Source organism: Petromyzon marinus, chromosome 18, assembly GCF_048934315.1.
Source record: "Petromyzon marinus isolate PM22_M1 ecotype Great Lakes invasive population chromosome 18, UKy_Petmar_22M1.pri1.0, whole genome shotgun sequence".
NCBI classification, from domain to species: domain Eukaryota; kingdom Metazoa; phylum Chordata; class Hyperoartia; order Petromyzontiformes; family Petromyzontidae; genus Petromyzon; species Petromyzon marinus.
Genome location: NC_133684.1, coordinates 4,123,123 through 4,411,480, shown reverse-complemented (window position 1 = coordinate 4,411,480; position 288,358 = coordinate 4,123,123). Strand labels below are relative to the sequence as shown.

General features: G+C 44.9%; 3 protein-coding genes across 6 annotated transcripts; all 3 read left to right on the top strand.

Annotated features, from left to right (window-relative positions):
* Window positions 1–25,494: 25,494 nt before the first annotated feature.
* On the top strand, window positions 25,495–93,463 carry LOC116943589 (uncharacterized). 2 transcript variants are annotated; one of them, XM_032956553.2, is made up of 12 exons: window positions 25,495–25,630; window positions 27,436–27,531; window positions 33,474–33,515; window positions 35,368–35,403; window positions 36,673–36,708; window positions 38,465–38,500; window positions 39,083–39,109; window positions 40,324–40,412; window positions 42,041–42,125; window positions 42,557–42,700; window positions 69,598–70,088; window positions 93,328–93,463. In XM_032956553.2, exons 1-11 carry the CDS (start codon window positions 25,600–25,602, stop codon window positions 70,059–70,061), a joined length of 1,086 nt encoding a protein of 361 aa, XP_032812444.2. In that variant the 5' UTR covers window positions 25,495–25,599; the 3' UTR covers window positions 70,062–70,088; window positions 93,328–93,463. The 2 variants fall into 2 exon arrangements, with proteins under 2 accessions (XP_032812444.2, XP_075923924.1); XM_076067809.1 differs by lacking the exon at window positions 93,328–93,463 and having other exon boundaries at window positions 69,598–70,089.
* Window positions 93,464–118,740: 25,277 nt separating this feature from the next.
* Window positions 118,741–247,752, top strand: LOC116943587 (FRAS1-related extracellular matrix protein 2-like). The gene is made up of 24 exons (XM_032956552.2): window positions 118,741–124,373; window positions 135,769–135,858; window positions 176,496–176,642; window positions 181,603–181,833; window positions 183,537–183,662; window positions 189,658–189,909; window positions 213,481–213,630; window positions 220,710–220,919; window positions 223,194–223,391; window positions 226,412–226,576; window positions 227,543–227,725; window positions 228,231–228,361; window positions 228,984–229,142; window positions 229,603–229,906; window positions 230,704–230,835; window positions 232,289–232,620; window positions 233,682–233,874; window positions 237,155–237,259; window positions 238,210–238,337; window positions 239,237–239,371; window positions 240,322–240,448; window positions 241,284–241,471; window positions 242,747–242,893; window positions 243,688–247,752. The coding sequence occupies exons 1-24, from the start codon at window positions 119,297–119,299 to the stop codon at window positions 244,279–244,281; spliced, it is 9,504 nt and encodes a 3,167-aa protein (XP_032812443.2). The 5' UTR covers window positions 118,741–119,296; the 3' UTR covers window positions 244,282–247,752.
* Window positions 247,753–250,683: 2,931 nt separating this feature from the next.
* On the top strand, window positions 250,684–278,307 carry EXD1 (exonuclease 3'-5' domain containing 1). 3 transcript variants are annotated; one of them, XM_076067805.1, is made up of 11 exons: window positions 250,689–251,168; window positions 252,306–252,374; window positions 253,962–254,001; window positions 254,146–254,222; window positions 255,442–255,497; window positions 256,196–256,282; window positions 256,386–256,490; window positions 258,291–258,371; window positions 258,849–258,974; window positions 266,010–266,201; window positions 274,853–278,307. In XM_076067805.1, exons 2-11 carry the CDS (start codon window positions 252,326–252,328, stop codon window positions 274,925–274,927), a joined length of 888 nt encoding a protein of 295 aa, XP_075923920.1. In that variant the 5' UTR covers window positions 250,689–251,168; window positions 252,306–252,325; the 3' UTR covers window positions 274,928–278,307. The 3 variants fall into 3 exon arrangements, with proteins under 3 accessions (XP_075923923.1, XP_075923920.1, XP_032812442.2); XM_032956551.2 differs by having other exon boundaries at window positions 250,690–251,819; XM_076067808.1 differs by lacking the exon at window positions 266,010–266,201 and having other exon boundaries at window positions 250,684–251,819.
* The last annotated feature ends 10,051 nt before the right edge of the window (window positions 278,308–288,358 follow it).

The window sequence follows — 288,358 nt, the reverse complement described above, 5'->3', positions numbered from 1 at the left end:
AGGCGCACTCGAAACAGGATTTACAGCGAACATCTGGATGTCTTCGGACCTGTGCCTACATTTAGCTTTGTAAGTGAATCTGGTTAGCTGGCCATTAACCTCCATTCACTGCAAAAAGGTTAATCTGATTCTCGGGCATGGATCACACCGTCCCAATGAGCTCACGCCCTACAACTGGCAGAAAGCACGCAGCTCCCTGACTGCTGTTTGTGTATGCAATGTGATTTAAATTGATATGTTGGTGTGAGCCTGCGGTGGTGTAGCGGTTAGCGCGCTGCGCTATGAACCCGGCGACCTGAGTTTGATTCCCGCTCACGGCCAACACCAGTGACGATTGTTTGAACCGGTCCTGGACCTCTCCTAGGTTGACTCAGCCTCAAATGACTACCTGGTGTGTAAACATCGCCACTAGCGAGACAAAGGTGGTCGGATGTGTTGCTGGTCACCCACCCCCTCGTGTACCGTTCCAGCCTTCATAGGTGCTGCTAGCAGCACTTGCACCAACAGTCTATTAAAGGCTATACGGGAGGTCTTTGTCTTTGTTTTGTACAGTGCCTTGTGACCTCCGGGCGATTTATGCTTTAGAAGTGTAAATTATTATAATGATTATAAATGGAAACCTCTGTCTACGGTGTTTAGAGCTGTGTTGTTTAAGGAACACATATATTTGTATTACAATGTGTTTTTGGGTTGTTACCGCTTGTCAGTTGGCATGGTGTCCAACAATTTGCGCCGCTTACCGGGAACTTCTTCAAATCATATCCTGACTTGAGAAGGTCCAGGTGAACGGAGCCCAACCTCAGACACCCTGCTCATCGACAACCCGAAACACATCAGAGGGCACTTTAATTATTAAACATTACTTCAGAGAATATTATTTAATCATAATAACGGTTTTTTGGGTTAGATCGCGTTTATTTATAAATGTGTAACCCTCCATCGCCAGAATGGTGAATTGCCCAATGATGCTGGAAGTATTTACCAGCGAAACGTCGTACTCAAACTGTAAATGTGGATTCACTCTTCAACACACCGGTGGGCTAAAGTAGTGAATTATTTGTCTTTTGTCAACGTGACACTTTTTTTGCTGATTGGCCGTGTCGGGTGGTGGAGGGTTACGACACATTTATAAATAAACGCGATCTAACCCAAAAACCGTTATTATGAATAATATTGGTCGCAAAAGCCTACGTGTTAAACTGAATATTATTTCATATTGTATCATCGGCACTTGAAACGAAGGATTTTACCAAAATTAAACCAAACGCTTCGTGAGATTACATTTTTTTTAAATGGTTGATTATATTTTTAAATGTTGATATTTCAAGTGAAAATAATTGTGAAAGAGCAATTTTCATCCGCATGAAATCTCAGTAGAATTGCAGCACATGCTATCTTAATTACCCAAAACACTTCCCTTAAAATGGTAAGGTTCGACGTTTAATTCAAACGCATCCAGATTGCCAATTCAATCAATTGAGCGTAGAACAACAGGAAAGGAAATTCCACAGCCTTGGGAGTGATCAATGCAAAACCCACCTCGATATAAAGAGCGCCTCAGAGAACAAGGTATAGCAGGAAGAAAAATACAGTCTAGCCAAGTGTAAATTATGAGGTAGGCAACAGCATTCAGCATCGTGGCTTTCAGAAAGAGTCTGCGGGGTTTGCGTCACTTGTTCTGCGATGTCGCATGCCTCACTCCACGTGCTCGGAGCTTATTCGGGAGGGGGGGGGGGTTATATGACCGTGCTTCACCACATTGGGCAGAGGCGTGTCTGATGAAGGCAAGGGAATAATTCGGTAACCTGAGGAAGCTCCCGGCACGTGGAGTGAAACGTCGGGCGCGATGCCGGCGAACAACGTGCGCGACGCAATCCGCGAAAGCCACATTGTAAATGTGTGCAGAATAACGGCGACAGCCTTGGCAGGAGGAGCTTTGTAGATTCATAGCTGATCGCAGTCAGAATCAGAATATGTATTTGTGCTGGATGAGCTCTGAAGCTCTTCTTACCACATGTCCAGTAGGCGCAGGTCAGAAAAGTTACAACAACAAATAGTACAAAAATACTCTTTGGTTCTATTCGGTAAAATCACGTAGGTAAAAAATAAAACAACAAAAATCACGACGTTTCGGCCACAACACAAGTGGCCTTCTTCAGGTGAAGGAACAGAACTGTCGGGGACGACAGCGCTTGAATGATGTGTTGTGGCCGAAACGTCGTGATTTTTGTTGTTTTACTTTTTACCTACGTGACTTTACCGAATAGAACCAAAGAGTATGGATCCTTGCAGTCACGAAAGCTTCAAATCTAGAAGTACAAAAATACACGATAGGAGTTAAAAGTACAGGAAAGTTAAGCGAACCACAAAACATTTAAATCTAAATGTAAATATATGTCAAATACATATAAACTATATTGTCCGCCATAATTCAGGTAAAGCCCATTGAGATATTAGCTTTTTTTCAGAAGCGACCTGGCCACAAATGATAAATCAGTGAAGTGGCTTATCATGTGGACATTAATAGCAGCTAAATAATATAAATAATCTAAATGCATGCTTCATATCCAGGGCCACTGCCATGCCAAATTCAAAGGAAAAGCAAGCACACCACACACAATCATCTGAAACGAGGCCTTTACCAACAAACCAGCTGTGTAGGCAAAGGCATGACGTGTGATCCGCTTTCCCTGGCAAGAAATGTTGCCACAAACTTTCGAAGCAAATTGCAAAAAATGTGGAATGGGTTTTGGCAATGACAAATGTAAAACGATTTCATAGCCAATCTTAGACAGCCCGATCGATGTCCACGTGAGAGTGAGGCAATGCATGGAAATGCATTTTGGGTAAAACAAAACACCCGGGGATAAAGATAGACTCAAGGCAGGTGGTGAAAACGATTCAGGTTATTTTTGTTGGGGAAAAAAAAAAACAGTAAAAAAAGAGGAAAGGATAACGTTACGTAAGTTATCTTGACAGAGAGCGCTGTAAAGAAAAAAAAGAGGCGATCGTTAACGCATCTCTCCACGTGAGGCAAAAGATCTGTGCACGGTTTGTCATCCCCTTTTTGCGCTTAACCAATTAGATTTCGAATTCCGGCGGGCGATATAATATCACCGAAAACAACTTGCTGTGATCCTATCACGCTATTGACTTCCCCACTCCGTCTGCGCGGAATTGATCCCAGCGGATTTGCCAGGAGGGTGTGTGAGGATCACGCGCTCGCTGGTCTGCGGGTCCCTGACGAGATACAAATTGAGACATTTCCTGGACTTAGATAAGGATTAGAAATCAGTAGCATGTGTGTGACCAGGCAAAAGCCGAGCAATTGTTTGAGAGGTGTAGAATAAAGTACGCCGATGAGTATTTTTAGCAAAAATCTTTGACTGGGGGTGGACTACTACAAAACTCATCTTCTTGGTTCTTTCGGTAGAGTCACGTAGAAGGGAAATAATGTATTATTTATTATTTTATTATTTCCCTTCTACGTGACTTTACCTACAGAACCAAGAAGATGAATCCATGCAGTCACGAAAGCTTTAAATAAAAAAAATACTACAAAACTGTGGAGATTATAATCGGTGTGCATGCAAAGTGCTGTCCTCGAGCAATATATTTCAAGTCAAATGTCCCCATTCTCATACGAGCAATGTGTGTTGCTTGTGTTGTTGATAGTCGTGAATGAGTGGTCTTGCCTGGATATTAAAACGCATCATCGTAATTGAAGATGTTTCTATTCCTGCAAGCTACATCCTCATTGATGTGGAAAAGCTTCGGCATTTTCGTGGTGGAATTTGTCTCTCAATCGATTGGCCAAAGTTTCCTTCTCATCCATTGGTGAAGTTATTTCCTTCATCCAAAAAAATCATCCTTACTCTTTCGGTAGGATCCTGCATTGGGATGTTTGGCCAATTCCACGAATGAGTGAAGTTTGGGAGGAGATCACAGCACCAAGACAAAAATAAACAATGAATACAAGGGGTAGCGGTCAAAGCTCTGCACAGATAGATTGTTGTCTCTCTCTGCCTGTGTGTCTGTCTGTGTGTCTCCATGTCTGTGTTTTGCCTCCCTCTCAAATTTAGTTCTACCTGATTACGCTTGCTCGTGTTGCAATCGAAACGTCGTATTCTATTATTTAATTTTATTTATTTCTACGTGACTTTACCAAAAGAACCAAAGAGTAATTATTCCTGCAGTCACGAAAGCTTCAAATCAAGTAAGAATCAACTCCTCTACTGTCATCTCTTGGTTACCCAATTGCCCAAGCCTACAGCATCTGGTATTCCAAGGCAGTTTCGCATCAAATTACGAATCAGGCTCAAGTCTGTATAGCTCCTGTGATCTGACAAGATCAAGCACAGACTGACTGAGCTATGGCGTACTTCAGGTAGCCAATGTACAGGGTGTGACCCCCATTTAAGTCTCTAACAATGTTAGGGGTCAATTAATTGGGGGTCACAAGACGTCTGGACCACCCTGTATATTGCCCATAATCCCAGTGATTAGCCATCGGCAGACTGTGCACTCTTCTATGGCATCCACCCCGCAGTCCTGCGGACTACAGCCTATGACGCCTGTGATGCACGGTAGCCGCCCATTCAAGTCATTGTCCACTCAACACTCCGATGACCAAATCACAAGGAACGCGAAACCGAATCTCATCGGATCCCAGAAGCTAAGCAGATTTGAGCCTGGACAGTGCTTGGATGGGCGATCACCGCACCACGAAACAGGTGCTGTAGGCTGATTCGGGCTGACGTTCTGGGCAGCAGGCGGCAAGGCAACAACATCCATTGTTGTACCGTATGTATATGCTCCCAGGCACGATTCACCAGCCAACCAACAAGCGTGCTAAAGATGTGATCAACTGAGACCCCCCCCCCGCCCCCCATAGCATGCACAGCATGGCAAGGTTTTCATGCCGCAGTGGAACGATGAAAGGGCCGTGCGTGAATAATAAAAAAAAGCGGCTAGGAAAGTCAACAATTGTTTGTCAAACCCGACGAAGCGAATGCTGGTGGCGCCTTCAGTTACACTTGCCAACGCGTGCCTAACCATCTGAACGGCGAGTCGCGTTATGTAACGGAAGTTGCTGGCATGGTGCACGCACATTTGTGGTCCCCGTTCGCTGCCCACGTGGGCGGCGGAAAGTTTTATATCGCAGGTGTGCCCTGGTGGTTTTCTTTTTTGCTGCTGTTGTTGCAAATTTGCCAAGCGGTTTTTTTTTCTGCGATCGCATGGATGTGTGCACGCCAGCTTTCACGAAATGATCCACGTGCAACCGCCGAGGCCCCCGTGCAGGCGACGATCTCATTGCTGATTACGATCTCTCCTTCCGCACGTGAATGTCACTTTCGCCACGGCTGCCTTCCTCTTCGCGCGTCCTGTTTAGGTTCTTCTTGGAACTGTATACCCTGACTGGCGGGGTTCTTTTCAGTTTTTTGGTTTTACGACCGAACGCATATGCGATGGACAGTTGGTACTCGTTATTGTATTTATATATAAGCAGTATGTACTGCATGGTCGTGTTTGCAGCACGCCGTTTACACGTAATGTATTATGTGTTGGATTGTAATATTGTTTAGTATTACACTGTTAATAAAAGTTGGTTTTGATTAGTCAATTAGGTTAAGTAGTTCAGTAAGAATTGTTATGTTTTACTTCTTTGTGGTTATTTTTTAAGAGACGGTACTGTGGCAATAAATTCTCACACGTGACAATTTCAGAATTCTAAAATATTATTTCCCTTGGCATGTGATCTCATTCGTTATTTCCCTTTGCCAATTTTGATCTAAGAACAATTTAGGAACGTGCATATCTGAAGATTACCATTGTTTCGCCTTAAATTGTATTGAAGTGATGATAAATTATTATCACAGTTTTAAAAAACATGTGATGAAAGTAGTCGAATTAAATGATATGCAAAAAAAATATGTGTATTTGTATTGTTTGTTATTCCTGCGACAATCATCACGATTTCCATAAAGGCTGTCACTCTTTATCCACTTCTGTGTTCACGTTGTCTCGACATTGGTGCCAAAAGCTTCAGTCCCGTGTGCCACTGATGACGGTTTCGTGTCAAACGCTGAGAACATCGACGTCTTTCCAAACTCGATGCTTTTAGCAAATTACATCGACTGCAAAACTGGTCCCAACGAATGATGGTTGCTACGCTTAGCGGCTTATATGTGAAAATTGGTCGTCTTCATTGATTATTATTCAATAAAAATAAAAATAATTTCTTTGAACTGATCAAAAATTAGAAAAACGCGCTAAGTCTGTACGTTTTTCATAATATATATATTTTTTAAATAATGCAAATGATTATGTTTGCATTAGCGATGCGAGTCCAGTCGAGCAGCGTAGTACAGCGCACAATTATTTTGCATGAACTAACGTGGCGTTTGTGTTTCCCGACCCGCTCTTCCACACCGTGCATAACTTGCGTGGCCTAAGCAGATCAATTTTTCGTTAATATCCCTGCCAGAGCCGGTTATTGGCAGAAACAAAAAAAGAAACGTCCCAGCTCGACGAGAGACGCATTAATGTGCAAAGCACGCACGCAAACCCTTATCAGGCAGTGTTCAGGAGCGTGTGTTTCGTCAGTGAGCTGAGATTAACTCGTGTGGGGTTGGTCTCGCTTTCCCCCCAGCTCCTCTCTGCGGCTATCTCTATTTTACTTCGCTCTCTTTACTCACTTCTCGGTCGTACCCAGCTGTGCGCTTGGGGGTGGGGGGGGGTGTTGATTTGGTTGTAGGAATTTTGGGAAGCTGGCGCCTGGTGCTGGAAGAGGGGGAGGAAGAGGGTTTCACGGAGATTGCAGAGGATAGCGATATAAGCAATGGAGCTGTGTGTCACGCTTTGAGGGTTGATTGCTCGGGGGTGTTTGGTTGTGGGCTGCGTGATAATAGTGGGGAGCGGTGGTGTAGCGGTTAGTGTGCTGCGCTACTGAACCTGGTCATCCGGGTTCGATTCCCGCTCACGGCAAACACCGGTGACGATAATCTGAACCGGTCCTGGGCCTCCCCTAGGGTCGACTCAGCCTCAAATGAGTACCTTTGTGCGGCGTGCAAACATCGCCACTAGGGAGACAAAGGCGGCCGGGTGTGGTGCTGGCCACCCACCCCCTCGTGTGCCGTGCCGGCCTTTGTAGGTGCTCGCTAACAGCTCTTGCCCCTACAGTCGGTTAAGGCTATACGGGTGATCTTTGTCTATGTGTGATATTGGCTGCTGAGATTTCACTCCTCAGATGTTTTAGTTTTTGTTTATCCATTCGAAGCAGCGTCTCCCGGGCCCGGAATAGCCAATGTTGAGTCGAGTAATAGGCTTCGTCAAAGCTGTCAACGGAGGCTAAATATTCGAATACATTTAAATATTCATTGCGTTGCGCGCACTCAGCGAGGTACTGCATTCATTTTGCAAGGGGGAGGAGTGTACGGGGTGTCGCGACAGCATTTTGAATTTAAAATAAGCATTGCGCTGGGAGTGGTGGTGGGGTGTTTCACTTACAAATTCATCAAATGTGTAGTAACATATAAACACGTATTGTTTGCTATAGCGTAACAAAACAAGTCAAAGGTGCGGGCCTGCATTTGCTTGCTTACGCCACTACGAGTTGAAGGGCTTCTCACTTGAGGATGAATTGGATCCGCTCTTTCCACGCCGGCCAGACGACTTATTCCACCACGCATCGGACCTGCCGATTGACTGTGATTAGCACGTGTGGCGACGTGAGGGTGCTAAAAAAGTTCAACGTACGTGGTGAGCCCATTTAAACCGCTGGGTGGATGGAGGCAGGCGGATTGAAGAGACTGGCTTCGTGTTTTTTCAGCTGCCGTGCCAGAAACAAAAAAACGAACTGATGACCTCTGGGATCGCGAGACCATCGTGCTTTCACCGTCACGCCGTGCATGGCAGCATCCCTTATAATGCCGCTGTACGCTTATTATAATAACGTCTGCCACTATATTCTTGGTTCTTTCGGTAAAGTCACGTAGAAGGGAAACAATAAAATAATGAAAAAATATAAAACAATCATTTTATTGTTTCCCTTCTACGTGACTTTACCGAAAGAACCAAGAATATGAATCCCTGCAGTCACTAAAGCTTTACATCAAAATGTAAGTCTGCCATTATGTGAAGCAATTACGTGGATATGATGCCAATGAGAGATTTCAAACCGTTGCTCCCGTTTTTCGCTTTGACCGCGTGAACGTTGTCTGCACGCGTTCCGTTAGTAGTCATGCATGCCCTGCGCTGTGTGAACAGTTATTATTGACGAGCCTGACAAAGGTGATATACCGACCTTTCATGGGAGGTGATGCAAAGCCACACAGAACTGAATTTATTAAGACGGTCGGGGAGAGACAGCGGTGTCCTTTGCTGGCGTTAAAGAGGTTTTCAATTTTGGACACGGCACACTTTTTTTTGTATAGGTCCATTTATTTCATTATTTAACAATAAAAAAAAACCCGATAAGATTAGCGACCGTCTTGTGAACAGCAGCGGGATGTACGCTGACCGAAGGCGAGGTCACAAATCGGATAATAATCCGCCCCTACTGGACATCCGAGAAAAAGAGCTTCTTAGCTCATCGGATTTCTCCAGAATGAATACAAATTCTGATATTGTTTAACGTGTTCAAGTGAGCGAATGTTATTCCATTCTCTTTGGTTCTTTTGGTAAAGTCACGTAGGTAGAAATAAAATGAAATAAATCGCGACGTTTCGAACTCAACACAAGCGCCCGTCTTCAGGTGAACATCGCGACAGCTGCGATGTGAACAGCTTGTGTTGTGTTTGAAACGTCGTGACTAATTTTATTTTATTTCTACCTGCGTGACTTTACCGAAAGAACAAAAGAGTATGGATTCCTGCAGTCACGAAAGCTTCAAATCAAGATTGTTATTCCATTATCATCAAGAAATATGTACATGTATCATGATTTTTTATTTATTAATTATATTTATACCGCATGTTTAATTCAACTACACCACACACACGCCTGGTGGTATTGGCATGTTCGTATTATTTTCAGCTATCACACGTGTGCCCTGGTGTTGGTAACACATATCGAATCGGGATTTGAGAGTTCCCAGGTGTTCGCTACAATCTCAAGTGTGATTCTTTTAAACTCTTCTGTTGTGTGTGCGCCGTCTGAGATCACTCAAGATATATGTTGACAACATTTGAGCCATACAATTCAAACTACTGTTTCATTTATGATTCTTTAAGAATGGGTAATAACGTTATTGGACACCCTGTATTTAAACAAAGGCATGCAGCCAAACATCTAATATAGCAGAAAACTGAAGGGTCATTTATATTCACTGGCACGTAATTTTTCCAATTTTTTTGTACACTATTAGATTAGGCATCCAGTGGGAAATAATCAATTAATAATTCAAGCTTGAAAATGTCACGGTAAACGGGAGGTGTATGGGGGTGTATAGATATTTGCAATTATAACCACAGGTTATATTTTTAACGCATTGCAACTACTGTATGGTCAAAATCATTCATGTATTGGCTCTTTCTGTCTCTCAGTCTGGAGCGAGAGGGTCATGAAAACATTCGAAAAGGTTCACCAACGTGAAATAAATTTTAGTGTTAAGTTGCGTCGCCGTTCGAGATATTCTCGAATTAAAGTTGCCAAAATGTAGCAAAGAGGATTGCTCAAAATTCACCAATAGAAAAAATAGAGCGCTACAAATATATATTTTTCAACCAAGGTGATCATGTCACAAGCCAAGCGTCATTGTGTGTGGCGCTACAAACCCGCCAATCTGAGTTCGTTTCTCGCTTACGGCTAAAACCAGTGACGATTATCTGCAACGGCCCTGGGCGACTCAGCCTTGAATGAGTACCTGGTGAGAATTGGAAACACCACCACTATGGAGACAAAGGCGGTCCGGCGTAGTGCCGTGACAGCCTTCATAGTTGCGTGCTCACAGCACCAACGGGCTGTTCAGGCGATAGGGAGATCCTTGTCTTTGTGGAGGGGAGCACACAAACACACAGCAACGTTACACGCATTTTGCACACTACCTACATACAAAAAAAAATTGGCATTTATACATGCGGCTCATTTTGTTCACCAACCTGATGCTATTATATCTCAAATCAGTGCTTTTCTTATTTAGTCAAGCTCTTGATTGTGCCAGTTTCTTAATATAAATTGGCATAAGTGGAATTGATTCCCGATTGAGATTTGGCTGCTCGGTGTCGTTAACACTTACAAACAAACGCACGCTTTATGTGCAGTTAATGGCGTGTTTCAGTTCATCCATCGCATCATTATTGAAGCCATTAATTGCTTATTAACTTACTTTATCGAATTAAATTGCGTGTTTATTGGGGCACTATTAATGTTATTGTTCACCATTTTGTTGCACTATTTTCTGATTGCCTTGAAATAAAATACTGGTATTTCTTACAAGCAGCCATCGGATCTGTTTACAAAATAGATACTCCGACATCTAATCATTACATTCGTACATCCTCCAATGATTGTAAGGCTCACAATAGATGGGGAAGGTGGGGTGGAGGGGATATAGCTTGGGCAACGTTAGAGTTGTTTGAATGTCTTTGTCTGATTGATCGTGTTTTTGGATCGTGTCTTTGAGTACGGCAGTTGTCATGTAAATAAATGATCAATGAAATAAGTTATTCAGGAAGTGTCGATGGGCTGTACTTTTTTTCCACTCTACAGGAAGCGCTGAGAGCTAATGCTTTCAGAATCCCCGATGGATTCTGGCTCCAATTTCGAGCCCGCTGACACTCGCCTGTTTTTTTTTTCCCCAGGATTGTGCTGTTTTGAGGTAGCTATCCTGAGGAATCTCTCAGGTCAAAAAAGTCACGTTTTTTTTCATCAGTTGCGTAATAATACATCACTCCGGACAATGCATCCGCACGTGGTTCTCCTCTCCTCTGGTACCGTGAGATATTCTTCTTCCGATAGTATGTTCCATTTTCTTTGTTTGTACCGGCAGGGGTGGCAATCCAACCTGGAGTGCTTTCCATGTGCTCGGAGAGCCGAGCTGGAGGCATGGAAAAATCTTTCTGAGAACGGCCGAAATGTAAATCGGAAACGCGGCGATAAACTAGAACCACTCAAAGTATCACGTTTCATTCGTCCAGCTCGCGGTCACAAATAAATGCATCGTCTGATGGCCATATTATACAGATCAATAAATCAATCGTGGTTCATTTCCCGTTGGAGGCCGTTGCTATCGATTCTAACTTTTGACCTCGAAATGGCACCAAATAGTGAAAAAAAAGAAATATACGTGCATTTTCGTTCATACATTGTGTAGAAATAATCTTTTCACAATACTGTTACCAAAAAACCCATTAGTCAATTGTAAGCTTCTTAAAGTAGATATTTATACACAAAAATCAACATTTCCTGTATGAATTTCGTTTTAAAGCTTTCGTGACTGCAGGAATTCATATTCTTGGTTCTTTCGGTAAAGTCACGTAGAAGGGAAATAATAAAATAATACAAATTAAACAATAGAATTCTCACGACGTTTCGATTGCAACACAAGCAATCATCATCAGGTGTGAAAACCACAGCAAGAAAATGTTCTTGCTGTGGTTTTGACACCTGATGATGAATTGTATTGTTTTATTTTTATTATTTTATTATTTCCCTTCTACGTTACTTTACTGAAAGAACCAAGAAAATGAATCCCAGAAGGCTGATGCCTTGAATAAAGGTGTCAGTTTTTGTGCCAGATAAAAGGGTAAAAACCTATTACTATGTCTTGTTACTGGCAAAGGAGGTCTCATAATGTAAGTGCTTACCCCGAGCTTTCAATACTCTGATGGTGCGCTGTTTTTGAGTTGTACGCCTTTTGGCGTCTTCTGGTCCAACACCAATGGAGACTAGGCTCTAAGAAAAGCCGTCTCGGGTGTGGACCAATCAAATTCAAGGACAGTGCATATTATCAGAGTTGTCTTTTTTGTTTGCATTTTGACTACTTGTGTTGTGGTTATTGCAAACATAATCCCTTGTATAAAGGTGTCAGTTTTTGTGCCAGATAAAAGGGTAAACACCTATTACTAATGTATTACCTGTATGCATGATTTTCAGGTACTTTATGCAACAATGTATATATTTATGTACATTTTAACACGTAGGCTTTCACGACCAATATTATTCATAATAAAGGTTTTTGGGTTAGATCGCGTTATTTATAAATGTGTCGTAACCCTCCACCACCCGACACGGCCAATCAGCAAAAAAAAGTGTCACGTTGACAAAAGACAAATAATTCACTACTTTAGCCCACCGGTGTGTTGAAGAGTGAATCCACAACATTTACAGTTTGAGTACTGTGACGTTTCGCTGGTAAATACATCCAGCATCATCGGGCAATTCGCCAGAATGGTAAAGCCCTCGCTTGCTCCCGGTTTTAAATAGAGCAGCAGGGTGACGTCATCATTTAACTCATATCAGGTGCAGTGATTAGAGGTGGAGGGGGGGGTATTGTAATTATATAATCGATTAGTAATCAGTCAATGGTTATGATTAGTAATGAGTTGTTGCGGTGGCAGTACCCTTACTGCTGGGAGCGGAGGCACAGTGGTTGGTCCACTGCACTATGAAGCCGTGAGCTGAGTTGGATTCCTGAACACACCTAACATCAGTGGTTGTATCCTGTGTATATATTTTGAATATTTTATAGAGTGATTTGCAAAATGTTCCTGGGGTCCCTCTACCATTGCACAATGCCCTGAGCAGAAGGGTAGTTAAGCAGATTGGACATCTCTTGCACTGGACAAGTTAAATTCGACATAAGTTCTGTAACATATACAGAACTAGTGGTTAACTGGAGGCAAAATTTTGCTATGTAAATTGTTGTCTGCTATCAAATTTGGTGACCTTGAGCGAATCTTGTTACTCATGTTTGATAATTGTTATCAATGTAATGGGTGATTGTCATAATTGCACCACGAGGAAATAACGAAGTGACAGAAGTCTAGGCATGCATTGGGCCACCGTTGTGCAGAGTGTAAAGCTGTTTTCCTGTAGGACATTGGACGAGTTGTCGATGATCGCGTTGTGAGGAAACGTCGGTGGGCTTGTGAAGGACACATCAGTCGCAGGCAAGATGGCCATTGGTGAAGACTGCCCACGGAGCGGCAGCTAAAGGAGGGAACGCGCCCGCGAGGACAGTAACCATGGGGACCGAGTGGAAAGATCAGCCCGTGCGGAAGAGCTATATGGATTGCGGCATCGCGGGACCAAGGAACGGTCCTATATCAAGCAGTGGAAAGAGCACGGGTGCTGATAGCTTGTTATTTCTGTATATCTAGGCACCCGTCCTTCTTTGTCTGAAGCAATTGGGCCCGGGGTCATGTATAACGAGCTGGTGTTTAGTTTAATTATGCAGAGGGCCTTAGGCTAATCTGCATTTGCATTAAATCTCACGTTCCCCTGTGAGGCGTATACCACAATAAAAACACACACATTAACAGTTTACAAAGCCGACAAATGAAAAAAAACAGGGCAAGAAACGTGCGCACTCTTAAACAGTACGGGGGGGTGGGGGGGTTTGCACAATGAGCGTATTGCTGTCTTGTTTGCATGTGCCATGAAACTTGGTTATAGACACCATGAAGCATTACTCCGTTTGGAGTCTGGTGTTAAAGGTGGAAGGCCCTCCGCTAGGGGAAGCTCTAGAGAGCCACCACCCCCCCCCCTCTCGAGGTTATTTTGGCCTACTCTTCCACGTCGGTGAGATGTCTTGGAAGAGGCGGGCGTGTGTGCACACTTTATCCCGCCACACACGGCCCGCTGATCGACTAACTGTGGTGGACTCATTTGAATCTTCTGGGTGGACGTGGGATGGGGGGGGGGGGATTTAAGGAACCTTCCCGTTGTTATCAACCGCCGTATGGGAAGATCAAAGCAGCGACCTCTTGGTTGCAAGTGCAGTGTGCTAACCATCGCCTCATGGCGGGGTCAAGTATATCCAAAAAGACAGCCATGAATGCCATTCCAACGTGTATTGATTACCTCATGCAAATTCGGTCCATCATGGTGACGAGATGTATACAGGAGGTCGTGAGTTCTATCCTGACCCTGACGCCTGCTGTATATCACGTTCTCCTCGCGGTCGCGTGGAATTTTTCTCATTTAGAAACACTTGTTTAAAGTATATTTGGCTGCTACAAATTTCCATGTGATAAGCCACTTCCCTGAAGCTATCATTTGTGGCCAGGTTGCTTCTGAAAAATGTCTATAGAACTCAGTGGGCCTTACCTGGTAAAACATTATTTTTAAGTGCACAGACACCAGCTGTGAAATAACTTAGATAACATTAAGGGCCCATCTTCTTTGGTTCTTTCGGCAAAGTCACGTAGAATGAGAATAAAATAATAAAGTAATAAAATATATCTCAAGCGCTGTCTTCTGGACAGTCTTGTTTCTTCACCTGAGGACGGCTACTTGTGTTGTGGCCGAAACGTCGTGAGAATTTTATTGTTTTATTCTATTATTTTATTCTCATTCTACGTGACTTTACCGAAAGAACCAAAGAAGATGAATCCTTGCAGTCACGAAAGCTTTAAATCGAAAATTAAGGGCCTACCTTGATAATTTGGAAAAAAATAATATATTACAGAGATATGAATCGGTGGACAGAGTTTTACTTGTGTACCAGAATACCTGCATTGCTTGTGGTCGTTTTGTCCAATAGCCTGTCTTTTGGGACATATATGTGATTGTGTAGCTTGTGTATCATTCTAATTAGAGAACAGGCAAATATAAGGGGTTGCCGGTTTGCTAGATGTGTCTCGTCCATTTTTGGAAGGTGATTGGGAGCAGACCTGCAATGAGGACACAAGAGGATTGTTGAGCGTTGCACTAGTTTGGCTTGTGTCCTGCATATTGTTCGGAAGCAGGGGAATTGACGAAAAACATGTAACGTGAATTGAAAAGTGCACAGAGAAGCGTAGAGTGAGATGAATTGCTGGAAATTACTCTCATAGGTAGAAAGAGGAAGCGGTAGTGTAGAGAACATACGTGAAGAAATGTTCGTGGGCTCGTGCAGGGCACATCGCCGAAAGGGATGATGGCAATCGGTGAATGGAGTGGCAGCCAAGGAATGAACAGGGTCCAAAGAAAACATCCAACAATTAGATGGAGCGAGCAAAACGAGTGTGCAGGGTCTGGGTGGTGTTCAGCATCGTGAAATGTGGCGGCGGCGTGGGGAGGCATTTATCCAGCAGTGGGTTGAACATGGCAGATGATGATTGATAGAAGGCTTCTAGTGAGGCCGCACAATGAATGGTTCTACATTTTCCGATGTATGCATTGAAAGGCCATAATCAAGAGCAGTGCTAGAATCACGCAGTGTCAGAGAGAAATAGATAAAACCCCAGAGAGAAATAGAAACAAGGCTAAGAGTCCCAATGCCAAAGAATATATGTTCATTCTCAATATTGGTTAACCCAGGAACCAATATTAATTTACTTAATCAACTGATATTGGGAAATATTGGTTCCCGTTTCCAATATTTGTGCCCCTTATTTATTTATTTGCACAAGAGTGTACTTTCTTTGTGTACGAGTCTACCTCCGTGCAGTTTCAACCAGAGCCTTGTGGGCAGCATGATCCCTGCACGTACTTGGATGCAGTTAGGGAAATTGTGGCCCTGACGCATCTTTCACAAATGCACAAAAGACAGATCCGCAGTTGCCTGGGGCAAGTATTTACATCCCACGCCTGCATGACGGAGTAGCCTAGTGGCTGGCGTTTGCCTATGAGATAGTTTGCGAGGGGATGCATCGCCCATTCTATTCCTACATTTTGTGACTAACAAAACGCACCCTCGTCTGTGGACGTGTGGACATGTGTCGGTGCGATACCTTAAATTCCAACCGTGACATTTTCCTCCGAGTTAACCCCGCCCCCCCCCCACTTTCCAAAAAAAGATGAATGATGCGCGCGTAACCATGGCAAGAGATAATCAATCTAAATAGGCTCTTAACTGGTTAAGCGAAGGCCGTTGATTATTTGGCTCTGTGTACTCGTCATGGGTATTTCTGGTGTGGGGGCAGGAGTGAATCAGAACCTCATTGTAAAAAAAAGAACCTCAGCCTTCAATCTGCCTTAACGCCCCTCTGGGGATATCAGGGGTAACATTTACCGTCGGATGTGGTGTTGATTTAACCGGCAGGAATCTAGGCTTGCCTCCTATTTCAAGCGGCGTCATGTGTACGTGCACTAGCAGAAGGCAAATGTGCGATTTATTCACAGCAGGGTTATGTGTTTGGAGGATTCGTGTGAGCGCCAAGGCATAGTCAGCGCTTCTTTTTAACTGTGTTTGTGTGCAGTCGAGGGCCCAAAGCGGACATTACTTTATGGGGCCAACCCCACTTTGGAGTTTTCGAACTCCTTGTTGAGGTGACAGGAGAGATGCGAAGCAAGATAAATGCAAATGAGCTCTGGATGAGACGGAGATGTAGTAAAATCCACATGAAATAATAATTAAAAAAAGTTTTCTATATGCGAACCATCAGCTGCACGGGCTTCTGGGAGTGTATCATTTCAGCAGCAATGATACAGCGCTCTAAAACTCTGGACGGGCTTTTAAATTTAATCAACTCCCAGAAGGATACATTTTGATTTAAAGCTTTCGTGACTGCAGGGATTCATATTCTTGGTTCTTTCGGTAAAGTCACGTAGAAGGGAAACAATAACATAATAAAAATATAAAACAATACAATTCTCAACGACGTTTCGACTGCAACACAAGCAATCATGATGATGATTGCTTGTGTTGCAGTCGAATCATCATCATGATTGCTTGTGTTGCAGTCGAAACGTCGTTGATAATTTTATTGTTTTATATTTTTATTATTTTATTGTTTCCCTTCTACGTGACTTTACCGAAAGAACCAAGAATATGAATCCCAGAAGGCTGTGGGACCGAGGGGTCGTGTAAAGAATAGTTTTATTTTCTTACGTGGACATATATATATACATGACGGAGACATAATGTCTGCTTTGTTTGTATTTGTAGAGCGGTCAGTACTGCTTCATTGGTGGCACATATATTGAGTGGGTCTAAGCCACCTTCACGCTTCTGCTTGGGGTTCTCATGCTGGGTTTTGCACAGAGCAAGCGTCAGGTGCGGCTAATTGAATTAACTCAACACGTGCTCTGATTATAAATTTTCAGGAGCCATTCTAACAGGCCACAGGACATAATGTATTCATACAAATGACATGCAAGCAATGCATCTGTTCGTTAAAATAGAATGATAATTATTTACAGCAATTTGTAAATCCACTGCTGGCTGAAGGCCTCCCAAAGCTTTTGGTTATAAAGGTTGTTTGACCATACTTCACCATGGTTTGTGAGTGATGTTAGCCATGGCCAGGAATAGAACAGGGACTGCGCGGTGTCGTAATGGAACCACTCATGCTTCAATTAATGAATCATTACTTATTTCTTGCAGAAAAAAGCAGGCCAGTTTAATCAATTATAAAGCTAGCGATGCATTTCTAAACATTTAAAATGTATATTTTAAAGTCACCGTATAGTACTGAAACAATCCCCGTTCTTTGCTCAGACACCTGCTCTAACATGTACAAATGACACGTATTTGCTCAGGGGATACCTAATTACACCGCGCTTGCATTTATGAGTGCGTGCCAATTTGGGTGGAAAATGTTACTGTCTGTACTGAAATGCAATTTGTGCATTAAGAGCAATTGATGCTTTGAGAACAGAACGTTTCTTTGAATTCCCTTCTACATCCAGTGTGTGTTTTCACGGTGGTCATGGTGGAAGTGGCTCTTTTTCTTAGTAATGGCAGTTGGCCGGCACATTTCTCTGCATTCAGAGAAACGACATGTCTCTGACCGAATTCGCGAGCACAAATCAGATTTGAAACACGGCAGAACGAATTCTTCTCCCGTAGCTGATCACTGTTACAACGCTGTGGGTGATCACGATATAGTTTTCTACCGATACCAAGGTTCTCTGCAAACCCACGGGTTTTTATCAGAGATTTGTCCACGAGGCAATTCAGATTTACAAACACAGACACAATTTCGACCGAGAGGATGGTTTCAAATTAAGCAATCATTGGAAAGATGTTCTAAATCAAACCAAACATTAAACTAATTTTCAATGGTACAGTATATTTTTTCAAGTAGTGGTATCCCAAACTTTCACAGCAGCGTATTTCCCTTCACACCAACATTATGTAAACTCCCCCCCCCCCCCCCACCGTGCCGGTCCAGTACATCATTTTTATGCTAATTCCTTTGTCAAGGGTTTTTTGTTTCCTCCCACACAGCTTAAAGGACGCGACCTGGCCTTGGCTGTCTTCACTCCAACGCTGTCCTCTGGACAGTACGGTCCCTTCACCTGATGAAGGCCACTTGTGTTGTGGCCGAAACGTCGTGATTTTTGTTATTTTATTTTTACCTACGTGACTTTACCGAATAAAACCAAAGAGTATAGACTTTCGATTATCCGCGAGCGGTTTATCCGATTTGCTGATTAAGCGCGCACCTGAGATTTTGACATAAATTAATAACTCATGGATTTTTCGCGAAGCCTTACTTAATAATCTAAAAACAAGTTTTTCATTTACATCATGAGACCTCCTTTGCCAGTACCAAGAATTATTTAGCTCAAAATAAATCTGTCTCTGGTGTGGACCAATCAGTTTCAAGGACAATACATGTATTATCAGAGTGTTTTTTTGTTTGCATTCTGACCGCAAGTATTGTGGTTAATGCAGACGATTCCTCGTAAAAAGGTTTCAGTGTTGTTTCCAGAAAAAAATGGGAAAAACCTATTCTTAAGTTATGAATTGTTATGCTTGGAAATGTTTATTACAAGTCACGTGCTTAAACCGAACAAATATGTGCTCCGGTACATCCGAAATCCACGTGATCGCCCACAATAGTGGGCAAAGTTTGATTTATTTTTATTGGCATGGCTCTGCTGTCTGCTTAGTGGATAGAACTTCTGCGCGGTTTTTGGAATAGAGATCCGCGGGAAATTTACATTTTTGGATTATCCGAGATTTTAAATTATCCGCACCTGTCCTCCCCGTCATTAGCGCAGATAGACGAGAGTCTCCTCTGCTTAATTTATTTTTCACTTAATGGGAAAGAAAACGTTAAATAACAACATCAACATATGGAAACGATGACTGGCCCACGGACTCCGTCACCATATTTAATAATGAAACTCATAGCAGTCAAAATTGGGAACATTAACAAAAACGATCATTTAGGACAATGACATTTCCCTAAAAAAGGGGAAAAACTCTATTGTTATATTTTGGTACTGGCAAAGGAGGTCTAATGATGAAATGTCATTACCTGTTTTCAGAATATGCAGAGGAGGTGGCAAATTCCTATATCCCCATCTGTCACAGAATTACCACGCGTTCGCCACTTGCCGCAGAGGTGTCTGGTTCAAACCTCCGCCTACCCTGGTTAATACTGCGGGTGTATGAACCATAACTGCGCGCTGTCTGCGTCACAGTGGATATTAAACAAAATCACGTGACGTCATGCACAAAAAACTAATAGGCCACGTGTGCCGGCGTCACGGTCCAAATTTGGCAAAATTTGAAAAATCACTCACAAATTACTTTAATTGGAATAACCCATAGCAACATCCCCCCCGCCCCCCCCTACTGCCAGACTAATGCCCACTTACAGGCTGGAGCTGCGTCACCTCGTTCTACACATGGACAGATTTTACCAGGGGGCCCCCTTTAGGCTAACGAAATCCAATTACTACGACTGGGCATTCGAATGACCGAGATGTGATGCTGGGGCAGTCAAGCACCCAAAAGTTCAACATTCTTATCCTCATTGCGAGAAAACCCTAGGGCAGAGTTTTGACTTCGATGTTTGGTGGGGGGGGGGGGGTGGTAGAGGTTCGCTTTGCCCCTCACATTAGGAATCACGGGTGCACGTAATTAATCAAATTATGTTGAATCTTAATTCTAAACTACTGAAAATAAATTAATAAAGGTGTCCAGTTGGGGGGGGGTCGCGTTGCCCCCCACGCCCCCCAGCAAACTCCACCCATGGAGCAGATTACTTATTTATTCTGTTTCCATCGACTGTGGTTTCATCTACCTGGAAGTGCAGGAGGTGACGATATGTTGCCACGGGTTGGGGGACGCCACAGGTGATATGAATCAAGACGCTTTCATGCAGCAGCATCGACATGGAAATGGCATTTTACCAAAAATAAAGCTTAAATAGCAAAAAAAATGGGGGCATTTAGCCAAACCAAACGTCTCTTTTCCATATAACTTCCTACTTTGGCTGAAATAAATCACATTCCTAATGAAGTCTCGGCTCTCGACCCTTGCATTAGAGGGCCATACGACTGAATTGTGCAGCATTATGTAAATGAATGTTAATCAGCTTTGTTTCCAAGAGGGAATTTAAATAATAGAATATAGAACATGCTATAAATATAAACTTGGGTTGTTAAAATAAAAATATAATCCATCACCACTAATCACGGGTTATTGATTTTGTTACTGGTTGGCCACACGCATATAAATATTTGGCAATATAGGCACCTTTTTTAACCTTTTAACTGACAAACGAGGGCAAATGTACCACGCGGTGCCTTGAGGCTGCCACTAGTGCCTTAAGATGGTTTCGGCTGACCAGTCAGAGTCATATGCACCGTGCTGATTGAAAGTTCACACGTGCAAAGATTAGCAATATCTCACTTTCGATTCTGATAATTCCGAAAATGATTCCCGGTTTAACACAATTGCCATTTAACGACCCTAATACCGATGGGAGTATGTGCAAATTAAAGCATATACAGTTCTTTCTAGAAGTATGAATCATACATGAAGTAATAAAATAATAATAAAAATTCGCTTTGGTGCACATGCAGTACTGTACATAGCACAAGACAACGGCATCGGTCTCCCGTGTGGCCTTTCACAAACTTTTGGGGACAAGATGATGTTGGCGAGCACGTATGAAGGTCGCCACAGCACAAGAGAGGGGTGGGTGACCAACACCACGCCTGGCCACCTTTGTCTCTCCATTGCTGATGTTTACACACACTGCACCAGAAACGCATTTAAGGCTGAGTCGGCTTAGGGGGGGGGGGGGGGTGGGAGGGAGGGAGGAGGCCCGGGACCGGTTCAAATATTCGCCACCACCACCGTTATCGGAAATCCAACTTGGGTGGCCGGGTTTGTAGTGCAGTGCGCTAATCACTGCACCACCGCTCCCTAGCATGCACACGCCCGCACATGCACAAGCCAGATTCCTGAGATCTCTGTTCAGATTGTGTGTTATACATTTACGGAGCGCCTGCTGACGTTCGAGATAAGCGAATGCATGCATATTACGCAGAGGCACTTTGTTCAGTATAGTGGCACAGTTGTTAGGTTGTCTGGACAACACGTACGTACACACACATAATACGTGTTTTTTTATTTTAACTTTTTTTAATTGTTACATAAAACGTATGCATGTGTGCGTACGTATTGCACAAACGCATCGTTCGCTATTTGCACATTTGCTTAATGGGCACCGCCTCTGCAATTCCGCCCCGATTCGCGTTGACATTTCACGCCACAGCCAGTGCAACTTCCCAGTGCAACTTCACGGCAACTGCCCTTCGCTTCCTCCCAACAGGGAGACGACCACCTCTCTTCCTCGCATGCCCAATGCAGTCTGCGTCCCGTACATAAATGGAACATGAAGAGTCATCCCACTCAGCGGAAATGGAAGCAGTCATCCAAGCGAAAACGAATTATTTGTTTTTATTCTTTTTTAAGTAAAGATAAAACTAAATTAAATTATATATATATTTTAACCAGGTAAGGCCCACTGAGCAATATAACTCTTTATTGAAAGCGACCTGGCCACAAATGAATAGCTCAACGAAGTGGGCCTTATCATTTGTTAATTTATAGCGGCCAAATAATTAATCGAGACGCATGCTTTCTCTCACAATCCGAGCGCCTGGATGTTCGTTAAGTGTCTGTGTGTAACAGTGGATAATGGGTGGGGAGGGAGCACAGTGGTTAGTGTGAACCCAGCTATCCGGAGTTCGAGGGCTAACGTCAGTGGAGGTTATTTGAAACTTTCGTGGACTCGGCCCTAAATTAGTATACCTTGTGCGGGTAATTTCTTCAAGTGGTCGATTTCCTCCAATGCTTCTGTCCCTGACGATCGCTGTCGCCACCAGCTATTGTTGCTTGATGGATCGTGGTTTTGAAGGTTTCATTTGTCCATCGCAACTTAACGTTCTGGCCGTTTGTGTGTGTGTGACTCACCATTTTTTTTCGTCGAATTTCGTGCGATATGAATAATTGACGACGGTGCCCGAACGACCGCACTGACGACGACGATGAAAGAAGGAAGGAAGTAAACCACGCAGTTTGAGTCAGTAGGAGCAGTGCCAGGGCTCACAGTGTGCTGAAGTACATGTCAACCAGACCCCCCACCACCGTCACAGCATGAGGGAGGCCTTCATCCAGCAGTGGAGTGGCAAAGGGTCATACATTTTACGGTTGCCACTGTCATCGTCACGAGTCGTCACAACACAACGTGGGGGGACTGGCTCCCCGGTGTGTTTTTGGGCTGCAGCGCGTGTTGTTCGGCATGATGTCCGACGTTTCGTTCCACGTGCCGGGACCTTCTCAGGATCACACCGAACAGCAGCGCGGTACAACCCGAAATCACAACACCACCCCGAGGGCCCCCGCCACTGGCTGTGCTTGTGCAAGAACATTATTTTGCCCTTGGGCTCGATTCCCGACCATGGCTCACACCGTTCCGCACCTCCGATAAGCACGGTTGGCTGCGTGCGGCGCGAAAGAAATTCAGCACACACACGTACATCATTGACGAGTGACATCTGACAACAACAACAACAAAAACAACCCCATGACTGACAATGCGAGATCCTTATCCAGCAGTGGATTGGCAAAGGGCCGTAAACTTCATGAACGCCGCCGACGTCGAAGTGGACGAGAGTGCAGTGATGTCCGTCAATTTGTGGTGCATGTGGGCATGTTCACACGTGGTGCCTGAACGTCCAACGTTTAACATGTGCAGATGCTAAACAGAATAGCGTTTGTTAGGCCATGGTGTATTGCGATTCATAACGATCGTGTTGCAACAATTTCCATTTGCCACGCTCTTTTGAAGAACCACACCCAGACTGAAAAATTCAGTGTGTGTCATCAGGAAGTTGTGGGATGAAATAATGAACAACGTACAATCGCATACTGTATATGGCGTATGACCAAACTGGCACCTGGTTAGAGCCACTTTTACAATGGGCCATGTTTAGTACACCTGCCTATGTAATACTATATTGTACATCAGTTATTATATTGGATTCACGATCCAAGCCACAACATTTCCTTCTCAAATTATGATTAAGGCAGCACTCATCTCCTGTTTGCAGCCCTGAGCCAGTGGTGGAAATTCAACATTCTCATGGCGAGGGCAAGTCTTTCCATAGGACAACCACTGCTGATTTCCCCGCACAAAGTGGCACTTGTTTTAGAGTGACCCCAGAGAGATAATGGGCCAAGAGAAGCCCCCTCTCCAACCAGGATTTGAACTCACAATCTTGCGATTGCGAACCTCTTGCTCTACCTCTGAGCTTATTTCGAAGTTGCCATTTGACGTGATGACGCATAAATGGAACAAAAACCGAACAATGTACAAAGAACCGTGGAAATAAGCATGCTTGAAAATAGATTGAGATATATAGAAAAGGGGGGGGGGGGGGACTAACCATGGATCTGCAAAACGTATAAAGGTTATTGGCACGATTCTGACTGTTAAGAAAAGTAAGTGGGGCTTGGGGTTGGACACGTCGCTCGATGGGACGGTGGCCAGCGCTCGAATTGTAACGTAGGGCTGGTCTACGTTAAACGAAACGTGCCAAATCATTACTCGCACAGCACACCGGTGTGTTGGAGAGTAAATCCACAACAATGTACTTGGATTGCAAATGTTGTGGGTTCACTCTGCAACACACCGGTGCGTGACAAACCTTACTAATTGGCTGTGTCGGGTGGTGGCGGGGTTTAACGACACAATTATACTCACGCGATCTAAGCCAAAAACCATGTATGATTAATATTGGTCACGAAAACCTACGTGTTGCACTGGATTGTAACGTTGGAGGACTGTGAAAGATCACGGTGGCTTGGGGAGACCATTCTCCAGCAGTGGATTGATCGTTGCTGATGACAATGGGTTTTATTGATTGATTTAATATCTATTACTGAAAGAAAAAACACCATTCAACAGACCCCGCAAAAAATACTGGATCACCACGCAGTAAACAAAAATATGAAATGTAAAAAAAATACCTCTCGCAGCACAAATTCAAAATCCCAAGGTGGATCTTAACAATATATGAAAGTAATTATTTGAACAAATGTCCCATTTTAATTTAGACCACTGCGTCATGCACAATATTTGCTGTGAAAATATCACACTCGGTTAATAAATGTTGGAAAATGTATATTATTTATCACACCAAATCCACAATTCCATCTGCCATGACAGCACAAAGTACCAATCGTGTAAATGTGAATCTTGTACGTTATTACAATTGCAGGAATATAAAATCCTAGGTATGGTTTCCTAACATATTTTATTCAAACACGGAACTTTTGTCTAAAGTACCCAGTGAACATGGATTGTTTAACCAACGTTGGTCCAACGTTGTTTCAACGTTGGCATATTTACTGGTTACTTATAATTACCAGGTAAGTGTTAGACACAAGGCAGACACACTTCAGAATTAAAGTACACGAAATTGTATAAACATGCACTGAATATGGCATTTATCTAAAATGTTTGATTCAGTGTCTGTATGTGTCACTTGACATCCTGGACACCCTTTCAAACGAGATGTTCCATCTCAAAGGGTATTCCGGCTAAAATATTGTTATCATTACCAAAGGCGTTTCTATTCCTTGTTTTGTAATATTTTATCGAATCTTATTCCTCACTCTAGATGCACTATTTTGCAATATGTTTCTCTAATCTTAATGTTCACTTTAGTTATATATTTTATTTATAATTAAGTAATATATTGTAAATTGTTTACATTTGTTGACTTTTTATTGCTGTATTCATTGTATTTATAATTTTTATGAGACCTGTTGCAAACGTTGTGTTTTTAATTTTAGAGTTGTTTGTTTTGTTGATCAAACCCGATTCAAGAGCTTCTTAGCTCACAGGGCAATTCTAAATAAACTGTTCAACTGTTCAACTGTATGTACAAAAAGTATAACTGGAAGGATTGAAGCACATCAAACAATATTTTGGGGTGTGTGCTTTGTGATTCTGTTTCTTAAGCATTCCACATGGTCCTCGCATCTGTTGTGCAGATTGTGTGTGAGTGTGCGAGCGCCAGAGTTTTGCGGAAGTAAGCGGCTGTACGGTGTAGGCGACAGGAAACCCTGCTCACTTAGATAAAGTCAACCCCATCTTTATAAACGTACAAAACGGTAGCTAGCTTTGAGAGATCCGCGCACCATTTTTTCCCCACCCCAGACATTACATTTATTTTCATTTACATTCTACGAAAATGTATCGTCTGCTCATCTTTGGACTGCTTGGTGAGTTCACCCTGGTTTACAGTTGCCCTGTCACATCATCGGATGGTTACCTTTGGATGATTAAAATGTGCCAACGATAAATGAGGCTTACGCTTTTAAGGCGTTGCCCGTCTTTTGGAACGCAGAAATGTTTGCTTTTGAGGGCTTCTGTAAACTTTTGAGATTTGGCTGGCAATCATTTTTGGCAAATAATTTATGTTAATGTCGCGTATTATGTGAGCCTTGACAACTACATTTTTCTTTAAGTGTCAACGAAGAAATATTTTTTGGATGCTGTGGAAAATAAATAAAAATCAGTGTCAACTAATGTTAAACTAACAGATCAATAATATTCAACGTGTATTCATAATTAAGCTGATTAAATGGCTCTTGTGATATGTATAGATTTAAAACTTTTCATTCCATGGTATTTTTGATGTGTGGCAGAAAGTTGTAAAACATTCACTTTAGCTAGATACAGAAAACCAAATACTGCGTTGTAACATCATGAGAGTAACAGTGATGGCGAACATCTGTTGTTGTTTTTTTAACTCAAAATGCCCCAAAAAATAAAGTGACAATTAGCGAAGATATCTGATTACAAACATTATCGACAATACTTGCAGTTCATGAAATACAGCTATTGGTTACCGGATATTTTTTTTTAAAAAGATGTTTTACTATGGTAGTAAACAGGATTAGTTTGATAAAAAAATAGATATATATTTTATCATCAAGGTGGCGAGGTGGCTTAGCGGTCAGAGCGCTGAGGCCTGGCATCGCTAAGATGCTTAGCATCAAAATGTGCCCAGTCGCCCTTTGCTGAGACCAGGTCCTCAAGTGCATTGAATTGATCGGTCTCAGCCCCGGTATAGACGACTAAGTGCATGCACACACACACACCAAAAAAAAAAACCCCGTCAAGATTAATTTGGTTTTGCAATTAATTGAATTGAAATCTAGTTGTGAGACTTAAAAAAATATAAAACTTTTCACTGTTGTGCCATGAACGTGACTCACCAGCAGGTCAGGTATTAAAATTCTGCCCCCTCTAATGTGTGAAGCAGATGTCACCTGAAGAGGGATCTCAGATGAATTTCTGCAAAATTAAATTCCGTCGATTATAGTCGAACACGGGAGCAGTTGCACTGCTCTTTGAGAATTATAAATGGATTTATTTTTTTACCATCATGGCACCAAATTGCGGGGGTACGGGAAACAAACACATATATAAATAATATTAATCTGTACCTAATCGCGACTAACGGCCACATGTTTCCTTATCGCCAGTTTGTGGCCACGTTAAGTCTTCTATATACCACCCACGTTTTCTATTTGCACTGTGTCCTAAGTTTGACGATCAAAATATGTTTTTCAAAGGGTATTTTTTTCCCATTTCATCTAATTAATACAATTTGCAATTAAAAGCATGGCCATGTGTTACAATAATTGACGAGAGTAATTGCTTATACTATTTGTTATAGAGTGGCAGGATTGTCATTAACTTTTTAAAGTGTGAAATGTGTATACACTACAGTGCATATAAATAGGATGTTGATACAGTATAACAATAGTCAGAGTAGTTGTCTAATAAATGTTTCCTGCCAGCATTTATCATTTTCCTACGGTCTTATAACTATAAGAGACAGCAAGCTCCACTACAATAGCAATCCACTTCACAATGTATTTGACATGTCTAATTCTGATTTTTTTTTGTAATTTATTGCAATAATTTTTTTGTAATTTATTGCAATTTATTTTTAAATAAAAAGTTTGACTTAAAATCAGGCCTGTGAAACGTTTTGCTGGCTGTGCTGTCATCACAGGTGCAGTGTGCGTTGCACAAACCAATTTTACATCTACAAATGTTACGTCTTCTGCGAACGCCACATCAAGCACAGACGTCGTGACAACATTCACAGGTAAATGATTGCAGGCTGTATAGCGTTCGAAAACGTCAACGACGCGTTCATTGCTCGGCTTTTCGTGGCGATCACCTTTGGATGCTTTGTTGCGTCGAGTGTAAATTAGGAAGAAACAGACAGAATGTACATTGATTGAGATACTAAGATTACACACAGATGCTCGTGTTGCCACCGACTAAGTCATCCTAAATGTATCCGATTTTGCCAGATAGTCCAAGCTTAGAACTTGAACTTGAGTTGTACATGCATGGGTGACCACGAGGCTCTAACAGGGGTTGTAGGCATGGGACTTCGAGATTGTCATGAGATAGCATTGCTGAACATCACTCACTCCAAGTACTCCGGCCTCCTTGAACAAAGAAGCCACTCATTAATGGAATCCCATTCTGTAGACAACCCAAATTGCAGAACCTTCCTGAAAAATAATTATTGAGACGGAGTGGGGATTTCCTGGGAAAATAATTGCCATTGTTATTGTATGACCATGCCGCCACCCCTGTCAATGATGATGGGGGTGGAGCAGTGTCAGAGTAGTTAGCACACAGCACTTTTAATGTTGTCACCTGAGCTTGATTCTTAATCACGATTAACGTTAACATCAGATGGCGAGTTGTTAACAACCTCACCTGGTAGGCAGGAGGTATGGGTTCAATCCCGACCCTGACGATGTCTGTATATTTAGTCAGCATGTTCTCCCTGTGGTCGCGTGGATTTTTCTCCGGGTTCTCCGGATTTTCCTTCTACATTTAGAAACATGCGTTTAGAGTATTTGGCTGCTATAAATTTCCACGTGATATGCCACGTCGTTGAGCTATCATTTGTGGCCAGGTCGTTTCTGAAAAAGAGCTATATTGCTCAGTGGGCCCTACCTGGTAAAATAAAAATACTCTTTGGTTCTTTAGGTAAAGTCACGTAGGTATAAAAAATATATAAACAATTCAGTAATTGTTTCTTGCTGTGGTTGTCCCACCTGATGACGGACGCTTGTGTTGCGTCCGAAACGTCGTGATTTAATTTATTTTATTTTTTATACCTACGTGACTTTACCGAAAGAACCAAAGAGTATGGATCCCTGCAGTCACGAAAACTTCAAATCTAGATTAAAATAAAAATTTTTTTTAGTATTTTTAAGTTTTAACTGATGTGCCCCTGGCTACCCCTTCAACCAACCCACACTGACCACTGTGGTGAAGTATGGTCAAACAACCCACACGACTGAAATGGCGTGGGGATGTCTATAACCTGCAATAGGTGGGTAAAGCACTGCAAATTATGAATAGTAAAGTTACAATAATTATTATATTAAATATAATGAGACTGGTGGACAGATTAGTTGATGGAGCCACAGGGTGCCAAGTCACAGTCTATGAATTAAAACCCCATCCTGTATAAATAATCTACACAATGGGAAATAATTACAATTATCATAATATTTTTTATAGGGTGTCTCAGAGCGTTTAACACGCGATAAAACATATTTAAAAACAGTTTATCATGTAGGTTTTCGCTGGCTGTTACCTGATGAAGCTGGTTGTAATAACTGTCGAAACGTCGTACTCGAATTGTAAATGTTGTGAGTTTACTCTCCAAAACACCATTGTGCTGAACTAGTAACGGCTTGTTTTGTTCACGTGACAAACCTTACTAACTTGTTGTGTCGGGCGGTGTTGGGTTTAACGACACATTTATATATTTACGCAGGTCTAACCCAAACAGACTCTGTTATGGATAACTCAAAACAAAGTACAGAATTTGTAAAAAAAAAAATATCTTCAAACATGTAAAAGAACACAACCCCAATAATGCGCATAGCTATTCGACAATGTGGTTTCGAAACTCAAAAAAGGGAGCCAGACACGTGCAAGCTGTTGGCTCTAAGACGACGTCGTATTTGAAGTTCCCTATTCGTGAAGGGGAACACAGACGCCTCGGAACCTCGAGCTTCACCCCAAGCGCAGTTGCTCGGTGCTGATTAGACTCTCCCGTGACTGTGTGAGAACACTTCGATTCAAAGCTTTCGCGACTGCAAAGGATTCATCTTCGTTGGTTCTTTCGGGAAAGTCACGTAGAATGAGAAAAAAATAATAATAAAATAATAAAATAACACAATAAAATTCTCACGACGTTTCGGCCACAACACAAGCAGCCTTCTTCAGGTGAAAGAACAGAACTGTCGTCCCGAGAATTTTATTGCGCTATTTTATTTTATTATTTTATTATTTTATTCTCATTCTACGTGACTTTCCCGAAAGAACCAAAGAAGATGTGTGAGAACACTTATGCCAAGTGGCACCGCGAAGTCGACACGGCTCCTGGAGCAAGGAATAATATATAGGTCTGCCCGCCCAATTCAATGCCCTCTGACCGCCTTTCAAATCCCTACTACATTGAAATCTCTTCTGGCACTGGAATGTCGCTTTTTGAAAAATAATGTTAATACCTCAGTGGGCTTTGCCTGGTAGGATGTGGATGGTTCCGTGTTTTAATTGTTTGTGTTTGGGTGATTTGTTTATCTTTCTGGTACTTTACACTCCTGTCGTGTTTTTGTTGTTGTTTGTTGTCGTAACGTTCTTACCCACCTCGACTGGACATCTGTGAAAAAGAGCTTCATAGCTCATCGGATTCCTCCAGTATAAATAAATATTCTGATTCCGAATTCCCAATACGTTCATAATCCCATTCAGAGTCTCATTTGGTTAAAACTGCAACATGGTAGAAATAATAATAATAATTAATATTTACTTTATATAGCGGCCTTTTATCGAGGATCTCAATGTTCAAGACAGCAGGAAACACTCAGAATAAAAAAAACCTCATGAAATTAAAATATATAATAAATAAAGATTTCTGACTTTATTCACTCATTGTCGAAGAAACATAAGTGAGGAAATACATTTCAAGATGTGTTTTAAAGATGTCCACAGACTCAGAGATTCTAAGACCCTGGTGGAAGAAAGTTCCAGAGTCTAAGGGTTACTCAGGAAAAAAAGCTTGGTCGCCCATCGATCGAAGCCTTGACCTGGGATCACAGAGAAGAACTGATTCCCTCGATCTTAGTGACCTTGAGGGGACATATGAGTCGCAGCAGTGTGTCTCTGATGTCGCCTGGGGCAAGGTGGTTCTGAGCTATGTAAGTTGAAACTGAATCGTAGGTGAAACTGCAAGCCAGTGCAGAGAGACCAACACAAGGCAGAATGTGATCTGGAGAAGGAACTCTGGTTAACACCCTAGCAGCCACAACCTGAACACACTGCAGGCTTTTTGATTTAAGAATATGAACACTGCAGGCTGTTAAGGAGAATCCTATCCACACCGAGAACCAAAGCCATTGCAGCAGTCAATGCGAGGTGACATAAAGGCATGAACCATCTTCTCTTCATCTGAAGCAGAGAGAAGGCATTGGATACGGGAGATGGTCCTAAGATAGAAAAAAATGAGTTTTTGTGATATTTTCAATGAGCCTTTTAGGGCAGTGTGGGGTCGCAGATAACCCTTAGATTTCTGACTTTCTGCGCCAAAGAGATTACCTGGCCCTCGATCATAATGCTGAAGCGTGCAGCTTTTTGTAGTTGGTGGGGGTGATCAGATGAGCATCGCCTCTGCTTTGACACTGTTAATCTGGAGGAAGTTTTGTTGCATCCAACTGTTGAAGGAAGTCAGCGGCCGAAATGTGGGCGTCGTGCACATTGCATTAACATTTTAGGCCAATATGTCGGAAAATATGACTCAGAGGAACTGTATAATTACAACAGGGAAGAGGGTCAAGAACGGCACCCCTGAGAGTCCCCAGATGAATAGCGCTGGGGGCAGATTCAAAATCTCACATGGATACGAACCGTTCCCAATTCGTCATATAAGATCTGAACCAATGGAGCACAGTTTCTGAGACTCCGATGATGCTTCCCAAGTAGTAAATCAAGATGTCATGGTCGATGGTGTAAACAAAGACTGAACTCAGAACCAGCAAAGTGAGATTACTGGGGGAGCTAGTCAGCAGTGATCCAAAGGCCATTCACCATTTTAGCCAGAGCTGTCTCAGTGGTGTGTCATTAGAGTAGATATGGTGGTTCAACTGCAAAGCAACCAGACATTCGAGCACCTTGGATATGAAGAGTAGATTGAAGATTGGACGATAGTTATTTGGAACCTCAAGAGTCGAGGCCACAGTCTTTTTCAGGTGCGATTTGACAGCTGCCAGTTTGAAGGTCAAAGGGACAATGCCAGAGCTGGGAGATTGATTGCAAATGTTGGTGACATGGGCAGAGTAAAAGAGTAAAATTGAATTTTCTTGAATGAATTTGGTACGGGGAATGAACTGAGAGATTAAATCTCACGACCGTTGAAGTGGCAACCACAAAAACACATTCTGAGAATGGTGTATTGGGGAAAAGGTGGGGGAAAAATCCAGCATGGAGGTTGGGGGTGGGGGGCTAGATGAGATGAGCCGGAGTTGGATGTTGTAAATTTTGTCTGAGAAGAATACTATACTGTAAATGTCTCACATTAAACTTTGGATTGGGAAGAGGATGGCTGAGATGGTGGCCTTAACGTCCGATTATTCGTAGAAAAAGTGCTTTTTTTGTTTTACATTGTTCGCAATGGGATTTGAGAGGAATCCAGATATATATATAGCCTGATGTAATGCATCTCTGTAAATTGACTTATGTTTAAAAATCTGTAAATGGACTCAAAGCTTTCGTGACTGCAGGAATTCATATTCTTTGGGTCTTTCGGTAAAGTCACATAGATAGGTTCAAAGAAAATAACAAAACAACTATGACGTTTCGATCGCAACACAAGCGTTTGTCGAGGTTTGCTGCTCTGCGATCCCGCATTAACATGCTAATATCTCACATTAACATAGCCACCTCAGGGCGCTGGCCGTGGAGGCCGCTCAACGATTTTACATTGACATGCAAATTTTTACTTGGCAGCCCTTTGATTGGTGGAACACCCACCACCGTGGCGGTCGCTGCCCACCACTCACACTATCATTGGCTGCTGACATTTGGGCTATGCCCATTGCAAAACCTTTATAGACAGTTTACCTTTAGAAGCTAACCCCCTCTTCTTGATCGAAACGTCGGAGTTTTTTGTTATTTTCTTTGAACCTCTCTACGTGACTTTACCGAAAGACCCAGAGAATATCTGTAAATGGACTTCAAGACTGGATTTCCTCGACATCCGCTCGAATTTTTGCACACAGTTCCCTTTGATGAAGGTTGCTCGGCTGTGTACCTCAAGAGGCCTGAGTGCTGAGGAGACAGATAAATAAACATTTCTCGCTGTGTCACAGCGTTGGCCGTCGTGCATAATCACATATTACAATAACAAAAAGAACACCATAATTTCATCCTATGGCCCTTCTTCAGCATACAAAGATCAGTGTGCGCTGTGAACAAGGGCCAGTTACAAAAAAATAAATCACCTAATATGTATTGTTTCCCTTTTAGAGCAGTGTTATGGACCAGTGTGTTGAGCTTAATGTGCATTCGTGAGGGATGAATCATCATAAATGTTGCACTTACGTAGAGGTGTGAAACCCCGTCGGACGGTAGAGCAAGAGGCAATCAAAAGGTGGTTGAGTCGGCCCATCATCCCTCCTCGGTTGGTAAAATCAGTGCCACTTTGTGGGGAGGTCTACAGTTGTTGTCCTATGGATATACTTTGGCCCCACCATTGTAACATCCAATTTCCGCTCTGCTTGCTCAGGGTTGCAAACAGAAGGTGAGCACCGCATCAAACTGATTTCCTGCCACCTCGAGCAGGAAATCAGGTTGACTTTTATCCTTCGATGTTCCATTCACTTTGCGATGTATTCCAAAGTTTTACTGAAATAGCCTTCAAAATGACACAAAGTCACTTTGCTGAGTGAGACACCTCTATTATAATCATAATGAATAAATTAAATATATTTTTAAATGTTTTTCATTTAACAGTCTCAACTTCAAACGCAACCCAAGAAAGCGAAACTTCATCATGTAAGTACTCTCTATTGGAAATATAACAATCAATATGTATATTGATATATTGACACAATGCAATCGTACATAAAAGGACATATATACAGGGTACTTCAAAAAGATGTTAACACTTAGAAGGGACTATCGTTTTTTATGGTAAAGAAGAACGGATAATACGTTGTGACATGAAAATAAATATATGTTAATAGCTTCAAAAAGTCAAAGAGTCTCCACTTGTAAAAGGTTTCAGTTTGGTGTTTTGATGCCAGAAAAAAGGGGAAAACCTCTTCTCATACATACGTACATCGTAGGAATGACACGTAAACTGTTTGCTAAGTATTTTTTTACGTGTTATTGCTGAGTATATACATTTTGAAACTCATGAAATATGAAGGCGAGATAAACGTATATGGTGCTTGATACATATATACACACACACAGCCAAAGGTTAGGGGTAAATAAAATAAAAGTTAAATATCTTAACTTTCATGTCTGATTGCACAGTCGGTAAGGTGCCAGAAGATTACAATACATCAGTGAATGAGGTCAAAAGATGGAATTTGTCCACTCATTGGACATACATATATATTTTGCCTATTGAATATATCTGCGTGGAACTTTGAGTACTCTCCCTTGGTGCATGTGGGGTTTTCTAAAGGCGCTCCCATTTTCTCCCCACATGCCAAATACTTCTTTAATGGAAATAGCCAAACATCCTCAGACAGGAACATTCTGAAAAGAGTCATCAAACTCAAGTCAGCCTTTCTCATATAAATATACAATGGGCAATTGTATAATTGAAATAAAGGGTGAACGCATTTATGAATTAGCTAAATGTATTCAGCTGCCTTCCAGAATAGTTCAAGCAAATTGTAATTAATGGAAGAGTTCTAAAAATTAGAGCAAACATTTTTTTTTTATTCACGTATAGCCAACAGTTAAGGCATAATAACGAAACAAGGTGTTCTGGCCTGGTGGCTCTGCAGGTAAATCAAACCCATTTGTGATCAGAACGTTGCAAGTTAAAATCATTGTTGGGGGTTTGACTCAGCCCATCATCCCTTTGGAGTCAATAAACTGGGTGTATACTTTCATTCGTTAATTCCTTCATTCAATTACATTTTTTGTTAGTAAAAACTCGCCCCCGCTAAAGAGGGCGTCGCAGAAAGTAACGGTATATATTAAACGAAGGTAATCCTCCTACCTATAACATCAAGACACGTGTACAAACATCAAGATGAGAGGACATACTCAAGGAAAAGCTAAAATAAAACAATGCGGCTTGCAGAGTTCCTGAACTGTTTGGTGCCCACAGGCAATCTGAGGGCCGGCGTCAGAGAGTTCCAAATCTTAGACGCTACACTCAAAAAGGCCCCTACTACCGCCCAGCGTAAAATGAAATATTATAGATTGAGCTAGCAAGGCCTGGACTGAGGAACGCAAGCTAGATCTACCAGACGTCTGGGGGGGGGGGGCGGGGGGGGGGGCGGGGGGGGGGGCAGACGGGACTGCAGATACTGAGGACAAAGGCCTTCTTGAGTTTTGTAAGTCATTACCAAGTGGTATGTTGGAAGTCAACAGTGGTTGTTATTTGGATAAACTCACCCATGACATAGTAGTCTGGCATTTCCACCACGGTCTCAGGGCTGTAAGAAGATGGATAAGCACCGCCTCAATACTTTTTTGTTTCAGCAGGAAATCTCATCGACTTTGATGCACCATTTACGATTCAATGTGCACCAAAATTTGCACTAGAATAGACTGAAGGATTATATATATATATAAAGTTACATTGCTTTTAGAAACACCGTGATAATAATAATGTTTATCAAAATAATTATATTATTTGTGTTTTTTTTGTCTACTGCAGCCACTCCTCAAATGACAACTGCAGACTCACCACAGAGTAGGTACCGTTCTGCTTAATTAAAGACTCAAGGGGCGAAGTGGCCACGTGGCTTATGGGTCACATGGCCAAGACGGTCACCGCATCGCGCGCTTTCAGATGCGCTTCTGCAGCCGTCTGGAATGCTCTTCCTTCCGATATTAGGAAGCCACTGGAGCTATGCACTTTTAAATCATCAAGATTTAAAACTAACTTTTGAGAACTGCTTTTTGTGTTTAGTTTGTTGTACTTCCCCCCGCAACTCCGATTAACACGGTTGACTATGTATGGTGCGAAAGAAGTTCAACATAATACGTACATACAGTGAGTTTCAGGGTTAAAATTCAGGTTCAGGCCACCTATGACTAAACTTGGTTCTCAAGTGTAGTGAGTTGATGTTCTTGGCCCAGTCCCCAATGACTGCGCAAAAGCTATCATTCATCTTACCCTCATACTTAATTTCGTAAAAATGTCCAATGCTGAGAATAAGACAAATGATAATAATACAATGTTATGGCTAAACGCACCATCACAGCCAACTGGAAATAGCATGCACTGCAGGAATGGGCCAATAAATGGGAGAGAAAAAATTGCCGCTCTATAGCATCGAAGTGCAAAACCAAGGGGCAGAGAGGAAGCCTACCACCAAATATGGAGCGCCTTCACTACCTATCCTCTATTGGGGTCATTGATTCTTAAAGAGCATTCATTAGGGCATTTAGGCACTCCCCCCCCCCCCTTCCTTATTCCCCTTCTCCTACAGGGGTATCAGAGCTTAGGAAGACACCAGGGGATTGTAGAGTTTATTGCAACGGTTCATTGAAACGTGTGGTTTTGACAGGTTTCCATTTCACTGTAATCTGTAATGTGTTTGTGCTGGTGTCAACCTGCTTTCATATCCTCTGTGTTGTGTACCTGAATTATTTTGTTGATAAAAAAATACTTTTGGAAGAAGATATGATAATGGAATTGGTTTAACAATAAAAAAAAATTGGTTTGAGTTCAAAACAGTGGTTGTGGTATAGATACACGTGCCCTTACCACAAGAACGTGGAATTTCCACCACGGGCACAGGGCTGTAAACATTAGAGGCACACTGCCTCAATGTTCGTTTGAGCGAAGAAATAACTTTGACTTTTGACTTTGATGCTCCATTTACTGTGCAACATATACCACTTTGCACTGAAATAACTCCAAAAGTGTAAAAATATTTTTATTTCTAGAAACAACACAACAAGAATGGTGTTAAAATAATTAATGTTTATGCCATTGTCCCCCCCCCCACATCAGCCACAGCTAAAGCGACATCTGCAAAGAAAATAACGAGTATGTACCTTTTTGGTATACAGGGTGCTTCAAAACAATGTTAACATTTCGGAGAACTTGCAACAACACCCAAATAAATGTGCCTCCGGGCTCTAGAGACCACCTTGAGAAGATTCCAAGCGTGTGTTGACAATGATTGGCGAACAAGTAGAGACTTTTTGAAGCTATCAACATACGTTTCTTATCTTGTTACAGTGGATTATCCGTTCTTTTTCCATTAAAAAAACGATAGTGTCATGTAAGTGTTCACATTTTGTTGAAGCATCCTGCATTTACAAGTTACATCACTGGTAGCTCAGAGTTGAAAAACAACTGAGGTGGTATCAATGAGTTCCTGGGTTCAAATGCAGCTGCAAGCCACCTGTGACTATGCTGGGCTCTCAAGTGTCACTGGCATGATGTCCCTGGCTCAGTCACTAATGACCGTATAAAATGTACCCTTTTACTTGATTTAGTAAAAATGTACAACGCTGTGAATAATAGCAATAAAAAATAGTATTTTTTTTTTTTTACAATTGTACGTTTTATGGTTTGGGTGAACAGTGGTTGTGTCCTATGGATAGAATTTCCCTAACCATAGCAATGTGGAATGTTCACCAAGGGCTCAGGCATGTAAACACGATAGGCACACTGCCCCAATGCTTACTTAAGCAGGAAATAACTTTGACTTTGATGCTCCGTTTATGATGCAATGTGGACCATATTTGCACTAAAATAGACTCCAGGATGAAAAAAAAATCACTTCGCTTTGTGAAACACCATAATAATCATGTTCAAATATGATCCGGTCACGAGTTTGATACGTGATGAGCTGCACTGTCTACCTATTAAATACAGGATCACGTATAAATTCTGCCTACTCATCTTTAAGAGTCTCCATCAATCTGCTACATCCTGTCTCGCCGATCAGTGCGTACCAGTTTCAACACACCCAAATGTGCTCCGACTAAGATCCGCAGCTCGCGGCCACCTGCTGGTGTACTCGCTTTGTGTAAACCTCGCGTGCGATACGGCCAGCGCAGTTTCGGGGTATCTGGCCGAAAGCCCTGGAGCACGCTACCAGCTCACGTTCGGGATCCATCCCTGGGTCTGAGACAGTTCCGCAACAGACTCAAAACGGTGTTGTTGTTTCAGAGAGCCTACTTCAACGAGGGATCAATGCGCATTCGTGATGGACTGGAGTGTGCAATATCAAATGTTCCACCATTGGAACCTCCTTTTGCCAGTAGCAAAAGATGATCATTGGTTTTTTATCCTTTTATCCGGCAACAAAACTGACACCTTTTTTTTACAAGGATTAATGTTTGCATTGACCACAATACCTGCGGTCGGAATGCAAACAAAAAACATAACTCTGATAATGTATGCACTGTCCTTGAAATTGATTGGTCCACACCCGAGACAGCTTTCCTTAGAGCCTAGTCTCAAATGGTGTTGGACCAGTCTGACCTCTGAGTCTCCTGGTGACGTCTTTTGGCGTCATCTGGTCCAACACCACGTGAGACTAGGCTCTAAGGAAAGCTGTCTCGGGTGTGGACCAATCAATTTCAAGGACAGTGCATACATTATCAGAGTTATGCTTTTTGTTTGCATTCCGACCGCAGGTATTGTGGTCAATGCAAACATGACTCCTTGTATTAAAAGGTGTCAGTTTTATTGCCAGATAAAGGGTAAAAAAACAAGTATTATTATAATATCAAATGTTCTTACTTACTTAAAGTCATTCATACTTACGTCTTTCTTGTTTCCACATCAGCCACAGCCAAGTCGACAACTCTAAAGACAACGCAGCGTAGGTACCTTTCTCTTCATTTGAAAGCTCCAAGCGTAGAAGTAGCCAGGAGGCTCAGAGGTCAAACTACTGAGGTGGTGCTATTCGGTTTCTGGGTTCAAAACCGGGTCCACGCCACCTGCGACTAAACTGGATTCTCAAGTGGGACGAATTGATGTGCTTATGCCAGTCACGAATGACTTCATAAAAACCTATTATATTAGATTATGCTTGTTATTGAATTTGTAAAAAAATGTCCAAGTCTTAGGATAATAATAATAATGACATTGATTTGATGATATTACGTGTTTTTGATTGAGTCAACAGTGGTTGTCCTATGGATAGACTTCCCCTTGTCATAGGACTATGGACTTTCCACCACTGGCTTATGACTGTAAGCAGTACGTCAGCACTGCCTCAATGTTCATTTGAGCAAATAAATAATTTTGATCTTGATGCACCATTAATGATGCAACGTGCACGATAATAGGCTCAATAATATTTTTTGGAAAATAATTACTTTGCTTTGTGAAATACCATAATAATAATAATAAAATGTGTAATGTAATGACATTTTTCCTTCGATTTTTTTGTCCACTTCAGGCACAGCTGCACCTCAACAAAAAGAGAGTAGGTACCTTTCTGTTTATTTAAAAGCTACATCACAGAAGTGGCCATGTAGCTCAGAGGTGAAAGTACTGAGGTGGCATTCACGACCTTCCTGGGTTCAAATACAGATCCAGACCACCTGTGATTAAAACTGGGTTCTCACGTGTAGCGAGTTGATGTTCTTGGCCCAGTCACGAAATGACTGCAAAAAAACCGCTAATATGAAATTCGCCTTTTTACTTAATTTGGTAAACATGCCCAACTCTGAGAATAATAAGACGTCATACAATATCTTTGGCTAGTACGAAGTGTTTTCGTTGTCCTTTGGATAAACTTCCCTTGCTCTAGGAATGTGGAATTTCTGCCACTGACTCAAGTCTGTGGACGAGAGGTGGACATCTCCTCAATGATGAAATTAAACGGGAAATAAACTTTGTTTTTTTTACTTTGAATCTCCTTTCACGATGCAAAGCATACGGAATTGGCATTGAAACCGGCTACAAAATTATTGATTAATTTCCTACAATTCAACACTAGCGCAGCTATAATGTTTAAAGTTTGTGTTTTCTGTAACAGTCCCAGTCCTCTTAACATTGTGACTAAATTGGAAGAACGAAAACGTGTGTGAATATATTTATGGTTCGTGAGAAAATATCAATCATCAAAGGACACGTAACAGCAACAATATATAAAACACATGAAGCAATGCATCAGTAATAAATGAGAGACATCACATTTTCAAGGCTGTGAAAGACAGTAGAATACATTCATCTGTTCAGCAGTCTCCCCTGTTCGGTATTTTTTTGGTCCTGTATTGTTACATACATACGTAACTAAAATCAAATCTAAACATGTATTCCATATTTCCACAAAAAAGATCAATACTGTTCAGTAGTTCAGATAATCTGACGTGAGACCAATGTTATCCAGCAGTGTTTAAGCGATACTGCTCGTTTTTTCCGGAAAGTGTTGGTGAGCGTCCTCTCTCCTATATGGGCCATCAGTGAAAAAGTCAATAAAATATAATCATGTCATTGCTTACCAGTCACTTTTTTGGAACAATATGGGTAATAAATTGCCTTCGATTCCATATATCCTAAAATATATCGACATCTTTTAGTCTATCAACCCGTAAGCTTTCCGAATTTGTTTTATTTGTCCGTAAGAAAGAACAGAATGGATGTCATGTGATCAAGCACAGATTAACTTGGTTGCTTGAAACTTTTCTTTTTCAGGTAAATTATTGTACATAATTCTCATCGCCATTATTATAATTATTGTTTCCATCATCATCGCCGTGCTCTGCATGTGGATGAAGATACGTGTAAGTACATATCGTAAATATTTAATTTTTGTCTCTGTTATATGTATAAAAATGTCTAATTGAATTCGAAGCTTTCGTGACTGCAGGAATTACTCTTTGGTTCTTTCGGTTAAGTCACGTAGAAAATAAAATAAAATAATAATAGAATACGACGTTTCGGTTGCAACACAAGCAACCATCATCAGGTAAGAATGAATGATAAAACACAGACACGGGAACAGCATAGGCATACACACATTTGTCTTGGTGTGTGTCTCGCTCGGTGTGTCTTTGTGTGTGTGTCTCTCTGCATGTGTGTCTGCCTATGCTGTTCCCGTGTCTGTGTTTTATCATTCATTCTTACCTGATGATGGTTGCTTGTGTTGCAACCGAAACGTCCTATTCTATTATTATTTCATTTTATTTTCTATGTCACTTTACCGAAAGAACCAACGAGTAATGTCTATGGAATGCATAATCATAATGATGAGCCCTTCATTATCGCACTGCTGATGAAGGCCTCCCACTCCATATTGGTTATATAGGTTTGTTTGACCATACTTCCCCATGCTGGTCACTGAGACTACTGGTGAAAGGTAGCTGAGCGCCGGTTCAGATATCACTGGTGTTAGCCAGGACCAGGAATCAAACTCAGTTCACTAAGGTTACAGTGTCGAGTGCTAACCGCTGCACCACCATTCCACCGACTATTTGGAAACAGCACCATATTTAAATATATATTTTATTTCGTAATATTTTTTTCAAGATTTAACATACTCCACTATACTACAAATTAGGTTCTAAGTGAAACATTTGAAATCCAGTGTCTCATAGGATATTCTATATAGACAGATAAAGAGACAGCTGAGCAGACTGGTGGCACAGTGGTTAGGGCACTGCTGTACTAGTCTACCTACCTGAGCTGGATTCCCGGCCACGGCTAACATCAGTAGTGAGATATATCTGAACAGATCCTCGTGTCCCTGTTCAGCATCCTGCACTGACCAGACTGTTAAAGTATGGTCAAACAACCTCCCATGGATGACACAGCAGGTGATTGACAAGGAACTGTACTTTTATATATAGAAAAAATAAGTCCAAAATGCAGTTTATTTTTTGGGTTAGATCGCATAAATATAAATGTGTTGTTAAACCCGCCACCACCCGACACAGCCAATGTGTAAGGTTTGTCACGTAAACAGAACATCCCAATTCGTTACGAGTATAGCACACCGGTGTGTTGGAATGCAAATCCACAACATTTACAATCTGAGTACGACGTTTCGCCAGTAATTACAACTAGCATTATCAGGCAGCAGCCAAATCTGTATTTTGGATGATATTGGTCCCAAAAGTCTACGTGTTAACCTAATAAAGCAAATATTTGCCTTTTCAGTGCGGCACAAGCACAAATAAAACAAGTCAACACATTCATCATCAACACTATGGCCTTAAAATAAAAAAATATATATAATTGGACAATGTCCCATCTGAACTAATTTGCTATGAATAAGAGCCATTGCCCAAAACGTTGCCTGTGTCATTGACCAATGTGTTGAGATTTTTGTAATTGCATTGCTCCATCTTTATTATAGACAGTGTTGAATAACAAATATTTGCGCGGTTGGATTTTCTGTTTTCTGCTGTAGAAGAAGCAGAGTTTCACAGTGCAGATTGTTAATGGTCAGGATTCTCAAGAACTGGTGCCACTGGATTTAGCAGCCACCGCATCCGGTAAGCTACTTAGCATTAACACTCCATGCATGTGTTAGTACAAGCGTCTAATTTTTATTTTATTACATCCGTATGAAGCTGAAACCCATTGGTTCATCGTGATAATTTCACTGCTGAATTAAGGCCTCCCCCAAACTGTCACCATACCACACAAACATGTGATGTAATAATCCATATTGTAGCTGCACGATTAATTATTTCATGGCTTCATCTCCACCGAGGACGTTCGCGCATGCCTTCCTTGGCCGCCAATCAGTGATCCTTCACCAGGGGCGATCATCCTTTCTAGTGACGTGGATTGCCTGAAGTCCACTTACAACAGTTTGACCAATAGCGTGTGTTGTTATTATTACAATACATTTTCTGTCTAAAACGATGGGAATCAAGCTGTCTCCTCTGAGATAAATGTTACGTATTTTTCCCCCCGCTAGCTGCCAAACACCCCAAAGAGGACGGAGAGCCCGAGTCTGACAAAGAAGACTCAAACGATTCTGACGACAAGGCAGCTAACGCCACGAACCCAGACGAGGTGTCGGCCAAAGCTGCAGAGAAGACTGAGAAGTCCCCAAGCACGGGTGAGGCCCGCGTTAAGTGCGCGCACAGCAGCGTCTAAAGCGATGACACAGCAACACGTGCAGCGCCTCTCGAGCTGATGGTCTGTATTGGAGTGAGAGCTTGTGTGCGTCCAATGCACATCTTTGCGCGTTGTTGTTTAGATCTCATTGTTTCATAGCCTGCACTCCGATTTTTTGTTAGCGTTTTTTTTTTATCATGATGCGAAAATCTGAGTCACTCTGTAATTGTCGCTAGACTCGGACCTTTCTGGGTAAAGGAGCATAGTAATTATAATTTCACTTGATCGCTTGGCCACAATCTCAAGTTAAGATATACATTTGTATGTTATTTTAATGTATATCTTAAACTGCAGCAGAGGGCATTGCGGCGACAACCCATTGGTGTACTGTGCTAGGCTGCCACGCTCCTCGCCTTCACTAACCAACCCTGCAGCGACCGGCATGGTGAACGTGGTCGAAGAACTGGCCACGAAATCGCGCGGCGGTGGGGAGGCCATCATCCAGCAGTGGATTGTAACGAAACGGGCTGCGCGTGCACACCGCTGACACTCAGTCGCGGCCGCCGCGAGTCGTTCGCGAGGTTTGCCGGCTTCGCATCCATGTCCAGAGCCTGATCGCACGCCAGTCTCTGTCCTATGCTCTTCTCGTGAGGTCAAAGGTCACAATATTCTCCAGTGGTACCTCAGCGCGATCCTCTTTGTTGGAATTTTTTTTTTCATCCTCTGGCTAGTGGCGATAGGCAACTGCTGCTCGTATAGTAAAGTGCCCTTGCATGTGCGGGAGTGTGTTTACGTGTCCTGTACATGAAGGTATCTCTATAAAAGCGATGGCAATTGATATCCTTCACTTCAGAAAACCATACATCTGTCGCTGTATCTGGTTAACGTTTTTTAATTCTTATTTTTATCCAGCAATATATTTTTCGAGTGGCATTAACACAATAATAATAAACCCAAAAAAATTGCAGCTGAACCACGGAAGTTTGAAGATTATGTCGATAAGGGGAATGTTTGCAGTGAAATTTTAGAAGTAATAAAAAAATCCATACAGAGAGTCGTTATGAGACCACATTTGGGAATTACCCACAAAAACATAGTTTGACTAACTTCGCCTTATATGGTAAGGGACGAGACTCATTTAAGGAAGGAATAGCATCAACTCATTTTAGGAAGTATAGAGTCATTGTGTTGCATAATGAGGGCTGAAGCATTTGAATGTTACGTGGTTAAATTGTCCGTAGGTGGAATGGTATTTCCACTGGAATCAACTTGGTCCTAATGTGTGCAGTACTGTTTAGAACAGTACGCTAACATTTACTTTTAAAACTCAGAATTGGCAATCTGGTTTCCACATGTATGCCCCATGAGTCTGAGCGGACTGAGAGAAACATTATTTTCTTCAACCTCTGCCAAGTACAGGCATGTAACAGCTCTCAATGCGTGCTTTTTATAATGTTAAACACATTTGTTTTTCACGTGGTTAAATCTGGTTTGAAATTATTCCTTAAATAGCGTTTAAGGAAATTTGTTAATTTTAATACTTCATTGATATTAGTTATTTGGGTTATTAGAAGTGTACGATTTCCCTCTTAACAAACAGAGTCACTGCTGACTGCAGTGAATGGCAACAACCTCGAGTGGCTGTAGAGGTGACATGAACACATCGCATACAGAACATCGTCATAAGCAGCCATTGGTCGATCCACTGCTGGACGAGGGCCTCTGAAAGTCACCACCACCGCCGTTTGCGATCTCCATGGTGGACTTTCTCCATTCCCGCCCTGGGCTGCCACGCCACCATCCATCATCTGCACAGGTTCACCTATCCATCTCCACCAATGTTGACCATTGTCAGGAATCGTTGGGCTCACGGTGCAGTGCCACCTCACCACTCATTCAAAGGTACGCTAATTGGTGGCGCATCAAATTCATGATTATGCAACTTAAGGTAACCTTTAAAGATTAAAAAAACGTAATTGTTAAAAGGAGTGGTGGTACGTTGATTAGCACACTGCTATGAACGCAACCACCCAGGTTCGATTCTCAACTACGGCCAACATAGCGGAAAGTGACGTCTGAACTGATCTCCTGAACCAAACCGTGTGGTGAAGTGTGATCTAAACAAACCCCCACCACCAGCACAGCATTGGGGGAGGCCTTCATCCAGCAGTGGAGCGACAAAGGACTGCACATTTCACGGCTGCCACTATCATTATCATCATAACGCAATCATAATATATTCCTTTAAATGTATGATGCGCATTCCATCCAAGCATCCCAATGCATAAAAAGCAGGAAACAAAAACGAAACCGGGCCAACCGACCCAACTAAAGAGGGAAGGCCGCTTGAAAAAGATGGGGTTTACACAGCAGACTTTAATCTATCTACCGACTCTGATTGCCTGATTTCATGTGGCAAGGCGTGCCGCACATAGCTTGGGTGCTACGCTAACAAAAGCGGGCGTGTCGGAGATCAGAAGATCTTAAGGACTCTGATGGAATATGTACAACGTGAAGGGAGCGTGATCTCACGTGTGTTTTTACGGGTTGCTATCACGTGTCGCTCAGCGTGGTGTCCCGACGTTTCGTTCCGCGCGAGAGATTTGCGACACGGCGGCGAGGGAGTTTGTGACGCAGGATTGGCAGAGCTTTTTTTGCGAGAAAGTTTTTATTCATCTTCCTCCCCCCCCCCGCCAAACCTTGAGTCTTCCAGACGCTTTGGGCAATGATACCCCGGCACGTTCATTAAGGAAGTAGAGGAAGCATAATGAGAAAGACATCAAACAAATAGTGTTATACTAACCGTTACACCGGCTTACTGTGTTATGCGAGGCTGTGAGCAGACACAACTGTCAGCGCTAGGTTAATGGCCCTTGATATTGGTAGGTGATAAAAAAACCTCTCGTCTTGGGCAGATAAATTGGTCACGTGCGGCGATGTCCGTCGTTAGACACCAGAGGGCAGCAAAAACATTCTGCCTCGCCTCAACTTCACTGCCCTGACACATTGCAACTCCTTTACATTTAATTACATCGTAGAATAACGCTTTAAATGTGCATAATCGCGTGATCTTGGTCGTGTATGATTACGGAACTAAAATCTTGCGGAAAGCTCACTTTTTACAAAATAAATAATAATAATTGAGGTGGGGGGGGGGACATTGGCAAAGTCGTTATCGCCCTGTCCTGTGAACCTGGTGACCAGAGTTAAATTCCTGGCCCCGCTAGCGTCAGTGGCGAGTGACATCTGAATTGGTCCGAGGCACCTTTCACAGAAACTACACCGACGACTGCGATGAGGTTTGGTCCAGCATTGCCCCTGAGCCAAAAACACGTGGGAAGCCGTCATCCAGAAGTGCAATGACAAATAACTGTTATTCGTTCATCTGATGTAAGGGTTGGTGGATCATACAGACACTCGCCCTCAGGGCAAGGAGGCGCCTTTCGAACGAATACAATCTAAGGTCGCACTCGTTACGCACAAAGTGCTTGCCACGAATGAACCACACAACGTTGCTCATCTCGTCAAGGAGCATTAACCACCATCGTGCAACTCCGGTCATCCTCGCAGCAGCGGCTTGTGGCTGGCAAATCGAACAAAGACGGCGGTCACTGCATTCGCGCGGCGCTTTCAGATGCGCTGCGGCCGTCTGGAACGCTCTTCCTTTCGATGTTAGGAAGCCACTGGAGCTATGGCACTTTTTGTGTTTAGTTTGTTGTCCTTCCCCCTCACTTCTCATTAGCACAGTTGGCTACGTACGATGCCAAAATAAGTTCAACATACATACATGCGTCCATAGTACATCATGCACTGACCAACGTGGTGAAATATGAAGAGGCCTTTATCCAGCAGTAGATTGAAACGGGCTGTATGTTATCACTGTCAAAGGTATTTTACACCTGCCTGAACCAACCAAGATTGAGCAGAATTTCGATTTAAAGCTTTCGTGACTGCAAGGATTCATCTTCTTTTGTTCTTTCGGTAAAGTCACGTAGAATGAGAATAAAATAATAAATTGATAAAATAAAATAACACAATAAAATTCTCACGACGTTTCGGCCACAACACAAACGGCCTTCATCAGGTGAAGGGACGAGACTGTCTGGAAGACAGCGCTCGCTCCAGCGCTGTCCTCCAGACAGTTTTATTTTATTCCTTGCTCCAGGAGCCGTGTCGACTTCTCGGTGCCACTTGGCATAAGTGTTCTCACACATCTTCTTTGGATCTTTCGGTAAAGTCACGTAGAATGAGAATAAAATAATAAAATAATAAAATAAAACAACGCAATAAAATTCTCGGGACGACAGTTCTGTTCTTTCACCTGAAGAAGGCTGCTTGTGTTGTGGCCGAAACGTCGTGAGAATTTTATTGTGTTATTTTATTATTTTATTCTCATTCTACGTGGCTTTACCGAAAGAACCAAAGAAGAAAATTGAGCAGCTTTGATATTTCAGTGGGGGAAAACAGCTGAGACGTTTAGGACTTCTGCGTGCAGAGTGTACCATTAGCTTTTTCTTGGACGTACCAGCTACATCTCGTGCTCTTGCCTGAAAATAATCTCAAGTTCAGCACACACATATACCTGTGGCTAGAGTATATTCCGTGGAGTGGATTTGCTCAGTCGCAACTTTGTCAGGAAGGGAACCCAATTTTGTAGAAAGATTCCACGCAGAGCAATTGCTTGGCTCTCCGTGTGGTTTATACCCCGCTCAAGAAAATGCGTAAACCACGCTGGTGGCAGTGTGTCTGCGGCGATTCTTAGTTGCATGATCTCTCTACTTTGTGTACCAGATTTAGCATGCGGATCTTACCGTCAAAGGCCAGTTCATTAGCAGTGCTAATCTCTAACGCAATGGCCTCCTCACAACTTCGTAAAAAAAATATATAAATGCAAATTCAGATTGTGCATGCCTGTAGAGCAAGTGGTCAATTGACTGAGAGTTTGCTTTGCGAAATTCGAATTTAGTTTCGTTCGCTCCTTTTTCAAGAATGGGTTCAGCCGAAAGCCCTGGAGTAAAATTCACTTGAGTGTAGATTTTGTTTTGTTTTAAAGGTCCGTAGCTGCACGCGGGTGCTCGTTGCGTGCCGGGCTGTTTGGTGGCAGGAATTTACGCGTCCGCGCACTGCCAGCATTGAGACGAGTCTGATTCCTTTATCATTTGTGCCAGTGCTGCAAGAGGAGTGGTTGGTGTGCGTTAGCAGTCAGCAGCGTACGTACGCAAGTTGATCAATAATGATACCGAATAATAAAAAACAATTCTTCATCCGATTTATTCAGAAATTAACTTCATATATAAAGCAAAGACTTTGGAGCCTGGTGGCTCAGGGGCAGAGCGAGCAGCTCGCAATGGGAATTACGGTTGAGGGTTCACTCAGCCCATCATCGCCTCCAGGGTTGATGAAACGAGTGCCACTTTGTGGGGAAGTCATCAGTGGTTATCCTATGGATAGACGTGTCCCTGTCATAGGAATGTGTAATTTCCACCACTGGCTCAGAGCTGTAAACAGGAGATGGAAACTGCTTTAGTGGTAATTTTAGCCGAAAATCACTTTAATTTCACTATGTAACAGCAGAACCACAATGCACGAATGGCATTATAAGGAGACTTCTGCTCTGTGTCTGCACATATAGAGACAATATATTTTTGTCCATCAGCAATTTTGCTTTCCAGACCAATACTATCCAGCAAAGACGTTGGATTTGACCTGATGGGTCTCATCAGCAGAGTCAGGCTTGTTAAACAAATGACGCTGGATTACACGATGTTAATGGGCAAGAGGAGTCCATATAAGTGATGGGTTCCCATTCACTACAAAAAAGCTATTGTGGTGCATTATGGGTAATTGTTATAGTATTAAAAGCTGTATACAAAAAAATCAGTCAAGTGTACTTTTGCAGATGAATTATGCTACGCTCACCACGAAGTCAGTCGCAAGTATGCAAAAAATATTAACGGCTTTATATGTTTAAATTGGATGTCCATCAGGATTTGGGAGAGAAAAAAAGATAAGCGAATCGACGTGTAAACAAATGCTTTGCTGCTCGTGTCCACCAATATTACGAGAAGCCGAACACGGGCGGTGTGTAAAAAAATGTCTCATGAGAATGAAGGCCCCCAAGAGCTTCGTGTTTTGGCTTGTCTGTTGATATTATCGAATCCGGCCACCCACTAAAGCACTCACCTGCTAGAACCCTTATAGGACCGTGCGCGTGGCATACAACCACAAATACCACGAGTGCTTTTTGATCAGGATTTAGATCTGCACAGGAACGGAAATTCTCTAGTTCTCGTCAATCAGCAATGCGAGGTTAAACATTACACCGGTTAGGAAATTAGTTTTTTTGTTAACAGGAATGGATCGTTGCCATTGAGGATTCTCATTTTTTTTTGCAAAGCCTCAATGGTAAAATACCGTTAAAGTAAAATGTATGTTTTTTTTTATTGGCTCTTCAAGTCAATTTATATTTTATCTGCATGAAGAAGAATGTGAGATAAACTTCGTGGTTTCTTTTTATGAATGCACGAAATACCTCCCAGAGGCGTAGAGCTGTGGTCCAGCGATTGGCACACGACGCTATGAACCCACCGACTTGAGTTCAAATCCCGGCCACGTTTGGCTTCAAATTGGATGCCTCCACCTGTTCCTCGGCCTTCGCTCTGGCCAACATCATGGGAAGTCCCTCATCCAGCAGTGGATTTACAAACCGTTCTAAATTAGTATTACTTTACTGCTCATACTAAAAGAAAGTTTATTTTTTTACAAAATATGTTGCTATATTTGTTGCGTATTCAGCTTAAAATGTGCTAAATTTTCCTTTGAAGGAAAAATTCACGAGCATTGTTGGCAAATAATGTTGCCAAATTGTCGCTGGATAATGGCGTATAATGATATTTTCTAGAGGGCGTGATAATGTGCTGAGTTTGAGCTTGCAGAAAAATATATATTTGGTGCCTAAACATCGAATCCTGGGACTGACATAAAAGATGGGGTGATGTGTTTGCACAATGGTTAACGTACTGCACTTTGAACCCTGCGACCCCGAGTTTCACTCCCTGCCATGGCTAACGTCGTTGGCCTGTCGCAGCTGAACCAGTCCTGGGACACTCCTTTCACCAACCCCCCCCCCCCCCCCCCCACTGAGCAAGTGATAAAGTATGGTCAAACAACGCACCACAACTGAAAACAGTATATTCTTGGTTCTTTTGGTAAAGTCACGAAGGGAAACAATAAAATAATCAAAATATTGTTTTCTATTTTTATTATAATATTGTTGCCCTTCTACGTGACTTTACCGAAAGAACCAAGAATATGAATCCCTGCAGTCACGAAAGCTTTAAATCGAAATGAAAACAGCACTCAGAGGCCTTCGTCAAGCAGTGGATTGACGAAGGGCTGTGAATTAGACATTTTTTATGTCTCCCTCCTCCGTCTGTTCATGGGTAGGCATTGAGTTACAGTTGCTACGACTCTCCCCCCACGTGCCTCCGATTAGCAAGGTTGGCTACGTACTGTGCGAAAGAAGTTCAACGAGCATATATGCATACACACGTCATATGGTACATCATGCAATGACCAACGTGGTGAAATACGAGGAGTCCTTTATCCAGCAGTATATTGCAACGGGCAGTATGTTATCATTGTCAAAGATAGTTCACACCTGCCTGAACGAACCATGATTTAGCAGCTGTGAAATTTCAGAATAAGAATCGCAATCTTTGTTTATCCTGGAGAAATCTGACGCGCTATGAAGCTCAATTTCACAAATTTGTAAATTTAAGACCGCCTAACCTCCTCCCCCCGCAACCTTTATGAGCCATGCAGAAAATAATAATCCGCATGCAAGATTCCGCCATTCTTCTGCGTCTTCTTCTCATGGAATAGAGAAGGACCCACTGATGTGTTCCCTTTCGGGAAGACATTGAAGCCCAAATCCTGGACAGATCGCACAAGCAGATCTCGCCTGTTCTCACGGCCACGCGAGGCGTTAATCCCGCGCATCTCCGGCCGCTTTGATTAACATCTGCCGACACATGTCTGCAAAGTGAGGCGTTAAGAATCAGCGCGAGTATTCCGCGAGGTCTGCCGGCTCCATTAAACCCGCTCGCTTGTGGCGGCCACCGCCACACCCACGGGTGTGATTTTTAGTCATTCGTTCAACTGCCTCTACGCGGCCACGCATCAGCGGACAGCTCGAAGGGACAAATGCTGCCGCAAAAACCGGAGCGCGCAGAAATTTCAACCGGGTCAGTATATCTGATAGACACATTTACTGCCGCGGTGGGGGTTTCTTCGTCTTCTTCCTCTTCCTATTCACCTTGTGCTGCGTGTTTCCGTCTTCCACCGGGGGTTGTTCAGCACAAGGGAGGAGGTCTCCCTCCACGTGCCGGCACCTCCTTCGAGCGGCACGAAGACACTTCCCGCACGGCGGAGTGAAACGTTGGGAAAACCGTGCCAAACGATATGCGGGCACAGCTCGAACACAGATCGGGGGGCGGGGGGGGGGGGACACAGATGTACGTGCACAACATTCACATCGCCACGGTGTGTTATGTCCTCTCGAGGGAGCCACAGGAGCCCAGATCCAAGCTTCATACCTGCCCCACTGTTCGCCATGGCACTATGATGATGGTGATGATGAACCCTGAGGCAAGATGAGCAACCCACTGACTTCCACTTTGTCAGTACCCGATTGCCCAGCAAACGGAGCAGGATTGTTGCCTCATGTGACCCACGGCGCTCAGAAACGTGTGATTGGTGCACGCACACACGTAAGACAGACTGACCGGCTGACATATACGTGCATGCGTACACACACATCACACGCACTCTCTCGCACACAGATACAAAACAAAGACAAACATCCCCCCCCCCTGTGTAGCCTGCAACAGACTGTAGGGGCAAGTGCTGTTTGCGAGCAGCCAATGAAGGCTGGCACGGCGCACGAGGGGGTGGGTGGCCAGCGCCACGCCCGGCCGCCTTTGTCTCCCCAGTCGCGATGTTTACCACAACATCGCAACACCAGGTAATCATTTGACGCTGAGTCGACCTAGTGGAGGCCCAAGACCGGTTCAGATAATCGCTATCACCGGCGGTGGCTGCGAGTGGGAATCAAACTCGGATCTCGGGTTCGTACCGTGCTAACCGCTACAAAGACAAAGTTTCCGATTATAGCCTTTAACAGACTGTTGGGGCAAGTGCTGTTGAGGTTGGTACAGTACACCAGGGTAGCGGGTGGGGGGATAGCCAGCACCATGCCCAGCCACGTTTATCTCCCCAGTGCTGATATTTGTACGCTGCACCGGTGTACAAATGTCATGTTAGCCGTGACCGGGAATTGAACTCAGGTCAGCAGGTTTGTATGCTAAACGCTTCAACACTGCTCCCCAAATATACAATAACAACAACCGCCATTTGCCACTAAGTGGCGGTGACGTCACAACGGCGTTTGTGCCAGGCTATGTGCACGTTAAGGCCACGTGAAGTGTCGAACGCTCGCTGGCAGGTCATGGGACAGACCTAGGTGCCATGGGTGGACTGACCGAGATGACTGGCCGATGCACCACCTGTGCCCCCAAACATACACACATATACACACACATACACATATGCGGATGCGTTTACAAATTAAGCTAAATATGTAACCACCATGAATCTCGCTTCTCCCCACAAAGAATAACACAGATTAATTTGGGAACTAAAACTGTATCGTACATTAAAACATTGTAATTGTTTCATAATCTGGAATCCTTGATCTTGTGTAGAACTATCAGCATGGACGTAGAGTGTTGTAGAAATGCCAACACATTGCTTATATTTTTTTATTAAATACAACACAAAACTTGCACTTAAACATTCTACTAAAATATATATTTTTTACATTTTCCAGAAATTTTGGAATCAATTTATAGCCTGACATTTAAATTCCCGCCTCGGCTGGTGACATTATGTATTATAAATGTCAGTATTTTAGTTTTTTTTGGCTTGGACTTGGTCAGGTGGCTTGCATAATAAATCTCCCATTGCATTCTCCCATTGACCGGCAGCGCAGATTTACTTGGAGGTGGGTTGGACAGAACAGATGGGGCGAGGCCACATTAGCTCCACGTTATTTATGTCGGGGTGGGAGCACAGGGGGCTCTGATCTCATTTTGGAGCCTCTTCAGGGCTGAAATGCAATGTGATACGGGAATTTATGAGATCACATCCCCGCCCTCTGTCTCGCTGTCCCACCACTTCAGTCTCCACGTTTTTTTAGTTCCCCTTTTCGACTTATAATGCTGGAGATAGGGGGGAAAAAACCAAGCAAGCTGCGACCACCGTATTTCACCTGCTTGCCGGCGTTTGTGGAGTGCGTTTGTCTATCGGAGCGGTTGCACGATAGTTAGTGCGGGGGCATGCAAACGATACGTCGCTTTATCGGTTTAAATCGATGGTTGCATCTCGAGTGTATTACGTTGATTGTCTCAGCATGATTACCGATGACTGCGCGCAACAAAAATCCGTTGCAATTAAATTGGTTCTGCGGTTCATTTGGCAAAAATTCCAACTTTGAGAATTATAAATATCAGTTTGGCTGCCATGGAAAGAACATCACTCCCAGCGCCAGGGAGGGTGGGAAAGTGCTTCATCATTACTCCGAGGTCACTCTATAATAATATCCGAAGTAGGTATGTAATATCTACTTCTGCGGTCAGTGTGTTTAAGTGATGAAGGTGCCCAGGACCAGTTCAGATATAACTCACGACTGTTGGCCGTGGCTGGGAGTCAAACACGTGTCCCTGAGTTCATAGCGCATTGAACTATTGTACCACCCACTCCAATCCACTATGTATATTCCAAGGGGGTATATATATATATACACACACGTGTGAGGGTGTATATACTCCAGTATATTCCTCAATTCATTTGTTATGTAACCAGAACTTCTATAATCCTGAGTTCAAGCCTCAGGGCAGACAAGAAAAACATGAATTCTCTCCGCAATGATTTATCAAATTCCAACGCGCAGCAATCTGGGTCAGGTCAGTGAATCCACGAAGTAAGTGCGTATGATGCAACATTTCACATGAGCACTTGTATCAAAAACATACCATGTGTCCAAAAAAAAAGCATCATCAGTCATGATCAATCCTCTGCGGGAAGAAAGCCTCGCCTAAGTCATCGCCATCCTTCTCAGTTCTGCGATGTAAAAATCCACCTAGCATGTGCACACGAACTCATTGTATAAGTTCCATCTCCCAGTTGACGTTTACTTGGACGCGTTCTGTTCCTTGGCTACCATTGCATGACAATTCTTGATCATCAGCTAAGAGTGTGTTGCGTTCGAGCAATGATCAGCAGACAAAGAGAGACAATTTCCAGTTGGTCAAGTGCACATTTGGGAACACGATGCCAAGGCAAATGAAGGGCACATTGATTTGGCGCACGGATAAGTCTTAGAATAAGTTCATCGGGGACTTGATATGTCTTAACAATCGTGCAAAGTGCTCCGTCTGAAGCCTCCGCACAAAAAAACATGTCTCTTAAGTGTTTTTCCTGCTACTCGTTTATTTGATTTCAGTGGTAATAATAATAGCAGCAACAACAACAACAAAACAGCACAATTCATTTCTACCCCCTTACTTCGTAAGCCCACACAAGTGTCTCTGCCACTCCCAAATGACGGTCCAAACACAGCGCGTTCATTCCTCTGCTGCTATTGCCAAGAGATGGAACCTGCACAGTTTGTTTTAATTGCTAGGACATAACACTCTCCTTTGGCCATTGATTAATGCGGGGTTCGTAAAATTGGTGGACGGCCTTCAGCGAAACCGGCACAGTGGGATCTTCATCGGTCTCGTGCCAGGTTAACATTGTTTGCTTATGGTGTGAAATTCTACCGTGAGCTGTTTGGAGTTGTTTAAGGCTCTGAGGGCAGTGGCTTTCCCCACTTAAAGGATTAGAGAAGTGATGGTCTCTTCCGGGCAAATGTGGGAAGTGAAGGACTTGGTTTCTTTTCTGTTGTTGCCCATTTTTGTTTTCTTAAAACAAAGAAAGAAAAATGCGCAGCTCTGCAAGTGCTTGTTCATGCCACTGGTGGTGGAAAGGCCTCGGGAGAGCTATTTTAGAGGGTAATTTGCATACTCTTCCAAAATCATGACAGGGTTGAAAGTGTTTCATTTCTTTTGCACATCCGCCAAATGAAAAAAAAAAACAGTTGTGTAAAGAAATAACATTTCTAAAAACTGGTTTAGGTAATATTTTATACCATACCGCATCCTTCCTTCGCAGCGTACGTGGTACGCGCAAGCTCGTAAAAACGACGATAATTGTGGGTGATCCTTGTCAGCTGTGCAAAAAAAGGACATACTGATGTATGCGTGTTTATAAAACTCGAGGTCAAAGGTAAGCGACGAGCCTGTCTCACCTGCTCCAGGCCTGCTAGCGCACGCACGCACGCACGCACAGGCAGTTGTGTATGGACTACACGGACCCCACAGAAACGTATGGAATTTTCCGTGTCAGGAATGCAAAGTGTGAGGTCTCTGTTGGGGTTACTGGAAGGGGGTGGTGGGGGGCACACGCTGCGCTCCGTCGTGTTCAAGGGCTGTCCGGCCAGAGACGAGGCGTTCATTCTTCTCGCAGTCGTCTCGCTCACTGAGTGATGTGGCAGAATGTAAAGAGGGGAGACGTTTCGAAGGGATTTTTAAACAGTGTCATGCACATTGAGGCGCTTCCCAGAGGGTGTCTCTCGGCGCTGGTGAATGTACCCGCGGGACCTTCAACCTATATATATGTTGTTGCCTTTTTTAATAGAAAAAAGCCGCAAAACAAATATATATTTCCGAATGCCCTGATAGTTACGGGACTTTTTATTTTATTTTCCTCACATTCCCCCCCCCCCCCAGAATATTGTATCATCCCATGTTTGGGAATGGTTCATGGAAGGAGATATCACAGACCTCCTCCTGAAATCAGTTCAAGTGACCTTTTATCCACACTCGAGGTCGTAATTTTCCCACAAGCTCTGCTACAGAGAGGAACGCTCATCGCATGGCACTCAGACCGATGTTTTAACTTCTTACAGCTTGACTTCAGCCAAATTAGGTGTTAAACTAAGTTTAATGTAACGTTTTTTTTTCTTCTTCTGTGTGCAGACACTCGTAGACTGGGCTTAGACCACGCCACTTGAAATTCGGGTTTCACCATTGGGCGTCTGCCCAGAATCAAAGTCAATGTCTCAGCAGTGCCAGCGCAGTTCTCTCGCTCGCTCTCTCTCTGTGAGTCACCCAGTCACCTCTCTGCAATGGTGAGAAATGAAACAAAGAGCCACCAGGACGTGACTCATAGCTCCACGTTGAGTCAATATTTTAGGAGCCGTTGAAGAGCAAGGTGATGTATTGAAATTGCCTCTTGGAGGACACCTGTTAGATCGTCAGAGAGCAGGCTCTTATCTGTCCATTCGCCACAGAAGAGAAGTCCGCATATGGGTACTGGAGCCCATGTAAAAATTTCTAAACGTTCAGGCGTTGACGGTTTGCCGAGATTAAAGAACCACATTTTGGCAAAGGTACCGCTGTTTGACACACAGCGCAACACTGCATTTATCAACGTTTTGTAAACATTTTTTTCAACGTCATGTAAATAGATTTTTGTAAAGCGGACCTTGGTTTAAAAAAAAACACAACATCAAGTTGAGGAATGCTTTCATGTTTTTTTCTTCTCACGTTTTTGGCTTTGTGGAACTCCAGCAAATTGCACAAAGACGTTGCTTTAAAATATACAATGCTGATGAATCATCACTCGCAAAGGAAGGAAAAAGATGAATTATTTATGCACACTGCTGACATTTATTTAAAACGAAACACTGACTTTCTTTCTAAACTTGGTCACTAGGAGGCAGCAGGTTCGAGGAGTAGGAGTCCTGTGCGATATTAATACAAGCCAGACCTTGGCGTTTTCTTTCATGTATAGTTCAGGCAATGTACAAGAAGACAAATATCCAAACAAAAAACTTTAGCCTTTTCCAATGACATTTGTTATATCTGTCCTTGCCATTCAAAGTTTACTGGTTATCTATGAACTTTGAAAGAACATATTTCCCTCGCATGTGCTGCCAGAATGGTAAGCTTTGCAAATACTCCTCCAGAGGTATTTTTACATGTGCTGCTCTGTTTAGTTACCTGGCTTTGCATTTCCAAAATAACTACAGGTGTATAATAATGAGTAAGAACTCACAGTCCTTTGTCAATCCACCGTTTGGCGATATTTCACCTTAATGACCATGGCCACAAATTGAATTCAAGTCATCATCTGGTTTTGACGCAGAGTGCTTTACCACTGCATCCCCGAATTTCTAACCACGTGTAGTTGTAATCCAAATCACCCTGAATGCGTGTGATTTAACCGCAATCAGAAAACTCACCAGGGTTTGAGTATAGTGAGTAATCAAACCTGTAAATAGCGATGAAGACCGAACGTAACAGAAAATAGTGCAGGTCGGAAAACCACAAGTTTCAAACGTAACACAAAAATCGTGAGATAAAAAAGAAAGCACTGATCCTTTGTGCATTATGTAAAAAAATAAAACATCACAAGTTCCTGAAGAAGTGCATTGTCGTCATGAATCTCAGCAATGTCACATTTGCTCATATTAATCTTCATGGTGTCCTAAGACAAGAGGGTCACAATGCTTTTCTTTAGGAGCTGCTGAAGTTTTTTGTTAGCAAAATGCCCAAAAGGCTTGGTGATTTTTGTTCGATGTTGTAACACGGTTGGCACTTGAACAGGAGACTCGCCGGGCAATAGACTTCGATGGGATATTGCTACGTTGTAGACATGGGCTGTGAGTAGGTTCTCCCCAGGGTACTCCTGATTCTTCCCACACACCAACACGCTAATGAGCAGAAATAGGCCAAACATCCCAGAGACCGCAGATGGAGCGAGGCTTTCCTGGGCAAATAACCGGTGATATAATAATTATTTGTTATTATTATTATTATAGCACACACTTACTTTTTATATTTGGTACTGTCAATATTGTTACGCCATGAATCAACACCCTTTTGTAAGCAGACATGACAGCTCAGAGGGGAGAAGGTAGATTTGTTGAATTTAGTTTTACGATGTACCCATTTCGCTAACACCACGGAGATAAGAGCGCATCCAGCGGCCTGCGAGGGCTTCTGCTTGATTCACCTGAAAGGGAAAATTTGCTGCGGATGAACGACGATTCCCGTGTGTCCACTGGCACAGCGTTTTGGCTGGGATAATGCAAACAAAAGATGATTCCTTTAGCATTATTTTTGACTGCCATGTTTGGAATTTTTATGCAAAAATGGAGGGCCATTTGTTTTACTGATTCCTGCGTCGAGCTGACCAATCCAGTTCGCTTGTCAGGTTTCATTTTATAGAACGTCATTTTTCCATAGCCACGAGGATATTCAACAAAAAGGACAACAGGCTGTAAATTAGACTTCAGTATTGGAGATGATGAAGGCAACCGGTTGAAAGGCCAATTTGACATGAGACGTCTAGCTATATAACTCATCCATCCTCTGCCGGGCGATTCGATATATTTCACTATTCGGGGTCATGGTTAAATTGAAGAGTGGATGTAATTCTCTTTCGCATTTTTATTGTAACTCTATCTTTCTCTTTTTTGGGTAAAGCATTGCTCACTGATTTAGCCTAAACTGTAACGTTATGATATAATTTGCATATCAAGAAATGGAAAATAAGTGATTTTTGCACGTGCGATGCATTTATAGTTAGTGCAAGCATCGATGTGAATCAACGAACTGACGTGTCGTGGCCTGGCTCCTCAGTATGATGCATTCCACCACCTGTGTGGGAGCTTCTTGAGGAACTGAATTCCTGAACAGAATTTCAGTAATAAGCTCCCAGCATGTAGAGAAAGACATAGAAGATCATGCTGACGACACGTGGTGCAACCCCCGAAAACACATTGGGGAGCTGATCCTCTTAGATCTTGACGAGACATCGGACAGCGGAATCTATTTTAACATTTTTTGGAAGGTGTCATCCGGTTTATTTCTGTACTTTCACCAAGTCAATCGCTTCTGAAGCATCAGGTTCTTGTGCTCATTAAGACTTCGGGATAAGAAAGCAGCGTAGCCTCTTAAAAATGAATATACTATGCAATCAAATTAATGTTTAACAGTTGGCCAACGCCACCTCTTTTTCTTTAGATTTTTTCCCCGGAACTCGAGCGTGTGATACGGACATCAGTGGACGAACTCGTCGATGGTTGATTGCATTGAACTCAGTCAAGTTGGGTTGGGGGGTGGGGGGGGAGCTCAAGCGGGTTGAGCCTTCATGCTGTAGTCTCTGCTCCCCTTGCCAATTAATTTAGTTCCAAGTTAGTTCAACACTGACTGTGTGGTGTTTCGTCCAAGCGGAGAAATCACTTTCATTTTTCCCAATGCAACGGTGACTCGCGAGTGAGCGCTTGCAAGACGGATATATGATGTATGTGTGCATGTTAAACTTCTTTCGCACCTTACTTAGACAACCGTGCTCATTGGAGGTGCGGGGAGGAGGTGAAGGACAACAAACTAAACACGAAAATAAGTTCTAAAGAAATCAGTTTTCAATCTAGAATAAAAAAAAAATTGTCAAGAGCCAGGTAAAAGGCACGAACCGTAACAAGGGAGGTGGGTGGGTGGGGGGTACAGAAATTCCGCGGACGTCCGAAGTCGGAACTCACTGCTCCTGGCTTGTGGGAAGGCGAGGTGATTGGGGCCCACCACCCCCACTCACGTAGGGAGGACTATGAGCCGCGGTACGCGGTAGTTTTTTTTCTTTTATACACGGAGTCATATACTTTATAACGAGTTCGCGGAACTTTACGGGTTTACCCTCTAACACACCGATGTGTTGAAGTAGTAACTAATTGGCACGTTTTGTTGACGTGGCAAACCTTAGGAATTGGCCGTGTCGGGTGGTGGCGGAATAACGACACATTTATATGGACGCGATTCAACCCAACAAAAACCTTTATTGTGGGCTACGCAGGAGGCAGAAATGCGAGCTGGTGGCGTGGATTGAAGTTGCACAATTGCGGGGCGTGATTGCGTGAGATGAACACCCGGCGACGCTTTGTAATGCACCGTACGTGCACCTACGCTACAAATATAGCGCTTTTTTTAAACATTGATGTCCCTGATGTATTTGTTTCCCGGGTTAATTCTTCACCGGATTGTTTTCAGTGTGGTGATTAAAATTTTACAAGGAGCCTACGGTAGGTTTATTATTTGGTCTTGTTGTTGCCAACCGCGCACATGATTATTAAATCCCGCCTGGGAAACTACAATTGCTCACGGGTTTTATGGCTCCCCGGATATTTTTCGTTTTCAGCATCGGACAAATTAACGGTGACGCAAAACAAAGTCTCGTGATCTTCAATGCAGAAAAAAAACGATTCAGTACCACATAAGTTGAGGTGGACAATTTTTGTCGTCGATTGCGGAAGGCATCGCACAGCGGATAAGCACGGTTGTCCATGTACGGTGCGAAATCAGTTCAACATACATAGATACATTCCCCCTGGCTGTGCCCTGTTTGTTTGAGTGTAGTCATGGCAGTTATTCTGTCTGCTGCGGGAGCACCTCACGCGATGACAAAATACCTATAAATCCGTTCGCCACGGTAGTCATCGCGCGTGATCCGTTAAAAGACAAAGGCTGCGCTCGGTTCGCACCTTCTGCATTTCATTGCGGGTGCGTGCCCTGCATTGTAATTTAACGGGTCATTTGCATCGAGTACATAACCCACGCCGTGCGCAGCAGTCTGCGCGGAGTTTAGGCCCCATGCCCAAATACCGTAATCAACTTCGATTGTTTTGACAAAACGTTGTCAAAACAGCATTTTTCATCGCCGCGATTTGTTGTACCGTGCTGTACACATAAGGGAACGGTTCTCCGTCCCCAGCTTTCCGCGCGAAACGTTCATCAGCGTGCAACGGTAACGGGGGAAATGACAAACGTCGGTACGGTGGACCCCGCTCTTGGCCGGTTTGGCTCCTAAAGACATCAGAGTTGGCAACCTTTGGCGATCCTAAAGCAGCCTTGAGCAGCTGTCCGAGCGGCGGCTCAAAATTGAGTGGAGCAGAAGTTGTTCGGACGACGTAAGAATGACCCATATTTACAGAGAGCCCTGACCGAGGGCCACCAGGTGTGATACATGGGGGTGGAATTGTTTTGTAACAATTGTTTTTTGTCCTTCTAATTAAATAAGGTGGTAAATCAGCAACACATTTTATGTACGTGTGCATTTTTTTTTAGTTTGTGTACATATACTGTTTTTTTTTTTTATAAACAGCATATTATTAATAATGATCATCATATAGAAGTCTTTGTCAATCGACTACTGGACAATGGACTTGCCATGTCTTTCAGGCTTGGGTCAGATGTTTCATCCCGATGTTCAGTGCGGGATGCTGAAAGTAAGGGACGGTTACGGGTGCAAATATCACCACCACTGATGTTAGCCGTGGCCGGCAATCAAACTCAAGTCGTCGGGTGCATAGTGCAGTGCGCTAACGCTTGTGCCACCACTTACCCTCACACCATACAATATCATGTACACGTTCAAGTATAGGTATATAGAGTACAGCATTTCGTGTGTGTGTATGTGTTGTGGGGAGTGGTAGTGCAGCGGTTAGTGAGCTGCGCTACAAACCCGGTGACCCACGTTGGATTCCCGCTCAAGGCCAAATTATCTAAACCTGTCCTGGGCCTCTTCTAGGTCGACTCGGCCTCAAACGAGTACCTGCTGAGGTATGTAAACATCGCCACTAGGGAGATAAAGGCGGCCGGGCGTGGTGCTGGCCACCCACCCCCTCGTGTGCTGTGCCGGCCTTCATAGGTGCTCACTAACAGCACTTGCCCCTACAGTCTGTTGAGGCTATAGGAGGGATCTTTGTCGTTGCCTTGTGTATATAAATGGGTGGCCGGGGGCCCAATCAGTGGCGTTCTCTCGGGTTTCCAAAAACCCTAAGATCGCCTCTAAATACAACGGTGCAAAGCCTTGTTGACTCACAGCCAGGGCATTTAAAAGTCTATTTTTTGAAAGTACATTTGGAAAATAAACCGCCCATTATAGAAGTCTCAAATGTGCCATTTAGTAGGTAATTCAACCAGGAATACAATGCTAGCAATGTGCTTCATTTCGTAAATGTGCGGTTGACTTTACAGCAGATACATTTTTTAAGTATTATTTAACTTTTCAAAATCAGCCACTTAACAAACAGCAACCGTGCTTACATGAAAAACAAAACCTTTTGCCAATTATAATTAGTTTTGCACATTCTTCAAGCCTATTCGCAGATGAAAATATTTACGTGACCCCCCCCTCCCCACCAACATAAGCAATTTGTCTAATGGGGGTGGTAAAGGAGACATTCAAATTATTTTCAATCCAATCACTCGGTTAATTCACCGGCGAGTTTGATGGAAACGGCATTGTGGGCCGCGTTCACTTGCGAGCATCGCTCCCAGGGCAGCCGGTGCCTCCTCATGCGGTCACGGCTGAATGCCGTGTGTCATCACGTGGCTCGGTGCTGGCGAGGGCATGCGTCAGTGCGTGCGTGACTGAGTGAGTGAGTGACTGAGTGAGTGAGTGACTGAGTGAGTGCGTGACTGAGTGAGTGCGTGACTGAGTGAGTGCGTGCGTGAGTGCGTGACTGAGTGCGTGCGTGCGTGAGTGAGTGCGTGACTGAGTGAGTGAGTGACTGAGTGAGTGCGTGACTGAGTGAGTGAGTGACTGAGTGAGTGCGTGACTGAGTGAGTGCGTGACTGAGTGAGTGGGTGACTGAGTGAGTGCGTGACTGAGTGAGTGCGTGACTGAGTGAGTGCGTGCGTGACTGAGTGCGTGCGTGCGTGAGTGAGTGCGTGACTGAGTGAGTGAGTGACTGAGTGAGTGCGTGACTGAGTGAGTGAGTGACTGAGTGAGTGCGTGACTGAGTGAGTGCGTGACTGAGTGAGTGCGTGCGTGCGTGCATGCGTGAGTGAGTGCGTGACTGAGTGAGTGAGTGACTGAGTGAGTGAGTGACTGAGTGAGTGTGTGACTGAGTGAGTGCGTGACTGAGTGAGTGCGTGCGTGAGTGCGTGACTGAGTGAGTGCGTGCGTGCATGCGTGAGTGAGTGCGTGACTGAGTGAGTGAGTGCGTGACTGCGTGACTGAGTGAGTGCGTGACTGAGTGCGTGACTGAGTGAGTGAGTGAGTGCGTGACTGAGTGAGTGCGTGACTGAGTGCGTGCGTTCGCGAGTGCCCGAGTGAGTGCGTGCGTGCGTGTGCAGGCGTGTGCGTGCCGGAGCGAGTGCGCCAGAACGCCAACACAATGCGCTGAGTTTGCGCGACATCCTGGCGGACGCTGACAGCCACCGCTAGCGTCTCGATCTGAAAGCGGGAGGGCGGTCATTTTTCTTTCTCACCCCGCACGGCTTCAGAGTGAGGGCTTCGTGGGTTGCCTGTTAACGTGGAGCACCGCGAGGCGCACTGCATTGTACATCCCCCCCCCTCTTCGCCGCGCACTCGGATTAGCAGCGTTGGCTACGTACGGTGCGAAAGACGTTCAACATGCATAGGAGCAAGATATTCACACTATGGAAGGGAAGAAAAGAAACATGCTGTCGAATTTACACAGCTTACATTCAAATATTCTTCAGGCACATTGGTGTGCTGCTTAAGATGATCAAGTTCAGTTTTCTAAAAGCAGAATTTCTTTGTATAATTATTTTGTTTTCAAGCAAACATCACAATTTTCCCTGGGTACGCCTGCCGTGATGCGTTTTCAAGTTGTGTCCCTGACACGGACTTTTGTCACGTGACTCCTGTTCCAAACTTTGCAGTCCTCTCTATATTGAGTTATTTAATAATGTCTCGTGGTTAATTTCCATTAGTTGACCAAATTATATTATCAGCATTGCCGAGATGGTTCGTTATTTCTCCAGTACTGTATATACATTAATTACTCCAATACAATTTAAAATGTCTAATGTTGCTGTGAATAATTTTGGTGAATGTCTGTCTTCTAGTCTGACTCTACTCTAATATAAATAGTTACTTCCTACAATCTCAGTATAGCTTTCTAAACGTATTTTTTATGGGCTTTGTAAGAGCTTTAGATGACTAAATCAGTTTTCACAATCTGGGCTTCATGGAGCTTTATATTAATGAGTCTTTTCCAGAACCTGATTAATAACGCGTATGCTGCCAATGGTACGGAAAACGTTTTCTAAATCCAGCTATGACATGTGGATCAGAAATTGAGACATTCACATCGGCGTTCTTATAAAAGCTGCAAAGTGAACAGAAAGCACTGAGAAGTGCCTGTGTGCGTGTATCGCTGAGAGACAGAAAGACGGAACGCACGAGGATCGGAGAACAATTCGAGGCATCGTATTCGCCGTCAAGAAATGTCAGTGGGGCAGGACACACCGCCAGAGAGGATGATGGCCGTGGCTCGAGACTGATGAAGGAAAGCCGCTTGGGAGGCGGCGTCCAGCCACTGCGGACGCATCGATGAGGGTCGGGCTCGTGCGCTCGTGCCAGCCAGCAGTGGATAGATAATGGCTCATGATAATGTCTTCTAAATTATTGTCTTAATTGGCCAGCTTTGGAAGGCGTCCCCTTTGTTGATTTGAGGTGGCCGTTTAGCCCTGTGAGTCGAGCACTTGCAGCTCGGCCAGCTTGTGTTGTGTTGCCAGTTTAAATCTCGTGCCACCTGGTTAATTTACGAGGGGATGGGGAGGGGGGGGGAGTTAATTTGCGCGTATGTTTAAATGTTCTTAATGGACGCCTTTAAACATTTACTCAATGCCCGTCGATGAGCTCTCGGCTTGTTATGGAGAGAACGTTCAAATGTAATTAATTGCGCTTTGTATAAAATGAATAAGCCTCGCGCGCTGGAAGGCAACACGCCGGTTCATCGCAGAGATTACAGCTGAGGGGGGGGGGGGGGGAAGCTTCATATCTTACATTTCACTCAAGGCAATTTGCCACCTGAAGGTAAAGTAAGTAGAGAGAAAGAACCCCCCCCCCCTTCAATGATAAATGTCGCTGTTTGCGTCCGTATTGTGCCGTGATAATTTCAGACTTCTGCATTGCATTTGTTCATTGCCCAGTGTAATAAACATGTTCACATTGGATTTCATTGCAAAAATAAGTTTAGAATTAAATTTTGTCAGCTTTCATAACTTCACCAATTTACAAAGTGAAATGTTAATTTCAAATATCACCACAGACTAGTTTATGCAATTTCGTGCTTTTTTTTACTTTAAGGTTTTCAAATTCTGCCTAAATATAGAGGGACTTTAAAAAAAAAAACGTCGTAGTGTTCATCGCAAGGTATTTCTTATAAGTAATAATCGACGAACAGCTTGAAATTAAAGCCCCGCAAATGACAAGATGTTTTGGGAGTGTTTAGTCGCGTAAACACATTTTCAATGTGGGAGTCTCCAGCGCTCGCGCTCACCTTTCCACCATGAACCCCACGCAGGACACCGCGCTACGTGCCACCTTGTTCGCTGCCGTTCATTGAAGTTAATGCGAGAAACAGTCGGTGGTCGCGGGTGCTGATGGCTCCCAGAATGAGAGTGTGTTTTACTTAAGGGAAAACTCCCAAACTCCTTGTGCTTTGCGAGCTATCGTTTCAAGCGGTTTGTTTATTGTTGCGAAGACATTCGTTTGATGGGACATCGAGCGTCTTTTCTGAAACACCCTGTCTATGGCTCATACACATACAACGTATAATCTTACATATTACATTTCTATTGCGTTCCTGTTGTTGCACATTTAACATAATAGTATTATGTACTTGCAAACTCTGCCAATTTAAGCGCAGGCATTTTTTTTTTACTTTCGTGCTGCGGACCGAATTTCAAAGAAAATCACGCTGGCCTTGTAGAATAGAAAGTTTTTTTTTATTAAACTTTGCTTGAAAAACAGCATGCAGAGAAAGGGTTAAAAAAATCAGGAAAATCAACATTCTACCACTTAAATCCGGAGGGTTGGCACATGTGGAATCATGTTCCACGTGTCGAAATTCAAACTGGGCAATTTTTGTCTCTCCGCTCTCTTTCATGATGATCCAATACAAATTTCATAAAGCACCCTGTATGTGGCAGCCTGTTCTTAACAAAATCCTTACAATTTCACCAGTTCTCATTTTCAAAAGTCCTTTTGACGGCGCAGGTATATTAATACCTGCTGGCTTATATCACCGGCTCCTTATGAGCATCTACAGAAGATAGATTTTTTTTGTTCAGGAAACAATGGAGCACCGAGAAGCAATTGCAATATCATACCGCACGACAGAGGAAGAGTTCTTACTCCTACCGGCAGCTTTCACGGCGCAGTACTTTTGTATAATCGAGAAGCCTCCTTGGCGTTCGTCACAGAAGAACACACCACGGATCCTCTGAGTTAAGCCGCTAATTTTATCCCCGCGGGTTTAAATTAGGGTTTAAGAGGGTTCGCTTGGAAGCGGCGCGGCCTTGCGTGGTCCCCCGCGTCCCCAAAGTGTCGATTGCATCCCCACGCTCGCCTGAGAGTGGGGGGGGGGTCTAAAACGCCCGGCACCTGCTGCGTCTCGCGCATCGTGCTGCCACCACCCCCACCCCCCGATGACAGAGGGGCCTCGCGTGGCGGCCTCACGTCACGGGAACCGGGCTCATGTCGGTGGCGCCGGCCGGGGCGGACGGATAAATCCGGCACGGGTGGGTTTTTTTTTTTAGGACGGTTCATGTACAGCGCAGGATCATCGAAGTCACTAACCTCTACGTTTATATGCGCTTTATTTCACGGCAACAATTTTCGGAAATCATCCTCTGTGACTGGGAATAACTTTGACTCCTTGCCTGACTCCACTATGATGGGTATTTTGTTGCTTCATGCTATCTCAGTAGTTAACATCTCGCCACGGTGGTGAGATGTTAACTACCTCGTCTGGTATACAAGAGGTTGTGGGTTAGATGCCGACCCTGATGCTGCCTGTATATTTGGAGTTTGCATGTTCTCCCCGTGGTCGCGTGGATTTTTCTCTAGGTCCTCCGGTTTTTCCCTCCACATTTAGAAACATGCGTTTAGAGCATTTGTCTGCTATGAATTTCCACATGATAAGCCACTTCGTTGAGCTATCATTTGTGGCCAGGTCGCTTCTCACAATGAGGTGGGCCTTGCCTGGTAAAATAGAAAAAAACATTGTTTAGTTTAGTGTTTTCTTTGCTTATATACATATACTGTATGTATAATAATAATAATTAACAAACATAATTGGTTTAGGTAACGGATTGTCAGGGCTTGGATGACTGCTTCAATTTCCGCTGAGTGGGATGACTTTTCATGTTCGACAAGAGGCTGACACGGGTGGTGCTGAGGAAAATGGATAAATCCAGCTTGGGTTTTTGGGACATTTCACGGAAAGTTCAGATCATTGTCATCAATCATTACTGGACCGTGCCACCTCCCATGCAGTGAATCTGGGATCAGGGCGCATATGAGATGATTACTCAATAAGGGGATAATAATTACTCAGCAACAATGTACAAAACAAAGCAGAATAAGCAAAAGGGTTAAGCTAAACCGTGCTTGAGACTACTCTCAAATGCAAATGCTTTGATTGGGGCTGTCTCGTGTCAGCTAATATTTTTCATGAAGCACCGTCTGCACATTGTAGCACACAAAAATAAAGAATTGCGCCAAGCAAGGTTGTACATTCTGTCTAAACCCTGCCAAACTTACTGTTTTCTTGGTGAAAATCTTCCATGCAAATGCGGTGCGGAATTGGATTTAAAACTTTTTCCATTTATCGCCATCATGTGTCAGATGCCAACAACCTCTGCTCCCATTTTTGGAGATAATAGATTTTATTTTTAGCTCCCCGGCGTCATGTATTGTGTCCCACCCCCGCCACCTTCATTGCTTGCGTGTCACGAAGTCTGTCATAAGGCAAGCGCCCGGGCCCAATTTAATTTGCTTAACATTTTTAGGGCGGCTACGCCGACGGAAGAGCAGTCCAATAGCCCCACCGAGGCTCTGCTTTTACCCCAGCACCTGTTCCCCTTGGCTCCAACTGTACTCGGCAGCGGAGCGATCTGCAAGCGGACGCCCTCCAGGCTGCACTGATACGCGGAGCGTAGCACGCGTTTGGGAGGAGAAAATCCCGGCCAGAGTACGCTTCCTGCTGACGTGGTCAATCCACTGCTGGGCAAAAGCCTCCCCAAGTTGCCGCCACTTCTCACGACCTTTCGATGTAACGGAGACAAAGATTCCCCGTATAGCCTCGAACGGTCTTTTGGAGCAAGTGCTGTTAGCGACCGCCTATGAAGGCCGGCAAGGCACACGAGGAGTGTGGGTGATCAGCACCACGCCTGACTGCCTTTGTCTCCTCAGTGGCGATGTTTGTTATACCGCACCAGGTGCTCATTTGAGGCTGAGTCGACCTAGAGGAGGTCAGGGACCGGTTCAGATAATCGTCACCAGTGTTGGCCGTGAGTTGGAAACGTAATCGGGTCGCCAGGGTTTGTAGCGCATCGCGCTCACTGCTACACCACCGCTCCCCTCGATGTAACAATCCACCTTACCACCTGCACACGAACTGATTTCATTGCTCCATCTCCTCGGTTGAACGCCTTCGCAGGCACGTTCCTTTCCTTGACCTTTGTGCCGTACAGCTGTGCTTCGTAGACGTTTATATCTACGCGACAAATTCCAAAATAAAAACCGGAAATTACCAGAAGTATGCGACCTTGCGTCGGATACAATCGTCTGGCATAAACACGCGTCCAGCAACATTATGCCACTAATGGGTTTGTCGTAGTAATGTTGGGAAACGTTTGTGGAAATCGATTGCAGGTTATCGTTGTTTTATTATCACTCTTCTTTTCCCTAATGTCACTCTGCTTTTCCCGAGAGTGCTGCGCTTAAGATTGCGTGGCCACAGCGCTTGTGCATACTCCCTCCCCAGCGGAGAGATCAAAGTGCATTATTCATTCTTTAGAATTTCGAGGGAGTGCAGACAACTTATCAGACCCAAACCACTGACAATGCCTGTGTGTCGGATTAATGTCCTGCCACAGGGCAAAGCCAAAAACTAATTTTAATAAAATGGACTTCTCAACCGCTGAAGGCAATTGAATTTAATCGTCCCATGCACATATAACGTTGGTTTTCCTTCTTCAATGGCCCTATTTGCAAATTTATTTCTGTTAAACTAAAATACTACGGGGGAAAGTTTTTGCCTTCGATATATTCCTGCATGAGCTAGCTTGTTACATGTTCATGTATTTTGGTGCATATTAGATATTATATGCTGATATATATGACAATAAATGCTATACATTTTTTAAAGACTGTATTGGCGGTGCATGGCTCACATGTATTTATGTATATACTCATATTTTTATGAATATTATATAAACTTTGAGAGTTATGGACAATTAGCGTCACGAATATTCCTAATCAGCCCGTGAAAGTCTTTAATTTGGTGGCGTATTTTGTTGTAAAATGTACATTCCCCAATAAAATTGTGGTGCTTGGTACATGCTTAATTTAAAGTTTGGTAATATAACGAAGTTTGGTTTCATAACAACATTTGGTATTATAATATAAGCATAATAAAGGTAAAGGAGACGCCCTGCAAGTGCTTGCTCACGTCACTACTATTGGAAGGGCCTCCACTGAAGCGAGCTCCAGAGAACGTCTCTAGCGGGGTATTTGGCCTACTCTTTCACGCTGGCCAGACATTCTGAAAGAAGTTGGAGTTATCCACATTTGACCCCACAATACGCGACCTGCCGATCGAGTGCGCGTACTAACAGCGTGAGAAATGGCGACGCTCTACGGCGTTCCACATTTCACTTCTTCCTTTCATTTATGTTTCCTTTTCCGCAGAGGAGGACGCAGGGAGCAAGCTGCTGGCCGAGAGCGCCGGCGATGACGCGGAGCACAAGGCGGTGGAGAAGTCCAACAGCACGGACCCGCCACCAGACTCCAGGTCCTCGGACTCTTCCCTCTCCCTGCTCTCGCCCGAGGAGATCAAGTCCATCGGCGACTCGCTGAGCGTGGAGCCCAAGGTGTCTGGCGACAAGCGGCAGGACGGCGATGGGCACGAGGTTCAGAAAGCCAGCGACGACGAGGGAGCTGCCAGCAACACCAACAACAACAACAACGCGCTGTTGGTACCCGCATTCGCTCGAGACGAGACGCTGTCCACCACCAACACTGGCGGCGGCGGTGGCGGCCGCGGTCCGGATTCATCCGTGCGGGCCCACGGAGGCGCCGTCGCGATTCCGATCGACAGCGACCACGCGGCGAGCTCCGATCCGAATCCCCCGTGGCCTCGCGCGTTTGTCTAGGAGGCGACGGCCGGCAGGAGCCTGCAGGTGAGTGTCTCGTCTCGTCGCGCGAAGCGATGACGTCGCCGCGGAGCGTGACACCTGCCAGCTTACTGGGGGAGGAGCGCACCGGGCGCGAGCCGCCGTTGACGGACTCGCGCGGTGTTTAGTGCAGGCGGAAGGTATGCACCTCCTGTGCTTTTTTTTTTGTTAATTCTGTCGGACTTACGTAAGTTTTAAATGAAATGCCTTCGCAACAAACCAATCCTCCCGCACACTCGCCTGCTTGCGGCATGACAAGGGCATTCTACCTCGTTGTCATGGTGAGTAAATATAGGATTTTGCAAGGGATAGAATTTCGAGTAAGAAAGCAAAGCGCAAGAGATGAACTTTCTTTTTATCAGCTCTGCTGACCGCTGACTGACAAATGTGCTCAAGGGTCCAGCTGTCATCTTTTGAAAGGAAGCAACACCGATGCCTAATCTGGGACAGGTATTAATGCCCCACATTATGCAATGTATCCTGCCTCGCGTGTTTGTCGGGGACACACGGACCACAATAATCACTCTCAGGGTCAGGGGTATCAACGTGTAATTTGGGCTGGACGAGTCGTTACCACTGGAGGGTCTGCCAGTGACACCCGGGCCTTTGATGTTCAAATGCTATTCGTGTATCGCAAGCAAGGCAGTAAGCCTTCTATTGCACAGCAATCATCAGCATGTATTTTCATTTTAATTGTACATTTTATTCGGACTGCATTGAGCATCCCTGACCAGACAGAAGCTTAGGCATTTGAAGCCTGATAAATTATTATTTATTTCACGTTTTCACTCCGACCTTTGTGAGTTAACGTGTAATAATAATCGCGTTGAGAAAATGCTTATATTAGAAGCATTGCTATTCTTGTTTATTCTCTGCTGCTTCAATAGATTAATAATGCGGTCTTAGTGTGATTTTCGGAGCCTTGTGAATTTACACCAACTCCTGGGAATTGGGAATTTAAATGTACGCAATATAATGCTTATCTGAAATGATCTTGGATTCAACATTATACTGCCAGCTGGTTCTATTATAGATATTACCCCTGTTCTATTAAGGCCATGCTAACCAAATAGGAATTTAAATAGACACAAGGAGCACTTCTAAAAAAAATTGCTCCTTAAATGCAATTAGGATGGAGTTATGGGGTGGGCCATGCAAAATTACAATTTTAATAATTCATGACTTTTTATATTATGGGATATTGGCTAGTTTTCTGACCTTGTGTGGAATATAAAATACATGATTTAAATATTCCATCTATATATCTGTGCAGTGTTTATTTAGTTATGTTTGCCTGCAGGTAAAGGCAGATTAAACGTAATGTGCACACAAAGCGAGCGTTGACATTCATTTGTAGGTGATCAGAATGACATGTCGGGGGGAGGTATAATGGCAAATCCATTTGCGTTGGAGCGGTGGCAAGGTGATGACGAGAGCCCACAAGCGTCCTCATCACTACTGCCATGTGTGACAGCGTACGACAGTGAACTGTCACCGAGTTTGGAATACTAAGATTGGTTTAAAGTACCCTTACCATCATCGTTATCATTTCGAGTGCATTGTACCAACGTATTCTTGGTTCTTTCGGTGAAGTCACGTAGAAGGAAAACAATAAAACAATAAAAAAACAATATAAAACAATAAAATTATCACGACGTTTCGACTACAACACAAGCAATCATCATCAGGTGTTTTATATATTTTGTATTGTTTTATTGTTTCCCTTCTACGTGACTTTACCGAAAGAACCAAGAATATCAATCCCTGCAGTCACGAAAGCTTTAAATCAAAATGTACCAACGTAGTTCGAGAATTTATGGGCACAGACCCTTGATTAAATAGGGTGCCACGTTGGTGAGATGTTAACTACCTCACCTGGTATACAGGAGATCGTGGGTTCGATCCCAATCCTGACGCCTGTTGTATATTTGTATTCTAGATTTGAAGCTATCGTGACTGCAAGGATCCATACTCTTTGGTTCTATTCGGTAAAGTCCCGTAGGTAAAAAATAAAATAACAAAAAAATCACGACGTTTCAGCCACAACACAAGTGGCCTTCATCAGGTGAAGGGACCGGACTGTCCAGAGGACAGCGTTGGAGTGTCCTGTTCAACTCGTGGTCACGTGGACTTTTCTCCGGGTCCTCCTGTCCCCCTCCCCCCCCCCCCCCCACATTTAGAATCGACATGTGTTCAGAGTTTTTCGCTGCTGTACATTCCCACGTGATAAGCCACTTCGTTGAGCTATCATTTGTGGCAGGGCCCCTTCTGACAAAGAGCTACACAGCTCATTGGGCCTTACCTGATCAATAAAAACAACCGTTAGCTGTGCATGGCTCCTCGAACAGATATAAGTGGAGAGGATGAGTTCTCATGTTGCTCATCACCGCAGTCCGTGCTCTGGGCCTAGTCGACATGGGCCCACGTCTTGAGGCTTTGCGTAGAAGCAGCCGACACCAACCATACAGAGGCGGTTCCAGGCATCGCCAGATTTGCCCGTTGGGTCTCCTGACCCTGCTGGAAGAGAGAGAGTGAGAGAGAGTCTCCGTCACTCGTGGCCTCGTTTTAAGCAGCTGCTGAAGTTCACGCAGCTCATGCGTTCCGTAAACGCCCTCACGCCAGACACCGACGTTGACGCGCCACGTCAGGAGGAGCAAATCGCGCGTGGTGTTTTGAGACTTTCGATTCGCAAGCCTCCAAACGTGGCTCCATTCTCTCCAAAAGGGTAGTGGACCGCTGGGATTTTACAGTTCTGCGAATAGGAGTTGGTGCTGCCTTAAAAAAAGTGAGTTTAACTCGTAGGCTTTCGCGACCAATATCATCCATTCGAGGTTTTTTGGGCCAGATCGCGTAAATATAGATGCGTCGTTAAATTCGCCACCACCCGACACAGCCAATTAGTAAGGTTTGTCAAATAAACACAACAGACAAATTTGGCTGTCGCCTGATGAAGCTAGTTGTAATTACTGCCAAAACGTCGTACTCAGATTGTAAATGTCGTGGATTTGCTCTCCAACACACCGGTGTGCTGTGCTAGTAAAGAATTGGCACGTTTTGTTTACGTGACAAACCTTATTATTTGGCTGTGTTGGGTGGTGGCGGGTATAATGACACATTTATATATTTACGCGATCTAACCCCCCAAAAAAAATCTATATTGAAAAAGTGACCCTGCACCAAAACGTTGACTTGGTAAGAATTATTCTGGGAATTAATCGATACCTACCTGTATACATGGGCAGTTTTAATTGGTGCCAGTTGGCGAAAACTCTCTATTGAGTCATGGTTACTGGAGGGAGCACTCGAAGACTGAAACATCTCTATAAATATAAGTCACGTCAATACTATTTGCACATCTGTGCGTCAACATGCGACTCGACCTCATGCAATGCTCTGCACAAACTTTCTTTTATTCTGCATTGAAACTTGCAGCACTACATGTGTTGACTGTGACGCAGGTGTTACTGAAAATTATATATCCACGTTGGTGCACACACACACACCAGTAAAAAATAAAATGCCTTCGGCTTAAAGGAGATTTTGCACAATTTCCGCAGATGCAACCTTTCGAGAAAATTGCACGGCGCGCCGCAGTGATTTGGAATAATTGCAGCTTTTCCACGAACGTTTAAACGCACGCCAAAGGAAGGGTACAAATAAATAAATAAAACGCCGCGACTTGACAGGACAAGATGTCACAATCGCAAGCACCGCAGTGGGTAGATGAGCCGGTGGCACTCTCAGATCACGTCGACAACAACATGGAATGCTCTCCGCCACCCGCTGTGCAACGGCACAATCAGCCTCCCCCAGAGCCAAGCACAGCCTCCCGTTGCCTTTTGACTATGCACTCATAAGGGAGCCGCGCATGCCATCAAGCTGAAGGTAAAAAAAAGTAAATGTGCAAGCCCTCCAATTATTGCTTGCCCGCGCAACCCCTGGCGGGAGGGCCTTAGGTCTGCAGAGGCCCAACTCTTCGACGCTGGCTATAAGGTGACTTGGAAGCCGTGGGAAGTGCCCACACTTTGCCCCACCACATGCGACCTGAATCAAACCGCGGTTGCAATCCATTCACCGTTGGCCGTCTCGTCAGATCGATCTGACGAGACGGCTCCCACATGAAAGATGACGATGTAGTGCCGCTTGAAAGGGGCCTTACGTGCTGCTCTCTCCTCGGCAGCTGCGGTCACGCATCGGCTTTCAGCTAGTTCGACGTCGTTGGTTGAGCATGCAGGATCTCCGCAGGGACCCGTCTTTGCGCTATCTCTTCCCAGTCACCGCTGTCGAGATTGCACTCAGCCAGCTATCGCTCTCGGCCAGTGATCACTTTATATTTATACTGCTGGGTGGACACGGGCGTGTGGGACGGGTGTTTCAAAAAAACACACTTGCCCCATTAGTTCAACTGGCGTGCCGGGAGATTTAGCCAGATCGGCGACCTCTGGATTGCACGTTCAGTGTTGCTAATTAAAACGGCACACTACCATGGCCCTACTATTAAGCAAACAAGACCACTCCAAAGGCCCCATTCTCTATCGCTGAAACGCATGTATATCGCAACGGTCTTTTGGCTGGCAAGGTGCTATTAGAATTGGACAGTAAATTCCGCATGTCTGAAACAAGTCTTCAATGGGTGCCTGTTTGGTGTCATTTTTTGGCAGGCCAAAAGTCTTTACAGCTGCTGCTGCAAAAGTAGAGTAGAGGGGATAACATTCTTTGCCAAAAAAAAGAAAATGTTTATTTAAAAATAAATGTCGACTGGCTATGAAATATGGGGGGGGGGGGGGAGGGGAAACATTGTATAGCCAGCTGACATATGATGGAAAAAATAATTAAATCATAAATCTGCTCCTCATATGGTCGCAAGAGTTCCTAAGCATTGCAAATTTACGTCTTTTCTGACGGGGAACGTTGTTCCAACGACTCAGCTGTGTACACTGCAGGCAATTGGCACTAACGCTCCACTGCTTTAACCGTGGCTCATCTGCAGGATGCATATGAGACCACTGGTGCAAGTCTTATTAGGCACAGCTCGTGCACATTGCATGGCATCGTGGCTGATTATAAGATCGGCTGCCAAAGGTCTTGACCATAGAAAGCCTATCTAATTTTCAACTGTTAGAAAATATTAAAGTGTTTGGGGTTTTTTTTCTGTTGTGGTTTGTTGGTCACATCATTATACCCCAAAAAATAGGCGACTTCTTTTACATCTTCGTCATCATCATCAGCAGCAGCCATGGTCAATCCACTGCTGGATGAAGGCCTCCACAAACCGCCGCCTCCTCCTCCTTTCACGCTCCTGCTATGTAATAATTCACCTTAGCACCTGCGCACGAATTTATCTAATCGCTCCATCTCCACCGTGGAGATCCTCTCGAGCGCATTCAATTCCTCGAGTCCATTTACCTGCCCACACAAGTCAGTGCATGTCACACGTTCCGCAGGGCCTTCACTGGGCGGATGACAGGAGGTTGAACAGTTCGTGCGCTGGCGATTCGACGAATTGTCACAATTCAAGAACCGATGCTCGACATGCACAGGAGTGTGTAGTAGTAGTACCTGCTGCACGAGGGTGGTGCAACGACTTGGGCAGTTGCCCCCTTCTCACAGAGTGCAAAAAAGTGGCATGCCTCCTTGCTTCTCAGATGCAGAAATTCGGATCTAAGTTAATACGGTTTGCAACACCTTGAGTAGAGGAGCCGAAAGGTTGCTTCTGTGCTGCGCAGTAGTGCTGAGGGTGGAAAAAAAAGAAGTCTGCCATCTGTCTTTTATTTTATATTCTTACATTTAACGTATATATATCTTGCAAGTGCATATTTCCATGCAGGCAAGTATGCTTTTAGAAATAACATCCTTCAAGATTTTTTTTTTTTACTCACCATATAAATTCTGTTTTGGATGGGTTGCATTTGCACCGGCATGTGTGAGTTCCATGCAGACACGTTCGAAGTTTTTACATCGTTTCAGCCAAAAGGCTGCAAGCATTTGGAGTAGTTGCCTGGGATCTGTAACGATCAATAAACCTATTTCAGATCCTCTTCCAGGAGACAGGTGGCACAAATAAGATTTTATTGGGTGAAACAAGGGGCAGGAATACAATTCGATTAATTACATTATACTGTACATTGGGGTTCAGCCAATGTGTAACGGTTATTTATACCTGTCACTGTTACCATTCAATCTCCAGGCGTGGCAGTTTGAAAACAATAGAGACGTTTTTAAAATCTCGCTTGCACACCGTGCTGGCCTTGATAGGCGCTCACTGACGGCATTTTGCCTCAACGTCGTTTGCCCTTCGGTGGTCTGCGTGTCTACACTCCACAAGGGATTGGTGTCTTCCTACGCGGGGCCGTCTCGCAGTGATTCACAACACACTGCGCTCCCAACCCGGTGACGAGTTCAATTCCCAGCCACACGTGGCGAAGGTGGCACGTGTGTGGTTCTGGTCATACCACTTTCCTCCTTCGCCGTGTCATTCTTCATGGGAGCTCGTTAACAGCACTCGCCTCAACAACTTGTATGGCCATACAAGGGGATCTTTGCATGCGTGTGTGTACGTGTGTGCTTTGACATATTTTTGCTATAATTTTGATGAATTAGTGCTTGCTTTCATGAGAGATCTCAGTGCCCAAGTGCGAGCATTTACCAGCAAACTCTTTGAGTGAGTGAGGGTAGTTTTTAGCTGTTTAAGCCTCCTTGACTTTTCAAATGTTTTGGGAAAAATGTGAGCTGCTAGAAATAGATCAAGAATTGGAGTTAAAAGCCACCTACCTCTCTCTGACGTTAACCAGAAACAGAAGAATGAAAAGCATTGATGAACAAAATGTGACAGTGAAATGATGGATAGTGGCTTAAGATGTATATTCTCCGTGCAGGTTTAAACGAATTCTCACAGCTACGTCCCAAACTTGAATAGAATTTATGGGCAAATGATCATATGCATCATCACACAGCAATGCATTATTGTTATTCAAATATTTGCGCCGCTTATTTGTTTGCATTGCAGTATCGTTAAGCCAGCACAAACTTGTACGACCCATTTGTTAAGGGGCTGCTGGGTGTGGGCCTCCCAAAGCTATGCAAACATCTAGATTAAAAACTTATTGCTTTAGCACTGTTTTTGTGTTTAGTTTGTCCCCCCCCCACACCTCCGATTAACACGGTTGGATACGTACGGTGTGAAAGAAGTTCAACATACATCCGTGCACACTTATTTGACCTTACTTCACCACGCTGGCCAGTTCAAGTTGGCGAAGGCGAGAGTAAAGATGAGTGTTGGATGTTGTCACACTGCCCTCTACCGCCAACACCACCTTCCATACCTGATGTATGCATGGTGGTCGCCCATCCTTGCACAATACAGGCTCAAGCCTGCTCATCTTCTGTGGTACGACGGCGCGAGGCGCATTGTGGTTGATTCGGTCCGAGGTCCTAGTTAAACCTTGACACTGAAAGTTAATTTTAATTTCGGATGGATGTCTCCAGGTATCTGTTACATGAAACGCCTGGAAACGATTTACGTTTTCTAGCTCATGGCTCGGTACCGACGATAAGGTAACAAGGAAAACAATTTCTGCAGGTGTGCAAACGCAGATGCGCATTAGACCTCCCGGGGGAAGAAACAAAAATCTGATCATTGTCACCACTTGCCCGATAACAGATACTGAATAACACGGCATGAAAGGGAGTGATGGAACATCTGCCGGCCGATCAGCCACTGGGTGTCAAGACTCTGTTTGCAGGGGAACGTGAGAATCGTTGATCGTGGGAATCTGTCATCAAACTAATCCCCCCCCCCCCCGGTCCTTACGATGCAGCATCATACATCATTCTGGCTCGCACATTTAAATTTAGCAAAGCCCGATGCAGGCTCGTTACGTGATGCGGTTGTATCCAACTTTACGGCTGGATGAATGCCAAAGTCATCGTTTGCGGAGTAACGCACTGGCTAATGTTACAACTGGAAGTGTATTCCACTGATGAAAACGTTCCTGGGGACATTTTTTTCTCTCTTTATTTTGTCATTTCCAAGTAACGCTTTAACATGTGCCACAGATGGGCCAACGATTTTCGAGTGAAAATCTGATAAATAAAATCTGCATTTCGCTGCATTACATGTCGCTTCAGTACGGTATCAAGAAAGGTCTCAATCTTAGATGCCACCAAGTATAGCTGCAATAACTTTAGTCGGCGATCTGCGATTATTAAATGTAGAAAAAGAAAATCCGTAATGTCTAGATGAAGTAGATTTCCAGGCAACGATGTTAACATTGACTTAAAAAAAGAGTATTTTTTCATGTGTCCAAAGATGTTGTCTCGGTACAGTGAAGGGAGCCTTCAGATGAGACGCAGCTCTTTAAAAATTCAAAATGTATTCCATATTTGGTCCGCGTCCTTTACAGAGAGAACACATTTTTCCATCGCTTTTTAAATTATCATGTTTTTTTTTACTTGTTTGTTTTTCTCGAGCGGTAAATTCACCGTCACCATACGCGACATGAAATGTATTCCATGGGGTACCTTGGGAGCCACTTGCTCCGGCTGGTTTGGCCTTGTGACAGCCACGTGGCCAGGGAGGGCATCAGTTACTCTAACACGTGCCGTCCGTTACTGTAACACGTGCCGTCGTCACGTGCCGTCCGTCACGTTGCATCGTATCTTGCAGACGACCCTCCTAACCAACTGTAAAGCATATTTCTCCATTTCAATTATTGTTTACTTATCATTTATTATTACTTATTATTTCGACGTTGTGTGATTGATGTGGGCAATTTCCTGCATTTTAATGTACACATTCACCGTGAATTACGGTCATTAAGAAAACGCAGCAAGATTCGTGGCCTTCTGAATGGTTGATGTCCTAATACTATTTTTGTCGACTGGAATAAATTAGAATCCTGTTGATTCAGCAAAGTGAAGGTGTTTGACTGAATTTTCACGGCACTGGGCATGTTTCCAGTAACAACACGGTCAGTAAAAGCTATGACCTTCAGTAATACGGTAAAATTCTAGACACCGTATTTTCTTTTTACTTTGCAAGCTGTTAAGCTATTGCTGGTGGTACACGCTGTGAAAAATAATCAAACGTAAGTTATGTTGTGGACTGCAATTTTACAAAAATAGTTTTAGTATGGGGTTAAGGCACCGTGTGCATGTTTATATACATGATGAAACGGTATTGGGGAGTGGGAGTGTCGTAGTGCACTGTGTTACGACCCGGGTTTGATTCCCGCTCAACATCAGTGGCAAATATATATGCACCATTTGTGGATTCGCCCCTAGGTCAACTCAGCCTTAGGTGGGTATCTGATGCAGTGTGCACACATCAGCACTGGAGAGACAAAGGCGTCTGGCCGTGTTTTTTTCCTACCACACCACCGTCTAATGCGTGCCCCTTGGCAGCTTTCTTTAGTGCTGTAGCCACCAGGACTTGCTCCAACAGCCCGTGTGGCTTACACAGGGGATCTTTGTTTTATTGTCTAAATAAATTCAAATATTTATGTTCAAGAGGCTCAGGTTTAGCAAACATTGTCAATGCAGCGGCTATTGCACTGCAGTGTTAGCCCCAAGCGGCCTTATTTCAAATCCCAGGCCAGGCACACATCCGCTGCTCTCTAATTGGCACCGGCAGTGAATGGAGGACCTCCCCCAGCGACCTGACCCATGTTCTCTTCGTGATTGCTGATAGGGTTGAAGTGTCTGGGACCCATGCAGAAAGCACAGGGCAATGAGAGCAAAGAGTCAGGTGGCATGAGCCAGCAGCCAGTACTGCTCCTACAGGCCGCACCGTGACACATGGCTTTTGCGTTCATTTGCAACAACGTCGAGACATTATATATTTAATGGCAGTTCTTTTCTACTTCAACCTAATTTGAAGGGTTGAATGGATACTTGTTCCGAGTAATGGGCTCACAGCTTTTAACGTGTTTGAGAGATCCATTTATCGTGTTTAAATAGATTCAGGCAATATATCTCACCAGCCTAGTTTGCACATTAGCGCAGTAATGATCATGTCACTGAACTGAGACGGTTAAGCCAGTGGCAGGATCTTGGGGGTTACACGATGGGTTTTTTTTTTTTGCAATTTAAAGTTACGTGGTGGAAAGAAGATGAGGTTTGCCAAAGTTGCGGGAGTCGGTCTCAAACGAGATGTTCAATTACACTGGGTAAGTAACTCCGCACGCTGTGCTTCCTGCACTTGTGAACGGAACCAGCAAAGGATATTGAACCTTCGGCGACAGAGGCACGAGGAATATTACAGCCACAACTCGCCTCTCACGACAGCCGAGAGAGCAGCGTAGTGGCAGCAACCGGCTTCGCGCGCCTGGCTGTGTGGGGCTTGTTGTGTGTCACCATCTCGTGTGCACGGTGGGTTTTCTCCGGGAACTCCGGTTTCCTCCCCACATGCCACCACCCATAAATGGAATCGGTTTAAACATCCCAAAACGGCACCTTCCTGAAATGTAGTCTTCAGGCTCGGTGAGGCTTTGCCGAGATCAGAATCAGAATCAGAAAGGGTTTTATTCGCCATGAAAGTTCACAGAGACACGGAATTTACTTTTGCAGGATGGTGCATACATTCAACATATAGGAATCTAAAATCTTAAATAAGTGGTAAACAAGTCTTACTATAATAAGAGTTCAAAGTCTAACTAACACCAAGGGGCTAAAGTATATAAAATTGAATACATAAGTAAACAACTCTACGGCTACGGTAAGTCGGCTCCCTCTGCTTTACTGATTTATTGAGTAAGCGAAATAATTTTGAAGACATGAGCACTGCTTATGTGGACAAGGGGGCCCCCTTGCTCGCTCCACTTGGCACACTCAGCCGAAGCAGCCACAACCCCCATTGAATGGCCATGTTCTGGAGCACCTGTTAAACGCTAACGTCCTTGACCTTCTCAGCGGCATTTTGTGCAGTTGAGGAAATAATTAGTTCCAATCACTTATCACGCGAGAGAGATTTGTTTGACTCGTGTTTTGAAACGAACCCAGAGGTTGGCCTTGCACTCGCTAGGGCCAAACACGAGGCCACGGTGACTTTCCCCCAAGCACAGGCGTGGACATCATTAACCGCCCCCCCCTCCCCCCCCAAAATTTTTTCGTTCGCTTGCTAAAGTAGAACGCTAATTTTTTCCTTCATTGTCAAAATTCGTTCTCGTTTTTATTGTACGTTCGGCTTGTTTGTGAACAGACATTCACGTTTACTTTGGCCACAATTGTAGCGCAGCGTCCGAGTACTGGCAACGGTGTTTTGGGGCCTTTTATAATGACGCTTAGATGGACTGGAAGGAACGAGTCCAAAATCTCTCTCCCCGAGCTGATGGCTTTCTCTCACGCTTGGTTCATGAAGCCGGGTCCGTCCCCGAACGATCTGAATCAGAATATTTAGACTGCAGGAGGAATCCGATGAGCTATGAAGCTCTTTTTCACAGATGTCCAACATAGGCCGGGTCAGCAAGTTATAACTTGGTTTGGTGCGACCGAATCGCGGTTGTCCACTGGCAAGCAAAACTTCGGGCGGCTGCGCATTTAGAAGCATCGGATTGCTCGGTGATTTGTGATTTGGCATATTTCATCGCGTGCACATATGCGAACCGCAATTGATTGTTACAATTTTTAATACTCTGCGTACTGCCCGTGTTGCACAACTACTCAGAGATGAGGACAAAACGGTCGCGGGACAATTCAGTACTGTGTTATTCCCAGAGTGATTTAGTTGTGCAACTGATCGTTCGGTTGTGGTGGAGCCGGTTTTAAGACTGGCAGCTCACCGTGAGGCTTACTAAACCTTAGTTTTTGCCTTGCAGCACCAGATACGCTCAGCAATCTTTACGTTACTGCTAAATGCAAATCCATGAGTTATGATTTATTTCATGGATTGCTTTTTTCCCCCGCCCATGAACGTAAACCACACTCGGAGGCACAATGATATTTATCGTTTTTGTTTTATTCATGAAAGTAGGACCGGTATCTATTTTCTTTTAGTTCACGACGTGTTCACGTCGGCCTCTCTTTGAATTCTTCGCTCTGTGGAAAATTGAGGGAAATCCATTGGATGCCACTTCTGTATATTAACCATACTGCCAGGGGATGGGGTATAGCGTAACGGGTTACCGTTTCAATTGACATAAGATATTTTTTATGAACTATGCAGGCAACGTAAAATGTTCACAGCCATTTCCAAAATGTCTGAACGTGATTTAATTTCAGAGTTTGCAGAGCACTGGTGCATCACAAATTGCAGTCAAACCAATCATCACATTTATTTTAAACCCAGCGAGCAGTATGACACTGTAAATAAAACGGTGGTTGTTGCCATGGTGTGACTTTGATTCAATCTCCCGGCACGGCATTTGAAACAATGGTTGCAAGCGCCTTAAATGGCTACACCGCCATTAGCCAATGGGCACTGTCACCTCTTCCAAGACATCTGGCCAGCATGAAACACAGAGGCCAAAAATAGCCTCGAGATGGGCTTTTACGTTGAGCACCACTCTCAAGTGAAAGCAATTGCAGGGCTGCACCTTTTACTTTAATAAAATATATTACAAATTACTCATGAGATCTATTTCAACTTCATGCCAGCTTTCATCGAGGGGAGGGGTTTGTTTGGCATGTTTTTTTTTATAAATCCCCACCCCCCCCTCATCCTAATTACGTAAGTTCGTACGTAGAAATGCTTCCACTGTGTGTCCGTTGTGACCGCGGCTACCTTTCACGGGAAGCGGGTTCTCCCCAAGGGCACATTCAACAGGACGCTTCCCATCTGCCCTGGGAGCTGCTGCTCCCAGTAGGCGTGTCGTGAGACCCGCCAGTGCCCGCAGCGCCAGGGTTGCCATGGTGGAGCTTTCCAGAGCCAGGGAGTTGCACAAGGGCTGACAAGGCACAAGCTGCTCGCGACGGGATCGTTGCAAAGCCTAAGCCACTCAAGGTGACGCCTTTTCCATGAAGGGAGAGAGTTGGGAAACAATTATTGCACAAAGGAAAAACAAAATCTCGAGAGACTAGCCAATAACTCGGACGCCCCGTGGCGATACGAAATCAAAATCTACAATAGACGACGTCTCGGGCAATGGCCCTACTTCAATAGCCCCAGAGAGGTGCGTTCAAAGCACAGGAATGCGTTCGCTGTGCTACGATGAGGATCCATTTACGGACACGTGTGTTGAGTTTGTGTTATTTGTACCTATGCGCTACTGTCAACGTAGTATCACAATTTTAATTTTATTATTACAAAATAAGTGGGCTTAAATTATTTATTTTTATAAACAAGTTTTTGAATTTGTTGTTCATTGTACATGCACGCAAATTGCAAACGTGTGCTATAGCCATGCTGTTGTGGCCACGCTGCGACTGGCTGCCTGCAGTAAAATAGAGTAAAAGGGGTGCTTCATTATTTATTTGTGTGTGTTATTCCAATGTAAAGGCAAGCTGCTAATGATGAACGGACTCCACTCATTTAATTCCTCTTCACGTCGCCTCCTCTTTCAAATCCTCCAGCTCCACCCTCCCCTCATGCATCAAAACGACATTAATAAATAACAAGCGGTAACTTTTACCCCGTGCGGATTAATGCGTGGGGAACGATGCTAATCTCGCCTCTCTGGCACCATTCTAATGACGCATTTAAAAGCACTTTGACATTTTCAGACTCCGTACAGTAAATGCCGTGCTGTGTTGCACGTGCGTAGCCCAACATTGACGAAGATCCCCCGTATAGCCTTCAACAGACTGTTGGGGCAAGTGCTGTCAGCGAGCAGCAACCTATGAAAGCCGGCACGGCACACGGGGGGCGGGGGGGTCGGTGGCCAACACGACGCCCGGCCGCCTTTGTCTCCCCAGTGGCGATGTTTAACACACGGCACCAGGTTGACCTGAGGGGGGGAGGGGGGGGGGGGAGGCCCAAGACCGGCTCAGATAATAATCGTCACGGGTGTTGGCCGTGAGCGAGACTCGAACTCGGCTCGCCGGGTTCGTAGCGCCGTGCACTAACCGCCACGCCACCGCTCACCCACAGTGGTGGACACGCACGCGAGCACAGCTTTCCCCCGTGACACACGCGCCGATGATTCACGTGCTTATGCTTATTTAATAGAGAGAGAGAAAAAAAAATGTCACTGGGGCAATGTTGAGAGTCTGAAAGCGTCACCTGAGACCCTTTTTTGCCGTTTTGTTTACGGTTGCGACACAGAATGGGGCAGGCCTTCCTAGCGGCTTGACACACACCTCGCCCGGTTGCGATGCAGTTTGTCCCAGTTGCTTGGGAGTCGCTTCATTTAGCAACAGAAGCGGAGGGGGGAGGGAGGGCCGGGAGGGCCGGGAGGGCCGGGAGGGCCCCCCCCTCCGAACGCTTTTGCAGGAGGGCATTGTTTCCATTGACGCCCCTCGCTGCAAAACGACCGCTTGCAGTGAGGTGCTTCTGACAAATATTTCAACGCAGCAACGCGTCACACCCCACCCGCGTCCCCACCGACACAACGCCACCGCTTGTTCGCCAAAAAAAAACAAAACAAAAAAAGCACCAAAGGTGTGGCGTGCGAAGGATTTTTTTTTATTGTTGTTGTTGTTGTTGCTGCTGCTGCTGTTGAAAATTCCACGTATTCCGCTTCACCGCTTGATTGTGTCTCGGGCTGAATGCACAGCTGACGCTTTGTGTAGAGCTGGCGGGGGTGGGCGTTTAAAATCCATACCGATCGCACGGCGGGGTGACACACGGGGCGAGGAAACGCCCGCGGGAGATCGTCCCAAGCCTTTCACCTGCGGGACCACGCACACCAACCCCAGGGCATGGAGGCCGTTGTCGCGGAACGCACCATGGCACATCCATCGACTGCGGCCTTCTGTTGTTAGGGATGGGAGCACATGTCCTCATTAGAAACGTTAAGCTGTTTCTCCCTTATTCCCACCGCCTCCACAGAGCACGAATGGTTGGGACGGGGGGGGGGGGGTACCTGTTAGTACTTAGCATCGTGCTGCTGTTTGCGACTTGTGTGGCACATGTTCAATTAGCGTGCGCAATTTGTCACAATGTGCCCCCAGGCATTGCGCCTCAATCTTAGGATCACGTGTTGAGGCTTCTGTAATATCGAGGGGATACTTTGTGCAAACAATGATGCGCTTTCGCCCCCTCCCAAAAAAAACAATGCTTAATGTTCAAGATCATAAAATGTGCTCACAAGTGCAGCTAACCTGTTGCCTCGGGGCTTTAATTCTCGAAATGTTTCAGCGAGTAAATGAACGATTAATAGCCACCTTGCGAAATAATATTACTCATAATATTTCTGCTCAGAATGAGTAGAACCCTTGCAACAGAACATTATCCAATACCGCATTATTCCACTTCTAAGGCAGTATTTGTTGATGGAGAATTTTGCCAATGTGTTCCCCCCCCCCCCCCCCCAGACGTTTTGCTGAATAGGTCACTCACTGCTTATATTTTACGTTGAGCTGAATGCCCTCACAAAACCCTGCGTCTCGTCAGTTGAATCTATTTCTCGCGCAGAGCCTTGCGAGGCCTCGGCTTTAAGTAGCGCTTCTATACTCAAATAAGCACGCAGGGATGTTGGCGTTGGAAGGCATTTGCAGCACTTTGGTGGCACTGGCCAAATATGCCTGCTGAATCGTTGGCTCTCTGTTATCGCCTAAGTGCATCAAAACCTACCGAGACTTGTAGGGCCTCCCCATGTATCAGCACCAGCTGCTACGATCTTATTATAGACATGTGAGTTAGCGTACTAAATACGATACAGGCTACCTAACCGAGTAAAACTGCTCACAGTGTGAAACAAGAATGAAATACAATTGCGTAGCATGTGTGCTTTATATTCTAGATTTAACAGTTCTCTTTAAAACTCGTAAATATATTAAGAAAAAGTTTTTAATTTTAAAATAATCTGCAGTATTTTCGTTTTCCGACGTGCAAATGGAAATACAGTTCGGAGGCTATAGTGGGGGGTTACAATTTCAACGCTATTTTAATTCCTTAGCAGTGCTGCCAAATGGCACTATTTACACAGGTGAACACGGCCAGTGACTTAAAGCTGAAGAGTTAAAGTTTGCAATTACGGGCCAACGAGCATGCAATGAGATTCCTCTTTGTCCTGAACTGTCACGGCACGAGAATGGGACAATAATTCACTCGCGCTGTTTGTCTTTCATTCGAAACTGTCACGAGCCACTGTTCTTGGAGCTGCAGGTTACACGCGAGATTTTCCTCACTCCAGTTTGATGGAGGATGTTTTAAAGTGGTGGAGGCGGTGGTGTCTGAAGGTGGGGGGGGGAATAATACTTTTTAAGAGTTTAAAATATCAACTTTTCCATTTCCCCACTTTAAGTGTTTTAATGCCGGCTATTTTCTAAGGAAAGTGATCGCTGTGGTCGTGATCAGTAAGTTTGTTCAAGTATAACACTGGCTGGCTGTAGAGTTTGCACGTAAATAATTAATACACGTAGAATTTTAACGAAATAAAACCTGTGGCATGATACTAAGAGGTTGAGCCGAACACTTTGAATGATTTTTTTTATTACTTTAAGATACATCTCATTGCATTTCACTTGTAACAATTCACAAAATGTACTTCATCTCTTCGTGAGAGTAATATTAAGTATCGTCCGTTTGACACCACACTGCCACGTTGGTGTCATTTGATAAATGGCACTCAGTTGAGCGGTGTGGCAGGAGCCGTGACTGGGTCAGAAGACCTCTCACAACGGATGTTATAGCCGCAGACAGGAATTGAACTTAGGTGCCCTGGGTTCATAGTGCACTGTCCTGACCACTGCGCTACCGTTCTCCATACCCCTAGCCCACAAATTCTCGCTCCTTTTATATTCAGGGATTAAGGGTGTGTGGACATTGTTTGCACCCAATGACATGGCATAGTTAATGATGATAATAATCTTAATTTTAAAAAGAGACTTTAATAACAAAATGTCAAGACGTCGTACAAATAGAACTACACTCCCAACTATGAATACATTCCAAACTAAATAAAGATAGCAATAATAATCACCTTCACAACACAGATACAATGAAGAGCTATGATAAAAGCAAATGATAATAATTACACTCGCAATATGGGTAAAATCCAATCAATGTACAAAAAAAACAATGAATGACACTAGCTTTTCAAACTAGATTTAAATGCTCTAACACGGTCACAATTCTTGACGTAGATAGGGAAAGCAGCATTCCACAGTGTTTGTGCATAGCAGCAGCATGCACGATCACCCAGCCTCTTTGAGATTCGCATGGAGAGTAGCGCCGAGTTCATGGAGCGTACATTGTCAGCGTGAGAGCGGTAGAGTCAGCGAGCGGCTTCCAATCGTTAGGTTGCGAGTTAAAATCCTGGCTGGGGATTCTAGCTAAACTCATTCTCTGGGGTCGATAAAACGAGTACCACTTTGTAGGGAAGTCAACAGTGGTTCTTACCCTGAAAAATCACTAATTTCCCACGCTTACTCAAACTCCTCTTCCATCCCCGTTCCCTTCTCCATGACCAACACCATCATCCCCTTTCCCAAATTCCTTACCCATTCATCACCCTCATCATTAACCGCTCGTGCTCGTTGTCACTTTCATCATCGTTTATTTCACGCATCATCATCGACATATTCGTGCACTGTCGCCCTTTGCCTCAACTCATCCCATCACATTTCTGCTGTAAAAATGTGCGATTTGTTTAACGCCTTACTTAAGGCGCTTTGTAAATTACAAGAGAATAAGATAGGCTCATCCCTACCATAGGAATGTGGATTTTACAAGATAGAATAGCACCACCTCAATGCTCATTTTAACCAGATGTATCTCTTTCAGTTGAATCTTTGATTTTAAGCTTTCGTGACTGCAGGAAATCAAACTCTTTGGTTCTTTCGGTAAAGTCACGTGTCTTTCAGTCGACTTTATGCATTGGCGTGGAAAAACTAAAACCTACAATGCAAGCATGTTGTTGAAGGCCAGTTATGCAAGCATAAAGTCGGCAGACTGTCACATTGGCTATATGTCATATTGAACAAAGGCACAATATATAATGTTTTTTTAAATATTATTTCAGTCAAAGTTTAATAATTCCAAGTGATATTTTTGGTGCACAGACAGAAAAATATAAGTAATTACTTGACCCTGTACTGTATTTTATATTTACCAGTACCAGTAAATCATATGTGGCCTAACCTCCCTCTGTATATTAGAGAATGCTATTTAACCATGGACATTAATTCACGTGAAAGTAAGAATTTCGACTACACAGGTGGTCTGGCCCTTCTTTTTCCCCTACTTCTCGACTCTCAGGCGCTGTTCCAGTGTGCTGTGCATTGTTACGTGAGGGCATGTGGCTGCTGAACGTAAAGACGTGCACCACTCGTGTGCCGTGCAGAAATTAAAAGCCTTACTTGAAACAAATAAAGTTATTGCACATCCACAAAGTATACAGAAAATAGTTTGTTTGGATAAATGGCGTAAACATTCCATACATTTGCCCTAAAAGAAAAAAAATACGAACTCTATGTATAATTTGGGACATTTCAAGCTAGAGCCCTTCTTCATGACATCTCTATGATGTTTGTTATTTGTGCCTATGCACCATTGTTAATGGAATGTCGCAATAAATGGTTAAACGAAAGGAAGTTGACTTTTATATTCTTGGTTCTTTCGGTAAAGTCACGTAGAAGGGAAACAATAAAATAATAAAAAATTAAAATTCTCACGACGTTTCGAATGCAACACAAGCATTCATCATCAGGTGTGAAAACCACAGCAAGAAAATGTTTCAACATTTTTCTTGCTGTGGTGAGAATTTTAATGTTTTATATTTTTATTATTTTATTGTTTCCCTTCTACGTGACTTTGCCGAAAGAACCAAGAATATGAATCCCTGCAGTCACGAAAGCTTTAAATCAGAAGTTGACTTTATTATATTTATCTTTCAAAATATACCCACTGCTTTGAAACGCGATGAGAGGATTCACATCAATCAGTAAAATGGTTTGTGTGGATGGATATGTGCCGTACATTTTGTTTTTATCAGTTTGCGAAATATCAAGTATGGTTGGGGGAAACTTTTCTTAAAGGACAATTATCTCGTAAAAAAAGAAGCAGACACTGAGATTAGGCTAAACCTCTCTCCCTTGGTATTCGGTGCGTCTGAGTTGTGTTAAACCCGTTACTCCCATTGCAGCAGTGACAGTTTAAAGTCTGCGTAGTTTCACTTTTACTTTCTAATGGCATTGGTCCTTTGTGTGTTTAATTCAGCTCCAGCCAAAAGCCAAACACCCCATTAAACGGAGCTTAATCTTTCAGGCTGGTACAGATAGTAAATGTTTATTGTGGTTCAATATCGTTACATTTAATGGGATTGCTTAATAAATTTAAACGTGGTCTCATTTTCAGCCAAAAGATGTTACAATCAGAAGATAATATTAACACATCTGACCAAATGCAGTCACAATCTACGGCCCTTTGTCAATCCACTGCCGGATGACAGTCTCTCGGCGGTCTGCATCGAAATAACGACACCACGCTGGTCAAGTGTCTCTTGGTGAAGGGGACACTCAGCACTGGTGCAGATATTACCACTGATGTCAGCTGTGGCTGGGAATTGAACTCAAGTTACCGGGCTCATAGCGGAGTGTGCTAACCACTGTGCCCGCTGCTCTCCGCAACTAACAATAGATTTATACATATATATATGCAATTGCCCGTGATTGCTTCACTTCAATTCATACAATTTTACTGAAACCAACTAAATATAATTTTTGAGTGTGGGCCACTGCCTATATTTGAATGATGTATCGGATTTCCAATGGCGAGCCTTCTTTCATTTTTAAAAGTAGTGTTGGAAACGCGTTGATCACAAACGTGTTAGTTGGAAACATGCATGCCTTGGAAACCATTCCCATGAATTAAAATAGCTCTGTGATATTTTGTGAACTTTAAGGGACTTCTATTCGCATGTCCTTGGTTTAGTGGTTGGCAATGCAAACCAAACTGGCCTGTGCCAGTCCTGCTGCTCAGATAGCAATGTTCTTTATGCAAAAGTGGGGTCCCATATTATAAAGGGGCATTGGAGTGGCACTCACGAATGAGCATTGGGGGACACTCATCTATAAATTCCACGTTGTCATGGCAGGGATCATGTTTGTTCATCTTTAAATTAGCCTCTACCCCCCAGTTCTGGTCATTTACCCTGGTTATCTTTATTTTCTACTTTTCATACATGGCGCATTGACATCTATGGATGAAATGCGCGTTACAAATGTCAATTAGTTGTATTATTAAGATGAATCACCATTGTCATCGACAGCCGTGATCTATCAAATTATATGATGTGCCATCATATCTTTCATGGTGTCCGAAAGCAACGATCCATCTAACTCTTGTACATGAGCCAATCTCATCTCTCCATATCGGCGGTGGAAAACAATCTTGGGCGTGGTCCCTTAATGGCTGTCACTGCATCGTGAGTGTTGAACACAGGAGGTGTACGTATGGATGTTAGTTGAACTTCTTTCGCACCGTACGTAGCCAACCGTGATGATCGGAGGTGCGATGCCCATGCTATGTGCTTCATGTGGGTTTTTTATGTATGTAAGAACGGGATAGAATTCGAATCGAGTGAGGCAATTTCGCTGTCCGAGCCTACTTTCCTTAAAAGAAACATCATGTTGACTGTTAATTATTAATCAGATAAAAACTCAATGAAAGTCGATTATCCCTTGTCAGTAAGATCTGGAACCCCGTAGTAAAAAAATGGATGCTTACAGTATTATTCGTTATTACATATTTGAATTTCCTGAGGGACGTTTTTGATTACCTTCTATACTTTTACCCAAAAGCTATTGGCAATATAGCCACATTTAAATCCACACTTTGATTTGAAATTCGTATGCTCGTCATACAATATTTAGATGTCACAGCATGACAAGCAGATTGTGTTGAACACATCTGGTGAACTGCTGGGGCCAGTTTCTTAAAGGTGCAGAACACAATTGCCTCCTTCCCCGCTGCATCCACCTTTGTGGCTATTGGTGGAGGTGATGGCATAAAAACCCTCAAAGCAAGGGCCTTGACAGCGCAATTATTCCCGTTCTTTTGTACATGCGGAGACCAGGAGGGAGACCTGGACACCCGGCTTCCTCGGCGTGCTCGCCTCTGGCACGTGAATTGCATGCACAGCTCTCTCTCTCTCTCTTTCTCTCCATGCTCGGGGTTGAGACCTTGTCAAAGAGACACAAAACACTGAGGCGGCCGCAGCACGTGGCAAAATTGCACGAACGCCAAACCCAAACTTCTCACGGAATAGAGTGGCAAGTTGCATGGCTCGTGCGTGTCATATAACGCACGCGGAATTAGGAGCGAGAGTGAGGCTATTTAGAGGAGAAGGTATTACAAAAAATATATATATCAAACCTAAACTAATGTCAGGGTAAAGATCCGTTATTGCGTATTGCCGATAAAATGCAGTCAGCGTGACTGCATTGATAAACGCGTGGCTGTAGCAGTTGGATGCGTGAAACAATATCTCACACTGTCAAAAAGTTTTAATCACTCTTCACGTAGTATGGTCTGGTGCTTTTCGCAATTTGCGGAGGAGTGATATGCGTGCGAGACTTCAATAGCTGCTCGTGTCGTAAAATGTAATGTTTTAATAAATACCCTTCACAAGCACTCAGGCGTGCAGTGGAATATCAGGTGTGCAACTTGGTTGCACGTGGGTTTTTTTGCGTAATCTAAATTCAACCCTCGGTGAAACCTGTTGCCTGAGCCGACTTGCAGATTGAAGAATCCGGCCTCAGACAAGTGACTCATCCTCCTGTGTTATCTTCTGAGCCACACGTCCGACCGTCCTCGCGCGTTTGCGGATTTTCATTTGGCCCGAGCAGGAATTACTGGATGTCTTGCTTAAAGGACCTTCCGAAAACCCGATGTTGCATTTCCTAAAGAATAAACCCCAGTGGCGAGAGGTCGCAGAGGTCACCGAGGTCAAGATCATTACTGGGAGAGGCGCAGTACAGGCGGTCATTTCAACATTGCGATCAATGTAAACCAGCAGCGATCCGCGACATTCCTGTAAGGGGAATTACATCATTGGGCAGACGTGGTGATGATGTAGGAAAATAACAAAAATGCTTTTCAGCTAGCGGTGGTCCATCACACGTAATGCTACCCATTGATGTAAAGATTACAGCCGAGGCGAGACGAAAAAATCCTCTGCTGGGGGTTATTGAGGTGTCGTGCGTGGAAAGGGTGACGATATTGGAAAAATATCACGTGGGGGGATGGTGGGGGAGGTGGTGGTGGAGGGGGGGGGTGCGACTCCTCCAGTCTGCAGTGCAGCAGGAGGAAATAAAAATAATAAAACGTGAACCCCAATGGTCCTGTCAGAAATGTACAACATTTGAAAAATGTGCCGACATGTGTCAAAACACAGCCGGCGGTAACACGGCGCAGAGCGGTAATGCTCGCAGCACACCGCACATTTCTCTCTGTGACATTGCCGGCCATTTGTCCGATGCACTTCATAGTTCCTCGAGTGAATGACTCTAGCGCTAGGATAAGTTATTAAATCAAGGCAAAGGTGCAGCCTGGCATTTGCTTGCTTGCGCAACTCCTCGCGCAAGAAAGGCCCTCCGCTCGTCGGTGCTCCAGGGGTGAATTTTGACCCCACTCTCACGCGCTGGCCAGGCGTCTTCGAAATAGGTGGGAGTACCCACACTTTACCCCAACCACACACCACCTGCCAATCGACGAACTGTGGTGCATCCATTTATACTGCTCGGTGGGAAATTGCCGATCTGGAAACCTCTGGGCTGTAGCTCCAGTGCACTCTTACACCATGGCAGCTTCCCATACATGATTTGTTGAAATATGCCCGGGGGAGCATTTGCACGGTAATTTGCGCACTACGTTATGAACCTGGGCACGTGGGTTTGATTCCTGACCGTGGCTAACGTCAGTACCATGTGATATCTACACCAGTCCTGGAGCCTTCCCCTTCACCAAACTGCACTCAGGAGCACGTTTTAAGTGTGGTACAACAACGCTCATGACTGACATTGCATGAGGAGGCCTTCATCCAGCAGTACATTGATACAAAGTTGTAAATACATGTTTTGATTATCACAATATAACATCATTTCTGTGTTTCAAGTACTATACAATATTAAACATTTGATGAACCGTGCGTACTGTAATTGTGGATTATTTGTGTATGTTTTGATTGTTGTTTGTTGTTTTTTGCAGGACGAAAAAACATTTTCGAGGAAGAAAATGAAATGAAGAAAGAAGTACAGTCTTTACTTTCTTAAAACTATTTTCAAAGATCTCTTTGCAACAAAATGTGTACATACATCATATCTTTTCCTGGGAAACTACGCAATTCTTTTTCAAGATCTGATTAATACTCTTCATTCATAATAACGGTTTTTGGGTTAGATCACGTAAGCATAAATGTGTCGTAACCCTCCACCATCTGACACAGCCAGTAAGGTTTGTCACGTAAACAACGCGCCAATTAGTTACTACTTCAGCCCACCGGTGTGTTGGAGAGTAAATTCACAACATTTCCAATTTGAGTACTTACGCGATCTAACCCAAAAACCTTTATTATGAATAATGTTGGTCGCGAAAGCTTACGTGTTAATACTCTTCATACACGCACTTCCACCAGAGGGTTTTTTTTAAATTGAAGTTCTTTGAAAATGTTCATATAGATGTACACACACAAACAAAATCCTACTTAAATTATAATCTCATATAGTCTCCAATATGCCATTTTATATCGTTGGTGTCAATTTCTCTTTTATACGCTTTATTCGCTTCAGTGATCTGCTACTAAATGAATCAGTGTGCAAGCGATGAATGCAACAATGCATCTCCGTGAGCGAGGGAGTATATATTGTCCAATGAGTTTATTGAAACTTTATATGAGTTTTCAAAAACTCAGACCAGGTGGCTTATGGGTAGAGCGAGTGGCTTGCAAGCAAGTTCAATTCCTGGTTTGGGGGGAGTTGATTCGGCCCATCATAAAGTTAGTGCCATGTTGTGTGGGAAATCGTCAGTGGTAATCATATGAATGGACTCGGCCCCTGCCATGGGAATGCAGAGTTTCCACTGCTGGCTCAGAGCTCTAAGACAGGACATGATAACTCATTAAATAAATAAATGACTTTGACTTCGTTTTGATTGATAAGAGTTGTGTTCCTGAAACAGCCAATGTTTGGTTATTAACAGCAGCCAGTGTTTGTAGTTAACGTTTTAGTTCATGTTTTAGAAATGTTTCTTTCCCTTTATGCAACTTTGTCGTGAATATTAAACATCCCAAAAAAGATAATTTGGGGACTGGTGCATTTCTATAACTTAATTGCCAAACATTGGCAACTGAAAGCAGAATCAGAATATGTATTTATACTGCAGGAACGCGATGAGCTATAACGCTCTTTTTACAGATGCCCAGTAGACATCCGTGAAAAAAGCAATCGAGGTTTCCATGAAAATGTTTATCGCAGCGAAATTATTCACTGTGACATTCACGTGCGTGTGCTCTTTGCAATTATTCTGAATTCCACGGTCATACTTTGGCTAACTTGTTTATAATACAATGTCTGCATGAAATAAAGCATTTCAACAACTTTGGCTATTTTTGGTTTGATGTGAATGCGATTCTCTGCTTTGGTTCGAAGGAATTCCATGCTTAAATTACGCAAACTGAGTGGCAACGTCAGAGTGTAGAGTTCTGAGTAGATTCCTCGATGCCAGTGTCTACCTAAAAACCGACATGCGCGATAGAGTGCTAGCCAAGGAATTGAAGACATCCGAGCGCCTGTCCACTGGGGAGATGGAGCAGTGAAATGTAACTATGGTGCACGTGCTGGGTGGATTGTAACAACGCTGGAGCACGGAAGGTGGTGGCGGCGGCTTGGCGATACCTTCACCCTGCAGTGGATTGACCATGGCGGAGGATGATAAGAAAACTAGCACTGATGAATGCATGTGGATATGATGGCGGAGAGTTTTCATAGCTTTTCGGCATTCGGCACTGATAACAATGTTAACGGTTGTAGTTCAGGTTGAGAATGTAAAAGGTGTAGTTCAAGAACAAAGGCATAGGGTGTATTGGGATGAAGACATTTTGTGCATTCATATATTTGGAAAGATTACATTTTTGTAAGTGGTTGTATGTGAAGTGCACATAACTGAACAAATGTACGGTAATTCCTCGTTCAACGTGGTAGATGCATTCCTGAAAATTGCAACATCGAGCGAAAAACGCTTTCAGCGGAAGCAATTTCCCCATAAAGAACGTCACGATAAAGTTTGGCGAGATACGATGTACTACTACGCACACACGGTGGGATAGCAAAACAAATAACTCGGGGTATGCCGCTGCATTACTTATATCATTCCATGAACTGTATCGTACCTCTCGGCCACGCAGTTCAAGAAAGTAGTTCGCCGTTGACCACTACAGAAACTGAGTTATATCAACGTGTGTTACCCGTTATAACGGGCGAGTTTAGCATTATAACGGACGGGGTCGGGAGGCGTTCCGCGTTATAACGGGCGCATGTTTGCGTTGTACGAAAAGTGTTCGCTAATTGAAAAAAACGCATAGCGAAAACGCATTGTGTGAACACCACACGTTAAGCGAGGACTTGCCGTATATGCATACTTTCCACAGCGCACCCATCAGCCGCTGGGTTTCTGCAACACAGCGGTGGTGCTGGCCAATTGGGGGCTCTAAGCAGAAACTTCAAGTGATATAACAGGAGAGATGAACGAGATTAAGAAATGAAGATATGAGAGAAAAGAGGTACAGATAAGGCAGAGATGTAGTGAAGTAAGAGATGTAGACAAGAGACAAATATGGAGTTGTTTGAGGGAAGAGATGATAGGGATGACAGAGATAAATTAGCCTTGTTGCGTCATTTATAACTTAATTATATTTTTATTTGAGCTTATATATTGGTTCACCATTATTTGTTTCATGAATCCAGGGCCCCTTGAGTTGCTAGGGGCTCTAAGAAATTGGTTTTGATTGCTTATGCTTCGTGCCACCACTGCTCCCTCAAAATCCAAATCGTCACGTGATGCTGAACTTTGAAGCCCAGAAGGAAAAAACTGGAGGACACTGGATTCTGTCTGCCACAGCAGAGGATCCATTCGGCGTGCCACACAGCCGCACCCACGTGGCATTTTAATCCTTGATGAGGCCCACGATCACGCTATTCCTGAAGCTTGAAGAACGACCGAAATTCCCAGGTGCCTCACGGTGGCGTGCTGCATAACAATTACACAACCGCAGAGCCAAGTCCGATCCCAATTTGCTCTGTGGTTGTTTTGGTAAATATTGTTTTGTTTTAATTTAATTGCATGGAATCGCAAAAAAAAGCCCCCTGGAGGCAAAGCGAAGATCCATTTGAGTAAAGTGAGCCGAAGAAGAATCATATTCTTGTTTTTTTCGGTCAAGTCACGTAGGAGGGAAATAATAAAATAATCCAAATAAAACAATACAATTCTCGATTTAAAGCTTTCGTGACTGCAAGGATTCATCTTCTTTGGTTATTTCGGTAAAGTCACGTAGAATGAGAATAAAATAATAAATTGATAAAATAAAATAACACAATAATATTCTCACGACGTTTCGGCCACAACACAAGCGGCCTTCATCAGGTGAAGGGGACGAGACTGTCTGGAGGACAGCGCTGGAGTGAGTGATCTCAGCGTGGCTTTCTCAATCCAGCGCTGTCCTCCAGACAGTCTCGTCCCCTTCACCTGATGAAGGCCGCTTGTGTTGTGGCCGAAACGTCGTGAGAATATTATCGTGTTATTTTATTTTATCAATTTATTATTTTATTCTCATTCTACGTGACTTTACCGAAAGAACCAAAGAAGATGAATACAATTCTCACGAAGCATATGAGAATTTTATTGTTTTACGTGTATTATTTTATTATTTCCCTTCTACGTGACTTTACCGAAATAACCAAGAATATGAATCCCTGCAGTCACGAAAGCTTTAAATCGAAATCGAAGAAGAATACTTTTTTTTTAAAACCCAGCTACAGCTACGTTTGTCTAGCTGTATAATGGGGGTGTGGAATACTTTGATTGAGGTCTGCTTACTTTTTTTTATGCGGCAATCTCGTTCTGCCCCGCGCATTCCCGGGATGTTTGAGTGACGGTGTACACGGTGGATTTGATGATCCCCCCACTGACAGCTCGCGCGTCCCAAAATCTGACCCTCACCCACTGTGCATAGACACGGGCCCTTCTTTCTTTCTTACTTGGTTTAAACAACAACTCTGCGCGCGTGTTGTTGTGGTTGTACATCCGCAGGGCCCTTTTGTCAGCCTCTGCCCCACGAGGCCCTTCCCACGCCGTGTGGGTCATGGGGGGGGGGGGGGGGTGGTGAGGAGGGATTATTTGACCGCACTTCACCAAGACCGGTTTGGTCAGTGCGTTGCTGGCGAAGGCATGGGGCCATAGACGTTGGAGCGTAGTGCAGTACAGCAGGGGGTTTGGCTGCACTGCCCTCTCTGGTGACAGTGTAGACCCACAGCAGCCTGTATGCGTGTTGAACACTAAGGCCGTAACCATGGAGTCAACATTGGGGGGGGTCAAATCTTCCAGGGGGTCTGGGGGTCCCCCCCCCCCCCAGAATAAAATCTAAATTTGAAAACGAATTCCTGTCTAAAATATAAAAAAATTCACTCACACATAGGATGGACTTTTTTTTTTTTACAATAATGTCTAATAGTGTATTGTATTACATTGCTCTGTTTTTACTTTTTAAACTTTTCTTGTTTCATTGTATGTAATGGCAGAGATTAGGGATTAATAAAGTAGAACCATAACCACAATCATATAACATAAATCTATTTTATAGCAATATATTTGGGGGGGGGGGGACATTTTGAGCATATTTGAATATATATGTTATAATTACGACCTTGTTGGACACCCATCCTAGCACTCTCCGGGCTTAACAATGTTCTGCTTCCCTTATCTGACGAGATCTGGCGCATCCTGGGTGAATTCGTCAGTGGTGGTTAAAATGATATATTAATCTATTAATGTAGCAGTTAATCCATTGTGTTGGGAATTTAACCAACTAATAAAGTAGACGAGTGAGGTCTTGCTTCATCGTATATATATAAAATCAGATTAATCGTGTCTATAAATGTTGTAAACATACAGAATCAAACATAACTTAGATAATGCGTGTTGTATATCGATGCTGAGCCGTTAGTAATGCGCTGCGCTCTGAGCCCTAGCAACCTGAGTTTAATATCTTAACTTGTATGGGGCCCGTAACTACCTTGAACAATCTGTGTCGTGAATTTGATCAAACAAACCCCGTGACCACCACCTTATCCTTCATAGAGCTCATGGATACGAAACAATGGGCTGCTCTAAAAACATAACCAAGACTAATATTGGATTGCCGTTACTGGATACTTGAATTGATGTCGCCCTACGTCGAAAAAAGATTGGTATATGTTACACAATTTACGTGGCTAATTCGTTAGTGTTAATTCAACGTAAAGAAAAAAATACAATCAAGAATACGAACAGTATTTTTTGTGACTTGGTGACAGACGGATTTAGAAGCTCGCGATCAGAAGGGTGTGAGTTAAAATTCTGGTTGGGTGGGCGGGGGTTGACTCAGCCCATACGTCCCTCCGGTTCCATAAAATTATAGACAACATGCTTACGAAGTCACCAGCGGTTTTTCCTATGGAGAGACTCGCCCCTGCCATCGGGTGGTGGAATTTCCACCCGCTGGCTCAGGGCCGCAAACAGGAGCCGAACAACCTCCCGAGCGCTCTGTCGAGCAGCAAAGAACCGTTTTGAAATCACGTGTATTCATATGTAAATGTATGCACCGACTCATTAACAACAACAACAACATCACAGCTCCATACATACACAGCTGCTCTTCGAAGCTGTGAAAGTCAAGGTTAGTCGGCGATTCCAATTTTGCCTTTTTTTTTGTATTCTCGAGCGTGGGCTTGCGGGTCTCCATCTCTCCACGTGGGTTCTCGTGAAAGTCAGCTCCTGCTGCTTCCGGGGGTCGAACTCTGCAGTAAAGCGAGTGGGGTTAATGGAAAAGCGGACAGGACCACCTGACGTTACGCTGCACAGACGCCTGAATCATGAACCGCATTTCATTCCTCCGTGCCATAGTGGAGAATGGAAGGATTGCGTTAGGTATAATAATTTAAATGTCGGTAGCGAGAGAAGATAAAAATTCAAACAACGAATGCCACTTCTGTAAAGGCAAAGTGACTTACACTATTTTTTGGGGTCTTTCGGTAAAGCCACGTAGATAGGTTTAAAGAAAATAACCCAAAACTACGACGGATCATATTTTACTTACATTAACATTAGCTGCCCCGCCAATGCGGCTGACATTTGGGCTACGCCCAATTTTAAACCTTTATAAACAGTTTGCCTTTAGAAGCTAACCCCCTTTTCCTGATGACGACCGCTTGTGTTGCGACCGAAACGTCGTAGTTTTTTGCTATTTTCTTTGAACCTATCTACGTTACTTTACCGAAAGACCCAAAGAATATGAATTATTGCAGTCACGAAATCTTTAAGTCATGTTTTGACTTATATTAGTTTATGCTTTACATGTTTTGCCAAATAACTGTTTACATATGTACTAAAGCTGATTATCACATATTTTTTATTGACATATTATGCTATTTAAAGAGACTGGAAAGCTAAAAAATGTATGCAGACAATAATACATAGCAGAGGATTTTAAAATATAGGCCGATCCGTTTATAGATACCGCACTAATTTACAGGGGAAAAAAACATTTTCATTCAAAGCCTCTGCATATCTCCCGCCAATCTTAATGCACTTAGATATATATATTAACACTCTCTTTTGTCAGATGCGAAGCCATTGATTGTCAGAGTTTATGCTTTAGATTTCTTGACATAGCATACTCAACTAAAGCTGATAATCATATGTTTTTGACGTTATACTTTTTTGTAATAACAAACCTACAGTATTTCAATCACCGCTGAGAAGAAAGACAGACATTATAAATCAGTCGGGTATCCATTAATGGATCAGCCGGCACATTTCATTGGAATTCCAGCTGAAGTAAATACCCCATGTGTACAAGCTCAATGGGCTGATCGTGTTGCCGGGATCGAAGCTTTGATCTGAAAGGAAAAAAGCCTCAGGGTTATTTTTGTCGGCTTTGTTTTATTACTTTTAAAAAACACACCATTGCTTTTGAAAACATTCTTAGCAAAACTAATATTGACAAGTTATCATACAATGTGCTTACAAGACACAGCTAAAGGGTTAGCAAAGAATGTCACGCCCTTTTATTGACATTTTGTTCATAAATAATATATAGGAAATTATTTGCTTTAATTTCACTTCGTAATAAAAATAATAATCATAAACGTACTGCGCTGCGCTATGAACTCATTTGCCTGAGTTCAATTCCCAGCCATGGCTGACATTGGCGGCGAGTGATATCCAAAAAACAACTCCCATGACTGACAATGTAAGTGGAGGCCCTCATCCAGCAGTGGATTTGACATCAAGATTATACATGCCCATACAGCCCATCCATGAAGTGACTTTATACAATCGCTTGTGTTTATAGTTTTATATATATACACACACCTTGCTAGACGACGTTTTAATATTCCCACAACAACAGGGCATCTTTCGAAGCAGAAACGTGCGTACGTGAAAGCCGCCTGCGAAATTGTTTACGCACGGCGGTTGCACCACAGCACAAACAAATGAGTGCACGGAACGGTGTTACGCTGGCGAACATTCCCCCGGTGCCTGCATTTGCGCGAACTTGTTGATTTGTATCGAGGGACCCAGACGAACTGCTTGCAGGATGTGCGGGCGAAGGAGGCACGGTTGGCCTGACATGCGACGTGCCGGGGGAAAAAGGTGTCATAATTGGGACGCTCCGTTTGCCTCGACGACTTCCACCCTCTCTCGCCCGGCCGCGGGGATGCCGTGTTATTGTCGGAGGGGGGGGGGGGGGGGGTGGGGGGCATGAACCAGGCCGCACATGTCGGCGATCATGCGGGGGTCCGGCACACAGAGCATGAGGGCGGAATGAGAAACACACGGGGAGAACTCACGAAAACGCACGGCACTAAGGAAAACACGCGCACCTCAGCGGACTTGACTTCCTCCGGTATCACATTCCACTGCTGGGCTTTTGTTGTTGTTGTGGTTGTGGTGGTGTCTGCTTCGCTGGCTGGCCACCCCCCCCCCCCCCAAAAAAAAAAAGAGGAAAATGCCGAAACCTCTTTGTGTCACCCCACGCATGATGTGCTACGTTTCGCTATGCTCAGGAATATAAACGGCGCTTTGTTTTTACGAAGCCGGATTGGCCAGACGTGGCCAGAAAGTGAAAATACAAAGAAAACGTTCTTTATACTCAATTCGTAGTGTTGTTCCCAAGATTCAACAATGCGGTTATGACCAACTGAAAGTAGCTTTTAATTTATAGTAATTACAATGACGATTTACATGACTGCCAAAAAGTTTAGCGTTTACATTTTTTTGCTCACAGTAATTGTTGTTGTTGCTTTACTTTGGATTCCAACATTTTGAAAACCGACTAAGATTATATTCACAAAGATACAAGCAAATATTAGTGGGTGTTTTTTTATTCCTACAGAATATAGGCAACATTCGGAATATTTGTCGAGTAATTATTTGAAATTTACGAGGACCTTGGGTTCTCGGGTCTTCTTTCACCACCCCTTGTATATTTCTGAACACATTTATGCGTCTTTATTGAATGCGGCTCGCCACTTCCCGCACATAATCACCGTGACATACTGTTGCATCAATGCCTCCACAGCACGTACATTGCATTATTGAACTAAATCTTTCTTTTTAATTTAGTACCGAAACCCACCTCCCCCACTGGGTCAGCCAGGGTCAAGGGCCTGTCCAAGCTGGCAAGAGAAGAATATAAAATACGTGGAGCCAGCAAAGCTAATCTTTATCTCCTCATCACCTTAGCCCTGAATGAAAGCTGGATCATTTATCAAAACACACGGCTCTTCCAATATGGCCTTTGGAATTCCTATGTTTTTCGTCAGTGGAGGGATTTTTTTATTTGTGCGAGTCGTTGTTTAAGGGGAAAAAAAGCCAATAATCTTTATGACCATTGATCTCATCCTGCAAACATTTCTAAGTAGTTATCATTTATCAATCAATCATTCCGCACCACAACATGTGAACTTTGTAACTGTGCAACGTTGCCTGATTACGTTATGGCTCACAACTTCCAATGAGCTCATGCAGGTATGTGATAGTGCGCGCGTGTGATAACTATTTAGAGCAGTCCTCGACGTTTGAAATGCGAGTGCCAAATGCGCGAGATATATGACTTCGCTTGCCTCTTCGGCAAATGTCTCGAGTTTCCAAGAAACTCTCACTTCAAGTCAGCCGAGCTGAAAAGAGATCAGGTTCAGAACGCAGCTACATCTGGATTAAAAAAAATATATATACACTTCCGCAGTCACGGGCGCTTGAATCCCCAGTTCATTAGGACTGCTGAAGCACTGCAAAACCAATCAACGCAACCCTAATTTCGATCATCTATTAGGCATAGCCATGGGTAATGGACCCCCGCTAACGCTGATCACTTGCTAAACAGAAATGAGGAGTTGGTGCTCTGCAGCTGTTATGCCATGTGTGTGTGGGCGCATGTTTGCATGGGCACATGTGTGTTCATGTCAACGCACATGGGGAGTGACAGCGCAACGGTTAGTGCGGGCTGTGCTGCGAACACGGTGACCTTAGTTCGATTCCCCCTCGCGACCAACACGAGCGATGATTATCTGAACCGGTCCTGTGACTCCCCTAGGTTGACTTAGCCTTAAATGTGTCCCTGGTGTGGTGTGTAAACATTGGTCCGTTATTGCTTTGTGCCAAGAAGGCGAACATTAAAAGGTGGCAACGCTGTTTTAATACGTCCGAGAAACAATTCCATGTGCCCGTTGTACAGAAGCGAAGTCCGCATTGGAGGTCCATTTCTGACCTCAAGGATTTCTGTGCCGAAACATTCTGGTTCTCGTCCAAAATACTTGACCTAGACCTAGGGCTTGAAACATTGTTTGACATGGGAACAGTTTACGCAGGCACAGGTCTTTTTTCCCCCTTTCTCTCTCACAAGAATTACAACGAACACCATCTGGCACTGCCACACATTAGCACCCTGTGAGTGAACAGTCAAAAGGTGCTCATCATTGAGAATAACAAAGTAGCACAGAAACCTCAACACGGACGTGAGCAACAGAAGTGTTCAATGTTGATGGCTCAGTGTAGAACAATGCATTTAAGCCTTTGTGTATGTTGAACTTCCTTCGCACCGTACACAGACAACCGTGCTCATCGGGAGCACTGAGCAGATAGCCAATTGGGCCAGCGGCTGCTTTCGAGTTTGGAAGGAGAATCGTTCCCAAATCCAAGCACCAAATCCGAGCTTCTTGCTAGCATTTGTTGAGGTATGTGTGAAACAGCATCGCCATGTGCCCACTGACGACATGTGACGGTGTCATGGTCACTCGTGCACACGCGACCACGTGCCTCGAGGCAGCCTTCATACAAAAAGGGAGGTAGAGACGTTGGAGAGGAGCTCCGCTCTAGCTACGGAAGTGTTTCTTGGCACAGCCGTTGCGGACTGAAAATACCTTCCAGGGGTGGAGCGTTCGTGTGGCACCGTGGCTCACGTGCTGCACTTGCCGAGTTCGATGCCGCGCCACGGCGATCAATGTTGGCAAGACGATGTCTGGACTCGTTGGACCACCCAGGCACTTCGCCAGCTCGCGTTGACCCGCTTGGCGAAGTATGGCGAAAGCAACTCGCATGGCCGACACGGTGTGAGAAAGGGCTTCATTTAACAGGGGATTTCACAAATGGATGTACGTTATTATATGTTTAATTCATAGGTTTTCAATGCACGGAGAGAAGTGAAAAAAGTCAAACTCAAAATGCACTGGGTAATTGTACAATATAAGCATGGTAAGTAAAATCCAACTTTCATTACTTTTCAATATCAATTAACCTCTATACACTGAATATAAAACTTACATAAATAATAATAATAATCAGACACGTATTAGCTGAAGTAAGTGTTCGCGCTAGTGTGTGTTACAATTGTTGTTCTTGAACTTTTGGCCTGAACAGCTATCAACCAACTATCGCGGTTCGGGATTGCCTGTGCATTGTGTGCGAGTCGAAGAGACGCTTGGGTGTACAGAGAGATGGGCGGACAGGAATGACAGCATTTTGGAGTTATGTTGCATTGACCTTTCCTGTTGACCTGAAAGCCATTCTATGTAATACGATGTACACCCTGAACATCCACTCAAGTAGCTTTACGGTTTGTGAAACGTAAACTAGTTTGCTCTTAGGCACGCTAAACTGACGCACATGAGTTTACAAGTTGTCGCGACACTGCCTCGACCGGCATTATGTCATTTGGCATTGACACATTGGACATGCCTCGGGTCACTTAAAATTATCATTTATTTCTACCTTACCGTCCGCTCGTATCACTCTACTCGCACAGGTGCCCGCAGGATGTTGGGAGTGGTGTGACCTTGAAATTAATCCGGGAGCGTATTGGGAGTCGGTGGAACGAACGCAAACATCGCTGTGTAGTGTTCACAATTTACAGGTGTGGGCGATTAGTCTGGCGGCAGCATTGAGAATGTTCTCGAGTTTGGAGGTGATGCATTCTGGGAGGCCGTAGAGGAAAAAGCGTCCAGTAGTCGAGTTGGGCTGCGATTGAAGGCACGGATGAGGCTCACGGGGACAGTCGGGGTTAAAGAAATTTGCGGATGGTGGAGTCGTTGAGCTGATGAAAGTGTGAAGCCTTGCAGAGTTGAAGGACGATTGAAGTGAAAGAGAGCTCTAGATCAGTGGTAATGTTTCATGTTTCACACACTCTCGCCCAGTGACACGTCAAAGTTTAGGAAGTGCCCATTCAAACTGGGGCATTTTTGTTGTTGCGAGTGGCTCTTTTTGGTGATGGGGAGTGCTCCTTTTTTGGCCAACACATATCTTTGAGGTTTTCTTGGCATTCTTTCACAGAGGCTTAACGCGTTATTGCATTTCGACGAATTTCAATAATGCATTCCTAGAAATTTAATTTGTATTGTAACTATAACAATAGGTTTTCCCCTTTTTTTCTGGCAACGAAACTGAAACCTTTTTTTACAAGGAATCATGTCTGCATAAACCACAATACTTGTGGTCAGAATACAAACAAAAAACATACTCTGATAATATATGCATTGTCTTTTAAAGGACAAAAAACCCTTGCAATATCGGTTAAAATAAGTTAGTCTCTTGTTAAAATAAACAGTTTGAGTTCTGCTAGAGGGAGTAGTGGCACAGTGGTTTGTGCACTGCGCTATGAATCCGGTGATCTGAGTTCGATTGCCAGCCATGGGTAACATCAGTGGCGAGCAACATCTGAACTGGTCTTGGGCTCCCCTCTTCCCCAGAAGTATGGCCACATTACCCATACACAAACAAAAAAACCGCTTAATAACAAAAGTTAGTACACTTCAACACGAGCCATCGTATGAGTGAAAAATGTGGATTGATTTAGCCACCAGGTAGCTTCAGGTAAAGGTGCAACCATGCAATTGCTTGCTCACGCCACTGCTAGCGGAAGGGCCTCCACTCGATGGAGCTCTCGAGAGCCCCCTCTAGAGGGTATTTGGCCTACTCTTGCACTCTGATCAGAGATTTTGGAAGAGGTGGGAATACCCAAACTTTGCCCCACCGCATGCAACCCGCCGAGCAGCTATCTGCGGCTTGTTGATTTATACTTCTGGGAGAATTAAGAATCTTACTCCGTGTACACTGCTGCATCGAGAAATCGAACCGGCGTGCCAACCATTGCATCACCACAGTAGCATCCACCTTCAACGCTGGTCGTTAATAATTCTGGACAGGTGACAGCTGGGTGACAGCCAGGCGCATCTCTCCTTTGTGCGCATTTATTTGTTGAGTTAAGTTCAGACGTGAACAAGCGTGCGCTCGTGTTTATCTTTTCTGTGCACGCGATTCTGGGCACGGGTGCACGTTTTTTTTCGACAAGATGAATATGCCTTTGACAGTTCTGCCATCAGAGACGACAGGGTAAGCGATTCGATTTTTCTTTTTTGCCATTTTCAAGGCAACACTTGAAAAAGTTTGCTTAAGTTATTGCCGCGCGTGTTTTTTTGAGAAACCTGGGGAGCGTGCGATGGAAGAGTGGCGAACACAAAGGAAAACGCACACATCTCGGGGCACGCCACACATTGGTGGAAGTCAAACATTGAATATTTGAAGCGTGACGTTCACCTGATGCGAATTTAATTCAGTTCATCTTTATTGAACCTCGTTGAGGATCCACTGACGACACACGCCTCTCAATCGAGGGTGCCCTGGGTCTACGAGTGACAACGGAACAAGTTGTCCATCATGCGGATGTAATGGACAACATCCCGCAGGATTCTACACCCTAGTAACCCTTCCGTCAATACTCACATTGTTTTACATTCAAACGTGGAGTGGCTAATGTCCGCTTTAGAGAATTTTAGACTTTTTTTTAAAAAAAGTTCGTAATAAAGAGTTTTTGGGTTAGATCGCGTAAGTTGAAATGTGTCGTAACACTCCACCACCCGACATCGCCACTAAGGTTTGTCAAGTAAACAAGGCGCCAATTCGTTACTACTTCAGCCCACCGGTGTGTTGGAGAGCGATTCGCATCATCACGTTGATTCGTGTGGGCTGGTGAAGTGGGGGAGGCTTTGACCAGCTCAGTCAGATATCAATCACCACTGTTAGCCAGTGGCCGGCAATGGAACTCAGGCTCACCAGGTTCACAGCACAGGGTGAGGACCACTACACCACCACCACCACCACCACAACGTTTCCACTTTCTATGAAAATACAATTCTACATTTATTTCACCGACACCTCTAGTTTACATTGTTGGGGCACTGGGGGGGGGGGGGGGGGTCACAGTTTTGAGGTCACGCAAAAGCAAAGCAGAGCCAGACGAAAAGTGTGCCATGATGGACGTGCAGGCGCAGCGAGTGTCAGGCCGTACCAATGACGTCAGGGGCACGTAAACAAACACTAAACTTAACTGCTTTTATTTTACCAGGTAAGGCTCACTGAGCTGCGAAGCTCTTTTCTAGATTTTCATTTCAGTTTCATTTATTTTGGTAGAGCCCTGTGAGCCATTCGGCTCTTGAATCGGGTGCAACCGCAACAAACAAAAAACATGAACGAGAAAACATCTTGAAGTGACTATGTAACTTTGTGCAAAAACAGAAAATCTGGAGAAAAACAGCAAAACATTCCTGAAAAAGCACCGCACACCACCAACGCTGTGTGCCAAAAATCCCAGTGGGATGCAAGTCAAACAACAACAACAACCACAAGACAACTTAGATTAAGGCCATCAGTCATTCTTGTTAATACACCTCTTGCTTGGAAGTTTCTTTTAAAGAAGCGACCCGGCCACTAATTAATAGCTCAACGAAGTGGCTTATCGTCGTGTGGAAATCTATAGTCGCGGCCAAAAACGTGTGGAGGGAAATACCGGAGGACCCGGAGAAAAATCCACGCGACCACGGGGAGAGACACATTCAAACTCCAAATATACAGGTGTTGGGGTCGGGATCGAAACCACGACCTACTGTATATCGGACGAGGTAGTTAACATCTCGCCACCGTGGCTCCCTCTCGCCTGCTGCCTCTGCCTTATCATTATCACCACAACACGTTTCAGAAACTATTACAAAAATAAATACATATGGAAATTATAATCCATAGGAGGTCCCCTTTGGCAACACATCATTGCACGGAGCACGCTGTGTATGAGCCACAACGCAACAAGCAAGAGCGACGGAGCAACATGTTTCTTGATTCAGAAACTAAAATCTTCCATCTTCGAACTCAATGCTCCAGTGCTTTGTAGTTGTGGAGGAAATTGTGTCCTTGCTTTCATGCAATGCGCCTATCTTCGGGCAAGAGTTTTGTCGGGTATACGCAGTGCTTGAAATGCCAAGCAGTATATGAATACAATACTGCACATTGTTAGTAGAAGATGTTCATATTTAAAGAGAGGACTCATAATGGGTTTTTTTTACAGGACATTACCCAATGTACGGATTAAATTACGTACCTTCACACCTGCTTTACATTTGTAGCAAAGAAGCAGTGCACATCTACACTGACTTCCAACTTGTTAAATTCTCGCTAAAGGACACATTTAATGGGTAGGATTACACAACGCAGAATCGCGATCAAAGGTGAAATAAGATGTCAGTGATTTATTGCGAAAATGAGCAATGAAGCAATGCTCATCTCTCGTTTATAGCCCCAGGCAAGCGGTGGCAATTCCACGTCCCTACACCGGGTGCAAGTATTTCCGCATAAAAAAACACTGTTGACTTTCCCACAAGGTGTTATTATTTTAATCGACCATTAAGTGATGATGGGTGGAGTGAATCCCCAAACACGATGTGAACTCAAAGCCTTCCCATTGCGAGCCGCCAGGCTGGAATATCGTTTTGTTTATTCTGTTCTGCCCCTGTTGGCTATCCATGAATTAATTCAGATTTAAACCCTTAACTTTGTAAAAATATTATGTTAGTTCTAAAGTGCTCTCACTTTTCTAACAACAAAACAACAACGCGATGCATTTTTTTGCGTGTGAACTATATAACACGATTAAGCTGCGTGGAAAATTTATTTAAAATTGATTTCAGCTGAACTTAAGGAGCTTGTTCGAGAGTTGCTTTTCCCTTAATAAAGGACGCTTAAAAGCTCAGATAGCTCCCTAATGCCATCGCACTCGCAGTTACACACGGCCCAGTGTAACTGGGTTAGCACTCACGTTGGCTACTAGGCCCGGCCTCGGTGTGAGTTTCAAATCCGTCGCTTCTAAAATCCTTGTGGCTATTTTCCCAGGATTTCCCCAGGTTAAACTAATGTTGGCTGCACTTGACACATACGCGTTCCCTATGGCACTCGCCACTGCACTCCTAATTGGACTAACACACTCTTACCCTTGCTAGGTCAAGCTATCTTTTGGTAGAATGTCATCTATATATAGGGGGCATTTCAAGTGATTCACCGCGACTCCACAGTTTGTTTTCATACAGCACACATACTATGCATGTATATATATACTTGTTCTACAGAGGAAAGTTAAAATATCTGTGTAGCTCAGAAAATGTTAACTTTGTTGTGTAATCAGTTTCTAAATACGATATTTACAATGCACACGAACAACCGCACTTTGCTAGTGCGGCGCCGGCTGCCCTCAAATTTCTCAGTGCTGCCCTGGCTGCCCCGGCTCTGCCTGGTGTTCGTTTGTTGCCCGGCTTCCCCTTCGTTGCCCCTGGAGGTTACTTAGACGTTAAACTCGGGTCGCTTTGTCCGCATGGACTTGACCTCGTAGGTCCTGGGCTGCGTTGGTGCACTGATGCCCTCATCGCACCTCCTTTCTCAGATGGATACTGTGCGCACGCGCCAATCCACTCCCTGGTGGACAAGGGCCTCGATACAACGTGCGTATCGTATCGTGGGAGTTTGCTTGACCACGGTGTAATGCATGGTATGTTGAAGCTCTATCGCACAGTGCATAGACAATCGTGCGTCTGGGTTGGTGAAGGTGGAGGGGGGTGGGGTAGGACGAGGCAGAACTATTTCTGATATCAAAAGTCACTGATGTTAGCCGTGGCCCGGAATGATAGCGGTTCATATCGCTGTTGTCCACCTACAGTGCCACCGCTTCATTTCATACGAATGAATGCTGCTAAATTTTCTTTTGGGGAAGGCAATTGAGATCTTACAAGGCAAAATGTTACGTTTTTACCTGTTGAAAGTTAATTGTAAATGGGCGGAGGGGCGCATGATGTTTCTAATATTTGAGGACTAGTCGAGCCAGGGTGCAATAGCACTATGTAACACAATTTTTGTTCCTGGGTAGTAAGTGTTAGTTCGTAATTGCTTTTACCTATTTTCAATGAGAAAACGTGCGAATTTGTGTCTTTTCGTTCACATACAGTCAGAAAACACTAACATGAATTAAGATTCACATGTATTTATGCTAAAGGAATCCAAAATGACTACAAAAGATTTAGAAGTGAGTAGTGTTTCGAAATTTGCGATGAAACTGTAAATCACTTTCACGAATCAGAGCCCAAAATGTAGTCTCCCATCATGTTCTCGTTATACTGTCAATGGTAGCGGCGTTCAAAGTCCAGTATATCCTGGTGGAAGCGCTCGCCTTGCTCCTCCGAGTACGCTCCCATGTTCTTGAATTTATCAAGATGAGCATCAAGGATATGGACTTTGAGGGACATCCAACAACCCATTGTGCCATAGTTCTTCAGCAGTCTTAATCAGCTCCACATAGTTTATACCTTGTGATTTCCCAGGAAGCCACGAACCACTGCGACAAAGCTGTTCCAAGCCGCCTTCTCCTTACTAGTGAGCTTCTTGGGGAATTCATTGCACTCAAAGATCTTCTTTATCTGTGGTCCGACGAAGACACCGGCTTTGACCTTTGCCTCATCCAGCTTAGGGAAGAAGTCTTGAAGGTACTTGAAGGCTGCCGACTCCTTATCTACAGATCTGATAAATTGTTTCATAAGGCCCAATTTGATGTGCAGTGGTGGCATCAGCACCTTCCGGGGGTCCACCAGTGGCTCCCACTTGACGTTGTTCCTCCCCACAGAGAACTCGGTCCGATGTGGCCAGTCCCGCCTGTAGTAGTGCGCCTTGGTGTCCCTGCTGTCCCAAAGGCAAAGATAGCAGGGAAACTTGGTAAAACAGCCTTGGAGACCCGGCAGGAATGCCACCATTTTTAAGTCTCCGATGAGCTCCCAACCGCACTCATCATACCTTAAGGCGTCCAGCAAGGTCTTGATGCTGTTGTAATCTTCTTTGAGATGCACCGAGTGAGCCAGGGGAAGAGACGGGTACTTGTTACCATTATGGAGCAGCACGGCTTTGAGGCTCCTGGATGAGCTGTCAATGACGAGGCGCCACTCATTCTGGTTACAGGCGATTCCGATTGCCTCGAACAGACTGGTCACATTGTGGCAGAAGTAGAGCCCATCTTGACGGATGAAGAAGCTGCAAAAGGGTTGGTGACGCTTCCTCTAATCCGCGACTTGCACACTTTATCCAACAAGTTCCACTGCTGGAGCCTAGACGTCAAAAGCTCGGCATTGGACTTGGTGAGACGAAGATCTTTGATCAAGTCGTTGAGATATTTTTGGTTGGGGTAGTATGGGTTTCTCTCCTCAGCTCCACCTCTGAAATTGCCATCTGGATCTACATCGTCTTCCTCGCTCTCTGACTTGCTGTTCTCTTCTAAAGACGGCTGCTCTCTCTCCAGAGGAGTGGGTACGGAGAGCTCATGGCAGTGTGGCACCGGGGCGATGGATGAAGGAAGGTCCGGATACGTGATAGCAGGTGCATTCTTGCCAGTTCGACGTTTGGAAGGGTCCACGATGCAGAAGTAGCAGTTGATTGAGTGGTCAGTGGGTTCCCGCCAAATTCTTGGGATAGGGAACTTCATGGCTCTCTTTTCCCCTCTGTATTATCCAACAAAAATAAATTAATTTCACCCGTGACTAATGTGTAAGAGATTCTCGCATCATTTTTCATACATGATATATTTTTTCATTATCATTGAAAATTGTAAAACATCTTAAAATTAAAAACTTTTACAATTTTAAACAAATTTTATAACATAAAATTCCGAGCGACAATTGTACATCTTACCTTCCAGAGTTTTTTTGCATTGCTCGCAGGTGAAATGAGGTGCCCAGGGTTTGTCTTGATCCCTGACAGGCATGCCTAAATATGCTTTGTAGGCCTCGCACATCTTAGCAGATGCTTCCACAGAGTACTTTTTCGCTCTTGTCTTGATAAATTGGCCACAGACATAGCAAAAATGCGTCTGCCGGATGCTTCCAGCCTCTTGATGCCATCTCAGAAAAATGCAGATATGTATCCACTTGGGCAGCTGGAACTAAACTGCTTAAGCTCCCTGTATTTATACTACTATTTATATTACTGGAAAGTTCTAGAATGTGCTAGAGGTTACTCCAAGTTTTGCTCAGCACTGAATCTATCTGGAATGTTCTGGAAAATAGGTAAATTTAAAAATATCAATGTCCTGGTCAGAAAAGCAAAGTTTGTGGGGCATAACAGCCATTTAATGTACTTTTGAGGGATAAGCAATTAGGAAATAAAACTTACTACCCAGGAACAATTATTATTTTAACACAGTGAAGTTAATGCCTTCGTCAAACCAACAGAGGGCAGTGCAAAGAAGCCATGGACATTCTTTTTTAAGTTCTGCCAGTCCCTCGAGAAAGATTCCGCCCCCCACCCTTTAAATCAACTCTGTACAAAGCAAATTTTGAATAAATAATTGACGTTTGGGATGTTCGCGGATGACATATAACACGACCGTACACACAGCTCACCCCTTACGCGTTCGCGGCCTCGTGTTGATCCGTTCACCCTTCACTGGTCGTCGAGGCGACAAATGACACCAGCCGCTCGCTCCACAAGGTCCCTCGTTTCGGGGGTGGGGGGGGGGGGACGCCTGTGTTGCGTCAAAGTAAAGTTTTCATAATATCACAATGAACGCATTTCAACGTAATTATACATCGCGAATTTTGTATTTGTTTATTTACAATTTCACAATCACGGACAATCTCTCGCCCCCATCACGCGCGAGTGGACCTGCAAACCGGAACACCTCCACCGAGCCACAATGGAATGGGTACATCACAATAGTATATTTTTTTTTTCTAAAGTCATCGCTCGTACGCAGGCCTTTCAACCCCCGGTGGTGGTTATAGTGGAGGTGTACAGGCATGCACTGCGTGAGGTGTTGGCAGGGAGCAGAAGGTCTTTACGGTGGTGTAACGGGATTCTCGAGCAGTATAACAACAGCATAGGTACAAAGCTGGACAGCGTTAAAGCCACGTGCGGTCGTAGCAGATCGCTCAAGTTACATTTTCCGCTGCTGCCGCTGCCGCTACTGCTGCTGGTGATCTCTCGCAGGGTCCCCTCGTGTTGTTGAGGGCTCCTGTACTCACGCCGCCGCAGCAACGGCCCAGCAATACCCGCAACACATCTCGATCACGAGGGAAGGGACGGACATTGATTTTTCGTTTATCCGAAATTCCGTGCGGATGTCGGGGAAAAAAAAACCCCGTCGATATTCAGGGCAGAAGCTTGGATTTTATTTTTAAACGCCTACATATGGGAGCAGTGTGTGAAACAATAAAAAAACAATTCTCGCTCTCACAAACATCTTACTCATGCAAACGTGTGAATAGTTCAGTGTTTGCATATTTTTTTTTAAAAGAAACATACTTCAAAAGTGTACACCTGAATGTGTTAAGTTCATCCCTCTGTTTACTATTTATTATGGTACTTGCGTTACCATCTTCCGAGCCATGAAATGTTTAAAATAATAATCAATCCCAGCATGCCGTAAAGTAGCAGATAATTGGTAACAACAACAAAAAACACGCGTGCAGTCTAACACAGTGTGGGCCACTTTATTATAGTGCTGGTGTCCGTACTCCAATAGAGGAGGGGGGGGGGTTCATCTTCTTTGGTTCTTTCGGTAAAGTCACGTAGAATGAGAATAAAATAATAAATTAATCAAATAAAATAACACAACAAAATTCTCACGACGTTTCGGCCACAGCACAAGTGGCCTTCATCAGGTGAAGGGACGAGACTGTCTGGAGGACAGCGCTGGAGCTCCAGCGCTGTCCTCCAGACAGTTTTATTTTATTAATTTATTATTTTATTCTCATTCTACGTGACTTTACCGAAAGAACCAAAGAAGATGAATCCTTGCAGTCACGAAAGCTTTAAATCGATGGGGGTGGGGGGGGGGGGGTTACCCAAGACTATTTCAGATGTCACTCGCCACTGATTGTTTGCCGTGACCAGGACCATAACTCAGGTGGCCAGATTCAGAGCTCAGCGTGCTCATTATTGTTCCACCATCCCTTGCCCATGAATATATCATCCATTATTAAAGTCTCATGGTTGAATTGCAGCTTGAACTGCACGATTACAATGTTGGCAACTTATTCATTGTACTTTCTAAGTGTTTGCCAAAGAAACGTGAAGCTTGAGTGATCTTCAACAGTACATCGTAGAAGCTTACAAATAAATCACAGCTGAGATAACATCAAACATCTGGGACTCTGAAATCTCGATGTGACGAACGCCACCTACATCAAGGTGCTGTCCAGTTATGTTTGTTGAATAGTAGGTGATATTTTAAGTCTTACCGCCAACAGCCGCGTGTCCTGAATTAGTACAATGCGTCTGGGAAAATGTGACGTGTGCTTTGCTATTGATGGGATTCACAGCGTATCGTATGTATGCACGCGAAGTTTTAGTTTACAACTTAAATGTATAGATCCACAACAGTTGAGCTACGAATGTAGAATGTGGGTCCCCTCTAAAAGGGGGCTCCTTCTGCATTGATACATCATGCCAAGCCAACCAATGCCTTCTCGAAACCATCGTGGAAGTTTTCCCACTGCCGAGCCTCTCAAACGCATCATCACGGTCGCTTTAATACAGTTTGCAATCACGTAGTATCTAAGCGTGACCGCATCTCAAAAAAATGCGGTGCTAGAAACAAGTGAGCATATTCAGTTGACAAGAAAGAGGCAGGTCGTTCGTAGGCAAGAAGGAAGGTCTTGCTTGAGAGGCTGGCATTGATCGGGGTCAGGGAGTCGTCAGCTCGGGAAAGGCAGAGGAAAATGCGTGATCTGAGAGGCGTCTTCACAGTTCCTCCGCGAGTGAAGTTACGCTGTGTCGCGCTCTCTGCACAGGCTGTTACAGCTCGCCGCGAGTCTCCGCAGGCAACTTACACCCAAGTTTAGCCAGCCATACTCTTTGGTTCTATTGGGTAAAGTCACGTAGGTAAAAAATAAAATAACAAAAATCACGACGTTTCGGCCACAACACAAGCGGCCTTCATCAGGTGAAGGGACGAGACTGTCTGGAGGACAGCGCTGGAGTGAAAGCACGCCACTTAGCGTGTCTCGTTTGGCTCAACCAAAGCAACAACAACAACAACCAAAAATCCCGATTAAATGTACACCGAGAGAACCGAAAGAGGAGCAGCACGTGGATCAGGGAAGAAATGCGAATGAGACTTGAACATTGCCCGTCAATGTAAGCACGCACGGTGAGTGGGCTTGGGAACCGGACCCGCCCTATCGGCTATCATCCCTTGGTGAAGAGATGATGGTCAAAGGACACAAGGCTGGCGCTGAAAGTTCAGGCAAAGGAGTGAACTTTGTCTGAGGGGACGATCGCCACAGGAATGAAGCACTGTCAGGTCACGTGCAGGAGTGAGATGGATTGTGGCATCACGGGACCGTGAGAGATGGTGATTGCATGGGGGAAGCCTTCACTCAGCAGTGGATAGACCCAAGCTCGTCACGTTGATGGAGATGCATCCGTGTGTGTGTAGCTATACGTTGACGTTTCAGCACATGTATGTGCAAGTGTAAGCTTAAACCCATCTCGACACAGATTTCCACCACTGTCGGCGTACACAGCGCGGCCTCAACCAACCACGGCGATGCCTTGGATGTGAGACAGGTGGAGGTGGCTGTGGGGGGTTGGGAGAACGGGGCGACGCCAGATTTACTTTGTAACACGAAGCCACTGCATTGTTATTGCTCTTCCGTTGCGTGAGTGCAATGTCCTGCAGGAGGCTTGCTGTTTTTTTTTAAACACCATGTGCCGTGCCTTTAACAGAGGGCCCTGCTCGCGTGCAGGCAGCCAGGACATGGCAGTGACCCGTCTGCATCGTCCCTCACCCAAGAAGTCGCTCACCCGCACATCACCCGGATTCGCTTGTCGCTCTTCCATATCGCGCCAACGACAACGTTCGTGCGGTCACGGGACTCTTGCTGTTTACACTTGGCCTCCGTCTTTCCTCGGTACATTAGCATGGCGAAGGCCTTAACAGAGTCGTCACACGCACAGGTCACTTGAGGTGGGGGTGGGCAGTGGTGAGTGGCTCTCCCCTTGCAATGCGCCCACGACATCAAACCGCAGCTCATCGCACAACGACGGCAGCACGGACGAGTCGACGCCTTCCGACGTGTCAGCGTTGCGCCTGGATCGCGCGTGCACGCTTCATGGGTTGCGCGTAGTCACTCCATGATGTTTTCTTGCTCATGTTTTTGGTTTGTTGCGGTTGCAGCTGATTCAAGAGCCGCACGGCTCACAGGGCTCTACCTAATAAATGCATTGAAGCTGAAAACTCCTGTTGCGTGCGGCCTGCGTGGCTGCGTGCGTTCATTGTGCCCGGAGTCGATTGCGAAACGAGACTCCTGGAGATGTCACGACCGCTGCACGTCGGTGCAAGGCTAATGACAAAGAGGGATTTTGGAACAAGATAAGTAAATAACTATTGCGATTTAAAGCTTTCGTGACTGCAAGGATTCATCTTCTTTGATTCTTTCGGTAAAGTCACGTAGAATGAGAATAAAATAATAAAATAACAATTAAATTCTCACGACGTTTCGGCCACAACACAAGTGGCCTTCTTCAGGTGAAAGGAACAAACCTGTCGGGACGACAAAACTCTGGCCAGTTGTGTTGAGGCCGAAACGTCGTGAGAATTTTATTGTGTTATTTTATTATTTTATTCTCATTCTACGTGACTTTACCGAAATACCAAAGGAGAAGTAAATAACTATTGCGATTTTTTTGGGTTGCCAATCTCCCCAATTTCCAAGACCGTCTCTCTGACCAGCATGGAAGAGTAGGCCAAAAACCCTCTGCAGGGGCTCTCTCCAGCTCCTTCTATTAGAAGTCCTTCTGCCAGCAATGGCAATACATGTCAGGGCTGTACGTTTATAATTTCTATTTTTACATCTAGATCTACAGTAATGTGCCTTGAGTGTTGGATTTCATACTACTTTGCTTACATAAGTGCATTTTTTTGCTCATACGTTTCTTTAACAATCGGCCAAGTAGCTTGACGAATATTAATGATTTCCCATTGTAGTTGTTGGCCTCTGATTGCCACATTAATAAAGGACGCAAATGGAAAGTGTGCTTTATTACCTAGGAACGCGAAGCAAGCACATATTTTGGCATCAGCGAACTTATAACCAGCGTTGCGTAGGTCATTGCAGATTTGAGCAGAGATTAAATTGACTCCTGTTCCGAATGGGATTCTTTGCAAGGGACTCTACTTTCGATCAAGTTCAGTTTTTTGTTTGTTAGATTTTCAATTGTTTTGTATTCTCGCTCGTTGTGTATATTGTCCGTGCCGTATTCTTTGGGAACCATTCTATTGTTGAGTGATTGTCTCAAAGACCCATTCGTTTTGGTGCACCTTGATCCGTACTGCACGAGTTGCACTCTATAACGATGATGATGATGATGACGATGGCGGTGTCTTGTTATCGGTATTGTTACAATTCACGCACGACTTCAATTGTTTTATTCAGATGGGTATCTCGTATCAAGCCGAAGAGTACGGTGTACTGGAAAAAAAATGCGCCCCATTAAGCTTTACAATTGTATTGCATTGGAGCTGATCAAGTACAGCTCAATAATTATTACTCCACTGCTGGATGAAGACTTCTCCACGGCGTGTCGGCCGTGGGGGTTGTTTCATCATACTTCAGCACGCTGGTCAGTGCGGGGGTTAGTAACGCTGGGTGGCGAAGCGGGTGGGAGCTACAGAACCGGTGCGATATGACTCGACACTGACGTTAGCCGTGGCCGCGAATTGAACTCAGGATTCTGGGGTCTTGCGCAACGCTCTTACAAATGCATCGCCATCCCCTTCACCACATTCAGAACCATTTATAACAGCGCAGAGTGAGCTGCCAAACGATGTCGCGTGCACGGAGCCACACACACGCCGAACGAACTTTGTTTGAGTAACACTCTTTCACGCGCAAAACTATTATCCGAAATGAAATCATCTCAGCGTATCACCAGACATGTTCGATCCACTGCTGGATGAAGGCCTCCTCCCTCCTCCCCCAAGCCGCCACATCGGCCGGCACCTCTCATGCGCTGTAAATCTCCGCGTGAGCACCCTTTACACTACCGAACTTATTTCAGTCATCCACGTAGCATCAACCACCACTACCCACGACTATACACGAACCGTATTACATCGTTCAATCTCCCATGTCGTCGTTCTTTCTCAGACGCAAAATTGCAACAACAAAAAAAGACACGTTGTCAATCTCCACCCATGGCCCTCTTTTCTCATTGCTCACTCTCATACCGGCGACTGAGCCCCCTCCCCCCTACAACCACCAAACACCAAACAACCCGAGACACTTCCATGATCACCACCACGAATAATAACAACCACTCTGCTCGACACGAATGGGCCGAGCCCATTCATTCGTGCGCGCAACTTTGGCCAATGGAAAAAAAAAGTTGTGCTCCCCCTTACTCAGCCCAGCCCCAGCGAACTCTCCCCCCCTCCAACTCCCCCCACCAGCCACCCTCCCATCCCCTCTCTCCCCCCCATCCACTCTCTCTCCCATCCCCTCTCCACCAGCACTCTGCTCACCCCACACCACCACCACTCATGCATATGCACAAACACCCTCGCTAGAAGTCACAGTTTAGCAAGTACACCCCCCTACCCACCCCTTGCTCTGTCTCTCACCTGACCCGTATGTGTTCCCCACCCTACTCTTTGCTCTCCCGACTCTCCCCCTCCTCGGCAGTTCAGTTACATTAAAGCCAAAGCGTGTGCCGGTGTGTGCGTGTGTGTCTCTCTCTCTCTCTCTGTGGTGGTGGTGGTGGCGTTGGTGTTGTGTGCCTAACCGCTCACAACGCAACTTTCATTCTCGTTACCAATTTTTGTTCACCCTTCTATTGCTTTCAAACCCCAAACACTGGCACGTCGCTCAAACGGCTTGGGGGGAAGAGACGTGGAGACAGACACAGAGAGAGAGAGAGGGCAGCCTACCCCCTTGCCCCGCTCGCCCTGCCGGCACCGTTCGTGACACACAGCGTGGGGCGAGCCGGCTACTGCGTGCTGCGCCGCGGCTGAACGGCAGAGTCCCACGAGGAGCCGGCGTCGCAAAGAACCCTAACCGACTCGAGTTGGGCTATGCCAGCGCAGAGGCAGCACCTGCTGCTGCTGCTGGTGCCATGTCTGCTCACCATGTGGACTCTGAGCGGCGTTGGACTCGCGCAGCAGCAACACCACCACCACCTCCACCATCAGCAACAGCACCATCAGCACCATCAGCAGCAGAACTTACACGACCCCGCTTCTTACTTCGGATTGCGCCTCGGCCCTAGCCATGACAGCATCATCGTGGCCAACAACGGCGTCCGCGTTCCCTTCGGACGGGCCGTCCACCTGGACCCCATCAATGACCTGGTGGTGCAGGTGCAGCCGGGAGACCGCTGCTCGATCACTGTCCTGGACAACGACCCCCTCTCTCAACGGCCCGGCGTGCTCAGCCCCAAGAAGTTCAGCTGCGATTTCGGCCCCAACGACGTCAAGTACTCCCACTTCGGCTCGCGCAGTCCGGCCAAGGACCGCGTGCGCCTGCAGCTGAGGTACGACACGCAGACGGACACCATCGTCATCCCCTTCATGATCGAGGTCGAGGTGGTGTTTACACAGCTCGAGGTGATCACGCGCAACATGCCCCTCAGCGTGGAGAAGCTCATGGGCACGAGCGGCCCCATCGACAAGAAGATCCTCGAGTTCACGTACGACCGCGCCAACGAGGTGTGCAAGCTGACGAGCCTGGCTGGCGCCGGGGGGATGCCCCGGTACGGGAGGCTCGCCAACGCGGACCACATCGCCAACGGGCAGATGCTCACCTGCCAGGACTTCATCACAGCCAACATTCGCTACCAGCACACGGCCGCGACGGCATCGCCCAACCGCGACTACATCCCCATGGTGGTGGAGCTCTCCGACAAGGACGGGAACCTCCTGAAGCAAGAGTACTTTCAGATCATGGTGCGCATCCGCGAAGGTCTGGAGAACACGCCGCCCAAGCCGAGCTTCATCGCGCTGATGATGATGGAGGTGGACCAGTTCGTCATGACCGCCATCACGCCCGAGATGTTGGCTGCCGAGGACGTGGAAACTGACCCCGACGACCTCATCTTCAACATCACCTCTCCTCTGGGCTACCAGCAAGGTTACATCGTGAGTACAGACGACAGAAACCTTCCCATAACGTCCTTTTATCAGCGTGACATTAAAGATTTGAAAATTGCTTACAAGCCCCCGGCTGTTGACTCAAACGTGGAGCGCATATTCCAGATAGAGTTTGAAGTGATCGACAGCGAGGGCATTCCGTCGGACCCGTTTGCATTCATGATCGTTGTGAAACCCATGAACACGCTTGCCCCGGTGGTTACTCGGAACACCGGGCAGATGCTCTTCGAAGGCCAATCGAGGCCCCTCTCTAGCGCGCAGAACCTAGAAATCAGCGACGAGGACAATTTAGAGAATGTGCGCGTCACCGTCATCGACGGGCTCCGGCACGGGGAGCTGACGGTGCTGGGCGCCCGCCGTAAATTCTTCACACCGGCCGACCTCGACGCCGGCGTGGTGGTTTATCAACACGATGGCAGCGACACGTACAGCGACAACATCATCTTCCGCATGACGGACGGCAAGCACGAGGTGGAGTTTCTCTTCCCCATCACCGTCGCCCCGACCGACGACGAACCGCCCGTCGTAAATGCCAACACCGGGCTGGTCATTTCCAAAAATGAAATCATGCAAATCCCTCCCTTCGTTCTCAGCGCCATTGACATTGACTCGGAGGACTCGACCATCAGGTTCACCATAGAGGCGCCGTTCTCCTCTATCGGTCAGGTCCTGCTTCGGCAATCGGAGAAGCCCGAAGAGTCATCATCATGGAAATTCATAGAGAGCGAAAACTTATACGAGAAGGTAGTGACCGAGTGGCTGCAGGAGGACATTCTGGAAGGAAAGCTGTTTTATCGCCACGTGGGTCCTCACAGCACCTCGGTAGTGATGGACCAGTTTATCTTCAGAGTGCAGGATGACAACGATCCTCCCAACCAGTCAGGCGAACACACTTTTTTAATAAAAGTCCAGCCGATCGACGACATACCTCCTTCGCTTTACCCCGGAACCACATTGCAGATGACCGTGCAGGAATTTGAAATTACGCACTTCAAGCGAAAGTTTTTGCGTTACACGGACTTAGACTCGGATGACCGCGATCTGAAGTACACCATTACGAAGCCGCCTGTGGACACAGACGAGAACAACCCAGTCAACATCGGCTCCATCGTTCTGACGGAAAATCCTGACGTCGTTGTGTCAGAGTTTACGCAGGCGCAAGTGAACCATCACAAAATCGCTTACAAGCCACCGGACCAGGAGCTCGGCATCACGCCGCACGTTGTGCAGTTCACGTACACGGTTGAGGACACCGCCGGAAACTCTGTCGGAGGGACATTCACGATCTTCTTGCAACCCGTGGATAATAAGCCCCCCAAGATCACCAACACAGGGTTCACGGTGTTCGAGCGCGGCACGTTTGTCATTACCAACGCAGAACTCGACGCGACCGACACCGATACGCAAGTCCATGAGATAACATTCACCCTCACGCAGGAGCCTAAGTACGGCCAACTGCAGTACTTTGGCATTGCGATGGCAGTTGACGAATCCTTCATTCTGGATGATATCTCAAATGGACGAGTTGCGTACATTCACAATGGCGACGAGTCAACCAGCGACACCTTCAAACTGGACGTAGCTGACGGTGTGCACGTGGTCACAATCATCATCAAGGTCACCGTGAAGCCGATTGATGACGAAGCCCCCACGATCGTGATCCAAGAAGACACCCTGCGCTCGTCACTGGACGTCCTGGAAAACGGAGCCACGGAAATAACGACAAACCTAATCAAGGGCACGGATCGGGACACGGACGACCTCATGTTAACCTTTATCGTTGAGGAACTTCCAAAGCTTGGTTCGATTCTGGTCAACGGCGCGCCTTCGGAAAGGTTTACCCAGCAGGACATGATCAATGGCGTGGTCGTCTACGCTCACACGAGTGGAGAAATTGGAACTCAGAAACAACACGACGCTTTCAACCTCACCATTTCCGACATGTCAGACGAGTGGGTCATCGGAGGAAACAAGATTCAAGGCGTTAGGGTACGCGTCACAATTTTGCCAGTGGACAGTGTTGCCCCATCCGTGACCATTGGGCAACCCTACAGCGTTATTGAGGCGGAGAAAAACTTCATAACGCTCAAGAACATCAAGGTGGAAGACGTCGACACGCCGACCGATGACATCCTCTGCACAATCATAGTGCAGCCTACGTCGGGTTACGTTGAGAACATCTCACCTGCACCTGGATCGGAGAAATCCCGTGCTGGTACCCCCATCAGCGCGTTCACCATGAAGGATGTCCGCCTCAAGCACATCAATTATGTCCAGAGCATTCACAAGGGGGTTGAGCCACTGGAAGATCGATTTACTTTCCGCTGCTCAGATGGCATCAATTTCTCTCCCCGCCATTTTTTCCCAATAACGATTATTCCCGCAAACGATGAAAAGCCGGAACTCTTCATGCGGGAGTTCATTGTCATGGAAGGGATGAGCCTGATTGTGGACACGCCGATCCTCAACGCTGCAGATTCAGATATTCCGCAAGACGAGCTGCACTTTTACATCTCCAAGCTGCCAAAGCACGGACAGATAGTCCAGCAGAGAGCCACGGGCACTGCGCCGGTACGGAATTTCACCCTGGAGGAGATCTCGGGCACCTCCAGCATCGTGTACGAGCACGACGACTCGGAAACGAAGCACGACAACTTCACTGTGAGGCTGTCAGACGGGAAGCACAGCGTGGAGAAGACCGTGCTGATCATGGTCATCCAAGTGGACGATGAGACTCCACGCATGGCAATCAACGATGGACTGGAAATCGAAATTGGCGAAACGAAAGTGATCACCAACAAGATGCTGAAAGCTACTGATTTAGATTCGGAAGACAAGACCCTTACTTACATTATCCGCTTTGGTCCCGGTCAGGGACTGCTGCAGAGGCTGAGCGTCGAAGGGGGAGTTTCTGAAAACATAACCCTGGGAATGAATTTCACCCAGGATGAAATCGACAGAGGACTGATCCAGTACGAGCACACCGGCCAGGAGGGGATACGGGACCTCATTAAGTTCGACGTAACCGATGGCATCAATCCACTGATCGACCGGTACTTCTACGTGTCCATCGGAAGCATCGATATGATTTTCCCGGACATCATCAACAAAGGCGTGTCCCTCAAAGAAGGCGGTAAGGTGACCCTTACCACCAACCTGCTGAGCACGACTGACATCAACAGCCCAGATGAGAACCTGCGCTTCAGCATCACCCGCGCCCCCATTCGCGGCCACATGGAGTGCACAGACAACCCAGGGGTCCCGATCACCTCCTTCACCCAGCTGCAGCTGGCCGGCAATAAGATCTACTACATACACACGTCGGACGACGAGATCAAGATGGACAGCTTCGAGTTCGAGGTGACGGATGGCTACAACCCGGTCTTCCGCACGTTCCGCATCTCCATCAGCGACGTGGACAACAAGAAGCCCGTGCTCACCGTCCACGACCTGCACCTGAACGAGGGCGAGCCGAAGCTCATCACCCCCTTCGAGCTCACGGTGGAGGACCGCGACACGCCGGACCACCGGCTGCGCTTCACCGTCACGCAGGTGCCCGTGCACGGACAGCTGCTGTACAACGGCAGCCGCCCGGTGACGTCCTTCACCAAGCAGGACCTGAACGAGAACCTCATCAGCTACAAGCACGACGGCACCGAGACAAGCGAGGACAGCTTCTCGTTCACGGTCACCGACGGCACGCACACCGACTTCTACGTCTTCCCCGACACCGTCTTTGAGACGCGCAAGCCGCAGATGATGCACATCCGCATCCTGTCCGTCGACAACGGGGTGCCGCAGATCGTGGTGAACAGGGGGGCGTCCAGCTTGCGCCCGCTGCCCAGCGGCCACCTGGGCTTCATGCTGACCAACAAGGCCCTGAAGGCGGAGGACCGGGACAGCTCTCCGCGGGTGCTCAAGTACGTGGTGGAGGAGCTGCCGGAGCACGGCTTCATCATCAACCTGGGCCTGGGAAATGACAGCGTGTCCAAGTTCACACAAGGTGCGTGCTACATGCTCGTCCGCGTTAGAATCGTTCAGACAATGTCTGAATAATTATGACTTTTTTAAAACTTAAAGGTCGCGGTGTTGCCCTCCAATTGCCGGCAGAAGGGCTTCCAGCAGTGTGAGATCTAGACAACCCTTATCGAGGGTATTTGGCCTACTCTTCCACACTGGCCAGATGTCTTGGAAGAGTTGGGAGTAACCACAATGTCGATAACAAAAAAAATAACACGAACTTTATACTGCGTATAAATATATCAGCATGAACACAACGACTTGGGAAAAACAACAACATAAAACACAAGCAGAAATGTAAAGAGGGAACGTAAGCGAGTGAATGTCATGAAACGAACCCATGAGTTGGCCATATTGAGCAGCGGCGGTGACAAACCGCGTGCGCCAGGCATGGCCAAGCAGCACCACGTGGTCCGTGAGGGTGGGTGGGCGGGTGGTGAACTGTGATGGCTACTTAGGGCTGGGGGCTTTTTAGGTGGGCAGGATGTGGAGACCCAGGAGTGCACATCGTTGTGATAATGAGAGATTCAAGAAATCTACGGTACCTCTATATTTTGTCCCAGACTAGGCAATCCATGGGGGTGGGGGGGGGGGAGGAAATGAGGTGAGGCTTTCGTTAGGAGGTGATGAGAGAGAGGCTGTGTGTGGAGTGGCTAGTGAGAGGAGGATTGGGAGATGAGGGGAAGTGGGTAGAGGGGCCAAAGGGAGAGGCAAATTGGATAGTGAGAAGAGAGGGGGGTGGAGATAATGAGAGCAGGGGGGTGTGGGGAGGCTGAGGAGAAAGTATGAGTGTTGGGGGGAGCTATAGCAGAGAAAGGAAAGTGGGAAAGTCGGGGCACGTGTTCAAAAGTATTACTCATACAAACACGAAGCCGAGGAAAATTCACGTGACACAAAACAAAAGACGGGTCAATTTATTTGGCCAATTGATACGTCGCGCCAAAATACCAACCCATCGAAGCGTTCCCTATCACGGCAATTTAGCTCATTTGCCTCTGTGTCGCAGTCCTACGCTTTGCGAGCTGCATATCTGGGCACGGCGACAACCCTTTTGTGAAGGAAAGGTCACGCGGAGGTCACACGGCGGCGGGGGCGCGCGGGGAGGGGGGTGATGGCACTTCCCTGAAACTTTTTTTTTTAATATCAGAAGCCACTGGCTCGTGCACATCGAGAAACGTGAGACTTTTTTGGGGGGGGGAGAGGGTATTCATAAACGCTTGCGTTTAATATAAGGTGGCACGCCCATTACACTGGCACTAATTCCCACCCCCGGCACCATTTGCTCATCGACTGACTCCACCAATTTTCGTTTCTGCCAAGCGGCGGTGGGGGCACCAAATCCTGGACGGAGCACAGCACAGCTGCAGGGGCTCGCATGAGCTCTTGTTCAAAACAACCAAAAATATATAGGTGAACGTCCTTCAAATCCAGACATTTGAGGCACGCTTAGAATGTTAAACCACCTTACCCTGTGAGAATCAAGAGTTTGAAAGCACAATAATACACCTGCTTGCACAAGGAATCACACCCTCCGACTAGCGAAGGGGGGGGGGGGGGGTGGAACTGTACAGGTGTGTGATGCGTACGACCTGAATTAAGATTTCATCGCCACAGCTGTCATCGGCGGTGAGTGATATCTGAACCGGCCTTGAGGTTTCCCCATTCACCAACTCACACTTGACCAGCGTGGTGAAGTATGGTCAAATAATCGCCATGACCAACACAGCATGGGGATACCCTTATCCAGCAATGGATTGACACAGGGCTGTGCGTTCTGTTTTATATAATTAATTATATGTGCTGGTTTCGTTCATTGAGGTGCTGATAGGCAAACTACTTCCCAGCAACAAATGACAGACACTGTTTTTTTTTGGGGGGGTGGGGGTAAAAGTGGCTTATTCTGCACGGTGTACCATTCCAGACGTTTTATTTACATTTTTCGTGACGTGGCCAATTCGTGTGTAAAACAAATATTTGAGCTTTTCGTCCAAATATGGTATGACAAGCGGTTTTTTTTTGGGTCATCTGTGTGGAAGTTGGCTTTAGAAAATTATTATTATTATAAGGTCTCATGGGTTCCGTTTGTTTTGGAGTCCACACAAACGTGGCATTTACGTTGCTCACAAACCCAGGAGGGGTGTAACTATTAACCCCCCCCCCCCCCCACACTCCCGAGGCAATCAATCGCATTGTTGCGATTCAGCGTCCGCGATTCAACTCAAGAATAGATTCTATTTCAACACTGCAGCGAATGACGACGCCTCTAGTGGCTGCAGGATTTCACGCGAATCCACTACTTACACACTTTGAATGCGCACCTGCATTTGTAAGAGGGCCCTACGTCAATCCACTGCTGGATGAAGGCCTCCCGACGCCGTGCGGGGAATGTTTGACCCTACTTCACCACATTGGTCAGTGAGGGTTGGTAAAGGTGAGGAAAGCAAATACTTTGGGGCACAGTACAGGATAATAATTGAGTTTGCTGTGCTGTTCCCTGCTGATAACATTGCCCTGCAGCAGCTCACAAACCATGTTCTTTTCACCGTTGTCACCCATCGATGCACCATCCAGGCTTAACTTTGCTCAGCTTTTAAAGATCCGGGCACATTCTTGGCAATTCGGTTGGAGGCAGCTTCGACATTTACTTGACGACTCGTCGGGATTGGTGTGCCCCCCTGTTACGCTGCTCCATCGTGCTGCAGCTCAACGGACGTCGACTAACTCGCTGGAATTTCGGTCGCGAAAGTTTAAGAACAGCGCTGGAATGCAAGTTGTAACGCACTTAATATTTCGCGGACGCTAATGACGGTGTCCGAGGAACCGAGCCAAGCTCAGTGCCGTGGGCGAACGTGGTGGTGATGGCCGAGGGGCCTTTATTTTAGAAGCGCGCAGCACGCCAGGCAATAGAGTAGGGATTAATGCAGTGTTTAACAAGCAACGTTGAGCGATGCTTATATTAGATTGTTAGAGCTGATGGCTTTAAATGTGTCTTTAACGGGCTTTTCTGTGTTTAGTTTGTCGTCTCTCGCCCGCACCTCCGATTGGCTATGTACGGTGCCAATGAAATTCCACATACATTCATAACGTAAAAAAACCGCCACTTTAGGGGTGCTAACGTTAAAAAAGCCACTTTTTTTCAAAATTTTCTTGCTGTGGTTTTCACACCTGATGATGATTGCTTGTGTTGCAGTCGAAACGTCGTGATAATTGTATTGTTTTATATTTGTATTATTTTATTGTTTCCCTTCTACGTGACTTTACCGAAAGAACCAATAATATGAATCCCTGCAGTCACGAAAGTTTTAAATTAAAATTTAAAGTGTTTTGGGTTTAAAGTGTATTGGGTTTAGATTGCGTAAGTTTAAATGAGTTGTAACCCTCCACCACCCGACAGAAAATTAGTAAGGGATTTGTCACGTAAACAAAACGCCAATTATTAACTACTTCAGCCCACCGGTGTGTTGGAGAGTAAATCCACAATATTTGCAATTTGAGTAGTACGACGTTTCGCTGGTAATTATATCCAGCAGCATCATCGGGCGATTTGCCAGAATAGTGAAGCCATCCACCTGCTTCCAGTCTTCAATAGAGTAGCAGCACGAGGTCATGTTACTGAACCCATCAGGTGCAGAGATCAGAGGCAGAGGAGGAGGGGCGGGTATTGTAATTATATAATAGATTAGTAATGAGTTAATTAGTATGTGTTTCCTCTATAAGGAATTGTAATTGTAGGACACTACTTACATTCCTCGCTTTCTCCCACGTAGTATGTATCGGTGTGTGGCAGTCATGCCAAGTCTGAAAACGATTGTAGTTCCAATTAATATACACGTAAATGCCTCACTGAGTCTCACGACTGATTTGAAGGAGAGTCCTGCATTGAGCGGTTTGGTCAAATTCATGAACGAGTGATTGGCTTCACCATGGTAGCACGGTGGGCTATGCACGGTGCGAAATAAGTCCACCAAGTAAAAATAGACGTCGGTAGGAAACCTCGGTGCCCGGACCGAGCCTCCCATGCACATGAGACTCAGCGCTGCCATCCTCCTGGCCGCTTCACACCCACACACCCTACAGCACCTGGCAAGAGCTGGAGGGCACGCATCTCGAAAGCTGGCCAGCTCACACACCTTGCGAAGCTCCTGAAATCTGACAAGTTCGGGTCGATTTGGAGAAAGTTGGCCGTAGACGTAATAAGGGGCCGCACGTTCAGTGAGAGCCAATCAAAATACGCGTAGCTCAATGTCACCACGTTGCACAGTCACTCCACTGCTGGATGAGGGCTTGCTTAATGCCATGCACGTGGTGGGGATTTTTTTTGTTTACCATACTTCACCACGCCGGTCAGTGCGGGTTGTGTGAAAGCGGGGAAGAGCATTTACGTGGTGGAGGGTGTGTGTGCGGGGGGTGGGGGGGGGGGCATCATCGTACAGTCCAACAATGAATGTTCGTTGCGCTGCCCCCTGCTGCCCACCACGTTTCCCTGCAGCCTATAGCACCTTGTCACAGCCTTGCGGGGGCCACTACATTCCAGCAACCACTGTACCGCCGCACGCAAGGCACCCATTGCTTCTGAGATGCGAGGAGATTGGGCGCATTCCGGGTGAAGCTTTTTGTCGTCCTTGGGTCAAATCGGCACCGCGGGACACTTCGACAGTACCGCAGAGTGACTCCATCACAGGCGTACCACAGCTGGTCCCTAAAACAAAGAAGTAGGGGGGGGCTACTTAAAACCCTGCCTTTCACAAAGGCTGATGCTGATGATGATGGAACACGGCGTTTGCGAGTGCAGGCCAGGCATGTTGTTGTTGTTGATTCTGCTGCTGCTGTGAATCCTGCTTTTTGGTTCCATTTGCCTCGTGTTGGCTGTGTCGAGGAGGAGGGGGGGGGGGGCGATAAAAATAAACCCCACTCCCAGAGAGAGGCAATAGAATTTGCAGTGCACAAGTCTGTACTTGCGACACTTTCTGCTTGGCTATACGAAGTTGTGTGTTTTTTTCCTCCCTTACATACCTGGCATGCTTGGAGAGCAGTACAAAAAAAATCCCTTGTTTATAATCTGTGGTGAGCAGAGGGGTGTTTTCCTCTTCTGTAATCTCGATGTTAGAATGTACACCTTTTTCACCCTTTGCGTTCCCCGGTCAAAGGAGTGTTATATATTTGGTTGACTGGTCTCAGATTAATATTCGGCGTGTTTTGGAAACACCGATAAATGCCTCGCAAAATAATTTACCGCCGTTGTGTTTATATGCGCGGATGAAAAGAAAACGAGTTAACTCGGGTTGAAATACTTGTTAGCACTCTCACCGCACTTGATGTATGAAGTCCACAATGAAGGTTTTTGGGTTAGATCGCATGGATATTAGTGTGTCGTTAAACCCGCCACCACCCGGACACAGGCAATTAGTAAGGTTTGTCAATTAAACAAAACATGCCATTGAGTTACCAGTTCAGCACACCGGTGTGTTGGAGAGCAAACCCACAACATTTACAATGATAAATTAAGTACTAAATATTGTAATGTAAAACATGCACTTATGGAAATCAATTGAGCAGTGTATTACCACTTTCTGAAAAAAAAACAAATATTAACGTAAACTATTTAAATACATTTCATTACTCCTCATAATCCCACAAATGTTACAGAAGGGTATATATAGATATTTTTTTAATATTTAATGGAACTGGTCAAATACACATCGTCGGTCCTTTCACACTCAACAAAACGTCTCGAGTCTTGCTGAACTTTTCCTGGGTAAACAAAGAGTCGTTATATTATATGCCGTAGTAAAGTGTGATTATATTTACTGTACAAACACACACACACGTGTGTGCGCGTGCATGCGCGCCTGTCCATGTTTAGGGGGTGGGGTGACATCCAAGGTCAGGGACCTCCCTATTGATAGAAGAAAGCATTGGCATGTCCCAGGAATTTCCGAAGTCCGTATTGAAAAGAGAGATGGACAAATAAAAAAAAGCGGGCACTGCTAAGGGGCCTTCCATTGAGTACGTGCGCAAAAAATCTGTCAAAACCTGACCCCCCTCCCTGTGCGCACACGTACTTCTTACGCCACCCCCCCCCCCCCACCTGCGTACGAACGCCTGACGCACCCCCCCCCCCCCCTCCAGAATCCTATAGAACGGCCGATATTTAATCCACGCAGAAACGATCATGGATGAATAATATTAACGTGTTTAAGCAAACATAGTTCACCGCCGGCTGCATTAAAGAATTAAGTTGCGTACCTTGGCCACTTAATTTGCCGAGCTGCGTGATAGCCGCAGTCAGGGCTACGGTGCCACACACGAGTGACACCTCTCCCACAGTCCAACTTCTCCCGCTCGTACTTGTTGTCTCACAGCTGAAGACACTGAACTGTGGCTCATTTGAAGGCCAATGTAGAAAAATTATTATCGAGGCTTCACCCCCCCCCCTCCTTCGTTTCCTTTGTGTACGTTGTCAGTAGACCCCCATACGCGAGCTTACGCATTTGGGTTAACCCCCCCTCCCCCCTCCATGCGTACGTACTAAATGGATGGCCCCTAAAGCGGCCTCCCTCCACTGCTATGGCCCACACAACTTCCCCCCCCCACACACCCTCCCCCCTCTCTCACGCCCTGATCATCTTAGCGGATATCCTTTTAAGATCCCTGGCACAGAATTTCCGCTTAAATCGTTGGATTCCGGGTAAGGCCCATTGAGCTACAGTAAATAGCTCTTTTTCAGAAGCAACCTGGCCACAAATGATCGCCAAACGAAGTGGCTTATCGCGTGTAAATGTATAGTAGTCAAATACTTTGAAGGCATTTTTTCTAAATGTGAAGGGAAAAAAGACCGGAGGACCCGGGGAAACATCCACGCGACCTCGGGAAGAACACGAAAACTCCAAATATGCATCCGTCAGGTTTGGGATCGAGCCCACGAACTCCTGCATACCAGGCAAAGGAGATAATATCTCGCCACCGGGGGCCCCAAAATTGAGTGCGGGAGGGCCGTGATTTTGGAACTCTCGCTCGTCTCGTCATAGGAGCTCTTGCTAACTGATGTAGGTCGCAAGGGGCAGTTCTGTTTTGGTGACGCGACACGTAAGGCTGCTGGTATTTACCTGCGGGGCAATGTGGAAAGCCAGTGGAGTGAGCTCTCTGCGGGGTGCGGCATTGAGTGGAAAGTCTCTAAGCCACAGATACACACACACACAGAGTCCAAGAGTCGATTATATAACAGCACTTTATAACCATAAAATGTGCGAACACAATCCACGAAATGGCACTGGCAACTACGCCATGGGGTACAATTATAATTCCTGGCTATTTCAGTCAGTAAAGTGAGAACATTCGCATCGATACAGGATATTTATTGAGCTATTTGAAATTAGTTATAATGTGCTGATGGGAAAACCATTTTTATTGATATGATCAAATGCACTATAAGCCTTGTACACAATAAATACGAACGTGCATTCATAAATGCGTGTAATCTTGTATCGCATAGATTTGAATAAAAAAAAGTGCATTCTTTGACCACGTATGATTGACATAATAGATTTATTGAGATGTTAGACAGGAGAATGGATGGCAGATAGGGGTTGAGAGTGCTCCGGGGATGGCCCTCGGTGGCTGCGTGTGGTATGCTGAGAGCCCACCGCAAGTGGGATGTCTTGGGACCATTCGATTAGCGCAACGAGGACCCTTCACTTTTTAGTGCTTGGAAGGGCCAATCGTAAGTGATGCATGCGGCCAGACCCCGTTGCTTCACCGGCGTGACACCCGGCTAATAACACTGCGCAGGGAGTTCTTTGTTTTTGGTGTAAATATGAAGCAATTACTTAGATGAAAATCTCTGACTGACTTAAGCAATGTGCTTTATTTTTGTGTGCGTGTCCTCCGCATGCCAATGGATATCACTGACATCTTGACGTCTGTGTCGGGTCGCGGTGAGCCCGCTGCGCTACCAACCGAGTTTGATTGCCGCTCACGGCCAACCACCAGTGACGATTGTGTTAACCCGTCCTGCGCCTCCCTTAAGTCGACTCAGCCCTCAATGAGCACCTGGTGCGGTGTGTAAAACTCGCCACTGGGGAGACAAAGGCAGCCGGGCGTGGTGTTGGCCACCCACCCCCTCGTGGCCTTCATAAGTGCTCGCTAACAGCACTTGCACCCAACAATCTGGTAAGGCTATACGGGGGATAATTTGTCCTTGTTACGGGTGGAGTGGTGGTGTAGTGGTTGGTGCATTGCGTTCCGACGCTGGCGACCTAAGTTCGATTCCCATTCGCTGTTCAAGTCGGTGATGGATATGTTCACCGGTCCTGGGCCTCCCCTATGTGTACTCGGCCTTGAATGCGTATCTGGTGAAGTGTGTAAACAGCACCAGAGAGATCAAGGTGACCAGGTGTGTTTCGGGCCAAACAACTACCTTGTGCACCATGTCGGACTTAATAGGCGTTCACTAATGGCACTTGCCCCAATAATGGTATGTGTGGGCTACATAGGGAATATTTTTTGGTATGTCTTAGGTACTTCTAGATTTAAAGCTTTCGTGACTGCTAGGATCCATACTCTTTGGTTCTATTGGGTAAAGTCACGTGACTTTACCCAATAGAACCAAAGAGTATGTCTTAGGTACCTCTGATGTTGTGCTCTTTTGAGTGCAGTTAAGACCAAACAGGTCAAGAGGTCATCATGGCCAATGGATTTCATCAGATTAATGAGGCTAAATGCACAACTGTGTCAAATTGTACTCTAATGCAGTATGAAGTGAATTTACAATAAAATTAACAGTTGATCAATCGGTGACAACTAATCAATCGATGATGAACTACCGAATGTTTAAATAATTGTACATAAATTGTGCATGTATTGGAGTTGCGTGATTGACTGTGCAGTATCCGTGACCTGGACATCATTAGCTGGGAATTTTAATAACTTGTGCTACCTATTGGCTGAGACTTGCTCTGACTACCAGGAGCACTGCCAATAGTTGCAGAAAAGAATTTGCTTAAGGGACATAAATTATAAGACGTTTTGAGTCAGTCATTTGCGGGAAATGAGATAAGATTCAGGCTTAAATCTTGAAGTATTAAGACTCAAGCTTAAACCTCATTATTTTGGAGAGAAAAAAAATATAATCGGTAGATTAAATTTGTGCCTGTGCATGTTGCTTAGAAAATTTCACACGAGCTGTTTATGTGAACAGGGCCTTTGACCAAATAACGCGGACGTCACTTGACCCCATTAGATATCTACGATTAGCACTATTGGCTATGTACGGTGAGAAAGAAGTTCAATATACATATGTACATTTTGTCTGGTGACCACAACAATAGGCTTTGTGTGTATTCATGCGCTGTGCAGCAAAATCCATTGTTAGTTTAACACAGTAGGCTTTCGCGACAAATATTATCCATACTAGAGTTGCTTTGGGGTTATATCGCATTAACAAAACGCGGCAACTCGTCACTAGTTCAGCACGCCGGTGTGTTGGAGAGTAAAAACCCCAGAACATTTTACGATTCGAGTACACTCTCGTGTTGCACATCCACTGACGTTTCGCGTGGTGCCCTCTCCGTGACCACCACCTTCATCGGCTCACCTTCATCGATGTGCACTGACCAGCGCAGCAAAGTAGATGTCGAATATCCTCTTCGTGGGCCTGCACAGTTTGTGGAAGGGGCAAGGCGGGGGTTTGGGGGGTGTCATCCAGCAGTTGATTGACAATACTGGGCCGTGCACGCGAACAAGGCACGGAGAGGCGCGTACACTGCCCTGCTCTTCACGCTAACGGCGGCTGTGCAATTTCAATGTGGGTTTTTTTTTGTTTTGTTAATAACCTGTTATGCAAAGTTTGTCACACCGAAAAACACCGTGCGGTTTTGTAAAGGAAATGGCCGAGAAACAATTATTTTTGTCACGCCTAAAAAAAAAACCTACGTACATTACTGAAAGGATGGTACGCTGTTACAAAGATTAGGGAATTTATATTTAGTTGAGGATTATGGAGATCTGCATAATTATTTGCCTTCATTGGCACGCTGAAATTTGATGTAACTTTTACAACCAGAAAGCAGTGAATTGCAACTGCATGGGATGTCATGGCTAATACGCTGGACTTGCAATGCAGAGGTCACCGACTCAATCACGTGGGACGGCAGTTGAATCAATCATTGGGTAAGTCTCTTAGATCCTCCCGTAGCTGTCCACCTAGCAAAATGAACGGGTACACCAGTTGACCGACAGGTTGCGCGTGGCAGGATGAAGTGTGGGTACTCCAACCTCTTCCTAGAACAGGGGTGGGCAAACGTGCAGCTTCAGAGCCGCGTGCAGCTCTTTCAGGACTTCAAAAGTTACTTATCCAAGACCACCGTCTCGTAGTCACCACAGTGCATTGCGTCTCTTGAAATATCGAGTTCTATTTTTTTTACCGAATTTGCAAAAATAATGGCTCAGCTTGTTATTTGGGTTGCCCAACCCTGTCATAGAAGTATGTCCAATGTGGAAGAGTAGGCCAAATACCCCTCTGGAGGGAGCTCTCTCGAGCTCACTCGAGCCCTTCTGTCGGCAGTGGCGTGAGCAAATCAGTTGCAGGGCTGCACATTTACCCTTTAGAACTTCGGCAATGTGCTTGGTCGACTGCGGCACACACCTCTGGGGTTACAGACCAAGAGGGAGATCGAGATAAGGGGGACAGGAAGTTACAAAAAAATGGAGAAAGAACAATAAAGTAAGAGAAAGCCTCTGTGTCCACAGACGTGAAAAGACGGGTATTATTCCAGCAATGCCTCTCTCACACGCCCTCCTCCCTCCAGCACTAGACCCTTATCTCATCTTCGCTATGCTCCTTTTGGGGTGCGACTGTGTTATCACTGTGCCTTTTGGGTGTTTATTTTGAGGTTTTTGTAAAGAGTAGAAGTGGACCTGGGGGGAGTAGGGGGGGATCGGAGAGTCCTTAAGTCGTTTGGTGTCTCTCCCCCCCCCCCCCCATTGTTGTGATGTATGTATTTTATTTGGCCCAGCGAGACATTATTTATCTTATATATTCACTTGTTTTTAAATGCCCCTTTTGTTGAATACGTAATCCACTTTTGAAACACAATCACATTGGCTGGTTATTGGCTGGCCAAAGTCAGCAGCAATGGTCAAAACTCAACAGGGCACGGTCTACCGTTGTCACTTGGACACCTTTAACAAATGCTACCGTTCGGTTACCTTCCTGTACACCCAATGCGCAGAAGATAACGGGTGCCCTGTATTTCTCTGCCTCGACTCGCCTTGCTTCTGGCAGTTCCACCGCTCGTGAGGCAGGTTGTTGGGATGCGTGACGTTTGGAGAGCACTCTTGGCTTGGCAGTAACAATCGCATGTGATGTGCACGCATTGCAGGTGATGTCGATGACATGAACATCTGCTATGTCCTGCGGGAAGGTGACAACGCGACGAGTGACATTTTCTACTTCTCCGTGGAAGACAATGGTAAGCGTGGGGGGTGGGGGGGGAGGAGGGAATCTAATAATTACCCCATAAACTTTTTTTTTTTACGGCAAACGTCCCACAAGCATTACCCCTCTTTCGCAAACAACTCAACCGACAGCTGTCACGGCCCCAGATATAAACTCGCCTGTTCATTTGAACTTCGAAAGCTCTAATTTAAAAAAAAAATGTTCACTGTCACTGACGGTCAAGATGTTAGTTGTGCAGTAGTCGCTCAGCGCCGTGCTGTACTGGTTATCCGCAATACACGTGTTGATGGCTTTTGTCTTTGGTTTCCATTGCTGCTGCAATCACGCACGACAGAATATCCAACTCGCTCAAGGGGATCGTCAAATGAACTCAAATTCACGGTATACATCTCAATGTTTCTGCCAACTGGCCGTCTTTCAGATATATCGTTGTGCCCACGCAAAATTGTGGGAGTGCTTAATCTCAACGTGGTTTTGATGGGCCTGATATCTCTGTCCACGTTATTGGAATTAAGAGAGCTACATTGCTGTGAAACGAAACGTAGAACCCGATCCCACCTTAAGAACAACAGTCCTGCAGTTTACGTGCAATATCATTGTTTGGTGCATAACAATTAATTGTTCTTCCAAAATTCATACATTGAATGCTGTAAGCACGAATGCATTATTTTTGATGGATGCTCCAGTAATGTATGCATTAAAAATAATAATAATTTATGCCTCATGGTCAGAATGAAAGAGAGGCAGAACGAACAAGACAGAATAATTTAGATTGACTGCGCGTAGTACAGACGCTGCAAATGATATGGCTCAAACGATAAGGACAGCACTGATCCGACCCAATGTAGACAACACAAAGAGTGGCAAATGACACAGCACAGACTAGGATCAATGCTCGCATAATAACCGTGAGTCTAAATTATTGGCCACTTGTAATGGGTGGTAAAATTGCTTGTTTTGTAAGAGTGGTTACATTTGCAGGTGGTTCGCCACTTGCTGTGCACGCATCAGGTGCTGTCGGTAGGCAGGGCAACCCAACGCAAGGCCGACAGCAGCTGTAGCAGCACTCCGCCGTTGAATCCAGAGGAGGCAACTTTTATTTGACATGGCATGAACAACAAGAGCCAAGTGGGTAGGATGTTGGGTGTGCCTGGTGGATCAGGTACAAGGTTTCCATCTGTCTTGGTTTTCCCAAGATTGTCCTCTTTTTGTGATAGTTGTCTTGGCAAAAGCTGATTTTTTTATTTGGTGTATGTAATGGGTTTACGTGATCCCCTACAGCCACCAGAGATCCTTATAATCACCACATTTTTTTTGGTTCTTTCGGTAAAGTCACGTAGAATGAGAATAAAATAATAGATTGATAAAATAAAATAACACAAATATAATATATTTGTGAATCGAATCGCAACCCTGAGTCGTCACAATTTATGGCGTTGTAAAGGGATGGATATTTCCAATCTTTACTCTCAACACTAACAATTTAGATTTGACCATCGTGTGTGCTTTGGGTTAGCACCATGTCTAGATTTTACCCAGACAGTCTGGGATTTGGTATCTGTGTGCTGCTGGCAGGAATTGATTAGTACCAAGATCTGGTACCAGTATTGTTTTGATAACCTTTAGGCTGATCGAGAAATCTTACTCCTAGTGTGCCCATGCTCTAATGCATGTAAGTATCATTGTAGTTGATGCAATAAATGTGAATTCTCATTGCACTTTCATTGTCATAGAGCCAGGCTCATCAGCTCTGAAGTCGATTTAACAGGCAGGGCTTTAACAGGCAAGCCTTTAGTTAAATAACATTTTGACGCAAGCCCATCGGTTAAAATGACTGAGGTCACCGTGTATGCACATATGCAGCGCCTGGGCCTTTGGCTTAATTTATAGCCTCAAAACCTTTTAAGGAAATTGAACAGTCTGGCGGAAAAATCTGTGCAAATCATTTTTATTGAAAAATGAAAAACAAAATCCATCTAAAATATGAGGCTGCTGTAGCTCTGTAGTGTAAATATTTATATTGTCATATTGATTAGTCCACGCCGATGACATTAAAAAAACAACTGGAATGTAATACACAATACATTTTATTCATTAGGTATTGCATTGTACACATCGATAATCTCAACATCATGTACTTTTTTTATGGAATGATAAAAAAATACTTTCAAAAACCGCACGTGTGAACGAAGCGGCACGCGAGATTTACTTTCGAAGGTGACAGCGAGACAAATGTTTTTTTTTGGTCAGCCCTTCGAGTTAAACTGGAAATGGGTGAGTGGTGATGATTTCGCAATGAGTGATGATGATTTCGCAATGAGGCTGCAGTCACCACCACCTATCCTGGGGTGGTAACTACCAAATAAACCAGTGCTGCTCTAACACCTGGCTCGTGCCTGCTAATTATAATTTGTAGCAAGCACGCAAGCATCTGCTTTCTCACGACGGGTAATAATAGTTGTCTGATAGCTGACAGGTGAAGCTGCCACTGGCTTGGCTCGTGAGATAACAAACGGACGCGTCTCCTTCTCGTTTGCCCAGACTGCGTTTTATTGCTAGCAGAGAGAGAGAGAGAGGGGGAGCTGTGTGAACTGTGTCCGGAGCGCAATGCTACGTGAGTGTATATAATACTGTTTAGTAATTGGTTTTACCCTGATTTAAAGCTTTCGTGACTGCAGTAATTCATATTCTTAGCTCTTTCGGTAAAGTCACGTTAAAGGGAAACAATAAAATAATAAAATATATAAAACAATAAAAAATTCTCACGACGTTTCGACCATAACACAAACGGTCATCATCAGGTGTGAAAAGCAACGGTAAGAAACATTTGAAAGAAGTGTCGGTCCGCATTTATTTATTTATTTTTAAACGGTGTGCTTATTTAAAAAAAAACGTTAGCGCCACGGGCAGCGATTTGGCAGTTTATTTAGAAGGACGAGTCCATCTATGTTCTGAAAAGAGGAGGGGGGAGACGAAAAATTAATGTATGCTGTCTGAAAGCCACCGTAAGCGTGAACAATCAATTAAGACCTGAAATGGTTTATCAAATCTTTCCAATGATTCTGGCTTAGCAATATTGGAAAACAGTATTATATACATTATGAGACCTCCTTTGCCAGTAACAAAATATAGTAATAGGTTTTACCCTTTTAACTGGCACAAAAACTGACACCTTTTGGCGTCTTCTGGTCCAACACCAGTGGAGACTAGGCTCTAAGAAAAGCCGTCTCAGGTGTGGACCAATCAAATTCAAGGACAGTGCATATTATTATCAGAGTTGTCTCTTTTGTTTGCATTTTGACTGCTTGTGTTGTGGTTATTGCAAACATGATGCCTTGAATAAAGGTGTCAGTTTTTGTGCCAGTTAAAAGGGCAAAACCTATTACTATATCTTGTTACTGGCAAAGGAGGTCTCATAATATATATAATACTGTTGCCCAATATTCCACAGCTAATGCCGGCGAGAAGTCACGATTAGAAGTTTAAATTAAGGATTGTAAGTGAGAAAAATATTCACCTGCTCCGCAAGTCAAAGTGGTCCCGGCCTGGCTATGTATTGGGAAATGTGCTTGCCCTTCCGTGGGTTAGTCTGCCACGTAGGTGAGTCATTTTCAGGGTACAGAGTCAAGCGAGGGCTCAGTCTGACTGGAAAGAATCAGGGACCTATGGGACTGATTATGAGCTCCGTGTGGCCCCTTTTACGTCGGTAAAAAAAAGAGATGACCGAAAAATATAGCGTCTTACAGCTGCCAAGATAAAGTCTGCACCGTTGCCAGTCGCACTTGGAAGTTGGCGGTGACGACACATGGCCGAATCTTTTTCACCACCACCACCACCACCACCAGCAGCAGCATCACTTTTTTTTTCAAGGGTGGTCTAAAACATTAATTGGATCTTTCCTTTTGTGGACATTCAATACGCCGTGGCTTAGTCAACCTGGGTGGCTTTCCCCACCTCCTCTGCCCACCCCCCCAAAAAAAAAAAAAGATGAGAAAACCACCTGCCATTCCTCACACGAAAGTGGCGGCACCGTTTCCTGCGGTGGCCTGCGCCACCAACACCTTTTCCACGGGGAGAAAAAAAAAGCTGAGCAGTGGCTTTCAGCCAGGTGGCGTGAAAGGCAGCAGGGAAAAAATATAAAACTCGACACCGCACGCATCAGCTGCAATACACTTGTAATCCAATAGGCAAGAGTGTGTCATCCTCTAAAGTAGCATCCCATTAAAGACGGAGTGGGAAGAGCGAAGGCGTTCAGGGTGCCTTTGGTTGTGATGGCTTGCCAACGTGACGGAGCATCGTGAATGGATCCATAAGTAATTTTATTTGCACGTTCAAGCAAAACTGTGCGTCCAGCAAATGGTACCGACTCGAGCCACGCCACCGGTCACGTTAATGTGAATATTGGAGTTGTTATGATTATCCTGTGGCCAAATCATGTGGGACGCATCTGTGATTTCGTCACATCGCAAATGCTAATCGGCGTTCAGCCTGGATAGTGCGTGGATGATGACCACCACCATGCATAAAATAGGTGATGTAGGCTGCTGTTGTACTATACTATGCTCCAACGTCTAAGCTCCTTGCCTGCGTCAACCCGCACTGGCCAGCTTTTGACAAGTATGGTAAAATAACTCCCATGACTTTCACAGAATGGCGAGGCCCTAATCCACAAGTGCCTTGACAAACACGGGTTGCACATGCATGTACACATCTGCACGTTATCAATTCGTTTTAGGAAGATTCATTATTTTCCCGCCACATATATCAACTACCGCACAGTAAAACACCGCGTTTTACAAATGGGCAGGTAACCGGAAGCCATCCAAATGAACCGTTGGCTTTCAACTCAGACCGAGCGATGACCTATTCAAAGGAAATACGTCAATATTTGTGCTGCCTTTGATCTGGAACGGGGAAAGTCCTATTTTGCTTGGGCAACACCTTCCCACCTTGGATTGGGGCCTCTCCTGGGTTTGCCGACCCTTGTGCGATCCGTCCAGTCCTTCGACGAGTGTCGTTTAATTGTAATTGAGGGAATAGTCGACCCTTACAGGAATGCACTTCAGACAAGACCTTTGTCTAAGAGCCAAGTTTCACCGAGTTTGTACAGCTTTGTTGACACATCCTGATCGGCCTGGGCTTCTTTTGTACCTCCTTTTTTTGGCATCGCAAGTAGCCTTCTCTCCGGCGGTCACGGCAGATGACACAGCGACGCAAAAAACTATAACGTCGCTCATGATTTGACCTTTAACGCTCATGTTCATTGGACACCTATGTACAGGCAGTGGACACCAATAGGCCATCTGTCCATAGGTGGATACTGATGCTTATGAGGCTACCATTATTGGCGTCATTACAACATAAGAAGAATTGCGAGGCAGAAACGAGCATTAAAATAAAAAAATTGCTGTTTTACTTCCTTCAACCGTAACGTACTCCAATGTTGCTATTCCACAAATTGAACCCTGTGATTTCTCAGAAATGTGCTGTCTTCACTCAAGCAGTAAAGTCATGTCTGGCGAGAAGCAACATCTTTCAGCGGTGGTTTTCACAGGGCCCGTTTATTGGAGAGTCAATGAGTCTTTTTTTTGCAAGCAAAGAAAATGTCCCGTTTTTGATGTCGGCTGCTTTTATTGGAGTCGTGTTTTGTTTTCTCAATGACGTCAGGAAGGGAAAGAACAAATTTAACTCTGTGACATTTCTGACCCGAGTCAAGCACAATGCGGACCTCTCTGTATTGCTACATATACACCATCACTTGCTTGAACTACAACAGTACTGTGGTTTAATAAGGACAATGATTGTACCTGCATTCATGTGTTTAAAAATAATTATACAGAATGGTGTGTTCAAATAATTGTGGTTATATGAATGAATGAATTAAATATAAATGAAAGAATTATGTTCTTAAAGAAATTATAATCCAAAACTTGACTGCACATGTGTGAGAGTTACATATCAAGTTGCAGTAAAATTATAAATAAAATGAAATGTTACTTTAACAAGGAAAAACTGCTTACTTAATCTTCACTGAGAGGAATTGAATATGCAGACATTTCGTTAAACTGGCCTTCTTCGGAAAATTAGATTCGTATAATAACTCACTATTTTAAATTTGAGTTCAAGTAGAGTATCAATGAATATTTATTTAATATAGCTCCCTTGACGATAAAACTGTCACACACCGCTTAATACGTACACTTAACAGTACATCAATAACATTTGAGATATACAAAATAGCAAAAAGGTATACACGGTTCAAAATATATAAAAGAGATTATACAATACATCTTTAGCCTGCTTTTAAACAACACCGCAACAGCTTCCTTATCAGTGGGTGTGCATGGTGCACTCCACATGGACATTACGTGGACCAACAGACTACACGCAGAACAACATGCACGCGGAATATATAAGCAACTTTTTAAAAATGTATCTGCTGCGCCAGTGTGCTCTCCGCTCAATAAAGCACGTGTTTCAAATATTTCATTTACAACCACTTCTCAGCGGATTTATCCGTACAACATCGGAGTTATTCACAAGTAGCGTTATCTGTCGTGGAATCTGTTTCATGTAAGAAAACTGCAAAAGTGCATAGTTAATCACAATCAGTGTTCCATCTGTGTGGAGTTACTCTTCCAAATCTAGGGAATCTGCTGTTAATACGCCTCTGCCCAGCTGCCTGAAACCAAACAGCAAAGAGGAAAACAGGTCTGGTTAGATTTTGCCAGAGCAGCGGTATTTATTTGCCTCCCAGCGATGCTGCTCGATGAAGTATTTAAAAATCAGTCAAGCAACTGTCCAGCTCTGACACTGCTTCTGGCTGAGCCACAGACGAAACCGTTCAGTGCAGCATCTGAAAAACGACAAGTGCGGCGGAATGGTTAGAACTGTGAGTGTGTATACATTCATGTATAATGGGGAGCGGTGGCGCAAGTTAAACAACCTGCCTGTCCAAGTTTGACTTTAATTCCTGGCTACTGGCTCAAATCACTGGCTTTTATCTGATCCAGTTCTGGGTTTGCCCAGAGTTTGACTCAGTCTTTTTATGAGAACCCGGTACAGTCTATACAAATTCGCACCGGGGAGAAAAAGGTGACCCACTCTGTCCCCCCGTGCACCATACATGTCTTGATATGTGATTGCTAAGGGTACTTGCCCCAACATTCTATAAAGGCTACACAGTGCATGCATCTTAATGCACTCCTAAACGTAAAGGAGAATGGTGCCAGAAAGATGTGGCACTACTTCGGCATATTGGCACAAGACAGAGGAAAGTGGAAACAAATGACGAGTCAGTGGACAAGTACGGCCTATCTGCCCACGGACCATGATGATGATATGCATCTTGGTCTTTATATTTATGGAGTAAATGTTGGAAATAGCAGGGGTAAAACAAATTTGATTGCTTTTTCAATTATTAAATGTTGCGTTTGGGGAAGTGGACAATGATATCAATATGGATGAAAAATGTTCATGGATTTTATCCAATCAGTCGAATTTGATAATGTAAGACCCTCCGTATTATGCTTTACTTTAAATCTCGCATACGTACCTGACCATGTATGATGATTATACAGTACCGTAGTGCCTTTAGAGGGCAGTGCAGCAACATCAATAGGTTCTACCGTACTTGTATGCCACCACGTGTGTTTGGTGCCCGTTGTCACCAACACACAGAGACTGACCAGTGCGATTGGCTAGCTCATCGAATAAACCCCCACGAGTCGCACTAGCACAGCATCAGGGAGGTCCTCATCCAGCACGTGATTAAGGGCTCTGCTGGACATGTAGAGCATGGTGCAGATGTCATGTGACCCTCCCGTTTAATTCTCTCAAGCAAAAAAATAGGCTTATTTAAAAACAGAAATGAATATGCAAAGGAAAAACACTTTAGGGAGTTAAATAATTGGGGGGGAGGGGGGGAGGGGGGGAGGGTCACAAGACACCTGGACCACCTTGTACAATGAGTATAAAGCACGGCATCCTCATTTACGAAGGGAATCGGGTCATGGCTCGCAACAAACGACGCGTAACGTTGCCAATTAACAGGCAATAGACGGTCGTGGGACAAGGGATTGGAGACGTTTCTCTTTCGACCACCTCCGCGAAGGGTTTCTCACCTGACCCGGTGTTGCTTTAATACCGCTGCAAAGCTCTCAGAGGCCAAACATTCCGGGCATAGTTCCGGCTGCGGTAAAGAGCGTTTGAGCTCTCTCCCGGTCCCTCTACACTGAAAAAACAGCTTGCACTTGAGGCTTTGAAGTCCCTGCTTGGAAAAGCCATTGAAGAGGCTTGTGATGCCTCAAGGAAGGTCAGTGTGCATCGGTGAGATATTTCGAAATGTTCTTTCGCTTCTTATTTAAAACGTCAGCCGAAGCACGGTGATCGCGTAGGGACGCCGGGCGGCTTACTCGAGTCTCGGCGAGGCGAGGGGGGGTTCGTGTCCGAAAGTCAGCGAGCGTGATCACTGCTAAAAGCACGTTGAAGTTTCTGCAGCTCTTTACGGTGTCGGTTTCAATCAGAGGGCGTGCGTCGTTCAATGATGCCATGTCAGTGAAATTAACGCGGCTGCATTCGGCGCGGCCAATGTGACGAGGTTTTAAATAGTGGCTCGCGTGACACGCAACGATTCATTTTGAATAGCGTTAGAAAATATTGGCTTCGTGTCCGAATTACATTGGGGGAAAAAAAATATGCATGCGTTGTTATGCTCCGTCATGAAAAGTGGATTGCAATAAACAGCCCTTGCTTGCACGGTTTGGATTTTCCAAACTCGGTCGTGCCGCATCGCACAAATTAGATTTTTTTCAAACGAACACCGCAAATAATCACCTTCGTTTGTCATCGACGTTCTAAACAATTCATTTAAGAGCTCAGACGCTCCTCGTTAATACTGTACGAAAGCAGATGCAGAAAGGCAAGCAAGGCCTTGCTTCCAGCCACGTCTAATTCTCACGGAATTCGAACCGAACGTGGGATTACGATTCTTTGTTCGTGTGACGGCATCATCAACAAAAGAACTCCCCCCCTCCGCCGTCCCAAACAAAACCACGCGAATGCCACCAGCATCAGCGTGTGCTTTGTTTAACGTGACAAGGTTGAATGCTTTGCCGCCCGACTACAGTTTCACGCGTTCCGCCGCAACATTGCCTGCGCTTCGTCACACGTAGGGCTATTGTTGTGGGAAGGGCCCGGATCTATCCCCCCCTCCACCCCCTGAAATGAAAGTAGAGAAGGCCGCAGCGAGCGGACGCACCGCGCACGTGGCCACGAACGAGTCGTGAATTCCGGCTGACAGAGACGGATGGGGAGCGGCAGGTGCAACCACGGAAAAATCGCACAACAACGTGGGCAGCCAATGCGTGGGGTGGCCATGAGGACGGTGGCCATGTGGTGGGAGGGGGGGGTATCTGTCGCGAGATCCACGATAGGTTAATGTGTATATATATTATGATTTACATTTCACTTGTAAGGCGCCTTCCACTCATCTCTCAAGGCGCCTATGCACCCACGGCGGCCGAAGTGTGGTGTGCCACCGTATGGCTGCTGTAAATGTCCCCAGACGATGGCAAAGGCACTTTGTTGACCGGTCGTTGGTGATAGCCAGGTCGCTTCTGAAAACGTGCAATAATAGCTCAATGGGACTGTTTCTTTTGTTCATTTTGCTGCCTTGCCCAAGCTTGCATTTATTGTTGAAAAATCGGCAGGAAGACACGTACTTATGCGATTTGTATTTTATATGTATTTGCTTAATTTATTTTTCGTGACTTTCTGACCAGCCTCTACTGGTCATCTGTCGGATTCTCATCGTATTCTTCCAGTCTAAATAAAGATTCTGATGTGTCAATTGACTTAGATGACTGGCAGATGCACCACCTGTGTAATCTGCACTGTGCCAAATTGCTCTGTTTTAGCTGCATCTGCTAGTTTTTGTGAGAGTTGCTCCTCCTTGCCTTCCTCTGCAAGGAAAAAAATCCCCCACATAGCCCTTAACAGACTGTTGAGGCAAGTGCCAACACCCAGCCACTTGTATCTCCCCAGTGCTGATGTTAAACACCTCACCAGGTATTAATGTTTTTTTTTTTAAGGCTGAATCGACCTAGGGGAGGTCCATGACTGATTCAGATATTGCTTCACTGATTGTGACCATGAGCGGGAATCGATATTGGGTGACCAGGTTAGTAGTGCTGTGCGGTAATCACTACCCTATCACTAAACACATGCAAAAGACAAAGATCCCCCATATAGCCTTAATAGACTTTTGGGGCAGGTGCTGTTAGCGAGCACCTATGAAGGCCAGAACGGTACACGAGGGGGTGGGTGGCCAGCACCACGCCCAACCGCCTTTGTCTCCCTAGTGGCAATGTTTACACACCGCACCAGGTACTCATTTGAGGCTGAGTCGACCTAGGGGAGGCCCGGGACCGGTTCAGATACCCGTCACTGGTGTTGGCCGTGAGCGGGAATCGAACCCGGGTCGCCAGGTTCATAGCGCAGCGCGCTAACCGCTACACTATCGCTACCCACACATGCACACACACACACGCCCAGCAGCTTTGTGAAACTCACCATTCTTCATGCCTCACACACTGTAGAGACATTGCAAAAATCCACCTGGGGAATTGTTTGAAGGGGCAACATAATCCCTGGAATTTCTATTTATTCGACTAGAGTGAAAAACAAACGACTTTATTGATTGTTAAGGGAAGCTGTAAGATTTGTGCAATGAGTCTTTAAGTCCCTGTGGTGTCATTCTGGGATAATTTAATACGTGGAGCTTGCTTTAGGACGTGCTTCTTTTGAAGGTCAGATTCAGGAAGCCCATTTTGTTGTGTTAGTCTGTGCACCATATAAATGGTAGCTTGTCATTAAATAACAACGTGCATAAATTATTTTTTTGCAGATAGCCAGATGGTGTCCACTGAAATGGACAGGTGCTGGGTTTTGAACGAGCAGTCAAAATGACGATAGGATGTCCGGTCACATTAACCCTTTGGGGAGGAATGTGAGCCACGTGTGTGCCAGTTATTATTGTAAGCTCCTGTGCTGAGTGCTTGACGTGACTCTGCCACTGCGAATAGAAAGCCCTCTCACATCTTCCTGCCTATGCATTCATTTGTCAGTTTTCATTTCAAGGGTCAGTTGGGACATTTTAATCGTGAAAAATGCCACACATCTGCTGTAATCCACTGTTGACAAAATAATTAAGTGTGTTTCTCTTTGAGTTGAGAAAAATACAGCACAGGGGGTGGCGGGGGGGGGGGGGGTGGCACAGTGGTTAGCGCACTGAGCTGTGAACCTGGCAACCTCGATCGATTCCTGGCCACGGCTAACATCAGTGAAGAGTGTTATCTGAACTGATCTTGGGCTCCTCCACCCCCCCCCCCCTTTACCCACCCACACTGACCAGCGTGGTGAAATATGGTTACGTGTCTATTTGCAAAGGCTAGCAAGAGTAATGTATCTTTATCTGCTGTCGCATTGCCCGTCACTACGCTGCCAAATTCTAAGTCCATACTGCCGACTTGCCCATGCTTGTTTGCGATTTATCGCGAACTACAAGAGACACTTTATCATTTAATGAAATAAATCACAGGCAGCTTATTCACCTTTGGTGAAAATGACTGTTTTGAATTACGTAAATACAGTAATGTATCTGCCACTAATTTCAACGCCTTTGTAGCTTTGCAGTAGGGCTCATGCATTTAATAAATGCTGAAAAAAACCCATCTCCACACGTTGTACTGTATTAAATTCCAAAAACACCATAAAATGGGTAATTTTCCCGAATTTTATGGGACCAGGTGAGGCTGTAAGATCTTTTTTTTTAAACTTGAGCCCAAGGTGGTGTCTGCTTGCACGGCCGCTCCTCTGATGTGGTTTGGAATCACCTCGGGGAAGGTATTTGCACAATCAAAAGCAGAAACTATGCATATATAGTTTCTAGTTTTAGTTTTTTGTGTATATAACCTCGTACGTGTTGACCTTTGCCAGTCTGCTTAATCAGCTCGGAACTCTCGAAAGGTTTCACCATTCAGAGTGATTCAAAAACAGACGATAATGTTGAACACATTATTCACGGGCCCTTTAATAGCGTTGTAACAAAGCGATTCAAGCAAAGCGTAAATGCAGTAAAATAATGCCACTGAATGCATTGCATATACAGCTTTCATACTTTTGCATTGATGTACAAATCTTGAGACAAGAAGTTTCTGCTATGTACTTCGGGGTATAGTCGTGCCTCTTTTGGTGGAGGTACAGCCCTGCAATTGTTTGCTCCCAGCACTGATGATGGAAGCACCTCCATCAGAGAGTGCTATAAAAAATAATAATCAAATGATGGTAATTGCATAAACTAAATATGTTTAACAATGGTAGCTCTGTGGCTTAGGTGTCAGAGCATCAAGCTGATACTGATGAGATCTTAGGGTCAAACCCAGGCAGCTAACGTAACCTCCGGATTCCCACACCTCCGATTAGTGCAGTTGGCTACGTACGGTGCGAAAGAATTTCAGCATACATAATTAGATTGGGATATGCAGTGGAGCGAGTTGAAAGTCTCAACCCAGCACCAATGATTCCACAAACAGCCACCATACACAATTTGGTTTCCAAATTATTTAAAGATCAGAAAATAAAATTGAAACGGATTAAATGGCACGTCATGAATAGAGTTTGCAGGGAATATACAAGGCGTGTCCCTCGCGTGGATACTTATGATACTTTAGAGAAGGAGTTCCGCGTGATTACATCTGCCGGAGCCATTCTCGAACACTGCTCACTCTCAAAGTTCGCATTTGATTTGGTGAAAAGTAACTTAAAAAAAAAGATTAACAAAAAATAGAGTTCACCTATGTAAACAAAAAAAAATTGGCTCAACTGTCTCTCATTTCAAGATTCCCACTGCATGTGTTTATCATAGGATCATGACGTGGCGAGGGGCTTTCAGAGGGTTAGCGCACTGAGCTCCTCGGTGTTTTTGCGGCGTAGGCAGCGCGAAACAAAAGAACCACATTTACCGCGCCAGGTCACCGTTTGACGTGGGCAGCTTTCACCAGGCTCGACTTCGTCTCCCATGAATGCGCCAAAAAGGGGGGGGGGGCGGGGCGGGGGGGGGGCAATCAGCGCTTGCACTCGACTCTGAGAGAGCACGAGCGGCGGCAGGTGACCTCGAGCTGTTCCGGTAAGGGGGGGGGGGGGTGCACGCCGGAATGCCGGAGTGAAAACCACCGCGATTCGATTTCGTGCTCGGTTGAAGGCATTCAGCCCAGTAGTGCGCACTTGTTTAGCGGACGGGTGGCAGTGTGATGGTGGTGTTGGAGGGGGGGGGGGGGGGGGCGCAGGCGCATGGACATTAACTAAGGGGGGCGCACCACAGGCGCCGCTGTTGATCAAATGTGAAGCGATTGTGAAGCGATGAACGGAATTGATCGGGATACCGATCTGCTTTTGTCTGCTGTGCATTCTGCACTCTCTCTCTCTCTCGCTCCCTGTGTATATGATGAAAGGCTGAAGAAAAAAAAACAGCCAGTGGTGTTAAATATTGTACCAACGTGTTTTTCCTTACCTATTAGAAATGTAGGGGGCTAAGCCTTCATTAGCAGCGGGGGGCGGGGGTGGGGGGTCACCCCCAGTCAGTTCCCCTGACGCTACGAGGCTGAAGGCATTGATCAGGGTAAACATTATATCCTCAACTATCTCATCCTAATTTACCAATGTCGAGCGTCGTGCATGCGCGTTCCATCAAAGGCGCTCCTTTTCACACGCGGGACCGTGGAGTGGTGGTGGTGGGGTTGTTATTTGTCCAGATGTCACGTGGTTGGCCAGTGCACGGTTTGGTGTCGGCTCGGAGCATAGACGTGGGAGCTTGAAGGTAAATGCACAACAACGGCTCTTCCTGTGGCCCAGGGCCACGGACGTTTAACTTCTTTCGCGCTGTACGTAGCCAACCGGGCTAATCGGAGGGAGGCGCGGGGGAAAGACGACAAACGAGACGCGAACTGAACAATGCCAATTGTTGAATTGGACGGTGGGCGCCCATCCAGACAGTGCCGGATTATCCTCGTAGGAAAAGTAGCTACTTATGCTACGGGCCTCGCACTTTCAAGGGCCCCGCGCTAAATTCTTTCAAGCTATCAATTCCGGTTCAGTGATTCTGCACTTGCTCTATCACTATAGTACTATACCGCCTTCAACTTTTATGAACGACTGGGTGTTTAAGGTTAGCGATTTGTCGTATTATCTGGCTGTGTAGCAAATAACAAAAATACAATTACTTTACCGTGCAAGTGAAACATTTGTGTGTTTTAATATTTTCGTGTGTGTTTTTTTTTTTCGGGCCCCTTTATAGCATATGCTATAGGCCCCGCACTGGCTTAATCCGGCACTGCATCCAAGCAACTCTGCAACCTCATTGCCTGCTTAGCGACACCGAACTCGCGCACGGGGATCTGGTGCACTTCGGGTGATTTCGTAAAGAGTGGCACCGCACGATGGGCCAGCTCCATAGTCGTGACCTTGTTTCGAGGGGTGGGCATCGGACAACGTAAAAAAAAAACCACGTGGAAACAAACGTAAAAAAAAAACAATGCGATCAACGGGATGAGTGGCGACGCGGTTGTCCGCGTGCCTGTCGTGCCTGTCGTGCCTGTCGTGCCTTCCGCTCTCGTCCCCCTTTTGCGCACCCTGCGCGCACGAGGAGAGACTGTGACGCCCATCACTTACAGCATAACGAGCTTGATAATTAATAGAGGAGTGGACTGAGCCTTTAGCAGGGGCGGCGTTCAGCCTCCCATGACCACCCCCCCACCACCCCCGCCCCCCTCCCCTGCCCCCCCCCCCCCGTAAATGCTTCGCGAAAGGGGGCTGCGATGATCCCAGCAAGCTGATTTTGAGGAGCAACGTCGAGTCCCAGCTGCGCTCAGGAGAGCGGGGCCGGTCGCGTCGCCGGCGTGGCCAAGCGGCAGCGCAGCGACGCACTTTACATCACCCTGGGTGCCCACTTCACATCACCCTGGGTGCCCACTTCACATCACCCTGGGTGCCCACTTCACATCACCCTGGGCACCCACTTCACATCACCCTGGGTGCCCACTTCACATCACCCTGGGCACCACACTTCACATCACCCTGGGTGCCCACTTCACATCACCCTGGGTGCCCACTTCACATCACCCTGGGCACCCACTTCACATCACCCTGGGTGCCCACTTCACATCACCCTGGGTGCCCACTTCACATCACCCTGGGTGCCCACTTCACATCACCCTGGGTGCCCACTTCACATCACCCTGGGCGCCCACTTCACATCACCCTGGGTGCCCACTTCACATCACCCTGGGCGCCCACTTCACATCACCCTGGGTGCCCACTTCACATCACCCTGGGCACCCACTTCACATCACCCTGGGCGCCCACTTCACATCACCCTGGGTGCCCACTTCACATCACCCTGGGTGCCCACTTCACATCACCCTGGCGCCCACTTCACATCACCCTGGGTGCCCACTTCACGTCGCCCTGGGCACCCACTTCACATCACCCTGGGCGCCCACTTCACATCACCCTGGGCACCACACTTCACATCACCCTGGGCACCCACTTCACATCGCCCTGGGTGCCCACTTCACATCACCCAGGGCACCCACTTCACATCACCCTGGGTGCCCACTTCACATCACCCTGGGTGCCCACTTCACATCGCCCTGGGTGCCCACTGCACATCACCCTGGGTGCCCACTGCACATCGCCCTGGGTGCCCACTTCACATCACCCTGGGTGCCCACTTCACATCACCCTGGGCGCCCACTTCACATCACCCTGGGCACCACACTTCACATCGCCCTGGGCGCCACATTGCACGGATTCCAGCGTCGGGTTGCGAATGAATTGAGGCCTGTCTCTCCGAGGCGAACGCTTTCACCCCGACCCGGTTTGAAAAAGCCCTGCCTAATTTCTAGCTTCCCCTCCCGCTGATTAATGTGAGCGGTGCGTCGCCTGCACGAGCCGAGCACGAGCGTAAGCCCTGTCAGAGGGCACATTCGTTCCAGGCAGGTCAACGCAGTTGTGGCGCGCGGGCAGTTTTGGAGGCGAATAATTTTAACATTGCAAATTCAGCCTTCGTTGATCACCTTTTTACACGTTGTGCAGAATGTAGTACATTTGTTGTGGCATTTACCGTGACATTTATTTCGCCGACGACCGAATCGCCATATTAATATCCCTGATCTCATCACGTCTCGGAAGCTGAGCGGGTTTGAACCTGGACAAGTGCTTATGTGGGCGATTTGCGTGCGTGCGAGGTTGCTTTCGGCTGCTTTGGGGCTACATGGTGGGCAGCAGAGGGCAGTTTAGTAAAATCCATGATTGAGCTGTCATTCTGTGCTCCAACATTTGTGCTGCCCACTTTCACCAACCCACACTGACTATCATGGTGAAGCACGGTCGAATAGCCCCCATTACACTCACTGCACTAACAGGCCTTCATCCAGCAGTGGATGGATACAAGGGATCGATATATACTTTGTAATGATTTAATAACAGATTATACCTTCAGGGATCTGCTTGTACGTATCTGAATGCTGAGCAGGGTTATGAATATCTTAGAAATATATTGTGGTCGCTACTGCCTCTGAAAATGTAAATGCATGGCAGTACAGGCACGGCTGGGGAAATGTGTTTGCACGGCTCTACAGTTTTATACAGATGCACATCAGCGTGCAGACATCTTCCGAATGCTATATGTTGTCAGCCTATACTTTCGGATGGCCCTAATGTAGGTCTGACATGGCGAGCAGGGTTATTATAAATCGCATTTGTAATTTGTATTCATATTCATAGTTTCAAAAGTCAAATAACCGCTTCTCAAATGAGAAATGGGGCTTATCTCTTTTGAGGCCCTTCTATTGTTTAAGAGCCATTATGTAATTCCCAGTAAATAGTAAATAATTGCATTGACCCCAACGGGATGATTGGCTGAGTTGACCTCGAACCAGGATTTTAACGGTTATTTTGACTGGTGAGTAAAGCAATCTAACCACAGTGCCACACAGCCTGGGACATCGTGCTTTGGTAGCTGGTACTACTAAAATAGCAATAACGCATTTCTAATGATTTTCAGGAGAACAAGCACTAAGTCTGTTTCAAACATTATTTATTTGCGAGGAAAGTACTCGCGCTGATGTGACGGCAAGGAATGCTGATTACGATAAGGATAGAGAGCACGCAGCCACGTCGTATTTCCACGCTTTCGTGGAAAATGTCCTACCTCTCAGCAATATCTGCAAGCTATCAATCTTCGCATCAGCATTCTGCGTTGCGTACATATATATATATTTCCGTCTCTTTTCCCCCGAGCCAACTAAACGGAACCAATGGCTGTGGGTCAGTCTCCTCGGTTCCGGACACTGGTAGCTATGGGAAGTTCGGGATGGTTGCGATCTTTAAATGAACCCCTATCCTCCGGTTGTTCAAATCTTTAATTTTGAGGGACGAAGTGCGAGTGTCAAACCACACCGATGCCAATCGAGGGCCCCGTTGACACTGAATGTCGGCGTTATAAAGGGGACCCCCGAGCTGCCGAGGAAATGGTAAAACCCACAACGTCACGTTCGTAGAGAATAAAAACGCCGTTAAATTAATGCGAAAAAGTTAGTAAGAGTTTGTAATTGGGCAAGGCCATGAGGGAACGCAACTTGATGTTTCGAGCAAGAAAAATATAAAATTCGGTATGAGGCATGGTTTAAAAGCATTTTACATTCTTAATGTCCAAGCAACTTAAACAAATGTTCATTAACAATTGACTTGAGCCTTAATAGTTGTTTTAAAGTGTAGAGACATGCTGCAATGTGCTATGCATTTTCTTAGACAATGTCTGTGTTCAATCGTCTACTGCTCCTGGTCAGTAATGTTAAAAAACTTTTATAATAAAATCCTAACGAAAATTTTCCAGTCCTTTGTCAAACCACGAGCAGACTCTCCTGCTTTGTCAATAAATAGGGGTTCCTTGTCCATACTTCACCACACCGGTCAGTGTAAGTTTTTTAAAGGATTCAGTTATTAACTCAACACTGATGTTAGCCATGGCCATGAATCCAACTTAGGTCTCTGGGCTCATAGTGCTGTTCACCTACAGCTTTACGCTAATCAAAGCTCGCCGGAGTAACGTAGAGATCCACACTGCGCGATCTGTATCCACACAGTTCTTCATTGCGATTCAGCTCAGGATTTAACTGACATTCTCCACCCATTTCAATATCCAAGAAACCTTTTCGATTGACCTCTGATTGCCCGTTGCCCATTCCTAAGTGAAGAACGTGGCTTGTTTACGTCCGTATGGGCATTGTATATATCTATTGTTGTGATTTGTATTTGAGTACGATTGTTTATCCTGCTTGCAGTGAATTCTGGTGTGGGTTTCGTGTAAATATATTTTTGCTCGTTAGTTTGCACATTCCCGCGACCCTGCGATGTCCTGTAACCGCCACCACTGCCGATGGTCTTGGGCTGTGGAGGGTCGTCCTGGCAACGGAGAGGTTTAGCTCGATGGGGCCTTACCAAGCCTGAGCCTGGGTGCTAGAAAATATAAATGACTCTACGCAAAACCTAAATATAATAGGCCGGCAACTCGGAAGAACAATATCCTGACATAAATAATGTTGAATAAAATGATAGGGCACAGCCTTAAAGCATACAACACATTTAATAAATCGAAATGTATTTTCTCTTCCCATTCATGGACAACACCAACAACGACTTGGCAAGCCAACGAGCACAGGCGTAAACACAGAGAGTTGCTTTTATTTGTCTTCACACAGGTTGACGGTGCCAACGGGGATGGTTTTTTTGTTTGTTTAATGAGCCCATGCTTGGAGGAGATATGCTTTGGTGCCGTCGAGCTGAGCAGTGCGGACAAGCGGTTCTTTCGCCTCCGGCAGGATAGCCACCGAGTGTTTTGAGTCGGGGCAGGAAGAGGGTCTGAGGGCCTCGTGGCAAAGGGAGGATCCCTGGCGTGGTCGGCTTTGTCTAAACGGGTGGACATCGCACCCCGCAAGCCCCCCCCCCCCATCCACATCCACTGTGCAGCAAAATCCGAGGGCAACCCACACAAAGAGATGTATAGATGTAAAACGAATTTCTTTAGAGCAGATTCTTGTGTCTCGTGTGTTGTCCTTCCCCCCACACCTCACGATTAGCACGGTTGGCTACGTGCGGCACGAAAGAAGTTCAACATACTGTACAACGTACACATACACGCTGCCCCACATCCGTCGTTACCACTGCCTGGTCCAAGGGGATTGCTTCCGCAAGATCAAAATGTTACCCGAGTGGTCCTCGTTTTGAAGACAGGAGGGGGGAGCGAGGGCCACAGTGATTGTAACAACGACCGGGGCACCACTCTCTTTCTCTCTCTCTCTCTCTTCCTCTCTTCAGTGTGTCAGGAGAGATCCCGGCAACCCTTTAGTAGGATCTTGTTTAGAGGGGTTATATGAAAACGTATGGGGGCGGCGGGGGGTGGGTGGTGCATACCACAGCAGCCAATGTTAAGATATTTTTTAACAAATGTTCAACGCTAAACAGGATGAGTTTGGGATAAGATCTGCTTCGTTCTAGAATGCATTCTGCTCTCGCTCCCATGCCCTATGAATGGCCGCACCAATACTTTTTGACTTGATTATTGGAATATAGATGGTGGGTTCAATACAGTTCGGGGGGGTGGGGGGCGGCATGGGGAGGCGGTTGGGAGAGGGGGGAGTGGGGGAACTCGCCCCCCCCCCCTTACAGCCCCCTACTGACAACTGCGCTGCTGCGTCCACCCTCTGCACAATGAGCACCGATTGCTGTTCGGCAGGAGTCACAAACTATGTAGGTCTTTGGCAGCCCGTGCGCATCTGTTCCCGTGTTGTTATTGGACAAAGGCGAGGGGTGGGGGGCTGCTGCTGTTGCAACGGTGAAATGGAATCTCTTGGCCACCGCCGCGTGCCGCGTGGCTCTGCTCGCTCGTATTATCGGTGACAGCAGAGCGGAGGATCCGTAGCACAAAGCCCACACATGCGCCCGGGCCCGTCCGATCGTTCTGTCGGGACGACGAAGGCTCACCGTGGACGTGGCGCAGTGCCTAAATGGCAGCCCACAATGTGGCACATAACGCGATGCACGTGGGGAATGATCGTGCGGGCGAGCGAGCGAGCGAGCGAGGAAGAACACGTCTTTGTTGATAACCAGATGAGAGCACGGTTTTTTTTTACGAAGGGTCTCATTTTTCTTTTTAAAAGGGAGACCTGGCTAATAAAAAAAGCAAATACAATAAGGCGAAACGGTGTGTTCCAAAAAAACACTTGGAATAATATGGGAAATTAATCGTAAACGGGATGAAAATACGCCAAAACAACAATATTAGCAATAATTAATCATACTAAGCAGAGAATAAGTTTGGCAATGCCAACAGAAATCATAGACTTGTTCCTAGGATTAAGCAATTAACCAGGTTGGAACAGATTTTTAAAAAAATATATAATCGTAATACAAATGCAATGAGGTAGCAAGTAATGATCAGAAACGGATTTATTGACCAACAATTTAGTCCGGTTGCTCATGCTAAATTGACTTAGAACGAACGAGCTGTTCATCGAAATAAAATATACGTTAGCATTCCACGTGTGAAGAGCATTGTGTCTTGAAGGATATTGTCCGCTGGCTGGATTTATCAAATAGGTGTGGTCTGAGCTAGGCTTACGAAGTGTCACTCCGCATGATGAAACAGAATTGAAATGAAATGTTTTTTTCTCGTCATTTCACAAAGTACTCCTATTTAAAAAAAAACATAATTATGACTGCATTTAGAGAAATTGCACAGTAAGTGCATTTTCTTTTTCGATATTTAAACTGCACTGAAAAGAAAGATAATTCTATTCAGGGTTTGTCAATAAAAAAAGCACAACAGCACAAAGTGAACATGAAAAATCGACAGGAATCTACTAACGATCTGTGTGCATTCTCCGCAAATACGTTTATAAGTGACGTTATGACCCTGCGAAGAGACGAGTTGCTCGGATACATTTTAAACATAATGCAACTGATTACATTAATTTAAAAACAGAAGATAAGACCACCTGAGCAACGGTATCTCTTTACAAAGTGCACCAGGAAAACAGGATAGTACCAACAACAACATGCTTAACATGTTATCAACAAGACAAATATTATAGCAGACAATTGCTAAGAACAAAGTGGCTCATAAAACTAGCCGTTAGGAACGCTGTAGGTTTTTTGTGTTATCTGGTAAAGAGAACAGCACAACACACAGAGGCGATAAGGCCAATAGGGCATATCATTACTGCCACGTAATTCAGGAGCATTTGAGTGCAATGAAGGCTAAGACTTCCATGATCTGATGTGGCTGTTTTCACATAGTTAAATAATTATCACGCCGTGCTAGCTTACTTCGCTAACAAGCTTCTGGGTCGCGTTCAATTTGGTTTCATTATTTACAGATGTCCCCCCCCCCCTCACTGACCCTTGTTACTGTGGGGAGTGAATTCGTGTTGAGGCATGAAAGCGATACTAATGGGATTTAATGTACGTGTTTTTGTGCAAAGTCTCTTACATGTTGAAATTATTTCAGTTTGGCTGTTGTATAATGTACAGTGGGTGCCGATTTTCAATTTCAATGATGAAAATTAAATACAAATTATTAGAGGTAATGCTCAATCCTTTGTTCATCCCATACCGAATGAAGGCTTTCCCAAACCGGAGTCGGTTAAGGGGGGTTATTTGATCTTACTTCACCGTACTGGGCAATGCGGGCTGGTGAAGAGGGCTCTCAGGACTGGTTCAGAATCACTCCCTGCTGGTTCGCCATGGGTAGGAATCGAACTCAGATTGCTGAGTTCACAGTGCGATGCGCGAACCAATGTGCTTCTGCTCTAACTACCATTCCAATTGTGTAGTTATGCACGTGCTAAATTCCATATGAAATGTCAGCGGAAGATTTTGGTTTCTTGCACTCGGCAGCAAAATATCCACTTTTTTTCCCTTTCCCTTTGCCCTTCATTCTTTTGTTGAGTTGCTGGCTGCTTTTTCTTATCCGTAATCGTTGCAACCTGTTTGGCGTCGTTTAATATCTGGAAGGTGGCTTCGTTTTCTGTGCAACTCGGGACGCCACGCAGGGCCAGCCGGGCAGCTCGTCCGCCCGACGGATTGCGTGCCGAAAAGGTCAAATTTCCTGGGTTCGGCTTCTATCGATATACTCACGCAAATGAAGACCTCCGATTCTCACTCCGCCCCCCCCCAACTCCCAACCAAGTGCACTCCGCAACGGTGGCAGAGTTATTTTCGCGTTCATTTCTCATAGTCAAAATACAACACGCAATTCCCCTCTGCCTGGCCCGTAGAAGCCGTGTTCGTGCAGTTCGCTGGCCCGCTGACTGCAGCGGCCTGCGATTAATCAAGCGAAACCGCGTGCCAAAAATGAAATTCCACCTAATGCAGGCACGCCATGCGCATTACGAAGTCCCGCAGCTAATTATTAGGGCGCGTGCGAGGCTCGGGTCCCGCGTGCAGTGGACCCAGCCGACGGCTCCCCAGCTCCGCGGAGCCCTCTGCAGGGAATCCGCACTCGCAGCCACGTTTTTGTGTAACACTGCGAGGCATTGCAGTCCTCAATTTTTTTTAAGTAGCCACCTCCGAGACGCTCGAGGAAGCCGCGAGAAATTAACGCATAACCCGTGTGTGTGTGTTTTTTTTTTATCAACCCACTCTCGGATGATCTCCCCAACGCCACGCTTGTTTAACCATACTTCACCGTGCTGGTTACGGCGTGTCGATGCTGGGGGGGGGGGAGGGGGGGCGTTTAGGGAGGACTCCCTGGAGCTGTCTCGATCTCACTCGTTATGGTAGCCGTGGCCCCGAGTGGAACTGAGGTGGTGGTGTGCGATCCACCGAGCCACCGTCTACTCACAAGCCGAGGCGTATCCCAGTTACTCAATGTTGCACATATACTGTTCAAACGTTAGGGAGTTGGTCTAAAAGTGAGCCTGGTCTTGTGTGCTCTAAGCAAGAATGATGGCAATGAGTTCTCGGCGAGTCGTACGGATATGGTGTCTCGATTGAGTAGCTAGATAGGAGACGTGTGATAGTGCATCAATTCAGTTATTAAAATCAGTTGTTCAACTCACGGTGCACGCATAAATCGTATACCCAAACGACAGCTATTTAACTCCAATTACATTTAGGCTAAAGGAGAAAACGAAACCGCAAAATATTCGAGTGAAAGTGACGCAAGGCAAGCAACGAGTCGCCAACAACAACAACAATGTGAAACAAACAGATGATCGATTCTGAAATGGAATCGCGACCCCCATATCAGTTTAACCCGTCGGCTTTCGCGATCAATGTTATCCATGATAGGGTTTTTTTTGTGTTAGATCGCGTAAATGTCAATGTGTCGTTAAACCCGCCACTACCCGGCACAGCCAATGAGTAAGGTTTGTCACGTAACAAAAAAAAACCACGGCAATTCGTCACTAGCACAGCACACCGGTTGTGTTGGAGAGTAAACCCACAACATTTGCAATTCTAGTACGACGTTTCGCCGGTAATTACAACCAGCATCATCAGGCGACAGCCAGATTTGTGACAAAACCCTCCTGTTTCCGTCTTAAATATCATCGTAATTTATTGACTCTCTCTCTCGCTCTCTGTGGGTGCCGACGTCTTTGCCCAACCGTTTTGCTGACCCATGGAAGTGGGCGGGTGGTGGGTCACAGTCTGTGGTCGGGGTTTGGTCGAGCACTGGCACGGGGTTTGGTGGTTTGTGTTCATTGACCAATGTCACTGCGGTGTAACCAGAGATTGCTATTCGGAGCAGGTGGCAGCTGTTGGGTCAAATCTAATTTTAAGGGCTACGCCGCTGTGATTCAGCAATCGGTGGGGGGGGGGGGGGGGGGGGCTTGAGCCGGGTGGGGGTGCATGCGTTATACACTGCCCCCTACAACCTACAGTCGGCTGTGCTCAAAGGCACTTGGGAGGGTTTTATTTTTCTTCTAAGGTGGAGGGTTAGAGTTGGGGTCTAACCCGGCCACCCCTCCCTCTCCCCAGCCCCTCCCTCCACCCCCGCCACGGTGTCCAAGCCACTCCAGGCGACACAGCTGTGAAGCACATTTCGCTGGGAGTCGGCGGCGGTGTTGGTCCAAGCGTAGGTTGTGAATTCATTTAAATTGTTTATTTTCATTCTCCCCGCCTGCTCGCTCGCTCGTTCGCCCCCTTCCCCTTTAAAAACAAAGTTTTCCGCGTACTTTATTTTCTCCTTTAATGCTGCAAAAAGACTTAGGGCTTGGCAGAATTATTGCCGCATTGGCCGATATCCACGGTCGAGCAGAAAGTCAGAAGGCCGGCAGAGGGCTGGGGGTCACGGCGTCAAGGTCATTTCAAATTTGTATCTCGGCTGGGTTTACTTGTAAAGTTGAAAGGTCACGCGGCTTCCCCATGCCGTGTGAGGCACCTGCCACTGCAGGTGCAACGGTGTGGCCACATGGACGGGTCTTTGGCAAGTTAAAAATGCACAAATATTTAACCATTTTCAACGGACACATCCACTGCCGTCTATGGATTTAGGCTCCTCTGTACAAAGGGACGTGCGGTCAGGGGAGGCAGGGGAGGCAGAGCCTCACCTGTCATCCTTCAATAAAAATAGCTGTTACTAAAAGTAAAAAAAAAGAATAATCAAATGAAATGCATATTACGATTTTTCCACTGATCTGTGTTATTAATGTCATTTCTGTACGATTCCAATCATTTGTAAAGTCAAAATCACCAAATTTGGGGAGCTCCGCTGCAAATACAGGAAGAGACGAGAGGTGAGGCAGCGACGAGCTCAGCCTCCCCTCTGATTGCGCAACCCCTCAGTAACTGGATGGAGCACGGGCAATAAGCGCGTGCCTGTTACTATCTCAGTGTGTCACCAATGTAATGTTTGTAGATCCCTTCATTTCATGTCCTCGCCTTCCATACTCCAGGTAACTTATTTCACGTACCTGTATAAAGATATTTAGGCTCGCTGGTCTCGTCGTGAAACTGCAATGAAAAAGCACCAGGGGAGGCAGCTATCGCATCTGCCTCGCTGAGGGGGACGTGTCTAACACGCCCCCCTCAGTGAGGCCACGCCCCCCTCCGTGAGGCCACACCCCCCTCAGTGTGTGAATCTGGCTCTGACACTAGCCAGTGCCTCTCCAGCCATTGACCTCACCGCACGTCACTGCTCTGTACCGCCACCTGCATTTTGTTGATAAATAACTGCGCCTCGTGTAGCGAGTGGGGTCATTGTTTTGCGCGGTTCGATTTTATCTCCCAACAGCTGAAACAATGGGCAGGTTTCTAACATCTCTCTTTCCCCCCTCCGCTACAACTTTCATCCCACCTCCGTCCACCTAGCAGTATAAATGGGTACATCACAGACTGGCAGATGGCGTGAGGTGGGGTAAAATGTGGGAACTCTTACCGCTTTCATGACTTTGCCTGGTCTCGCCACCATTGCGCCACGGTGGCGAGATTTTAACTTCCTCTCCTGGTATGCAAGAGGCCCTGGGATCGATCTAGATCCTGACACACGCATATTTGTAATTTGTATGTTCTCCCCGTGGTCACGTGGATTTTTCTCTGGGTCCTTTGCTTTTCCCTTCCACATTTAGAATCATCCGTTTAGAGTATTTGACTGAAATACATTTCCACATGATAAGCCACTATGTTCAGCTTTTATTTGTGGCCGGGTTGCTTCTGACAAAGGGACGATGCAGCTCAATGGGCTTTATCTGGTACGATCGTTTTTTTTTAATCGTGTGTATCGACGAGTAGGTTAAAATACCCAGTAGAGGGACTCTATTTAGCTCCCTCTAGTGGAGACACCTCTGTCAGCAGTGGAGTGAGAAAGCAACCGTAGGGCTGCACCCTTACCTCGACATATATATCCAGTGAAGGTCAGAAGAGAGCCATCTTTAATGCCGTCCGTCCCTTTGATTTCGAACGACCCGTGACCCAATTCCAATATCGCCCCGAGTGGTGATGCCACAAGCGAGCTGATTGTAACCTATCGACGCTTTCAGACGAGGTCCCTAATTAATTTGTTTATTTTTTTTCAGTTTTACAAAATCAAACTCACGATGCGGAGACATTACTCGTTGGTCCTCCCTCGCGCGTTCATATTTAGGGATTGCATCCGTAAGGGGGTTTAACGGCCACTCGACCGTGCGTCTGTGCATGCGATGTTGGCGCAGGTTTATTTGCGTTCCGGGGGTCAGAAGACCTCTCTGCAGCAGCGCGCGCTCGTGGTCCGCTGCGGGCGGTGACGTAGCATCGCGACGCGTTGCAGTCGAGGGTTTCGGCTCGCACGCATACGACCTCAAACAGATTTTGGTTTTGCACGTGAGCCCTATTTATAGCCCGCTACCGTCGCCCCTTCGACGCATCCCCATTTTATTTTGGAGTCATTAGTTAGGGAAAGTTAGCGGACACAAAGCGCTGCAATCATGATTCCAGGTTGGAGATGTCACCGTGGCCAAGCTGCGAATTCCACCACGACTCGCCAACGCTTTCTACAATATTGCCACATTCCATGATTATAATAATAATAATAACAACGATGTTATTCAATTACATTAACGACAATGTCCTCTATTTATTAAATGTATTAAGGAAGTACTCACTGAATAACAATATTTTTACAGACGAGTCCGACATTGTGATATTGGGTAAATTCCATTCATGAGTTTTTGGCAGTGTTTAAAATGTGTCGTAGAATATAATATAAATACGTAGTGGTTTGTGCAAAGGCTAATTAAATTCCCACGATAGCTTGTGTAAACACCAATGTAGTTATTTAATACGTTTTCCACTAATCGTGACCTTGTTTTACGCAGGGTTTGCACTTGGTTGCCGCAAATCTTTTCCAAATGTATTATTATTAATTGGAAGTCAATAATTGTTAAGCTAATTTTGTATAACGTTTGTTTAAGTTGCTCGTTTAAAATGAACAGAGATTAAAAATGACATTACGTCCAAAAAAACTTCTGAAATATCGGTAAATTATTTCCACTCGAATTTTGGAGATGGACATTTTGCTGGGATCGTTTCCTGGTTATAGCTCTGCACAACAATGTAAATTCGGCTTTAATAAACAAAAAATTCCACTGAATTAACGACAAGAGCTATCCATAGTAAGTGCATATTATTGTGTTGACTCAGCTGTCTGAGATAATTTACACATTTTTTTTTACAATGTTCAAAACAAGGTTCTCCAAATGGCAGGAAAGTGAAATCTGTTGATTTCATGGCAACAACTTTGCCGAGTGCGTGTTTTATTTTTATTATCCGTCTCTGATATAGTAAAACTCTCCCGTAGTTTCACTGGGGGCCCTCACTTGCTCGTGAATCAAATAAACGAATTAAATAATGAAATGAGTGGCTTGATCCTCTGGTGCGTCACTTCACAGTGGGACGCCTGTTAGCGTCTCTCTCTCTCTTTGCGTGCGCTCGCTCGCACGTGCGGCCACATTTGAATAATGCACATGCGGGGAGCTGCGGATGTGCGTGCACAAGCGGCCCTTACACGTGCCAACGCGTGCCAACGCGAGGCTTACGAGGCACCCAAATCTGGCGCTGCGGGGCTTCGCAGGGGCGGCGAGCTCGCGGTGCTGCGGTCCGTCACGTTGGACAGACGATATTGGCGGGAGCAGTTGCCGCTCGTTGTTTTGCATAGACACGGGTGGTCAAGTGGCAGGCTTAAAAAAAAGGAATAATAGTATGCGACGCTTTGAAGCTCGCCTTGTATTTTTAGACCAAAGCAAAATGCATTTACAGGGGTGGCTCTGACATATTTGTTAACAGGCTGAGCTGCAAAATAATTTTAAAAGCCCACGCGTACCATCGCTAAATAGTTGCAACGTTGCCAAGTACATTATTTTGATGTGCTATCTTTGGCGCTGGTCTCACATTGTGCGCCTTTAAAATAAAGTTCCCTGAACAGTTTACTGTGGAATTTGAAAAGGAGCAGCGTGTTAATCTAGTTCACGTGTGTCGTGTCGTCAATACTGCCAGTACTTACGCACTATTCTTTTCCAATTCTGTCCGCTAATAAAAAGCACATTCCTTGTCCGATGGCAAATGCCGAATGGCTCTGTGAAGGAGTAAAGCAAATTTCGCCCAAAAAAATAGAAACTCCTAATTCTTTTACTATATAGTCTGGATACAGAAGCACCCAAAATTACTGCTACAGATAAATCATAATAAACTTAGAGTCCGTATAATATTTTACATCTTTCATTTGAATGCCAGTGGACAACATACCATCAAGAACGTATTCGGCAATGGCACTGCGAAGAAGGACCATTGCACAATACCTTGACTCTTATGTAAATATTTATCCGTTTAAGGCAGTGTTATTTATGTATGTGTAGAGCTTTTGTTATTTTGCGCGTGTGCACCACTGCCAACGCCATATTACACACACACACACACAAAAGAGTGTATAACGGACAATGTGATGAACACAATAATTGCGTGTCAAGCAAGTAGACCGCTTAAATGTCATCATGCGTCGCGTGCTCCTCTATTGTGCTGTGGCTGAAATTTGGTGTTAACGGCTCGTCCCTTGCACATTTCAATTTGCTCCAAACGATGGAAGGCAGGATTGAGGGCACAGAAGCGTTGCCTAACCACCCCCCCCCCCCCCCCGAACATTAACGCAGCCTCTGGCCTTGGCAACGGCACGCAAGAAATGCCCCCGAGAAGCCCCCCCCCCCCGCCCCCCTGGTGACCACCGGCCCTCCGACGTGGAGCATCACAAACATACAGGCGTTTGGGTTATAAATAATGAAAGCTGGGATGAGCGCGCGGCTGTAAATCCGGCAGCGTGAAAGATCCCAGATTAAGAGTGCGCCGGTTTTTTTTTCGGCCTGGTCACCTGAGCGGCGCTAATGTCCGATCCCGCCGGCAATAATGCCACTCCGGGTCGCACATGTCTCGTGGATGCAGCGCGTAAAATGTGTGCCTTCTTGCGTTTCATTTGTCTGGTATTCCAAAAGACCTCCGAATTTGCTCACCGAATCCGGTCCGCCTTCTCTAACTTTCAAACACATACATCCTCCGCCCTTTACCTGCATGTACAAACCTCGAAGAATCCGTCCTTAAGCACGCACCATTCATTGGATGTATGCATTTTAATCGACAAACCGATGCGTCGTTGGATGCCCACTCTGAGCCTTCGTGACGAAGCGCATCTTGAAAGGTTATTGCGCCCCCACTCGCAGGCTTCACAGGCCGTGGCGTGGTCGACAGAACACTCTACGCGGCCTTAACGCCACGCGTGTGCGAGCGGGGAATAAAAACGACGCAAAAGCACGACGTGTTTTGATGCGGCTGCTTGCAAATCTCGGGATCCGCCAAATGTGCCGGCGTTCTAACTCACGCTCGTGCGAAGCAGCTCGCGTTTGGCTGACCGCACAGACACTGCACTTGGGTGAGAGGTGGGAGGTGTGTGGGTGGGTGGGTAGGTAGGTGGCCCAGATGAGAGATTGATTTTTTTTTTACGCCTGCGGGTGGGTGGATGAGATGTGGGGTGGTGGATTTGGGCGATGTGGAGCTTAAGGGGTGCCGCTTGGGGGCTTGCGATGTGAGGTGGGGGGAGGGGAGCCGGAGGGGGCGACTCACCTCAGTTAGCGGCAGCGACGCACATCCAAAGTTTGAGCCGCGGCAGACCTCGCGTGACGTGTACCCCCGACCGCTTCCCCCGGAGGTTTGGCACTTATCCAATGATACGAAACGTTAAAATAAGACCACCGCACGGGTTTGCGTGAGGGTAGAAACTCAGCGATTATCCTACATTCCAACCGCGGTGGCTGTTCACGGGATTTTGTAGTAATGGACAGCTGGCCTTTGGTTTGTCAAAGCCTTTCGCCAAGCTGCTGTGAAGAATATCAGCAGTCCGGCACAATAGCCACCCGGTAAAGATTACCGATACATAGTTTATTTAAGCCTTGAGTAAATCTGCAATCCAACGTGAAAGAGAAAACAGAATGGCATAAAGGTAGCATGTTTTGATACTTCTATGTATATATATATTTAAGTTTAAATAGAGGTGTCAGTGGAGGTGGCCTCATTTTGAGAGCGGCACGATTGTATTTTCTATCACTGTTCACAAGCCAGGGAGTATTCTCCTTGTGTATTGCATGCCAAGTGTCAGTGGTGTCAGGCGGGGGTAAGGTTGTTTTATTTTCATTCGTGCCAGATCACGGGTGCCAACTTTTGCACCACGCTGAACGCACTGATGAAGTGGAATACAAAGATAAACAAAAAATAGTTCACTGCCGCCTGCGCTAAACGCCGTGCCCGTTGGTGAGCCTGATATGAATCGCATTAACCAGCTTTGACTCCATGTAATTCTTTAAGATATCAAGGCTGAGCGCTGCGTGCAGTGAGCCTAATGTACGACGCACCTCATGCCAGACTCTCATGTAGGACATACAGCGATGACAGGGCACACAAAGATATTGCACGTGTAAAATTGGCCATGGCTCCGTATTCAGAAACGGAGACTCCGCGGGGGTGCTCAGATGGCTTCTGCTGATTGTGAGAACACACTTCAGTGCTGCGAAAGTTGTCAGAGATGGACACGCCTTCTACACTTAAACACGTGCCAACATTATTTTGGCGCCGAAATCAACGTTCTACAACGGAACACGTTGCCTAAACATCGAACTTATTACACGTTTTGAATATATCCGGCTGAATAATGAACACGACGTGTCATGATCAAACTAGCACGCATAAACAGCTGCCATTTGAATCGGAATAGCTTCAAGTAATAGTGTTGTGCGTGTGTGTGTGCGAGAGGCGTTGTGCACGTGGAGGCCCTGGTGGAAGATGTGGCAGAGTTTTAGGAGAATCTTATTTTTTTCTTTTGCATGTTTACAAAAATTGGCCACACATATTCGGCACACTTGGGTAGGGCAAGACCCTGAAACTCTGTTTAAACTCCACGTTCTGGTGAAATAAAATCTTATGACCCCCGCACTTTCTTTTGCTCATGCTGTAGAGTCATTATTTTTTGTATACTGTTAGAATCTAATTTGTCGAGTTTGAATAGGTTAGTATTAGATAGCGCTATCAGCATATCATTTTTGAGCAGCGGGGGTGAAACCGGTGTCACAGTTTTCATTTCCGACCGTGGCTAACACAAGTGGTGAGAGATATCCGAATCAACCCTGCGCTTCAAACCTCACCGGCCTGCTCTGACCAGCGTGGTGAAGAATGACAAAACAACCTCCATGACAGCCATGCATCGGAGAGACCTTCACCCAGCAGTGACTCAAAAAGGCCCGTCATTATTATCATTAATATTAACACATTATTATTATTAATATCAGAAATCCTTATCAATACAATGACATTAATATTTTTCGGAAAGGTATTTTTCTCCAAAAGTGTGCAATGGAAGGAAACAGTCAGCGTCTTACACAATAACAATATCATCTGTGGTCCGTTGTCAACACACAATCAATTGCCAATGCACTGCTGCATTTAGGGCTCCAGACGCTGTGAGTTGTTGGGGCGATTTTCCACGCTGGTCAATGCCGATTGGTGAAGGCGGAGCCCTGGAAGCGTTCAGATGTCATTCACCACTCAAGTTAGTCCTGGGAATTGAACTCATATCGCCGGGTTTCTAGCAGAGTACGATAACCACTGGCACTGCTTTCCACCCATGTATGATGCTTTAAATATATAATTCAAGTTTTCATTCTATTTTTGTCAGAAGGGATATCATTTATACGTACATTCTCAATGCCTCACTACACATCGATATTTGTTTTACTGCTTTAGTCCAGGTGCAGCTAACTGTGATATGTGAAGTGCTGCTGATTTTGGCTTTCCTGCAGCATTTCTTCTAGAGTTAAGTCGAACATGTCTTGGTTGTAAATCTACTAAACAGGAGTTGAGCAAAGAAAACAGCCTGCAGTATATTGCTTCTTTGTGCTGAAGTTGTATACATTTATAAATGTGTGCGAGACTTTCACTCCACGTTTCATTTATTAAGAATTGTAAAAAAAAAACCATACATCTAGCTTGAGCGTTTAAAAAAAAAATTTAGTTGGCTTGTCTGTAAATGCATTAAACTATACTGCTAAAAGTGGCGTGTATTATTAAAATGCCTTTTTGTTGCCTTGTGCAGCCTGCTCGTGTTTTTACGCAGTCCGAACTGAGCGGTAAAGTAACGCGCCTGCTGCCTCTGTCAATGCCTCGTGGGCCTGCATTGTGGAAAAGTGGGGTTTGTTGCACGTACACGTCGTGCCAGAAGCGCTTTCCTAGCCAAATGCGATGTCCGACTGTTGTAGATTGATATCTCTCGCTGGCTCGTGAGACGCGCATTGTGTGCCACTGTTTTCTGGCGAAAAAGTGAAACGCGGCGCTGTGTTCAGCGAAATGCTAAATGATGCTTACCTCAGGGGGAAACAACACGTGACATTTGATTAATAAAAAAAGATATATAATAGTGAGCCAATTCGGCTCAATACATTTAACCACATCTTCCAAAAAACTTTCACAAGAGGCAAAACTTTATCGACTACAACTGTGCCAAGTTGTATTTACTGTGTCGACAAGAACGCGTTCGCCTTCAACATCGTATTGTTGTTGTTGCCAATGCTGTGATCCAAATTAGTTTTCAGGGTAGGCCACGAAATAGTTGATTTGAAGCTTTCGTGACTGCAGCAATCCATACTCTTTGGTTCTTTCGGTAAAGTCACGTAGATATAAAATAAAATAAATCACGACGTTTCGGGCGCAACACAAGCGTCCAACATCAGGTGGAAAAGCATGACCTGCTGCTGACGCAGACTGTTTTTGAAAGGTTTGAAATGGGTGTAGCTCAAGGTTTATAAAGAAGTGGCCGGGGCTAGTGATGTTAATGTGAGAAATTAGCATGCAACTGTAAGATAGAAGAGCGGCCTCCTAAACGAGTAAGCTAGCATGCTTTTACATGCTAATTTCCCACATTAACATCATGCTAATTTCTCACATTAACAATCACTAGCCCCGGCCACTTCTTTATGAACCTTGAGCTACACCCATTTCAAACCTTTTAAAACAGTCTACCTCAGCAGCAGACCAAGGCTTTCCCACCTGATGACGTACGCTTGTGTTGCGCCCGAAACGTCGTGATTTATTTTATTTTATACCCACGTGACTTTACCGAAAGGACCAAAGAGTACGGATTAGTTGTTGTTTTCCATCTCCCAGTGGGAAAAAAAATAAAATCGAATTTATCAATTGGGGTTACACATAGGTACCATCGAACACCCACCCACCCACCCACCCTCCCACTCTAGGTACAGAGACAGGTGATATGGGGGGGGGACCCTTTCAAATGTTTGAGATAAGTGCTCTGAGACGCATCGGCATATGGGGCGCTATACCAACAACAAATCATCATCATTGTTGTTTTAGTAATCAATTGTGAGCCCCGGGGTTTCACGTGGATATACATGTTTGCGAAAGAACATTTTTTTGTGTGCCTAGCATTCGGTGGTAATGGAGAGCGACATTGCGGTGCTGAGTGATACCGTCGATTCGCGTTTTGATTCCCAGCAGCGGCAAACATCAGCGGCGCGTTCTATCTCGAACGGTCCTGCGCCCCAAAATAGCACCGGCCGGTTGTGGTGAAAAGTGTGGCCTAACAGCCCACGATGACCAACAGTGGTGGTAGATCTTCATCCAGCAGTGGATCGACACAGGGCGATTACATTTCATGACTACTCTGCAGTACAGCCACACTTCTGTAAAAAAATAATAATAATACAAACCCCATGTTGAAATTGACCGATGAAATGTTTTAATAATTGCAGCTTCTTTTATCCTTCTTCCTTTTATTATTTTGGCACGCGGCCGAATAACAGAAGTGTCACGCATGTCATCCGAGCCCGCGCTTCCTTCATGACGCCGAGAGGACTCTGAGATAATAAAGAGGTCCCGCGATCATCCCACTCGGGCCCGCCGCTTGCACGCGAGCAACCCCACCTCGAACGTGGCCCGATGTGGGTAGCGGGGGGGGATCGCTGAAATGCCTAAGTGCAGACCCAGACCAAACAAGGACGGTGTAGGGTGGGTGCGTGCGAGATGTCTCAGCACCGCATTGTTTCCCTACCCACCTCCTCCTCCCAAACCTCCCCCAACACCACCCCCACACCACGCTACACCACCGTGCTTGCGATGTGCATCGAGAAAACAAGAAAGCGTCCTTTGTGCGCTGCGCGTATATCTGCGGAGGGCGTAGACCCGATGGGCCGCTAATAAATCTGCGTGGGGGCATTAAAGAAGACGGATTGGTCTTGACGGCTTCGACGCCGGGTGTTGGACGGCCGTGGCGCCCCTACAAAATGTAATAGCTGCGAGGGTTGGTGGATTGATTGTTTGCGGAGGGGTTGCGATTTTATGGCGTGCGTGTGGGTTTTTCTTTTGGGGGGGGGGGCACGCTTTGTCGCACGCCGTCGCCGTTTGAAGAGAGGTCCCGGATTGGCTCGGTTTGTCTTCGGCTAGCGCAACATATGTCCCGCTAGCCTCGCGGATCTCCACGGGTTACATTTCACTCGCGCTCCGGTAAGATTTAAACGTCACAACTGGAATCAAGATCGCAGCGGAACGATTTTTTTTCTTAATCTGCGTTTGTTGGCTTTAGCCTTCGTGTGTAAGAGGAGAATGCAAATGCAAACAAAGTTCAGATGGAAGATCGTATCAATAATGAGAGGATATTAAGCAAATGTTGCTCTTACAAAGGCCCTCTTTCTTGCCGCGCTGACACAAACTTAGCTGTTGATTACGTCCCAGTTTGTTTTAAAATGAAACTACACCGGAAAGGAATACAAATTTAGATGTATTTATTTTTATTGCGAAGCATGTGTGCCAATGTAAGCTGATGCTTGCCCATTCATTGTTAGTTTTCCGAGCTCTATGAGTTTGGGGTCATGGCCAGGACGACTTTTGAATTTCAGCCATCCTCGTTTCCTCGTGATAGTTGCATTTAAGTATCCTGGTGTTGACGTCTGAAATGCCTGTAGCTTTTCCAAACGTGGATTGATTTTCATACCAAATAGCAACTCCGCATTCACATATGGCAAACGAGCTTGATAAATAATTCCATAAAGAGTGCAAATATTTATTTTATTTAATCTGGATCTTACATATTCACTGCTTTCGTTGCAAACATGGTCATTTTTGTTTCATATACCTGCATATTAAGGCCTTAAGTAAGAGGAACGTTTAACGGTGTCACGAAATATAAATGATTTTATCTGCAGTCTATTCATGCGTTTATAAAGGTGCAGCGCTGCAATTGCTTGCTCATGCCACTGCTGGCAGAAGAGCCACCGCTTTATACGGAGCTTCTAGAGAGGCCCTCTGGACGGTGATTGGCCAATTCTTACTTGGTGACCAGTCGTCTTGTTAGAGGAGGGATTACTCACACAATCACATGGGGCTTAAACTAACATCGTATTTTCATTGTCCTGAAGATAGTTTCCTACGTGCAGCAAGAGAGTTCACTGGAAATTAATTGCAGCATAATCCCTATTATCAGTGACATAATTGGCATTCTTAGGAATGGTAGACTCCTCGAATAATTGAACATATTGACCTCTCGTTATGTTAGGCTGACATCAGCTCAATTGGTTGCTATAACTCATTTGGGCTGCATTATACAATTACCCCAATCCATTTTTATCTGCAGATCAAACGCAGGCCATGCATCGCATGTACCTAATACATGGTATTAATGACGGTGTGACCTGGCTATGAATTTACCGTTTTAATGACTCGTAATTTGCGGTACGAATCGTCGGCCGTGTGTCTACCCTGTAAGAGGGGCGCGCTTCTTGATCGTCGCCAGCCGTGCGAATCGTAACGTTGCGGGGCAGCTCCTCGTCGAACCATCGGTCGCGGCCCCACCGGCTCGTTGGCTATGGCCGGTCTTGTCCCGTCATGTCCTGCAGGTCGCGTCTCGCGCGCCACGACGCGGTCTAGACTTGCGGTCGTAGTGGCGGTTGATCGAGGGTGGGCGAGGGAGGAACCAGGGGCAGACCCGGAGCTGGGGTTCAAGGGGGGTGCAGGGTGGAGGGTATGGGATGGCAGGAGGGGCGTGGGGGAAGAGACGCTATTAACGCAGGCAACTCACAACATGCCGCTGCTGGCTGCTACGCTTTGCTCAACTCGCCCAGGGAAATTTTGGCGCAGGAAGCCACAAACTTCTGCCCTTTTGCAATGCCAAAGGCAGTGTGGGGCTTCTGGACACAAAGGCCGCATTGTCTCGTCTCCAAAGCCACCCACCGGAGTGGTGCAATTATAGCGCAGAGGTGTGAAGGGAAAGGGGTCCCATCAGATGAGTAACGCTTGAAGTATTTTCACGACCGGTGGCGTTGTGGTGGCGGGCGAGGCGCCGTTTGATGGCCGACGGGTTTCAGCGGCCGTCGAGATCGTCGATGACTTGGAAAAGGCTCCTGAAAAAAACGGCGTAACACGTTCTCTGTGTAGCCACTGCTGTGTTAATTGTCCACGAAAAAAAAAGTAAATGTTAAGAGCAGATGTAGAGTTTTGTGTCAAATAATAGCGCACGGAGCAGGGCTATTCTCCGTTATATTTATTGTCGTGAATTTTGCACGTTTTTTTTTCCACGCCCCGTTTCAGTTTTATATCTTCACATTCGGTGCACTAGAACGCTTCCAATTTGCGAAAAAGCATAACTTTTGAAAATAGAAAACACGTGCAGATTTTGCCAGAAAAGGTGCACATGTTTAAGCAAATGACAGAATTGTCTAATTCACTGCGGAGCAAAGTGTCAGTGTTTATGTGAACAGAAGGACATTAAATAAAGGCAAGAATTGTGCCGGGCTGTTGCCAGTGACCTGTGCGTACATGTGCCCCAACCTTCTGTAGACCAAAGAGATTTACTGTGCTGAAGCACATTCTACGGGGACCCGGAATTTTTTTTTGCGAAACCTCGAGTTAGTATTCTTAGGCGATGTTGCATTGCACTCATCAAGAACTTTAAAAGGCTCCTAACGCCACCAGAGACACGGTCTGCTAGCGGCGCCGTGTCTCTCCCGCTGCCCTTCGGTGATAAATTATGTTTATAAAGTGAATGGTTTTTTTTGTGTACGTTAGACATACTTCAATAAATGAGTACATTGAAGCGAAATTTGAAGTTCTCCTTCTCCAGCACATGCTTATTTGTCTTTGGTCGCGATTTATGTATATATTAAAAAAAGAGGTGGGCCGATTTGAGCGGCTTTTTTGTTGTTGTTGTTGTTGGAGTGTTTTGGCGGCTGTGAGAACGCGGTAATATGACGAAAGCAGCAAATCCCCGACCGGGCACGCCGGGGTCATAAATCAGTCATGGTGCCATCACGTTGAAAACTGTCAAGGCGCACGACCATGCATTCCGCCCTGTGCTCCTCACGCACTCCACTTACAAAGCCGGGGCAGTACTGTGTGTCCCACCACCCCCTCCCCCCCACCCCCCCCCCCTACTTGAATTTTGAAGCAACAGAAATAGGATGTCACCACGAAGGGCGATCAGGTCAAGTTTCCAGATAAACCTCCTTCCCACCGGTGACTGACAACAAATAGGCTATTACGTTGCACTCATCAACCTGTTAAATTTCTCTGATGCAGCGAGGCGCTGGATGTTATGGATGGTGTCGAGGACGGCGGTTGGGGGGAGGTTGGCGGGGAGGGGCGGTGTAGCAGTCAACCTCAGGACCAGCTACCTGTTATTATAACCCGACAGCCAGCGGCTCCTCGTCGCAGAACGGGATGATAGAGTGCGCGGTGAAACGTCTGCCGCTGTTTCGCTTGTGGGTTTTTGCCGCGCTGCGCGCTTTGATTGTCACGGCGCGGTTGGCTCGGTGTCGGGTGCCACCACTCGGCCCGCGCCGCCGCAGCCGCCGCCGTTGCTGTGTCTCGAGGCGTGCACCAGACCCGTGGCCGTCGTCCCGAGTGATCGCTTCGGGAGCCCGTTGCTTTTTTGGACGCTTCAACCGCGTCTGGCAGGGAGCGGCCTGCGACGAACCGCGCGCAGCAAGCGACCGTTTTGCTCGTTACGACGGCGCAATTATGCCGGGCTATGTCACTGCTGCGGATTTGGGGTGAATGATCGCAGTTGCCTTGATCATATCAGTCAATTTTTCATTTCCTTCCTCGCTTTTTCTAATTTTGTTTTTTACCGTGAATGAACGTGAGGCTGTACGTGTTGTCTCGGTGGCGCATTTGTTTCTGGGCATGTGCACTAAAAAGGAAAAATCCTAATTATGGGCTGTCTCCGTGGGAAAATGCGCATATTACAGGTTGTGTGTGTGTGTGCGAGGAGTAAGAGATATTCTTGACGTGACACATGCGGAGTTATTACTGCAGGGTGTCTTCATAGACTGCAATCAGTAATGACAGCAGCCAAAACAAAGTGCAGACAGGTGTGTTGATGTTGTGTCTATGGATGTACACCGGCCTTCGCTGCTCTTGAAACGTTTAGGAAACACGAGTCGTCCTTTTTTTTCACGAGCCGATGCCAATCTAATCTGATAGTTGCATATTTTTTGCTTTTCATTGTCTGAACTTAAATTCTCAGAATGTAGCTTTTTATTTATATATTTATCACAGCGGCGCTGCGTTCAATATTTCCCCAGCCATCAGGATACTCCTAATTAACCGAGTGCGCCATTCACTCGACTAAGAATGCACAAATTCGGCTGAAAGCATGCCAATTTGTTCGTGAAATTATTGGAAAAATGGCGGCCATGCCCAAGCATTCACTGGCCAAGACATACATTTAATATCGAACGGTGACAACGGTGAGTGGGATCGTACTGCGAAAAGCTGCTGAGCTTCTGCATACCAGCCAGGCTGGCACCCGGCCCATCTTCATTAAGTTTTCCTTCATTAAGTTCGACAAAATATGTGCTGCCCACTCTGCCACCCTTTGTACAAACACGCGAGTTTGTACTTTGATGCTGTGCCATGTCACTAACCAGCGTCGTGCTGAAACAGTGAATCGATTATGAAAACATAGATAAATCGAGATTTTTGTTTATTATATGTAAATATCACCGTTCGATTAATCAAGAACCATTTCAAAATGGAGGATGCTGGGCATCTGTCCTCCAAATATGCTGGAAACTCCTTGCAATGCATGCCCAGTGTGATGTAGTGACGAGGAATGGTGATGATAATGATGCTGAGGTCATTGATGTAATTAAATCTTGAACTTCAAAATGTTCTTGAGGCTCGTTTGGACTTTCATTTGTGTTTGAGGAAATGGTATGCATATGGTGTATGCGAAATTCTGTGTATTACACTTGCCAAAAGAGTAATCTAAATACTTATTTACTATTTCAGTAGCTGATAGTTGCAGCTTATAAAACCAACACAAACCACATCAGTGACATATATTTAGCCATCTGTTTACCCAGAAACACCTCACTGAGTCTCAAGGCTCGTTTTTCAGGATCCTGCCTTGGCGTGTTCCCACTCTTTTTCGTATTGACTTGTATTTTTCTCAGGTATGGCGTTTTTGGAGGTTTGGTTGCATGTCAGTGGTGGTCTATAATTCAACATTGTGTTCGTTAATAATTGGTGAGTTCCATTAATACTTTTTGGCATGTTAGAGGAAACCATGTTACCTCGAGACATGCTGCGAGGCGGTGACGCTTAATATTTGCGTGTAAAGTATGTCTACAAGCTATTTTATTTCGTCGTTAATTGTATCCAAGTTTTCAGGAGACCGCAGCGAAGTCTAAAACCTTTTTTTCAGGATTCTATTCAGGAATGTTTTTCATTGCGCACGTACATTAGTATAACGTAGTGGGTGTAAAAGTATTTATGGTAAAGGCACGGCCCGGCAATGACTTCATCACGTCAATTCTGGGGTAACGGCGTCCACGAGAAAAAAAAAAAACTGTAGAGCACCCCTCTCGAGTGTGTTTGGCCTACTCTTCCACACTTGGCCTGCTGGTCAACCAACTGTGCCACAACCCATTCGCACTGCTGACCGTACAGATGCTATGGGCATTGAAGACAATTGACAAAATTGTTTCAACTGCTGCGCCGGAAGAGCCAAACCACCCCGACGACCTCTGCATTTCAAGTCCAGTGTTGCTAACCATCATACCACGGCGGCCTACCAAGAGTGGTTCTAGCCCGGTCCACTGCACGGAGGTCGCTATCGATAGGGCACCACGGCGGCTTGGAAATGTTAACTACCTCGCCTGGTAGGCAGAAGGTCGTGGGTTCGATCCCGACCCTGACGCCTGCGGTATATTTGGAGTTTGCTTGTTCTTCCGATGGTTGCGTGGATTATTCTCCGGGTCCTCCGGTTTTTCCCTCCACATTTAGAAACATGCGTTCAGGGTATTAGGCTGCTATAAATTCCCATGTGATAAGCCACTTCGTTGAGCTTTCATCTGTGGCCAGGTCGCATCTGAAAAACGAGCGAAATAGCTCAGTGGGCCTTACATGGTAAAAAAAAACTGTTTCGTTTATTATTCATAACCCGAGCCCCATGACACCGAGCTCAGAAAGCGCAGCCATCTTTGAGGCCGTCACTAAGTCTTGCTTTGTGTTCAGGTGGGAACAAGCTGAAGAAGCAGCCCTTCCGGCTCAACTGGGCGTGGATTTCCCTGGAGCGTGAGTACTACCTGGTGGACGAGGATGCCAAGTACTTGGAGGTGGTGCTCAAGCGACGGGGCTATCTTGGCGAGACCTCCTTCATCAGTGAGTGCCAACCAGCAGAACGGATACAACCACGGATGCCACCCATTTTGGTTTTGCCAGGATTTTTTTTATTATCTGGGTGGCCAATTTGTGCCAGAAGTGTGCCACGTGTTTAAGCAAAAAGTTAAATTGATTTGAATTCACTTCTTGAGCTAGCTTTGTCGTGGGGTATCTCTAAATCGTTTTAAAATCCAGTCATTGGATTTTGCATAATAAAACGGCACTAAAGACAACGCATTACAATATACTGTAACGTTATTCTCACCTTTTCCGCTATGGTGAGGTATTCCTATTCCCGTGATATGTTCCAGTGTTTTGTGCCTCAGAGGTGGCAACCCGAGCCATTACACAGAATCATCGTCCAGGTAAACGAGCAATGTCATACAAAAAATGATTTGGCCAGATAGTGCTGTTTTGTTGAGAGTAGGTAGATAGGGTGGATGTCAATCTAGATTTGAAGTTTTCGTGACTGCAGGGATCCATACTCTTTGGCTCTTTCGGTAAAGTCACGTAGGTATAAAACAAAATAAATTAAATCACGACGTTTCGGGCGCAACACAAGTGCCCGTTATCAGGTGGAAACAATTGTTTAATGCTGTGGTTGTTTCCACCTGATGACGGGCACTTGTATTGCGCCCGAAACGTCGTGATTTAATTTATTTGTTTTATACCTACGTGACTTTACCGAAAGAACCAAAGAGTAGGGTGGATGTCGTTGCTTTAATACGTTAATTGTGGATAAATAATACAAGGAAGAAAATTCTGCAAAAAAATGTGAGTGATGATGTGTTCCATGCCATCTCCTTAAATAGCATGCTGGACGGTCAGGGAGTGTACTTTTCAGTATGATGCTCCTGACTGCTGCACTTTGGCTACGATTACCCACAGGACTGGAATATAATCTTACTGAGCCTCGCTTGTCAGCATATAATTCCTCTTCAGCCAGAGCAGGTTTTTGCCTTGGGCGCTGGAAGAATTTCAACAGTGGGCACGATCCAGCAAAACTCATAAGCATTAGTGGGAATTTGGGAATTCAAAATATTGTCCTGGCTTAGGGCCAAGAATGACCTAAACTCAAGCCTGGCAAATTATGAGAGGCCATTCACAGCTTAGCAAGTTTTGGGGCACAATAACACTCCCAACTGCACTGTGCACTGTGCAGTGCACGCCCAACTGAGAGATGTGTTTGTCAAGAGGCAATCGGGGCTAAGCGCTTGCGTGCGCTCCCTTGCCGACTTACACTTTGGTTGCCAGCTGTCCTCGTTTTACCAGGGTCAAATTTATTTTTGAGGTAAACTATCCTGGGAAATATGTAAGTCTTCTGAGGGAATAATAAAAAAAAATCTGTCCCAGGTTTGGTCAGTTGTGGAAAAGTACAATGCTCAAGACAATGTATTTACACGTAATTTTCCCTCTCTGCTGGGCATTGCGAGATATTCTCCTTCCCACGATGTGTCCCATTTTCTATTTTGATTACCTCGGAGGTCGTAGCCCCGGCCATGGCAAATGCGCCCGATTTTGGGGACGCTTTCCATCGAGGAAGATCCATCGGGGCCTGGCTGCACGCCTGGCTGTGCTCTCCTTGCCGACCTGCGGACACTTTGACCCCCTTGCGGGGGCACAGCTGCGCAACCGGGCTGGCTTCTTGTTTTGCACCTGCGTTAATTTAGTTCGTGGATCCAGTTCCTAAGCAGCTTTTGCCTAATCGCCGGGCTAATCCAGTGGCAGCCCGTGCCGCCCAAGGAGCAGCGAGCGGGCAGGGATGGAGTGGGTGGGAGGGGGGGGTGAGGCGGGGATTTTGGGCCGTGGGTCCCGTAAGCGGATGAGTGCGGGCGAGACGGGTTCCGCTAAGCAATGCCCGGTGCCCTCCCTGCGCCCGGATCCGCGGTAGTCTGCGCCGGCGTGACGGCTTAGCTGACATTTAGAGGCCTCGAATCCCACGACCTGGGAAAGCAGTTGCCACTTCGTTACAATAATAATTACGGTGGCTTAAGCTGCCCGCCCTGCCTCAAACTCGAGCAGGGTCCGAGAGACGTTGTTTTGAAATGGTCGGGCATTTCCGTGGAAAACATTCTGAGTCGCGTACGGATGTTGGAACTTCTTTCGGGCCGTATGTAGCCAACCATGCTAATCTGAGGAGTAATACATATGAAAGGTTAAAAGGTCATGGTGTAGTCCTGCCAGTGATTGGTGGAAGGACTTCGATGAGAGGGAGCTCTAGAAAACCCCTTTAATTTGGCCTACTCTTCCGCACTTACTTACTTATATGGTTTCAAAAATAGTTTCTCATTCAGCATGTATACAGTGAGATTGAAGGATACGGCCAACGTGGAACAGATATTTTATCGCATCCCCAGAAAAATACACTGAACTGGGTAACATTTACAGTCCTTTCATAACTTCACTGCATGTACTGTACAGTCCAATAACAAATCCTCAATTTATCCTAAACATTAACAATTCCAAAACACTCATGACTTTTGACCCTAAACTATCATAGCATGTTCAGGTCGTAACTCTTCTCAAGTTCCTAATATTAGACCAAAACATAGTGAATCACCTCTTGTTGCTGTTATTTCATAGCAAGAGCATATTAACTCATCCATTCTTACGTGCTGCCATGTTGATCTTGCCTCCCACACAAATGGTGTATCTGTCCTTTACACGGTGCAGTGGTTCCTGCTCTGCACTACCAACTCTTGTTACCTAGATTATTTAGATTATTTGACTGCTATAAATTTCCACACGATAAGCCACTTCGTTGAGTTATTGTGTGTGGCCAGGTTCTGAAAAAGAACCTGGCTCAGTGGGCTTTACCTGATAAAATAAAATAACAAGTTTAGTTTCAAATTATGTATTTCAACGTATTTGCTTACCTTTCCTATACCTTGCATTCCTATAGTTTTTTTGTATTGTTCGTTGTTGCAACGTTCTGATCCGCCCCTACTGGTCCTGTGTTACAAAGAGCTTCATAGCTCATCTGATTTCTCCAGGATAAATAAAGATTCTGTTTCTGACCTAGGATCGACTCCTTCTTCGTACCGTTTCCTTTTCAGAATTGCAATCGACGATTTAACGAGCACGCAAATGTATTATTTACAGATTTAGCTTTTCCTTTCATTTTAACGTCGCTTTTAAACTCTTTTGTTTTATTTGCCCAATAATAATTAAAATACACGAGACATTGAAAATCATGAAAGTTACTTTTGTTTTAGCTTCTCACACACTTAGCGTATGGAGCGGTGGTGCAGGTTGTGAAGTCAGTTACGTGAGTTCGATTCCCAGTCACGGCTTACATCAGTGGCGATCGATACCCGAACCATTCCTGAACCTCCCCCCCCCCCTTCAGTCACTCACACAAAGGCAGCGTTGCGAAGTCGGGTCACGACCGACACGGCACGCGGAGGCTTTCATCCAGCAGTGGATTGACAAAGGCCTGTAAATTATGATGTCTGTGCGTACTTCACATTATCGCTGGTTATTGTTAAAAACTTAAATTATGGTCACCCAAATTTTTTTTTATCTATCTCTTCTAAGCTGCAGCGACTTGAGAAAATGCAGTCTCTTTAGCCTCTCAGCTGGAATGTTCAGATTAATTTTCACCCCCCCCCCCCCCCACTCCTGATGGGTTGTGTGGGAGCACAAAAATAATGTCATTAAGAAAAACTGATAAATGTCCCCTCAATTTTCTTTGTCTTGTATATTCGTACGTTCGTATATTCCTTAAATGGTAATGTTCAAGTTTATCAGTTTGTAATACAAATGAGCAATAACTATAGTGCAGTGCAGCATTTAAAGTATGTGGTGCATTTTTTCTTTATTTATGAGAATAAAATGCATAGCCACTCCAGCATGGCATGGTGCATGTAACTTTTAGAAACCGACCTCTAAATGATAATACATTGTGAACCGATGGATGTGCCACATTGCCTTTGAAATAGTCTTCAGATTTATAATTAATTGTATGCATAATTTATCACATTACTTTACAGCATGAGTGAAATTTTTTTAGAACACACTTTTAATTTTGAACAAGAGTGATTTCGCGAAGCAAAGAAGGGTAATTGGCTGACACGTCAGCTTACTATACACACTCTGTTGTCGGGCAATGCTAATGACAAATGTGGTGAGGTTTTATTTTGTTTATGCACTGCATGTATCACAATCCCGCAATTATGCTGATCCACAGCATCTCCATTTGTAAAGACCACCTCAGATTGGTTTCCTGCCTATGAGACAAGATACTGGAAATAAAATCATTAAGAATGCATGCAGCTCACAATTAATTTAACCAAAGCACTTGCAACACCAATGAGCAATTTTCTTTTGAATGTTTTATAATTGGCAAAGGAATGCGAGTCTTATATCAGCAAGCAAAATGATTTGTCCAGGGCGACGATTCAGGCAGCAATCAGCAACATGGCCGTTTAATTTCATGTATCTTGTATTGCATGAGCCACAGTGGAAACTGCCCCCAATTCAGTCCGTGCAAAAACCCCTATTATCCGCGGATCCAATTCTTCCCATTATCTGTACTCGTTCAGACATAAGGGGAGGAACCTTGAAGTGGCAGCAGATCCTTTCGATGAATCGCGGCTATCACGGATAACGAGTCGCGGGAAGTGGCGCTAAAACCCCATCCTGTTATCTGTGCCTTTCCGCGCACGAGAGGAATGAGCACGGATGTGGCGACGGTTTGCTGCATCGTGCGCTTTCGGGTGCGCTTTTGCGGCCGTCTGGAATGCTCTTCTTTCCGATATCAGGAAGCCATTGGAGCCTATGCGCTTTAAAATCTAGTGTGAAAACTAATTTCTCCAGAAGTGCTTTTCGTGGTTAGTTTGTTGACCTTCCCCCCCCCCCCCGCACCTCTGATTAGCGCGGTTGGCTACGCAGGGTGCAAAAGAAGTTCAACGTGCGTGCGTACAAATTCGCGACTGACTCGCCGGTGCCGCGCACGCAGGCATCGGGACGCGTGACGGCACGGCGGAGAAGGAGAAGGACTTCAAGGGGAAGGCGCAGAAGCAAGTGCAGTTCAACCCGGGCCAGACGAGCGGAACGTGGCGGGTGCGCATCTTCGCCGACGCCGAGTTTGAGACGTCCGAGACGTTCCAGATCGTGCTCTCGGAGCCCGTGATGGCCGCCCTGGAGTACCCGGACATCGCCACCGTGGAAGTAGTGGACCCGGGCGACGGTGAGGATCCGTTTTTGGGTTGTTTCTCATCGCATCGCCGTCGCCATATCATTTCGCGCACCTTCGCTTGCGCTTGTCGACAGCTGATCGCATCCTCCGATGAGCTCGGTTGGCTACGTACGGTGCGAGATGAGTTCAGCGTATGCACATACATGGCGGGATTCGCACAAAAAACTTAAGGGGGTGGAGTGGGGTGGTGTGCACGGCACAGTCATTGCTAAGGACACTTTAAGTGAATGCTCAAGCAGAATGCACGGTAGACAAAAGAGAATGATACCATGCATTACTGATTCTGCTGAGCGTTTAGCTTTAATCAGAATGCACAGTCGGCTGTGACGCCTCCTGTGCAATGCCCCCCATCCCTCGGTTGAATAAAAAAATAATTTAGAAGAGAGGGCTCTTCCTTTAGCAGCAGTGGAGTTCCAGCACCCTCAAATGTTGCGACCTAACCCAAAAACCTTTATTAGGAATAACATTGGTCGCGATGGCGTCCATGTCACACCACTGTAGTTAGGCATTGCTATGCCATGCACAGGTTTATAACAGTAATTATTATGAGAAGATCACACCTTAAGTACAATGCCCAGGTGTCAGACAGTTGAAGGCGAATTTTTAATTCATTATAGAATCTTGATGACGATTGCTTGCGTTGCGATAGAAACGTCACGATCTATTATTTTTTCTACCTACGTGACTTTACCAAAAGGTACCAAAGAGTATAATTATAGAATGTCTATCGGTTAATACATCTCCAACAAATATAGTTCAAGAACAAAGGCCGTTTGAAGCTAGACGTTTGCCAAAAGTGGACTATTCATAACATTACATTGAAATGTTTGTGATGCCAGTTTCTTTAAATTACAGAACAGACAGAAATGTAAATAATGTACATTATTAACAAGGGTTTACAGTTACGCAGGATATTACATTAATAATGAGGTTTTACCATTTCGCGGAATACACTGTCATCGCTGTTTCTGCACACATGTGTTGCACATGCAGATCTCGCTGCATAAAGAGTGATGCAAAACAAATAACAGTTGGTACACCCTGAACGTTTGTGGTTTGGAGATTTAAGCTGAGGCTTCCCAACTCCTACTTTCCAAACAACACATTTCCTGAGTCTCATTAAACGCTTGGCTTGAGAAAGTGTCCGCTTTGCTGAAGTGGCATTCTCAACGTTAAATCTCATCACATGGACAACCACAGAATCTGCAATTTAAAAAAATTCCCCTTCTGACTTCAATTGTGTTTTTTAGATTTCTTTTCACCCCCCCCCGCCCCCCCCCCCCCCCAGTTTTATACAAATTGTTATTTCGGCGTCACGCCATGAGACGTGAGGATACTTTCTGGTCTCTCGCAGAGTAGTTGCAATCCTTTGTGTTAGCGAACAAACCCATGTAAGCGGATATCACAGAGCTACCGCTGAGATCACCTTCAAGTGACCGCTGGCCCACAAAGTAGATGGCAGAACTTTCCCACCTACCCAGCATATGAGAGTTAACGTTCGTTGCACGACACTCAAACTGATATTTAAATTTCTGTCATCGGAACTTCGCGAAATTAAGAGCGGAACCGAATCTTAAATATTTATTTTTGGTGCAGTCATTCGTGACCGGGCCGACACTCTCGACTCTCTACACTTGACAATTGTTGTTCCACATTTACTCGACGCGTACGTTGTTCCTTTCGTTTGACCGCAGAGTCCACGGTGTACATACCGCAGGCGGAGTATAAAATTGAGGAGGACATTGGAGAGCTGCTCATTCCCATCCGACGCTCCGGGGACGTTTCTCAGGAGCTCATGGTCATCTGCTACACCCACCAAGGTGACACGCCAAGACACGCACGGCTCAATTCTTCAATGCTCTTACGGTGTTGCCTATAAACCGCGGAGTCATTGCAGCCAGTGGCTCTCTGGGAGTTGAGGCTTGGGGGCGGCTCCGGAATATATTTGATGACAAATCAGGCCTGCCCAGGCCGATAATATCCATGGTTGGACCCCATCTCAGGGGATCTCAGAAGCTAAGCAGGGTTTAAGGCTGGATATTGCTTGGATGGGCGGCAACCATGCACAGGGGGTCGGCACGCTGCGTCTCTGGAGCCGCCTGTGGCTCTTTAAGGACTACTTCGTGACAGTTATTTATTTATTAAGGACCGCCGTTTTGTTTTCCCATGCATTTCGGCTCTTGGAATATTGCGGGGTTTTTTTTATACCAAATTCGAAAGAAATAGCTGTTATTTTTATTTTGGTTGCCACCCCTTCACCATGCAAAACGAAACCCAGGAGTTGTAGGCTGCTTCAATGTCCCGGTGTCTGCGCTTCCTGCCTTTGCCAAACCAGACTGACCAGCGTGATGGCCAAATAACTCCCACAGCCTGCTAGGCGTGGCAAGGCCCTCGTCCAGCGATGGATTGACAAAAAGGCTCTACGTGTACATCACTTTGTTATTTGTTTCGGGGGAGTTGGAACAGTAAATCCAGCCGCTCATCGCTGATTGATAGATTTCATTGTACAACGTGAGAACCCATCGAGACTTCAGGTCTCTTCTTTGCAAGGGTGACTTTGACCAACATTTAACAGCCACTGCAGTGAAATGCAGGTCCAATAACCAGAGAGACAAAAGCTACACAACAGACAGAAACGTCAATAGCACAAGAAAGTTTTACATAAATGGCAGAACGTGCCAAAACAACACATATGTGTGGTGACACCCGACACAGTAGTCTATAATAATAGGAGTCTTTATTTCTTCCAGCACGAGACATCATCTTCAATTATTCCCTTTACTCCAAGCGTCCCGAACTCCCTCGCTTCCCCTTTATATATCCCTCAAGCCCCTTTCCCGAAGCTTCCTTGACCTTCCACTTTCCCTCCAGCCAATCACCTTCCACTTTTCCGAACGGATTCCAACCGTCCACCCTGTCAATCATCCTCCGTTCCCTGCTATTTCCACTTTGTATTTCTCCTCCAATCTCCTTAAATTCCCCGCCTCTAACCAATCCCCTTTGAGACCAAGTTAGGCACCAATCAGAGGGCGTATTTTTACTTCACGATTATAACCGTGTCACGTGGCGTCAAACCACGTCGGGTGAGTGTCGTTGGCAGTGATACAATCTCTGCACATGCTAACGGCACATTGCCGTGAAGGAGAACGTGAAAAGTAACAATCGAATGAGGTAAAGACGATGACCAAAAGCCCAATCTCAGGCAAACGTTCCAAGTGAAGTGTCCAATTGATCATGAAGGCCACTGGCAGAAAGACAATGACAGAGAAGGCATCGAGTTTTCTGTCAGGTGATCATGGGTCGTATGTCTTTGTTATAGAAATGAGTGATTGAATGGCAGCTTACTTAGAGCTCTGAAATCTACAGTCATGGAATACACCGCGGAATACTTCTCATAAATAGGTAACACATTTTATTATTCGCGTTATAAAATACACAAGTTTGAAGTCAAGTATTAAACCATTGATTCATCGATTTCATATTGCTTTTTTATGTTCGCAATGCATTCATTGAATCATGTTTAAGACTCAATTATTTACAATTCATGCAAAGCTCTGGGAAACAAAGCAAACAAGATGGTACAAATGAGGCATAACAAATATATTTCTATTGAATTATGACCACTAATCGTGGCAATTCATCGACTTTCTGTGGGGTGAATCACTACATGCACAAAAAATGTACAGTATATATTTGGATATGTAAAGTACTGAGCGGGGTTAAAGGTCATGCTCAAAGTTACATGAGCCAGCTATGTGAGCGATATCCTGAATGATTTCAGGCCCCCCCCCCCTTAATCAATCTGCGCTCACCGCCATGGTGAAGTATAACCAAACAATCTCACAACTGACGCGGCATTAGGAGGCCTTCATCCAGCAGTGGATTGACACAGCTTTAAAATAATATTATCATCATCATCATTATTTTATGTGATTTGACAGAATGAGGGTGTATGCACCGAATCACCTTTTTTTTATAAGTACAAGCTCCCTACCGTTCGTGTGTATTCCAAACCTCCCGTTGACTTTAATTAATTAATGACATTTTGGAACAAGTAGACAATTGGGCGAATGTGCGTGTGTTGTGCTGCAGCATTGATTAAACTTTCGCGGGAGAGCTCCGGTGACCTCGCATTGCCTGAGACCACATTCTTCAGCGGTTGCCGTTTAGCTTTACAGAGACGAGCATTGACAGCAACTGACCGAACTCATTTGACGATGAAGGGCTGTCTAGGGCCACGATTGGACAAATACGATTTCTCTCTGGTTTCGCTGGCCATATCTGCTTCATGTAAAAGAAAGCCCTTTTCAGAAAGAGCTCACATCTTTGACACATTTCCAGGGGCAATTCGTGGTAGGCAATGCTACCCGAGCAAATGTATAGTACATATATATAACATTTCATACAAGTTTATTAAAAATAAGAACGCAGCGTTCCTCAAGAAACAAGCCCCTGAACCTACAGCAAAGCAGCAAGTCAGGAGTGTGTGTTTCATTTAAAAAATATATATATTTAACTTAAGACATTTCTCTAACCATTCACGGTCTTTTTTTCGTAAAAATAAAAATAACGGCCATTAATCGTGTGGCTATGATCTATCGCTTCGATGCATTAAGATGAATGAGTAAAATTAGTTGAACTCGATAGTTGAAGTAAATTTAGTGGGTTTTTTTGTCTTTGAAGAACACTGATGCACAATGTACTGAGTCAGTTTTTGGCCTCTGGTGTATTTTTCAAAGAGGAATATTTTCACTGATGAAAGCACTTCATCACTACGAATGGAGTCACCAGTGTTTAATTCGCGGTCATGTCTAACATCAGTGGTGAGTGATATCTGAAACGTTCGCAGGCTGCCCCTTCACTAATCCCCATTGACCAGCGTGGTGAAGTATGGCCAAATGACCGACGCAGCCTCGGGAGGCCTTCGTTCAGCAGTTCACTGACAAAGGAGTGTAATTTAATATCGTGTATATAAGTGTACTGCTCACGCAGCTTATATAAAATTGTCATCGGCACTTTTTCGTTACACTTATCGCTTTCTCTCTTTCCATCGACGATGACCATTGTTTTTCAATCTTATTAAATTTAGCAGCATTAACGGCCACATGCGAGAAGGTGGCCCTGACCTTTACTGGCCCGCCATGGTGGTGAGACGTTCACTACCTCGCTTGGTATACATGAGGCCGTAGGTTCGATCCCAAGCCTGACGCCTGCTGTATAATTGAAGTTTGCATGTCTCTCTCTCTCTCTCTGGTGGTCGCGTGGATTATTCTCCGGCTCCTTCGTTTTTTTTCCCTACACATTTAGAAACATGCGTTTCGAGTATTTTCCTGCTTTAAATTTCCACGCAATAAGCCATTTGTTTGAGCTATCATTTGTGGCCAGGTCGCTTATGAAAAAGAGCTATATAGCTGAGTGGGCCTTACTTGGTAAAATCGTTTTTTTATTATCACCGTGAGGAATGAGACGTGTGCGGTTGAACAGGCTGTGCTTGCGAGGAGGCCAAGGGGGGATGACGAGCGGGTTAAACGTGATGCCGCGTCAAGTTTTCACTCTGAAGCCGTTTTTTACGAAACCCGCGTGGAAGAAAAACACAAGGCTCGCTCACGCAACAGGGCCCGCAGTGCAGCGTGTGCAGCGCACCGCGGCGTTGGAATCTGCTCTTTGCAGTGAGAGTTTCACGTGTCTGAACTTTCCCCGCTCGCCCTAATCTGCTCCCCAGGCAGTTTGAGGCACCGGTGACACGCGTTTGTTTGGGTGTCTGTCTCTCCCTCCCTCCCTGTCCCTCTCTTTTGTCTATTTCTCTCACAATTTTCATTAACTTCCACGTTCTGTTGTTTTTTCTTACGTTTCATTCGCTGTCTCTCGGCCGTCGCTCTCACTGTCGCACTCGTGCTGATATCTCGATTTTGTATTCTTCCTCTCACCCCTCTCTCCGCTTTTGTTCTTTGGCAAAAATATGTTTGCCCGGGGAGTAGGAGAGTGGGTTGTCCCGCACGCACAATGTATACCATGTACTACGTATACACAGTGGCGAGGTGTTAACTACCTCGTCTGGTGTGCAGGAGTTCATGAGTTCGATCTGGACCCTGACACCCATTATTTTTAGAGTTTGCGTGTCTCTCTCCCCGTGGTCGTGTGGGTTTTTCTCTGGGCCCTCCGATTTTCTCCTCCACATTTAGAATCAACATCACGCGTTTAGAGTATTTGGCTGCTATACATTTCCACGCGATAAACCACTTCGTTGAGCTACCATTTGTGGGCAGGTCACTTCTGAAAAACAGCTACACAGCTCAGTGGGCCTAACTTGGTCAAATATATATATATTTTTAAAGTAGTTTAATAACCACATGAGCCCATCAGTGTTTTTAGTCAGCCGCACAACTACAGGGGGTGGAGCAGTGGTGCAACGGTTAGCGCAATGCACCGTGAGATTGAATCCCGGCGACGGCTAACATCCCAGTGGCAAGTGATATCTGAACCAATCATGGGACTCGTCTTCACCAACTTGCAATTACTAGCACGGAGAAGTGAGGTTAAACAACCGCCATACCCAACGTGATGTGGGGAGGCCTTCAACCAGTATTGACTCGACAGAGGGCTGCGAAACATTTTAAATTTGATTTTACACTTGCGTGTGAGTGGCAGCTCTCATAAAACATGCTTTAGCAAGCCAGGCATCTATGCTGCCTCGGAATGGTTTTCCCACAAATGACCTTTATGCTGATAATCATCAGTGTTGCTTTGCTTTATGCCCTGAAGACATGCAACAAACCACACACCCCTTCTAGATCCCCCAATTCAATGGGCACTTCTTTGACATCGAGTAATAATACCACCACTGGTTTTGTCAGCCAGTAAACTTGAGGAATGTAAAAAAAAAAACATCGTGTGTCTGCATATATTTGGGGTGGCTGGAGTGGTGGTGCGACCTTTGCTATGAACCCTGCGACCTGAATTTAATTCCCAGTAACAGCTCAAGTCAGTGGCGAGCGATATCTGAAACCAATCCTGGATTCCCCTTTTCATCGACCCGCACTGACCAGCACGGTGAAGTACGGTCAAACAGCCCCCATGCCTGGCACGGCACGGCGACGTCTCCTTCCACTCGCGGATTGACAAGGGCCCCTAAAATGGTTAATTAATACAATACGTGCGGATTCCTGCGTCGGTATTGCGAAAAGGTAACCCACTCGTGGCATCTGCGGGCTCACAATGTACGTGCGAGGATCGGACCGTCCTCCCACTCACGTTCCCACCTGCGACAGACCCTTTGACTTTGTTGTTATCCGCCCTTGCTGACCTGATAAGTCACCACAACGTGAGCGACAGCACGCCGCAGTGGCGGTCGTCCTGTAGAGATAAACTAGCTACCGGCATCTGGTGGCATCGGGCATCTGGTGGAGGTGAGTGAGACCCTTTTTTGCTTGTCTGAGCAGGGAAACTGAATTTGAAATGTGTGTACCTATGGAAGGACAGAGGTGTGATTGATGTATTACCCACAACGCTGCACAACAAGCACATGATGAATCATTCTACGATATTGCATTTTGTAATTGATATTACCTGGCAAAAGCACAGGGGGGGGGGGGGGGCCTCGTTCAGCAACGGATTTAAAATGGCTATTATCATTATGAATAACTTACAACCCTTGGTCAATCCACCGCTGGATGGAGGTCTTCCTGCACCATTTCAATCGGGCTTTTGTTCATCGGCAGTGATGATCACGATGATGCTGCTGATGCACACTCCGCCACCACCGCCGCCGCGCGCGACGACCTCCGACACGGCTGCCGCGACTGTTGATCTTCGCAGGCACCGCCACGGGCACCATCCCGACCAGCGTGCTCTCCTACTCCGACTACATCAGCCGCCCCGAGGAGCACATGAGCGTGCTGCGCTTCGACCGCGGCGAGACGGAGAAGGGCTGCCGCGTCGTCGTCATCGACGACTCGCTCTACGAGGACGAGGAGTCCTTCAACGTCTCGCTCAGCATGCCCATGGGCGGCCGCGTTGGGGACGCCTTCCCATCCGCCCGCATCCTCATCCAGCCCGACGCTGACGACGGTACTTTGTGATGCCGCGGCCCGGTTCAGCCGGCACCCCCCCACCCCCCCCCCCCCCCCACCTCACTGGGTGGTAAAACTGAATTCTAAAAACGAAACTCATCGTCGACCGTTGTCCATCCACTACAGGGGCGCCACGGTGGCGAGACTTAAACTGGTATGCAGGGGTCGTGGGTTCGATCCCGACCCTGACGCCTGCATATTTGGAGTTTGCGTGTTCCTCTCCCCATGGATTTTTCTCCACGTCCTTCGGTTTTTCCCTCTACATTTAGAATTAACATGCGGTTTGAGTATTTGGCTGCTATACATTTCCACACGATGATAAGCCACTTCGTTTTGCTGTCATTTGTGGCCAGGTCGCCTCTGAAAAAGAGCTATAGAGCTCAGTGGGCCTTACCTGGTAAAATAAAAAAAAATTGTATAGTTTAATCGTTTTTACTACTATTACTCACATTTCTATGATGCCACAAATTATCTCACGCCTTAACACAAACTGATTTCATCAACCCCACCTCCACAGTGGTCATCCTCTCTGAGAGAAATGTATCTCCTCTTAAGCGATGTGCCCTAAGTAAACCCACCTGCTTTCCATGCCACGTCCCTGACTCTGTGTATTTTCTCCAAGCCAAGTCCGTTTACTAAAATTACTAACTCCATTTTTATGTTATCAGGTATACATTTTCACATAAGCCACTTCATTGGGCTATCATTTGTGATCGCTCTATACCTCAGTGAGCCTTACCTGGTAATATAAAAAAAAAATGTTTCGTTTTGAGTTTAGTATCCCAACTTTGACTAAACTCATCATCACTTCAGGGTAGTATCAATTGGTTTGAAGTCAAAAGTGGCTTTCCTGTGAAGAGACTTGGCATTTCAACCACCGACTCTGTCCCAAGCAATGTTGACTCAACTTATCATCGCTTCGGGGTGGATAAAATGAGTAGTGCCAGGTGAGTAGCAATTGTTTGAATTCAAAGGTGGCTTTCCTATGGAGAGACTTGCAATTTCCACCACCGACCCAGGGCTCCCAGTATTGATGGCCCACCTTCCAGGCCCCGTTTGATAAAGGTGACAGGTGGGCTGTTTTTAATACTTTGTTTAAATGATCTCCCTACCGAGGTTTAATACACAATTGACGAACTTCAGTGAAGAAAATCGGACGATTGCGTTGTTCACGTGAGATAGAGGGTCCGTTCCTAGTGATAAGTGGAGAACGGGAGGGAAGTGCACACAAGGGCCATACATTGCAAGGCCGTCTTTTTTATCTCTGAAATGTGTGCACTCTCTCAGCCTCGCGTTACGTAACGAATTCAGAGAAGAATATCTTTGCTTGCCAATGCTGCGGATAATTATTATTAATATAGGCGGCGTGAAGAATGTTTGTGAGTGATGGTTACACGTGGTGAGTGCGGCTGGATCCGTAGTCTTGATAGAGAGAGAGAAAAAAAAGACGCGTTCGAACAAATTTGCTTACTTAAAATTTGCTTACTGAAAATTTGCTTATTTAAAAAAAAAACGCTCGTTCTCGTGCGGTTGTTTTTTTTTGTTGCCCAATGTTCTGCAGAGGGCCTTTGTTCCTGCGTACAGCAAAAAAATAGAAATATAATCATACAAAAAGAGCTAAATGAATAAATACAAAAGCGCTCGCACGCCCCACATAAGCCAAGCCCTTTTATCTCGAGCGTAAATATTTGGGCAACATTCGTGCCTGCGCGGGTGTTGAAAAATTAGTGCAGCGAATTACGAAATGGTGAAGATCAATGGCTCGCACGCACGCCCTCATCGTCAAGGAAAATTGCACGTGTTATTATCAGAGACGTATTTAAAGCGACGTTGTTGAGGTTTCTTTTGTCTTGTAATGCCAATGCTGTTCATTGCATTACGATTAAAATGTGAAAACAACAGTCGAAAGATTCTTAAACTATAATATAATATACTGCTCTTTAAATTTTGATTTAAAGCTTTCGTGACTGCAGTAATTCATATTCTTAGTTTTTTCGGTAAAGTCACGTTGAAGAGAAACAACAAAATAACAAAATATATATTTTGTTGTTTCTCTTCAACGTGACTTTACCGAAAAAACTAAGAATATATACTGCTCTTTGTAAATCCACTGCTGGATTAACGCCTTCTCATTCCGTGTCAGTCAGAGGAAGACGTTTGACCATATTTCACCATGCTGGTAATTACGATTTAGAGAATAGGGGGGGGGAGGGTGGTGGGGGAGAATTCCAAACCAGTTCAGATATCACTCGCCACTAATATTGGCCGTGGCACAAATTGATTTGAGGAGTCAGCGGGTTCATAGCGTAGGGCACGAACCATAGCACCACTCTACCCAGAAACGCGCTATTACTGTCTATCATGTTCACCCTCTGTAAGAGCAACCTGACGTCTCATATATTAGTTCATGAAAATCGATTTATATTGTTGCCCTTATTATAACCGTTGGATTATTTCACACATGGCCCAATGTGTACTGCGGTAAATCCGGGATGCTCATGCTGGTGCGCTGAAAATTTAAACACGTAAAATCATCGATTATCTGTTTGACCGAGCCACAATTTGGTTATTTGAGTGATACAAAATTGATATTTCCGGACAAGCACCCGCAAAACATGACAGCTCGTATTTCTTTCACAACCAGTGCGTTTGTTTTTTAAGGGGTCACGCTGTGTCAGACGTACCAGTATGTCGTAAGCCTGGGTGCAACATCGGCTTTGAGTTAGCGGTGTTGTGCGGTCATACGCAGAATGAATATGCACGTTATTTTTCCCGGTTACAAGTGGCTTCTGTTGTAAGCAGGATAATGGGGCATTTTGTTGCGGTCTCTTGCAGTGGGTGAGCATTTAGCTTGCCTCACTGAAAGACAGCAGGGCATATTTCTTTTTTCTTCATCCCATGCCAAAGGAACAAAGAAAATAAAGGAAGAAGGATCGGAAATTAAAGTTTCGGAGGCTATTTGAGGTCACCATTGAAGATTTTTAGGAAACACTGTGCTTGCATTCAGTGCACGTAACAGACTGGGCACGCATCATACGACATGGAATGCATTTTGACTGCGGCACCCAATAATACTGGTACGAAACAATATACATAATTTTGATTTAAAGCTTTCGTGACTGCAGGGATTCATATTCTTGGTTCTTTCGGTAAAGTCACCACCACGTAGAAGGGAAGCAATAAAATAATAAAGATATAAAACAATACAATTCTCACGACGTTTCGACTGCAACACAAGCAATCATCATCAGGTGTGAAAACCACAGCAAGAATATAATATAAATACTGTCATTCTTAAAAATAAAATCAAAGGCAGGGGAATTAACTCAATGTATCGTAGCTAAATTATCTCATTATTTCTCAAATGCCACACGGTGCAATGCCATTGATGGAATGCTGACCTTCAGTGAACACTATTGGGAGTTCACGGCTTGAAAATAAATAATGCCTATTGATCACCCATTCGGAGACAAAATTGTATTGTCATATAGTTATATATATATATCATCCTATGTGTGCAATCTCCTTTCCTTAACCATTTCAGAGTCCGGTGAGATACAATCCACAAGAGAAATGAGAACCATGCAAGTACATGCTCACATAGCAATTCGTGAAAACATTTTGGCAGTCACAATATATGCATTCAATTGGCTATCCAAGTATTGTGGTTTTTTTTGCAATTTTAGCAAATCGTTATGCTCAGGTGTCTTCAAGCTAGTCGAACGAATGCGATGGAACAAGCTAGGCGAAACGTTCAAGACATGCAGTTGAAACGAGAAAATTTTATACAGGTCAAACTAATGGGTTCCCGGGTTGAACCGTGACACTGAATTTTAACATTAATCACAGTACCCTGGCGTCTACAAACTAAGTTACCTCTATGGTAGTAGTTACATTGGAGAAACCACACGACATGTCTCGGACTGCATTCATGAACACAAAGCAGACCTAAAACACGGTAGGACCAACACCTCGGCCGTGGCAGATCACTGTTATAATTCAGTAGGCTCACATGACATTGGCTTCTCCAAGACAGAGGTTCTTTGCAAGCCATCTGGCTACCATGAGAGATTCGTTCATGAGGCTATCCACATATACAAACACAGAGACAATTTCAACCGAGAAGATGGATTCTGGATTAGCAATCATTGGAAAGATTTGATAAACCATTTCGGGGCTTAATTGATTGTTCACGCTTACGGTGGCTTTCAGACCGCATAGATTATTTTCGTCTCCCCCCTCCTATTTTCCGAACATAGATGGACTCGTCCATCTGAATAACTGCCAAATCGCTCTCCGTGGTGCTAACGTTAAAAATATAAAAATATAAAAAATGCCACTTTTTTCTAATTTTCTTGCTGTGGTTTTCACACCTAATGATGATTGCTTGTGTTGCAGCCGAAACGTCGTGATAATTTTATTGTTTTATTTTTGTATTATTTTATTGTTTCCCTTCTACGTGACTTTACCGAAAGAACCAAGAATGTTAATCACGCTGGTGGAGGAGAGAAGAGTGATTCATTAAATCCCTAAAAAATTGAAGCGCCGTTTTTTTAGTTCAGTGATGGGTCATTTATGAACTTTGGAATATAAGTACGTAAATTTGATATCAAAATATTCATCCGCTCGTCATTCAAAATTGGGATATCAATGCAGGCCATCAAAGTCCGTTTCACGTCATTTTCAGTGTTTCATTTTACACGGCATATTTACATTCACTTAAAATGCTGGGCCCTAACATATAGTTTTCATGTTGTGTACCATTATTAAAACAAATCGCTTACATTCCATAAAGGAGTAAAGTCGAGCAGTGATGGCAGCTGGCAGTGATTTCTGTGGTCAGCTGTGAGCATTGCCTCATGCCTGCAAATTGAAACATTGCTATAGACAGTGGCTATTCATCCGGCAGTGGATTGATCGTGGCTGATCATGACGATGATGACTATGAATCCTGGATAAAGCAGGTAAACAGATAGTGCATTGCTCACGTTTGTGAGTGGTTACGGTTTTGTGATGCTGGAGAAATTAAAGGACGGGTTTTTTGGTTAGGTGGCATGTTGAGAGAAAAGTGTAAATTCTGAGCTCTCTCAGCGGGCAGTGCACTACCAGGTGTTAGAAAATGGTCTCAGAAGATGGCGTGACAGAGCGTGTTCTGATGTCACTTCCACCGGCCTCTCGACCCACACGGGGGGACTTCATTCAAACAACCCCCACGACCTGTGGAGCATGGGGAGACCATCTCTTAGCAGTGGGTGAACAAGATGAATCTCTAATCCACACAATGATGAAACCAGGTCCTCACTTCCAATGAGTTGCCAGTGCCACCATGAGAAACCCATCGTATTATGCATTCTCTTTTAATTAAGGCCAGCCCAGATTTGAGAGCTCGAGTCCCAGTGGTAGACACAACAAGCCGCTGTCTACGCATGATGAAAGTACCGATTCCTGCAGTTGTGGTAAAAGAGGCTGATTAAAGCTAGCTCTACGGTGTCATCTCGCAGTGCCATGCTGCAATGTGAAATGGCACTATGTTGATAACACAGCAATGCAGAAATTGTTCAATCTTTGCCTCTTGACCTGGTTTATGGCAGCATTAGCATATAAATGGTGATAGCATATAATGAGTACGTGTCGCACAAATAATTCTTAATGTTTGAATATATTTACATGGGATTATACTCTGGTGCAACGGTGAGCACACCAGGCTTGCAGAACACAAGTCGCCGATTTCATCACCATCGTCCGACACGACAGTGAAAACGACGGCCCAGTTCCTTAAGTCTCCCCACCTCTTTACACTCATCGGTGTAAATTTGTTACACCACTGGTATATGATCGGTGGGTCGCGTGTAAGTAGTGTGTATGAGTAGGTCAAGTACCATCCTGAAGGGCTCTCTGAAGTTCCCCTTAAGTGGGGCACCGCAGTGGCGAAATGTTAACCACCTCACCTGGTGTACAGGAAGTCATGGGTTCGATCCCTATCCTGACGCCTGTAAATTTGGAGCTTGCATGTTCTCCCCGTGGTCGCGTGGATTTTTCTCCAGGTCCTCCGGTTTTCCCCTCCACATTTAGAAGCATGCGTTTAGATTAATTGGCTGTTATACATTTACACATGATAAGCCACTTCGTTGAGTTATCATTTGTGGGCAGGTCGCCTCTGAAAAATAGATATATTGCTCATGGGGCCTTGCCTGGCAAAACAAAAAGAGTGGAGGTCCTTCCACGAGTAGTGGCTTAAGAAAATAATTGCAGGCGGGAGGGCTGGCTGTACCTTTAACTTTCTAAGTTAATATCTGAACCTAAATTTGCACAAGTATTGTATTCGTAGATGACGAGGTATAATGTGGGTGCATACTGCAGGGGAGTGGTAGTGCAGCGGATTTCGCGCCGCGCTACGAACCCCGCGACCCGCATTCGTGTTGCCCGCTCACGGCCAACACCAGTGACAATTATCTGAACCGGTCCTGGGGCCTCAATTGAATACTTGGTATTTTTTGTAACCATCGCCACTCGGGGAGACAAAGGCTGCCGGGCGTGGTGCTGGCCACCCACCCGCTCGTGTGCTGTGCCGGTCTTCATAGGTGCTCACCGCTAACAGTACTTGCCCCAAATAGTCTGTTAAGGCTCTACGGGGGATCGTTTTCTTAGTACGTTATGCAAAAAAATAACAAATCCAATATGGTTATACTCCGCAAGTAAAAATGTATACTTTAAGCACATTTTATAATAGTTTAAAAGCGTTTTAAAATTGTGACGTTGTTATTTGTGGCGTTTCGATCACTGGTAGATAGTTTATCCAAAACGTGATGGGGTGCTGATGATGATCATGATGACATTTGGTCCGCAAAGTTGGAGAATAATTTTTTTTATAGCTCACAAAAGAGAGCTATTCACAGCTGCTTCCTGGCTAATGCTGAAGCTATGTCGGGCTACAGATAATGAGGAATGGGCCCACTTGAGTATAAGCTCTTGGAAAAGGTGTGATAAGGCTTAATGGAGGAGACATACCCAGGGCAGCTGGTTGATTTGATTTAATTCTTGAGTATAATACGAACACGGGGCTCATAAGTGACAACGTCTCTTAAGGAAATAGGATAGTGAGATGCTGAGGTTATGACACCAAAAAAAATATTAAATAAACGAATGCAGTCACTTGCAATAAACGAATGAAAGAATCTAAATTTGAACGTCAGGTAGAAAAAGCTGTACGTACTCGCCTCTGGGCTTTATCTTGTTGTACCAAGTGGCTGCAGACTTTCCACTCAGCCCGGGCATGCTCGCAAAGTTACAATGACCTGGGGCAAGGGAATTAAAATAGAAACCACATTCTACCATCGGAGCCGAGCACCTCGCACAGGCTGCCGGATGTAAAAAAAAAGTCAAAGTAATTACATTATTTGAAAATAAATTCCTTGCGTAGTTTTTGGTGTGACTAAATTAATAAGCAAAAATGTTCGATAGTGTTACAAATGCGGCTTTGCTTATGTATATTTAACTGTTATTTGAGGGAGCGGTGAAGCAATGTTGAATGCGCTGCGCTGTAAACCCGACAACGTGAGTTCGATTCCTGGCCACGGCTTACATCAGTGGTGAGTGATATCGGCACCATGCCTGTCCTCCCCTGCCTTGCCAACCCGCATTGACCAGCGTGGTGAAGTATGGTCAATCAAACCCCACGACTTGCATGGGGTTTGATTGATCCAGCAGTGGATTGACAACTTTTTGTTCATAAGAAGGGCATTCAATTCCTCTGAGATAAAATATAATGAAGTAATTATAGGCTTAATTTGAAACTCACTCTCCCTGTATTGACCCCGCAATATTGCCTTAAAGGGGTGACTGTTTCAATGAACTGGAAGCAAACGAAATACAAATGTGACCTAACACGTATGATGTATAGTGCACCAAGGTTAATAGGCTGCAATCAGCAAACACAACCACCCACAGAGGTCGGGCATGATAGAGTAGCGTGCATTCGACAAAGCAACGTATGACTCTTTGTAAAATAATAATAATAGGTGATGGTTCTCAGTCTCGAGGCTTTGTGACCTTGCGCAGTCCAATGTGTCCAGCCGAGCAGTCGTTTCTATTGTAAAGCGAAGCTAGATTTCAATGTATGTATACGAACAATAGGGAAAGAAAAAAAAACACCTTTTTGCATGAACCAATTTACTGACAGACGTGTAAACCGGCAACGGTTGGCATGAAGGTTATTGCATGTCAAACGATGCCCTTCCGTGCACGTCAAAACATTTCTGGATAATAAAACAATCATTGATCTTCTCCGCACGAATGCCACCCCTGCTGTTCTTGTGAGTTGCTGGGTGGCCCGCTGATAACGCGCACCGCCGGGAATCGCCGTTTCGCTGATTAAAATCGCACTCCCCCCCACCCCCCCCCCACCCCCCCGATTAACTAAATTTTGGCACGTGACGAATGAAAAAGGCGGATTGATTTTTAAGACCCCCCCGCATTAGGCTCTTTACACGATGGGGCCCATTGTATGCCAGTGTGAACAAAACAGAAACAGGCAATGAGATTCTCATATCGCTCAGAAAAATATTTTTTTTTTTAAAGGTTCCTTTTTTGACCTTCGTGCACCACCGCACTGCTGAACATTCCTGTATGCCACTGCAATACATTGAATGTCGAGGCGAGCTGCTGCAGAAAAGCGACCGAATATATGCGTGTTCTTTCTTAGGTAAAAGAGGAGGTAAAAGAGGAGACGGGGCTCTCGGTGTTTGTCTTGGAAGCCATGACGGGGCTGGCGGGTGGCGCTTTGAGGGCTTCCGTATCCCTGCCCCTGTGTGGTTGTGGCAAAACAAAGTGCAAACGCTTGGATGGTCAAAGAAAGTGGATTCGCCTTTTGATTCATTAAATGACAAGGCCCAGGAATTGAAGTCGACATCGCCGCTGTCTGAACTCCCACTGACCAGCCCTGTGCTTTACTGGTGAACTTTGAACTCGCTTGCTCGGTGGAAATGTAACGTAAACAAATGTTGAGCTTGTGAAAGGAAAAAAAAACTGGTTTAATTATCTCAAATAGGGGAGTACCCGCAGGTCTGGAATCGCTCCAGTCGATTGTGATGCAATGTATGCTCACAACTTACAAGTGGGAATGCAGGTTCTCATTACGTGTCGTTCAAGAAATTGCAATACAGCTGATATCTGGTGCAGTTTAATCTCCTGTTTTGCAACTTCACTTCGAACATTCTCGTACGATGCGCACATATTTTTATTTATCCTTCATTTGAAAAAAACATATATGTTAAAAAACTTTCATTTGAAACAATCCACGGTCAGCTTCTTTCCCTTTGTAATTACACTTGGCCAAATGTCAACCGGTTCACTGTTTTGATGGCAATGGCACACAGGAATTCACGGGGGAAAAAAAAATCCTCAACTTTTTTGCTACGATGATCTCACTCCTGTGGGGCTCCTCACCCACTCCTCTTTGGCTCGCTGAATCGCAGGCCGTGTGCAGGTTTGACAACCCCCTTCGGTTTTGAAACTGAAGGAAAAATGCTCTTGTGCGGAATGCTCACCTGCCAATTTTACGTCTCGGAGGTTTTTTGAAAGCACAACTATGCAACCATGTTGTGTTTCCTCGGCCGGCCCCCCCACCCCCTTTGCTTGTAAACTCTCCGATCTAAACACCGCTCACCTGTGTCCGCCCCTGGCAGACGGGTCGTATACAAGTTTCCTTGCGGTTGGAATTTAAAACCCAAGGTGTATTTAACTTGGGAGATATTTGCACACTTTTGAGTCATACCCAAAACATTCATAATGCGACAGGTATCTAAGATAAACGGACGACAATGCCTTCCTATTTTCTCGGTGGCGTTTTAGTGGCATTACGTGTACGCAGGCATCCATAACCGCAAGGCAATGGCGTCAGTGTTTGTGTTAATACAGTATGTCGCTTTTACAGTAGAATCCCGCAATAGGTAGATCTACCAATTATCTCCAACTATGTGTGAGTCCTGTCCACGAACCGAATTGCGGATGAACATGAGGTAGATTTACCGCACACAACGTGAATTTACCACAGATAATAGGATGCATGTCATACTGCCTTACGAACACCTCTGGGTGATCTCTATCTTCAAATAAACATGGAAAGTAGAATGATTTACTTCGCGAATACCCAACCCGTGCAGATATTGCAGAAAATTAAACACTACCTGGCCGCCTTCAGCAACCTGTACTCGCCAGCGTGGTGAAGTATGGCCATTTAACCCTCACAAACAATATGGCATGGGGGAGGCCTTCTTCCAGCATTGCATCGATATGCACGTGGGGTTTCATTTCCTCCGCGATTCAGCGTCGGGACGCTGATGGAACGTTGTCCTCTGCCATGGCCACTGATGCTGTAACTCAGGGTGACTTACGCTGAGTTTACAACTCACCATGAAATTGGCACCACGATGGCGAGATGTTAACTACCTCGCCTGGTATGCGGGAGGGCATGCGTTCGATCCCCACGCTGACACCTGTATATTTTGAGTCAGCATGTTCTCCCCGTGGCCACGTGGATTTTTCTCTGGGTCCTCCAGTTTTTCCCTCCAAATTTCGAAACCTGTGTTTAGAGCATTTGGCTGCTATAAATTTCGACATGAGAAGCCACTTCATCTAACTATCATTATATTATTGGTTCTTTCGGTAAAGTCACGTAGAAGGGAAACAATAAAATATAAAACAATATAATTCTCACGACGTTTCGACTGCAACACAAGCAATCATCATCAGGTGTGAAAACCACAACAGGAAAATTTGTTGTGGTTTTCACACCTGATGATTGCTTGTGTTGTCGTGAGACTTTTATTGTTTTATATATTTTTTTTATTTTATTGTTTCCCTTCTACGTGACTTTACCGAAAGAACCAAGAATATGAATCCCTGCAGTCACAAAAGCTTTAAATCAAAATCTAATAATCATTATTTGTGGCCAGGTCACTTCTGAAAAAGAGCTATACAGCTCAGTGGGCCTTGCCTGGTTAAATAAAACAATAATGTAGAATAGTTTTAGTTAAACATGGCCAACAAGCATCATACTCTGAAGAAAGTAAAAAAAATATATTCCGTATCATTATGGCCTTTATTAATTAACTGCAAATAATTAAATACTAATAATATTGACTGATTATTTACAGGGGTTGGATTTGGTGAAGGGTACACCCAGGACCCATTTGGATTTTGCTCACCACTGATGTTAGCCGTGGCTGGGAATCAAACCCGAGACATCAGGTTCATTGCGCAGTGTCATAATTAATTAACCTCACCACCACGGTGTATTCAGATTTATAAAAAAAAAATTTGGATTATTCGTAAAATGTTTTAAATTGTATTGTGCAAATCTAATGAGTAAATGGTTTGAACGATATTAAAATATTTTTCTGCTTCACAACAAAAAAAAAGCAAAAAAAAAGGTTTGGCCCAGTTCACTGTTGGGTTCAAGTGTCTCACAGCCAACCTGTGCAAATGTTAAATGTCTCAAGTGTGATTTTCTTGGACAGAGGCAGGACACGGGCATTGGCAAATGCGGAAAGTGCTGGCGGTGGTCAATCGTGTCGGAGATAGCCAAATATAAAGATGTTTACTTTAGTAACCTAAGCCAGCAATCACATTTCACGAGCCACGCATTGTTAGCAACTTCCAGTGTAAGCACTGCAATCAAGATTCCAATCACGCATATCGTATAGTTTCGCGTTAGACTTTTTTTTAACTCCAAAAAAAACCCTCTTTTGACGGTTTTTTTTTTTTGGGGAAGGTTCACTCTTTGGTAGGTGACAGTAGTTTCATTTCAGTTTCCTTTCGTGCACCAGGCACGTTGCGAGAAGCCAGTCTACTCCCCATTAACCACCAATAAATCTTGTTGCCCAAGAGACGGTTTGAAAAAAAAAAATCGACTATTTCGGACGGCAGTTTGCCAATGCCGCAACTCACTTTTAACTTGGCAGGAGGTTGTTAAGTCTCGGAAAGGAAAGTTATATCTGCGTAACCGTTTTTGTCTCTTCCGCTGCTTTGCACGAAATAAAGGCGGAGGGAGGTCATAATGCCGGCTACATTGAAAAAAAATAATCGCGTGACAGCAGCATGCCACTTGACAAGGGGGGGGGGGGGGGGTTGGTGGGTTTTACACTTGGTGACAATGGGGCACATGACCACAGCACACGCAAAGGACTCGAAAGCACCCCCCCACTCCCTCCTCCTTTGACGCGAGCTTATCAGGCGAGGGTCGGACGGATAGCGGAAGGGAATGACTTTGAACGCAGCAGCCTGAATTGGTCTGAGTCATACTTCACCAGAATAGGACCTCGCAGGAGAAGCAAACGCGAGGCCCTTATGGGGACAATAAATCCCCAAGACCAAACACTGAAAAGTAAAATACATACGGCGCTGTACTCCATTAGACTTTGGGCACGTTTCACTTTGTAAACAATGTTTACTCCTTCTGCATACCGATTCAAGAAGGTAAATATGTTTAAATCAGAATTGCTTATTTGCGGTGCTTTTTTTTTCGTGAACGTTATGCTTTCGAGTGCGCCGTTAAATGATCGACCCTTTTAGCGTTTGTTATTTCACTGTTTTCAAATGTTAGAGCATTCAAGGGGGGGGGGCATCGACGGTCACGCAAACAGAAAGCCTCAGCGAAAGTGCCCCCGTCTCTCTCCGTGCATGCTGACAGAAGCCACTAGTGTGGGTCTCCATATGTCTTGATAGCGTGTTTATTTTTCTAAAGATGCGACGACTGTCGAAGAGGTTTATCCTCTCCAGCTCTTGCATCAGACCAATAAATTGCGCAGCGCCATTGGCAGCGGTGTACGGCTGGTGACATGGGTGCACACGGAAGGTCTGACCCTCGCTAATCGACCCCACCGTATCGCGTGGCGCGTTGGAGGATGAAGTGGACGCTTCGGTGGATTGATCAAAGCCCTCGGACAGCAAACAAGCTGGCTTTGAATGCTCGCGAGGTCAACTTTGCGGCATGACGTTGACTCACATACGGGAGGACAGGAGTCCTCCTCCTCCTCCTCATACAGTTGCATTGTAACAGAGAACTATATGGTAGGCTGATGTTTCAGGCAATGGCCATTTGTTTTCGAAGATAGATGGACTCACTTGGAGTTGAATGTCTGAGACAATACAGGCGGAGAGGTGGGGGGGGGGGGGGGGGCGGTGTTTGTAAGGCCGTACATTCTAAAGTTTCATCTCCAACTTTAAAGTTTGTAACGAGCTATTGTGCCTCCTGGCCCTGCTCCGACAGTGTCGTTACCAGAAAGAGCAGGTGCTTTAACGTGTGTATATATAGTTTTTGTTCTTTAAAAAATTCAGTGTTAACGATTATCGTCGTTGTTGGTCTGCGCCACCAATGGCAACGCGTACCACTGAATCGTTTGACCGTTCAATCGTTGGAATGATGCAAAGGGGCCCCCTATTTTCGGACGGTAAGCGATGATGTGGAGCGGAGGGCACGCGCGTATCCCACGCGCAACTACCTCCCCTCCACAGCCCTCTCATACCCGCATATGTTCGTTAGCCCCTTGGCAAAAGTGGCGACTATATTTTTGCCGACCGTTCTCCCTTTTTAAAACCCCAGTGACAGACACGCCGATGAGGATGAACTTTGGAAAGCCTTGCCGCGACGCTTTCAAATGTCTACCGTAACATTTAATTATGCTTTCGTAATGAGCACGAATTCTTCACGCCCCTGTTTGGGGACTACGTCTCGTGTAAAAATAGAATCGACAAAATACCGATGGCACGCTACATCTATAGGTATCAGGCCCTCTTTGTCAAGAGCTTTGCTAATGGTCTGGGCTAGGATGTTCTGCATAGTTAGGTAATGGTTGGCTGGAGTGGTCATGCGGTGGCCAGTGCATCGCGCTGTGGACCCGGTGTCTGAGTGCAAATCACGGCCATGGCTCCCGTCAGTGGCGAGTGATATCTGAACGGGTCCTCCCCTTAGGCATCCCCTTGAACCCACGCGGATCAGCGTGGTGACCTTTGGGCAAACAACCCCCATGACAAAATACGGTATCGGCTTATCTTCATTGAGAAGTGTATTGATAAAGAGCTGTGTATTGTAATAATTATTATTTGTATTTTCTAGTTCTGCCCTTTCACAAATGACACCGCATGCTGGTCGAATCCACGGTGGATAATTGCAACAGGTGAAAGAGGCCTTGCATTCAAAAAAATGTAGATGCTGCCACATTACGTGCATTGGACAAAGCTACAAGTGGGTGGCTTTTGCTTCACTGAGCCTGTAGTTTTCAGAGCATAACGCTGGCATACATATATTTTTTTCGTGTCAGGGACTTTGCACGCGAATTTGAACAAAGTCACATTCCAGGAAGTCCGAGGCATGTTGCAGCATGCCAAAAGGACAGCTTACTATTGTGTCGCATTTTCCTTTTTCTCTTTGGGCAGTCATCTTTATAAGGCCATTTGATATTTAACTATTACCTCTTCAAAGATACGTTTACTTGTTCACGTAAATAGTTCACAGGGGGAAACAATTAGAGTGAAAAAAGAATACACCTGAAATTCATCTCTGTGACATTCATCCTGAAACCCATGCATGACACTATAAGAATAAAAAAACCCCATGTGTTAGGTAGCATGGCTGATGATTAAGTTGAACTACACTGTTATGTCTTCCAGGTTAACACGCAGGGCAGGAACTCAAATCACGTGATAAAAAAAAAATCCCAGGCACCTTTTACTCATTCTCATGCAGGAGTTTAACCCTGGGACAAAAACTCGATGATAAGCGGTCATTGAAGCAAGGTCGCGATCGGACTGCCATCAGCCATCCAATTTGCGAGCCCTCTCTTTGTCTACGACAACGGAGAACGAAACATACATTCGTTTTAAAACCATCTTTGCAAAATGCTAACGATTTCATTCGGATAGGGACATAAGCAAGCGGGTGCCGTGCGGATCGCAAAAAGACCGCCGTGGCTAGAGGTGGAGAAAGATGATGAGCCCCAATGGACCATGCAGGTAGTGGACTGATGATGATTAATTTGCCCGAAGTTCATTTTTTCTGACCCCTTTTACTCACCCTGGTAACCCGCAAATCACCCGTAAATATTTACATTTGCTTATCGCAGGAAAAAAATCCCAATATCATCGCCTTGGCGACTTGGCGAGATTCGATTAACAAATGTTGGCATTTGCTTGCGCTGCGATTGACGCTCACGAGATCTCATAAGCCGGCGGAGGAGATGGCGTTCCGAGTCTCCGTGTTGGTATTTTATAGATATGTCAATACAAAGGAATGCACATATTTGCTCAAGGAAATGCAAAAAATGCATCACATTGTCCACGTGCATTAAAAATGACATGAAAGTAAGTTGACAGATGCATTTGCCATTTTAGAATTGTTCCTTCCCAAATCATATTATCGCTAGGGGTTATGTGGTTTAATCGGTTAAGCATGTTTATTGCTCGTGACACAGAACAATATCTATTTTTTCTGTAAGAATTGATTATATTTTATGTATATATCTGGCATATATCATGGAATGGCAGCAGTTTGGGGAGGCCATATTCCAACAGTGGATGGACCGTGGCTGATGATGATGATGATGTTGTTGATACCTTGTATGTACTGGACTGTAATTGGTTCACGTATCCCCTACTGCCACTAGAGGCTGCTTCATTCCCCATAATAGAGGGAAAAGAAGAATTGATTCTTGAATTGTGACCTCGAATTTTTATAGTTCCTCGAATATCACGATGGGGATGAAGAGTTACAGGACTAATAATAATAATTATCGTCGTTCTTGGCTGGCTTGGTGTGTCTCTTTATGTAACTATGGCAATGTAATATAAATACGTACTATAAATAAAATGCAAAATGATGACATGCGGTAATAGACAGCAAAATGTGTATAATGAACCGTGGCGTGTTGATTTCACACAATGGGAGAGACATAAATGCACATATACGTAAGTGTACATGTATAATCCATAGCAATTTGGAGATGCATGGATAAAGAAGCGGAGTATAGCGACCACAAACTGAGAATCATAACAGCCCGTATTTATTTTGACGACCAAACAGCAACTGGCTCGTGTCTTGGCATTACATTCGCATTCTTCCTCGAGACCACGCAGACAGAAAGATGGCACGGGATCTCACCGTATATATGTTCGGGCATACAGTGGGCTGGCTGGGCCTGCCTGCCCTCCCGTGAGCGAGGCTCGCGTCCGTTTCGCGTTATTTGGGGCAAATAGAGGCGGGTTGCTATGGCAGTGAGGGCTGTGTGCACGGGTATCACGGTTAACGCCGGCTAAAGCCGAGAGCGATCCCAGCAGTTACTTCTTTGTGCAAATATTGGAACTGTTTAAATCCGTCACAGCCGCGGACCACTTTAGTGCCGGCGGGCTTCTATTTCTCTCCCGTGACAGCACCGCAGCAGCACGCGCGAGATTCCAGCCCCCGGTCAGGAAAGGAATATCCCATTAGCGTGCACGACCATATGTGAAAATTTGCATGAAGTTTCTACGGTGATGATGATAATAATCCAGTAATTCGAGAAGATTCGCCGTTTTAATTTTTACGACGATGCGAACGGTTTCGCAAAAACACGTGGCAGGCTTAGCTGTCTGATGCGTCTTCAGGGTGTACCATTGCGATTCTTCTTTGGCATGACGTCCGACGTTTCGCTCGGCGTGCTGGGAGCTTCTTCAGTGTGTTGAATTCAATTCCGAAATTAATTTCATCGCGAAGCAGCAGACATTCCCGAACAACGTGCGATGCACGCCAAAAACACATCGGAGACCTATACAGCACAACCGCACAAAAAAACCTCATGAAATAGTTGCAGGCTTAAATTATTTTCCGTTGTGCTTTGGGTAACTTTTAAAAACATATACTGTATATTTTTTGGAAACGTGAACATTTTCGTGATGTTTTTTGCACTGAAATATCCATCTGTCTAACTCGCATTGAAACAAAAAAAATGGGAAAGAAAAAAAAATCAGGAATGGATTCACAAGGGGTGCAAGGATGATAAAAGCCAAAGAAGAATTCCTTCGTTAATTACACACACGTGCCTAGCCTGACAGTCCCAGTGTGAGGCGTGCAGGTGTGAATGCAGATAATGTGGCACTTTAAATCTCACTGACGGTATTTAGATTGAGAATCCCCACATAGGGCAATGGTAAAGGTGCCACCCTGCAATTTCGTGCTTACCCCACTGGTAGTGGAACGCCCTCCAATACAGGGCCTTTAAAGAGCCTCTGTGGAGGGTATTTTGTCAACTTTTTTTCAAATTGAGCAGATGTCAGTTTGGAACTGCTTTTTGTGTTGAGTTTGTTGTCCTTCCCCCGCACCTCCGATGAGCACGGTTGGCCACGTGCGGTGCGAAAGAAGTTCACCATACAAACATGCGTGTCATGGAAGAGATAGGTGTGTTGGCATATCTACCCCGGAACACGTGACCTACCGATCGACCGCGGTGAACCCATTTGTACTGCTGGGTGGACAGAGAGCGGTGGTTTAAAAATGTAAGAAACATCGTCATTGTTTCAGCTGCTGCGCTGGGGGATCGAATCGAACTGGTGACCTCTCAATTACAAGTGCTCCTTGCTAACCATTACACCAAGGTTGCAGCCTATCAGTCCCGTATACGTAATGAAATGTATACACCGCTCTACTAAATGAGCTAATATCCAGCTTGGTGTGATTTTATTTGTAATATTTTTTGTTTGCATTCTATTCATCTCATAGTGTTCTGCATAGTCCAAGTATTATAATAGTATTCCTATATTTTTTCACTTTGCTTGCTATGTCATTCTATGGACTGGATTTACAACGAATGGAATGAGTTTTTATTGTAATTAAGTGATAATTTATAGACCATTTTCAATCCACTGCCGGAAGAGGGCCTTTCCAGGCAGGTGGGTTACTGGACCAAACGTCACCACACTGGTCAGTGCAGGTTGATTGAGGATCAGTAGCGGCTGAGACATCACTCACCAGGGATGAGAGCCATGGCCACGCAGCATTTGCCTGCACATGATTTCAAGAAATTACCTAAATTTGCAGAAATACTGCAACAATAAAAAAAACCGTGCAGATACGGAGCATTGCGCTTGAGCAGCGGATTTCACCGTTATGACAACGCCCGCACGATTTAATACTGAAATTATCCATGGGAAGAAAAGTGAGAAATCCGGGATTCGGGAATAATAATTATCAGCGCTGCACAATGTTACGGAGCGACTCGTGGAAAAGTCGAGATGGAAGCCAACGGAAAACATTTATCTTGACAACGCTTTACAAACCGAGCTCTGGTTCGTGTTGAAATGTATTATTGATATTGCTGTTGTCTGTTGCATGGTGGTTTAGCGCGTGCACACATTATACAATGTGGGTGCTCAGATAAGTAGGTTAGTGTATCACTTATATGGACTATAAAAAAACTACGAAAACAACGTTGTATATTGTCGGAAAGTGGAGTTAATGCCACAAATTATGTTTTTTCGTCTGTGACATGGCTTTGAATGAGGATTGTGTACCCAGGCACTGAGACTGTATCCAGCCATCTGAGAAGAGAATGCTGAATTTGCATAATTGAGGCTTGTGGCATTCAATAAGGCAAAGTATTTTTGTTAAATATAATTTTGAGAACAATTCGCTCAGCAAACATAGCTATTAGAAATATTTTTGTCCCAAAAAATTAGGTATTTCACCCTGTTCTGTCGAAGTTTTACCATTGACATAGTATTCATTCATTTGTTCATTTACTAGTTTTGTTTTTTACCATATTCTCTAGATTATAAGACACTCACGAAAGTATGATGTATCCCAACCTTTGTGGGAGTTTTGCTGAGAAAAATTAGTGCGATTTATTATCAGGAGAAAACCGTACTATCGAGAGCCATCTGCCAGAAGATGAATGCAATACATTACCAACCTCTCAGTGGTAATATTCAGCAATGCAATTGAGAACGAGCAATGATTGTGAACAACTTTATTAAAAAGCAATTCTTCCAGAAGGCAAAGTCAATTATAAAACGTACCCCTAACTTTTGCTTAAAAAAATACGGGGGGAGGGTGGGGGGAGAAATGAGTGTATTTTATTACACGCTTTTGTTTAACTCACTCTGTCTGTTGTATCCTGAACTCTGTCTGTTGGTGTATTCTCAAATCTTGTAACGCAATTCTAACCGTCTTTCCAATGTCGTATCGACTGCAAACTTGGTATACGTATGTCATACTGATGACAATACTATATTCTATCATTAAACATAAAATATATATATTTTTAAGCAATCTTTTTTACATGTTATGTTTCGGCTTGAGTCTAATTGTCCACGCTCAACTCACGTTGGCTGTAAATCACCACGGTCCCCTTACGTTATGGTAAGCTTCGGGGCCACTTCCTGGAATCGTGGAGTTCTGCAATTACTCGTACGGTACATTACATTAAAGCGTGTTTTAAAAAAAGTATTTAAAAATATATTTTTTTAATCTGGAGAATATAGTCCTTATGAATACAAACGCTCTGGGCGCTTGGCTGTTTCTTCTACATTGCATTGCCTCCTACAGTAGTTGGACTAGTACTGCAATGCACGGCTGCAGTTGGACTAGTGTCATAACACGACTGATTTCGCCAATCGGAACACAATTTGAATACTGGAATCACATCCAGCCCTCCGAGGTCTTTCCACCGCTCACGAGCAACGCCTGAATTTCGGCACAGCGGCGGGCCTGCCTTCACAGCTGAGGGCGACATGCTCATCGTTAATCGCCACCCTCGCAACTCGAGCTGAGGCTCCTTGCCTGCCTCCTTCTCCAAAGCAGGACACCATGAATGTAACGTTGAAGGGAAACAATAAAATAATAAAATATATATAACAATAAAATTCTCACGACGTTTCCACTGCAACACAAACAGTCATCATCAGGTGTGAAAACCTGAATATGAATCACTGGAGTCACGAAAGCTTTAAATCCAAATTTATATTTTTTTGCTGTTGTTAAAATACCATCGGATTCCTGGAGCGCAGTTAACACCTTTGCTGACAATCGCGCAGACACAAACCTGTCAGGCATCGCGTTGCTCAGCTTTTTTCTTGCATACTTTTTTTAGTTGAGCCCAAGTTGTTTGGTGCCGTCGTTTCGATAAAAATGTTGCGGGAGGTGTTGTTTGGGTAATTTTGGGTAATGTTTGGGTAATGTTCTACAGCAGAATGGTCCCTTGACCACCATCATCATCGTCAACGTCGTTGTTCATGATCCATCCATGACTGGAGTGAAGGCCTCACCTCGCTGTCACCATCCCTCATGGTCCTGCAAAGCTACAATCCATCCAATTCTCACATGTGAGCGAATCTTATCGCTCCTTCTTTGCGATGGCCATCCTCTCCATCTTAGCGGTGGCTGCCATCGGCTATTATCTCCACGACCAGTTTGTCCTGCCCAACCCACTGACTTTTCCTGAATGGTAAAAATGATTTTGATTTAAAGCTTTCGTGACTGCAGGGATTCATATTCTTGGTTCTTTCGGTAAAGTCACGTAGAAGGGAAACAATAAAATTATTAAAAATATTAAAAATGCAATTCTCACGACGTTTCGACTGCAACACAAGCAGTCATCATCAGGTGTGAAAACCACAGCAAGAAATTTTGAAAAAAGTAGTAAAAAATATGGTAAAAATGTCAATTATTCGGTTTATTCCCTGCGCTTATCTCTCCATGCTTATTTGTACACTTTTTGATTTTCTTCAATTCTCGTTTACAGTGTCCCTGTTTATGAACCATATGTCTTCGTGGGTTTAATTAAACGATTTTAATATTTCTTATTCAGGCACATTTGTAATATATCTCGTTGTATTCCAATTCAGTGTGCCAAAAGTGCTCCCATTCACCTCTCTAATTATAATTTAATCATTATGATCTCGATCCTTATTTAGTAAATGCCCTACTTATACGCTGTCTCTTCCAGTTTATTTTCTTTAGTTGTTTTGCCTTCGTGTTTCGTTACATCAGAGGCGAGCTCAAATTCCACAATGAAGCCGTGCGAATCCTACACAGCGGGCCATAAAGTAATGCCTTTTAAAGGGTTTTCAAAGCGCGGTTGAATTACTTTTTATGCGACCCATATATTTAGTGTATGTCGTGGTCTGGAGCTTCCTTGACGTTTACGAGTAGATTCCTTCATACTTAGAGGCCACAAAACTCAACTGCACCTTAAGCCAAAGGTGTTGGCTATCCTCAGCAGCAAATTTCACTGGCTGGCCCATTGCAACCGTACATTATCACTAATTGCATTTTTTTTTTTTACTCCAGAGGACGCGACAACAGATTCGTTTTCAAACGTTTCCATTTGGCTCTTAACAAACTCGATGGCAGCGGCAGACTGCCGTTATCTCCAAGCCTGAAGTTGCGCTTAACTCCAGCCACTCGCATCCACAATTTCATGCCGTTCTGAAATAAACCGGCAGCACGAAAACACAAAGCTGTCCACCGTTGTACCGATACACCGAGACGAAGGGGTATGTTCTAACCACGTTCCCCCTGAACCAATTTTCTGCTGCCATATTTACAAAATTGAGACAACGGTGTGCCTTGAATACAAAATTGTAAACACTCTCAACAATTTGGCATAAGACTTTATTCATCGCTGCTTTTGTGACCGTATCCTGCAGATTTATAGGATGCATGGAAAGTAAGCCTCACCCCAAACTTGTGCCCGGTGTCAATAAAGCAAATACTCTACAAATCCAGTCACACTCGCACGCACAGACCTACTGGATCATGAGACGCGCAACCCTCAACTTTTGTTTTAAAATACCGGAGAAAAAAAGTGCGTCATGATCCGGAGAATACGATCGTCCCGTTCGGGAGAGTGAAAGCCTCGAGTGCCTGCTTATCGTAAAAAATAAAACAAAGCCCCATTTGCACATCTACGTCAGCTGATGTTTCAACAGCAGCTGACGTGTTCCTCCGTGCGCCAGAACCTTAAGCGGTAACCAGCGAGCGCGTCCCATAATCTGAGTACGGCGAGGCTGCCCGGGGCTTTAAGCCCCGCGTGTTTACGGGCAGACGCCTCCTTGTCCAGCTCTTGTTGCCTTATGAGGAGCGACTCCACGGTTGCTTGTTTAGTTTAAAAATTCACTGTATCGAGATTTGTTAGTGTAAGTTTTGCGTGTGTCATGAACCGCAAATGGCTTATTAAGGTAAAAAGCAATGTGAGAAGGAGCATATTTTATTATTAATATGTTTTTCCTTCTCCCTCTGGGCCTGCCATGCATTTTTTATCTTAATCGGGCTACAGTTTTACTCTGCAAATACACTGGTGCATTTACTTCACCCTACATTACAAATGCATTTTTCATATTTTGCAATAGGCTTTATGTTTAGCATTAAGCTTGTTAATTAGTCGTCATAGTAATGAACTAATGAATGAATAAAACAGCAGCCATGGTCAATCCACTGCCGGATGAGGGTCTGCTTACGCCTTATTTAGATCATGTGAGGAATGAGTAGACGTGGGGAGCTGGGAAGTACAGCACAACGGTGGATTTTGCCGCACGGCCCTCTGCATGCTGACCACCAGGTAGGAACATCCCCGCAAGCCGCCTTTGACAGCACGGCATGCACCGGTGGCCATATACATCCCAAGAGCCATCCAGCAGCCTCAACCGCGCGCAAGCTCACAAGAAGATCTCACGACATCGGGCGCATTCATGGGCGGTTTTGGTCGCAGGCGGCTCGCTGTAATGACGCTTCGCGACGCTAATCGAAGCATAAGTTCGGTGCAAAGTGGCTCACTGCGCGGGAATGCCCGGCCACGTAAGGGTTGTGAGCGCGTCCTTATGAGCCCCTGTCTCCTTTTCACTTTTTTTGGTATGACTTATGTTGGTCCAGTCTAAAAGTGGTACGCAATGTTTAGCAGCGGTGGCAATTCGGTGACGGGGGCCGCAGCCGCCGTCCCCTCGAAGAGGTGAAGGTGGGCACGGGAGCTGCAGCAGAATGCACGATAGGCGATGCGGTATATGTATATGTCACAAAAAAATATATAATACTGATTATTATTCCGTTCTACGTTTTATGCCCAAGTTTGTTTAATGATTGTTTACCATCGACCGTCATTACCCCCTTGAATTTTTGTATACCCTCCACACCGCCCCCTACCCCGACCCTTAAACAAGGTGATGTTACAAGGTTGGTCCTGTGGTCCGTGTTTGGTGGAGCTGTAGTGCAGCGGTGAGCACGCCGCGCTACAAACTCTGCGGCCCAAGTTCAGTTGGCACTCACGGCCAACACCGCTGGCAATTATTCGAACCAGTCCTGGGGCCTCCCTAAGGACGACTCAGCCTCGACAACGAGTGCCTGGCTGCGATGTGTAAGCATCGCCACTCGGGAGACTAAGGCGGGCCGGGTTGAGGTGCTGGCCACCATACCCACCCCCGTGGTGTGCCGTGCCGACCCTTCATAGTTGCTGCCGCTCGCGAGCAGCGCTTGCACCCCACCGTCTACTAAGGCTCTAACGGGGCGGGGTGGGACCTTCGTGTTGTGTGTCGTGTGTGTTGACCGTCGCAGAGCCCTCATTTTACTTCGGCGAGGTCGAGTACCACGTGGACGAGAGCGCCGGCTTCGTGGAGGTGCGTGTGTGGCGCACCGGGACCGACCTCTCCAAGACGGCCACCGTCACCGTCCGCTCGCGGAAAACAGAGCCCGTGTCGGCCGAGGGTAACCCGAGACGCACCCAACCACCGCGCACGGCCACGATGGGCCACGATGGGCAGCTGAACGCTGAATTAAAGGCGGATCTCATGAAGGCGCGCAATCGCTGTGCGAGCGGCGAAACACGCCGCTGATTTCTTTTTTTTATTCCCGCTTTTTCCTAAAGCAACAAAAGTACGGCACTTGATTTAAAAAAAGAAAAATCCTTCACCAGGTGAGGCCAATTAAGATACGATCATAACCTGCACATTGAAAACATTGATCGCATCTGGTCTGAGTAACTTGGCATCCTTTGAAGCACTGCTCTGATACAAGTACGGGTCTCTTAATAAGAAAGACAATGTTCTGAATGTCAATCCTACTTTACATAAACCAATTTCATATATATTGAAATATTCAGATGGCAAAATGTACTGCCCAAGTAAAAAAACAAATAATCCTCGTGCTAACGTTTGGCTCCTTAGTTGTTTGCACATTCGCATCTTGCGGTTTGGTTATAGCAAATATGCGAGAGTTATTCCAACGAGAAAAATATCGGGAGCTTCATAATTAGCGCCACACACCTGTGTTGGTCTACAGAGGCTGCCACGGCGGCATGCGCAGGTGCAAGGCGCTCGTGAATCTGCTCAGTGTCTGGAGGAGTTGCCTCCAGTGCCCAATATGCCCGCTTTGCATCTGCCACCACACGTGTCTCAAATTGCTCCAGCTGCCTCCAGATTGCTTTACCAGGCAAGCCGTGCCTTCGTGAGTAAGCGCACTTAGCATCCATCCGTCGCACGCTCCCACTTCACAGGTACCATCGTGACGACGCCATTTATAGAGCGTCCAAAATCCGAACGCATCTCAAGATGTTGTAACAATAGGGGACACGTACATTGAGAGAGTACGAAGAGATGATTTTGTTTCACGTTTGCTGAGCAAAGGCCCAAATGCCCGAAACACCAAGCGGCCAGCAATACAGAAGGTATTTATAAAATAGATATATATTCCCGAGTCAATAATTACGATCCATATGTGTGGGTTAGACCACGTTGTTTTATGTCATATCATGCCATTGCCGGGTGCAGTAAATGAAGAAGCTCAATACCGGTGGTGGGCTACTTGTGGCCCGCGGGTCGCATCATATCCCGTGGAGCCGCTCGTGGCGGCCTGGTCTAAATGTTTTGATTTAAAGCTTTCGTGACTGCAGGGATTCATATTCTTGCTTCTTTCGGTAAAGTCACCACGTAGAAGGGAAACAATAAAATAATAAAAATATAAAACAATAAAATTCTCACGACGTTTCGACTGCAACACAAGCAATCATCATCAGATGTGAAAACCACAACAAGAACATTTTTCAAATTTTTCAAATGTTCTTGCTGTGGTTTTCACACCTGATGATGATTGCTTGTGTTGCAGTCGAAACGTCGTGAGAATTGTATTGTTTTATATTTTTATTATTTTATTGTTTCCCTTCTACGTGACTTTACCGAAAGAACCAAGAATATGGTCTAAGTGTGTTTAGGCTTTTCCCTGGGGTCACAATTAGTGCACAAGCACAATGTCAAGGAGGGCCACTCATGTGGCCCACTGACTAGTGCGGGTTGCCCATCACTGCTGAAAGCAGTTTGAGTGAAACATCATGGTTGGTGTTCAATTTCGTCAATGAAATGTTTTGAGCCACCGTTGAGGAGCTGTATTGGTCAGCATTAAATCAATAAATCGGCACGCATAAATAATGTTTGTAAAGCTGACAAACTAGTCAGGTGTTTGGAGGGTTAATGACACGAATTTTGGCATTAAACCAATACATGGCCTCACCAAAAAAAACAAATATGGATCAACAAACAAGGTGCCATAGATGCTCATAGATAAGATTGAATACATTTCTTGAATCGAGCCAGGTTGTGAGAACTTGTCAAAAGAGGGGATTCCGGAGTCGATCCATTCGACAGAAGAAGCAGAAAGAGAAATGTCTTGGCCTGCGGTGCGGTGATCGATCACAAGTGTCGGGATGAGACAACCCAGTGTGGTAGGCATCCCAGAGGGCGTTGTGGTAGAATTGTGAATGAAGGAAATTCATATAGCCACGTGATGAAATACAAATACAAGTGTTATATTTTTGCTCAACAAATAAGTTGTACGATTGAAATGTTGAACTATAGTGTGAAAATACAGTATAACCGAATTTAGGAAAGTGTATGTGAAAATGTGCAGGCACTTTGGTCATGGATTTTTTTTAGGATAAATAAGTTTCCAGGGTGATAATAATGTTAATTATTTAATTTTATATAGCGTCATTCATGATAATAGCAATAATGCTGTACATTAATTATATATAAGGGCCAAATCCCATATACAGCCACTGACCAGCAATTGAAAACCAAAACACCGAGCAAAAAATAATAAACAAGTTAATAAATGGCACCAAAACAAAAAAAAACCCACAAACAACAGCAAAAAGTTATCACAACAAATAAATTAGTCCATTAGTGTTCTCAACATCCCAGACCACAATCCCAACTTCCCAACGAAGCCGGGTAAAAAAAGCCCTCTTTGATCTGTGGTGACCTTTCAGGCTATGGTTTGTTGCTTGCGGTGCATCACAATGTCAGGAGAGAACTGGCGTCCTCGGACATACACGAAAGCGTTGACATCCGCGCAAAAGAGCGGTTAGTCCTCGGTGCCCCCACGTGATTGTGAGGCAGCCGTTGCAGCTGGTTTGGTTCAATGGGTGTGCTTTTCTTGGCAGGGAATGCAACATTGGCAGCAGCCAGGCTCAAAACGAACCCAGCAAAGTGTTGTGAGAAAAAAAAAAAGAATAACGGAAGCAAAGCCTCGTGGTACAGCCTACTCGCCCAGCTAAGTTGGTAAACAAATGTGAATTAGCTAAAAGCAGCTGGAACCATTTAACAAATGGGTACAATGACTCGCTTGTACTGAACTTCACGAAACATTGCCCTTTATAAGTGTGATTGGCTCAAGAGCATGCTATGTGCGCACTTGGAAATTCAACTTTGCTTTTACAGAACCTGTAGTCTCATACATTAAAAAAACAACTGCTCTTGTGATGACAACGCCCGGTTACATTGTTTCGTCATTACAGTTTCCTCGTACCATGCGTTATTGTTAATATACGTTACGTGTGCATATAGAGGTAAAACAACATTTACGTGGAAAGATTTGGCTTATTATATCAAGTACTGTATGAGCATCAATGAAAACATTGCAGCTCCGAAGGTTTATTTTTTATTTGCAAAGTAAACTTCTGTAAAGCTCGTCAACACGAATATAAATAAAATACATTACCTTATTAATTTCGTGTTCATTAAAACGGAAATTAGCCGCAGTGTGGTTTAAATGCAGTACGCTGAAACACGACTGCACCGGAAAATTGATGGCTACAATACTACGTCTCAAAATAATAGTTTTTTTTGCTGAATCGTTCACAAAGAGAGACTTTTTTTCATTCTTGGGGTTCCAGTTTGCATGTGTACTGAGCTTTATCTTTTCAACTGCTGACCACCTTCAGCAATGCAGCAATGACGTCAACCAGTTTCGCATGTGCGCAGAACACGGCTCTGTAAAGTGGCCAACCTCTTTATTCAAAGGCATTGGTTTTTACAGGTAATCTACTGATAAACCCAAAGTACATAGAATAATTTGACATGGTTTGTTTGGGAAAGGATCTGGCCTTTTTTTTTGCAGTATGTTACATGTTATGGAAACGTGTTGAAATACCTATTCAGGTCAGTGATGACAGTGTAGTGCCACTTTCTCAGATTTGGTTAAAAGACATTGACATGTGAAATGGAAGAGGAATATAACCGTAATCTTCTGAACAATATTGGCAGAAGCTACGCTGGAACAAATTTGCTTGGTTATAAACATAGCAAGACCGTATTTGAAAGAATCAAATTGCACGGTTTTTTTTTCCGTTAACTGTTTTCAATAGCGTAATATACTGCGGCAACATATCAGTTTGAATAAACACATTTGTACTCCATCATCGTTATGGAACAAACAATTATTATATCTTGGCTAAATAAATTAGGAACAACAACATCAAAAACTTCCTCCGGAATAAACAAAGACTCTCTGTTGCTTTTATGGACGCATTACTTGTCATACCTTGTAGATTTAGTTCCGCCACGCATGCAGTCGTCCGAGTTGTCTGCACACGATGACTCGGGGATCTCAGAATCCGTGAAGGATTTGAACCTGGCGAGCACGTGGATGGGGACCACTCGTGCGGGATAGATGTTAACTACCTTGCCTGGTATGCAGGAGGTTGTGGGTTCAATTCCAACCTGACCCCTGTATATTTGAAGTTTGCACGCCTCGCTCCCCGTGGTCGGGTGGATTTTTCTCCAGTCCTCCGGTTTTTTCCCTCCACATTTAGAATCAAAATGCATTTAGAGTATTTGGCTGCTAGAAATATTCACACGATAAGCCACTGCATTGAGCTATCATTTGTGTAGTCAGGTCGCTTCTGAATAATAACTATATAGCTCAGTGGGCCTTACCTGGTAAAAGAAAAAATAGTTTATAGTTTAGTTTAGCATGCCAGGTGTCATAGGCAGTGAGGCTCTATGAGTGGCAATTTTGACTAGGAGATGACAGTACATCAGTAGGCTCAGTCCACATAGATTGCATGTGTTTTTTTTCTCTTTCGGCAGATCAAATCTATCTGTATTGAAACTTTGGTGCTTCATCCCGTCGTGTGGATTTTCTGCGAGCATTCAAAAGATCGCACATATTCCATCTCATGGAAGTGGCCAAACATCCCAATGCAGGACTCAACTGAAAACAAAACGTGTCCTCAGGCTCAGTGACGTATTCCTCGGCAAATAGCTGGTATTCATATTATTTGTCGTCGGCTTTCAGTGAGGACAACATTACAGGTCGCTTATCGGCATAACCACCAATTCCCTTCATTTACACAGTATATATAGCATTGGCCGGTGGAGTAAAGTGTATGTACTCCCACCTCTTCCAAGAGCAGTGTGGAAGAGTAGGCCAAATATCCTCAAGAGGGGCCCTCTTCAGCTCACTCTAGTGGAAGCCCTTCTGCCAGCAGTGGCGTGTGCAAGCAATTGCAGGGCTGCACCTTGACCAATCTACCCAATAAACACGAACGTGACTATAACTAAATATTTTCTCCATTTTCCTGGAGCAGTGGCGAAAAAATAGCAAAACGTAAGCATAATCTGGCTGTTTAAGCAAATAACATCTGTTTGACAGATTTTCACGCTTCAATGTGCACCGTACTAATGCCTCTTTATGGGCCCGTGAGAATAGGCATGCAAACATGGCCACAATTTTCCGTGTTATGTTCCACAATCCCATCCACAGTGTGCAGCGCCCTCTTGTCTCTGCGTGCAGGGGTTAAAGTGAGGGATTAGAGAGGTTAATGTGAAGGGATGGTGTTTGAGGTGAAGCCGGTTCTATCTACAACTGTGTCCACCTTATAGCAAAAAATTCAAAGATGACGCCCCACAATTTCTTGCTGGCAGAAGGGGCTCAGAGTGAGAAAGCTCCAGAGAGCTGCTATATAGGGCATTCTTGGCCTACTCATTTATGGTGGCTAAATGTCTTGGAAGAGGTGGGAGCACCCACACTTTATCCCACCACATGTGGCCTCCTGACTGTGGCATCTCGATTTATGCGACTGGCACACTTGGAGATTAAATATAACTGGTGACGTCTGGATTGCAAGTCCATTGCGCTTACTTGGATGGAGACTACAGCGGTATTGTTGTCTAACCAATATGAAGTGGGGAGAAACGTCAGTGCTTAAATGAGTCAACGAGGTCCCAAAATTAATCAGACTTAGATTTTTTTAATGGACTTTTGATGCGTATTTAGCTCCAAGTGAAATAAATAAATTTCGATTTAAAGCTTTCGTGACTGCAATGATTCATCTTCTTTGGTTCTTTCGGTAAAGTCACGTAGAATGAGAATAAAATAATAAATTGATAAAATAAAATAACACAATAATATTGTGTTATTTTATTTTATCAATAATATTGTGTTATTTTATTTTATCAATTTATTATTTTATTCTCATTCTACGTGACTTTACCGAAAGAACCAAAGAAGATGAAATAAATAAGTTTGATTACCCACAATTTACATGATATCGTTTAAAGCGTGAGAGTATAAATACTACGTTTTTCTTTGCTAAATATGCCTTAAAGGCAAATGATATAACATTACTATACTAGCATGAAAATGATTGGACGTTTTTTGTCTTGTACCATAGAATCACAGACACAGACATGCATTGAATTTCTTATTTCATTCACCTTGCCTCGTAGATAACTCTGGTGTCACGTTTGAAATTAAATCATGAATATTATATTGCAAAAAAACAAACATATTTTTGCATATGTCCCATGGCACCAGAATATTACAGTGAAAAATATTTCCCAGTGGCAATTTGTTCGAGAGGTTTAATAGCTAAGTTGCACAGAGACATCTCAGCCCAGCCAGAAATCAATAATGTGCTGACTTATAACCTCCAACACTTGGCACGAACAGAGATAACCTCTCTTGCAGGCACTAAGCAGATTCAAACTGCATTGAGTTTTGAGATTTACAAAAATGAGAGAGATTCCACAAAAATAAAAAAAAACATCAAACCAATGACGAGAAGTGTTTTGGTTTGCGTTGCTCTCCAACGTGTCTGTGGGTCGCACTGCATGTTGAAGAATCTTCTCCAGCGCGTGGGTCGAAACGTCGTGCCTTCACAGCACATGCGATACGATCCGAAAACACACCGTGGGCGGCTGTACAGCACAACCGCACACACCTCCACCGCGGATATATCTCACGCTTGGTGTTTATTTGTTTGTTTATTTATTGCAACAAAACGCGACCCCGACGCAGTACGCCGCGTGGCTTACGTGACCGGCCATCGCAATTCACGGAAGGCGGTCCCGACGCAACTGAGCCATGTGAAGGTGGTGGGAGGTGGTAAAAAATGGGGAAAGCTCCCCCCCCCCGCCCCCCCCACCGCTGCCCTAACCGAGTGAGGACGCCACGTGGGAGAGGAGATTAAATCTCACGCTTTGGCTTTAAACGCTGCGTCTCTCTTGCAGCCGGTGTCGACTACGTCGGCATCAGCCGGAACCTGGACTTCGCTCCGGGCGTCACGATGCAGACCCTGCGCGTCACGATTCTCGACGACCTGGGCCAGCCGGTGCTGGAGGGCGTGGAGCGCTTCGAGCTGGTGCTGCGCATGCCGATGAACGCCGTGCTCGGGGAGCCCAGCAAGACCACGGTCCTCATCAACGACTCGGTGTCCGACTGTGAGCAGCATCGCAGCATCATCCTCCTCCCACCCTCCACCCTTCCCCCTTCCACCTCCAAACACCCCTACCCCCAATTTGCATATGGCTGACTATTCCTCTCTCTCTCTCTGTGAAGTGTCAGGTGATCGAAATTGCCTCCCTAGACTAGAATTCTATCCCGTTCTTATTAAAAAAAAAAGCCCACATGAAGCACACGATGTGGGCTTCCCACCTCCCATTAGCACGGTTGGCTACGTAGGGTGCGAAATAAGTTCAACATATATATAATATACATGCATGCTTCCCCTGTTTTTTCAGCATCTTTAAATTCATTCGCATTTAGATGCATTATGAGTCCACGTTGTATTGTGCTGCATTTGTCCCCATTCGTCCACTCACTGATTCATTCACTCGTTGACTCGGTAATTTTAGAGGAAAATTTTTATTTTTAAATACAGAGCTCTATTAGTGGTGCGCAGTTGTATGACCACAGGGCACTCGCTCCACACTGCCACGCCATATAATTTTAACATAATAATAATAAGAACCATAGAATCTTGCACACAGATGGATTTCTTAACGCTTGTCAACGTGTGTTCATCTTCGGAAGTATTTAATTCGCAGTACAGATGTCAATTTGGCAACCCGTGCAGAGGTCAAAGCGTGCTGGCATATTTCCAAATCGTGCCATTAACTATGGTGTTGTCCTTGTTGTTGTCGTTGTTGTCTTCACATTTTGGGAAACTCTGTCGTCAAATTCGGGCAGTTTTTTTCAAGAGGGGGGAAGTTCCTTGCGGCAATGCGACGTAGCACTCCGGGTTCGCTCTCATCGCACGGCGCTTACAAGAATTTCAGAGCCGCGCCGTTGTGGACCAAGCGACGGAGCTAGTGCCTCAACGCTTTCGACCTCAGTGGAATAAGCCACAACAAACAAGCACAAATAATCAAGCTCAGGCATGTCGCCTACGCCTGCACTCGATGCGCGCGAATCAAACGCAACCGCAGGGAGGCAAGCGGCAGTGGCGAGTTCGGGAGGGATTTTGGCAATCGAGCAAACGAGGGGGCGAGCACAGGGGCAAGGGACACGGAGAGACGAGGAGACGAGCGCGAATGCGACATCGCCCAATGCCATCGCCGAAGGGTTTCTTCGCGTCTGCAAAGAGTTTCCCCCGAATCGGCGTGCGCAAAGTTAATTGCAGCTGCGATATGAAGGACGCGCAGCTGCAATTGGTGCGCACGCAAATTGAAGTTGATCAGATTATGTAGCTGCCATTAAATAATGAAGCAAACTCGCATTCTGATGGGCTCCGCAAGATAAATTCCCTCTTTGGCGTTAACAACGTTAAACTGCTCCGTGGGGGAAGCTGTCTTGAGAAATTACCATTTGTCTTAAAACGTGCAATGCCTTGCATGTTAATACTCATTAGTGCTGCCTTGAAACGTAACTTAAAATATATTATTTAAGTCGTGTTTTTGTTGATTAGGTATCCCAATCTTGAAGTGACCCACTTTTACAGCTTCATTCTACACAGATAGGTATTGTGAAAAACTGAAGAGCGTCTCGTACGCTCAAATTAAACACGTTCCATTCTTGCGCGTGGCAACATTTCCAGGAGCTAAATGCCAACGACGAGAGGGCTTCTGGAGAGACTCCGTGCAGAACTCTATTCAGACAGTCACGCATGAGTATGCCTACAATCCAGGGGGCCAGGGGTTGGTGGATCACACAGATTAGTGAATCTCCTGAACCCACTGGGCTGAGAGGTAGCCACAACGTATCAGTACATTTAAACGAGTTGTATAAACATGTCATTGGGCATTTGCGCGTTATCCTCTCATGCGTGTGGGTTTTCGCCAACTAGCAACTCTACACCAGCGGATTTCATTTGTCCGATCTTTTCGGTGGGTAGCCAATCGGGTGTGTTCCCTCCTGTGGCTACCACTCTGTCGTGAGCCTTGACCACCGACCATTATGCATGTGTGTATCTCCGATTTAGCACGCTTGGCTACAAGCAGTGCGAAAGAAGTTCAACATACTGTGCGTACGCATCATCCCTTCTCACGAGATGTCCTGCCCAAGCCCACTTCCTTTTTTTGTGTGAACAGATGGAATTTACGTCATTTACTTGTGTATATGTTCTCAAAACCAATGGGTTCCCCTCTCTCTGTTTTTGAACATAATTCCAAGCTTGCGTCTCTCCACGCTTCTTAGCCTACTCTTGCTTGGCCGCCCAGTGCTTCCGTGCCACAGTTAACCACGCTCACCGACATTGCCTCCCCTTTGCCGCGCAGTGCCCAAAGTGCAGTTCAAGGACCCGTTGTACACCAGCAACGAGAACGATGGGCAGGTGTCGGCCGTGGTGTACCGCAGCGGCGACGTCGGCTACAAGTCGACGGTGCGCTGCTTCACGCGGCAGGGCACGGCGGAGGTCATGATGGACTTCGAGGAGAGGCCCAACACGGACGACTCCGTCGTCACCTTCCTGCCTGGTACGCAGCGCGCTCGTTCATAGGGCAGCGTCCTTCTTTGCCAGGCCCGTGGTGACCTTTAATGTGACCCCTGACGTGCGGCCCCCGACAATACCGCGGTGGTGAGATGTTAACTTCCTCGCCTCGTATAGAGGAGGTCGCGGGTTCAATCCCGACCCTGACGCCTGCATATTTGGAATTTGCACGTTCTCCCCGTGGTCGCGTGGATTTTTCTCTGGGTCCTCCGGTTTTCCCCTCCACATTCATAATCAACATCACACGTTTAGAATATTTGGCTGCTTTAAATTTACAGATGATAAGCTACTTCATTGGGCTATCAATCGTGGCCAGGTCGCTTCTGAAAAATAGCTATACAGTTCAGTGGGCCTTCGTTTATAGTTTCTACACAAAATGTGACAACGCTCACCATCACTGTGCTGTGGAATCCCAATTGTTTCAAACATGTGGCCGCCCTCACACTGATGTCTTGTTGATGAAAGTGGCCTCCACTCTGAAAATGAGTGGAGAACAACACTGGTTGTAGGGCCACCACCGGTTAATACTGCGGGTTTGTGTTAACCGTGAATGGTATGCCTCGGTGGACGCACTTGACTTTCATGGTGTTGATGAAGCACATGTTAGGTGTTGCCTATTTATCTTGAAGATGTATCAGTCACAACGAAGGACTTTAAGTTAAGCTGCTGTGGGGCAACATAAATGAAAACGTTAATGTTAATTGCGTTTGTGCGGTGCGTTTGTTAATTCCTCCGATTAATGAGAACCTTCCCACGCCGTGCCAGCGGTGGGGTGTTATTTGGCCATACTTCACCACGCCGGTCAGTGCAGGTTGGTGAAGGTGGTGATCGTAGATTTGGAAGCATAGATGGTACAGGAGAACAGGTGGATTCATTATTATTACTCAAGGCAAAATGCGGAGTGTTTATTCGTGCTCCAGCTGAGTTTTCACATAACTGCATTATCAAGACTTTAGATATGAATACTGTTGATCCAGTCTGAATAAACATAGTGCACACACTTAAATATAGAAATGACCTTGGCCAGGAAGACACAAAGAAAACATTTGTCTGAATGTGATCTTATTTGTGAAACTCTCTATATATCTATATGCATGCAATGCATTGTTATACAACAGCCTCCTTTCTCTAAATGATTGTATTAATTCTCTGATCGTTGCATTACGACTGAGCGTCTCTTTTCGCGGGTAGGTGAAATTTCGTCTTCATGCCGCGCAGACGGGGATGTTCGGACCAGCTTTGGTTGCGGGTCTTGTCAACCTAAATGATGAATCGCACTGCTGAGAAAGCATCTCGAGGCGTGAGCAAGCTAAATTCCCCTGGCCCGACATTTTAAAATAGCCCATCAATGTGTATCCGCCCGCCCCCCCCCCTACCCCCATTAAAACCCATTTTGTCTCACAGGGCACTCGCGACCCGTTGCGGTGGTGCGGTCTTTGCCTCGCGATCGATTCCCGCGACACAGACGGGCGAATAATTATCATTGATTTATGCCCCCCCCCCCCCATCGGCCACCAGCGTTTGCCTTTGACAGCCACGGCGTAGGAACTTTGCGTGCAAGGGACACCGCTCCGTCCGTGCACTTTGACTTGCGTGTGTGCTAAAGAGTTTGCACGTTTCGAGATTACATTCCTGCCTGGGAGTCTCCCATGCAGAGCTAAGGGGCCGATGGATGAGCAGTGACGACTGACTGATGAAGCGGCCTCCTTTCCCTCAGAACGGTTTCGTGATTTAGAAACAAACCCTTCGCATACCACAGCCTGATCTTCCAACCTGTACCAGCGACTTTGGTTTTGTTTTGTTTGTTGATTTCAACCTCCCCCCCTCACTCTACTACTCAACTATTCCTCTTTCCTTTCCAAAGGTGTGTCATGTTATATATTTATATTGCTGTATTGTATTATATTATATAAGATGCTGCCAAGGTATAATGGTTAAGGCACCGGACTTGCAATACACAGATCCCTCTTCACCTCCCCTCTCCCCCGCCGGCTACCTCTGTCCTACTCGGCGCTACAAATGAGTAGATCCCAGTCGGCCAATCGGCTGGTCAAATGTGGTGGCACAAAATGTGGGTGCTCCCACCCATTGCGTGCGTTTGGCCAGCGTGTAGGCCAACGTACCCTCTCAAAGGGCTCCCCCGGAGCTCCCTCTAGTGGAGGTCCTTCCACCAGCAGCGACGTGAAAAATACACTGCAGGGCTGCGCCTGTACCTTTTTACACATTTCTAATCTGCGCTGCGTTGTGATCATTTTAAGCCCTTTGTCAATCCGTTGCTGAGTGAAGGTCTCCCCAATGCCATGTCCATTTTAGGGGTTGTTTGACCATACTTAGCCACGCCGATCAGTGCGAATTGGCGAAGGTTCACATATCGCGACCATCATTGCTGTCTGATGGTAGCTGCGCGCCAGGAATCAAACTCGGGTTGTGAGGTTTCAATGCACAAAGCGCGAACCACCGCACCACCGGCCCATCTTAAAATAATACCGCCATATATCTCTCGATGTTGTTCTCTTGAATATAAAAGTAATGAAGGAGAAGACACATTTTTTATTAACGTTGACTCTAGATATGAAACAACAAAAACATCCCTCGTAAAAACAGAGCTGTGGAAATTGCTAAAGTATTGGGGGTTTTTTTGCAGCTAAAAAGTACACTGCATATTTCAACATTTATGTGACAGCAAGAGGAAATTGGGTTCGAAAATGATGTACCATGTTTATTATTTTTGCACCGCTGAAATTGCTTGATTGAATGTGCCATAAAAATAACGAGAGATAATTTTTGTCTCCCCCGATATTCGCGTGCTTGATGTACGGTGCGTGAAATGTCACAATTGAAATTCCGCCGATACCTTGAGTTATTCGCTTGCCGTAATCATGTACGTCATATTTGAACATCAAAAAGGTCCCCCGAAATTTCCAATGCGAGTTACAGGTATCCCTTCTAAATGCTCGTAACAACGTGACCGGAGAAAGAGCGTGTGTCATCCTCATTGTCTTGCAGGCGAGATAGAGAAGCCCTGCACGGTGGTACTGGCAGACGACACGGAGTACGAGGAGGAGGAGGAATTCCGTCTGGTGCTGGGCTCTCCGCGCAGCGAGTCTCCGTTTGGGGCCTCCATCGGAGAGCAGAACGAGACCCTGGTCACGATCAAGGACGACGCTGACAGTGAGGCCACAGCCCCTCACAGATTGTTTGCCCCCCCCCCCTCCTCACGCATTTGCACGCAACGACGCACGCACCCACACGCGCATGTGAGTGAGCGCGTACGTCCGTGCACGCACACACGCGCGCGCATTCGCGCGCTGACATACGAACGCACTCACGCGCACACGCATGTGCACAACATTCTAGCGCATTCGCATGTATGTGTGTATGTGCGTCTTTCGGTAAAGTCACGTAGATAGGTTCAAAGAAAATAACATAAAACTACGACCGCTTGTGTTGCGATCGAAACGTCGTAGTTTTTTGTTATTTTCTTTGAACCAATCTACGTGACTTTACCGAAAGACCCAATGAATATGAATTACTGCAGCCACGAAAACTTTAAGTCAAGATTCTTCCGCACCGTTCGTAGCCAACCGTGCTAATCAGAGGTGCGGGTGAGGCAATCCTCCTTCACATTTAATTAAACGTATCGGAGAGTGTGTTGACACTGTGGTAGACGCACAGATGCGAATATGCTTCACCACCGCCATCGGTCTTAGCGCGGTATTTATGAATAACTTCGGCAATGGGAACGGGTATTTTCAAGTGCCCATCCTTCCCATTAACAAAAACACAGCGTGACACTCACCGACACGCACCGAGGTGGTCATCCCCATATGACAGCGTAAATAAAAGGCGTTGGCAAAAGGTACATACGCTGACACCGCTTGCTCACGTCACCGCTGGTGGAAGGGCCTCGACGAGAGGGAGCCACAGAGGATGCCTCGCTCCGCTACCACGGTACGCTTCCCTGACTGCGCATTCAACTGGAAGGAAACAATAGAGCTGAAATCTGCGTTAACTTTCCCAAACCCCTCATTAATCGCCCCCCCCCCCCCGCCCCCCGCCACTACCCCCAGCACGCGCCAGTGCGAACAGCAGACATAGGCGCGTGTTCACGACCACGTCCGGCGCTCCCTTCCTCAGAGCCGATCATAAAGTTCGCGGAAACCAAGTTCAGCGTGAACGAGCCGAAGGAGGCTGGGCAGGTGGCGACGGTGCGCATCGCGGTCGTGCGCACGGGCGACGTCTCCAAGCTGTCGGTGGTGCGCGTGCACACCAAGGACGGCTCGGCCACCTCCGGCGAGGACTACCACCCCATCTCCGAGGGTGAGCCCCCCCCCCCCACCGCCTCGCCCACCCCCCCCCCCACTCCACGGCCTCCCGAGGCCGTCTCATTCGTGCCCCCCCCCCCCCCCCGCTGTTGAAAAAGGGAGCGGGGATGGACTCTCGAATGACAAAAATTTGTTGAATTGCCGGTGGGGTGAGGCATTGCAGTTGTACTGCGCAGTGGCATACGCTGTGATTGCGTAATCAGAAGGGTGTACATAAAATAATAGCATGTTATATATTTTAAAAAAGGTAAGCTCAATCATTAATATAGTACAAACCAATTATGGCTCACTCTTTGATGTTGTAATATTTTTTTTGTTTGAGGATGGTGATATCCGGTTTCTCTTATTTTATAGGTTATAAAAACAAGATATATGCGCGGCGTCTATGATATTTCAGGTGAAGGAGATGACGAGGCCGATGCTTTCCCCTTTCAGTGGAGCCATTGGAATGGGATCAATGTGCTTGATGTGAACGGCGTCGCTGTTGAAACGTTTCTCAGAAATCGAGTTCAAGGAGGGCGACAGGGAGCACTTTGTGGAGGTGGAGGTGCTGTACGATGGGGTGCGGGAAATGCGTGAAGCCTTCACCGTCCACCTGAAGCCCGACGAGAACATGGTGGCCGAGACTCAGGTGCCGACGCGCAGACACAAACGCGCGCACGCACGAACAAAGACAAAGATCCCCCGTATAGCCTTAACAGACTGTTGGGGAAAGTGCTGTTTGCGAAGGACGGCACGGTACACGAGGGGGTGGGTGGCCAGCGCCACGCCCGACCGCCTTTGTCTCCCCAGTGGCGATGATTTTACACACCACACCAGGTTACTCATTTGAGGCTGAGTCGACCTTAGGTGAGGCTCAGGACCGGTTCAGATAATCGTCACTGGTGTTGGCCGTAAGCAGAAAATCGAACTCAGGTCGCCTGGTTCGTAGCGCAGCGCGCTAACCTTCTGCACTACCGCTCCCCACGCACACACGAAAAAACGCACGCAGACACACACACACGCAGACACACACACACGCAGACACACACACACACGCGCATTCGCGAGCAAGAATGTTTCTGCAAGATGAACAATATCGCACGTGCCGCTCCCCGCGCACGAACACACGCAGACGCGCGCACCCGTGCACAAGATCACTTCTACGAGATGAACAATATCACACCGCAGTGGGCGCTGTTGAAAGCGGTCACGTTTGGGATGACCCCCGCCGCCCACGCCCTCCAACCCCTATTCCTGCACTCCCGCTTTAGATGAACAAGGCCATCGTGTACATCGAGGAGATGAACAGCATGGCTGACGTCACGTTCCCGTCCGTGCCGCACGTCGTGTCACTGCTGCTCTATGACGACACGGCCAGGGCCAGGGAGAGCCCCCACCCGCCCGCCGGGTATCCCGTCGTCTGTGTCACGGTGAGCCGGCCGCTCGCGCCGCAGCGGGAGGGCTTCGAAGAATCACGACGACGACGACGATCTATGTTGACCTGTGATGTTTGTTGAACTTCTCTCGCACCGTACGTAGCCAACCGTGTTAATCGGAGGTGCGGGGGGAATGACAACAAACTGAAAACACTGCTATCGTTTTTTGTACTGTTCGTTGTTGTAACGTTCTGACTCGCCCCTACTGGACATCTGTGCAAAAAAAGAGCTTCACAGCTCATCGGATTCCTCCAGGCTAAATATTCTGATTCTGACTTGTCCAACATACCGCGGATGGTTTGGACTTTTAGTATGCGAATTGACAATTTGGGGGGGGGGGGGTCGATCCCGCGAGTCGAAGAAGGTTGTCCTTGCTGCTGTCGGCAGTAGCATCGCACGTGTCACGATTCGCCCCGCGTTCTCTCGCCCGCCCGCCCGCCCGCCCGCCCCGCAGGCCTGTAACCCCAAGTACTCGGACTACGACAAGACGGGCTCGCTGTGCGCGAGCGAGAACATCAACGACACGCTGACGCACTACCGCTGGTCGGTGAGCGCGCCGAGCGGCGCCGACGGCGTGGCGAGCCCCATGCGCGAGGTGGACGCCAACACCTTCTTCACGTCCACCAAGATCGTGACGCTCGACTCGGTCTACTTCGCGCCCGGCGCGCGCGTGCAGTGCGCCGCGCGCGCCGTCAACGGCGACGGCGAGGAGGGCCTCGAGCTCGCGAGCGCCGTCGTCACCGTCAGCAGCGACGAGGGTGCGCGCCAGCCGCCGTGGGGACGGGTTTCGCGTCCCGTGGGCGATCGCGGGGATTTTTTTTTTCACAGATCGGCGAATTTCACAGATCGGCGAATTGCGTTCGCCCGGTCCCCGTCGGTTATATCTGTCCGTCCGTAGCTGGGCAGGGTGGGTGGGGGCTAAGGGGGTCACGATAACTCTTGGAACAGATGGTCCGATTTAATTGAAGCTTTGTTGTCGAGTTGTGTTGCTATGGAAGGAAGGTGTGTTTTTTGTAATGCACGGATAAGGTTGAGAGTGTTGATATATTAGCCTTCTGTCGAGTGTGTTGCTCTGTCTGGAGTGGGGCAAGGGGGGGAGGGGTGTCATCATAACGCTAGTAAAGATGATCCAACGTAAGTGGAACTTTTTTTTTATATATATAAAAGTTGTGTTGCCGTCAGGGACCTAGCCCTATTGAAAACCAGACAAGTATATCGAAGGGTAACCCATACCTCGGCGATAAAAAACACCCAGCGAAAATGCAAAAGCCTTTTTGCCGAAGGCAATGAGGTCAGACAGTGGAGGCAGAAGCAAAGAATGAACGACCTCCCATTGAGCACAGTCTGACAGAGGAGTTGCAGGGAGGGCACTGGTGAAGTCTTAAGCAGGAAGGCTTCATGCTAGTCGCGGTCTGACAGAGGAGTTGCAGGGAGGGCACTGGTGAAGTCTTAAGCAGGCAGGTTTCATGCTAGTCGCGGTCTGATTGCATCGTTTGCTGCGCGGAGAGAATACTAACCGATGCCTCTCATTCCCTCCCACTGCATGCTGCCCCAGGGCTCTGTCAGCCTCGCATTCTGGGAGCAGTGGGGGCAGAGCCATTCACGGCCAAACTGCGCTACACAGGACCGGAGGACCCCGACTACCCCAACCTCATTAAGCTCACCGTCACGATGCCGCACATTGACGGTATGCAACCGTTAAACAACAACAACAACAAAATTTCGGAAAATCAGTAGCACGGTGCCGTCAGTTCGGTTGCCCTACGGAATGCTTTGTGGTTTGAATTTACAGTGGCATATGCTCCGAGCCATACCACCTCATTATTTTGCATGAATTTTATTCATTTTGCAGGTTTGTCCTTAAAAATATATATGAATGCTTTTTAAAGGCCCTCTGTAACGCCGTAAACGACAAGCTGAGCTAGAATGAGGGCCATGGAGCGTAGCTGCTCACTTCACGTTTTTATTAATACCGCTCTTTAGCTGTCATAAAAAGGAAATTAATATATATATATTTTTTTGCTTCTAATTAAAGTGTGGCTTTAATGTGTGAATATTTTTCAAGCTATTAACTTTGATTGCAGTTTTTTTTCGTACACAACCAAAATGCCTAATACCATTGTTTCCTAAGCTTTGTGTCACTGCGAGATCTTTTAAATACATAAACCGCCCCCTACGATGCGATTCTTTTATCATGACCCCTGCCGAGGCATCTTGTTGATGCCCTGGAGAATCATGGCCCACAGTTAGGAAATCCCTGCCGATGTAGACCCAGGCCTGGCCTTTTGGGCGGGCAATCACAGCGGTGGCCCAGGTCACGAAGATCTGAGGGAGGCTGCCAGAAATGTCCTTTTGTTTTAGTATTTACAGTATTTTACTGACGCATCGAAAAACAAAGGTGCCATGGATCACACACGAGTCACGTGACAGACGATGTGTTTTCGGGTTTGACCGTAATTGGCACAATGTCTTGACGTTTTCGTTTCACGTGCTGGGAGCTTCTTCGGAAACTGAATTGAGCAACTCGTTTTCTCTCGATGTTACATCGCTGCTTCTGGTGCCACCAACCCTTGAGACCAATCGAGGGAGAATGTGAACAGCTAAAATCAGTTCCTGAAGAAGCTCCCAGCACAGCATGTGGTGCGAAACGTCGGACATAAACCTATGCAACGAGCGACACGAATGCGACAATACAACGAAGAGCGTATGCAGGACGATCGTGAAAATCTACGCAATGGCATTGTCAAGTAATAACTCGAGAATTATTACTCGAGAATTATTTTCATGGGGTCCCCAAATTCTTTCTTTACCACATTTGCATTAAGGCAGGGCCTGTGTACGTATGGTTGTTGAACTTCTTTTGCACCGTACGTAGCCAACCATACTAATCGGAGGGGCGGGGGTAGTGCAACAAACTAAGCCACAAAAAGCAGTTGAGCTGTGCGTCATGTGCTGGATCTACCGGCATCGCGACCTCATTCCCAGGAGTGGCCACGCTGGTTCAGACATAACTCACCACTGGTGTTAGCCACGGCCCGGAATCGAACTCAGGACGACGGTGTTTCACGTCGCTCAAGAAATCTCACGGCGGCTGCTACGGCTCCAGCCGCGCTCCTGTAACGCCTCGCTCACTTCGGCAGGGATGCTGCCGGTCATCTCCACGAGGGCCCTCTCCAACTTCGAGCTAACGCTGAGCCCCGACGGGACGCGCGTCGGCAACCACAAGTGCTCGAACCTGGTGGACTACGACGAGCTGCAGACGCGTCACGGCTTCCTGACCGACGCCACCAAGAACCCCGAGGTGATCGGCGAGACGTCGCCGTACCAGTACAGCGCGGGCCTGCGCTCGGCCGCGACGCTGCGCTTCTACCGCAACCTCAACCTGGAGGCGTGCCTCTGGGAGTTCGTCTCCTTCTACGACATGTCGGAGCTTCTCACCGAGTGCGGGGGCAGCATCGGCACCGATGGCCAGGTACGGGCGGCAACCTTGGGCCCTGCGGGTGGCGTGTTCGCCGCTTGTTGCGCAGGTTCGCGGTTCGAATCCACCGGCCGCCCTCGTAATTACTGCGCGTGTGTAATGCGCAGAACGATACGCGCGGTCGGATTCACAGTTCCGCGCTGGCAAGATGTTAACTGCGTCCCCTGGTATGCAGTAGGTCGTGGGTTCGATCCTGATCCTGACGTGTGCTGTATGTTTGAAGTTTGCATGTTTCTCTCCCCGTGGTCGTGTGGATTTTTCTCCGGGTTGTCTGGGTTTTCCCTCCACATTTTGAAACAACATACATTTAAAGTATTTAGCTGCTATAAATTTCCACGCGATAAGCCACTTCGTTGAGCTACCATTTGTGGCCAGGCCGCTTCTGAAAAAAAGCTACATAGCTCAGTGGGCCATACCTAGTAAAATAAAAAAAAAGTTTAGTTTAGATTAACTGCAGGGTACCCATTTAAACCGCTAGGTGGAGAGGAGGTTAAGAAACTTGCACTATCGTTTCTATTGCCACGCCAGGAGATTGAACCGATAACATGTGTTGTTGTGGAGTAACTCATCCAGCCAGCTATGGCTCTAGGATTTGGTGTTACATGTTATTTATGTAGTTTATTGTAAAAAATCGGTCACAGTCCCTGTGATCACTGTTACGTTGCAATTATGGCTTTTTGGCGATTTCGAAAACGTTTTTTGTTTGGACATGTTTGTTTTGTTGTAGTACGGCATTAGACTGATGGCCTTAATCTAAGTTTTCTTGTGGTTGTTGTTTGACTTGCATCCCACTGGGATTTTTTTTTGCACACAGCGTTGGCGTACGGTGCTTTTTTTCAGGAATATTTTGCTGTTTTTTTTTCATGGATTTTCTGTTTGCACAGTCACATAGTCACTTTAAGATGTTTTTCTTGTTCGTGTTTTTGTTTTTTTGTTTGTTGTGGTTGCACCCGATTCAAGAGCTGAATGGCTCTCGGGGCTGTTCCAAAATAAATCAAACTGAAAATGTCCGGTGTGCTATACAACCATTGCACCAACGGTTCCTCCTTGTCCAGGTCCTAAACCTGGTGCAGTCGTACGTGACGCTGCGCGTGCCGCTCTACGTCTCCTACGTGTTCCATTCGCCCGTGGGCGTCGGCGGCTGGCAGCACTTCGATCTGCAGTCCGACATGAGGCTCACGTTCGTTTACGACACGGCCATCCTGTGGAAGGACGGCATCGGCAGTCCGCCCGAGGCTGAGCTGCAAGGTACACGAGTGCCCGGAGAGCATCAACAGAGGGAGCGATCGCTCCGCAGACATGCACACCCCCGTATAGCCACCTCCGTATACCACCTCCGATTAGCGGAGGTGGTATACATATACACACTGTTGGGACAAGTGCTGTTAGCGAGCACTTGAGAAGGCTAGAATGGTGCATGAGGCACCCATGTAAGGTTGAGTAAACCTACGGGAATTATTTAGATATTCATCACTGATGTTGGCCGTGAGCGGGAATTTAACTCAGGTCGAAGGGTTTTGTAGCGAAGCGTGCTAAGCACTACACTGCTGGCTCCCTCAATGGCTCTACTTCGACGTATGGAGTCTGACTCACCCTTCAGTGACTCGTGCAGTCACATAGCTGGCAGGAAAGCTTTGATTCATTTACTTGCAGTCATAGGTTAAACGCAGTGATTAAAATATACAGTAACGTGACTCCATGTTCTATCAAGCGTTGGAGAAACGCTCATTGCTGTTCGTGGCCCGGAGTCACTCATTCCACTGTTCATTGCACATTTTCATGACGAGGCCTCTTGTGTCTACAGCACAATCACTGTTATCTTCCCACAGAGTGGCACTTATTTTACCGACCCTGGGAGGATGATGCGGAAATCTCGCAGAGCAGTGCTCCCCATTTGCCCATCATGTTGGAGAATGTCCCGTGCAGAACCGATCTTGCATCAAACTGTATTCCTTTCACAGGAGGGGGCTTACACCCTGCCAATAAATTATCATATGACAATCGACCCAAATGTTTTGCATTCAGAGAGCCTGAATTTTATCCACATCAGATTCAGTGTTATGGGGTTTTTTTTGTGAAGTCATTGGTGGCCGGGCTGAGGCCATCGAACTGTCAATTGGCGAGACTTGAGAAAACATTTTAATGACGAGCGGCCGCGCGGATTTGTGCCCAGGATCCCAACAGTGTGCGCTCGACACTCTCGGCCACCCGGCCATCTCCGCCCGACTCTGTGTTAATCACCCGAAGCGAGGGGCCACCCAGTCAGTGTGGCATCTCTGAAATTCCCATTTACCAAGTTTCACACATAGTGTTGCAGACTTGGAGAAACTTCGCCGGGTACATACGGCTTCATTATACATGTTATGCGCTAGCTGGGGGCCCCTTAAGTGGCTTCTGCCCGGGGCTCACGGAAAACTTAAGTCTCTTTGAGCCCCTTGACTCAACCCAGACTCCACTGCCGGTGGGTCGTTCAATGCATTTTTGAAATTGAATCTCCAAAGCAACTTATTTTGACAATAGCCCTTTGGGTCACACATGGGCTTGAGGAGTTTGGCCGATCACACTGCATTCTCTAAATGAAGTCACGGCATGGGTCCCTTTCGCCACTGTAAGCGCTGCATTGCGTTTAGATGCCGCGTCGGTTGCTGCATTATTGCCGCACATCGACGATGGTGGTTGTACTGTTTTTTTGGAATTCCTCTTTTTTCGTAATTTTCTCCCAAGTTTATCCCCATTGCCCTTTCAGCATCATGTCGGGAGATGAAGAATGCATTTGCATTGCTCACAGAGCAATGCTGAAAGAGCAATGCAACCCTTCACGTTAAAGAACTGACCACACATGTTAATATCACAGAGCTACTACTGAGATCCCTTAAACTGACCTCTGACCCACACAACACGGGACAGCTGTTTTCCACCCGCTCTGCATGTGAAAGTATTGTTCGTTGCATGACAGTGAAGGGCGATATTTGGGCTATCAGAGCTGGAATTTATTTAAATTAAGGGGTTTCAGCACTCTCTCCTGGGACATGCATCGACATTGTCTCGGTTATGATGACGGTTGCATTACAATCAAGGTGGTCGTCCCAACCGAAAACCAAACAATATCATATATACCACATTTCATCTGTACATTGTACTGTAATGTCCAATGCTAAATTGTATTCACTATGAATCGTAACGAGTAGCAAACGTTGCTCACGCTATATTAACTTTAGTGTCACACTCCATGGGAGTTCCATTAAGTGTTCACTGAGGATGGGGATATTTAATTGTTAAATGTTTAACACTAAACTTTAAAAATAATAATTTAGAACTGTAAAACCACCCATCTTGTGGTTCCAAATTTGAATTGTTGGTGTACAGATTTTACTGTATTTGCAATGTTCAACTTCATAGCTTTTTTAGAACATAATTACAATTTTCATTGGAGACTCAGACAATCACAGGCATTTCTATCCATTATATATTATAAATGCCACTAATAAATCAACAACAGCTGCACATTGATGGCTTGTTTATCATTTAGAGCAATGCACTTAATTATTCGTGTCTACACAATTCACAACCTTACCTGACCTGATATTCTAATTGCATTCACGAAATAGTTATGATGTCCTGCTGTCTGTAATTAATTTTGGGAGAAGCAACGAGCTGCATCCTGTTGTGCATTCATAGTACCTCTAGAGAGTGGGTTGTTTTTATCCAGCACTGCAAAGCCATTGTCAACAAATTACAATTACTAGGGACGTTTTATTTTTTCTATCCCTGTGACTGCCCATTATATCAACATTTATCGTCTATGTCTTGTGAAAAATGGCACATTTTCCACCTATCAAGTCCATTCCATTAAGGTTTGTTAATTAACATATTGTATTACATGCATTAATGAACCACATTCAATATTCATGCTGTAGCTTGAAGATAACTCAAACGTGAAGCAGACGTGTCAGTGCAATTGACCAAACATCCCAATGCAGGATCCTCCTGGGTAAGAGTCTTCAGACTCGGTGGCGTGATGTTAACTCCCTCGTCTGGTATGCAGGTCATGGGTACGATCCCGACCCTGACGCCTGTATATTTGAAGTTTGCATGTTCTCCCTGTGGTTGCTTGGATTTTTCTGTGGCTCCTCCAGTTTTTCCCTCCACATTTAGAAGTATTTGGCTGCTATGAATTTCCACGTGATGATAAGCCACTTTCGTTGAGCTATCATTTGTGGCCAGGTCTCTTCTGAAATTGTAAAAAATGTAGTTGAGTACTTTGGCCTACACTTCTATAGTAGCCAGACAGTTTGGGAGAAATGCGAGTGACCCACACTTTTTGCCCACGACACGCGAGCTGCCCATCGACTAACCGCGGCGTACTCAATTATACTGCTGGGTGGCCAGAGGTGGGGGGAATTTCAAAATCTTGCAACATTGTTTCAACTGCCACGCCGGGAGATGGCACCGACGACCTGCGGATATCTAAAGAAAAAAGATCGTTTTGTATTTCACATGTGAACACGCGTGTCCGTGTGCTGTTCAGGCGCATTGTACCCTACAAGCATGCGCATCAATGGAGAGGGGCGACTTGTGGTGAACTTCCGCACCGAGGCACGATTCCGAGGCCAGTACGTGATGGCCCATCCAGGTAAACGCCTTCACAGAGTCAAAGCAAAGTAGGACAACGTCTGCCACACTGCAGCCTTCGCAAAGGGTGCACCGTGTCTACATTTACTTTGTGTCAGGGTGACTGCCTTCTGCTGGTCCTGTTGGGATCGTCCTCTTTTTGTGCTAGCTGTCCCCGGGGCATTACATCTCTGCTGGGTTTTGTCAGTAGCGTATAAATACATCATTCGGGGCAATGTGAGCACGTTCAGTTCTCCTCTATTCCCGTGTTGTCAGATATTCTTCTTCCCATGATATGCCCTGTTTTTTAATACCTTCGTATGCACCTTAGAGGTGGCAACCCTACTTTGTATGTTAATGTAATTGTGTTACAAGTAACTGTATAAAGACTGTCATGCATGCAAGTGCTATATAGCATACGGTGCAAGATGAGAGAGAATTGTTGTCAAGGTGAAACCAAATAAGCGCTGCCAATTCCACATTTCCATGGCAGGAGCCAGTTTTAACGATGATAAACCCACTGTTAATTGACTTCCCACAAAGCGGTACTCATTTTATTGCCCCCCGAGCGACGAGAGTCTGGGAAACCCGCAACTATGATGTCAACACACACAAGATGTTGATTACGACGCCCTAAATCAGTGTAGCTCGGCCGGATAACAGAATATGTATATACACGATATATATTGGTGTTTTAACATCTTAACACCTTGATTTAAAGCTTTCGTGACTGCAGGGATTCATATTCTTGGTTCTTTCGGTAAAGTCACATAGAAGGGAAACGTGACTTTACTGAAAGAACCAAGAATATCTTAACACCTGTTTGTTGCCAGAAAAATGGGGAAAACCTATTCTCATATTTTGATACTGGCAAAGGAGGTCCCGTGATGATATATATACACGTTGTAAGAATGTGTCTGCTTTACATTTGAAGCATCATTTATTCATTTATTTCCAACAAATTCCACCCAGGTACACCTCTGACGTCCATGGTGATGTCGGCGGACCACCCGGGCCTCACGTTCACACTGTCGCTGGTGCGGAGCGAGCCCTCCTACCACCAGCCCGAGCAGCAGTGGAGCTTCATCTCCGACTTCGCGGTGAGGGCAGCGCGGACGTACACGTGGGATAATCTGTCACGCTGCAGGCACGCGCGGATCTTCGCACTGGCGCGGCATTGCAGCAGGACCTTGCGGTCGTCATTGCCATAGGAGAGCGTGTGTCCTGCGGCTGTTTTTCCTTTTAGTTTACCGGAGTAAAGCAGGGACATTGCAAATCGGGAGAAAATATTGAAACACGGCTTCAACGGTATTTTGTGTGTGTGTGTGTGTGGGATGTTTTGTTCATTATGCACAAACATGTGTTTTTTTTTATTTGCATCGTGAATTTGTGAGCGGTCTCCTTGGTTCAGGGTTCCATGGATTTAAAATGGATACTAATTTTATCATCTCAAACCACAGCTGTAAATTATCTATAAACCATGTGCAATCTCATAACGGCTCAACAGGAAACTGCCCTTACAAAAAAATGTCTAGGTCATTGGCGTTCAATGCCCACAAAGATTTTCGAAGATAGAACGCGTGTGAACACATCTACGAGCAACTTAAAAGCGCTCCCCGTTGCCATGTCACCATTGAGTTATCATTGTTGAATACACACATGATTTAAAAGTATAGATTTGTCATATTGAGCTCGTAGCACAATGTATTCTTAGACTGCATGCCGAGAATACAAGTCACCTCTCATCGCGTCCCCATTATTTACCTTTTACCCTTTACAGAAGCGAAAAACACTCTCTCCGTGTCGACACTTTGGTGTCGTTTTTTTTTCCGCCGGCGGCGCTCAGATGCCTCCGCTGTCAATTTTCCCCGAGGATTTTCTCGGGATTCCTTTGTGCGAAGGTGGCGTTTCGAGCCTCGACGGGCTCCCATCAGCTCACCGCCCAAACGGAGGAATCTCGTCCAATTGATGGGTCGGCTCGTTTTCGTCTCTGGCACAGGTGCGGGACTACTCCGGCACGTACACTGTCAAGCTGGTGCCGTGCACCTCAGCGCCAAGCCAGGAGTACAGCATCCCCATCATCTGCAACCCGCGCGAGCCGCTCACCTTCGACCTGGACATCCGCTTCCAGCAGGTGCGAGGCCAGTCACGTGACTAGCAACAGATGACTCGCGCGCGAACTCCCCTACCAACCACCATCACCACCCCGTCGCCTTAGTCAGAAATCCGTTTACCCTATTCACCGCTTGTGACGCAAGCGTTTCCCGTATTTTAAAGAAAAAGTCGGGGTGGTGGGGGGGGAGTTTGTCTTATATTCAGGTATGTGGCCTTCATTGTAATTCGTAGCCACTTTCACCGTTACACGTGTGACCAGATTTGAATAACTTTATTGGCACTGGCTAGTCAACAACTCTATTGCCAGTTGACACACATGTCTTGGCCAGATTGTAAGATGCGCTTTATTTCCCTGGCATTCCCTCTATATTTATTTTGGTTATATTTCACGCTACTGTTTCCTGATTTCCAGGGAAGTCGCATTCTTTTAGAAAAAAATATATTTTAAAATGTCTCCAAGTTTCGAGATGCCTTACTTTCCGGAGCGTCTTATAATCCAGAGAATATGGTCGCATTTGACGCGCAAATCCCAAAGGAGCGCCTAAAAAAATCTAACTCTGCCCTGGTGTGCTTGGAGCTACAGTCTTAACAAAATGTCTTACCATAACAGTGGAGGCTGAGTTGTTATTACAGCAGAGGCTGCTTTTACTGCACTTTAAAAATGTAAGTTGAGATATTGCAATAGTTATTTCTGGCCGTGTTAATATTTAAATCATCATTTTATTTGTTGAAACTGTGCAGCTGAGTTGTGTTTTCTGTCCTGTAACTCTCCTCGTATGGCTTAAAGATGAGTTCTCATGAAGGCAAAATGCATCCATGTCCTACTTTGAAGCTTCTAATGCCATTCCTGAAAGCCTGTTGGTCTAAATATTGTGCGGAATGTCTTCGGGAAAATATTAACATTTTACTTTTGTTCGAGTACACGTTTGGCTGTTTAACGAGGCTGATTAATTGACGTGCGTTTTGCAGGTCAGCGACCCCGTGGCAGCAGAGTTCAGCCTCAACACGCTAATGTTCCTCCTGTCGAAGAAGGCCCTCTGGATATCTGATGGCTCCATGGGCTTTGGAGAGGGCAGCGATGTGGCCTTCACTGAAGGTACTTAGCGGGGTCACGAGGATTTAAGTATTAGCAGTGACCACAACAGACCATGTATTCATTTGGGTTAGATCGCGTAAGTAAATATAAATGTGTTGTAAACACACCACCACCCGACACAGCCAATTAGAAAGATTTGTCACGCAAACAAAACGTGCCAATTAGTTACTATTTCAGCACACCAGTGTGTCAGAGAATAAACCCACAACATGCACAATTTGAGTACGACGTTTTGCTGCTGATTACAACCAGGTTAATCAGGCGATTTATGCGATCGACCCCCAAAAAACCATTATTGTATATTGGTCGCGAAAACCTAGGTGTTAAACAGAGCATATATTTGTGATATCCCTTTGAAAAATAAACGTTCTCATGTGCATGTACACCCTTTTTGTCTATCCACTGCTGAATGAGGGCCTCGCACCATGCAGGTCGTGGGGGTTTATTTGACCGTATTTCACCGCGCGGGTTGCGCATGGCTTGGTGAAGGCGGAAACATAGACCCCCGTGAGCATAAGAGAAGAAAGTGACGATCCAGTGGTTGAGACTGATGACAGAGTGGCAGCCAAAGGAGCGAGCACGTGCCTTCGAGTATGGCCACCACAGAGACAGAGCAATGAAATCGGCTCGTCTGCAGGTGCCGGGTAGATTGTTTACACTGCGGCACTGAGAGAAGGCGATGGCTTGCGGAAAGGCTTTCGCCCAGGCATCGCTTTGATGAAGGCCGGCAGTGCTAGTTGAAAATGACGAATGGGATAATCACAACAGGCGTTTCATTTTTCAGGTCGAAGCTCCTTCGCTTGACCCACCCAGCGCTGTCGCTTCACCCCCACAGGTGCCATAGTTTACGGCCGTGTCATGGTGGATCCTGTGCAAAACCTGGGGGACTCCTTCATCTGCAACATTGAGAAGGTGTTCCTGTGCACTGGTGCCGATGGATACGTGCCCAAGTACTTCCCCGAAAACCGGGAATATGGCTGCCTGGCTGATTCCCCTTCGCTTCTCTACCGCTTCAAGATTCTGGTACGGAATGTGGGGGCAATGATATATATTTATTATCACGGTTTTTGAACACAGTGCCCAAAGGTCCAAAATGCTAAGCGGTCAACAACAAACAGCACCGTTGAAGGCGTAAGAGATAAGAGTGAATTCCTATGTTTATTTGAGCAAGCTTATAAGAACTTGAGTGAAGGAGATCATAGGAGGGAATTCCAAAGTGGGGTAGTGTGGCCGTCTGGAATGCTCTTCCTTCCGATATATGGAAACCACTGGAGCTGTGCACTTTCAAATCTAGATTGGAAGCTCATCTCTTTAGAACTGCTTGTTGTTGTGTTTAGTTTCTTGTCCTTCCCCCGCGCCTACGATTAGCACAGTTGGCTACGTACGGTGCGAAAGAATATCACCAAATGTGTGTGTGAATTACACATGTGGGACAATTCTTAACTCATTTAAATGAAAGGTAGAATTGATATTGGAAGTGTCATTAATCATCAGTAATGGCTCAGATTTGAGTATTTTTTTGATGAAAGTAATATGATTGGATGTTTTGCCACAAATTTGTTTTGCCACAAAAAATAGTTTACAAGTATGTGTGGTTAATGCAGACCTGGTGCATTGCAAAATATATCTATTTGATGTTTGAACATCTTAACACCTCTTTTATTGCCAAAAACGTAAAGCCTCTTTTTATTTTTTCATTATTTTGATACTGGCAAAAAAGGTCCCAGAGACACTGAATACACTGCTTCAAAATCCAGAGGCTGCCGATTCGATCTCCTGGCGCGGCAGTTTAAACAATGAACGCTTCTTGAATCTCGCACCTCTGTCCACCCAACAGTACAAATGGGTACACCGTAGGTAGTTAATCAGCAGGTCGTGTGTGGTGGGGTAAAGTGTGGCTACTCCCACCTCTTCCAAGGTGCCTGACCTGCGTGGAACACTCGGCAAAAACACCATCTAGAGATTTAATTCTAGCCGAGGCTCTTTCGGTAGCAGTGACTTGAGCAAGCAATTGCAGGCTTGCATGTTCTCCCCGTGGTCGCGTGGATTTTTTCTCCAGGTCCTCCGGTGTTTCCCTCCACATTTAGAAACACGCGTTTAGAGTACGTGGCTGTTATAAATGTACACGTGACAAGCCACTTCGTTCAGCTGTCATTTGTGATAGCAGGTCGCTTCTGAAAAAGAGCTGTAAAGCTCAGTGGGCCTTACCTGGTAAAATAAAAAATAGTATAGATTTTTTTTTAAATCTGACTGTGATTGCTGGTGGTGGTGTTTTTTTTCTCTTTTTTTTTCTCTTAGGACAAAGCGCAGCCCGAGACACAGGCACACTCGTTCGGCAATGTGCCGTTCAACGCTCGCTTGGCTGCGGACGACCCCGAGGCCCTGCCCTTGGTGAGACAGCCCGGATCCGACGGCTTCCGAGTGGACTCTTCCCCTCTCTTCCAGGTCAGTGAGAGTTCATGCACGTGTGTGCAAAACGATAACTTGCTCATGTGTGTGTGTATGCATGTAGCCTGGCACATAGTGGCGAATGACGGTTGTTGTTGCATGCTTAGAGTAGTTGGGGAAGGGTTGGGGCTGGATGTAGGCATACGCTAAGTAAGCTACAGCTTAGTTTGGCCTCACATTATAAGGGGGACTTCGAAGTGCAAAAAAATATTATACGAAGATTTAAGTTTTACGCAATCGGTTCAAAAATAAAGGAGATAGGGGACAAAAACACTCTAAAACGGTTGTTTTTATTCCAATATGACAAAAATATACAGGCAATCCTCGATGGGATCTCTTAAACTCTTTATAGCTTAGGGCCCCAGCATGTCATAATCCAGCCCTGGAAAGGGTATCGCAGTGTTCAATGAACCCAGTGTCCTGAGTTTGATTCCCGGCCACGACTAACATTCATGACTGATATCAAAACCTCTCCCTACGTCGACACCAGGCTTAAATGAATTGCTTGTGTGGTGTGAATACCTACACTATCCACGAGTACTTCTCACCATTATTATCCATTCACTCCCTTTCCTTTATGGTCACACTTCCCTCTGCCCCTTTTCTTCCCCTTAACCTTGCAGTCGATCACATGGCAGAGTGATGCTGCTTTCTTTGAGCCACCATATCCGGCATGTGTAACAATTACATTTCCTTACCATCACTCGTTGGCCTCAATAAACCGAAGCAATGATTTAATGATGAAAAGTGTATTTGCCGGGCGCTCTTGTGTTTACGCGTGCCCTGCTCAGGTGACAGCGGGTCGCGAGTGGTACATCCACACCATTTACACGGTGCGGTCCCACGCCTCGTCCAACCGCGGCATCGGCAAGAGGAGCGTCGAGTACACGCAGCACTCGCTCGTGGCTGCCGGCGCCGCCGCCGACGCCGCCGCTCAAGGGTCCGGCGCGATGCTCGCCGGCGGTTTCCCGCCGGCCGCGTCCCAGCAGCGGAGGCAGCGCAGGGACGCGGCCGGTGGCCACGACGCCCCGTCGCTGGTGCTCGACATCGGCGCGTCCAACAACCGCGGCACCAACATGCAGCACATCGTCCTCGACCGCTCGGGCCGGCGGGTCAACACGGAGCGAGGGGGCGCGCCCGCCGACGGCACCTTTGAGCTGGCGCCCTCGGAGCGCGAGCCGCCGGGCAACGTGACGCCGGTGGTGACCGTGCTCGCCGTGCTGGTGCTGGCCGTGTGCGTGCTGCTCACGGTCGTCCTGCTGATGCGGCGCCGGCGGCAGGGAAAGAAGGAGATGAAGAAGGAAGCAGTGGCCAATGGCAATGGAAGCAGCGAGCCCATGGTGCCCAAGCAGGCCTGTGGGGCGGCTGACAGCTCGGAAGTCTGAGTGTCATCAGCACGTCCGCCGACTGTGGCCCCCCCCCACTCTCCCCGCTGCACTTTGTTTGGGTCGCTACGCTATACTTATAAGACTTTATCCACAGGTGATGGCTGGGTCTGATTTTTTTTCTTCCCTCCTTTATTTTCGTTTGTAATATATATTGACAGTATTTTGATTCTGTTAAAAAAGATGTTACAAAACCATTGCAATATGCAATTTTCAGGAATATCTACCGTTTATTTTAATCGTGTCCTAAATAAATGACAAATACAACTCAGTTGCTGGAATCACGATTAAATGTGTAAATGAAAAAAAATGTAAGTGATCTTGCAAGCCAGACTATGGTAAAACTGAAGTAGCCATCACAAAGTGAAATAAGAAGTGGAGTTGAATAAATCTTTTTTTAAAAGCAAGCATTGAAAATGAAGCTTAAGTACTGCGCAAATTATTCTATTTTTTAAAACTGTACATGTCTGAGACCAGTACATTGTTATGTACCACATAGAAACAACGATATCAGAGTCATTACTGAAAACTTACACTTTTTTAAAATAAGATTCATTAAAAAAAGGATTGAATTTCTATAACCACAAGTAAACAAAATGTTTATACACATGGCTATTAACTGCAGAAAATGCATTGCCGCTAACTTGAACTTCACATGATGCGTATTTGCAGTCATGAGATCTTACGTCTTTTAAAACTGTGGAATTTAGAGGCAATCTTTCACGTGACCTGTAGGGGCTCTTTCTAAACCTTCCAAAACATTCACTTTCCTCTGGTTTTCTTTTCTTCATCTGAAAGGTGACAGCTAATAGTGTTTTGTTATGCAGTCCAAAGACTTTATTGCAAAAAATGTGCAAATCCATTTCTACAGAGAATTAAAAGTTAATGAGGCTAAATGCTTTTGGCTTATTTTCACATATTCTTTGTAATAATGACATGCTTGGACTAATTCATGACGAATTAGTACCTTTTGTTTTCGATAAATAGCTGGCAATTAGGGAGCCTTGTGCGTAGCTAATTAATAAGAAAAAATTATGTTTATGATTCTGACCCAAGTGAACATAAGCACTGCATTTGATTTCGTTTCAGTGTGAAACAGAGTTATGGCCGTGCCTTAATCTGAGGGATTTGTGATAATACTGTATTAATTACAGAGCAAAGCATGCTGCTTTATACCTAATACCCTGTGCTATTAACAAGTTAACAAATGGCTTACTGTTGAAACATTTTGAACAAGGGATAGACTGATGACATGCACCATCGGCTAATTAGTTCGCTTGATTAATGAAATACAATTTTTGGGTTTTTTACTAATTCATGTCGAGAGGCATAAAGCATTGTCATTTATATGTGAATACACGTCGAAGCCATCCACAAATAAACTATACTATAAGGTTTCTGTTAATAATTAACAAAAAAACTTTAATCTACCCAAGGGAAATTTACGAATGCCATATCAAATCAACCATTCCACGGTCAACAAGCTGGTACTGTTCAAGTTTTCCATGAAACTAAACACGCATTTCTACTTTGAAAGGGCTCTTACAAATGTTCAGTCCATTTCTTCCTGGTGGCCTAATAGCCGTGCGTAGAATAGCATGACAAGGGTTAATCGGCGAGCGATGGTCGCATGCTCATCTGTCTATCCCCTCGACATTTGCATGGAAAGTTTAGAATATGTCGTCGTGCCCAACGCCACTAATCTCACCTGGAATAAAGCCTCGGCCCACATTCGCATCTTGACGAAAGAACTGAAACACATCGCTATGGCAAGTTTTTATTGTATTTTTGGCAGTGGAGACAATGATTGGCATGTTTTTTTTGCCAAACATCTGATAAAAAAAAGCATTTTTTTTCCAACATGTGAATCGGACCAGGCATCCAAAGGGAAGTTCCACCGTTGATGGAGGCCCCAAGTTATATGCAATTACAATTTGGATTTATAATCCATCCAAGTGGTGAAATGATTGGCAAGTTTGTGAAACATCCTCCACATTTGTTCGCCCAGCAGTATAAATGGGTACAGCACAGTCGATCGGCAGGTCGCTTGTGGTGGGCGAAAGTGTGGGGACTCCCACCGCTTCCAAGACACCTGGCCAGTTTGGCAGAGTAGGCCAAATACCTTCTAGAGGGGATCTCTCACGCTTCATGGAGGCATGGATAGACAAAAATTAAATAGATTTTCTATTTTTAAACGTATGACAGCTTCTAAAGCACTCGCAAAATGCTGAATAGGCATGCCAATATAATGTGCAGTGTGCTATACACGTATCATGTAGTTTGTATGTGCAGCATATGAGACCCCATTCATGGCCTTTTGCTATGGTCTCAAATATACTAAGGCTGCACCCGAACTTCAGATATCACAAATGAGGCACAAAGGGTGCAACGCTATTATTATTTAGTCATGCTTGGTGCTGGCCTTTGAAGGTGTGTTCACTTAAGTACTAAAATCACCTGCAGTACAACGTCACATATCCAATTCGCTGGGGACTGAGTTACAGGTCGGATGTGTAAAGAGGTCAGATAGGTGAACATCTGTTGGAATGGTCAGTTGCATCGTGCGCTAATAGGTTACTAGACCTAAAATGAAGCGCAGACTGCTTTAAACACGGAAGGATTCTTTGCTTCATACAAATGTACACGAGATGGTATGTGGAAAGGTCTGAGTTGTGAACGTCGATATGAAGTGACAGCTTCACCAGGCACATTTAAATGGTGCATTGGGTCTGGGCGGTTGCTTGGTCACGGTGGATATGCGATGGTCGGATATGCGACTTTGTACTGTATTTAATGCACTTGCTTAACATGACAACATATACTATTTGTCACCTAGATTTAATCTGACAATTTTTTTTTCCAACAAAAAAGCTTGAACATAGTAGAAAGCGTTACAATAACAACTGACCTTAGCTCTCTTTTTTTACCTCACTGTTGTAAGTTTTTTATAAAACGAAAACTATACAATTGTTGCGATTCTAATGGTGCTATTTTAACATTGTCTAAGTGCCGTTTAGCCGCTGAATTGCATTGTTGTGAATTCCTGATAATTTCACATCAACCACATTGTTAAAATTTGTCTCCTAAAAATACTGTATTTTAAACATGTCCATTTTATATTGGACTTTCGTGTCAATTCTTTTTGCTATTGTATATTATTATATTCTAATGTGGTATCTGGCTAATACAGTAATTATTAAAATGAAAAGAAAACATACTTTTGTTTTGTACTTAAACAGCAAAAAGGTATCCCTTGGTTATTCCTTTTAGATAACATTGGCTTGGGGTCGGTCTGTATACGGTTAAGTAACTGAAATTTTATCATGAAAATAAGAACTTTCTTTTTTATTTCGCTGCCCTTACTGGTACACATTTGCCAGTACAGTATTTGTTAATGTTTTAATATGTAAACACTGATGTGCAGTGCTGTGGACAACCACTTTTCAATAAAAGAGGCACATCCCAAGAGAATGTCAGTGCTGGTGTTTTTTTTTCTTTCTGTCAGTCAGTTTGCATTACAGCCTAAGCTTGAAATAAGTAATTCTTCATCAACCCCGCTTCATCCTAAACAAGTTTTGCAGCGTCAAGGTCAGGTATGTGCCAAGGATTAAAAGCAGACTTGCCAAGTCAATATACAACCTTGAGGTAATATGATGGCCAAATGATCTTCGGTATCTTTTTTGCACGGTTTTGGATATTGGAGTGTTCGCTTCCATTAAAATGCCAAGTGTGACATTTGCCCCGAGATGCAATAGAGTACGCACTGGATATTGCCAATGCGGAGATTTGAGAGATAGTGCTTTTATAGGTTGAGTAGATTTTTACAGTGATATAAATCTGCTCTGGTCTGCAGTCATTTAATGGGCATCATCAGTAGAATGGGTACATCAGTTAATGGAGCGTGTGGTGGAGTCAGGTGTGGACACTCTCACCTCTTCTAATGCCTGACCAGCATGGAAGAGTAGGCCAAATCACACTCTAGAACTCCTTGTGGATGCCCTCCTGCCAAGTGGTGTGAGCAAGTAGTTAGAGGGCTACAGCTTTGCTTTTACTTCACTTGGCATATCAAGGATTAAGCATTTCACCTATCTCGGCAAAGCCACGATTGCTCAGTCATATACCTTGAGCTCTTGCAGTGCTCTGGCATTGTGTAGGTGAAACACACGACAGAGAGATTTGCTTGGCTGAAGTATCCACTTACAGCAATACTCATCAACAGTTGTCCAGTTATTGGTAAGGGTGGCCCTCTAGGCTGGAAATGCCAAGGGCTTGGGTTGCAAGACACGTCACATGAGTGCACATGGATGGGACTTACAGCAGGCAAATCATTGATGAAGATGTTGACAATTGTCAGGACAATCAGAGGGGTTTCACAATCTGCAAGGGCTTGCAGTGTCTTTCATGGATACTCAGAAACGATGACACTGAAGGAGAAGCCCAATGTCTATTTCCGAGTGTGGCAGGACTTGGAACAACTTAGCAAGAGGCCTGCATGCCAGACTGCCATATGCCACTGTGAGGTCAAGGAAAAATGCACCTATCTTGATGGGGCATTGGAACCTATTTTCCACGTATCAGCACAAGAAGCTGAATACAGATGCCGTGGCCAAAATGGAAGCCCACCTGGTTGATGCTCAAGATACTTTTGACAGGAGATAAGATGTATTAACAGCACTAATCTCTGCAGTAACTGGAAACACAGTCCCAAGGAAGACAGAGGAGGCTGGTTGCCCACTATGACTTTTAAATCCTTCCTTGGCATCAAGAGCAATGGCTTTGACTCACCCCCAGAATGTATGCAGCCTACATTCTGACACAACACGGAGGATAATAACACAAAAAAACCCCGTGTTAACCGGTGCCAAGCACTGGGGTTCAGGCGTTTAAAACGTTTTGGAGATATATATCACCTAAAGCCTCGTCAGGTGCCAGACATTAGGAGTGCTGAGTGCACTGAGTGGCAGTAAAGGGCCTAGAGGGAGGTTGCTGTTCCTCACCTCCCATACTATACCTCGAAATACAAAGATCCTCGGTATAGCCTTAACAGACTGTAGGGGCAAGTGCTGTTCACGAGCACCTATGAAGGCCGGCACGGCCCACGAGGGGGTGGGTGGCCAACACAACGCCTGTCTCCCAAGCGGTGATATTTACATACCGCACCAGCTACTCATTTGAGGCTGAGTCGACCTAGGGGAGGCCCAGGACCGGTTCAGATAATCATCACCGGTGTTGGCCATGAGTGGGAATCGTAGCGGACCGCGCTAGCCGCTACACTACAACTTGCACCATACTCGGGGATGATTACTTTGAAAACTTTTGGTGCTGTAGTGAAATAAACGTGTTTTGGTAAAACCACAGACTTTGTGAAAGTAATTCAAGAGACTGAGATCTGTCGGTACTAAAATGGGGGATATTGGGACTTGTGGTGTAGGAGACAAGGTCGCGTAATGTTTATACTCCACAGTGGAGATGCGATTCCCCCTCCCCAAAAAAATGACATTTCCATCTTCTAGAGAAATAAAACCCCACTCTTAACATTGAGAACCTTGTCACTCCACTGCTGGATGAGGGCCCACCGCACGCACTGCGCCAGGATCTATTCAGATATCACTCGCCACTGATGTCAGCCGTAGCTCAGAATCGAGCGCTCAGGTCAGTCACACAGGACAGTAACATTATTAGCACGAGTTAATTTGTAAAACAAAATTAGCATTAAATTTCGATTTAAAGCTTTCGTGACTGCAAGGATTCATCTTCTTTGGTTCTTTCGGTAAGGTCACGTAAAATGAGACTAAAATAATAAAATAACACAATAAAATTATCACGACGTTTCGGCCACAACGCAAGCGGCCGTCTTCAGGTGAAAGCTCTGTCGTCCCGACAGGTCTGTACCTTTCACCTGAAGACGGCCGCTTGCGTTGTGGCCGAAACGTCGTGAGAATTTTATTGTGTTATTTTATTATTTTATTCTCATTCTACGTGACCTTACCGAAAGAACCAAAGAAGATGAAAATTAGCATTATACTAGTGGACTGTGCAGCAAAAGCCACTGTATACAGGGTGATCTAGATTACCCCTAATTGTTTTATTTTCCATATACATTTATGTTTTAAATCAGAATCTGTATTTACAATGGAGGAATCCGATAAGCTATAAAGCTCTTTTTCACAGATGTCCAGCAAATACATTTTAAGACTTAAATGGGGGGGAGGGCGGTCACAAGACATCCGGACCACGTTCCACTACACATAAACTTCGTACGCTTACCCCACCACACACACACGCAACCCCAGCAGTGACCAGAGTGGTGAAGTATGGACGGACACAATTACATTCGAACGGCCACGCGCACGCGCCGGCGGCGGCAGCGTCAAATCGCCGCGGTCCCCTGACACTTTGACGAACGTGGCTCGTGCCGGGCTTGATTATTATTAGTGGAGGACACGTTGTGGTGTAGCAGACGGAGCGAGCGAGTTGCGAACGTGGTTTTTTTTTTAAAGCGAGCGTCTGTCGGCAGGCGTTTTGCTCATCCCGCCTCTCTATTGTTTACACGCTTTTATTTAACCCGTAGTTGTACGGTCAAATCTTGCAACTCAATTTTAACCCACTTCCCAACGTGGTACCGACTGCAAACTTGACACACGTACGTCACACTGATGACAATACTATATTCTATCAAAAAAAATATCGAAATTATATATTTCAAAACATTATTTTATTTAATGTTATGTTTCGGCTTGGGTCCTAATCGTCCACGCTCGAACTGACGTTGTGCTGTGAATGACCACGGCCCCTTAGGCTTCGGGCCCACTTCCTGGAGTCGCCGTGGGAGTTGTGACTGTACGAGGAGCACGGCACATTGGAAGCAGTTGGCGGTGACCCCCGGGGTGGGAAAAAAAAACCGCGTAGCGACACACGAGCCTCGCCTTACCGACAACAAAGCTAGTGGTCAATCGATTGGCCTCGTCGAGAGCTACTCGGGGACACTTAAGTTTCGGAAAAAGTTGAAAAATTACGTAAACACGTTAAAATTCACCGACTTGAGGGGGGGCGGTGGGGGCGGCGGTGCGGCTCGCCTTGGTAAAGAAGCTGAGGATCGACGGCTGACCGGAGGGCGGCGGACGCCCCCCGGGGCTCGCGTTTGCCCGGTGGGGGTGGCGCCCGTCGTGTCGATCGCCGCCTGCTGCTGCTGCTGGCGCTTGTTGGCGGTAGTCTAGTGCGGGCGGGGATCACGTAGTGGGGCGGACTGAAAAATAATAATTATTGACCTGATTTTTAGCGGGACCCCGGGCTCCCGCCAAATGATTCATTTCATTAAAGCGTGTTTTTTTTAATTTAAAAAAAGTATTTTAAATATTACTTATTTGTCGACGGACAACATTCCGTCGCCCGGTTAACGTTCTCCGCCGTGATGGAGGCCTTGTCCGCCGCTTGCCTCGAGCGGCGGGTCCACGTCGTGGAGTTTGACGTTCGCTTTCGAGGCACCATTAAGTGCATCGATCCGACGAACAAGACGCTGACTCTCGACAAAGTCGAAGGTAAAGTTTGTGTTACCGCCGCCGCATCTCAAGGACATTAAACGCAATTGCCTCGGCCTTCTATCGTTATTATTATTAAAACGTAAGCGGTTGTGTAAAGTCGACCCCGATGAGCGGCCCGCGACAGAAAGTTAAAAAAAAACATCGCGCACGTGGTCGCTACTCGTCGTCGTCTTTTTTTTTATTTGAACTTTAAAGTAACGGCAAGACCGCTCCGTACGTGTGGAGAACGTGCTGGATGTTTGATCTGGCGACGTATGCCGTCGTTTAATAGTGGTGTTTGGTTGCGCTTCGAGCGGGGATTATTTTTTAAACGCGTTCACAAAATTTTAATGATGCCTGGGATGAGATCTTCCCACTACTTAATCACATTCCTTCCTAGTGCATAATTTAACAAGATCAAAGCCCCCCTCCGCCCGCCACCACCAAAGCTTTGATGAATTTTTTTAAAAAATAGTCACTTTGGATGTGTGTAATATTTGCCAGTGATCATCGGCGATGCTCAAATGGCATTACCTGGGCTGAAAATGCTGGATGGACAAGGGATATCTGCAAGTAAGTCTGCATAGGATTTTCTGAACCTTTCTAAGATACCACAGTGCTACCAAGATGACTGAAACAGATGTTTAAAACCTCACGCAGTCCCAAATGAATTATTGGGGATTTTAAATATGGTCACGAATGTAATGACTCGGTAATTGGGTCAACTAAATGGGAATGTAAAGTGTTACTATATAATCTAATAACTCTTTTTGTTAGATATACAGAACTCCAAATAGTAATAATGAATAATGTTTAGCCTTTTGTCAATCCTCTTATGGAGAAACGCCTCACTGAGCATGCCTTGTGATGATGTTTGACCATTATTCACCATATTTGTCAGTGTGCGTAAATAGGATGAATTTTTTCTGGCTTAATGTTAACCATGATTTCATACGGATAATTATCGGACAAATTACAATTGCTTGGGTCATATCGACAGATAATAGTACACATTTGCTAAAAACTGCTGGATTTGTACCTCAATTCTACTCTCATTTCATAGCTAATAGGAATGTGGCACTCGTGACGACCGCTTCCAATTTCCTTGATTTCTTTATTTAGCGTGTGCATTTGTGCCGAGCCAAATGGAGCAAGTAGCTCCATTTGCAGAATGCAAGTGTCCTTAAAAACCGTTGCCAAGTGGACATAGTGCGTCATCGTCAGTCTGGCTTGCACCACCCCAGCCAAAGGGCCCAACCCTGTTGGCAGGGTCTTGCTGCATGCACACACAGAGGGACGGAGGCCTTTGGGCCAATTCAGGACCTGTTGAGCAGAGCCTTTTCACGGCGCCGAAGATATCAAAACCCAGGCAGGCAGATCGTCGGTATGGAGTCGTCCACTCGATGACGATCTGTGCCACTCCTCGCGCCACAGAGAGACTTCTGCTGACACGTGGCAGTGTGGGTGCCCTTGATGACAGACGGGCGGCAGGCGGGCTTGCCATGGGAGAACGCCATCATCTCTAGTTATTGTCACCATTTTGCCATACCGTCCGGATGAGAATGGGCCAACCTGCTTCTCCCATCAAACTCTGGGTGAGCGTGTCAGGTTTGATACGTTTTACTGTACTGTAGCATTCCTGTCAACCCCTTGTCAGTGCCTACCAGTGCCCTACCTTATTACAGACCAATTCAGACCGTATTGGTCAACCCGTGCCCCTTATAAATCTCAACGTTCCTCCTACAAAGTCCCATTACAAGGGAGAAACAGAAACAGACACAATTTGTTGTTGCCCGCATTGAAACGGCTGTACGCCATATGGACCTGAAAACTCAATTTTCCTGTACAAGAATACGGGGTAAACCGTATGGGTTGACAAATGTGTTGTAGCGAGGTGGGGAAGCTGGATGGCTTGTTGGTACAGTACAGTATTTTTGCCCACTGTAAAGTTCACCACTGCTGCAACCGGTTTGTGTTTTTTTTTCTTCCACAAACAGTGCAGGTTATAGAACATTAACTCTCGACACATTTACTGCAATACAATTAACGGCGGTGTAATGCAGACTCGAGACGATGACGCACGCGAGTTTGTACAGGACAGGCCTATAATGTATGAATAAACATGAATAAACATGCCATTTGTGTTGATCTTATTTTCAGTTACTTTTCTGGATGAAAATCCGGCGAAAGCCTGCAGACGGTAAGAAATGCCGTGTTAATTCCATCGTATTGTGACCATTTGATCAAAGGGAAAACAAACATTGAACTCCAGCACACCCTTGTCTTCTTAGTAATAATTGTTTACATACATTTATTTAATTACCCATGTGTGCTCGATGAGTAGGCAAGGAGCTGAGAAAGCTGATGCTGGTGTTTCAAGTGGAAATGTCAAGCCTGACAGATATTGTAATAGAATTCCAGGTGAGAGATTCGTTTAGCATTGAGTCAGACATTTAGTGATCGCATCTAACAAAAATGAGTGTCATGATTTTTGTTGTCATTACAATGCCTGAATATATGTATCATTTTGGTCAACACATCCGTAGAACTGATTGAAACATCACTGGCTACTGGTCTTGGCCATGGGCAGAAATCGAGCGTGAACCATTGTGACTCTGCTCGACCTCATTGTAATATTAACTGAATTCCAGGCCAGTGTAAAAGTTTTAATTATGTAGTCCGTGGTGTGTACAGTAGACTTCGGTTTAAAGATGGTCGGTTATTATTAGAGCTTTGCTTCTGATGTTTTAAGTAATACATTACCGATTATCAGTTCAATTACTTGACTCATGGAATAACATAATTACTTGGCAATAACATTTACATGTTTGTTTGCTACCGGAAGGGAAGAATTGGGTAAAACTTTGTACCGTTGTCCTCATCATCTATGTCACGCTGGGTGTGGCGTGTAGGGGGTTTCCTGCTTTCAAAAGGCAGAATGGGGCATGCTCGAGTAATCGACCCCCCCCCCAAAAAAGTAGGGTAGTGTATGATAATCTTTCATCAATTAATAATGTTAATTGATGACTCATCCTACTTCTCGTCACAACCGGTTTGCAGTTCAGTTGGCCACACCTTGTGAACGGGCCAGTATGATGACCCCACTGCTCATTTAGTATGGGCCTAGTGTGCATTCAATGAATCGCATTATTTTGCCCTTGTGTTTAATTTTGGATTTCTGCTGGCCAATTTTATGTGCCTTCCACAACTCCCTTGAGACAATATACCAACTAAATTGCAGTAATCTTCAGTTAAAACGAGCATTGTAAAAAAACGGCCTTGATTGTAATAGCAATTTCTCTGTTATATTCGTGGTTCTTTCGGTAAAGTCACCACGTAGAAGGGAAACAATAAAATAATTAAAAAATATTGAACAATAAAATTCTCACGACGTTTCGACTGCAACACAAGCAATCATCATCAGGTGTGAAAACCACAACAAGAAAATTTGAAAAAAGTGGTGTTTATTTTTAACGTTACCGAAAGAACCAAGAATATGAATTCCCTGCAGTCACGAAAGCTTTAAATCAAAATTTGCTCTGTTATAGTTTATTGTAAACCGTTGGTGTGCTGAGACTGTATTGTTTTTTTAAGGTGTATTTGTTTTAACCACGATTCTTTCTCCCCCAATGTATGTCAGGGAAAATTGTGAACTACATCTTAATTGACAAATTTCAAGAGAAGTTTGGATCAGCTGTAAGTCGCATGAGCTGCTTTTGTTTTACTGCAAGTGATGTTTCATTAATAGATAGTTGTACAAACTTTTTTGAAGTACATACAGTACAACTTTATAAAAAATGGCAATTCCATTGGTGTGATCTTTGTTTTAAAAAAAAATTCTGCGGAGTTAATCAGACTTTAATGCAAAGTATGATTTGTATTTGAAATCTAACACAGTTACTTGCACATATCAGTATCATCTCACTCTTGCAGCTGATAACCTCGTAAATCAGATTTCTGACATGGGTTTATGCAGCTCTTAAACATTAGCAAGTTTTCATGACAAATTATTAATGCACATGTAGACATATCCGAAATAATAGGTATTTTAATTTGTGGTGTATACATACTAATTGCATTTTATTGATTTAAATTAGTGCACTTTAATAATATTTTGGAGAACATGCATGTGAACGCAGTAACGGGTAAACCCATGTACATTGTGGTTGGTGTTTGGTTCGATGAAATTACACCCAATGTCCCCATTTTGTGCTCGTCACACGTAACACATCAATATGTTAACGTGTCATCTTCCACCTATTATTCCTGCACCTCCGATTAGCAAAGATACAAATTAAACCCTTCCTGTTTCTGCAATGCCAGTACCTGTCAAGTGTTTATGCACCACCTTTTAACGTGTGACGTGCTTTGTTTTTCGCATTGCTTCATTTCAGATCCAGAACCTGAGTGAGTCATCTGTGATTAGCCTTGAGCTAAATGGAATTAACATTTCCAGATTTGGAAAGCTGTGCTGGCTTCAGGTTGGTAATGTTTCTGCTTGAGCTTTATTTGCATGATGTTCTGCTTTGAACGAGTCCCAAAATAACAAACTTGTTAACGTTGGCGAATCACTTCTGTACACAGGTGTCCACAAAGGAGACAGTTTACCTCTTTGACATCTTGACTCTCGGTTACGAAGCATTCGATTTTGGCCTGCGAAGAATTTTGGAAAATGAGGCAATTTTAAAGGTACGCTTCAAGATTGTCCGTGGGACATTTAAGTTGAGAAATCTGACCATAAAGATTCAACTAATCTTCAGTGTTGCAACACTTAATCTTCATTGCTTATGCCATACATGCAAAATATCACAATCTTTGCTTTCATTGCCATAGTTAAAATATGTATATTCCATTTTACATACACTCCCTGGCCTGCTCACCCCATTGGAGCACATACTTATCTGCAGATATGGAATAATTTTAAACGTTCAAGAGTCACAAAATACCTAATCTCAAAACTGAATCAAATTTCAGACTATATCAATGGTTTGTGTTCCGAGCAGGAACATATTTCCAAGTACGAACACATAAATAAAGAAATATTATTTGGTTTTTGGACACTTTTACCCCCTGTATTTTAATATGAAATTTAGGGTGCATCTCATAATCAGGTAGTAGGTGTGTATATGTGACCAGCTTTATATACAGTAAACCCTTAATATTAACGGATTTTATAATCACGGTTTAGATTATTCGCGATAAATTGTATTGACTTGCTGTTTTACTTGTATTATATTCGCGGCCGTAGCAGGCTACTACCCGACAAGAAGTAGTGACATGGGAGTGGTGTATATTATGAGACTGCAAAAGTTGCCCATGTGACAATCTCCCTCAGTCTGCCTTTGTCTGCCGCACTGTTTGCACGCGAGTGCTTTTCTTCACATTTTTGGGGATTTACGTTCTATAGAATAGCTATTTATTGACATTTGCACTGTAAAATGTTTATATTCATCATTATTTATTGTAACTTAAATAACACTATGTACTATACAATATATGTATTCCTTAATATTTACATAGGTTGTATGTTTAAACACAATATATGTGTGTCTCCTATCCATATTTTCCTCAAGCCTTCATTATTAATATTTGTGGATTTAGTGTTTGCTGTGTTCTCCAGGAGCGTATCCCCCACGAATATTAGGGGTTTATTGTAACTGTATTGATGCCATGCACAACTTTGGTGTGCACCTTATTTTCCTGAATGTCTTGTAATCTGGAGAATATGATATGTCTGAATTTCACTGTGGATAATTTTCTTTTAACTAATTCTCATTCTTAATATATAGCTTAGACTCCCTTTGGATTCGAGTTGGTTCATGATATTTTCTAGGTTAACTGCGTTCATTAAATTATATTGAAAAATTCATGTGATTATTAAATGATTGGGTATCTTTTCTCCATGATACTGCTGATAAAAATATAATTATCCATTTAAGAGGACATCATGATTTGATATGGCATGTTATATTACGATATCTGAAAAGCTATTCCTCTTAATATTCGTTGACACGGTAAAGTAATTACTGTACCTAAGATTTGTCATGCATCATTTTTTTATAACTGCCATGTGGTGTGCTGTAAGCATGTTTATATCCAGCCATTTCAGCATGACCTACTTTGAGCTAAGAGATGTCCCTCTTATGCTGGTAATGATTTTGCTCTCCCTTCTCCATTTCCTGCACTTCAGTCATTCTAACACGAGGTTATATTTTTGGTCTGTATTATCTGGCTCTATTTTCCCAAAGCCAGCCATTAACGGCATTTCAATGATCGATCACTCGGGTTTCACATTAAACCTGTTAGCTCATCAAGTCTGACTTAAGGTTAATCCCTGGGATCGATATGAATTTAAACAGACATGTTAGAGTATGCAAATGTGTAATATAATGTGGGCATATGGCATACAAAATAAAAACATAGACTTACACTACAACATGATTTGCTTTTATGGTGTGTCTAAAGTAATGGCAACATTTGTATTTTCAGGTGGTTCATGACTGCAGATTTTTGTCTGACTGTCTTTACCACCAGTACAAAACATCACTGGCCAATGTCTTTGACACACAGGTGAGTCATTTTACTTATGTAATCGATAATGCTAATCTTTTCAACAAGTTGGTAAAAATTTAGAACAAAGTACATTGGGTATAATGATTTTCATTTTGTCTTGATAATTAATGAATGCAAATGGAAATACATTTTAAGATTAGTATCTTGTTTTACTGAAAAAAACATTACATTACACCTGTTGGTAAACACTGCTGTTACACGTGTTGCATATTTTCTGAATGAGGCCATGTAATATAGATTTTGTGTCAGTTGGGTCATTGCAAAGCATCGGCATGCAAGCAAAATAACATAACGCTGCGTTTTACAAATTAATATTGCATGCTGTGATGATATACCGTACGGGTGACATTGCTTCAATTAATAAAAATTGCACCAAAATAGGTCTCCCTCTACTTACTTGAATATGCAGATCATGTTGGTTGTGTTCTGCTTGTCTTTTGAAAGGGATTGTGGCTTTGCTGTCTTTGTGAGTAGATTGCAGATGTCATCGTGCGCAAGGAGGAAGCCGGTGGCAAGTGGCCTGACAAATTGAGGCTTCTGCCCGAGTGTTTGTCTCACCATCTCGGACTTCCAGCTGCTGCCTTCCAGAAATACAGTGTGGTAAGGGCAAGAATACCACCAACGCATTTGTATTGTGACAGAAGTGAAATGCATGCTGTAAATATAATGGCGGTGGCTCGGTTAAACCTTTGAACGAATCATTTGAAATCTTGTCATATCTTGGAAGCGAAGTAGGCTTGGACCTGGATAGTATTTGGATGGGCAACCCCCCCCCCCCCCCATGCTCTCTACCTTCATTAACTTGCACTGAGCAGCATTGTGAAATATGGTCAAATAATCCACAAGACCCCACGCGGTGTGGGGAGATCTTCACCAAGCTGTTGATGCAGTAATCTATGGAGGATAAACTATGAAGGGGACAGAGTCTGAAGTAACTTTTGGTTTCCACAAGTCCTTCAAAACATCATCTATAACCCCACTAAAGCTTTGTTTGGTAGGTCATGTCTCAACAAGGAGGTTTTAGCCCCTCAAAGTTATGGCCATGTTTGACGTTCATCCTGAAGCCATTTTGTGGGGTCAACACATCGGTCGAGGAGGTAGAGGGCTGCAGAGCTGCATACAAAAAGCCAACTACATTATGAACAAGCTCTAGCAATGTCTACTCCTTTAGAAGGAACAATAACTCGAATTGCTTAATGTTTTTGGAAATTTGGCATATTTTAAGGCCCCCAGCATCACATTAATACCAAAGCTCTGATGCTTATTTTTGCAAGAATTGTACAGAAGCCCAAACAGCCTATCTGTTTCACAAGTATTTATTGGCCTACTGTAATTCTAAATACCATTTAATATCCTTAGCATCACTCCAAATTGAGACACTTCCAAGTTTGTGTTCCTACCCCCCTCTACTAAAGGAGATGTAGCGCAGTAAATATTGGATCACTGAGCTTAAATAATTGACCTTGTTTCATACCTTATCTGTATCTTCCACCCCACATTATAAGCCACGTCTAAATCTTTAAGTGGGAACTTGTGGTTGAGTTGACATGGAAAGACCCATTACCGAAATGGATTATGTTATTGCAAGACTGCGAGGGATGGCAATGATGTGAGACAGCCTCCATCGATACGGTAATATATCTGATAGAATCATTTCAGGTTAAAATCGTAAACATGACAATTACATACTGTACTGGACAGGTGAATATTTTTACAGCCTTGTCCCACGTGGTTAAGTTGTGTGGCTTATCCCATAGATGGCAGTGTTGTTCTGCTGTTTGTGTGCGTGGTATCTGTGTCTAAATGTTAATGCACATGGTTCAATTTATACAGTGTAATGTTCAAAAAGGTTTGCAGATGTCAAACAACGAAATCCGCCATTCAAATATGGAAATATTCGACCAAAATTTTTTTCTAGTCAGTTACGCTCGTGATCTCTAAATGTTTTTGACAATAAATTGGCAACAATAGCGGTACGTTGAGGCATCTTGTTTTTTTTACACGTTGACATTTGAAGAAAGAAACCAGCCCTTTCTCAGCCCTTTTTTGGCTCCCGAATGCACTCATCCTTTGACAATATTGAAAGTCACAAGACTATCCATACCTGCAGTCTCCCTCCATTGGGAAATGGATTATTTTTATGCCGAATATCGCTCTGTGTTGCACACGGTGAATACACATTGCAGAGGTTGCAACAGTGCTGTTAATGTAAATGCTTGTGTTTTGTTTTGTCATAAGGATGATGTAATTTTATATCCGAAGATTAAGTTTAAACCTCGTTCAACAAAGTGTACATTTAATCAAGGTCTGCGGTTTTTCAAAACGGAATGTGATTTCACGATGCGTTTTTATATAATATCCCGTGTCAAACTGTAATTTAAATATGTACGTAGTGTATTGCAAATTAACATTCATATGCGTTTCAGAGAATAATTTAGGAGTGAATGGGGCAACAGAAATAGCTAATGACTTGTAGAAGCACAATTTGAATTTGTTTAATGATTTGCATGAACGAGTAAAAGAAGTCGAGAAGTCGGGATCTGTGGCACAGTGGTTAAAACAGTGCCATATGAACCCGACTGCTTGATTTGGATTTCCTGCCACAGCTATCATCATTGGCGAGCGATATCTAAACCGGTACAGGGCTCCCCTTCACTTTACCCCAATCTGCATGGATCAGCGTGCAGATGTGTGGTCAAACATCCCCCTTGATTAACACGGCTTGGAGAGGCCTTTATCTCGTAATGGGTCGACAACGGGCTGTATTAATATATTATTTCATCGTAAAGAGGAAAAATACTTTGAATGAAAGGCATACAGAATGACTCACCTTGTTATTTAAGAGTGAAAAGGGATGTGTACATCAATTTTTGTGCCTTTCAGTATACACACACACGGCCAAGCCTCATTAACACACAGAATCCTAATAACTTTAGTTTTTTTCTGTCTCGCTGTATATTTGTCGCTTTTAGTGACAATTCCACTTTATTGGCAACGAGTGCTAGACCAGCGCACCGTCTTCCAATATGCTTCTTAAGACATGTGTATCATGTGCCGTCCATTTCTCATTCACATTTTGAGTCCAATGTGTGCAGCAACAGATTTGCGCAAAGCTTCGTGCGAGGCTGCATGTTTCAGACAGCAAAGCTCTGTAGTGACTCATTCCTCCGCTGCCGCTTGACTTGCATGAAGCGCGTGAACGCTATGACTACTGCAATTGACATCCAGGGACCCATAAACAATACTAGAGTGCATCTTGCGCAATGTTGATTTTAAAGTCTCGTTTTTAAACATGTAATGTTGAGCGTATACGTTTCATAGGATTTACGTTTTAGTTCCATTATCTCTTGATGAGTTCACGTGGATTTGTAGTTATTTGTATCATTAGTTAAGAGAGAAATAAATATATGCAAACACGCTCGCTGAAAACCAGTCCTTGCGCGGTGTAATGGACACGCTAAATAATGCATCCCCTATACGGCATGCACAGAGCGCATGGAGCTCTGCAACAAAAGTGTGTGTTTTTGGTGCATTTGTATATTTGCCCCCAAGATGCTGAATGGCAGCTGCGCCGTGTAAACATTGCATGCTTTTCTGCTGTATTGCTGGACACTCGCGGAGGCTTTTGCAGCCTTGGCTTTTCAGCTGGTGGACCTTTAGAGGCAGCCAATCTCAAACAGAGCAGCCCAGGGGGGGGGGGGCGGCGGGGGGGGGGGGGTGAATTTGACTGCTCGGCTCCCGTCAACCCCCATTGCCGCAGTGGCAGAACCGAAGTTTAATTTATTTCCTTTATTATTATAGATCCATTATGCCACTCCGAGATTCCCCCGCAAGCATTAGTGTGCTCGGGGGAAGACTGCTTCCCCACAAAATTAACGATGGCGACAAGGGCCGTCGGGCTAATAAATGTTTTTAGAAATCCTACTGATCATACGAGGAAACAATATCTGGCATCCTGCAGAGCTTTGATTAGGGGATATCTCTTTGATGCAGGAATGTTATTGAAGCGTACACAAGAGCGGTTTGCAAAAATAATATAAGTTATTCAGTAGCCTTACCCTTTATGTGACATTTTAAAAATGTAATTACGTTAAACAGTTGCATTACATTTTCATGATGACTCGTCAAAGTAAATGTCCTTGGTTGGATAGTTCAAAGTCAAAAGCAAATATGATGAGTGGTCAGAAATGTTTGAGTAAGGCATTTTAAAAATACATAGCCTCACAATGATTTCATCTCTTTTTTAGTGATGGAAACCCTAATTTAAATGCACGTATGGTTTCTAATATGCAGGCATAAAACCGTAAGCTATCTGTGAACCCATCGTAAGTATGCACTTAAGTTCCTATGACCATAAAGGACCTGGTCATGGCGGGCATTTGCAAGCTTTACGTTTATAAAAAAAAATCCATTCAAAGTTAACCTCGATATAGAGTTTGTGTGCCCTCGTAAATAGTTAATGCAGTTGATGCTGATAAACCTCCTCGCCCTTTATAAAGGATGCATTGAACTCCACCCTGATTCGCCATCAGTCGGTGTCTATCTTGAAAGTTCGAATGCCAAATGTTGGTCCAAGGCATTAATAGAATTATTGGTCATTTTTCACGCAACTCGCATCAATTCTAATGGCCACACTTGATACGCGCGCCCTATAAGCACCCCTACCCACTCATTTGGCTGATCAAGGTGATGCCGATCATTTCACATTGAATGAATGAATGACTGTGAGTGAACCTGCCCTTGTCTGATGAATGAACACTTTGCTTACCTATTATCTAGAACCAGCCAACCATTACATATCATGCTTTTTTGTATATGGCATCATCGGTATCTCTTGTGCGGTGCAGGCCTGCGTTTGATTTCTTGTTTAAATGAAGTAAGTGTACCGTTCCCATTATATATGGTGCGCATTTCCACAAATAAACAATGTGTGTATTTCCACATGCAGAAAGTGGCTGAGCGGCAGAGGGAGGAATAGGCAATTGAAATGTATCTTTATGGGACAACAAAGCACATAAACCATTACCAAGGCTGCTGGAATCACATTGCCCCAGGGGTAGTATGTTGACAACTGTCTACCTGTTCATTATCGTGGCAGTGCCTGGCTCGTAATTATTGCGAGTGGGTTATTGTTCTATGTTGAGTTGACTGTACTTCATTTGTGACGAGTACGAATGCACGTGTATACGTGAGCAGCAATAAAAAAATATAAACAATGAAATTCAGGACTGCACCTGGAAAAGTTACTTACCGAATATTGGTCTCGTAAAATATATGGTCAATTAAAGTGATAACACATTGTGACTCAATGTAAACAAATTCCCTCCAGAGAGAGTTTAAAACTGACATGAATTTACCCATAAAATAATTAGCACTTATTTAGGTGCCTTTCAAATTTGTCTCATGGCGCTATGCACGAAAGGACTGATAATATACGAATAGGTTAAATTATGTTTCAGTCATTGACTTAGGGGCCGTCCATAAATGACGTCACGCACCTAGGGGAGGGGGGGGTCAGACATTTGTGACGATGTGTGACAAGGGGGGGGGTTTGAGAAATGTGACGTCACATCAAAATGCGCAACTTTAAATAAATATAGACAACACGTTCTACTTCATTAAATAGACTTTTTAATAAATGTTTTCTCCTACAACATCAGAGTGCAGCGGCGCATTAAATACGCACTACAATGACAATAGTTTAAAGCGATTTTAAGCATGTTTTATTTTGGGGGGGGGGGGGGGGCAGAGCTTTGTGACGTCATATTTGAGGGGGGTCTGACTTTGTGACGCCGTGTGATGAAGGGAGGTTGTCAAGAATCATCCAAAATCGCGTGACGTCATTTATGGGCGGCCCCTTAACTAAAACATGATTCCATGATGGTACATTGTACAGACCTTTATCTATACACTGCTGAATGAAGGCCTCCCAATGCTTTTCAGTCATGGGGGTTTAACCATACTTCACAATGCTGGTCAGCATCCGTTAGTGTAGACGGTGCCTCGAACTGGTTCATATATCGCTTGACACTGGTGTCACCTGCGGCCTGGAATGAAACTCGGGATACCTTGTTCAGTGTGCTAACCACTGCACATGAAATCGCGTCAGTAATAAGAACATAGATCATGAAACACAATCACCATGGTTGTTTGCGACACTGAGGAGGATAACATCCCAATCCCTAATTAAACAGATGGACGCAAATATTAACCGCCATGAGTAAACTATCCGCTGGCAATTTATAGCTGCATCCTTGGGGACTTTAATCTAATATAGCATATTGCGTTGTACAAAATACTTAATGAATATATTACAGTCAGCGCAGGCCATGCAAAACCATTTGACGATGCCTGCGTGCATGTTTTTATTTGCCCATTGCGTGAATTTTTGTTAATTTATGGGATCCTTTTTTCCAATATCAAGATTAAAAAAAAGAATATGGTTTATCCTCTCCGGCAAGTGGATAAAGCCTATTCATTTTCCCAGAATCTTTGTTATTCGGGCTCTGCAATCATCTGTTATTGTTTCACTGGGTGCACTCTTAAATGCATTTTGCCTGTTATTTAAATGAAAACAATAAACAAACTATGCTCTCTGTGGCTCTTGCTTGCATTCTACACAGACTCACTGTGCCCCTCTGGGCACTAGATACAGCACTGGCCAGTGCTTTGTTATTGTGTGCCACTGGCATGTGGAAGGGGGTACTGTGTGATAAGCAGTGTACGTGCACATTAAAGCATGTCCCACACTTATGAGCACTGCTGGTGGTGTGGCCAGATCACCATCAATATTCAAGTAGAACCGCAACTGTTTTGATGCCAAATACTTAAAAAAGTGGAGTGATCACCTGCTATGCCCTATCTTCCACTAATGTTACAATTCACAATTAGATACAGTGCTGCAAAGTCTGTTGATGTAATGTACGTTTATGATGGTACATTTATGTCCCCTGACTTCTCAAACCTTCACTGACCATAATAGTCAATGAAGTATGGTCAAATAACCTCTCCGGCCCACACAGTGTGGCAATGCCCTCATCCAGCAGTTAATTGACAAGGGCTCTGTCGGTGTTAAAAAGAACGTGAAGGTGCAGCCCTGCTAATTCCTTACTCATGCCCTATGCACAGAAGGGCCTCTACCAGAGGGAGTTCTAGACAGCCCCTCGAGCAGGTATGTGGCCTACTCAGATTGTAAATGTTGTGGATTTGCTCTCCAACACACCGTTTTGTGCTGTACTAGTAACGAATCGGCGTGTTCTGGTTTCATGACAAACCCTTACTAATTGGCTGTGTTCGGGTGGTGGCGGCTTTAATGACATGCGATCTAACCACAAAAAACATCCCTTTATTATTGCCTACTCTTCCTCGCTACGCAGGAATCTTGGAAAAAAAAGTTGAGAGAGCGCAGTTGTATCTGTAGATTAATTAAAATCTTCTTGCGATGTTGTGAACGGGTCTTCAGGGCATGGGATGTAATCAAAGAAATGTATTCCGACATTCATAGGTGCAACGTGATGAAATATTGTGTGTGTGCGGGAGTAGATGGGCGACACTGGTTCGTCGGCACTACACCTCCTTGGGTACAATTTGTCTCGGGGGGGGGGGGGGGTTTGCTTTTTTTTGCTCGTGACTCAGGCCAGCGCGACGGTGTGGACGATGCGCCCCAGCCACTCGGCACTCCTCCATCTGGCTGCTCGGCACATGCCTGAACTACTGGCGCTCCGCACGGTGTTGCTCGACAAGTTGATGGTGCCCTTCACAATCCATGTCGGTCACAGCCTCGACGCTTACCGCGCCCAGCCAGACCACGTGCTGTGCCAAGTGAAGGTACTTGCATGCAAGTTTGCCGTCTCTGTCAATCGTTGTCGTTGCCTCGTTTTGTGTATGGGCGTGCCTTCACGTGCGCTTGGGTTGCATTCTTGAAAGCCCGAATGTAAAGTGAAACATCGTATAGTGCAGTAAATCTTTTAATATTCGTGGGGAATGCATTCCTGAAAAATGGCGTGAACATTTAATCCTTGAATGGTAATACTCAAAGCTTTATGAGGGCAATAGGGTTAAGGGACAAACGTATATTGTGTTTAAACATACAACCTCTGGTATATATCAATGGATACATATAGTGTATAGTACTATTGTGTTATTTAACTGACATTTAATAATGATGAGGAACATAGGTTTAAGGGTAATAAACATTACTTTTATATATTAATACATTGTATTATATTCTTGGTTCTTTCGGTAAAGTCACGTATCAGGGAAATAATAAATATAATAAAATTGTATTGCTTTATTTTATTCCTGAAAGAACCAAGAATATGAATCCCTGCAGTCACGAAAGCTTTAAATCGAAACATTGTATTGTTTTATTTAACTTGCCTTGATTAATGATGCACGCCAACATTGCAAATGCAAATATGAATAGGTAAATGAATATTATACAGTATATGCAAGCTTAACATTTAATGATGATGATTATAAAGGAAAGGATTCGCGTGTAAACAGTGTGGCAGACGGAGAGAGAGAGAGCGTCGCGCGGATACTGCCCTGGTCCCACCCTTTACGATGCCCCCATGCACCACGACTCCCTTGTTGGGTTAGTAGCATGGTACGGCCAAGCATATTTAAACGACAACCCCGCGAATTTCGAATAACACTGCACTATTTATTTCCAAATACGGAAAACCGTGATCATAATGCCCGCGAATTACTAAGGGTTTGCTGTACACCGAAACATTTTCCCATAAGGTCCCATTATAGCCTAAGGATGCATACCTAAAAATATATATTTTCTGACCTAAAACCTACCAAACTTACACTTTGCAACACAACTAGGATGTGTTCATGCGTAAATATTGAGAATAACTGGACAGATAATTAAAAACAAATACTGCACGTTATTATTCACTCACCAGGAACTGGTGCACGTCGTGTGAGTTGATGCTGCGCCGAAGGCAGTGGAGGGGTCACTGGGAGGGTTAGGGGGGAAAAGGCATCGGGGAGCTTATTCCTCTCCCTGCGGGTCATCGAACGTACTAACGAATAAAACGAGATGTAAACCGTAAAAAAAAAGTCTTAAATTATGACCAACGTAATAGCGAATCGTCGTAAATCGAATTGACATTTATCGGGGTGGTACATGTGTTCGGTGAAAGTTGGCCTGGATGTTGTGCTCAATTATCTTGAAGTAAGTGTATGTTTTGGAGGCCTTTTTCAATACAGGTATGATGAAGGGTTGTGCTTAAAAGGCCCGTGACGTGTTTCGCCCGTGCCTGCATGAAATAGTTGACAGATATCCGTGCTTGAACCACAAATGCGGGGAGTGGGTTATGTGAGTGTTCTTTGCAAGTACATGGTCAATTAAAAATGTTGACATATCCATGTAAATTTCCCACACTCTCCCTACACCACTTCCACCATTCCCTCATCACCTCGTCTTTACTGTGATGCAAAACACATGCCCTTCCCTCTGTATTTAGCTAAATGTAATTAAATGCGTAATTTTTGACTGCTCGGACAATTGGGATTGGGGCAGGGCACGTGGTTAGAAGGAAATAGCTGACCGGTGGTGAAGAATAATGATGCGGTGGCAGCCCAAGGGGAGGCGAATGCACCCAAGCCAAAGGGATATACAATGTGGAGATGGAGCGACGAAATTGGGTCGTGTGCACGTGTCCAGTGGATTGTACAATGGGAGCATGACAGATTGCGATGATTTTTGGAAGCCTTCATCCAGCAGTGGTTTGATCATGGTTGACATTGATCTAGACATCTGCACGTGCGTCTTAAGTACGTTTGAGTCGAAACTTTGTTCCATGTACGTTCCAAAGATCACATTAATGACAGTGGTTAGGGATGGGTTTTGTGCACTTTACAGCTACAGTATTAGCAGGTAATGATAATTTTGAGGACTTTCTGTATTTTGCTAGTGATGAGGATAACACATAGATTAATGAGAGGGAGATCAAGAGATGTATTCAGTTGTGGCTTCTCTTTGATGTATTACATAAACCACTTTGAAAAGGTAGAGAGAGATCAACTTTAGCATTACGTAAGTGACGGGTGTTTGAGGCAGGATTAATTTCTGTGTTACTCTATGGGTCATAGAGGTTGGACTTTTGTTAAACAACTAAAAAATGAGTGTCTAGCCTTTGAATTAATCATTTTATTATCATTTTATCATGGTTTCTCATTTGATCTGTATTGCGAGTGTAGTCATTATAATCAGCCTTTACTGCATTTCTATTGGATTTTATCCATGTTTGAGAGTGTAGTTTTTTTCATTTACAGTGCTTTGAGACATTTTCTTAATCAGATTGAGAATCGTTATTTTGACTGGAGGAATCTGACGAGCTATGAAGCTCTTTTTCACAGATGTCCAGTAGGGGTGGAAATGTGCATTATATATATAAAACATTGGTTTATGGATGGTGGTAGGAGGGATAGGACAAGTAACTTGGAAGTTAGAAATCTAAGGTGGCCAGAAAGTAGCTGACATGTAATTATGAAGAGGAGGGTGCTATATAGGGCAATTAAATTCAAGATTGATGGGTTCATAGTGCAGTGTGAAAACCACTGCCACCACTCCACCTCATTAGTCGGTGTAGTATAGTTGTGTAGTTTAGTGTGCTTTTGTTTTCCCGTATCATGGACAATGTGTGTAGGCGTGAGAATAAGACGACGTGCTGTTATGTTTGTGGGGATGGATCGCGAAGCTTAGGGGAATCCCACGTATGAAAGGAAGACCAAAGAGAGCCGGCACTAATTTGTGAAACCATACGGTTCGCGGAGGAAACCTCAGTGACGATGTCACTCGGCTTTAGGTTGTGGCCAAGTGAAGAATCACTCTTGGGTTTTTTCGGTAAAGTCACGTATAAATAAGAAATAATAAAATAATATAGCGTACGACGTTTCGGTTGCAACACAAGCAGCCATCATCAGGTACAGAAGAGCTAAATTTACGAGAGAGGGGAAACACATAACCCCAGATGTATATACAGACACCCAAGTAGGGGGAACTAACACAGACACAACAGGGGACACAGAGAGACAAGTATGTGTCTGTGTTAGTTCCCCCTACTTGGGTGTCTGTATATACATCTGGGGTTATGTGTTTCCCCTCTCTCGTAAATTTAGCTCTTCTGTACCCGATGATGGCTGCTTGTGTTGCAACCGAAACGTCATATGCTATTATATTATTTTATTATTTCTTTATTTATACGTGACTTTACCGAAAAAAACCAAAGAGTAATTCCTGCAGTCACGAAAGCTTCGAACCAAGTCTTCAAGTGAAGAATCCTACGACGAGGTTGTTTCATGAATAATGAAAGTAATTGCGTTAAATGAAAATGATAGGTAGACATTGTGAAAAGATTGTCTGAAACTGGAAATCTCGTGGAAATCAGCATGTAAAAAAGTTATAAGAAATTGGTATGTTAATATTACATAATTGATATTTGGCCATTCTATGCAAAAGTGGGTCGTAATGTGGCAATCTTTTAGTCATACGATGGGAAACACATTACCGATACAAATAGTTCCTACTGGGTAAAAACAGCTGGTCAGCTGGATTGCATTGTGCACGTACAAATATGTGGTGGCTCGCTCGCATGCATGCATGCATGCTCTGCGCCTGGTGCAAAGGTGCAGCGATTGCTCATGCTGGCCCACACACTGTTGCGTGCGCATGCATGCAGGCACGCACGTAGGTGCACTTAAAAAGCCTTGCTTCAATTACTCTCACGCACGCACGCACACACACGCACGCACATCAGATTGCCTTAAGTTAACTTTACATGAAGCCATGCATAATGGAATAGCTGCTATTCGAGCTAAACATTTTATGTAACCAATAAGGTGCCCTTTTACCCTCGTTATAATGTTCACATCTGTATGGATGAGATGTAAACCTTACATTTCTAAACTGGTGTGAGGCTATAATCTTAGCTCTTTCGGTAAAGTCACGTTGAAGGGAAACAATAAAATAACAAAATATATATAAAACAATAAAAAGTCTCACGACGTTTCGACCATAACACAAACGGTCGTCATCAGGTGTGTCGGTTTGCATAAATTTATTTATTTTTAAACGGTGTATTTATTTATTTTAAAAAACATCAGCGCCACGCGCAGCGATTTGGCTTATTTAGGACTAGTCCATCTATGTTCTGAAAAGAGGAGGGGGAGACGAAAAAATTAATGTATGCTGTCTGAAAGCCACTGTAAGCGTGAACAATCAATTAAGACCTGAAATGGTTTAGCAAATCTTTCCAATGATTGCTAAGCCAGAATCCATCTTCTCGGTTGAAATTGTCTCTGTGCTTGTATATGTGGATAGCCTCATGAACGAATCTCTCATGGTAGCCAGATGGTTTACAAAGAACCTCTGTCTTGGAAAAGTTAATGTCATGTGAGCCTACTGAATTATAACAATGATCTGCCACGGCCGAGGTGTTGGTCCTACCGTGTTTAAGGTCTGCTTTGTGTTCACGAATGCGGTCCGAGACATGGCGTTTGGTTTCTCCAATGTAACTACTACCACAGAGGCAACTTAGTTTGTAGACACCAGGGTACTGTATGTCCGGAATCACATCTTTTACAGACGGAACCAGATCACGGATTTTATGTAATGTGTTGAAACGGACCTGGATCTTGTGTTTATTCAAGATTTTGGAGATCTTTTTTGTGATCCCCGCGATGTAGGGTAAAGTGATGGTTTTGAAAGGCTCCTCAAGAGGGTCCTTCTTCATGGTTGGAGTGATAGCTTTGCGGATTGTATAGTCGGAGTAACCATTAGCCTTAAGAGCTTGGTGTACGTGCTTGAGTTCACTGCCTATGTGTTCCTGGTCGGATATGCATTGGGCTCTATGATATAGAGTCTTGATGAGAGAATTCTTCTGTGATGGATGGTGGTGGGAATTTGGTTTCAGATAAGCATCCGTATGGGTAGCTTTCCTGTAGACAGTGGCTCATTGAACCATCAGGTCTCTTTTTAATTAGGACATCCAAAAAAGGTAGGCTATCCAGAGCAGTTTTGCGTGAGGATTATTGAAAATAAAAGGTGAAGGTGCAGCCTTGTATTTACTTGCTCATGCCACTTGTCCGTGGATGGGCCTCGATTAAGAGGGAGATCTGGAGAGCCCTTCTGCAGTCTACATTTACCTACTCTTACAAATGTACCCTCTTTAGGTTATATCGGTAAGCTGCCATAATAAAACGAAGAGCCAATTGCGTCCTCGAGTTTGCGTTGACCAACCCTCGCTGAGCAGCATTGTGGGGATACCCACACTTTAACCCCACCAGCATGCGCGACCTGCCGAGCGACTGACTGGTGTACCCCATTTCTACAGCTGGGTGGGCAGAGAAGTTGGGGGGGGGGGGGGGGGCTATTTAAGAAACATGTCCCATTGTTTGAACTGCCATGCCAGGAGATCAAACCAGCAACCTCTGGAATGCAAAGTCCAGTGTGGTAACAATTACACCACAGCAGCAACCATTGAAAATGAAAGAAATTGATAAATGGCGCCGCAGGAGCGAACACCACTCCCATGTACCAGAAAATGCACACGTGTTCCATAATCGAGCTGTCTTTTTCAAGGCTATTGTGGACAACTCGTGACTAAACATGGCCATTGTAGTGCTGCTGCATTTAGTAATTGCTGTGCACTCAGGAGCAATATCAATAATACAAACTATGGCAAATGGGACAGAAATGATGTAATCATAAAAAGCATAACTGTGCTATATTTAGAAATTTTGGAACACAGTGCTTTGGAGGATAATTTACAGGCCTTTGTCAATTCACTCCTGGATGAAGTCCTCGCCACGCCGTGTCCGTCGTGGGCATTATTTGACCATACTTTACTACGCTGGTCAAGGACAGTTGGTGAAGGCAACTTTGGGATGTGAACATTTTCTTAATTTTATTGTTACAGCTTACCCACATTTGGACCATCAGTTGGCACTTAATCATTTTCAGGGGCCACATGAGGAGTGTTTTGGTCGACGTATGGCTGCCGCGTGATTAAAGGCTACCCCACTTCCCTCCAGTGCTTCCAGCCATACGCATTAACGGCATGGCTTGAGATTTAAGTGGCAGACCAGTGACACATTTTCTAATTAACAACACGGGCCATAAGATTGTGCACATGGTAATAGCGCCTCGGAATGTACCGCCAAAGCCTCCTGGGAATGGGTGTCGCGCAAGCAGCCTGCAACTGGTGCCCGTGGCGCACACACATGCTTTGCGAACATCGTTTGAGTGGCATTTGCTCTAAAGCCTCTCATTCGGCCCAATTTTTGGACAAAGAATCACTCTCGTCCTTTGCTTTTGGTCATCATTAGGTATGCTATGGCTTATGTATGCATTGCAGAGTTTGACATTTTATGAGTAGAATATTTATGATATTCATAAGCATCTGCATTGGTTTTTACAAGCAACCCGTGCTTGTAAGTTACATTCTCGACTGTCATATTGCACTACCACTTTGATTTGTTGCGTCTATTCAGTTATAAAACCTCCCCTCCACATTCTCCTTTCCACTTCTATTACCCTCCTGCCTCTTTATATGTAAAAAATGTTAGGCTTCTAAGCTATTGCACATTTAGACAATTGCTATTTTTTTTATCATACAATGCATGTGCTGCATACATGACGTCGAAATTTTTTTAAAGAAGCACATCACAATGAGGCTAGTTTATCATGTAGAAATACACTTCCACATGATGGTTGTTGTTCGTAGCCCAAAGCCAGTATAGAGGCATGAGGCTATGTTGCTCTGTGTGCGTCTTTATTTTCGGTTTGTCCCGTGACCGAGTGAATGGTTATTGCCATGGTCAAGTGCCGTCATGCCTCCTACGCCAGGCACATGGTTATTGCCGGGGAGATCTCCGCATGGCCAAATGGAATCCAATGATTTGGAGACATGGGTTGGTGAATCACTGACAGGTGTGAAACTTTCAAACCCACTGGGCTGTCAAGTGGCCAGTGGATGTTGGTTTGTAATTCCGTCTGGACCCATGAATGATATACACCTGGCTAAAAGAAAACTAAAATTTTCTCCAGTTGCATTGGTTTCTCCCCCTGCATGCAAAACATTCCTTAAAATGGAATTGACAAAATATCCAAATGCAGGACCCTCTTGAAAAAAGATTATTGAGACTCTTTACGCCTTCCTGGATTAATGAATGGTATCATTATCTTTATTATTTTGAAATAGCTTAATTTCAGCATCTTAATTTGGAATCCAACTTGTTAATGTGACTGAAAGGTTTCAGCACTTCACTATTCAAAGCTCACATTCTAGCCCCTCCCCGCCACACTTTGTGCCATGTCCTGACACGTTGCTTTCACCACGATGTCACGGGATCAGGAAATTCCATACTCTACTCTGTAGCTAGCAGCGTATCACCATGTGTCAGACATGAACCCTGGTTTAATCGTGGATTTGAACGTAGATCAGCGGATGCTGGCTCAATGCATCAGGCATGAGCTGCCTGGCCACCTTGTATAGTGGGACCTTCACATGTAACATAAACGCTACCTCCTGTGCTGTGGATTTCATCGTATGTCCAAATGAAAGAATGTGTCCTCAGGGGTGTTGACAGAATGAGAGGTGGGGAGTCCAAAGCCATGCATTATGGGTGGTGGCAACCTTAAGAGGATTTTTTTTTTACATCAGGGAGATTGACTGCGTTTGATCGATTGATTGGTATTTGAACAAGACAGCTAAATCATAGGAGAAATTAAATGATTGAAGGATATTTTATTGCATCCAGAGGAAATGTGCTTATATGAAGTGCATTTTTGGGGAAGTAGTTATTATTGATATGAGTTGAGACAAAACATTAATTTAATTAGTGATCCTGTAGCATCATTTCAGGACTAGGCCATGTACTGGTGTTAAAGCCAAATTACGTGCTACCATTTTATAACTGATATTTAATTGTAACCAGCATTCTTTTAGAAAATTCACACTGTCAAATATTTAACAGTATATTTTTCGGGTTAATCCACTACTACCTGAATTCCTCTCCCGTGCCATATCAGTCATGGGTTTTGTTTGACCATACTTCACCACGCTGAGCAGTACGGATGGGTGGGGTGGTGGAGAGTGGTATACGTTTAGATATCTCTCGTCACTTATGTTGCCATGGCTGAGAATCGATCCCATGGATCAAAATACACGTATGGCCCTTTTATATTGTAGGATGGTCTCATATGAATTCCAATGTGTTCATAATGATGATTCTATGTTGTGATTTTATTTAGTGTTGAATTGTCACTGCCGGTAGGCATCTAATTTCCTCTTGCTTCCAGCACCCAATTTTGCTGAAGTCAAAATATGACTTGTCCCATTTTCTCATTCAACACGTGAGGCCCTGCCTGTAATAATAATCAAGAGCACCGTGCGATTTGGATTTAATTGATGGACCTGCGTGTTAATGAGTCTGTCTGTTTGCTTTTCCCCCTCCTTTAGCGTGACAGCCTGGAGCTGCCCCAGTATCTGCTGTCCCATCTGCCTGATGAAAACTGGGCCAAGAATGGGAAGTGATAAGCACATGAATTGGTTGGACTGAGCAGTCTGCAACTTTGTAAACAAGCTGCACTGTGCCGTCCGCCCTGTACGAGTCATCAAAAAGAAGGACTGAAGATAAATGTTTCTCGGCCAGGGTTGTACTGGATGATTTATACTGATACTGTAAACGCATATACATCACTTAAACAATCGCATAGGACTGCCATCTTGCAACTGACAGTTAAAACCCAAAATAACCATGAACCTTGTTGTGGAGAATATCAAAAACTAAATACATGAGCAAACTATACATTATCTTCGTATATATGTCTACTAGCTTTACTACCCGGCTTCGCCCGGGACTTGGATTCAGCACACCCGGCCGCCTTTATCTCCCCAGTGGCGATGTTCACACACCACAGCAGTTACTCGTTTGAGGCTGAGTCGACCTAGGGGAGGCCCAGGACCGGTTAAAATAATCGTCACCGGTGGTGGCCGTGAGCGGGAATCCACCTCGGGTCAACGGGTTCGTAGCGCAGCGCACTAACCACTACACCACAATGCGTTACGCTTCCACATGCGCGGGTCACGTGACAGATTTGACGTCACAGCTCACTTGCTGTGCAAAAAATAAATGCATTATTGAGCTCCACCCCCCAAAAAAAAAAGTGTATTTTTATAATTTTTGCATGGTGGACAGTCTGGAAAGTATTCACATGGCAAATTTGCAGTTTGTTGCATGTCGGGAAGTACGCTAAACATTTTGAACAGACACACACATTCACAACTTTGCCTTTTATATATATGGAGATGTAAAATAATGCACGCAGTCATCGATTACGAACACCCACGCTTACGGACCAGTGTCCATGAAAAAATGTTTTTCCACCAACTTAAAACGCGAACTCGAACTTTCAAACTGAACCGCAGAACTATTTTATTCAGTGGAGCGCGATCCTCAACGATTGTAATGAGTCAGCCTCGTGCTGGGAGTGTGGATGTGTGTACATGTTTGTGCGCCCGCACGTGTGTGTGTGTGTGAAAGTGAGTGTATGTGAGAGTGGGGAGTGGTGCCCGCTAACAACACTTGCCCCAACAGTCTATTAAGGCTTTACAGGGGATCTTTGTATGTGAAAGTGGGGAGCGGTAGTGTAGGAGGTCGCACGCTGCACCACAAACTCGGCGACCAGGGTTTGATTCCTGCTCACGGCCAACACCAGTGACGATTATCTGAACCGGTCCTGAACCTTGGATGTGTTTTCTATTCGTGTGATTTCATTTTATTTTTTTCATGCAAATGTGGTTGAACAATGCTTCCCTTTTTTGTTGAACTAACACATTTCACAACACAGACTGGGCATTTAAATTTAGTAGAGGTAATCCTCGGGTTACAAACCTAATTCGTTCCTGAGACCCGTTCGTAAGTCAAACGAGTTCGTAATCGAACGGTGCGTAAGTCGGAAACACAATTGCACTTTTTAAATGCCCATACGGCCAGTGTCATGAAATGTGTTACAGTTCAGCAAAAAGGTAAGCATTGTTGAACTCATAATTACGAAGAAATTTTGCACATTTGTATGTAACACTAAAAAAAACACTAAATAAAATAAAGTAACATAAAACTATTTTCACATACCTTGAGTCCCGAGGCTAGCTTTTAGTCGGAAGGGGGGCAATGTGTGCACACAGGCACGCGCGTACACACAGACACAAAGAAAACCTGTATAGCCTTAACAGACTGTTGGGGCAAGTACTGTTATCGAGCAGCGCCTATGAAGGTCGGCACGGCACACGCACGATTGTGCACACAAACGCAAACACTGACTCCTAGCGCGAGGCCGACTCATTATGCCTCACGGAAGATCATTCATCTCAACGAAATAGTTCCGTGGTTCAGTTTGCAATTGCGAGTTCGCATTTTAAGTCAATGTGAAAAAAATATAAATTTCATGGAAGCTGGTTCGTAAGTCGGGCGTTCGTAAGTCGATGACTGCCTTACATTGTTGTGTTCCGACTTACAAACCGTGCGACTTATGAGCGGGGCCCAGGAATGTTCGGAAGTCGATGACTGTCCGTGAAATGATTTCTTACACCGATCAGCTGCACAGGTTTCTGTTCGTGCATCATGTTATCAGTTTCAAGGCGAGCAGTCTGAACCAGTTTCGACATAACGTGTCTATTCAGCAGCATTTTGCTTGCTTGAATCATTGCTGGTAAACTGATCTTGCAAAGCAACAATCCTGTGGTATGGGTCCTTATACGTATTACGCAATGTTGCCTCTAATTAGGACTCAAACAACACAGAAAAGTATAAAGAACACAGCCTCTATGAATATACAAACAACTCTCAGCAGTTTCTGAAGAAGTGCATCGGCGGTCCTCTTGTCTTCAATCACCAAAATAGATTTGAGCAAATGTGACCGTGTGACAGGCAGCAATGATAGATAGACATTTGTGGATCGAGCGGCTAAAGTACAAGTTGGCACAGTGGGGAGCACAGGTTAAACATCTGCCATTCTTCCCAGTCGGTCAACCCTGAACACCTGAGTCTGTCCAATCAGCAAGGCTTCGACACTTCAAATGGCCTCAAAGTACACCTACCCTGCAACAAGCATCGTGTTGATGTCATTACCACTTAGTGGCGAATGCTAGTTATTGTGTTGTGTCTAAGTATGTATGTTGAACTACTTTCGCACCGTACGTAGCCAACCGTGTATGTGTCTATCCGTCTCTTGCTTACACGGAGATACAAAGAGAGACATGTCTTTGAAATGCCATTGGCATTTAACTCCTAAAAGTATAGAATAGACAAAACCGTGCACTAAAATATGTAAGTCGAATGTTTTTTCATCTCAAATGTCAAGGTATTCACATTTTTTGGAGGTGGCATTAGCCAGAATTGTTTGCCAGATTGTGATGTCAAAATTATTTATTATTAAATGGTTCCTTTACCATTTAGTTTCAGATTAGCTCATGAAACACAACATCAGATTGTGATGGGATTGAGCGAAGAACAAAGTGTGTTTCCTTGATTGTATTCCAATTGTGCTATCAGTGTGATGCCATGCTATTAAAACGTTTGTGTTTGGGAAACCTAAGGAGAGAAAATACTTCAACCAAATTTTTTTTCTCAAGATGTATCAGATCTGGCCCAGTTTAACTGTTAGATATCCATCTTGGTTTCTGTCAAATATTTATATTTTTTATAGGTGTAACCCCACCTCTCGGATTGTTATCGTAGGTTTTTGTAGCCACTAAACAATACATGTTTTTTGGGTTCGGCCACGTGGTAGTTTTATGCCAAAATTATTGGCAATAACCCTCCACAAACGGACAAGATTTTCACATTTGCAAATACATGTATGCATGCTAATGTATCATCAAATTCTGACCAATAAAGTTAATTTGTGGCTTCAGACTTTTCACGAATTAATTGACCATCAACATACACAGAAATCCTTACCATTAGGACGTTTTAACATCAAACCTTGATTAAGATGTGGCACATGTTAATTTTATCATGCTAGACATCAGGGTCAGCCAACTGTATAAATCAATATATTGCTTTTTTTCATTCGTTTGAATAATTAAATAAAAATGTATATGTGAAGTACTCGTAAACATTTTGTGAGCAGAGTACCATGCGTAATGTTGGCTTAAAATGTTTACAGAAATACAGTACAGGTTTGTCACGCTTAATACACATGCATACGTTCTGCGAACTTTGTTCGGTAAGCAGTTAAGCGATCATCGTTTCTCCATTGACTCCCGTGGTAAAAGCTGATGTAATTTTCATCCCCAAAATCTTCCACTCCTGAACAACTTTTTTGTAAACATGAGAAATACACATGTTATAAAGCAACAAAACATCAAATTCAACGCCACACATGAAGAACCACAGTGTTTTCAGGGGCCCTGTATTTATATGATTTTCAGGGTTAAGACGTTAGTGTGTTGAGGGAGCAGCATAGGCCATGCAGGGACCGCTGGTTCAAATATCACTGGCCACTCCTGTCTTGAGTGGGCAGCTCTGAGCGGACCGCTCTGTACCCCTACTGAGATATAAAAACAACCCTCAAAAATCAAGTGCACCACTCGCCATTAAAAAAAAGCTTTATTTTTCTTTTTGACCTTGGGAGACTCGAAGGGAGCCTCAGACCACCCGTTTTATTTTCTTTCCATCCGGAAGCCCCGGAGGCGGTTTGCAAAAGCCCCCGTCGGCCCAAGGCCGTCGACTCGAACATGACCTCGTGGCTAGGCCAAGGAGAATTGTCCCCTCCGTATCTCCCGGCGGTCGAGGTGCCCCCGGGTATAAAGCCAAAGGCTTCGTCTCCGCCGGCCTCTCCGATCAAGTCGAGATCGGCTACCCGAGTGGGAAGAACACGTGGGGTTCTCGCAGTGTCGGATTAAGCTAGTGCGAGGCCTGTAGCATATGTTATAAAGGGGCCCTAAATTTAAAAAAAACATTTGTTTTAATTTGAACAGTAAAGTCATTGTTTTTTTTTTCATTTACTATACAGCCAGATAATACGACAAATCGCTAACCTTAAACACCCAATCGTTTATAAAAATTGAAGGCAGCATAGTACTCTAGTGATAGAGCAAGTGCAGAATCACTGAACCGGAATTGATAGCTTGAAATAATTTAGCGCGGGGCCCTTGAAAGTGCGGAGCCCGTAGCTACTACTACATGTGTAGCTACTTGTGCTACTGGGATAATCCGGCACTGGGTCCTCGACGGAAAGGTTGAATGAGGTTTGCGGGGAGGCAAGAGGCAGCCATTCCATCTGGACTAACGCTCGAAAAGCAGAACAATGCGACGAAGATCTACGATGTTGGAGCCTGCAAGAGGCGCACGACAAAACGTTGACGCCCGGTGTCGGGAATGCCCCGAGATTCCCGGACTCCCCACTCCCATAGTCCCCCCCCCCCATATAAGCCTTAAAGTTGCCGCACTTGCTCCTCATTTGGGTGGGAGCCATAAGCTCAAAATCCCACCCCCGATGTGTATAGGTCTTCTCGCGACGAGATCGGGTTGCTGTTGCAGTTTTTTTTGTGTACACCCTCCGTTGTGCGATCGGCTTATTGTACCGGGCTCGCGTTGAGTAGCAATGTAAACATTTCAAATATATGTATCGCTCGCCACTGATATTATCCGTGGCTGGGAATCGTACGATGGCATGCTGGGTTCATAGCCACGAGCTCGACTTCCTTTAGTCAGCGTCTGCAATTCGCGCCGCCACCCACTAGGGCTGAACTTTCTGGTTGAAAATATCTAATCAAGTATTACAGCTTTCGTGACTGCATAAAATTACTCATTGTTTTTTTCGGTAAAGTCACGTATGTAGAAATACAATAAGATTATATTAAAACAAAAAACAATCACGACGTTTCGATCACAACGCAAGCGATCTTCATCAGGTGTCAAGAACAACTCACGGAGGTAAATACAACAAAAATATGAGAGACGAGAATTCAACAAACCTGAAAAAACATTATGTGAAGCACATCCAGTCAGGCCAACAACACAGTTAGACACTTCCTGGCGGACCACGAATTTCAGAAGTGTTAAATTTCGTGTTCAACCTTTGGATTGCACATACTGTATTTTTCATTCTATCTATGCTGGTATGTGCAATCCAAAGGTTGAACACGAAATTTAACACTTCTGAAATTTGTGGTCCGCCAGGAAGTGTCTAACTGTGTTGTTGGCCTGACTGGACGTGCTTCACATAATGTTTTTTCAGGTTTGTTGAATTCTCGTCTCTCATCTTTTTGTTTTATTTACCTCCGTGATTTGTTCTTGACACCTGATGAAGATCGCTTGCGTTGTGATCGAAACGTCGTGATTGTTTTTTGTTTTAATATAATTTTATTGTATTTCTACATACGTGACTATTGAAAATATCTAATTGCGATTTTTCTGCCAGATATTTCGATTGCGATTAATTTTTTTTTTAAGTCAAGCTTCAGTTCAATATTCACTGTGTAATAGATTTAAAACATGTGATGGAGCATTACCACGTGATACCATCAACATATGAACTGCTCTATATATTCTAATGCAAGGATGAGAACTTAAAATATATGAATTGCTTCCAACATGGATTTATTAAAATATTTTAATTGAAATAGAACAATCAAACAGAACAATTGTTACGTTAAATAAATAAAGTTATAATAATAGAAAATAAAACAATTCCAATAAGAAAGTAACAGGACTTTTCAAATCGCAAAAAAATCGCAGCCTTTACGATTTGCGAGTCGCATTGTTTCAAATTGCGATTTCGATTTGAAACCGATTAATCGTTCAGCCCTACAAGCCACTCCAATTTTAGGTGCCACCACGAGGCCCTCCCGCACCCCTTTCTCCCGCACCCCACAAACGCGCGGGCGCACGGCACGGCTGGGCAGCAAACAGCTGCCGATTGCCGAGGGACCGCTGACAGCGCGCGAGACGACGTCGATCGGGTCTCGGCTCGCAAAGCGATCATTTTTGCTCGTTTTGGGGAGAGAGGGAGAGAGAGAGAGAGAAAAAAAATCTGGGTCTAAATTCAAGTCGCTCGTTAGATAGCGAATTACGGTCGAAAGAGCATCGTTGCATATCTTGACGAGCTGGGGACAGGTACACGCGAATATGTTAACATCTGCAGAAAATGATATTACACCATGCATTGGTCTGGGCCGACGTGTGCCGGTCAGATATGCGACGTTATATGCCAGCTTACCTTTTTGTCTGTTCTATTGGCTATGTTTTTAAAATGTATAAAAAAAACAAATCGTGCGTCATTGGCATGCATTTCCAGGCTCTGAAATATACTTTACTTGTTAGTAGTACACTCCATTGAAGCTTACGTGTAAGTAAATTAGTCTACAGGTTTTGTTTACATCGTTGACTTATTTATTGCTCGTATTCCATTGAGCTGTGACCAGAATAATTCGATAGACCACCGGTTATATTGCGGGGGGGTGGGGGGTTCCCCCTTCGCATAGCTGCGCTAATTTTTTATGAATTCCTTCCCATTTAAACATGCGGCTTGTGTGAGGGCGCTTCCCATACAGCACTTCTCTTAAGTATGTTGGCAATGTACTTGGTCAGATACATTAAAAAGTATATATTCTTAGCTCTTTCGGTAAAGTCACGTTGAAGGGAAACAATAAAATAATAAAATATGGTTTTCACACCTGATGATGACTGTTTGTGTTATGGTCGAAACGTCGTGAGAATTTTTATTGTTTTATATATATTTTATTATTTTATTGTTTCCCTTCAACGTAATTTTACCGAAAGAGCTAAGAATATGAATTACTGCAGTCACGAAAGCTTTAAATCAAAACATTAAAAAGTAGTTTGGGCATTGGTTTTCAATGCAATAGCTCTCCTACGATGATCAATAATGGTATCACCATTAATCGTAATAATTTACAGGCTTTTATCAATCTAATTAAGAATGTTATGGATGAACCTCCTTCCCTCATGCTGTCGGCCATGGGGGGGTTGCCGTTTGACCATACTTCACCATGGTGGTCTGTACGGTTTGTTGAAGGTGGGGGGGGGGGGGAATGTGGCGACCCATGACTGTTTCTGATGTGACTCCCCACTGATAGCCATGGCCAGGACTTGAAGTCAGATCGCCTCGTCCGTGTCGCCATGTGCTAACTGACCATTGTGCCACTCCACCCCCACACTCGTCTTCATCAAAATAAGCAGTTAAATAGTGCAGGAAAAAAAAATATCCACAAATAGTACCGGATAATCCACACGCCGCACTCAATTATTATAACATGATGTGAAAACGTTCAGAATATATATTTTTAAAGCGTGAATGTTGTAGGTGTGATTCATATATATCGCAGCCGCTGCCTGTCTCTGACACTGAGGGAAGGAGAGTAACACAGAAAACCGGAGCACTTTGTATGCAGGGCAGACACATTCCGTGTGCCTCCTTAATTCCCCCCCCCCCGCTCTCTCGCCAGCAGTGGCTAGGATAGCTGGAGCTCTACACCAGCACACATGCCACATTACCGAAGATTTACTGGTGTTCCTTTGCCGGCATTACTGCCATTAATGCGTAAACCAGAGATGTGTTCTGGCTGGGATGAATGGCTCTGGAATGCGAGATTACGGGACTGCAGGTGTTTTTTTTTACCGTGGTCATTGGAATTGCACTGAAATAATGGCAATGTTTTTTTGTGTTTTTGTTTAAAGGCCATCGCAATTAATACACCAGTTTTTATTTCTGGGACGTGTATATTGTTTACTGCAAATGAGCTCAAGGCTGTTTTGAATGCTTGATGATGGTGGTTTATGCATTAAATTTGAGATTATTGTACGCAAAGGAGGCCCTCTTTGCCATGAGACATGATATTAAAAAATGCCATAAAAATGCACCAATGAAAACCATATGACCATAGAAGAATTGTTCTAATTGAAGTTGACCCCCTGTATCGCATATATTTAAATCATAATAAAATGAAAAAAATTTATTCGATGTGAAAAGCCACTGGATTACACTGATGCCGGTTTGAAGATGAATTTTCATTGCGGGGCAAGCACTGTTAATTTTGTGATGGGGCTGGTGGAAGGCATAACACTCACCTACACTAGCGACTGCTGGCGTCTGGTGCCGTGTTCCCTTGAGGGACAGGGTGCCGTGATGCATCGGGAGCACCCAAGCAGCACAAATTAATCTCTGAAATGTATTGAACGGTGGCGCTTAATATAGAAAACAGGCCAGACTTCACATTTGTCAATTTCCAGCCTCACGGACATGTGGAACTGTAGTCCCTCTGTAACTTGGAAGTGGGTTTGTTTACGTATGTAAGGCAGCACTATTACTTATCAAGGTAATTATGAACCGGAGAGCATTTGAAAATTGGATTATAAATTATGTGCACACTCAGTCATTGTCCTTGTAAACTCTGTACCATTTACATCTATATACTTTTGCGATGTCAAGGATCTGTTGGTTGAGGGGTCACGCATGACGACTTTGTTCTTTTTTTAAAATAAGCTGCTTGCCACTGGTCATTCATTTTGCATTACGGCTTTACCTTAGCATATTATTCCCCAGACGGTGATTTTTTTCTGCTTTAGCGAATGGTGTCAGTGTTCAAAGGTGGATCACGAGAGGGGAGCAGATTTAACCGAGCAAACTTCAATGCGGGGGTACATGGTGCATTTCACGGTTCATGTCCGTACCCTGTGCTGCTCTACACTACAGGCTGCTGTTGCAGACACACACGATTCATGTGCTGAGAAACGTGCCGATTATCAGGAGCTGGCTTCAATAAGCCTGCACTCTACCATTATTCCCATCATTAGATGTGGACATTTTCTCAAACTGCACATGGCTTAGCTGGTGTCATTTGGATAACCGTCTCCTAAAAAAACGGGCACTTAATCTCTCCCGTGGAAACATTTTCTATGACGCATTGCCAATCGCTCAGAATATTTTTTTGTTTCATCTGTTTCTCCAAAAAATTGGAACGAAGATTTTGAAATCGACCAATTTGCTGTAACAAATATAATTCGGCGCACGGTGGGGCTGGCTGCGTACACCGCAGGGATCCGGGAGAAGCCTGCCACCGAGCGAAAAGCACAAACCCTTGATGGGTACGCCGGTGATGGTGACAGCTCCACTGGGCAAGTGCTTAGCAACAGGAAGCATTCAAACTTTTCGATTTACAGCTTTCGTGACTGCAGGGATTCATCTTCTTGGTTCTTTCGGTAAAGTCACGTCGAATGGAAATAAAATAATAAAAATAAAACATAATAAAATAAAATTATCACGACGTTTCGGCCACAACACAAGTAGCCTTCCTCAGGTGAAGAAACAGAACTGTCAGGAAGACAGCGCTTCAGTGAACACTGCCAAGCTTGGCAGCGTCTTTTAAGCTGGCTGGGAGGAGCAGAGCGCCTTGACGAAGGAGTTTACATATCAACAGAAGAATTTAGCATTGAAGTAGCTGTGTTAATGTGTTGGATTAGCAGGATGTTAAAGTCAGAAATTAGCATGTAACTGGGAGATTAGCATAATGTTAGTGTGAGGGATTAGCATGTAACTATGTCGGAAAAAGTGGTGGTTTCTTTTTTCTTTTCAACGTTAGCACCACGGAAAGCGACGAGCTTTGTTCAGACGGACGAGTCCATCTTTTGATTTAAAGCTTTCGTGACTGCAGTAATTCATATTCTTAGTTTTTTCGGTAAAGTCACGTTGAAGGGATGGTCGAAACGTCGACCGTTTGAGTTATGGTCGAAACGTCATGAGAATTTTTAGTGTTATATATATATTTTATTATTTTGTTGTTTCCCTTCAACGTGACTTTACCGAATAAACTAAGATTATGAGTCCATCTTTGTTCGGAACGGAGGAGGGGGGAGAGAGAGAAACAGCCACGATGCGCTGCTCTGTCCTGTGTTGCATTACAACTATGTTATAAACTAGACTACTATACATTATAATGTTATACCTTCCAATATAAACTAGATTGTATAATATTTTATACACAGCCCAATGTAAGCTCTAACATTATGCATGATATTGATATGCCTCCAATTAAACTTTTTTCTAAATTACACGACTGTACACCATAATATACACTGCCATAGACAACCCCCACCCTTGAATTATACAATGCGTTACTATACACTACCCTATACTTTAGACTATGAAATATTAGACTTGTAATATTAAAATATGTATTATTCTACCAACCCTACTGTATACCACACTGCTGTATATTCACTATACAATTACGATACTATATATTGCCTTATGCATTATGTTAAACATTACACTGTTATACTATTTATTATTATACAACATGCTATAAACCAGACCATTGACCGTCGTGTGAAAGGTACTAATAGGCAGTGCCAGCGAATGGATTGTGGTCTGAAAGTCACCGTAAAATACAATCAATCAAGAACCGAAATGGTTTATAACGTCTTTCCAATGGTTACTAATCCAGAATCCATCTTCTCGGTTGAAATTGTCTCTGTGTTTGTATATATGGATGGCCTCATGAACGAATCTCTCATGGTAGCCGGATGGCTTGCAGAGAACCTCCGTCTTGGAGAAGTCAATGTCATGTGAGCCCACTGAATTATAACAGTGATCTGCCACGGCTGAGGTGTTCATCCTACCGTGTTTCTAGTCTGCTTTATGTTCATGGATGCGGTCCGAGATATGTCGTTTGGTTTCTCCAATGAAGCTGCTACCACAGAGGCAACTTAGTTTGTAGACACCCGGATACTGTATGTCTGCAACCACATCTTTTACCGACGGAACCAGATCACGGATTTTATGTAGTGTTGAATCGGACCTGGATCTTGTGTTTATGCAGGATTTTGGAGATATTTTTTTGTGACCCCCGCAATGTAGGGTAGGGTGATGGTTTTGAATGGCTCCTCAAGAGGATCCTTCTTCATGGTTGGAGTGATGGCTTTGCAGATTGTGTTGTCGGAGTAACCATTAGCCTTGAGAGCTTGGTGTACGTGCTTGAGTTCACTGGCAATGTGTTCCTGGTCGGAGATGCATTGGGCTCTATGGTAAAGAGTCTTGACGAGGGAATTCTTCTGGGATGGATGGTGGTGGGAATCCGGTTTTATGTAAGCATCCGTATGGGTAGCTTTTCTGTAGACAGAGTGGCTCATTGAACCATCAGGTCTCTTTTTTGTTAGGACATCCAAAAAAGGTAACTTGCCATCTTTTTCGACTTCCATGGTAAATCTGATGGCTGGGTGTATGGAATTGATGTGGTCGAGGAATTGGTCTAGAGCAGGCCGGCCATGTGGCCAGATGACAAAAGTGTCATCCACGTGCCTCTTCCATAAGGTCGGGCGTAGAGTGGCAGTCTGGATGGTGTCAGTCTCAAATATTTCCATGAAAACGTTGGCTACAACCGGAGATAGGGGGGAGCCCATTGGTGTACCCTCAGTTTGTTTGTAGAAAGCTCCATTCCAGGTGAAGTATGTGTTGGTTAAGCAGTGTCTCACCAGGGGGGGTACATCATTATGCAGTCCTTGATGAACCAAGTCTTCAATGATTGCGATGGTGTCAGGTACAGGAACTTTGGTGAATAAGGAAACCACATCAAAACTGACAAGCAGGTCGTCTGGGGACAGGAAAATACCCTTGATTGTCATACCAGGTGAGTAGAGTTTAGTACCGCAGAGGTGGTTTTTCCAGTAAAAGGCCGCAGGATTTCACGCAGAAAACGAGCCAGTTTGTAGGTGGGGGAGTTGATAGTAGAGACGATGGGACGAAGGGGTGTATCTTCTTTATGTATCTTTGGAAGGCCATATAATCTTGGTGGCCTGGACGCAGAAGGTTTCAACGAGAAATGTTTGGTTTGATCAATTAATGCTTTTGAATCAGAAATGATTTTGTTGGTTTTAGTGACGAGGCTGTTGGTGGGGTCTCTTCTTATTTTTGTATAGCTGCCATCGTTGAGTAGTTCCTGAATTTTGTTCTTATGTTCTATTTTGTCAATGATGACAGTGGCATTGCCCTTGTCGGCTGAGAGGATGACAATGCCATCCCTCTTTTTTAATTGAGATAATTCAAAGCGCTCATCTTTGCTGAGGGCACCCCAATGGGCTCCCCCTATCTCCGGTTGTAGCCAACGTTTACATGGAAAAATTTGAGACTGATGCCATCCAGACTGCCACTCTTCGCCCGACCTTATGGAAGAGGTACGTGGACGACACTTTTGTCATCTGGTCACATGGCCGGCCTGCTCTAGACCAATTCCTCGACCACATCAATTCTATACACCCAGCCATCAGATTTACCATGGAAGTCGAAAAAGATGGCAAGCTACCGTTTTAGGACGTCCTAATTAAAAGGAGACCTGATGGTTCAATGAGCCACTCTGTCTACAGGAAAGCTACCCATATGGATGCTTACTTAAAACCGGATTCCCACCACCATCCATCCCAGAAGAATTCCCTCATCAAGACTCTATACCATAGAGCCCAATGCATCTCCGACCAGGAACACATTGCGTGAACTCAAGCACGTACACTAAGCTCTCAAGGCTAATGGTTACTCCGACTATACAATCCGCAAAGCCATCACTCTTGAGGAGCCATTCAAAACCATCACCTTACCCTACATTGCGGGGGTCACAAAAAAGATCTCCAAAATCCTGAATAAACACAAGATCCAGGTCCGATTCAACACAGTACATAAAATCCGTGATCTGATTCCGTCGGTAAATGATGTGGTTCCAGACATACAGTACCCGGGCGTTTACAAACTAAGTTGCCTCTGTGGTAGCAGCTACATTGGAGAAACCAAATGACATATCTCGGACCGCATCCGTGAACATAAAGCAGACTTGAAACACGGTAGGACAAACACCTCAGCCGTGGCATATCACTGTTATAATTCAGTGGGCTCACATGACATTGACTTCTCCAAGACGGAGGTTCTCTGCAAGCCATCCGGCTACCATGAG

Coding starts and splice junctions, on each gene's coding strand:
- LOC116943589 (XM_032956553.2), top strand. CDS start 25,600: ATGTATCGTCTGCTCATCTTTGGACTGCTTG. Junction 27,532..33,473: donor CGTCGTGACAACATTCACAG/GTAAATGATTGC, acceptor TTCATTTAACAG/TCTCAACTTCAAACGCAACC. Junction 42,701..69,597: donor TGAGAAGTCCCCAAGCACGG/GTGAGGCCCGCG, acceptor CCTTTTCCGCAG/AGGAGGACGCAGGGAGCAAG.
- LOC116943587 (XM_032956552.2), top strand. CDS start 119,297: ATGCCAGCGCAGAGGCAGCACCTGCTGCTGCTGCTGGTGCCATGTCTG. Junction 240,449..241,283: donor CGATGTGGCCTTCACTGAAG/GTACTTAGCGGG, acceptor TCACCCCCACAG/GTGCCATAGTTTACGGCCGT. Junction 242,894..243,687: donor ACTCTTCCCCTCTCTTCCAG/GTCAGTGAGAGT, acceptor TGCCCTGCTCAG/GTGACAGCGGGTCGCGAGTG.
- EXD1 (XM_032956551.2), top strand. CDS start 251,693: ATGGAGGCCTTGTCCGCCGCTTGCCTCGAGCGGCGGGTCCACGTCGTG. Junction 254,223..255,441: donor ATATTGTAATAGAATTCCAG/GTGAGAGATTCG, acceptor AATGTATGTCAG/GGAAAATTGTGAACTACATC. Junction 256,491..258,290: donor AAAATGAGGCAATTTTAAAG/GTACGCTTCAAG, acceptor TTGTATTTTCAG/GTGGTTCATGACTGCAGATT.